The sequence below is a fragment of the Calonectris borealis genome, chromosome 8 (assembly GCF_964195595.1).
Source record: "Calonectris borealis chromosome 8, bCalBor7.hap1.2, whole genome shotgun sequence".
Taxonomy (NCBI): Eukaryota; Metazoa; Chordata; class Aves; order Procellariiformes; family Procellariidae; genus Calonectris; species Calonectris borealis.
In genome coordinates, this window is record NC_134319.1 from 34,264,884 (window position 1) to 34,523,383 (window position 258,500).

Genomic DNA, 258,500 nt, shown 5'->3' on the forward strand with positions numbered 1-258,500 from the left:
CCCATGACAGCTTTTACTGTTTGAAGCAATCCTTCAACTAGTTATGAACTGAAATGGTTTTTTTTCTGGTGCATTAAAATACATGAAAAATCCCCTAATTCTTTGTTATTGTTATAGCCACCAGTTTTTGCTTTATGTTCTTGCAAACAGTATTTTTATGGGCCCCTGAAAGACTGATTTACTTAAAATCTAACAATGCTTATCTCCTAATGTAGTAGTCTCAATATTCGACATCAGCAATTAAGATCTTATCATAACAGGTAAACTGCTATTATTGTATCACGGCCGTCCTGCCAAGGAACCATTACATAGCAACTCTTATCTCCCATCACACCAACCCAACCCTTTCCCAAATACCCAGACAGCAAAATTCAACATAAAGTATCCTGTATGAAGGATGGTTTCCCAATAACTCTTCCCATTTAAGCCAAGGTCTTGGCAGCCTCCTTTGAGGCATTATAGGGGAGTCACTGTGTGGGACAATCTCCTTTTTTCTAACTTGACTTAAAACTCCAACTTAAAATTGGGCTCTAACTTAAAACTGTCTATATTCCTGATGGAGGTGAGGAGTGGGAATGGATCTGTGCTTTGCAAACAGCTGTGCCAGAAGAAGAAATCACTATTGAGCCATGTCTCTCAATGCTCCCAACAGGAGATGACCACCTTTCCGGAGGAGGAGGTAGAGCTGCTCACGTACGTGCTCTCTATATAATTTAGCATCAAAATGAGCTGTGCTACAGCTTGAGAAGCTTAAACAGAAAGTCATGCTAGCCTAACTGGTACTGAGAAACAAGTGAGGACTAGAAGAAAATGTTCTTGGCTTTTTGCTGCTAACTCAGTAACGAGCATAACTCACCATGTGCTTTGGATCCAATTCTGCACCATGACAGTCAAAGGGCTCTTTGGCTGGTGACCCAAACAGGACCATAGTACCCAGTCCTCGCTTGGCACTGATTTCCTGTGTTTTCAGATCGTATGTTGCCTTGTTAGAGAAGTAGTATAGCAAACGGTGGGGGTTTCTGGCAAACTGTGCCTCCAGGCACGCAAATCAAGTTGATCTTGGTTGGTTTATCTTATTATAGTATAGGCACATGGCCTACAACTCCAGTCCCAGCTTAGAACATATTTTAGGCTAAGAAACTTTAGCAGTATCTGTGCTGCATCCAAATGTTGAACAACTAAAAACTAAAGTTCTTGCTTATTCTTTACTCTCTCTGCCTTTGCCTGAAATGAATAAACAGCTTTGCTAAGTCATTCATCTGGAATTAGGACCTCAGAATTGGATGCTCTGACACGGATCTTTTATTCTTGTTTATACAGCATCCAAAATGTGCGTGGCTTATCTGAGGGCTTATCTACCTATTTTGTCTTATCTTGCCTTGCAAGCTCAGGTATAAAGAGAGTAATTGAATCTGAAGAGTAAATAAACAAACATTGCATATAGAACTGGGATCAGCAAAGATTGTCTGAAAATTCCCAGAGGTATCTGTAGGTTTCTCCTACAGCTGGGCTGGCTTTCTGTCCCAAGTTTTTAATGTAGGCCCTATTCTGTGATGGCAAAAATGTGAAAGAGAAAATTCAGGAGAATTATGCAGCTTTAAGTAATGCCGATTAATCTTTGACTCTTTTTAAATATTTCAGAGTCCTTTTTGCCCTCTATACAGGTGTACTGCTCAGTGAGGTGAATGAGAGCAGTTCATGTTTCCAAAGGCATTATTTGTTCTAAGATAATTATTTATTGGTTAAAATGCATTCTCTAATACGCCGAGAATTTGCGATCCATTTTTTTCTTTATTGCAGATTAACACCGTTTCCATTTTAATATCGATGGTGAATGCAGCGAGCAGGGCCAGACTGCAAAACAAACATCCTCTAATTTGTAATCATTTAAATATGTAAAGCTAGGCTTTGATGTTAATGCACCATTAAAAAGAAGCCGGGAAGTTCACACGTCTGTTCCTGTATCGCTTGTCAAGCAGCAGAACAGCTCAAAGAGCAGCTCGTCGATTTACAGCATCAAACCCACCTCAGCAAATTTGCCATCTTGTAAAAATTTTTGATATGTCATATCTTCAAATTTTACAGGACATGGAAAATCCATGGGAGGAAACCGAATCTACAGAGCTTGTGCCTTTCTGTGCCCTCTCTTCATTATCTAGCAGCACCAGCTATCTGGTCCATGCGAGTCTGATTCCGGTGCTCCTCCAGTCCTTGGGGAGGGAGGAACGGCTTCATCGCCCCGGCTGTCAGAGACCCTTCACAGTGACCGTATTTTCCAACCCCAGAGATTATGTTTACAAAGACCTTCGAATATCAGCATCTTTAGGAAACAGTTCGGTGTTTTGGAACTATTATTCTTAAAGGGAAAACGAATTGGTCGTTGTGGAGTTTATGTTAGCATCTCTCAGGCAGGGTCTAGACGATACTAATTCATCAGAATCTTTAAACTGTTCCTGGCAGCAGTTTGTGCAGCATTTTTTCTTCTGAACTCATGTTAATTGGGAAAAATGTGCAGCAATTTCACCTATTTATCTGGAAGCCGAGCCATGACTTCTCTAATTTCTCCCATTTCTGAAATGTAGCGCTACATTAAGGTACCAGGAAATCACCAGTGCCTTTAAGAAAATAAAATAGGATAACTTAGGCATTTGCAACAATTTTTAGGCTTGGAACAGAGACAGTTGTTGTGCTGATAACAACTACCTGATTAAAGTAACAGTTTATTTTTTACCAATAACAAGTAGGACATGGGTACAACATGTATACCTTTGGCATAGATGAGTGAACTGTATTCCCATTTTTAGGAGAAAAGAAGGCAGATAGATCCCTACAAGCATCGCTGTATTGATATAACTTCAGCAACATGCGTGGCGCACACACACACATTGATTTCACTGCAGTAGTCTGATGAAAGCCAAATAACTTTTTTTTTGCGTAAACGGGTCAAATTGATGTTTCTACACTACTGTTTTAACTGCCCTCTTATGAGCCTTGCGTTTCTGGCTCCCTTTTACATTTCACATCTCCCTTCAAGGCTTTTTCTACACACACACCAGCTGTAGCACTTTTAACTCTCCCTATGTAGTTAGTGTTATTGTAACGAAAATGCTCTTCTGTGAATGTAAGTGCGCTATGACAGTATAATGCGAGTACGAGCATGAGAAAACAAGTACATAATCGCACTACGACTGCATCCACATTGGAGTTAATATACGTCAGCCTGGGTAAAAATCACTCTCAGCAAACGGATTCATCATAATAGAAACAACGTGTAGCGCAAGCCAACAAATAACCTCTCATAGTGCAAAATCTCAGACTTTGAGACACCAACTCACCAGCTTTGCAGCCTGCTGGCATCGTTGGAAATTAATTGTGCGCTCTCTCTGCTCCACCTGGCGCGTTTAAAAGACGTGTAGATGAGGCGCTTAGGGACATGGTGTAGTGGGCATGGTGGTGTTGGGTTGACGGTTGGACTCGATGATCTTAGAGGTCTTTTCCAACCTTAATGATTCTATGATTCTATGATTGCTGTGTCGGGGTCAAGATGAAGGAACCTCCCAGTGATGCCAGAGGTAGCCCTGCTGGGAGAGGGCTCCCTGACGACAAGCCTACGGGTTTCAGTGGCACACAGTGGCCTTAGAGAAGAAAAGGTCCCAAAATTCAGTGTGGCAGAATTTGGCCCAGAGGTGGAGCTTTTTTCAAAAGAAGACCACCAGGTGCAATCTCTGGAGCCACTGACTCATTTCTGTCCTCATCCTTCTCCTTCCCAAGGGTTTTGAGGGGCTTGTGTGTTTTTTCTTTTTATTGTAATAATCATTTTATCTTTGCAAATATTTGTCTCTGGCTACTCTGTAGTCCCTGGCTCCCCCAGATCCAAGACAATTCATTCTAACAGCTGCAGAAGAACTGAATTGGGAAAGCTTTCTTTTGTACTGTACAAAAAAGGCAGGATGAAAGTTGTCGTCTTCTTGCAGGAACAACCCCCAGCCCTTGGTTTTGATATTAAAACCATAATTTATTCTTGGGGTAATGAACTAATAGCCAGTTCGGGCACCACGGGGCAGGGACAGAGCACCAGGTTCAGTTGACGTGGGCTACGCTTGGTACCAAATACGTTCCGGATATCAGAAATCATTTACACTATTTATAATTTTCCAGCTTCTAAAAGTAACTCTCCAGTATGCAATGTCTCTTCTCAAAAAAGAGTAAAACAAACATGAGAAATCAGGGAAATAACTATTTTCTGCTTTTAGACGTATCTTTGACTACTTGAGAGTGGTAGACAAAGACTTGATCAACAAATTTGTGCATAAGGAAATGTTTTACATGTAAATAATTATATTATGAATGTTAACTAGCTGCACACATCACAAGGAAAACGTCAGGGAGGTTTGTTTGTGGAAGCTAAACAAAATATATTTGCTTTATGCTGTTCTTATATGGTCATTTTTATTGCAAGCACAGTTTATAGGGGCATGGCAATCATATGTGAAAAACAAAGTTGGCCAACTCCAAAGTTCTCAACCTAGAGTTGAACATATTCCCTTTTGTAATCTCTTAATGTTGTTTATGTCCACCTTTCTGGTAGTGATTTCCAGTGCAGAGAAAAATAATTAGATTGCTAGAAAGGGGAAGGTAGAAATGACTGCAAATGAGATCTTGCCAAGGATTTGGCAAACAAACTGTTCTTTATCTTAACATTTTCATAATGGTGAAGGAAAAATGTCCTTAGATGAAAACAGATCTGCCTGGATTATTGAAAGATACTAAAGCTGTAAGTGATGAAAAAAATGTAGGCTCGCTGGAGTCCTTCTAGTTCACATGGTAGCACTTCCTGGCAGAAACAATCTGAAAATGCTTTTATAACTGGATTTTCAAAGAAGCTTCACCTCAACCTCCACTTTTTTTCAGTCATTTTCATGAAAAACTATGCCTCTGTGAATACCAAAACCACAGCTTTTCCTGTGAAAATTTGGGCACATGCTGCAATAAAGCTGATACGCATTGCGTTCTTGGGAAAAAAACCTCCACGGTAAGGTGGAGAACCGCTCTGCTGGCCCATTGCTGAGTGGGAGAAGGAGGACACCAAAGGCACATGGGTCTCTATTTTTGCATCTCTGACCTTACCTAGATGCCTGGTGTTCTCCCACCTCAACGTACTCAGCCTCCTGCCCTGACATACTGTGGACCGTGGATGCTTGAGATGCTCTCCGGTGGGTGCTGAGCCCTCCTTCTCCCTCAGGAGAACACAGCCCACCCGCCGAGGCGGGTACAGACTTTTCGGAGAGGGAGCGGGAATGTCCTTGTGCTCGCTGTCGCCCTTTCAGGGTACTGCACTGCTCTCACAAACACTGCACTTAAAACCAGACAGCATGTTAATGACAGCTTGACCTGAAAAAGTCCTATCCCTGCACGTTTTCCACCCCCGCGCGCAAACAACGTTTCGGTGAGGTAATTAAAAAGCACAGCGCTGCTCATCACTGCGACTTTATTCTTAACAGTCAACAGAAAAGGACAAATCAGCTAGAGGGAATTTTTTTTAAGGATTTCCAAAAAGACTGTAAAAATGACTTAATGTTATCCTTGCCCGTTAGTTGTGTTTAAAAAAAAGCATTCGAAAAGGCACTTTTTTACTAATTTACAACCGTTTCATGGGCAGTTATGAGGCCCTTCATTTTAATTAAGGACATGCTCTTATTTCTAAACGTCGTCTTCAGCATCCTAACCAATTTTGCACCTGCCCTGTCAAAAAAGGCCTGCGCCCGCCGTCCCCCGCGCCAGCCCCTCCGCCTCCCACCGGCCCCGAGGGCCCCGAGGGTGACATGGGGCCGCTCGGCCCCTCCAGCCGGGGAGCGCAGGCGGGCTGGCGTGAGGCGGCGGCCGGGCAGGGGACCCCAGCACCGGCCGCCCCCTGAGGTAACGCCGCCGCCTGAGGGAGGCAACGCCGCCGCCTGAGGTAACGCCGCCGCCTGAGGTAACGCCGCCCCAGCTCCTCGCAGCCCAGCAGAAGGGGCCGGAGCGGGGCCCGCCGGCGCCGCTCAGGCCCCCGACCCCGCTCGGCCCTGCTCCCGGGAGGAGTGAGGGGGGAAGCGGCCTCCCGACCCTCGCAGCCCCGCGGGCGGGCCGGGGGCTCGGCCACGGCGGCGGGAGGGGCGGGGGGTGCGCGGGGGCTCCTCCTCCGCGGCCTCTTCCCGCCTCCCCGCCGTGACGGCCGGGCGCGCCTCCCGCTCCGCACCGCCCCTTCCCCGCCTCGGCCCGCCCCGGCTCCCCGGAGAGGCCGCTCCGCGCCCGGCTGCCGCCGCCGCCGCTGCCGCCGCCGCGCTCGCACACTTAGTTGGAGCCGCTGGGTCCCCCGCGCCTCCCCGTCCTCTCCAGCCCGCGCCCGGGCCCCAAGCCGCGCCCGGCGCCTGCCGGCGGCTCTCCGCGGCGGGGGAGCCGCTCCGAGGCGGCGGCTCCTGAGGTGAGCGTCCCCCGGCTGCCGGCGGCGGCGGGCGGCGGGGGGGCAGCTGCGGGCGGGGGGCCGGGGGCCGCCACTTCCCCCGCGGGGGCGCGGGCCGGGGCCGGGGTGCGGGCCCCCGCCCGGGGCCGTGCCCGCCGCCGCGTCCCCCGGCCGCCGCGCAGCCTTTTTATTCCCTTATTTCTCCGTATCCCGACCCCCCCCCCCCGCCTCCTCCGGGCGATGTTTTATTCATGCCCCCGCCGGGCTTTGTACGGGGAGCGGGCGCCTTCCTCCGCAGTTCGCCAACTGCTGCGAGACCCCGGGGCTGGGGCGGGGGGGGGGGGGGAACCGGGGGGGGGTCGGGGTTTGGAGGCGAAATGGCTGCGGGGTGGGCAAGGTTTTCCCATCCGGGCAGGCAGCCCCGGGTTTGAACGGCATCTGTTTGCTTTGGAGGGTGCTGGTGTGGCCGCGCCTCGAAAGTGGAGTGAGGCAGGGGGGTCTCTTGCTGCATTTCCCTCGCTGCAGGTCTGCTGGGCTCGTGGAGAAGAAACAAGTCACTGCAAGGCTTTCTGTGGCAGATTTTAAATGTGTGTGTGTATATATGTGTCTTCTCTTCCAAGCGTTCAGCAGCAAGCGTATTGCAACACCAAATGCCTGTAAGCCAGGCGGCACTTACACCATCCCCGAGTTAACTGTAGATGTCGGACTGTGCTTGCACTGATGTGATGTCAGATTCGTAATAATACACAGAAATGGTGAATTCGGTGCGGGCTGAGCATGATGGAGACGGCACAGACCCAGCTGGCGTGGACAGACTCGGTGGAGCCTCTTTCTTCCCTGGTGCGGGGCCTCTGTGTAGGTAGTCCCCCGGAGCAGGCAGATCGTAGGGGCACTGGGGTAATGGTTACAGGTTCGTGGGTACGACGGACTCAGAGGAGTAGGTATTTGTGCCTGGAGCAGAGATACTTAGCTTGCTTTCCCTTACGAAAGTATTCAGATATGTGTTGGTTAGACAGTCGTTTGCTGATGCCTGTCTTGTCCGTAACTTCTGGGATGGGGCTGCCACCATGGCTATCAGTCAAGAGGATGAATTTTGTTGCGTGCTGTAGAAAGGCAGCTACGATCAATAGGCGGTTTCATATTAGCCCCCGATACTGCCTCTTCATTTCTCATGAGCTGATCGTGGGCTCATGAACTAAAACAGAGATGCCAAAACATGTTCCTCGCCTTATTCGGTTTCCCATTTGCCTGCCCTTCACCTTCCCCGTGCCTTGGTTGGTTGGATTTCAGTGGAAAAATTCTGGTCCTGAGTCTGTTCAAAGAAATACGTGTGTCCCGGTTTTGCTTTTCTAACTGGCTGTTTGATAATAGCCGTAAGGCTGTGTGTTTCTGAAGATCTCCCGTGTATGGGCGCGGGAGGTATTTGCCCTTTAGTACAAGCGGAGTACACCGATACTGCTTGATGTTGTTTAACCTTATATTATCTTAAGTGTTGTATAATGAGGCAGCTTGATTTGCTTAAGACTTTGTGATGATGTAATACAATAATAATTATAAATCTTCTGATTGTCTGAAGAATCTTTAAATACTACTGTGTCTCGGGAGGTGCTTCATGTGTGTTTATTTCCAAGAGGCGCAGGCATGGGTGAGCAGTGTTTGATATTAATCACGTTCGTTTTGGGGTGGGAGGGCAGGGGCCGTTTGGCACTAGTGCTTTAAGTTGTAATTTATGGGTGTGACGTCATGCGGTAGATAAGCTTTTATGGGATCTGCCATGTAAATTATGGCCTTTGTTTATATATGTGCAATTACTTGTTTTGAAAATCCACGCTGTATAGTTTGCTTAATAGCCTGCGCTGGAGCTGTGAATAAGATCTAGCAGAATGTGCTTTAATTGCGCAATACTGTTCAGCGGTTGAAAACATTTCGTTTTACCTTGTCCTCGCAGCCTGCACCAGGTGTGAAGTTATTACGCTGCATCTGCACGCCGCGATATGTCTTGTTCAGTAGTTGGCTGTGAAAGCAGCGGCCAGACGCTTTTATTTTCTTCTTTCTCCATTATCTATTTCATTTTGCTTTTTTAAAAGCAGCGGGGTGCTGAAATGAGTGATTTCAACTAATCCGCGCTGGAGAGAGCAGCTTGGTTATTTAAGGCTGCTGTAGTTTGTTATGCAATCAGATTAACAAAGGTTGAAATGATCATTCAACTTTGGGTAAACAAATGATATATATAAAACATTGTGGATTAGGGCGGCTGTTTACATCGGTGCTGCAGTTAGCATATTGCAAATATTGGACAAAAACACACTGAGCAGACACAGTAACGTAGCAAATAAATTTTTGGTAAACTTCTCAGGATTATAATGCACTTACTATTGATTGTCTGTACTCCAGGAGCTTCTGCGGTGCGTTAGGTGCTGCCCTCATGTACGGGCAAACTTACTTTCATCTTCATTTAGTTGACAAGCAAAGGCCTCGACAAACGTCTTTGTGCACAGCCCGATCGTGCCTGGGGTGCTGTGCAGGCTCTGTGCTAATTGCAGCGCAGGTGTCGGGTCCAGGAAGATGACCAACGCTCAACTGGAAGCTTTTTAAATAAAATTAAAGAAATGTATGATTCCGAACACGTTTGCTGAAGCTGGCAGCCCCTCAACCGGTCCATTATTAGTTGGCTATTTCTTCTTGTTGTCGTGGAAGCAGTGTTGCTGCAGGAGAGATTTTTAAGGCTTGTCTCCCTGAATCTGCACAGAGAGGAGGCGATGACGTGCGAGCTGCGCGGCAAAGGTCGGCGCAGGCATCGCTGGTGTATCGGAGGTGAGACTCCGCCGGGAGAGACAAGAGCCGGTATAGAAAGGGGAAGGTGGAAGCCTGGGATGTGGGGGAAGTAGCTGGAGCGCAGGGAGGAGAGGGAGGCGTTTGTTGGCGTTACGGCAGGGACCTCTCTTGGGCGTCTGTGCGCGCAGTGCTGCGCTCGGACCCCGGTCTGCGGTTGCAGCGCAGTGATCTCGCGTGGGCTCTGGTGCTGTACAACTGGTCCTCGCTCTAAAAATACCGTAGCGTGAAATATGCCCACTGTTATTACGGTATGCAGTGGCGTAAAGTGGTTGGGGGAGAGGGGGAATAACTGACACCTGGCAGTCAGTTTTCCGGAGGCCTTCGAATCGGCGTGGAGCCTGAGCCCTTCCAACCTTCCTCTCGTTCAGGAAAAGGTAAGGTGCCCTCGAGGATGCTGCTCTTCCGTCCTTCAGCAGAAGATGATGGAACAGCATTACGTTTTGGATACACATGCAAAAATACTCCAGAAAGGGTTTTTTAAAATATTATTCTTACTGATTTCCTCGCTGCCTCTCTTTAATTCTGTATAAGCAGGCATCTAATTGCAAAGGGATTTCACAGGCACTTGCAAATACCTGTCACTTGCTACTGGCTCATCTTTGTGCTATATAACATATTTGTGACTAAATGTACGCAAGCACATTTTGGGTGGCATCTAAAGAGGTACTTTTGGGAATAGGTAGTATCGTTCAGGCTGTATTCTTGTAGGACGTTCAGAGAGGAGGCGGTGTGGAACGTGATATGCAATCAGTAATTTTAAGACTGTTTCTTTTACTGGTACTAGTCTACTTCAGCTCTGATTTATTAACAGGTTGGTGTCTTGTCCTCTTCAATTTTGTGGACTGAATAAGAGCAGTTGTTCTTGGTCAGACTAGAGATCTGTCTAGCTCAGTATCTTTTCTGATGGGGCCACTGACGGGTGCATAGGAAAACTGTAACTACAGAGTTCTCCTCCTGGTAAACCCTTTCAGCAGTCATCGCTCTGGGAAGTCTTTGGGCTGGCAGTTCCATTGAGGCTGTTATGTTTAAGAGCTGCTGATGGATTTTCTTCTCTGAAAAAAGTCTAATTTGGTTTGAAAACCTTTATGGCATTAGTGTTCACAACATCCTGTGTCAGTGAACTTCAGGTATAATTGTGCACTCTGAAAAGGATTTTGTTTGTTTTACGACTTGCCATTTGAAGTACCTGCCCTGTGATTTTATCTGAATTCTGGAAGAATATCTTCCTTTTCGATTTTTACGTGGAAAAGTAATATGTATGAGGATGTTAAGAGGTCTTAGAATGTATATAAAAATAACTGCTATGTGTTTGCAATAAGGTACGCTCCCAGCCCCATTTACAGTCAGTCACCTTTCATAGATACGTACCATTACAGCTGTAGCATTTAGGTGACTGCATGCAAAAAAATGCTCAAATACAAGAAGTGATGCGATTTCTGCAGCTATAGATCCTGGACATAAATTGCAGTAAGTCTTGATTCAGAACGACTCAGACGACAAAAGAATTGCTGTATGCCAAGGAGTGACTTCAGCAGTGTTGTTTGAAGTTCTTGCCAAAGTAAGTCTTTGCAGGGTATCTGGTGCAACATTTTAGGGGATATGGAAGGATGCAGGGAACAGAATTGGAAAATTGTATTAAAGAGCTTGAAGTTAAGAAATACAGATTCCAATAAGTGCAGCATCATTGCAGTAAAAACAATGTGTCGGTCCCTGAATTCTTCTTTAGGTTAGCTTTCAACACGCCATCCCAGCCCATTTCAGGAATAGGTGGGTGTTAAAAAGCTGTGTTTTAAATTCCACTTTTCCTTCGTGTGGCAGGGAAGCAGGATCTTTTGACTGTGAATTGACCTACAGTAATTGCTTTTGTACTGGTGGTCCAGGAGTCTGCCTGGGTTACAGGGGCCGTCTGGGTTATAAAGTTTGTGGTACTAGACTTTGGTACTGGTGCTAATGGCTGTTATGTTTGGTGTATTAAAAGAAGCCCTCCAAAGGTTGGTAATATATTTATTATTATGGCAGCTTCTGAAATCCTATTGATAAAAATGGGTAAAATTTTCACGTTTTTCAAGCAAACAGAAAATCTTCATTTTGTCATTTCTACTTGTCATTCCACCCTTAAGCCTGTAAAACTTATGATTAAAGTGGGCGGAATTTCGGCTTACTGGTTTACGGGTGGGATAATAGTAGAGAGTGACCAGACAAACGTTTTCTGTTTGTTTTAAAAATAGGCACTTACATAATGATGCTATACACAACAACAGTACATGCATATGGATAAGCTCTCTGCAACAGAGTACTAATCCAACAGCATCCCTTGCCTGTGTGTCTGCTGCCGCTTGCTTCAAAGGAAGGTAATTCTAGAGTGAAGAGATGCCAATGCCAAGTGATTTAACTGGGATATTGGTCCAGTCCTGAGCAGCCTTTAGGCAGGTCTCTGGATCAGAGGTTTCAAAAAATAGATTCTTAAACCATTATGAGCTCTTAATTTGTTACCCAAATCAGGGAAACCATTCATTCTCTTTTGTGGAGCGCTGTCTATCTGTTTGTGTTTTGAGTTGTTTGCAGAGATTCATCTCTTAATGTGTGGCATGTGCTTAGTAAAACTGAGGCCCCATTTTTGGGAGTGGAGTGCTATTGCTAATAAAAAACCCCCGAATCAGTGAACATGTTTGAGAGATCGCATCAGGGTCTTTCCTCTTACTATGGAAGTGGCCTCAGTTTGTTTTTCTTCTGTCTCTGTGTCTCTAACAGAAAGTAATAGACTTTACATTAAGTCTGGAAAAAGATAAAAAGCAAGTTCACTTGAAATATGTATTTAATAGGAAAAATTTTCCAGGATCTATATATACAGGTGGGCATTTTCCCAAAAGTGTGTGTTAGGCGTTGAGGCTGTAACTATGTTGTTGCTAACCAAAATTCTAGCCCTGAATGTATCTATAAATACCATAGCCTCACCCCTTTGACTCCGTGAAATGATATGTAGCTGGAATCATTTCATACATCAGGACATAAAAGGACCTTGGTGAACTTGTGCTTTTATAATAAACAAGGAAAAGTTTATCCAAGTTGCCCAATAGAGGAGTTTATCCACACAAAGACAGCTCTTTATTTGGTGAGGGGGGGATTTACCTTTTAGACTTTTCTCCTTAGGATTTTTATCTCATCCCATCCCAAGTTTTTATTAATAAAAGCAAAACAACTTTAATGTGATTATGCATGTTTGGCAGACAGACCTATGCGTTTCAGAGTCGTGGCTAATTAGATTTGCGGGGCCTGTGCAATTTAGGTTGTTGGCCAGGGGGATGGTTTTAGCAGGAAGACACAGGCGAAGGAACAAATCGCTCTCCTTCCCTTTCTTATGGTGGCAGCAGCATTTTCTGTGAACTTTGCAGGTTTCTAGATGACATGCTGATGTTGGTGTGCCATTCCTGGGGAAACGGGCTTGTTGAAGTTCGCCTTCTATTTGGAGAATTCCTTTTAAATTGCTATTCAGTGAAGTTCCGAATATCGGATAGTTGTACATCTCCACTGGAAAACAGTCTGTGGGAAGAATCGGCTGGTAAAACAAAAAAAATGCTGTCTTTTTAAGGGCTGGTAACGGGCTGTAAGCCCATTTCAGCTTTAACTTTGAGGGATGACTAAGACGTTTCTCTCTTCTGGCAATACCCAGTTTGGATCCTGCTGCTTAATTTTGTCTACAGGCCTGCTCATCTCAGCTGCATCTTAAAGGGAGTGCAGCTGATGTGCAATAAATGTACCGACAAAACGCGCAGGAGTTTGGCCTTTTGTTGGCAGATGCTCCGTCCCTGGGAAGCCGCCTTCAGCAGCAGGGTGCTCTCTGAAGTAGGATGTTTAAAGATGTGGTTTGGGCTGCTGAGCGTGGTCAGCCATGTGATGCTGAAGGACAGGGTACTGTTCCTTTTCTTCCAGTGCAGTTGTGCTTGTTACGTGTGCACAGTAGCTGTGGTCTGGTGGATGCCCAGAGGCTGAGCTTTCTCTTCTGAGCCTTTATTTTTGCAGGAATCTGAAATAGCAGAATCGAAGCTGCTGAATAAGCCGGGCTGAAGCCAGGGGAGCAGATCTGGCAGCTCTCCCCTTCACCTACCACAGAAATGCATAGCGGAGAAACTCATATGAGTACTTCAGGGACTTGTTTTTTTAGTGGGTGAAAGAAAAGCCAACCAGGGTTTTCTAATACTGTCTCTGTTATTTTTACCACTCAAAGTTCTTATGGACATAGTTGTTTTTTCTTATGATTTATGTTTTTAAATTATTACCTAGTTTTCAGGTGTGGGAGCCTATCATTTAAAAGTGTCTGGCCAGTGCTACTGAAATGAAAATCAAAACCTCCCAATGAACAAGCTTCTGAGATAATTTCTGTTGTTTTTCCTCTGTTTTAAAAAAAAAAAAAAAAAAAGAGGAAGCTGTATCCATTCTGCTTTGGTCATGTCAGATGAGGTATATCTTTGAGATTAAAAAGTCTTGATGCTTGTGGGAGGAGGGGGAGCGCTTCTTTCTTTTGTTCAAACGTTGCAGCGGAGGATACTAATTAACCACCAAACAAATTGGGTTTGGGGGAGTTTGCCTTTGCTATTGCAGTGAAAATGTTTTGTTTGGAAGAGGTGCACGAATTACACCCGCAGGCGTTCATACAGAGATAAATCAGCGCCTGGCTGCCCAAAATCTTGTTTCAGTCTGCAGAAATACGCCAGGAAAGCTTTTGAAATGGCAACAGCCAGTCTGCATGTTCTGGAGCAGATTGTGTACTGGGGACCGCAGCACAGCCCTGAGCAAGGACGTCAGCAGCGAGGAGTGACTGTCATCCCCGACACAAACAGACAGACTCCATCAGCGTGACAGACCAGCGAAGAGCGATGCAACACTAATGGGCAGATCATGATGATTGTCAGCTCAGAATATAGGGTTTGTTTGTTGTTCTTCCCCAACAACAGGAGCTGACTCTGAGGTGGATTTTCCTGTAACTAGCATTCTGCATCTTTGACATTTTGGCAAGAGTGAGACTATTTTCTAAAAAAAAAAAAAAAAAAGAAAAAAGGAATAAGAGGCCTCAGGCTTCGTAACAGCATTTAGGAGAATAATAAATGCTCAGCCTTGTGAAGCTACGTTTAGTTGTACATTTATTTGGGGATTTTTACAAGCATAATGGAGAATTATGCACTTGACTCTTCATTGAGTTGCAGTGGGATTCTGGGGACCTAATTTCCCTAAGACTATGAAAATCCCAGGCTTCGTGATGTAATTTTTGTTTGCCTTTACACTTCTGTGCTAGTCTCTGAGCCTTTTTTCATCCACTGCAAATGCTTGGGTGCTGCAACAGAAATAGTTTAAAAGCCAATGATTTGGGAGAAAAGCTGGAGTATCTTAGATGTGTGGGGACTGGATGAAGTAGGATTAATCTGGCATTAGGGCAGAAATTTGTGAGAGAAGCCTGCTCAAGTGACTGGCTAAAGAGAGAGGAGGTTCCTGAAGTCAAAGTCACTTCTTCAGCCAAAGGGGGATCAGGCTGAGATCTTTGTGACAGGGGTTTTTGCCTGGCCTCTCCCACAAACTCCGGGTAGCTGTCATGTACTTCCCCCACAATTGCTTGGCGTTCTGTGAGCTCATGCCTCAAAAAAAGGCTCTTCAAGTGAACAGCTTTCCAGAAGGTCATTAGAAATTTAATACTACAATTTAACGAGGCTTGTGAGTTACCTGTAACACAAATAACAGTGCTGACGACTGCTTTTCAATTATTAATTTTTGTACAGCGTGTTGTTGGCCATTAAGATGGGTTGTCTATGCAAAGTGGTTCCATAAAATGCAAATTATTAGCTTCTATGTGGGTCAGAAAACATTGCATACTTGGTGTAACTCTTGTAGTTAAATAGACTCCTTTGTTAAGCAAATAATTTAAGCACTAGTTACTCTTAGCAGTGTCAAAAACATACATGAATTCTTGCTGAGTGTAAATAAAGCGTTTCAGCTTTGAATGATGACTGCAGGATTTGGCTTAAAAGCTATTTTTGGGCCACGGGCACAGCCCAGAGCCGGGGGACGTACGTGGCTCGGCTGCTGGAATGGCGTCAGGATGGAGGATGACTCAGTCACCCCTGCAACTTCCTTGTTGCTCCAGAAAGGTAGTGATTTATTGCAGGTCTGTGTCAGCAGTAAATAGCCATCCACCCGGCGCTGATTCAGCCGCTCCGAAAGTGGTAGTTAAGGATGCGCGCCCTGTCCTTGCCTACTCGGTGCCTCCCAGCTCCCTTCCCACCCATCAGCTGCGGAGGGTGTAAACAAACACGTAGCCTTTCCTCCCCCGTACTTCTGACTGCTGGCCAGGCGGCCCGGGTGAGGCTGCGAGCAGAGATCCTGTTCTTGCAGATAGACGCACGGTGCACGCCAGCGTCGAGATTTGGATGGCGTTCCTGTTGAGTCAGGGAAGATTGGCTGTGCAAAGCCTGCGGGGTTTGGTCTTCTGAGGGCGCTGAGGTTGAAGCAATAGTAAATGTGGCAGAATCAGCACATAGTGCTGTTGCTACTGGGTGAAAAATTGGTTCAAACCCTTCCCGGCCCTGCCCTGGCCTTCCTTTGTAGGCAGAACAGGTTGGGCAGCAGCACAGGACCAGAGGAGTCTACAGAGAAGAAGATGAAGTTCACCGAGAATGTTCATTAAGTGCTACAGGTCGAGGACTCTTGTTTTTCTGGCGTTTATGTTGGCTTGCAGGACAAGAGGAGGAATTTCTTTGCTCCTGTTGTTTGATTAATGAGAAATAAGGCAAGTAGTTGTTCTATTTCTGGCTTTCCCCTCCTGCCTGCCCTCCAAAAGATACCCCAAGGTGCAAAAAAACTCCAGTCTAAATGCCTGATTTTGGAATAAAGCACTCGATTTTGGAATAAAGCACTCGATTTCAGATATGTGAATGATCCTACCGATGTCAAAGGATTGTGACGGAGAACAGCATCCCAATAGCAATACCTCCTCCCATCTCTTCCACCCTGCTTTCCCAAGAGCTACTGCTATCCTGGGAAAGCACGTGAAGAACCCACTTGCTGTTTCTTGCCATCACAGCTCTTTTCTTTTTAATGGAGGGCAAAGACCAGGATAATTGTTGTGTTCCTGTATTTTTTTGCCTTAAGGCAAATGCAGAAGGAACAACTCTCTTTTCTGGGGCTTTTTTTGCATTCAGCGTATGCTTTGAAAAGGCACATAACAGCTGGCGTTGGCCATAGTCAGTGTTAGCCACTTCCCGAGACGCGGTCTCTCGCAAGCAGGAGGTAACTTTTAGTGCGGTGCTTGTGAGAGGCAGAGGTGGTACGGAAGATCCCAGGTGAATTAACCATGAAAAGGAAACTATCCCCAAAAAAATCTGCTGTGGATTTTCTGAGTGTATGAGATCAGCTCCACTTTTGGCCTTGGTTGGGACTGAATATCCTCAGAAATAAAAGCCACAAGTAAGAATGGAGGTGGCCTTGAAGACTTCCTGGTTTTGCTTTGATGGTTGTTACCTGGTGAATCGCACTCTCCTGTTTGCTGACGGGCTCTTTTAATGAGTAAATTGGCGACCTCTGTGCTTTTCCAGCCTTTCAATTTCCCATTCTTCTCTTCCCTACCTATAATCTTCCATTCTTTCTCTTTACCTGCTGCCAACTCCTGCAACGTCTCATGAATGTGCCTGAAATGTGTTTTGTATTGAAACGGTTTTATTGCTTTGAAAATGCTGAGGGTGGTTGGGTGTGGGTGTGTGTGTGGGGAAAAGTAGCGTGTGAGCTTCACGGTCTGCTGCTCCTGTGCCAATAAAGTCAAACTCCATGGGTTAGGCTCAGTATCTGTAAGGTCTCTTTGAGCTGCGAGCTGAGCTGCTGTCTGTGGGAATGCTGATCTGGTCTCAGCGTTGAGGGGAAAAAAATAGTGTTGGAGGAGACGCAGGGACCTTTCTGTATCATCAGACTGCACGACTGGTTTTGTATCTTGATTTGAATGTCAAAGAAGAGATGGAAAACTGAAGGTGGGAGTGACTTTCACCCTTAAGGTAATGTACGCCTCGTGGTGATGGGGATTGTGAGCTGACTTACCAGTGTCTTGTTCATCGTTTCTACCTGGTCATTAGCCAGCACGTCTAGTAGGCTCAATCGTTTGGTTAGTCACCGGAGGTACTCTAGGACAAAGTTTAAAATTGATGAAAATTACAGCGGTGTAAGATGCTGTGTTCGTTGTTCTTACCTGGAAATTTAGGAGTATACCCTTGGTGCTGCGTGCAGCTGTCTTTAACAATTCCCCTGGTTTTTATCCTGTTTGCTGCTTTGTTATAGATCTATACCAGAAAGGCTTGGATGAAATGAGTGCCCGCAACGAAAGTTTTAGGGAATATTGGGAAGAAGTATTAAGGAGAACAAGCATGCACAAGAAAATCAGCTTCAAAGCATGCGGTAAGGAGGAAAAAAATGTACGTGCTTCCAGATATTGCTGGAATAGGAGAAAAATGGGATGGTGTAGTGAATGGTGTACCAGGGTTGGAGCTGGGAGACCATGGCTCTTTTTCCCGAGAAGCTGTGGAGCTGCTGTGACTGGAGTTGCCCATTCAGGCTCCTTGCAGCTGCGACGGTATCTTTGTGGCACGCAGCGTGGTAGGACTCTGATCTTGTTCTGTGCCGTGTTATCAGAAAAATAAAAACAGGTCCCTTTTCTCAGCTTTAAAATGTTTTTTGCTCTTTTTTTTTTTTAATAGCGTGAAATCTGGATTATTTTTCTAAATCCCTTGATGAACTTGAACCTCGGTAGCTTAATTCTGTTCTCGTAACAGATTTGCTTTTCAAGTACTATTTTTAAGTTCATAGTTATGAAGAAGAGTGTTTCCTATTGCTGTCTATGACAAGTACTGATGCTCCCAGTTAAATCCTGGGGCTGGGCTGTCCGTTGCTATTTCCTGATGGCTTCTGTAGCTGTTCTTTCCCCGCTTCTGCAGGGTGAAGACAGTGCTGATTGATTGCAGGTTTATGTTGCTAATAACTATAAACAAGCAATTCTGACTCATTGGTCATGGAAGACACAAGTACAATCAAATATTATGGCTATGTTAATTTGTTTACATATAGCGAAATTATGTAAATATCGGTGCAGATTAGGTTTAGCCCCTGTGTGCGCTTGCATTCAATACCCTGGGGGCAAAACTGGGTACTGCTGAAGTCACGGAGAATTTTGCTATTGAGCTTAGTAAGTCTAGGATTTAGCTTCTGAATGTTTAGAGGCACAATGGCTTTTAATACTGTTAAATGCCGTAGAAGAAGGATTCTTGTGGCTTTACGTTACCATTAAAGCCATAAGCACAGATGTGTGAAAGGACAAAGTAAGCTGAAAACATGTCTTTCAGGCTTTCTGCTTGCCCTCTTTAGAAGGGGTACAGCTCCCCTGTGCATCTGGCTTTCTGTCGTCCCCCAGCCTCAGCTCCCCACCAACAGCCCCTCCCTACCTCATACAGACTGGAGCCTGCAGGCACCTTGGGTTTAGCATGGACTGAAAACTAATATTGAAAAAGAAGTTCAGAGTAATGGTTGGCCACCATGATGCCCAGCAAAGGAGGTATTGCGTGGGCATCGTTAGGGGCTTTCTCTTAGCAGCGCTGTGCAGGTGGGGTTGGCTAACTCTTCATTTTTGGGGTAGGAGCAGAGCCTGGGTATGTTGTTTCTGGGTCATTACCGTCAAGAGTTGGTATCAGTAAGCTGAGAAATGGTATGGAGAGCAGCAATAGTATGTCTGTTCATAAATGTATTAAACAAGGAGGTGGCGAGGTAGAGGGCTGGAGATGAAATGTGAAGAGCTAAACAGCTGATGGCACGAGGCTTGAAACGTGAGTAGGAGAAAATGAGAAGCTGACTAACGAAACCAAAAGGCATTTGCTATTGAAAAGGAAATTGTGTAAGGGCACATATGTGCTTTGCATTACTATCTCAAGGTGTGTGGTCAAGGGGGCAGAAATGATCAAATGTTTGCTTCTCCTGTTCTTCAATATGGTGTGTATTATGAATAAAAGCTTTCCGAGTGAGAGGCTCGGAGCCAGAGCAGTTTTCTGTAGGCTGTGATGCAGGATGCTGGCCTTCATGTTGCCTTTCCTTTTAGAGGCGGCAATGCAAGAAACGAGCCTGTCAAAACAACAAGGACGGAGCCTGCTCTCCGGCAGTGGCCTGTAACCAGGGGTGGTGGTGCCACATCCTAAAGTTGGGCTTGGGCTGGTCACCCCCCGATGTCAGTGACACCCCAGGCTCTTACGGGAGGCACGGAGTAGTGCCTGGCTCTTTGTGCACCCTTCTCTTGTAATGGGTGAGATATAGCTGGGCTGGATTCAGCCGGGAGATTTGCTGGTTGAATCCTGCTGAGCAATGTCGCTAGCTATGGGCAAGGCAGAAGAGGAAGGAAAGAATTCGGTCTCCAGTTAGGGTTTTTCTACAACTCTGAGACATTAAAGATCAGTCAAAAAGGTTGTAAATATTGCAGTTGTGAACTGCTGTGTTTTTGCTTAATGCACTTCACTGATTCTTCCTGTCGTCTTTTCCAGGTGGAAATGTTAATATTCCACTTAGGAGCAGTATTTCTTCTGATCTCTGGCTGCACTTGTTGTTTGTTCCCCAAACCTTCTCTCTTTGTACTACAAACCATGTAGATAACTGGTTTTACGGCAAAATAATCATCACTTGTGTTAGTTCCTTGATTCTCAACAATGCTGGTTTGTACTCCGGTATTTGAAATTGCAAGACAGACAAGTAGACAAGTGTGCAAAAGGCAAAGCAACAGCAGCGAGAAAAAAGATACTGTATTTGATTAAAATAAATTTCACCATGGTACCTTAACTATAGCTAATCAGGAGTGTGTCTTTTTGGGGGAACTAAGGGTAAGGATGAAGTTTTATGGATGAGCCTTCACTTGTTGAACCTGGGGTGGAGCTCAATGGAAGAAATCATGGGCTCATCACGGCACTGACATACTGTTGGGAAAGAGGGAGCCGTGGCTGACCCTGCAAGCACTGGCTGTGGGAATACATCGACTCTCAGGATTTCAGTGCCTTTACCGGTTAATGGTCCTGCTAACGCGCCTGCCTTGTAGGATCGAGGCTTGTTTGCATTTCTGTTTTTTGTCCACCACCCTTACTATCCTGTGTTGCCCAGCAGACCTGCAAAACCCAAAGCAGCATGAATTTCCGCAGAGCTTCATGTTGCCACTTGTGTTGGCACAGAGTATTTGCCGGTGTATTTGGCAGGACACCAAAGAACAGGAGCTATCTTGTAGGCCAGCAGATGTAATGGAGGTAAGGCACTGTGCCTGCTGCAGTAGGACCTCGTATCCAAGACTGTCAAGTGCTTTAGTGCTGGTTTTGAGTGGGGAAGTTCATGTGGGTAATATCTGCAAAGTTCTAGGCAACGTAAAGGTTGCATCATGGGTCCGTCTTCTTTATTGGTATAACATTTTAAAGAGTTTCTAAATACATAAAATGCTAAAAGTTTAAACTTTAAAAACCTTGTTGCTTGGTTAACTTTACTTGTAACTCAAAATGATTTCTTTATTATGGAGCTTTCTCTCGCCAGCACTAGCACCATTTCCCATTTCGATTTGCTTTTCTTAAATTTCCCCTCGCCACATTACTTACTGTGTTACGTTGGCGCAAGGAAACTCCAGATGAGATTGGGTGTCGTTCTGGAAAGCACGACAAGTGACGTGCAAGTTGTGACTTTTGGCAACGAGGTCGACTTCCCAAAGCTCGCAAGGTAGAGGAGAGCAACCAGAGGTGAGTGGGGAACAGGGAAATGGGCAGGAGAGCCTGGTAGACAGCCCTGCGCTGTAACGATCGATCCATGTTGACTTGCTGTGTTCCGTGTAGTACAACTTTAGTTACACCTTGAATCGAAGAGGGAAAAGCCATCCCTGTACTTGAGTTGGGGTAGGAGAGAGCGCTACGTGGTGGTTTCACTGTGTACTTGATCTGTATTCCTAGACCCTTTCCCAGGCATCTGCTTTTGGTTTCTGTTGGGTGCAGGATGAAGTGGACCTTTAGTCCGACCCGATGTAGTTGTGGAGAACAATTCTGCATTGTCGGCCCATCTTTAAAGTCAGCAAGGCTTGTGTGGGCACGGGTGTCTTTGTGGAATGGCTTGGGGGACTGGGAGGTTCGACTGGAGAAGGAATTGTCTTTTATTTGTTTCTTGTACATCCCCAGCTGACCTTATTGGATAGCAGCCGTTCTGGAAAGCAAAGGAATATAATGAAAAGTTGCTGTCAAATTAAAGTTAAAAAAAGGCCTATTTCTGCTATGCGTATAAGAGCAGAGGGCTGGAAAGGTGCAGCCTTCTTTTGCCTGTGCTGTGCTGCTTGTTCTTTGGTTTCCTATGCGTGAAATGGTATAAAAATGCGAACGACCTCTACGCAGCACATGGGGACGAACGAGTAAAAGCTCAGTGAAATTGCAAAGTATTTTCCCCATTCATAAAAAGGAGCAACTGTTCGGTTACGTTGCAAGGGGGGGGTGGCCTATCTTTCATTTTTTTTTACAGAGTTTTCTTATCTTCCTCGGATGAGTGCTAAAAGAAGTGCTGGTATGTTTGCAGTCTCTGAGGAATGATGGATTATCATCCGTTAAGGGACTGACTGTCTAATTGAAATAGTGAATTTTGAGCACTGTGTGAGTGCACTTGCTCCTTCCGTGTTGGTACTCAGTGTCTATGGTGTATGAATGCTTGCTAGTGGGAAAACTAATTTTCGTGTTTATATACTTAATGATTTGTTTTGGTAAAAACCCTTATTTTTAGTCTCTTTTAAACCAATAGAAAGATGAACTTACTTTTAGAGTTGGTCACTTTTTTTTTGAAGCTTGCACCTTTTTCCCCCAAAGTCTGCAAGTAGCATTTCCCCCCATGTTTCCTGCCTTCTCACCTTATGCACAGCCAATCAGAATACTATTTTTTTCTCCAAATTTAATTTTTACAGTAAATTAGCAATGTATTGTGTTCTCCATTAGATTCCTCCCTTAGCTGAGGACAGCATATAGTGACAGAAACGATTAGCCAGCAGCTTTTTAGGCAGAAAGGGTTTGTAATGTCCAGCCAGCTGAAATGCCTCTGTTCTTTAAGATGAGTGAGAGCACTGCAGCCTGTGACTGCAAACCATCCTTCAAAGTCCCCTCCTCAGTTTTAATTACCACTGGACCTGGCTGCGGTTTGCTTTCAGTTTATATGACAAACATACAGGTAGGATTTGCGGATTCGGAGTCATGCCTTTGTGCTGGGTATGCAGTTGAACAAGTGTGAGTTTAGTGCATGGTTAGAGCTCTGCTGTTTCTTTTCTGTGTTTCTGTCCTTCAGAGAAGTTTACTTAGCTTTATAAGCTAAGTAGAAAGTCTTTGTATTAATTTGATGTGAACACAAGCAAAAATACAGAACAAAAGACAAATGCAAACATATAAGAAAATACCTGTAATAAAGGTTCTCTTTATGTGAATTCTGTTGTAAGTGAACAGAAAGCACTAGGTTTTTTTTTTTATATATACATATATAAAAAAAAAAAAATACGTGTGTGTATACATGTATTTTTTTTGATCATAGAAACTACTGCATATCACTTGGTAGCAATACAAAATGGTGTTGTGCACCAAAGACTCGCTTGCCCTTAACTTTCACTTTTCCCCCCCTTTTTAAACGTGTTAATTGGCCTTTAGACAAAAGATGTTGCTGCTGAACCCTTTAGAAGTGAAAACCAATCTAAACATTCAAGCACTTTGTCTGGGGTGATCTTCAGAAGGGTGAAGCAGCTACAGCAGCAAATCTGCTGGAGTATCGCCTGTGGTCTGGAGCTTTGGAAACCCTTCTTGGTTGTGTTTTCAGTGTCAGCAGTTACCCTGCTCTCGGTGGCTTTCCTTTCGCCTTTGTCGGCTTTGGGAAGGAGCAAACTTGAAGCAGGAGAAGGTAAGTGGAGGCTGAAATGAATATTCAAGCACTTCTAGATTTATTTCACTGACAAATAAAATCACCGCTTGATTTCTGCGGGAGGAGCATTTGCCAGAGCCTTGCCAAATACTCCAAAAAAGGAGCTGGAGAATGTTAAACACAAAGCCCACAACATTTGATGGGAGTTTATTCTGTTGTTTCAGTAGTGATTCATCTCCAGAATGATCCATCCACTTCACGATGTATGCATGGGGGAAAAAAAACCCAGACAAAGGTCTCAGAGCCACCTATGAAATGCAGTGTCCTGTTCAATTATTAGTTAAAGCATCTGAGTATCTTAAGCCCTTAGGCAATTTTGAGAGTTGTGCTGGCAAAAGATGTTTGCAGTCAAATCTTGTTCACTTTTTGTTAAACATCCTATGTTTTTAAGAGAGTGTGGGACGAGAAAGAAATGGTAGGTATGGACAGAGGAAGAAATGGTAGGTATGATTTTCTTTTTTCTAGATAGACAGGATTGTTGTTTTTGAAGCCGCAGGGGTTGTTAGGACGTCACTTTTTCCTTTCTGTAATCACGTCTTTGGCTAACTGACCTGAAAATTAAAGATCAGCATTTCAGTGCGTGCGTTAAATGCTCCGCTTCCTGAGGCAGCCGTTCAGAAAGCCGAGGGCTCCCGTCTCGTTTTTTCTGCTGCCCCTGCTCATCGTCCTCTGCAGGCAGCAGTGAGTACAAAAACAGGAAAGGGGAATGATAAAGTGTGGGAATAAAGCGAGCGCTGAGTTAGCAATGCCAGAAGGAAACAGCTTTCTGACGGCAGCCTTGCTTCTGGTGAAAAATAAACCAGAGGAGAACTGACTTAAAATACTTCTGAAAATGGAGTTCTCTCTCTTGTCAGATTTTTCTGTGACCTCTTTCTAAATTTTTAAATGAAATAAAGTAGAAAGAATGCCCATTGTATTGACTGGATACTGGCACTACTGTTTTAGCAAACACTTACACAGTATGTACGGACTAAATTATCTAAAAGGCGTGTTAGCATATCATCTGCATGCAAAAGAAAGTGATGATGGTGATGGAGGCTTCTTAGAAATCGAGTGAAGGGCTCTGGCTCCTGTGTGTGTGTCTCTGCATGTGAAAGCTGCTGCTTTTTCCTTCAACCCTATTTTTTTTCCCCTCTGTCATTCCCCAGGTATGGTGCAAATTGATGGAGTGATATATATACTTTTTTTTCATAATATTTCCCCATGGAATCGCTAGAAAAATGGAATTGAATTATATGGCAAAATATAACATGGGATGTGAAAGCCTGTTACGGCTTTACTGCCCTTCCAGAGCCGCAGAGCCTGTCCCAAGGGATTGGGGGGACTCTTGACTCATCAGACGTTGCACGCGCTCCTTTCGCGTAGGTGCCGGGTGGTCAACGCAGAGGCACTCTTTTTGGCTCTTCCACAAGGCACTAACGTTCTCTCTTCAAGAGCAGCGTAATGCCGAGAACGAGCGGTGTCCTTTGGCTCTCCGTGTTCAAATGAGTCAACCCATAAATCAAGATCACCGCGGTTAATGAGTCCACTGTGAAGGTTTAGGGGGGGGGAAAAAAACCCTTAAGCGCAAAACTCCAAAACTTTTGGAAAAGGTTGTCCGGGTGAGAAGAAACTGTACTACGGCAATTCCTTCCTAAAGAGAAATGTCATCCCGGGTCCTGCTCCAGGCTTGCTCACTGTGAGCGCAGGAGTTTTATGTGCTCGTCTCCAAGCAAGGAAGAGCCGAATTACGGGATGTGGGCGCCTGTGTCTCTAAGCCTTCAGAGCTCGTGATGGAGTAACGAGCAGTGAGATCCCAAGGGTAGTATGCGACAAAGAGGGTATTTAACCCAAAGACTTGGAAGTAAAACCATTCAACATGTGTCCGTTCTGTCTTTTGATATTGGTCTGGTCCCGTGCAGAAGATTTCCTAAAGATCTGCACAGTGATACAGGCAGGGCTTATTTTAGAAGCAGCATGGTAGAAATTAGGGTGAAGTGTTGTATTGGACTGCAGTTTAACATGTATCAAAATAATACACTATGTCCTAACTAAGAGACGTTTTCTAACAAAAAGAAATGAACCATTGGGAATTATGGTAAACATATGGGAAGCTATGAAATTATTTGTTAGGAACAGTGTATCCTCTGGGTTTGCAAAAAGAAGTTCTGATTTTAGCAAGATAAAGCTATATTTACATGAAGATCAACATGATTTAATGGTTACCAACCAATTACAAGGGAGCTTTCTTTAATAAAATAGCTGCCGGTAAAAATGGAGAAGGTGATTTGGGTTGCCTCACTGAGAATTTACATTACTTGAATTTAAATAAGTGTATCCTACTTTGTGCAGAAACTGTGAGTAACGATTTCTGCCATGTCCTTATCATCAGCTGTGGAGAAGATTGAGTAGGTTGGAGGTAAATTCAGCATTTTCCTGTCCAGCCCCAGGGGTCCGTCTCTTGGCCAGGAGACTGAGACAGGGTGCCTTTTCTTCTCAAATGGTGGATATGAAGAAAGCCTCCAAAGCCGGTCCTCTTCCCACAGTGGCCAGTGGAAGATGTGCTTTGGAAAAGGATTAGGTCATTGTTACTTTTTGCTTTTCTTTTTCTTTTCATTGTTTGCTCCACAAAAAATATCCATTGTTTTTGAGCAGGTCCTTTTCTCTCTGACATCATTTTTTTGTTGTTGTTTTGAAGGGCTTAAGATACTTCTTTCCCTATTTTGTCTTAGGAAGATTTAGTAAACTGTCTGACCAATGCTTTTGTGAAGTTCATAGAGCGCGTAAAATAGTGGTGGGGCAAACCCATCCACCAGTGAAAATACTTCATCTACAGAACAAGTTGTTTCTGAGAAAAGTTGAGTAATGCTTGATTTGATTTTGTTTTGTTTGCCTTTGGTTTCTTGGCTTCCAAATCAGTGTTGAAAAATACCTGCCAACTGTAATTATTTTACTGGAAGCTTAATTCAAGGTCTAATTTTACTGGAAGCCCGAAGGAGGGGAGGAGACCAGAGCTGGAGAATGGCATCTAATGTTGAATGATGGTGATGTCAGACGTACTTAAGATAAATGAACTCGCTGTTAATAAAATAAACACACGATGCTGCTTTTGGCCCAATGTGGTGAAACGGACTCCACGGAAGTACTTGTAGCAAGCTGGCCGTTGCGCTGCTGGTTCAAAGCCTTTGCTGATGGTTTTGGTCATCTTTCACCAGAACCTCTTGGCACGTGTGTAACTTTGAGCCTTCAAGTTGATTGCGGTTGAAGTGTGTGTGTTTAAGTGCTTTGGCTGAAAAGAAAACCAGTACTATTCTGATAAGGAGACTGAAAGTATTAAGTTGCTTTAAATACTAACTTTCCGTAGTGGGATTCAGGTTTGCTGTTTCCCATTGTTAAAAACTCACTGTCATGCTGGTATTTCTCCATTAGGGAACCTCCTGAAGCAATTCCTGCATTTCCAGATGGGTCTGCTAACACCTTCATTGTCCAAGTTTTCCCTTAAGAAGGAGAGAAAGGAAAGAGAGAGGGGGGAAAAAAAGCAAATTTTTGGAGTGAATCAACCCAAAGAGCAGGCTGTGCGGGGAAGTATTTAATTTCTTCCACATTCTTGACTTCCTCCTATGGCTGGAGCATCGCAGATGTGCAGGCACCGAGAGGTAGCGTGTTGTGGGACAGCTGAGTTACACCTGATGGCTTTGTGTCAAGTGAAAAAAACCCAGTGATTTGTCTTCATGTCGGAGAGGAATGATTTGAGAGGAAGCATCTCTCGTTCTTATTATTTGAGTTTTCTTGACATGATTCGAGTCATCGCTCTGCAGTTCTCCCCTGTGTTCAGGGTGAGCTGCATTCATGTTGTGGGTCGCTTCATTGAAAGATCAAACCTCCATTTCAGACCCCCAAATCTTTCAGTTAACTTTCGTCAACAGTTTATGTAGCGTATGCACCTTCTGGTTTTATTATCCATCACAAAAGCACGTGAGGAGTTCAACTGTGGTACTGACACTTGCAAAATATTTCTGAAATCAGGCAGGCGATAAAGGATTGATGTTTCAGATGTGCTTTGTGTGAAGTGTTTACAGAGCAGAAGGATTGTGGCAGGAGCAGTTAACTTTGTGTTTTAATAGTTTAGGCAAAAATGTTTGGGAACAACGCAGTGGGAAACTATTTTCATCTTGTTCTCAGGGGGAAAAAAAACCCGCCATCCAGCGTGCGCTGGGCAGGACAGTGACGGTGCTGGGCACAGCTCGGTTCTGTAGCTCACCGTGAGTATGAAGAGGGATGAATAGGATACATGGGGAAAGGGGCTCTCTCCTCCCTCACTTGCTTTTTCTTCAGAGGAAGAAACCCCAAACCTATAGTTTTTCTCAATTTACCTATTGAGAATAAACTTGAAAGTTATTTATAAACCACAGGGTTTATCTGCTTTTTCTGGTTAGGCAAATCAGCAGAATCTGTTTGGGGAAGGAGCCAGGGAGGGTATCGCTGCCTTTCTTTTAAACTTCAGGTAGAATCTTAAAATTAGAGGTTGCTGCAAGTCCCCTCCAGCATGTTTCATATAATTTGATATTTACACACTGAAAGCCTGTCTAGACTCTTACCAGTTGTGTTTATTACATACAGCGTCGATCACTGCGTGTCTCTCCTGGTCAGCTTGTATGGATAAGATTCATCCTGATCTGTCTGCATCTCCCTTTTCCCCATAAAACTCCCCCCAAAAAGCATACCTCCTTCTCCTCGTAAAACTACCTGTGCCAGGAGCCCCGCAGTGTCTGAGGACCCGACTTCTCCGTGAGCACGGTACGTTTTGCCGATGCTACAGACTTGCTGCATAGACCTCAACCGACTGGATCTGCTTTTATAAAACCATCTTTCAAGCTGAGGGTGATTCATTGCGTTGAGGGGCTGAGGGCTGATCTATTTTAATCTGGAACCTGCTGCTGTTATGTTTAGTTGTTTGTCTGCCCGTAGGTAAAATGAGGATTGTGGTACCCTCCATCTTCTGAGTGGTACCCTCCATCTTCTGAAAACCAGTTCCGATGCCCGAAACGAGCAGCGATTTGTAAGGACTGGATGATAGTGCTCATAGTGTTTATCGTTAAACCTTTTTTGAGTTTTCTGGTGGATTCAACAGAAGTAAAATTAGTTTTAATAGGAATTGCAAATTGTCTTCTGTTTGACCTTGTCCTAGTATTTGTTTATCTTCTGTTTTATACGTTATGATAAGCTTTTTGGAGGAGACTGCTCTTGCTCCGTGTTTACAGTGTCCAGCACAGTGGGATTCTTTCCCATGCTACTCCTACGTCCTACAGATACTTAAGTAATAATGCAATTGCGTGCAGCGCTCTCTCCTCTCCTACACAAACTGCTTTAAACCGTTCAACTCCTCCTTTCACCTGTCTTATCTGAAACCCTGTGAATTGTGCCTAGAATTGTTTTGAGCTTGTCAGTGCTCTCTGCTGCCTGTTTGGTAACAAGAAGCACTGTTTACTTACATACCGGTAAATCCTCTACATTAAACAGGAGCAGAAGCTGTTTTCTGTGTTCTGAGGACTTCAGGAAAACTTAAACAACAAACAATTTTACCCTTTTCTTTTCTAAACGCTGAAATATTTACTTCTTGTCTTAATCTTGCAGAGACATCCTTCACAGAACATGTGTTTAAGAAAGAGGCAAATCCAAAATCTGTAGACAAGGGATTAGAAAGTCAAATCCCAGTTTGGAAGGTAGAGATATTTATGCTATGCGTTCACACTTGTTTACAATAGGCACAGCATTTGCGTTTTGTCTCTCCGTTGCTGCTTCTGGAAGTACTTTGCATATTTAATTAACGGTTTCACATTTGAATTATTCCCTAACAAATTCTTGCTTGCCATTATCGGTTTCTTTTCTTCTGCTGTCATCTGAAACTCTTCCTTTCAAGTACAAGAATTAAGCAAACACTGGAGATCTTGTTTCTGCAGACGTTTTGAATGCAGCCTTCACGGCATTAAAAGGCTGAACAACTGCACACAGTTCTCAGTCGGTTTCTTAATAACTGTATGAATGTCAGTCCTTCTGGGACCCAGTACTGCGAAATGTGGCGTGTTGGCCTGCATATCTGCGTAGAGGCTTGTGCAGGAGCTTGTTTAATTTCAGGTATCATTGACCTGCCTGGCACTGCTTTTCAGATTGCCGACTGTACTATTGAAATGGAATCTCTTATTGCCAGTGCATTTGAATTATACAAGATGCTGGTTTTCGTGAGTGGCTGAAAGTAAAGGCTGATAGTGAGAACTAATATCTATATCTTTTTTCTTTTTTTTTAAAGGAAGTATCTTCCTTCCTCTACTTATAAACAAAACACATGCACAGGAAAGGGAAAGATTTTATTTGCTTTTTGGGACTGGAAGCCTACCAAAGCAGTGATAATTGGCTTTATTGACTTTTTTTTTCCCTCTGATTGGAAACAACACAATTTTTTTTTTTTCTCTGATTGTGTTCAGATTGTGCTCTATGAAAATTACACTGCCTTTCTCTTCCTGAGCCATGGAAGAACAGATTTCCCTATTGCTGGATGTGTTTTCCCCGTCCTTTGCTGCCTCTCTCTGTTACAGCCTCGGGTGCAGTTTTCCTGGTCCGTTGCTCCTTGGTGCTGCTACGCTGTGCATTTGATGGTCCCAGTTCCAGCTGTGCAGTGCGGATAGTTCATAGAAACCATTCTTGTTTGTGTGAGGGACAGGACGCTCAGAGCATAAATCCATGATCCCGACTAGCCTGGTATTTGGATTTTCCAGTGCAGGCTGATAAATGTGTCATCGTGACCTGGACGCACATCTCTCTGCATCTTCATCTGGAGTCACTTACAGCTCATGAAACTGAACTCATTGATTTTAAAAAAATATATAGGGGGATGAGGAAGGGATCTAAGAGGAGGTCTCCCCACCTCTCTCCAGGGAAGGCATCCTCATAGTCTTGAAAAAGCTGTTTGCCAAAACTGTCTTGTGTTTCTAGAGTAAAAGGGAGAAGAGCCAGGATGCCCCTGTGAGTCCTGCCAAGGAGGCACAAACCTTCCTCTATTCCAGATCATCTCTTTAACAGGAGTACCCTGCAAAATGCTTGTGTGGTTTTTAAGTTAGTAAAAGGCAGACCATAGAGTTAAGATTGGTGGAGTTTGCTCCTCACTTGGATTTTAATGTTGCTGAATTACAGTAGCATCCATTATTAAGCATGCTTTCGCAGCCTGCAGTCATTTTTCTTCACTGAATTCCACGCTTGTAGAATATGTATAAATGCAATATTGTCATTAATGATATGACTGGTGTCCTAAATACCCTCGTACACTGTTTTTGTACAATGGTTAGCCTTCATTTCAGAGGTCTGATATTTCTTTAGCAAGAAAATAATTGAACGGTATGGGAACATGTTCCCTCTAAATACTGAAGGGATGCCCTGTTGTAAAAGAAACTCAAGTGCATGTTAAACAGCTGCAGGCAGATATATTTTTTAATTTAATAGAAAAGCTCATTTGAATGTTTTCCCGAGGGAGCGCCACTTCAGTGAGCACGTTGGTTGACTCCTAAGAATTAAAACACTTGTATTGGAAAGGAAGCCCTATAGCATGTCATGTTGAGTGGGGATGTTGAAAAGTGTGTGTGAGTATTCGAATTTTTTGGATATGGACTTGCTGTCATAGTAAAGTTTTGGATGAGGCAGAAAACTAGGGTAATCCTTGATCAGGTGAATAAAAGTACAGTGATGGGTGTTTAGATAGTCTAGGCCATACCTTTTTTTTTTTTTTAGAAGTTTGAATTCTGTTTTGGTGATTCTGTTTTGCTGTGTATTTCTTATCATTTCCTTTGCCAAAAAAACATTTTAAAAGCTTTAAATAGATTAATATGTTGTCATCTCTGAATATTATAACCTCTGCTACTTCAAGACATGTATTTTCAAGTGAATCTGAGACTTGTGTTTCTGCGAGCACTTGGGATAGAGGAAATATTGAACCCTAAAATGTTTTGGGTTTTTTTGAGGTTTTTTTGTTTTTGTTTTTTTTTTTTAAAGTTAGTAGTATTTTCCTCCCTCTCCATTTGTTCACCAAACCCCATTACTGCTGGCAGTGAGCACTTCTTGCTTGTGCTCAGAATCCAAATGCCACCGTCACAGTTCCTGAATGGGCTCACACCCCAGCTTTTGAGGTAGCTTCAGGAATTTGGGAAGGCTTTTAATTTGCAATTTCAATTTATCATTGTCTATGCAGAGCTTTTATTCTCTGGTCTGCCTTCCTGTTACATGTTTACTTTTCACAACTCCAGCGCCTCTGGCTTTTCTGCAGTGGAAGTTACGGCTGTTTTGTAAAGGGTGGGGGAGTTGTTTTTGTTGGTTTTGTTTTGGCTTCTTTTCTGAAATACAAATTATTTTTAAAAGGGAATGATGGGCTGAAAAATTCCTGTATGTTTCCTATGCAATTAGATCTGTATATAGGGCAGACGAGTAATCTTTGCAGAATCACAGCTTGCTATATCAGCTCTGAAATCATCGTTACTTCCAGTGAAAGTGCTTTCTTACTGCATTAAGAGGTTGTGCCCCTTACATGGCAGCAGCGATAACCGATTTGGTCATTATATTAATGGTAATTGTTGACTATATAATCTCATACTTTTTGGTTCATGAGAGATTATTTATAAAGTATAATAATAAATTGTACTACCATCATGCCTGGTAAGTATAATTTTTTAAGATGCTATGTTAAAATGCATTTTACTTAGTCTGCTAAAGCTTACTTTTGTTACGCTTTACTGTTTGCATTGCAATAGCATGGATACCTTTAACTGCTCGCCAGCTCTTTGCTCATCTTCAAGAATACTTGGGATTTTACAAGCTGAACAGGATGTGATACTTTTCCCCCGAAGAATTTCTGTTGCAAGCTTTTTTCTTGGCAGAAACCCAGCTTTTTCTTAAAAATTGTATCTGCACTTATACAATGAAAAAAGCTACAAATTTTCCTTGATCTTTTTGTCCAAGTACTAATTATGTAATTGTATAAAAACATTAGACTTCAAATGCAGCCTGTTGCCATTTTAAAGGATAAACCTAGTGTACTATTTGAAAAAACTCATAAGTGAACGGGCCTAGCATGTATACAATTCTGTAAGAACATCATTCCCAGGATAGCCAAATCCCTAAAGCTGTAAGTCTCTCTTTGATCCAAGGGATTAGCGGAGATTTCCATTTTTGTGTGGCAAATTTTTGGGCTGTTAAGGATGCACGGAGGAACCATGTTTTCACGGGAGAAGTGTCATGTAGGTGTAATATTGCTCCCAGTCCTGCTCCGCGTGCGTGGTTTGCACAAGCCATTTCAAATAGGTTTGAACATTGCTCTTGAACTCAGAGGAGAGCCCTTTCGCTCTTTAGTTGCTCGAGAAGATAAAAGCCCATCGATTTGATGACCCAGGCTGTCACCTACAAACCGAGCTGAGCGCTGAAGCAACTTCATTAACGCCGAGGATTTACGATGCAGCCGTTTATAGGGGTCAGTGCTAGTCAGACACCTTCGGGTGGCATCGCAGGGAAACGTATCTCGTGTCACAAGGTTGGCTCGGAGGCTCTCTGATGAAGGCAAGTTTTTTCTTCCCCTTCGGTGAAACATTTATTTTTGGGTAATATAATATAATTGGCTGCAAGGGGAATCACAGAATCATTTAGGTTGGAAAAGACCTTTAAGATCATCAAGTCCAATCGTTAACCTAGCACTGCCAAGTCCACCACTAAACCATGTCCCCAAGCACCACATCTACGCATCTTTTAAATACCTCCAGGGATAGTGACTCAACCGCTTCCCTGGGCAGCCTGTTCCAGTGCTTGAAAAAACCTTTCGGTGAAGAAATTTTTCCAAATATCCCTAAATCCCTAAGTCCTAATGGAATTACTCTCTTGCCCATGTTGTGTTAGTAAAGGGAAGGTTTAGGTTTGGTGATTTTTACATAACCCATGCTTTTAATAACCCATGCTGTGGTAAGCGTGGTTGGTCTCTCGTCATGTACCTGTGAGGATGCTTCTAGGAGAACGGTTTGATGCTTTCACGGTGGTGAAAGCTATGGTGAGAAAGGCTGCAGAGACACCAAGAAGGGGATTTTCAGGTGCAAGGAGAAAAATCAAATGTGAAATAAGAAGAGATACGGCATTAATGGTTTTAAGAAGAACAGCAGATAGATGTTTTGTAAGCCAACAATATCTGTATGTAAGGTAAGGACTGACTTGTATCAGCCGTTTACAGAATTCAAATTGGGATTTACAGTATAAATACTGTAACGTCCTTGTAGCTTCTCTTCTGGTGACAATCATGAGCAGTGCAAGAATGGCGTCAAACAGAGTTGGGGTTTGGCTGTCCAGTGAGCAGTGGCATTTAGAGAAGCTTTCTCTCGGGCCAGAGCTATTTTAAATTTAAAACCAAATGATAAAATAGCATGAGGCAAAAGAAATGCTCAAATAAAGAAGAGGAACTGTCTCAAAGGATTTTCAACAACATCATCAGCTGTTTTCATGTATCCTTTGAGAGCTTCAGAAGCGGCGTGGATGCGGTCAGCTGGCGCAGAGCTGCGATCCCAGCCGGACCTCTCTTCTCCTCGAGCGACTGCCTGGGAGATAAGCCGGGGTAGGTTGGGTTAGCACGGGAGGTCAGTGTTTTAACTTGATCTCATTCAGTGCTAGGGTTGCTCTTCATCTTTATTGTACGTCCCCAAATCGGCATCCTTTGTTAGAAATTTATTAGTACTGTACCCGATGAAATGAGACAAGTTACTTTGACATTTGTGGTTGTTAAAACCCAATTTGGTAGATAATCTACTTCCAGTAGGCCCCTACAGTCAGAGCAGCTGCAGCTCTCCGTCTGCAGGTAAGAATCAAGGAGGTCCTTGGTGAATATTTCTTCATCTTTCGGAAGGGCTGTTGTTGGTAGGGACTAAAGCAAAGACATTCAAGATTGTAAAATATGTGCGCCCAGAGACAAATATGTTTTGGTGCAGAGAGAAGTTGTGCGAGAACTTCCCATCAAACTCCATGTGTTCTTTTGTTGTCTAAAGCAAGAAAACAAGATTCTGCTCAGCAGATGAGAGCAAAATTTAAAGCAGGGATAAAAACAAACAAGCAAAAACCTTTAATACCTTTTTTTATGATTTCAAGTTGAACTACTCCCCCGCTGTTTTGCTGGAAGTAACTGTTAGTTTATTTTCTGCAAGGGATAGGATAGATAATATTTATGAATGGCATGAGCAAATTTTTTTAATTTTATTTTTCATGTATGTTTTTTCCACCCACTATAATGTGAAGCTCTAACAGTAGAAGCCTACAATTAGGGAAGGACATTAGTAGTATCTGAAACTTTCTGTAGAATAGTTCTTTACTGTAGGTTTCTCAGCACATGTATTTGTTCTATATATAGACAAGCAGTGCTTCTCTCCTGCTTTAAAGTCTTTGGCAGTGTACAGCGTGAAAAGTTTTGTTCTGCATAATAAGGATATTGTCAGTGCGTAACAAATGCTTCGTTTTTAATGAAGAAAAAAAAAATTCCAAACAAGTTCCAGTGCTAAAAGTAGCACTTGTCGTAGCAGATACCAAACTGATGCTCCTGGACAACTGTGTTTCAATTAAAACCCATTTTATTATTAGTTGCAACCAAAAATACTTGCTCTGTTGCAAGACATGTCTTGACACTTGAATCTGATGCTCAGCCAGCCTGTTAAATATATTAACAATACTTTATATTTTTAATCTGATGTTTGAAAACAGCATGGCAAGCATAACCCTAACAGGGTGCAGCTATTTCTTTGCTTGGCATAGCACAACTAGAATTTTGCTGTGATTTCATGGATTTTTCTTAACCCGAACCATCAGAACACAACTCAGCAGAGGCTGCTGGCTGTTGCTTGGCATCAAGAAGAAATTACATAAATTTGAAGGCTTGGGTTGTTTCTGTCAAAAATAAAGTTTCCCGGGTTTACTGAAAATTAATCTCGAGTCGTTTGAAGTTCCCTGGCTGGGGAGTTTGTTGCAAGGGTTATGGGCTCTTCCCCCCCATCTTTCCTATCCTGCAAGCATTTCTTCACGTCCCCTTGGAAGAAAGCTGCAGAATAATAGAATATACTTACTCTAATTTAGAAGTGCCATACAGTATTATTATTTAGGGGGGGAGGTCTCATTTGGATTAGTATTAATCAAGGTCTCTTGAGGTTTAAGTTAAAGGCAATAAATAAATGTAGCTTTTGTAATCATAGGAAGTGTTTGCAACAATTTGGAAAATTATTTTTAAAAACAGTGTTAGAATAATTAACAGAAAAATGGTTTTAAAGCTTGCCTTACAACAACTCTGGAAATCAATTTTGATGTTTAAGAGGAGGAGAGATGTTTTCTGTCCTCGAAACCAGCCAGCAGAAGCTCTAGCACAGCGTGTTGTTAAATTTGTTTTTGCTGGGAGCGCCTGGCACCACGGGAGAAGGAAATGAGGTAAGGACAGGCATTTTTAGAAATCTTGTTTTTGATATACAAAGGTGTGTGTATTTGTGCCTTCTAGATATTTTCCTTGCCTCTATAGGATATATATGTGTGTGTGTATACACACATATATACACGCACATATTATATATATACACACGTACACCTTTGAAACATTTTCATGTCAAAGGGAAAGGTGTAGAGGAACACACGAACACATATTCAGAGATGCCTGAAAATGCACTGCACGAGCCGCGGTGTTGCCGCCTGTGCTGCGGAGCGTGGTAGTCTCTAGCATAGCTTCTGCTCAGTTGCTCGTTTATAGCTTCATAGTACTAAATTTGCCTAGTTTTACCTCGGGGAGTTGGAAGAGACAAATTTTTCTGTCTGAACCAAGCATAGAGGTGTCTAGGGAAGCTGAAGATGGCTGGGCTTTTACCTCTAGCAGGCAGAACTTCTTATGAAACATCTAATGAGCTTCCGTGAAATGTCTAAGGAAAAAAAAGTTAATCTAGAGTTTTGCTCCAGAGTTTTTCTAGGCTAAAAAGCCAGTCCAAAATACTCCTTGAAAATAGGAAATTCAGTTAACTCTTACTGTGAGATAAGTGAAAATGTAAAGGCTGGGCGTGTGGGACCAACAGAAGGTGATCCAAGGGGGAAGAATATGTTGCCTTGAGTTTAGGGAAATGGGAGTAAACATGTAGGAGTCAGGATTGGTTTTCAGTCCTTCTTGCTCTGTTATTTTGATTGAGCCTCCTCATCCAAAATATGATGCTTATTTACAGGAAAAACATCTATTGACAGGGCAACTCGTGGAACGGGAAGCTTAGCATTGAGGTGAAGACTTAATGAAGGGATGTTAGCAAGGAGCTGTCTGGTAGCATAAGCTGACTGCGTTATTGTTGAAGAATACAAATTCTTCCCTCTTTTAAGGAATGCATCTGAATGTGCATATGGAGTCTCTCATGCTAAGCATGAAAAGTTAATCTTGGTAAACGAGATACCCTGGTCTGCAGAAATTGGGGAAGAGGAGTTGCAGCTCATGGGTCTACTAATAGCGCACAGCAACAAGGCGCTCGTGGCTTTTTCATCAGAGATTATATAAGGGAGAGGCATAAAATGCAAGAACTGTCTTGCATATTATTATGCCACATCATGACAGCTCTTCCAAGTGTTTTCCACTGACTAAAACTTGCTATGAAATGGTGCTATGCTTCAAGAGGGTTTTTTAGAAATTGTGTGAGATCTACTGAATTACAGCGTATCAGGGTGAAGCCTTCTGGTAGTAAGACCAGTTGACTGTTCATGTGTATAAACAAAGCGCGTGTGAGGATGATTGCGCGAGAGAATCCTGACCACCAAAAAGAATTTGAGTATCTGTTATATCTCATCTTGCTATACAAATCAATACAAATGAATCTTTTCGTTGTTTTGATTTAGTGGGGGTTTTATTTTTTTTAATTCAGTATGCAGAACTTCCTATGGTAAATAATGAAATGAAGGCAAGAAATAAAATATTATGGTGCTGACGTACCATTACATGTTATTTTCTGTCACATTTTCCACAGTGTTTTGTTTGCCGAATCCCAATGATACATTGTCATTGAGCTGTCTACAATAAAGCCCAGGTCACAGTTGTACATTATTCCTTCTAATCTGCGTTACCTTGTGCTTGTCAAGATAAGTTTATTCCACTCTCAGGCAGCTTAATTGTCTGGCTTTTCTCTGGCCTTTGGGATTCTGCAGTTTTCTCTAGTCTTGATTAATTTGCACAGTTTAGTGCCACCCATCATGTATAGCTCTTCCCTGGCCACTCTTTTCTGGAGATGTGGTTTAGCCCATCTCTGTATTTAACGAAGAATGCTGATGTGGGGTTTGTTTGGGGTTTTTTTTCAGTATTGAAGCTTTACTGCATGATTGGAGGGGAACTAATGAGGACTAGAGGAAGGCAGGCAGGCTGTAGGACCACTCAGCTCTCCTGCGTTAGGCTCTTGCCTCCAGCATTCCTGGAGGAGTCGTTGCCTTGTGCTGACATTCAGGGAAGCCTTTTGAGGGTAAACTTGCCCTTGTCAAGATCTCGCTCTCCTCCTTTTTGCTCTCCTCCTTTTTGCTCTCCTCCTTTTTGCTCTCCTCCTTTTTGCTCTCCTCCTTTTTGCTCTCCTCCTTTTTGCTCTCCTCCTTTTTGCTCTCCTCCTTTCCCCTGTGGCAGACCAGGTGACTTTCGAAGGTTCCTTCCAAGCCACTTGCAATAAAGTCCTCCAAGATGCTATCACTGGCTTTTGAACGTTCAAATAACAGTGACGTTTTCTTTATCCAGAGAAACCGAGCCCATTGACTTCAGTGACTGAAGCTAGGTTAAAATTTTTTGATTTAACATGTTTCTCTAATTGTTTGCAAACACTATCATTAATTCTGATTTCAAACAACTTGTAAGGCTGATCGATCTGTAATTTTCAAGATCGTACCAGAGTGTTTCTCGCTCCTCCCTCTAGCTGGCTTGGATGGAAAAGGGAATATTTTTCCCGGGTAAATTTTGAGTAAATCAAATGTTTAGTGTTCTTGCAAAATGGCACGGGCATGCTACGCACCACAAACACTGCCTGTAGCATACCCATCAGCTACCAGCTGCACAGCAGGTGAGAGGCGATCGGGGCAGCATATTTATTTTATGTATTCAGTTTGATTTATTAAAATAAACAGAATTTGTTCCTGCTGGAAGTGAGGTTCCCATCTGCGATCTGCTGGCCTGTTTTGGAGCCCCTTGTTTTGATTCCCAGATGTGCCATCCCACGTCGTTGGTATTCTGCGGGGGTGCGCGGCCGCTCGCAAGGAGTGAAATCCTTGGGGCTCGGGGGGGGGCTCGCCAGCTTTTCACTCGCAAACCACCGAGGAAAGCCGAGCGCCATGGTGAAAATCCAAAAGTGGCAGATGTAAAAATCGGATTACCTGCTCCCCTCCTTCTGAAGAAGTCTGCTGTGCTCTGAAATACCAGGCTTGGTTTTTATACACAAGTAAAAGATCCGATAATGTCCTTCTCTGAGCCTGTACTTTAGCTTACATAAAATCAGATCCTTTTTTTTTTTCCTAATAAGGCACTTAAGCAGCCTTAAATGAAGATTAGTGTTCCATTACACTTATATCAGTTATGTTATAGACCGAAATGTGCTGGTCACATGCAGATTGATCGTTTGTGTCAAATAATAGCAAAACCCGATTTATTTATTTATTTTTTTTAAAAAGCGCTATATCTACAGAAACACTTGTTTGCATCAAGTAAGTCCCTTGTTTTATTAAGTCTCTCTTTGGGGATCCATGCATGCCGAGGAGCTGGGTTGCCCAGAGTGAAGGCGTGAAGCCGTTGGTAAGCCCAACTTTAAACCCGGGGCTATGTGAGCATCCACATCGTTCCTCCTGTCCCATTTTAGCTTAACTTTATCATTTGTCCTTTGAATTCAGAGGCCTGTATAAGATCTTTTCATTGCCTAAAAAGAGAGGAGAAACCAAGCTGAGAGGGTTACAGCTTCTGTTCCAGCTGGTACCGTCTGTGCATGCTGGCTGGCAAACGCCCGTTGCCGTTCCTGGTTTTGCATCTTGGCTGTCTTTAAAGTTTGATCCCTGGTGCTTTCTCGGAAACTCATTTCGGGATGCTTGGAGGGAGTTGTTGGCATTTGGATAAGGAAATCCAAGCGGCTGCCTTGCGTGCCTTCGGTATAGAGCCTGAAGGTGATCAAGGCTTCTTTCCCCAGGTTTTATGCTGCGTTATTTCTTCATTGGGTAGCTGTTGATGGCTGTGCCGCGGCTGGCATGGGCTGACTTAGCCCTACAAGAGTCATCTGAGTGATGCGATTCACGTTAGCTGAGGACCTTGTAGAAAACAAAGTTCCTATGTTTAATTCCTTCACCCTTACACTTTAATTTTGGGCTGTCAGAATGAGAGTTGCTAAGAACTTCTTTGCTTCTTCACTTCTTTGCTTATTGCCATGGCATTTCTCTCCTTCCCCGGTGTTTCTGGGGACTTTAGAGGGTCTCTTCCACCCTGGCAAGCAGTCGATAATTCTTGTAATCTTGCTGCGAGGAGGTGGGATGGCATCGGTAACACAAAGCTGATTTCACCTAATTCCTTATCAAAATTGCTTCTCGCACTGCTTGGTTTCCTCGTGAGCTCGTACGGCAGGTTTCAAACCAAGCCTTCCTCGCTCTAGCTGCAGTTAAAGTGCTTTTGCTTTCGCTGTCTGCACCGCAGCGCTGGGGGGACTGGGTGGGTTGAAAACCTCTTCCAGGCGTGGCGATGGCAGTGTCATAAATAGGTTTTGTCACACAGCAAAATAAGATGATGAGGGAGTGTTAGGTTATGGCGAGCAGTTTATCAGAAAGAAAAGTGAAATGATTTCCAGGCAGAGTGTCCTGATCTTTTAGTTTTGGTTTTAAGCTTTACAGCATATTTGGTAAACCTGAGCACTTAGACTTTGCTTCCCTTTTAGCAAAGGGAAGGAAAAAAAAAAAAACTAAAAATTGCCACATTTTCTTTATTTCAATATATTTTAAAACTTGTCGCTCTTCCGAAGAGATGATGATCACTAAGAGAATTCTCCACGTTGGTGCCGGTACATTGTCACGCTGCTGTAGGAGAAGGTGCAGCTGTGAAGGCTTTTGCACGCAGAACGGCTCTTCTCTCCACGTCGTTCTGCACAAAACCTTGGCGAACCAGAAATACCGTCTCTGTCCTTGCTCTTTTTCAGCTTCAAGCTCTCATGTTGATGTTCTGGATTTAGTCTTTGGAGTTTCGGAGATCTGAACTTCACCTTGATGAAGTACAGTTTATTTATGAGCACTGACATATGTATTAAATGATTCACTGTAGATGACAAAACAGAGGCTATTCATCATGTAATTTTTTAATTATAAAGAACGCGCTTGAAGAGAAACAAGGTGAAGAGAGAAGAATCCTGTTACCAGCTTCTGGGGTTGATGCTTTTTCACCGTCTCTATCCTAATGACGTTTTTTGCAGTGGGATGTAGGCACCTTTAAATAGTCAGTTTAAAATATAATTGGTAAGTGCTCAGCTACGATATTGTAATTCAGTTGCGCAGAATTTGCATGTAACATGGGGATGGAAAAATACAGTAATACTGACTGAAGGATTTATGGTGTTTTGGTGCATATCGCTCTGGAAGCTGATTTTCATGAGACTCTGTTTATCAGTTGTCTGGCAATATATGATTTACAGGTGCTATAAATGACACCAGCATTTACAGTTATCTTGTTTTGAGTTAAATGCTGTTCTAGGGAACTGGACTCGGTTATATGTTTTTTTTTCTTACGAATAACATCGAACCAACTTCCAGTCACAGGCTCCTTGCTCAGCCGTGACCATCCACGTGCATGGGCTCGGCAGGGAGGTGCGCTATCTGAGCAGGACCTTGCACAGCACTGGCTTATACGTGGGGCAATATAGCCGCACTGTTTAAAAGCTGGTTTTGTGTGGTGCAATCACATTGTTTAAAAACAAAAACTGGTTTTACTGTGCATTTTTTTAGTGTTGCAAAAGGGAAAGCCAAGATTAGAGAGCTGGATGGCACTTGTGTGTATCATTTAAAAATTTTCTTGGTGTTGCCTTACTTTTAAAAATTTAAAAAAAAAAAAAAAAGGAAAGAAAAAAGGAAAAAAAAAAATTTTGTTTTTTAAAAAAAAATCATTAGCAAAATGTGCAATGATTTTTGCCTGAGGGAGGCTTGTGGTAGACCAGAGCCAGGCGGCCTGTATGTCTGTGACCAGGTCTCCTGCAAAGGGCTGAGCAACTGTGGTCTGCTTGCCGAGCTTTCTTGGGATTTGAGGAAACCGTGGGTTAGCTTTCTGTCTGTCCCGCAGGCTGAAGGATTTTTTCATAGTCATCTAAAACCAGTTTCTGCGTTTCAGGTTGGTGGCTGGCTTACTGTCAGCTCTGCACCCCAGCAAGAGAGCTTCTTCGGGTGCTTTGCTCTGCCCTGCTTTGCTCTGATGGGAATGGTTTTGCGTCGTTTAAGCTTCTGGTAAACTCTAAATTTGAGTGTTAGCTTTTGGAGAAGTACTATAACTTGCAATAGTTTGACTCCCCCATTTTCCTTCTTTTTTTTTTTTTTTTCTTCTTCTTTATTAATATCAAATTCAGTATTTTTTGAATTTAGTCTCAGTACTGCTTTCCTAACATAATAAAAACATATCCAAGAGAGCCTGCCTGCTGTTAGAGTTCATAAACTTATTTCTTTTTCTAATTTAAAAAAGAAATCCTTCTCACACTTGAAGCTAGAAGGGGGAGAGGAAGGCTATAAAGATATTGGAGAATTTACTCTCCGGAAAGCAGCTGCTATTTTCATGTGCAAAAAGCTAAATGTGGGAGTAAAGGGGCCAATGAGCTTAACATTATACAGCTGCTGGTTGGCTGCCTTTTAATGTTGGATGCAGCTGCGTTGAAGTTTCACTGTCGCAAGGAATCGCGGACCCTGGTCAGTGAAATGGTCCTGCAGGACCGAGAGCCCCACGCGAGGCAGCCTGCCCGGCTGGCCACCGTGAACCTGCAGAGCTGGAGATGGAGACAAGTCAACAAGTTATTGGAATTAGTCCTTGCTGGACGTGAGAAGGGAAATAACAACGAAATAAAGAAGGAGCAGAGATATAAATGAAATTTAACCAACACTACATTACTTCTCAAAGTAATAATCATTCCAGGGCTAAAGGCTTTGAGGTGCATCCCTAAGGAAGATGATACAGCCATATGACATCCTTGTAGAGAGGTTATCAAAAAACCCAAAATGATGCTATGCTGTTGAATATAAGCACTGTTGAAATGTGACAGTTTTCATGTAGTTTCTGCATCAATATCAACAGTAAGTTAAAATATTTTAAGTTTGAAGGCTGCTGAGAGGGCTTTAGCAATTCTTTGTGGTTAGGTGGGTAGGATGGAGAGGTACGTGCTGTTCCTTGGCCCCTTATGCTAGCGGCAGTATATAATAACTAAGGCCCTGAAGGTCTTAGAGCATTGGCCATTGAATTGGAACAGGAGCAACGTTTGAGCATTTGAATAATAAAGTAATTATAAGGAGAGGTCAATGTGGGCAGAAGGAATAGGAGTCAAAATAGCTCCGGGAGGGCCAGCTCAGTTCATCCCCATGAGAAAGGAGGCCTGATTGGAGCGTAGCAGAAGAAATTGGAAAATACTTTTGAATCAGGATTGTCCTTCTGGTCTCGAGATGATGAAAACGGTGCAGCGGGTGAAAATTTCCACGTGTCTGTGGATGTTGTCCTCTGCCCTTGGATATGAATGAGAAGCCCAGTGTGGACCAGTGGAGAGCTACCCTGGGTGATGCATTCACATCCTCGGAGCAGTTACCTGCTCGGCTCCTCCTCAAAGCCAGCCAAAGAGCATATGCACTCACGTCCTCCTTGCTTCTCTAAGTCTTCTCAATCTTTTGTAATCCATATTTCTGTTTTCTTCAGGGGACCCATATTATTTTGTTCTACTCTTGCAAATCGAACAGTGTTGCATTAACTTTTCTTCTCATCAGTTTTCTCTTCCTGGGTGAGCATCTGCAGAGCTTTAGTGGTTTTGGATGTCTGCGTTGGCATATTTTGGCATCGGTTATCCACGAGACTTGTAATCCTGTAGCCATTTGTATTGTTCTGGCAGCACAAGTCTTAAAAAAAATTCCTATTACGCTTCAATTCCTACTGATTGTATTCAAAGGTATTTGGAACCTTTTTCAATTATTTATTACACATTTCTTCTCTGCTTCTACAGTTGAGCAGAATGGTTTTTTTTCCCCTGCTTTGTATGGGTTTCTCTCCTTGCTTTGACTCCTGTGAGGCTGTAATGTTTTCAGCTGTTTTTTCCCCCCCTTCTATTCATGTATTGGTTTGGCAGAAAAATCTCAGTGAGAGCTCAACCGTGTGGCCCGGCGGCTGTGAGGGGGCGTGGGAGAACACTTCATTTGCCGTTTTCTTTCAGGATTATTTCCTCCAGCTTGTTCGTGCTCAGTTACACACCTTTCACAGCTGCAGAACCTCAAGCCAGCAATTCATCTCCCTGACTTTGGAAACTTCACGGTCTCGCAGCTAGACTGATGTATGACCCCCTGCTCCTCCCTAGATGAGTTATGTTCCACGTGCTGCGTGGAGGGAGTCAGGAGCAGTTCTTGAAATATCTTTGGATGGTTCCCGGTCCTCAAGTCAGTTCCAGTTTCGGTTTTTGATAGCGAACAGCACTGATCAGTTTAAAACCTGCACTGTTCCTCAAGAGATGTGAAGGCGCGCGCCTGCTTTGCAAAGACAGCTTAATATTACTCAGTGCCTTCTGCAATCACAGAGTTCATGCTGCATGTGCAGGAGTCGCTGGCGTGGCGTTTGCATGCACTGGGGCTTCACTAAAGATCTGCTGACCTGGAGAGTTGCAACACTTTATCTGCAAAAGTGGTTTCAAACCAGCTTTGGATGCAGCGGGTGCATCCAAATAGAAGAGAATAGAATAATTGCAGTTGGAGGGGACCTACAACGATCAGCTCGTCCGACCAGCTCAGGGCTGACCAAAAGTTAAAGCATTAAGGGCATTGTCCAAACGCCTCTTGAACACTGACAGGCTTGGGGCATCGACCACCGCTCTGGGAAGCCTGTTCCAGGGTTTGACCACCCTCTCGTAAAGAAATGCTTCCTCATGTCCAGTCTGAACCTCCCCTGGCGCAGCTGTGAACCATTCCCAGGCGTCCTGTCCCTGGACCCCAGGGAGAAGAGCTCAGCACCTCCCTCTCACGTCCCCTCCCCAGGAAGCTGTGGAGAGCAATGGGGTCGCCCTCAGCCTCCTTTTCTCCAAACCCGACAAGCCCAGCGTCCTCAGCCGCTCCTCACCCATCCCGTGTGGGTGCATTACAGGACAGCAGCTGGTTCAAGTTGCTCTTAACTCTTGATTGAATCAGCTACAAATAGCTTTGAATTCAGCCAAAACCAGCCACTTGCAAAGAGGAGTCAGAGCACAGACTGATGTGACCTTGGTGTCCTGGGTGGAGTGGCAGAAGTTCTGCTGACTCTACTGGGAGCAAGTATCCCTTAAAGAGGGGACAACACAGGCAGCTGGGAGCAGTAACCTCTGCAGACAGGGACCGTGAGTCGGAGCTCATGCTCAGCTGGCTGACCCTTGCATTGAAGCAGATAACAAATGCTCTGGTGGTGGGTCGATGCAGGTCAGGCCTAGAGATGATGCTATCCAACTGATGCTCAGCAATGAGCAGCTGGTGGGTAATAGCACCCAAACCCTCACAGACCTTTGCAAAAGCATACCCTGTCCTTGACCTAACCGCCCTTCGCTTCAGGTCTGCAGGGGCTTTGCTGAGCTGGGATTCATGGGTGAGGTGTTAATGTTGAAGGAGTGGTACTTAAACCTCTTTCTATACCAAAAATTGCTTCATAATTATTGTTCTGCATGGTGTTTGGTTTAAATAAATTCAAGTGGTATCCAGAAGAAGTTTACACCATGAAATAGAAAGTTGTGCTTGCCGTGTTTTCCCCTAAAATTTCTAATTTGAAAGATTTCATTTGTTTTATAGATAATTGGTTTTAAACACTGTTTTTTTGAGTTCAAATGGATCCCTAAACGGTGGGTCAAAGCACAAGAGCACTGTACAGGTATATGAGATGCCAAATAGGAACCAGCTGCCTATACACAGAATATTAATATGGTCACTTTTGGGGGAATGTGACATTAGACCAATGTACAGGGGCAGGATGCTAACAGCCTGAATAAGATGTAGGTAATTTAAAGAAGACAGAAGGTGGCTTCTATGTTTTTAATCCTGATGGGCTCTGTTGCTGCCTTGACTGCTCCTTGTAGTAACCCAGGGAAGTCGGGCACCCCATCAGCATCGTCAGTGGGAGGAAAGATCTGCAGCATTCCCTGCTCCTGTGCCGCTGATCCAGCGCTGGGCTTGCTGGTTGTGTTTGAGTTATAACTGCGTTAATATGAACTGAAAACATTTCAGTTGGTTTTGGCTAGTCTACTGCTCGTTTATTTATATCATAGGCTGGAACGTGGTTTAGATCTTATTTTTTGAGGATCCAGGCTTGGTTATGCACATACCGATTCACCATCTCACCATTGAAAGGAAAATTCTCCATTACTTGCTCTATTAGCATTAATGGAGAGTGTGGAAATATAACTTATGATGTTCGAAGACATTTTTTTTTTAATAAAAAGAAAAGGAAAAAGCCCCTACCCAAAGCTGCAACTCGGGTAAGCTCCTAAATCTGTGTTGAGGGAACAGAGTAAGGAAACATTTTTTGCAAGTGCTGAGCCTCCAGCGGGGATGTCCAGAAGCGCCCGTGCCGAAGCGCTGGATGGGGAGATGTGATCAAAGAAGGGGATGGAGCACGACAGGTTTTACAGGAGCGGTGACACATTGCTTTTCCTCCCCATAGCCCAGCTCCTCTCTCGCCTCTGTGTTTTTTCAGCTGCCTGTTCTTGGCCGGAGGTTTCTGAAGCTCTCCTGCTCCCGAGCAGAGCTTGCTTTCTCAGCTGCCCTCCCGACTCAGGTTTCCGGGGGATAACCTGTGCGATCGGGTGCGATATCAGGTAGGATATCGCATAGGGCTCTCCGATCAAACCATACCAACGCAAACATTCGGGCACTGTGGCCTTCAGCACCAAAAATCCTGTTTTCTCCTCCTTGATCCTGAGGAGTAACCCTGCTAGGCAGGAGGGAGCAGTCGGTAGTGTAATTTTGGGATGGGGGTTGCAGCGTGCGTCCCTTTCATTCCTACTTGTATCATTTACCTAGGCCTACGATTAGGAAATGTCCTGACTGCGTGAAAAAAATCTCCAGTAGAAATGCTGAACCCTATACAATTGTTCACAAAAGCTAAGAGTGAAATGAGCTGCTTTCTTAGCTTTTATCATTAATTTTAACTGATGATTTTTAGCTAGATTGTAGCTGTCATTTCAGCCGTAGAGGAGGCAGCCGTGCATGGGAACGGGTGCCTGTGCTGGGATCACTCCTCGCTGGCCTGGACAAGGCACCTCCTGTGGTTTTGAGCAGCATCTCCGCACTTATTCTGTCGTTTAAGTGTTACCAGGTTAGTAAAGAAAGATATTTTTTTTTTTTTTTTCCTTCCCCTAGCTCGTCTCCAAAAAAAGGAGGCCCCTTTAAATTGTTTCATGCTTTAGTTGCACAGAAACAGCAGAGGTGCATATGGCAAATGCTTCCTTGCCGACACATTAGCAGCAGGTCCCCTCATCTCGCCTCCTTGCCTTCTGCGTAGCTGAGTTGTTTTGTTTTAATTTCAACCTAAGTGGCACACGAAGTAGCTCCTGCCACAGCTCTTCGGATGAAAAATGCCTTGGAAGCGACCCGGGGGCAGGGGGCAGATCCTGGGCTCTGTATTGCTGCAGAGACATCCAGCAGCCCCCCTCCAGCTTGCAGCTCCTCCCCTCTTCCTCTCGGTGATGAATTTGGCCAAACTTACCAGGGAGCAAGGAAAGGTCTCCAGGTGAATGCTGGAAGCGCACAGCGTAACTAAATGAAGAGCATGTGTTCAAGGCAGATATTACAGAGCCGGCTAGAGGGACCGAAAGTGGTTTCCCAAGGTGAGGTGGGATAATCCCACGCTGTATGTTTGGAGGCGATTGTTTGGGGAGATAGATTAATTTTTGCTGTATTTGTGGTCGTCATTCGTTGGTGCAGCGGGAGATGGGGGGAGCTGATGGGGTCTGTCATTTCATTTTTGTACATTTTCAAGGATCTTCCCAGTCAACTGATGGGAGGCTTTTTATTGTAGAGCTGTTAGGATAGATCCTAACATTAGGGTCTAAAGGTGGATGAGACCCTGAAAATGTAGTTACAGATAATTGCATTAAAAATCCTTATGCTTAAAACAAAAATGCACAGAGGTCCACAGGAACTATTTTTTCACTTTGTCTGAAACAAGACTGCATAGAAGTATCAAACTTGGTGTTACCCATTGATGGCAAGATTTGTCTGATGTACTTGAGAGGGTGCTGCAGCAATGATGAATGTTTGCCCAGCTTGTTTGGAAGGACTTCACGCAACCTGTGTGTCGCTGTGCACCTCAGGTATTCAGTAATCACCCTTCCACATCCACCCGACATCTCTGATCCCATTGACCGGTTAACATACCGAGACATTGCCAAATCTCGGCGTCTAGGAGACCCTGCAGTTTCCATGGCACCCAAAATAAACCTCGGAGGTCAGCTGGTTGCTTTTGGGTTGTGCAAGTTGGATTGGCAATTTTTATTTAGCTTTAGGTTGTTTTGGCCATAGGTGCACTGGTTATTTGTAAGTATGGGGTAGAGTTGAAATACATGTGGGGATTAAATGGACCTGGTCATAGGAGACTAAATCGTCAGCCGCCTTCCCTCAATGCCAGCATTTCATCTTGTATAGACCAGTCTTGTTCCAATACACCCTGCCCCAATCCTCCTCCCTGCGATGGGGGGTTTCGCTGCCTGCTCACTGCGGGGTGGTAGGTCAGCCACCCTCCTCCTCCTCTCTCCTGCCCAGCAGAGCCAGGTGGCACAGCACTGATGCTTTCAGTGCGCTTTCGGTCTTAGGTCTCAAAGGAGTTTTGCTGTAACAGGAGATGTTGCACGCCAGCATTGGAGAGGAAGAATTCATCTCTGCTCTTTCAGCATCACTTTGCATGCCACCACCACCTTGGGTGCATGGCACTGAGGTTGGATGGGCTGAAGAGCAGGGACGGAGACTCCTGCGTGCACCCCAGCTCTCCGGGAGTCTACAAGTCCCTTTCCTGGGGAGCATAGCTGTGCTGGATTTGTGATACGATGATGCAAAAGGTGCTCTCACTGAGTTTTGAAAGATGCTAATCCTCACCCCATGTTGCATCTCGCACAGCTGGAGGCATCTAGCAGACCTATCTCTGTGTGATTATTTCCACCATCATGGTGGCACACGAGAAAGACTAAGAAGTCGTTTGGGAAGGAAATAAAAGTGTGGAAGAACAAAGAATAAAGGTTAGACCTCCAAGTCTAAAAAGTCCAAGTCTAATTCCACCAATGTGTGGTATTAGATACTTGATGCTTTTACTGTTGAAATAAAGAAGTCTGTGCTTTGCATCTTTAGAAGGGACTGGTTGAGCCACCGCTTTTTGGGAGAGGGGCAGGCCTGAAAAGAGTTCAGCTCCACGCCAAAGTCAATGTTTGCATCTGGAGGTGCATTCCCCATCGCTGGTGGGAAGAGGGCAGGAGGAATTTAGGAGGACGAAGCTGCTTTTTCACAGTGTGGTAATTCTCTCTCAAGGTTTACCTCTAAAGCAAACGGTTTGGTTGATGGCGCAGCTACAGCTACTACATCATTTTATTTTAGTTTAATTCTAAATGATGAGGTTGATTGGCTAGGTGTAATGGTTGCATCTTTAAATTATTTTTAGTAAGGCAAAGCAGGGGGAGTGAGTTCTCAAAAGGGAGATAATGCTCAGACCCGTACTTAGACGTGTACAAAACGTTGTATAAATCACTGTTCCTGTACCACAGGGCCTTTTACTGTATCTTGCTCAGTAAATCATATCTTGCTCTTAAACCACGAAGACAGAAATAAAATTAAATAGGAGACCTTATTGTTTTTTGTCTTTATACTTTAGAGGTACTTGGGCACCCTACCCATTACGGTAAGTGCGGGAGATTATGCTTAGATATCCAGGAAAGTCGTGTACTAAGGAGAATTGGACCTGGCTTTTCTGTAGTCCTGTCTAGTATCTCCCATCACACCAGCGTGCCTGCCTGGGCTGTGATCACCAGCACTACATTTCCAAAATCCCTTTGGAAATAAATCACAAAACGATCTTTCTTCTATGAAATTTGAGTTTTAGGAAGTGACCTCAAGCCACCTGAAGTCAGTGGAAAGGGACTTGTTGCCTTTAATCAGGTCCCTTGTGCTGGTTTCTGTTAGGTTTTCAATCATCTAGCGCTGACTGTGACCCAAAAGAGAAGTGCTGGGCAATGGACTGAGATACCGTAGTGACCCAGCTCTGAAGCTGGCTCTGAAACGTCTTTGATAGCAAACACACATCTGAACCCTTTGCGTGTGTTGTGGAAATCTCTACTGCAATTCTGTAATATCCTTGTAAAAGCTATAGCAATCGCTCATATAGAAGCAGGAAATATTTAAAGTGTTCTCAGCTTACTGTAGTGTAATCTTATTTTTAATGAAAAGTGCTTGTTTTTTCTGCGAAGGGAAAGTACGTAGGATAAATGTTCTGATTCTTTGGAAATTCTGGTTGAGTAGCACCACCTCCTACGGTAAAGAGAAGCTGTGGCACCGCTACTGGTTTGAAAGAGGCCGTGCAGGTGAAATAGGTTGTATGAAAGTTTTGCTTTCTCACCAGAAGCATACCATCTCTAGTGCGTTTTTCCTTTGTGTGCAAGGGGAAAAAAAAACCCTACAGGATTGCCAGACCATGCTCTTGTAGAGTCTCATCCATCTTCTATATTTTGTCTATTAATTCTCCTAGAATTAATAATTAGATGCTAGAACTGCATTCTGTAATGGTAGTGGTAATTTTCCTATCACTACTGCTGAAGTATTTGGGTTTTTTTTTTTTTTAAAAAGAATAAAATTTAATTAATTTTCTTTGGAAACAGCAAAAACAGTAGGTCCTGTGACTGCCATATCTTGCTGCTGGGTTGCTGGGCGTTTCACACTGGTGTTACTTTAACTCCACCCTGTGTGAATGAAGAGGAAGATTGCAATGCGATTCCCTTTCTCCTCCTCATTTGTGTTCTATAAATCTCCCAGGGAGTCTCTTCCCAGGGACTCACTGGTGCTATTTCTCCTTATGAGACCGAATAAGGGGAAGATGCTCCTTAGATGCATTGTGTTGCTGCCGAGAGCTATTCTGTTTGGAAATCACTTGTTGCTTTAAAACATCAAAAAACATGTATTGGGTCAGCAGAAGTGCTGATTGCAAACAAAAGAAAAAAAAAGAAGAGGCTAATTTTGCTGATAAAAAAGGTAAGATAAGCCTCAGCGGGGCAAAGTCTGTCCTGTAATAGGACAAATAACCTGATGATATGAATTAGTAGCATTAATTCAAACCAGGCCCTCCCTGCTGGGAAAAACCAGGTAGACGAGCTTCTGTGGTTTTTTTCAGGTCTCTTTAGCTGTCAAATTGCAGTATTCTTGTTTGCTCTTTGAAACGTGAATGCTTAAAATATGATTCCTGCTGAGCACGGCTTCCCAAGAGAGGATACATGCAAATGGCAGTTCCACCATCCGACTGGGTAACTGGGCTGGTTTAGTTTGTCGATGGTATTTTTAGTGCAGCTTGAGTAAAATGCTGTAAAACCGTGGTGCGCTTTCTCTGCGTTTCCTCGTGCGTTATTGATTTTCTCGCACCGCACTCATTCTTTTCCCTTTCAGCGAGGTTACTGCTGCCTTCGCCCAGCTGGCCAGAACAGTCCAATGGGATGCTGAAATGTGGTAATAAACACAGAAATTTTGCATCATAGAGACAAACAATTCATAGAAGGGGAGAAAATGCTTCATTTAATGGCTGTTAGTATCAACAAGCGGAGGGGAGCGTGTCCTGCCTATGGGTTCAAAGGAACAGAGCATCACCGCTCACTTTGACTTTTCTTTTTCCCCTTCTGCCGCTGCAAGGTATTACTCCAGAGCATTTGCAGCTCTGGTTCTGCTGTAATCTTGCCCTGTTCATTTAGCAAGTCAGTGCCTTAATTTTCAATATAACTATGCTATTCACCAGCAATGCGGGTTCAAATAATTTGAAGAAGGAGAAAGAGAGCTTATATGGGTTTTTTTGAAATCTCTCTCCCTCCCCCCCCCCCCCCCCCCCCCCCCGGCTGGTGGTGCACTTCAAAGGCAAACGCTCCATCTTTTTGGATCAAAAAAGCCTTTCGGCAGTTGAAAAAACCACCAAAAAGCTGTCTTTTCTGGCAGAGGTGGTGGAAAGTAGCTGAGGAAGAGGGGTATCACAGTGGGGGACTCCCGAGTGCTAACTTCCAACGACCCTCATGGAGGGCTAATTCAGAAGATACTGCCTCTTCTTTCTTTTTGGGGAAAAAAAAATGGAAATCAAACAGGCCTATTTCCTATAGGAAATAAATATAATTAATAGCACTAAGTTAAATCCTTGGGTTCTGCCTGGACTAGGTTGTATTATAGAAAAAGCCAGTGTGGTTTTTCTTTGTAGCTTAGGGTTTTTTCACGGTTGCATGAAGCTCATTGCTTTGATCTCTTGAGCTTTGTGAAATTTTAACCTGGTTTCCTGTGTGGTCAACACGGAAGGAAACTTTTACATGTATCTGCAGCCTGAAGAAGACGAAAGACTGGTTATGTCAATGCAATAAAGATGAAAACAAATACACCTGTGGTAATAGAAGAATGAACATACATTTGTTGTAAAACACTGGAGATCCTCCGTTCGCTATTAAGTGTTTGGTTTTCAGCTGTGGAAGCAAAATGTGTTTTGTCAAGGATGTGGCCTTGGACGCAACTGTCAGAAATAAGAGGTGAGGGGGTGACGAGTGGATTAATGAAGTGTTGAAAGAGCTGGTAAAAGAAAAAGCAGAATATAGACATGCCGGGAAAAAAAAAAAAAAAGGAATTACTTAAGGTTTCCAAAGGCGATTTGCATCCTAAGAATTGAGCTCCCCTGTTTTTAGCTCAGAAGAAACTTGGGGTACGAAGTACAGCATCTGAGAGTGTCGATAGTCTTCTCTTGACCCGCACATAAGATGTTAATCTTAAACCTGCCGCATTTAATTTGGGGGTGGTGTAGCTGCTTTGATCTGCCGGAGAGGTTTTTCTCACTAGCGTTTTGCAGATTGGAGCTTGTAAATTGCCTCTCAAATCTTGATAATTAATGATGGTGGGTGGTGAACGTGAACTGCAAATGGTTTGAGGTTTTCTTATTCTTTTTATTTTTGGCTTCTAAAAATCTGTATGCCCCCAAAATGCTCAGGAAGACAAAAGGGAAAATTACATTTGTGCAAAAGTGGGGGAGGAGGCAGAACGGATGCGTTATCCTGCCGCCATTCGAAATACTGCATTTCACATCCTCAAAACCCTCTGCAGGCATCCCACTGAACGAGGGCCGGCACCCATTTCTGAGCGATACCCGAACCTCCTCACCGCGGGCTTCGGGACTCGGGCAAGAGAGGTTTCCCCGAGGCTGGGGGCGGCGTGAGGCTGGAGAGCATCACGGTGTTGTGTATCTCAGATTCCATCTCTTGTAAAATTAATGCTGCTTTTCTCTCACTCGCTTTTTTTTTTTTGGTTGTTTTTTTTGTTTTAAGTCCTCTGCTAATTCTGGGTTGTGTTAGTTATCCGTGTCGCAGTGTCGTCTGTCTCGCTGCACTATGTTTACAGCAGTCCAAGAAATGTGCCTGGAAATGTGTGTTGGACTTACCTTGGAGGTCATTTTGGAGTAGCTTTCTCAGCCCAATTTATTGGAACCAGGAGAAATTGCCTCCGTAATCCAAGTATTAGTTGTGTAGTTTTTTCAGATACTGCTGTGATTGCTGTTCTTTAATGTAAAAGGTGAAACTTCCAGTTCTTGTATTCCTGTTTGTTCCCTTTAATCGCAGCGTGCCTTCGAACGTGACCATATTTTTAGTATGGTTGTTGTGTGCTACCAAGATACTGCAGGAGAGATTTGACTGTGGATATTTTTTTTTCTTCCCTCCCCCAAAAGAGCTTTATCCTCCTGCATTCACGTTCTGGGTCTCTCTGCTCCCGATTGCTTCTACAGCTCGCCGGTGCTGGGTGACGGGACCATCACCCTCCCGGGTACTAATCAATGATTAAGTATTTTGCAATGTGTTTTGCTGCATGTTGGCTGTGTATAAGGCTTCACAAAAAATCCCCTCCCAAAAACCAACCCACTGCTATGTTATGAAATACATTTGGTTTTTATTACTAAGCAGCTGTTTCCCTTTTGTAAGTGGTCCCTGCTGAGAGACAGAAGGGAAAAAAAGAAAGAGGAAAAATAGTTGAATAAGGCAACAGCGTAATTCATTCAGCAGGTACCTCTGTGAGTGCAGTTCGGCTGCTCTGTGGCAGAGATGCCGGGTTTGCGGCGTGCGGTGATTCCCCCCACGTACAGCCTGTTAGCGGTCCCACACACCCCCCTCCTTGTCCTTTCTGGGGTTACATCGGGTCTCCCCTTGCTCCATAGCCAGCCACATCCTTTTCCCTTGGATAATATAACTGGTTATATTTTAAATCAGAAGTCAAAGTTACAGTTTTCAGGCTCTGCTTACCTTGAGGCTCCTGCTTTTCTTTGAAATCTGAAGCAGGGACTCTGTGGCGAAAAACTTCATTGCCCCCCCCCCCAATTTGTTTCAGCTGGTCTATTAAAAGCTATTATCTTTAAGCAAATTTGCATCCGCTAAGAAAACTAGTCCACATTTCATTTCCAGTCCAGTCAGCAGTTCCCCTGCTCAGCCTGCTCTTTCTCCTCCGTCTCCCACACCTCGCTGTGTCTTGCTGTACCTCCTGAGCAGGCACAGCGTGGCTGATGCTCGAAATCCTATGGATCCTCGTTTCCCACCCAACAGTGAGACGAAGGCCTGTTATCTTAACGCAGGCTGTCATGCTGGTGGGACACACGTGAAGACAGAATTGTCAGCTGCGACCCTCGCTGCGTTGCAAAAAACTGAAGAACAACTAATAGCGTTTACATAAACGGAGCGTATCGGTATTTACGACGCGTGGCAGTGTAATTAGAGTGGCCTGCTCTGGGCAGCGACTGCTCGGGTGTGCACAGAGGGATCTCGAGAGCGGTTTGGTTCTTAGCAGGGCTGTAGCTTTGCCTATGCATCTGACAAGCAGATGGATTAAAATGGTTTGAAGAATAGCCTTGGAGGTTGCTTGAAAAAGCAGAAAGTTTCCCTAGCTTAATACTGACTTTCGCTGCAAAACCTAGGTTTTCTTCTAAAAAAAAAAGTATGTAACCATATAGGGTTAAAAACATAGCTCAAGGGGGATCTGCTCGCTCCCCTCCACTACAAGATGAATGCCTGGTTTAAAATGCTGTGTTTTCGGGTGAGTAGCTAGCTGCGACTAAGGGAGAAGAAAGGGATGGGGTAATTAGAAATTTATGCTCAAGTGTGCGTATATAGGAGGAAGGAAAAAAGGAGAAAGCATGTTGAGGAATATGCTGAACACGAAAGAAAAATGCACGTAGTGGTGTGACTGGGAGGGTTACCTGCTTAGAAGAGGGATTGAGCATATATATGTTGTATGCTTTGAGAGAGACGCCCTCGTTAAATGGAGAAAAGCACTTTTCTGTGCGGAGCAAGACGGAAGGTGGAAGCTGTGAGTAGAAGTGAGAGCTGGTTCTGCATCCAGAGTCCTTCCCCTTGCATGGCAAAAGCCGCCCGTCGGGGAACCTGCGGCTGCAATGGCAGAAGCAGAATCGCTCTCGGCCCAGCTGGCCGCATCCTCGTTTCTGTGACTTCGGGAAGGGCAGGGCAATTCCTCGGAAGGGCGGCTGCGGAGGCCCATAACCATGTCCTGATGTGTCATGGTGCTGCCTTGGCACGGGCAGGGTGCTGTTCCTGCTGAGCGCCCAGGGAAATAAAACTCCAAAGATTTTCTTTGGGGTTACGCATTTCTGGTGGGGTGGATACTGCTATATCCTAGGTAAGAGAGCCCTTCTGCTGTTATAGATAAAATTCTCGTGGTCGGCATGGGGTAAAATGAGGCACAGCCTTCCGAGTAAATACCCAGAAGTAATGAGTTGAGAAATTGTGTGTATGATCTTATGCTCTAGCTGAACTAAACAACTCAGCAAAAAGGGATGGTTCTCATTTTCCTCTAGCTCTTCTCCTCTTCCAAAAGATTTGGCTGGTGGAAAGGCAAGCCAGGTCATCTCACCCAACTTTGAAGTTGGTTTTGTTTGAGTGTGGAACCATTTGGTCATTAAAGAGTTTGTGGTTTTAAGTTTTTTTTTTTAATATAAAATATTGCAGCTATAAACTAGCTTCCCCCCCCCCCCCCCTTTTGTTCTATGTGACATCTGGATTGTTCAGGGAGTGTTAATCCATCTTAAAATGAGGATAGTTGCCTTTCTGAGCGGTGGAGGTTTTTCGGATCCAGTAGAGTAATGATCACGTAGAAAAAAGATTATACAGCTGGCTATCGCCTTTCACATCTATTAACATAAGACCTTTAATTGATGGGGGGGGCGGTGTTTTGTCTGAACACTTGCAATTAGCAGCTCTTAATCACTAAAACACTTTGTAAGAGATCTGGCTTGATGGGTAGATTGGTAAAAGGAACAGGAGGAGCAGATACTGCTGTGTTCTGTGGGAAATGTATCTGTGCGCGTGTTGCTTTCTTCAAGCCACGGATTAAAGAATAGGGCTGGAGGAGACTTTGAGTCTCCAATCCAAGGCAGGATTGGTCTGCCTATATCGTGATCTGCCTATATCAGATGTTTATTGAATACAGTTTTAACAACTAAGACGATGGAGACAGCCTGTGCTCTTGTACTTCTCTTCACAAGCCCCATTACTTGTCGTCTTGAAGCTCTATGCTTAGAGGTTACCTTTTGTCAATATTTTTCTCTCTCTTTTGCCATCTTTAGGTAAAAGTCTTGACAAGCACGCGGGAAGGCGGATTATTTTTTCAAACAATGAGCGTGCGTCTCTAGACATGATTTGTGGTTCGGTCCAGCTGGAGCTGTCTGAATGAAGCTATGGGCTGTGCCTCCGCCAAGCATGTTTCTACTGTTCAAAACGAAGAGGAAACTCAGAAGGGGAAAAACTATCAGAACGGAGATGTGTTTGGTGGTAAGTGTTGCAGGATTTCATCTTTCTCCCAACATCATGAATGTTCTGGAAGATATATTTGGGAGCCTTAACCTTTCACAAAATATAAAGGAAAACGCATGTTAAAATAAATCACGACGATAGTGCAGTTGGCCCCTCCAAGGGACAGTACCATGACACCTGAAACACAGGTCAGGGTGAAATCCTTACTGGAAAATTAACATTCTAAGTGATGTACAGTACTGCACTGTCTTTAACGAATCCTGGAATAGTTCAAAGACAATGAGTTGCACAACCTCCTCATATTTATATACGTGTCTCTGTTATGTTTACCATTAGGTAGCAAAATAGTTGACTCATTTCCTACAAATAAAAATCTGTCAGTAAGAAAAATAATTCCTCAATACTGTTGTCCTGTAAAGCAATAAAACATCAGTTCTGAAATCCTATAGCAAACAGGGTTTGAAGGTACAATGAAACTAGAAATAACCTTCTGTGAGGGATTCATTGGTACTGGGAAGCTCTGAACATGGGATGGAAACATCCGTTTCACTGCGTGGGGAGGCTGGTCTACGATCCAGGTATTATCACAGACACTTGTGCGTCAGGAAGGTTGTATAAGACAAAAAGTATAGTCAGCTTCATGATTTTTTTTTTTTTGGTTAGATTCTGTTAGTATATTCTAAGTGTCTTTTAGATAATGATCTAAACAATAATTCAATTTTTTAAATGTTAGGCATTATCTGGAAGACTGTTCAGAAATGAGATTTCTAGATCTGCCCAGATATCTATCTGAAAGTTAAGTCAGCCGTGAATAAGCTAACTTGGTACTGTTATTCTTAAAATAGGTGCACTGCTACTGAGCACGCCAAACTTCTCTTCTCTGGTGGTTTTTATAGCAATTGTTTGTGTAGAAGTGGGAATGACGCATCTAGCAGCAAAAAAAATCTCCCTTTAATTTCAAAAGCAATGATATTTCACTTTTTCAAGCTTTCTGGGGGCTAGCTTGCCCCCAACAGCGGATCCCAAAGTAAGAATACCTAGAGGCATAATCTGAAGAGAAAGTAGTTGTTCAGCAAACGTCAGGCCTAAACGATGGGTTATTTTCCTGCGTGTGCTCCTTCACTAACCCGAGAGATGCTGGGTTTGGAATTGTGAGTTCAATATGTTGCTTTTATTTAAAACAGGCTTTAAGTGCCGTCACAAACAAAAAGCTATATTAGTTTCTCAAAGGAATTTGAGTTTGTATTTTAGCTGATATTTAGTGAGGCAGCAATTTTTGGCAATATGTGTGTCTCAGCTTTTTTTTTTGTTTTGTTTAACTGCATGCTGGGGGCCAAAGATCATAACTTTAATGACAAGAAACCTAAAGTAACTTCTGGAGGCAGAGGATCAAGAAGACCAAAGGGATTTCAAAGGGCTCCCACTTCATAGAGCTGGACTGGTGTCAGCGGTATCATTTAGCTATTCTGGGATCCATTTGAGGGCTGTTAATAGTTCCCTATTTTACAGAAGCCTATCAATGTCAGGAATACTACCTGCTGTTAACCATTTTTTGGCACATATTTTAGTTTAGGTACGCAGTTTGTCATTGCTAAAGATCCAGTTCAATGACTGATCCTTTTTTAGCAAAGAGTTGGAGCCTGTGACTTGAACGATCTGTTGAACGGTAACCAGAATGAGCACGAGAGCTGTCTTTTTCCGTTGCTACTGAGGGACAGCCTCCAGATCAGGAATTGGGAATGTGAGAAAGGTGAGCTGGAGTGTCCCTGGCTTTACTGCTGTCCTTTTGGGGCTTAGAAATGATCAACAGGATGCTTAGATGCCCAGAAGCAGGAAGCCACGTGCTTCACGCGTCCAGTGCCTTGCATAGTTCCTGAACACAATTTTTCAATATAAAAAAGAGAGGCAAGAAAAATACACCTTAACATCATATTTACTGTCCTTCTTCACAATCTTCTGGACTTGCCAAACACGTAGAGCTCTTTCATAGGAGACTGAATGCTATTCCTGCTCCCCCTTCGTCCATGTTGGAAATCGTAGTGGCAATTGCATTGTTTGTTATGAGTTAGATCTGAAAACTCAGAGTATTCTGCCCACTTCATTTTCTATTAAACTTTCATGTTGTTAGTCCCAAATTAATTCCATGTAACATATTCTGCAGAGTTATTCCTTAAGTCATCAAGGAGGAAGTCAGTGCCATATTCGAGGGCTGTCATCATCAGCTCCCTGCAAGGAGAGAGCGTAGTCGTGCTAGATTGGAACAGACGATCTCAGCTAGGATGACAAATCGTAGCAGAAAAAGTCCCCAGAGATACAGGAGGATCCACGGAGTCAACAAAGGTTAAAAAGCACTGCAGTCCTTCCATCATGCGTTCCCCTGTCCAGTTCCAGGTGCCAAGAGCTGCTGAATGTTTCCTTGCTTGTTGCTGGGAAGGGACAGAAGTGTCTCATCCAGCGGGCAGCCAAGACCAAAGTATCTCTGTAGCCTGTAGGGATCAGAAAATTAACCGCAGAATGACTAGGCAGAGCAAGACCAAGGTGAGTGCCAGGGAAATCAGATGATTCATGAGGAGCAAGAAGGTAATGGAAAGGGAATTAGAGGCAATTGGTAAGAGGTTTTGGGGAAGGAGGCAGCAAAGTAAAAGAAACAGAGATGACAAGTGGGGTTGGAAGGTGGCTGATGTAGTGATAGCATTGATAACATCCTGAGAATATTAGTATCTATAAATCGTGATGTTCATAGATGATGAACACTTGCAGTGTTCACATCTGAGGACTAATCTGACATAAAGCACCTATGCAGAACTAGCAGGTATGAGCTTCGTAGTTGTAGTAGCCCAGATTGCCTCAGATGTTTCACAAGTGGAGAAAATCCTGAAGGACTTGGAACAGCAATGACAGAATTAAAGGAAAAGAGCTCAGTGCTGGTGCTGCCTTCCCTGGGCAGCTGGTGTGATCCGAAAGACGTGGCTTACAGTACATTGCCCCTCGCTGTTTGCCTAACACCTGAGATGAAAACGGTACTCTTCTTTCTTCCTTGAACATCAGCCCCAAACAAGTTGCAGGCAGAAAGAGTCAACAGTAAGGATTGTACTTTCCATCTTGCTTTTGCATTAAATAGGACGTTTTGAGTGAGGGGAAGTATTGAAAATACTTTATTTGGTTCTAGCCAGTTTTGCTCCTACCTTTGCCTTAGGCTGCTGGGTTTTTTTGCCACTTAGGGATTTTTGTCATGGGTGGTTGAAAGCATTAGCCCCATAACTAAAAAACCTTTTGCTTTCCCACATACCACCCTTTTTCCACAAATAAGTGCAGTTGTTCATGTGATTTTCTGCGAGCTCCATCTTCTCTGGTGCTCAAGAGCTTTCCTGTTTTGCTCCACTGCCGTAATTGCAGCTCCGCGAGCAGCAAGTGGAGCTACTGAGGAATGAACTAGATGGTCGTCATTACCATTGCACTTGTTTTCCAGCTGGGCAACAAGCACTGCCAATGCCAGCCTGCAGTGATACAGGGCCAGTGGCTACTCTATAGATCTCTGCTGTCGAGGTTGAACAATGATGGAAGTTTCAGAGGGCAGAGGAGAAGGCAGTTAGTCATAGCCTGGGTTTATAAGGTTCCCTCTTGCAACTGATGGAAAAGAGCTGTAATTATAATGAGAGTGCTGGGGGGAGGAAAGAAGACGTGTCTGGTTGTAGTTAAACATGGATTCTTGCCGTGAAAGAAGTCTGCTGCACAACAATCCTTAGCTGTCTGAACTGAAGAAGACATAGAAGTGGTCTCAGAACTGTGTAAATGGTGGTGTCTCCAAGCTTCTCATTTGGGGTAAGCTCATGGTGCAGGACTTCATGAGTAAAGGAAGGCTGGAAAGGACCTAAGTAATTCCCGTGCAGCTCCTTGCTCTCTGTGCCTTGGATAACAATTCTCCGTTCACGTCGCAGAAGTTGCCAGAACAGCATCATTATTCATTGCCAACTTTGACTTCCTTTGCTATGAAGACACTTCTAGTCCTTCAGCACTTTTTCCTCTTCCTTTCAGGGGAGATGCAGACAAAGGAGCCATGCAGGAGTTGCAAGCACCAACAGGGCAGCAGCTTTGCCCTCTGCCTTGTTGTTGTCACTCAGCTTGCATGCCATGAGCCTTATACTTGTTTTGCAGCCCTCCCTCCGAGCCCTCAGAAGGTGGCCTGTCTAGGAGACCACTTAACATTTCCAAAACTTTCTTCAGGGGTTGTGATGTTTGTCTTAGGGTTTATCCACTCTTCTTTAGAAAAAAAGGAGATAATTGCCAGATATGCAGTGTTTGGATATTTTTTTTTCTAATCGGTAGTTTTTGCTCGACTATAGATGTCGCTTTGAATCCAGAGATATTTTCTGAACCGCTCAGAGTGGTGCAGTTCTGCTTCTGTTCTTCCTCAGAGCCTCTAGATGCTTTTTCCTTCTTGCCTGGTGGTGGTTGATTGAGGCCAAGTCTGTTGACTCTTTGAAAGATCATTGCTTCTGTGAGGATTTTTTTTTTTTTTTTTTACTTTTAAATGTCACTGCAGGTTAAGATTGTGCTCCAGTGCCTTATTTCCTCCCTAGCTTTTAACCTTTTTTTCAATTGAGCAGACACATTGAGCCAGGTGTTCACTGTAAATTTGAAACTCTGGTGTTTAAAATTGAGAAACCCACCGTGAAAGCCATGAATTCTGTAAGAACAAATTCTGGTTAACTGAAAACAAAACATAAAAATTTCCATCTTATCCCAAACTGTAGAAGGCACGCTGCATTTTGCTGTAATATATATTTAAATAATTGAGTTAGCAGGCCTATCAAAGGAGATGTTCTAGAGAAGATTGAATATAATACGATTATTATGTCTTGTTGGTCTCTAATGACTTTAAAATCCCTCTAATAAGGATAGTAATAATAAATCTTCATTTATTCATCATTCCACTTCAAAGCTGATTTCCAGGGCAATACATAAGAACCATAATAATGTAAATACCAGTGAAGAACAAAATGCCATGATAGAGCCTTGAGCGTTGTTGATTTCAGCATATGTTTTAATAATATAACATCTCTTGTAGATTAATTTTATTTGTTCCTTTTTAAAAAATCATAGGATGTTCATTTGGAGAGGAGGTTATTGACGTAATTTTTTGTGTAAGAAAATAACTGGTAATGTGATTTGTTGTGGGGAAAAAAAAATTTTAGAATCTGTTTATTAATCTGAAAGGCTAATCCAGATGTTTATATGGAGCTCTTGGGGGCATTGCGAAAGTGAGAGTAAACATGGCAGGTAAGAATCTGCTGGCAAATTGGGAATATCCGTGCTGCAATTGCCAGATAGGATTTCTGTTATTAACAGCAGCTCCAATTGCTAAACCAGTCTAAATAAAGCTGAACGCAAAGCACAATAGTTTATAAACCAGTTTATCTCGGAGCAGCTGAGAGAATGCTAGGAAAGGAAATCTTTAGCATTGAGGTATCGTAACGAGATTGAAAAACTGATCGGTGCATGTAGTATCAGATTGCTTCCCAAGCTCTAGTGTAGCCATCTTCGCAACTTTCCTGGTTTGCATTACAGACCCACCCTTGCTTTAGAGGTGGACAGCGTGGAGAAGATGTGTGAGGGACCTGATGTCAGATCACTTGCAGACGTGCATGCCCTTATCTCTGCTCTGCTCTTCCTCCCTTGTTTTTTCCAACAGTTTTCTCCTGTGTTGATACTTCTTCCCAAATCTTTTGGAAATGCCGTAGTTCAAAAGCCAAGCAGGAAAGTCAGGGAGTATTTAACTACGGCAAGTGTTGACCTGTCCTGTGTGGTGGCAGTCGGTTTGCAGTGTCAGGAAAGCAACAACCCATCTCACAGGGAGGACCCCTTCTCCCCCCCAAATCGAGGAGTTCAGCTTAGCCACCCGCAATGAATACGCTGCTCTGCAGCTGCCGTACCTGAACTGGAAGGAGGTCGTTTTATTTGGCTTCTTGTTCACCAATGCCACCGTTTAAAACCCCAAATCTTTATCAACTCATCGTGAGTTTTCTCATGTTGGTGTTTTCTTTCTTCCTTTATGTTTTACGGGTTTGTCTCACTTCTGCCTTGTGACAGTCAAGTATTTCTTTCCTCGTGGCTGCCCTGTCTCATCCATGTGGGTATCTCAGTCCGCTGCCCAAGACAGCAGAGCTCTGACTTATTTTGATGTATGCCGTGTGCATTTGGAGTAAGTGCCAAAAGGTGCTGAAATATTTGAAACTGTTAAAACATGTCCACTCTATACAGGAAGAGAATAGCAAGGGGAATGTGGGATTATGACTTACCTTTCCTAAATATGCAGCATCTCCAAAAATATTGTGCCCAAACCTTTGTAGAGATTAGTTTGTTTTGACGGCTCTTTCCTTGATTAACAGGCCTATAATTATTATCTTATTCAAAACTTCAGGCTCAGGATGTTGCACACTTTAAAATATCTGTGAGCCCAGCAGACTGTTCAGATATCCTTGATCAGTATGAGATCAACTTCCTAAACCTGCCTTTCTCCACCTAGTTCCTGTGCACAAAATTCTGCAGGTCATCTTCCGGCCATTTGAAGTTCTGAAGTTGAGAAGTTTTTAGATAAAATTTGAAGCAGGCAAAATATACTAGACGTGTTTTCGGTGAGTAACACCTTCCTATTACCTCTCACTTTCCCTCAACTGTCGGGAAAAAATGCTGAAATTGAGAACAAGAAATTCTTTCTTCTGAAAGACAGCGTGGCCATCCGCACTGAACTGACGCTATCTGGAAAGCTGCAGCTTAAGGAATATAACTTCAGTCACGTTGGCCGTGAACGCGTGGCGTGATCAGAAGGTCTTGCTGCGCTAGGCGTCACACAAACACACAGCTCGCTTTGCCTGGCAGCGTTTATCTTATTGACTCTGTTGGTCAGCTGGTTAGTACTCAAATAGTAATTGCTCCAGCTCGTTTGGCTGCCCTGACATGCTTCTGCAATGTCAGATCTTACTCATTTTAGGGACAGTAGTGATTATGCATAAGGGGACCAACACTATGCGGTGTGCTAATACCACACTGGATATTTTGAGACAATAACCTTTTTAAAAGACATTTTCAAACGTGAACAAGTATCTCTAGTACCACCAGAGGCACTCATTCCATGCAGTGCTTAATCTGAACTCCATGGAAGTGAGTGGCACCTAGGCATCTGCTCTCTGAAAACCCGGTCTCAGGGGTGCAAAACTTTAAATATCACAGTGAGTTTCAAAGGAGGAGATTTTCATGGCTCAAATTCAAATTCCAGCTGAGCTTCTGAAAGGGTAGCTTTCGTATTGTTCATGATTTCGGCAGCTCGTGTTATAAAGTAGATCTTGCTTCGATGCTTGAAAGCTAAAGAAAAGCAGATGAGTGTATTACAGCGTAGTGCTGAAGTGCATGAGCATCTTCTAGAATTATACTGGACTCTGTTTTTCCTCACTTTTTTTATTTAGTTGAAATGATTTTTTTTTAGTTTAACAACATCTTTGTGTTTATCCACTCTGTTCGAACACAATTTGGTGATAGCCTGCTTCTTATCTAAGTAAACATGGGTCAGTCCTAAACACGTGTTTCAGGAAGTGAGAGAGAAAAATAGAACCAAAAAACACTTTGGTATTATGTTCATGTGGGAAATGTAATAAAATTGTATTTGTTATCTAGGTTTATGATGTATTTGTGTAACTCTGAGAACACCCTTGGTAAGTCAATAATTTACTATTTTATTCCCATAACGAAGCGACAGGGTTTAAAAAAAAAATCAAAACAAAACCAAACCCCACCCTCAGGGTTTTGTCTAGTCATGTATTCGTGATCAGTGTGCTCAAAGAAAGTGTTTTCCACTCCGTGTTTTCACCTTTTGTGAACAGAAGTGGCTCATCTTTATAGCTGTCTTGGAAAAGGTAACTGCTATTGCAGCGTAAGGAAGAAGCTGTTCTGGGCTGTGGGTTTGCTCAGAGAGTAGTAGCAAAACAAGCTCTTCATCCCACTCCAGCAAGTAAATATAGAGAGAGAGATATAAAGAATACAAAAAGAGCCTTTTGTAGACGGTGTAACGGGCCAGCATCTCTGCTGGAGCAGTAGCAGGGTTGCCTCGTGAGGGGGACGAGCTGGGAGCTGAGGGTGACCCCAGCACCTGCAGTGGGTGCAGTCCCACGGGGCCTGAACGCGGGCCAGAGCTGGGTGCTGGTGGCAGGGTCCGTCAGCAGTCCCAGGCGCGGCGATGAACCAGGTCCAGGGTCCAGCCAGGGAGTGCAGTGAGGAGCAGCAGAAGATGAGGCTGGAGACAGGAATGGGGATGAGCTAGAGCTTGCCCAAGGGCTTCGTTCAGGAGAGAAGATACCTACGATGTGGGGTTGAGGTCCTCCAGGAGATGGGACCAGAGGCAGGACTGGAGACAGGCAGACCTGCTCTGGCAAGGACTGAAGGCCTGAGCCTCAGCCGAGACAGAGCTCCTGGATCCACGGGCAGAACGTGCAAGTGAGGGTTTCGTGGGGCTGGTCATGGCCTCTTAGTGCATTCAGGGCCCTGACAGCATCTGTCCATTAATCGTGAGCTTTATGTAATGATTATGATTGAACTAGCTCTCTCTTCTCCTACTCCTCCCCCTTTTGTTTTTACTTGCAAATGGAGAAATGCTGGTCTGGTGGTCCATAGGGATGAGATCCAAGTCAATGAAAAGGTTCCTGTAGGCTCCAGGAAGATACCTTGCCACTTTTAACAAGATTGGTTTTCAGCATCTAGTTTCACTGTCTTCACAGCAGTGAAGAAAACTAGTTCAGAAGTGATGATAAAGTAGCTCTTTAAATACTTGGGTGTTGGAAAATTGCTTAGTTGTAAATCGTTTCAGTGAAGTCAAGCAGCAGTGGTTGAAGACATTCCTCGGTCAGGTACAGTAGTCCCTGTGCAACCCATTGCTAGTGGTAGCGGTGGGGTTCCCGGTCAGGGAGAGTTGAAGAGCTTGTCCCCACCCTCCAGTGCTTGTGTACATTATGATGAGTAACTTCTGTTTTGATAGCACTCCGGAGTCTATCAGGACCGGGCACGACTGAGCTAGCAATTGTCTGAGCATGGATAAAGACGTCTCATACTTCCCTGTTGCTATCTGCATATCTCACCCAGCAGTCGCCACCTCTTTCATTCCATTGACCTTACAGCTACAGAAGCTTTTTGTTCATTTTAAGTCAAAGAAAGGAGAAGATAACACTGACCCTCGGAAGCTGATCACATCCACCACCGGTGAGCAAGCCTGCGCTAGGGAGCAGATTGACTGAGCAGATGCACAGAAACTAATTGCTTGTTGTTACGTGCTGGAGGAGTGTTCTCGGGCACCGGCAGGGCGAGGTTTTGCGTTGCTGTGACCTCAGCCACATCGCAGGGCTGCTTTGGGGAGGCACTGCGTGTATATCAATCCAGCGGCTGATTTACCAGATAAAGACTTACCGTTCTTAGTTATGACTGCTCCTGGCAGGAAGTAAAAAACAAGCGATAAAGAAAAATGGTGCATATTTGGAGTTCTGTCTCCTATTATTTCAGTTCTTTCCTTTGAAAAAAATCAGGAAGACCCTAAATGAGATTACTTCCCCAAATGGATAGTTGATCTTTGCCATATAAATGTTGCTGCTGTTTTCCTACCTGTAAGCAGAGAACACTTGACTAGATTTAACAAAACAAGTTCTTATTTTTTGTTGCTGTTTTTTGAGATTATTGTATCAGATGACTGAGCTGATCTAGTAGTGTACGGCCCTTAGCTTAAAAAATAATCCCTGTAGTTTAAACCATGTTTGCTATCTAGCCAGAAGATGCAAAGTATCCTTCTTCTTTGCAGCCCTTTAACCTTATTGTGTGGTTCAACATCAAACATTTGACTTAAACGTTTAGCTTAGCTTTGGAATGGTTGAAAATGTGTGCAGATAATTTTGCAACAGGAAAACTAAAGAAAGAGGGGGTGACTCCTACTTTATTTTTTGTGAAACCATAATTTTGTAAATTGTTCTCTTGCGTAGGAAAGAATTTGAAATTGCTTGACACCTTAAAAAGACCTGGACTTAAAGCAGAGCAGGTGCCCATAAATTAACTAGATAGCCTTCAGACTCTATAGTTATCTTCTTCGGGCAGTTAATCGCCTTGCAATGTTTACAACCCCTTGTCATGGTATTAGATGAGGGAATTATTCTGCAGTGTCATTCTACGTGGTGTAAATGCACTGTATTTATACAGACCTCTGGTACAGCACTGTTTGTTACCTGCTTTGCAGCAGTGCCTGGGTTTCCACTGGTGTCTGCTGGGTTTGGCATGGTACGCGCGCAATCAGACTCAGCACCTTTCGTGGGGATTTATAGTATAAAGAGAGAAGGTGAACCAAGGTGGAGAAACAGTTGTTATCCCCATTTTGAGGGGGAGAAATTAATCACAGGCAGGTCGTAACTTCCCTGCTTCTTAGTTTAATGTAAGCTTTCACCTTTTGCAACCTGCCCGTCGGTGCCAGAGCACCCGAAGGAGATGTACCAGAGGATGGGGGGTTCTGGGGGCACCCCGAGTCTCTGTAAGCAGTTGATACGTGGACAGAGTATATGTAGTTTTGTTCTTGGGAATGACCCTTCCCACAAGCTGCTCAGCTCGATGAAGAGTATAGCCAAACTTGAATACAAATAAAGTGCATAGGGTATGCATTTCACAATTGCATTAGTGTACTATAAATAGGGGCACGCATCCGCCTTTGGTATTTGCTAGAAAGAAGCCAGGATGTATTTTCTGGCAGCCTTGGTGCTGGAGGAAATCCGTTTATTTTATGGTACAGACAAACTTATTTTTTTACTTAATCTTTTAAAGGCAGAATCCTTGGTGTTCATTGCCTACCTATAGGTGCAAACGAGGAAAAATCGTGGTAAAAATGCCACATACTTGCAGTTACTGCAGCGTTCCTTTTGTCATTTTCCAAGTGTTGTATTACTGGGCCACAATGTTAAAACCAAAACAAAACCAAACCCAAAGACTGAAATTTGGCCAGGAAAACCTCAGTCTGGGCGATTTCCCGGTAAGCCTTGTGAAGCCGCACGGATGCGTATTCATTTCAGCAACACAGGGCTGTAATTTTATAGTAGGAATATCCACTGGTAGAAATACCTATTAAATACAAGGAAAAGATACCGGACCAGTAAGTATTTGTGTACCCTCGCATACACAGCCAAAGATGCCTTTACAGGTTAGTTGCTATGAAACTTTGATTTCTAAAAAGCTGCTAAAATGCTTCGTTGCCCTATGTGGTCGGACTACATCCGTTTGCTGACGTAAAAGGCATTTTTCCATTAGGTACTTCTCCAAAACACTGTGCTGTCATGAGTATTTTACATAAATCCTATAACCAAGTGGTCTCATGTTGTCCCTGGTCTGAGGCCCAAGACTGACAGTGCTCTGTCTTGAGCTTGCACCAAAAAAAATTGGGAAAAAATTGGGAAAAAATTGGAAATGTTAAGATTGCTGCCTTATGGGGTTATAAAAACAAAGCCTGGCTTCTGCTGAGTGGGTGTAATCATGCCCTGCCATGCGCCTTTTCTTCTCATCTGTATGAGGGGGGACTCTGGCAAAAAGGATCATGTTTAGGGTGCTCTTAAATTATATATTTCCTTTCTGCTCTTGTAACGGGAGCGCTGCAAGGGGCTGTTCAGGCCACAGAGGCGTGGAGCACTTCATGTTCTGCGATACTGGGAAATAGCATGAAGTCGCCTTTGTTTCAGGATTTATGGTTTCAGGAATGATCTTGGTCTAATCAAAGGGAAAAAAGGGGGTGTGGGTGTTTTTCATGAATTAAAATTACATACATTTTATCCCCTGTATTTTGTTGTCAAGTATATATCGAATTTCTAACTGTGGGAACTGGGTGCATCTTGAGATCTTTTTAGGCTGAAAGTGCTCATCTAATATAAGTGCTCTAAGCACACATTTCTTATTTTGATTTTTTTTTTTTAGCTATTATTAAAAACTGCCTTTTTCACACGCATTGATATTTTGCTTTCTTTTAAAAAGTGTTGCCCAGAGGGAAGGCGAGGAGACATGGAAAATCAGTAGCTTTTTAAAATTTCTTTTTCTTTTCTTTTCCACCCGGTCATCTCTGCACTTCCAGCATATCCTAAATGTGCGTGTTCACGTATTATTTGCACAGAGTGGCTTCGATGTGGTTGCAAGACAGCAGGCAGCGAACGGGGACGAGTACTTCTAGTCTCATAAATGGGTTATGTTCGTGATGACAGTAGGGACAAGGGAGGATATCGTTAACAGTACGAGACGGCGTGGAGGAGCACCGACTACATGCTGCAGAGAATTGGGAGCTACTTTGTGGCTTGGCATATACGGTGAGATGGAGATGTTAAACCAGACATCTCCTGTGAGTGGATGGGGCTGTGAGCCAAGCAGTCCCTCGCTGCCCGGCGTCACTCCAGTTCGGAAATTTCTTAGGGTGTTCCCATCGTTACCGTTGATTGCTTGAACGATACACCTCTGTCAGCACCGTGTGGGTGGTAGGTGTTTGCTTTGGGGGCTTTAGATAAAGCTTTTGCAACGTGGATCCTGCTCAGGGAAGTAGGCATCTTACAGAGATAAGAAATTAACTCTGAACATTATAACCAGAGTAAAATATTTATCTTTCTGATAGGTTAATTTTGTAGCTCTTTGGATGGCCTGTAAGTAAAGTAATGTAATTAACTTTTGTATTTTTTGCATCTCGGAATGTGTGCTGTATTTTATAAATTAAGTTTTCAGTAGCCCTCTTGGTTTACAGAAATACTAGCAATGAGGAGACATTTGTGCTCCTCATGAATCTCCAGTACGTTACTGGTCCTGGATAATTATTCTGTCCCTTTCATAATGCAGTTAATAAAAATGAAATAGCTGTTGTTTTACAAATATTCTTTCAGGTACATGAGCAGTGAAAATTTGATAGACTAATATTAACGGAAGAAAGTTGCTATGCCAGAAAGGATGTGAAAATCCATTTCAAGTCATACGTTGCGGGGCAACAATCTCATTTAATAGTTGACTGATTGAGAATGGCATTGCTTGTTAAGTAAAGAGGAATCGGCTTTTTTATTGACAAGGGTACTGAAGACACCTCATCATGTATTTGCAATATAATAAAAAAAAATGTAATGAAATAATATATATAATATACATAAATACTATAGATAAATATAGTATTAAAAAAATGTGCTGAAAGACGAGCTGGCGGGGAATAAGACCAGCCTGGCTGAACGGAGAGCTTTGGCTGGAACTCAGGAAAAAAAGGAGAGTTAATGACCTTTGGAAGAAGGGGCAGGCAACTCAGGAGGACTACAAGGATGTCGTGAGGTTATGCAGGGAGAAAATTAGAAGGGCCAAAGCCCAACTAGAACTTAATCTGCCTACTGCTGTAAAAGACAATAAAAACTGTTTCTATAAATACGTTAGCAACAAAAGGAGGGCTAAGGACAATCTCCATCCTTTACTGGGTGCGGGGGCAAACGTAGTGACAAAGGATGAGGAAAAGGCTGAGGTACTTAATGGCTTTTTTGCCTCAGTCTTTAATAGTCAGACCGGTTGTTCTCTGGGTACCCAGCCCCTGAGCTGGAAGACAGGGACGGGGAGCGGGATGAAGCCCCCATAATCCAAGGGGAAATGGTTAGTGACCTGCTACACCACTTAGACACACACAAGTCTATGGGCCGGGTGGGATCCACCCAAGGGTACTGAGGGAGCTGGCGGGAGAGCTCACCGAGCCACTTTCAGTCCTTTATCAGCAGTCCTGGCTAACCAGGGAGGTCCCAGTTGACTGGAGGTTACCAAATGTGACGCCCATCTACAAGAAGGGCCAGAAGGAGGATGCGGGGAACTACAGGCCTGTCAGCCTGACCTCGGTGCTGGGGAATGTTATAGAGCAGATCATCTTGAGTGCCATCGTGTGGCATGTACAGGACAACCAGGGGATCAGGCCCAGAGAGCATGGGTTTATGAAAGGCAGGTTCTGCTTGACCAACCTGATCTCCTTCTATGACAAGGTGACCCACTTAGTGTATGAAGGTCTACCTAGACTTTAGTTATGTTGTCTACTTAGACTTTAGTAAAGCCTTTGACACTGTGTCCCACAGCATTCTCCTGAGAACCTGGCTGCTCATGGCTTAGAGGAGCAAACTCTTCGCTGGATAAAAAATTAGCTGGATGGACAGGCCCAAAGCGTGGTGGTGAATGGAGTTAAATCCAGTTGGTGGCCGGTCACAAGCGGTGTTCCCCAGGGCTCAGTACTGGGACCAGTTCTGTTTAATATCTTTATCAATGATCTGGACGAGGGGATCAAGTGCACCCTCGGTAAGTTTGCAGATGACACCAAGCTGGGCAGCAGTGTTGATCTGCTGGAGGGTAGGAAGGTTCTGCAGAGGGACCTGGACAGGCTGGATCAATAGACTGAGGGCAACTGTATGAGGTTCAACAAGACCAAGTGCCGGGTCCTGCACTTTGGCCACAACAACCCCATGCAACGCTACAGGCTTGGGGAAGAGTGGCTGGAAAGCTGCCCGGTGGAAAAGAACCTGGGGATGCTGGTTGACAGCCGGCTGAACATGAGCCGGCAGTGTGCCCAGGTGGCCAAGAAGGCCAACGGCACCCTGGCCTGTATCAGAACTAGTGTGGCCAGCAGGAGCAGGGAGGTGATCGTGCCCCTGTACTCGGCACTGGTGAGGCCGCACCTTGAATCCTGTGTTCAGTTTTGGGCCCCTCACGACAAGAAGGACATGGAGGTGCTGGAGCGTGTCCAGAGAAGGGCAACGAAGCTGGTGAAGGGCCTGGAGCACAAGTCTTATGAGGAGCAGCTGAGGGAACTGGGGGTATTTAGTCTGGAGGACGCTGAGGGGAGACCTCATCGCGCTCTACAACTACCTGAAGGGAGGTTGTAGCGAGGTGGGTGTTGGTCTCTTCTCCCAAGTAACAAGCGATAGGATGAGAGGACATGGCCTCAAGTTGCATCAGGGGAAGTTTAGATTGGATATTAGGAGAAATTTCTTCACCCAAAGGGTTATGAAGCACTGGAACAGGCTGCCCAGCGAAGTGGTTGAGTCACCATCCCTGGAGGTATTTAAAAGACGTGTAGATGTGGTGCTTAGGGTCAAGGTTTAGTGGTGGACTTGGCAGTGTTAGGTTTATGGTTGGACTCGATGATCTTAAAGGTCTTTTCCAACCTAAACGATTCTATGATTTTAATAATAGGAAATGTGTAATTTTGGGGTTTTCCAGGGAACTCTTGGGGCGGCTCAATTCAGGAGAGGTTTTTGGTGTCTAGAGCAATTGGTCAATACGTTAGCGGGGCTGTAAGGAGCAGGATCTCCATCGTTGTACAGGGGATGCTCACAGTAATGGTCAGTTAGGTTTTTTCCTGGAATCTGAATAGTCCCTGACAGGTTCTGTGCTAAAATGGTGTTTTCCAATGGAGTACATAGATGTGGGGGAGGGTCAGCAGAGACCGGGAGTTCTGTTAATGATGTTGAAAAACCTGAAAATAATTAAATATTTAGTGCTTGGTGGGTTTTTTTCCTTTCTAAGGGAGAATTTAAAAACGGAACAGTAAAATGGAGTTGAAGTAGCCTTTCCAACCTGGCCGCAGTGTGCTATCTATTGGCCGAGGTGAGAACTTCTGGGTTAGTATCAAGATAGTTTCCAGGATGCGGCGTGGAGAGGCGAGAGAACGGCAACCGCAGCTGAGGAGGTCTTACCACCACTGCCTACAAACTTGCTAGGTTTTTGCCACCTAGTTGGATCAGAGGAAAATTTTAGCCCTTCTTGTGTTGCATTTTATGTTGTTATTTGCAGGTTTGCTCCCCAGCCGTTCCTCTTCTCTCTTGTCTTTCCCTTCCACAACAAAGAGGTTGTGAAGCCAATTCTTCAAGCTTTGCGTTTGCCGTTTCTGAGTGGCACAGAGTGTTTTCTTCAGGTCAGGGTCACGCAATTTTGTTTAAAAATAAGTTTGTGGTGTTTAAATGTCGTAAGTGATTTGGAAACGCTGAACTTGCAGCTCCTTCAAGATGCTGCAAGGGCTGTGCAGGACCGGCCCTGTGCTGCTCCCGTGTCGTGGCGTGGGGATGCTGGGGCAGGACAGTGCAACCTCGATCCAAAAACCTACCTGGTGGTTCCATATGAAAAGCAATATTTTCAAGGCACAGACCCTTTGTTTTCCTTCTGTCTGTTCCTTTAATTAATCTCTCTGCTGCTTGTTTCCTCTCCTGCTTTCATTTCTCAATTTGATCTTTTTAGTGGGCTAGATAATTGCATTTATTGAGCATCCTTCCTGCCGAGCACCGTGGCTGTAATCTCCTCCACCTGAGAAATGGTTTCCTTTGAACAAGCTGGTGTCTGGCTCAAAGTTACGTGTTAATTAAATGCAAAAAAAAACCCCAACCCCTGTGTGTGTATATGTATATATATGAGTTATATAGTTTCAGCAAGCAAAAATCTGGGTAGCTGAAAGACAGTTATGAGTGCACACTACCAGCACTGTTTTTTGGCTTCTTAATTACAGACGAGTGCACAAAAGTCTTTAATTATGCGATCACGTGGCTGTTTTTTCAATACCATCTTATGTACAGAGTTTCCTCAGATCTTAAATACAAATGGGAGTTTAAAATATCTGGGGATTGTGTAATTAAAAATGGTACTGTGCAAGCGAGGGGGAAATTGGGTGTTCAGGAATAACTGGATTTTAGGATATTGAGGTTGTATTTTTAAGAGTCTCTCTCAGGTAATGAAATGGCCTCTAAGGTTGTGGTCCATTTCCCCATGCTTGAACCCGCCGCTGGCAGCATGTACCTAGCCAGAGGGATTCGTTGGTGGAGTTGGCCGGAGGGTCCCTGACCTTGTCAGGGAGCCATGATGGAGCAGAGCAGCAGCAGAGCATTGCCTTCTTTCACAGGTTCCAGGGGGGTTTAAGATTTCCGATCCTCCCACTACCCCGTGCACGCACGTCCATGAGCCCCCTTGTCCCCAAGAATTGTTTTTCAAGTGGTTTTGGGTACTCACTGTCTCCCACTTGTTCATGCATCTTCCCATACTTCTCTTCACGTAAAGAGAATTAACCCCAAGGAGCATGGAGGAAGTCTGAGCTAGAGCAGGAAAAGCTTTAGGTTATACCCTGACCGGTGAACTGTCCTCCCCGCTCGGTCTGTAGACCCAGGGATGGATGACCTGCATGCAAGGAAGTCAGTTGTGCAAACCGGGGTGAGTTATCATTTTTTTTCCACATAATAGAGAGATGGCGTATGAAGCAGAAATCTTTACGGCAAAATTACTTCCCACAAAACAACTCTATTGGTTGCACACCCGTATGTTTTTTCCCCTGCCAAAGTACTCCTCTGACCTACCTACCACAGAGGTAGACCTAGCAGATACTCTGTAGTGGACCTGTGCCCCTGGTGCAAGGTTAGTTAACATGATCCTTTATGCATAATGTGATAGAAAATTATACATACAACTATAGTTTTCACAGTATGCGACAGTCCAAATGTAAAGTAGCTTTGAGGACTTTTTGGCCAAGAAGAAACCGAGTAGTAGAAGAAACCAAGTAATGGCTTCCTTGATTCAGGTACTCGTGTCCCGCACACAGCGCTGTGTCTCTGCAAGTCACGTGCCAAATTCAAAAATTAAACCTAGAGAAAGAAGAGAGCTAAATTATGGCTTCATCGTCTGCCACTATATTGGATCCGGGGGAAAAGAAATGGGAAAACCCAAGATACATAAACTAAGGCATGTGACGAGCAGTGGCATCGCAGGTGTTGGAATGGCACCTTTTCCCTCAGGCAGAAGTCAGGCTGGACCTTTTGTGTGAGAGGACAGAGATACCCAAAGGATTGAGAGCTGCAGGCAGTTTGCAGCACTGGAAACGCCTGACAGTATTAATGAAGGATGGGTTAATATGGCAATATGAGTTTTTGTGCTTCTACAGCAACAAAGATCAAGATGACGTCCATTAAAGTTAATGGAGCTGCACTCCTGTCAAACCTGTCGGTCCCAGAGGAATGCTGTTGAAAGCTGTCAGGATTTGGGCCTGGAAAGGGGTAGCTTGATAAACTAGAAGGGAATTTGCTAAAATTTTCCAATTTAGTTTCAAGTAGGCATCACCCTAGAGGGAGTTAATGTTTCATAAAGCACTGGGTGTGCTGTGGGGCTGTAGTAGGAACTGCTCAACGGCTTAGAACTAACCTCTGTCTTGCCTAGCTTTAGGGCAAGAGTCCTTCCGATACTGCAGAAGTCCTCCACGTAGGGTCTGGTTTTTGTTATACTGAATGTCTGTGTCTCCTTTTTTTGCCCCCAAAACCCAACCCTAGCAGTCACATCTGCCTTGTGCAGAAGCAGTAGTTAGCATTCCCAGTTAACACGTGTTAGGATTGTGTAGGAAGAAGAAAAAATACTTGAGGGTGGTCTTTGCTGACGTGCTGCGATCTGTGTAGTACATTCAGATTTTTAAACAGCTTTTCTGTCAGATGATTTATATTTTGTTGGCAGAATTGATGTGTTGTTCATGTACCTGTTCTCTGTTTAATATCTGGTGGTGTCCACTGCCTCAGCTTCCAGCAGTGGCTGTATTTTAGATTGGATTAAGGTACAGGTAGCTTCATCTGGGAAATCTGAATGAGCATTTTCAGATAGTCCTTTGCAAAAAATGGGTTGGCTTATTTCCTAAGCTATTTTTTTTCTACTTAGTTCATGTTAGTAAAAGCAACATGATCACTGGGATCTGGAATTGCCCAGGAGTTGATAGCTCTGAGGATTGATGGCAGAGGAAGACGATGGGCGCTCATCCAATGCTGGTTGATCTCTGATGAAATTTCACTCTCAGCCCACATCCAGGTGGATCGGAAATCCACCCCCGCAGCTGCGAATCTCAGCAATTAAGTCAGAATCAAAATAACCATGTAGAATCAAAACAACTACGTAGATGTTGCTTGCTTAGAGTGCTTGAAGCTGGAGCTAAGAAGATAGCTGAGACATCCTCCATTACCTAGTATTTAGTTCGAGAAACATTAGGTTACAGGATTTTTGCAACTTCTTTCTCTAACTGTTGACCTTTTTTTTTTTTTCTTTTTTGATCTTTGACATAGCTTTTGCTGGTATCCAGGCAGTTGATACCCGCATACAGTAACAGAGCTGGAATAGTCTGAACAGCTCATCTCGTCCCTCCTGTGCTCCAAAACAGGATGGGCTTTAACCTGTGGCAGTTGAGGCTGACGACTCTTTAAAGACCTCTGATGATGGAAACTGCAACCACCCAAGCAATCTAATTCTAGTACTTGACTGTCCTTGCGGTTAATGATTTTTCCTGATGTCTGCTCTGGCTCTTTCTAGAGTTAAGTCCACCACTGTTCGTCCTACCAGTGGAGCTGTGGAGCTCAGGGTATTCCTCCTTTGCCATGGCACTGTAGATGATGTTTGGCATGTTTTTTGTTCAGCATCTAAGTGGCTCACCTGCTGTTATATGTTTCAGCATATCTCTTACGATTTTTAACAAATATTTTTAGAAAGAGCAATTCAGTCCTTTATCTAAATACAGTTTTTAGCTTTCAAGTCTTTGAGAGAGGAGAGCACATGAATCTTTGATCCGTGGCATTCCTTGTGATCACAGCAGTAGAAGTACTTTCCGTGCCTGGCAGAAATAAGCATGGTACAGAGGAATTTGTTAGACAAAAAGTTCATATTTTACAGAATAGACATGTGTTTTGTTAAGGATGAAGGATAAATCTTGGCATGTCCTTTGATAGAAAGGCAAGAGATACTAAAGAAAAATACGAAGCACAGGAAAATGAAGGTGTGGTTAGAAACTTTCTTCTTGGTGGTGTGACTGAAGTACCACTTACCTCCTGTCTGATACTTGATATGTCACTAAAAATAGAGAAGAGAGGCTCACCCGTCGTCCCTGTTGATGACAGCAAAGCCAAATCTGTTTGTCCTTAGATGTCGGAAATGGGAATGCAATGTAAATCAGCTTTTTTTTTTTTAATTTATTTTTTTAAGACTTGATGTTTAACAAAAGATTTCTCTAAAAGTCACTCACTCTAAAAGTGAGTCCAGATATATTTGATGGAATTATGCTTTTTTGTGGTGTTGGGTTTTTTTAACTGAGCCAGAAATAGCATCATTACCAATGTTGCTGTGGTAATGGCACTTACAGTGATGTCTGGAAGTGCTGAAGAAATTTTTCTCGTAGGAACAACCACAGTTTTCTTTTTTACCCCCCTCTAGTAATTGTTTCAATGTTATAAGTTGATATGCTCATTTATCACTGAAATCATTATTAATGAGTGCTGTTTTTCTTTGTCACATTGCCATGGCAACCGAGTGACATGTTTGAGTAGAATTATCTGTTTCCAGATGGAGATCTTCATTCATAAGATTTGCCTACTGAGAATTTTTGCAGCATATTCAACTTAAGAATTCTTCCTCCCTTGCCCTTCCAAAGAGTTTCGTGCTGGAGGTGTTACTGCTTTCTGCTTTATATCCTGTGATGGATTTTGTGGTGGGTGTTATGCTCGACAATATTTCTGTCTTTTATTTGTGGTTCATTTGTGGTGTTTTTCTTTTGATTCAGTTGGGCTGCTTTTTTTCAACTTGGTATTCGCTGTGGCAGTCCTGTAAACACATTTCCCCCCCATTTGAGTTGATGGAAATCATCTCTTTTTATATAATATACCGCACAGTGGAAGACAGTACTTGATTTTTACTTTCACATGTGAAAGGAGCATAGTGATGTATTTCTCTTTATATATGATATACCACACTCTGAGTGATAGTGTCCTAAAATTTTTATTGTATGCACTACTCGATTTTTAGTTTTGCACAGGAAGGAAGCATAGAGATGTTTCACTTTTGTTCATTTTTGATGTAAAACTGTATTCTGGAAAAGAAAAAAGGTATTACTCTTGAGCAAGATAGAGCAAGGTAAATATGCATAGAACTTTGTATAATTTCATTTATCCTGAACTTCTTACAGTTTTAAAGGTCTTGTTGACTGTCAGACTTGATTGAGCTCAAGTAGGACCGAATTAGCATTTCAGGATTTCTCTGGGTTCGTTTCTGATCGCTCAGACCAAAATATCTCAAAATGGTGTGTTTACTTTAGTAGAAATCAAAAGGTAAAAATCAAAAGGTGAATTTAGCGTCCTTTACTACTTCAATTCCGGGTGCAGTCTTACCTTATCAAGCAAAACCTGGTTAGCAGTTTTTGCAAATACCTAAAGGTGTTACCTTTAGGGAAGGCATCAAAGGCCCGTTCCTCCAACTGGTCTTTAATCTAATTTTCATATTCACTTAAAGCCATTAATGACCATACACCCCATGACACACTTCAAGGTCTGTCTGTTGCTTAAACATCCATGCTTTTGCATTTGCAGCGCTTTCATCCTGACAGTAACTTTAGGACAAGAACAATCTCATAAATAGCCCAGAATTTGTGGTTGCTGAACACCTGATCTTATATCTATCTTATCTATCTTATCTTCACCTAGTCAAAAAAATCTATATATAGTTGTGTCCTCCCAATAATAACATAATATAGTGCAAGGCCTGTCTTCTCCAAATGCGTATTTGAATTTAACTGCTACATTTAGTATATTTGAAATAATGAATGTTGTCTTATCTGTGAAGAGCAAGGTGTTATGCATCAGACTCGTTTCTCCTCTGTTACACCAACAAGAAATGTCCTCCCTAGCCAAGCTGCTCGCTACCACCTTCTCCTTTGGACCCTTCGGTTGCTCTTTTGGTTGACTGCTTATTGCAGTCAACAGTCTTGGCTGGGAATGGGCTAAATATTGACTGGTCCCATTGCTTTCAGGAATTGTTCTGCATTTCTCTTGCCAGGTCTCTACTGACATAAAAAATGAGGAGATTTTACAGCTTAGCTTGATCCAAGGAAAAAAAAATGGGAGTTCAACATGAATGTGAAGGGTAGAGTTTGTGTCATGGAGTACTGTAAATGCCAGAGGGAGACCTGCAAGCAAAATTCAGTGTTTCTCCTCAGATAGCAGGAAGGTTGCAGGTATAAATGTTGACATTTTAGCTATGATTCAGGTAGTTACTTGTATTTAAGCAGCCTAGTTCAATGGCTATTGAAATTAGTTAGAGGTGGGGTTTTTCCTCAGTGGGTTAGCTGGTTCAGAAAGTGGATATTTCCAGGTATCCCTTGTCATACCTTGGAAGCTATAGGGCTTGTAGTCAGCTGGATACTCCTGCTTTTTCTTTCTGTGGAAGTATAATTACTTAGCTGGGTTTTTCCCCCTTTGAAAGTGGAATCGTATCTATTTATACCTGCCTCCAGCAAGTGACTACTCAATATGAGCTAATGTTGCCAATATATTGTATTTGTGCTCCCTATTTTAAGGAAAATATTTTGCCTGTGATAGGAAATTACGAGAGCTTCTGAGTAATAATATTGCTTCAAAGTTAACATTGCTGATCCATTCCCTTCATCTCTGTGAGTATCTGATAAATCAGTTGTTCATGGCTCAGTCCTCTCTTCTGCTCCCATTAGCTGAAATTAGGTTGATTGCTCACTTTCCACAGCGTTTGCTTGTTTGTCTGATACTGCTACGTGCACCGCTTGCTCAAAATACGTGGGTTTTAATGGAGTTGCTAGCTGCTTGGCACTCCTGTCTGTTAATCATTTATTATTTAGGCACTGAAGCCTGAGTGTTGGCCACTCAGCCTGCTTCTTCCTCCATGTGCCTCGTCCCCAGGAGGTGGTCTCTTGGCCTGTAAGGCAGGTCGTCAGCTTTAGATTGCATCGAATTTTGAGATACAAGTAGAGATTTCTCATGCCCAAACACATACCATATAATAGAGCCATGAGATTAATAATAATTTAATAAGACACTTCCTATTAAAAGAGTAATTCTACCAATATCTACAGAAGCAGGTGTCTTCTACTTTGACCTCCTGAATTTCTTTTATCTATATTCTCCAAAGGAGAAGATGGATTTGTCTGAATTAAGACTTGCTAGTTGGCATGGTGTATTCAACTTCTCCCGAAAATGTAATGAAAAATGACTGTTTTATTTTTGGAAACTTTTTTGCTGCTGCATGTCTCAGGCATGAATTGTCCAGGCATCTGCACTTCTGCAGTTGGTAGGACGGAGGGAAGAGTAACACCAGCTGTGCAACGCTGCACAGATAATTGAATATTACTGTATTCATAAATAAAATCTTGGGGGAAAGCACGTTTACTAACCCTGTTGTAAATACACAACACCTGGAAATTACACAAGAAACATGTGCAAAGTTCTTTGCTGCCATTTCAGGGCTACTTGATGCATCTGGCAAGCGGTGCAGTGTTTGAAGGATCTGTGCCCATGTTCAATGTGAATTTGAAGTTATGTTTTTGAAAACTTTTGTGGATAATGATCTCTAAAGAGACTCGTGTGGAGCTGAAGCTGGAAAGGAAGCGCAGCCTAGAAATTCACACAACCACAAAGAGTGGGAACAGGCTGCCCGGGCAGCTCAAGTATTCCTTAAATGTCCGGGTCCATGTCGTAATCCTTACCCTCGCCTGGCCTGACTCTGTCCACAGGTTCTCTAACATTTATTCTCTTTACGAATCCTACACAGTTCAGGGAGATCTCTGCTGAAGTTAATAGCAAGAGGAGGTCTAAAGAAAACGTTGGACTGATGCTTGTTGAAGATGGTCACCTGACTAACAGGGATGAAGAAAAAGTAGAGGCATTCAATGCTTTAATAATACTGATAGACCTTGGGCTGCCCGGTCCTCTGAGTTGGATACTGTCCCTCACAGCGTCCTTCTGGCCAAGTTGTCCAGCTGTGGGATGAGCGGGTTCCCGGAGCAGCGGGTGAAGAACTGGCTGAAGGCCGAGTTCAAAGGGTTGCAGTGAATGGGGCTGTACCTGGCTGGCGGCCGGTCACCAGCGGTGTTCCTCAGGGCCCAGTCCCAGGGCCAGTGCTGTTCATCAGCGATCTGGGTGCAGGAGTTGAATGCACCATTAGCAAGTTTGCTGATGATACCAAACTGGGAGGTGCTGCTGACTCTTGAGGGACAGGAGGCCTTGCAGAGGGCTCTAGATAGATTGGAGCATGGGGCTATGATTAACGGGTTGAAATTTAACAGGACGAAATGCCGGATTCTGCACCTAGGACGGAGTAATGCCGGGCCCAAGTGTAGACGGGGGGAGGAGTGGCTGGAGAGCAGCCCCGCAGAGGGGACCTGGGGGTGCTGGTGGGCAGCAGGCTCGAGAGGAGCCGGCAGTGCCCCGGCAGCCAGGAGGGCAAACCGCATCCTGGGGTGCACCAGCGCAGCAGGGCCCGCCGGTCAGGGGAGGGGATTGTCCTGCTGCATTCGGCGTTGGCGCGGCCCCACCATTTGAGAAGGGTGGGAAGGTCCTTGAGTGCCCCCAGAGGAGGTGCCAGGGCTGGAAGGCATGTCCTGTGCGGAGCGGCTGAGGACGCTGGGCTTGTCGGGTTTGGAGAAAAGGAGGCTGAGGGCGACCCCATTGCTCTCCACAGCTTCCTGGGGAGGGGACGTGAGAGGGAGGTGCTGAGCTCTTCTCCCTGGGGTCCAGGGACAGGACGCCTGGGAATGGTTCACAGCTGCGCCAGGGGAGGTTCAGACTGGACATGAGGAAGCATTTCTTTACGAGAGGGTGGTCAAACCCTGGAACAGGCTTCCCAGAGCGGTGGTCGATGCCCCAAGCCTGTCAGTGTTCAACAGGCGTTTGGACAATGCCCTTAATGCTTTAACTTTTGGTCAGCCCTGAGCTGGTCAGGCAGTTGGCCTAGCTGATTGTTGTAGGTCCCTTCCAACTGACATAGTCTGTTCTATTCTATTCTATTTGCCCAGTAAAAGCAGCACAAATTTGTAAGTAGTAATGGTGCAGTAATTACAAGAGTGTTGTCGTGATGGTGATGACGAATATTGGGAAGCCAGGTACCAGCAAGTCCTCGGCTCAGACACCTGAGCAGCGACGCCTGGCAGCACCCTCTTGCATTAGTTAGAGAAGAAATACAGAATTAAGTTTCTGACAAACACCCTCCTTCCCGCCTTGCCTCCATCCTATCGAACTGTATCAAACTTTCACATTTAAATCCGATTATGCTGATAATCAGTCGTGGGCTCATCAGTGCCCTGGTCCGCTAGCTACGAGAGACGACGTCTTCCAAGGAAGCATCCCTTACGTACAGTCTGCGCGGGATGGTCTGCTGCCCGGGTGTGCGCTCGGGGTTCGATCACAACTAATCCCTTGGAATAAGCAGGAGACACGTTTCAGAGGTTATTTTTGCCACTGAACATCAGGACCTCCGTACCTCGCTCGTTTTTTACAAGGCTGGGTTGAACATGCCTCCTTTTAGTTAAGGTGGACTAGCCGTGGGTTGTGCAAACTCCCTTTGTGCTGTTTTCTCTTTCTCATCTGTTTTCCTATTCAGATCCGTACATGCAACCGTGGGAGTTTTATGCTTTTTCTGCATGTGGGTTTTATTGCTAATCACGACAGAGATCATTGAAGGAGTGAGAGAAATCTAAGTTAGATACTGCAGTCAATCAAGTACTTCCAATTCCCAGGTTTTATTGTGTTCAGCCTTTTTGGTTTTATGAATTGTCACCTCCAGACTACCTAAATTCCATTTAAAAAAGAAAAAAAATTCAGAGTTGTTGCTCACATTTACCAGTCTTATAATATTGTCTTAAATTCTTCCATATGTTTTGAGACTCTGCATCTGAGATGCTGCTATTTGATAAATTCGCAGTTTTATTTGAACACTATAATAAAAAAAGCATATAGATACGGACTAGGCCAAGTGTAAAACCATGTTGTATTTTAAAAAAAAAAAATTGTTTTTCAAAGTTAGGCTTATTTAACTTCTACACTCTGTGGTTAACGGTTTCCTGAAAACAAGCTTCCTTCTAAATAATTTTGTTTTTTTTTTTTTTTTTTAACAATACAATAACCCAGAAAAATCCATTTGTGTTTTGTTTTTCCCTTAGCAAGTAAGATAAATTGCTTGAAAACCCAACGAAAAAGAATAAAGTTTGTGCGGTTTCTTTTAATTTGCTGAGGTTTTGCCTTTTATTCCCAGGGTACTATGTCTCATTTCATTTTGTATTAACATTTTCCACTTAGGTGGGAGAAAGTTTCTCTTCTGCACTATATATCCTGACTGGAGGAGTGTGGGTGCAAAACTCTGGGTGTTTTTCCGATAGATTCACAAGCTACAAAGAAAACCAGAGGAAAAAGTGGCTGAGAAAAGGCAGCGCTGGTACTGCAAGCACTGCATTCGCAGGCTAGAGAGAAGAATCACTTTTCCCCAAATCCCATCTTGTCCTACCAAAGAAAAAAATCCCTTTATTCAAGCTTTGGGTGAGGCTGTTTACTGTGGGATAGCACATGTATGTTAGATAATATTTCCATGCTGGCACTGGAGCTGGGAATTTATTATTTGAAGAGCCGAAACGCCTAGCTGATAAATATTAAGGGCAAACCAGGAATCTTACTTTTCTTATTACTTATTTTTACACTGGATTTCTATCTGGGTAACATTCACGTGCAGGAAAAATGGTCGTGGTGGGGGAGTGGGGAGAGGAAGACAGTCAGCATGGGGCCTTTTCTCCAGAAATCATTATACGACTGTGCATTGTGTACCTTTTGCTTTAGCTCCATTAAAACAGTGCAGGAAAAACAAAAATTTAAAAAAAAAAAAAAAAAAAGCATTGGTTTTTGGTGTGGGTTTTTTTTTCCCAGCTTCTAACTTAAATTTTAAATATCCTCCATCAGCATTGCTTTTCAAAAGAGGTTTTTTCAATGCAAGGAACATCCACGAGCAGACTCCTCTCTCTGGTAACTGCTGTACATCACTTGTTTGCCCACTGATAATGAAAATCCAGGGAGGATGCAGGAGCAAAGAACTTATTTGTATTGAACATATACAGAAAACTAGGGATTTGGGGGAGGGTACATACCGAACATCCCCTGTTCGTGGTGCCGTGGCTATATTAGACCAGAGAGCTACTGAACAATTTCTGGAAGCCAGACCTGGAAATTCTTACTGAAGCTTCAGTCAGGAAAAACTTCCTTGGTATCAGTCACATGTAAGCCTTTGAAACTATATACATGTAATTTTTAGTTGCTTTGCTTAATTAGGGTCTTTTCTAGTCAGCTGTTTTGGTTTTAGTTTGGTTTTTTTCCCAGCTGCTGAACTACACTGGTTCAAATTTTTTTTTTCTTTTTTTTTTTTTTTTCCCTTGGTGCTCAGATGAGTATAGGATCAAACCAGTGGAAGAGGTCAAATACATGAAAAATGGGGGAGAAGATGATCAGAAAATAGCAGCCAGGAACCAAGAAAACTTGGTAAGGATTGAACTTATCACTTATCTAATGAAATAACGTGGCTCTGCTTTTGTAATGAAATATGCAACGTGCAGCACATTCAAGCTACAGCTTACACGCGGCAAGAGGATTTTCTCGAAAATGTCATAAAACTCTGCGAAGCTCGCATAGAAGGTGCAAAATATGACTTTTTCCTGCTTGTCTTTCTGAATTAGGCTCTACTTGATCTTGGAGTGAGTGCTTCCATGATTATACTCGCTCACTTCCTTTGCAGATCTGAATATACATGCTTTGAAATGTATGTGTCTATATTGCAAACGAGTTGGTAGTAAACCAGCAGTGCACTGCCATTAAGAAAATGACCTACTTATGTAGATATTATTTGCTCTGTGCTTCCTGGTTTTACATATTTTAAAATTCACAAGGAAGGGAGTTTGGAATAGAAAAAGCAATACGTTCATAACACAGCAGTTGCAAGAATCATTTTGTGTGTGTTTCTTTTTCCCTGATTTGAGCACCTTGCTGGCTCGTAGTTCCACTTACGGGAAGGAAATCTCAGGTAAACCCTTAGTACTACTTGAAATAACTAGGATGCTGTTGGAGCGGCTTAAAAATCATGGTTGAGTCACTTCTGGCATTTCTGAGAAGTCATTTCTTCTCTTCTAAAGCTGAAGGAATGTTGATTTTGTAATTGGCTGACTGGGGCTTTGCCCAGTTTAACTTTTTGAAGACAGCCCACAATTAAAACAGTTGGGTGCAAAATTTCACATCTGGTTCCACTCATTCATTGCAGCTTTTCTTCACGTAAGATTGGGTTTTTTTCCCCTCCGTCAGTAAGACTGAAGGGGGAACATCATCAGCAGATTTCAGTGGAGCCATAACCTCCCCAGCTGAGGATCTGCCTATTGCCATCATTGGGCAGCTGTACAAAAACCCCACTGTTTGGGAATTTGTCCTTAATGAAGATGTAAGTGAACTCCAGGCAACCTGGGTACTTTATTTCCCTCTTCCAGACACCCATGTTTGCGTTACAAAACTACACGTGCATTCCTGTAGTCAATAGAAGAGTTTATTTTGCTGTCTTAACCTCGTTGCTCAAGCAGTGGTTGAGCAGCACGCAGCACGATTTCTGCTTCAGTCTCCAGGTCAGGTATTTGCCGCCTGCAGTTTTGCATTGCTGATGCGCCGGTGGACAGCGCAACTTCAGCTTGCAGCAGGATTTTGGGGTTTTTTTAGTGCCTCAGAAACAGTGCTGAGAATATCACCTTTATTAGCAGCATCTGCAGTGCAGTTCGGCATTATCACCAACGTAAGCATGTTCGTTTTGAACTGGAAGAAGTGTGACTGCAAGAATTTTTTGCTCATTTTAGAGACCCCAGTGCTTTGTTGGTAAACAGAGAAAAAGGAAAAATGAGCACAAGCCTCAGTTTTTTTGATTAAAAAATGGAAAAAGTCTAGCAGGTTAAATTTTAAACTAGCCTTCAGCTGTATTTAAATTAGAGTATTTGCAGAATAACATGCCACTTGAATGACAACAAGGAAGAATTCAGGAAAGCTCAGGTCTGCTGAGGTGACACAGCAGAAGTCGCTGAAGTTGTATTCAAAACTAGATGGAGATATTTTGTACTTTTGTTAGTGCCTGCTTTCTTGTAGCACCTGTTAGCCTGATTAAATTTAGGAAGAGACGTTTCTACAGCACAGTGCTTATTATTTTATTATTGAGGGGTCATGTTTGATGGGAGCAATGAGTTTGTTGGAAAATATAACTTAATATGGGGTTGGAGGGCTGGTATAGCTCTCTTCTCTGTCATATCTATCGGGAGAGGAAAAAAAAAGACAATAACGCAAGGAAGTCTTCAATCAGACAGCATGTGTATAGTTTAAAACAAAAACCATCTTGCACACCAAAAAGTCTTTCTTTTCCTTTTCCTCATCTTACTATAAGGAGATTACATTGTCTGTAATGTATGCAGCTTTTTAATCCTGCGAATTGTCAAGTCCTCGTCACTCCTGGATTTTTTAAAGGGGTTTCACTGTTTGAGTTCCCCTTAGTAAACATGTTTTAGTTCACTGCTTAGAAGATGGGTTAAGCTACCCATCACTCAGGCTTTAGTTTTCTTAATGTGTGAAAAGTTGGCAAGCGCTTCCGTAATCCCATCTTCTCATCAGCCATTTCCAGGCAACAGAAATTTCAGGAACAAGAAAAGGCGGTAGGAGAATCGACCAGCCCTTTTCCTTCCTCTCTCATTTCTTAATCCCACGTTTCTTTATTGTCACAGGGCTGCTAATTCACATCTCCTTCAGAAGCGCGGCCCGGATGAGATGTATAACCTGAATGTCATTATAGTCGGTTCCCTGGGAACTGCTGCGGTGTGGGTTACCTTATCCGCTGAGACTTGTGCTTGAATTATTTTATTCAGATGCCATCGAATTTTTCAGTCCCATTATCATCGCTGTTACTTTTTTTAAGGTATTTTGAAGTCTTGCTTAAAAAAAACCTCCTCTGCTGAAGCGAAAATAAAACTGCTTCCCTTATAACTTAGGCTCTTTGATGTGGTGCCATCTCTGCCTTTGGTGTTGCAGTATTTCTGAGTCAGGGAAAAAAAAAAGGTCATGCAAGTAGATAAAGAGAATGGGAGGACATGGCAGACACCAGGCAAATTGTCATTTTGTACTGGGGTCCTGTGGTCAGGGTCCCAGGCTTTTATTCTGTTTAAAGAGAGAGCAGGAGATGGGCTGGTACAGGCGTGGGTGTCCCTGGGAGGGACAAGGCTCTGTCAGTGAATCACCATCTTCTCAGCTTCAACCCAAGGCTTAAGCAGGGCTCAAAACTTGAGCAAGGCTGACATTGTAAGGCAGAAATACTCCTCAGATCTATTGGCAACGGGAATGGCTGTGCTAGGGATGTATGCCAGGTGAAACAGAAGATGCTCCATGTGAAGATATCTTCTGGCAGAATCAAAAGCCTTCTTGAATTAAAATGTAGGGGGGAAAAAATGGAAATAAGACAAGATAAAAAAGCTAAGCTTGTTTCAGACTCTGTCACAGTCAGTTATTGTTTTCCTGCAGTTCCCTCGTATCCATCGGCCTGATCCACTACTTTACCCAGTTTGTTTCTTCAGTTCTCCACTTGCCGCTGGGATCTCTCTGGTCCTGGTTTCATTCCTGGTACCTCTGGCTCCCGGCACCTTCCCGAGCATCTTGCCCGGGCATCTCCACCCTCAAAGTCAAGCCAGTGGCGTTGCCCTTGGTGGGGAAAATCTTGAGCTGACGTTAACACATCCTTGTAGCCTGCTGATGGGAATGGGATGTAGCAGGATTAGGTGCTGCAGACCCGGGGTTATGCTGCATACTGGCACTCTGCACCACGCGCTTTAATAGCTGCTCAGCTAGAACAGGGACGTTTGAGTCAGATCTGTAAAGAACTAGTAGATAGATGAAAGAAGTCATTTGTACTGGTTTTCAAGACTATATATGTTTTTTAATCACAAGTGTTGGACTATATATAGTAAAAAAACCCATGGAAATTGTGCTAATTTTCAAGTGGGATGTGACTGTGCATGGAAGCTCATGAGCGTGGTGTTATTCCCGGAGCTGAAGAAGCAGCTGTGATGGTTATTTGTACATTGGGAAGCAGAAGGGCTGGCTGCGATGGTTTGTCGGGGTCCTGGACTGGCGTGGCTGGGAAGGCAGGCGGGCTGGCTTTGCCCACAGCGGGTCAGGCTCCGGCAGGGTTGTTGGCTCAGGCCAAGCCGAGACGATGCTGTCTCCACGCACAGCTTGGTGCCAACGTACCAAGTGAGGTGATGAACCCCCACGTGGTAAAACTAAATCTCAACTCCCCGTGGATCCACAGCGGCTCAGCAAAACCCCACCGAGGCAGAGGTGAGCTCTCCTGCCTTTCCCCATCTTTCAGGTTGTTAATTCAGTACTGAACAGTGTTTAAGTGGTTTATGATAAGGGTTCTCCAAAACAAGGAGAGTTTTACCAACCTTGAGTTTACCACTCAGCAGATCTGGATGGGGTTTTTTGGCCCTAAATACCAGCCATCATGGCTAATCACATATGTCACATACCTGGGTTTGTTACTTTGGAAAGCTAAAATGCTAAAAATCAGGAAGTGTTAATGTTTTAAAAAGGCTAAATCTATTCTAAAACATACCTGCTATGAGCAGGTATGACCAGAATAAATAACACAGTTCACCATTTCTAAAGATCTATTCTTTTTTTGTTTGGAAAGGACTCACTGTTTAACTCTACAGCATCATATTAAATAAACAGAGTACAATCATAACAGCCTACTTAACATTCATAATAGGACGGATTTAATTGTCCTCATTTCCATACTCTCACAGCACTAATGGCTTTCCATTGGAAAATTTTCTTGCCAGAAAAGGTAGAATAAGAAGGTGTGGCGTATTCATGCAGCTTAGCATTGCTTTGGCAAACTTGATAAGCTGCACCAGTTTTCCTGCGAGACGGTCTGTAATAGTACAGATTCCTCTGAGACTAAAGCGACTTTTTTTTGTGTTAGGTAGTTAACTCGATATTTATTGCAGTTTAGTTTTTGGATGTTTTTGTAACTTTTACTAATAGAAATCTTTTCCTGGTCTGCATTGGCACAAAAGGCTACTTACTGGGATTTTTATGCTTTATTATCCAAACCCTCAAAACAATTGGGCATAATCCTCTGTTTTGTCCTGAAGCTCCGTAGTGAAATTGCACGTTAAAGCTTGAGATGAATTCCTGCTGGAGTTGGAAGAAAATTGCCTCTCTGCGTTGCTCTTGCTATCTCTCACGCCGCCTTTAATAACACGAACAATGTTTTGCCTTTTTTTTTTTTCCAATAAATATAAATTTCCACTCCCCTTACCTGCAAATGTAATTTTTGTCAGCCTTGCGTGTGCTGTTACTTCCTAACTATGTGTTGAGCTTCTCAGCCCAGCCGCTGTTCTGCGTTTGTCATTCAGCTCCGTAATACTTAGTATTGCAAAACCTCGGTATCCGTAGCTCTGTATTCAACACCAGTTATCAGTTTCTGCAGTGATATGTTAAAAGTAGGCAGTAGTATCTGATAGATCAAGTGTGTGAAATTAAAAGCCTACCAGAAAATGAGGAATGAAACAACTGTAATTATATAAAATGTAATATGTGAAAAGGAAGCTACCGTGTATAATATAAATCTTTAAATAGGTATGCAAAATAGGTATTATAGATACATCAGTGATAAACATTTTGTGATGTGCAATGCAAATATTGACATATGTCTGAATTCCAGATCGATTTAGGAAAATAGCTTTTTAATTCTATTGCCAAGTTGCCCAATCTAGGCGCTAAAAAAAAGAAGAAATAAGATAGCTAAAAGAAATAAGCTAGCCACCGCTCTCTGGGGTTAAATATATTGGGGGGTTTTGTGGTGCTTTCCTTTCTACATATGCAAAATACCACAAGTGGAAATTTAAGCGTGGGAATACAATTAATTTGCTACTTTAAAGTGTTTAAAGCCACTGCTGCTTACTGTTGCTAGATAAGCTTTGAATTGCTGTGTTTTAAATGCGTAACTCGATATATTTATCACAGCACTTTTGTAGTACATTGATGCAGAGCTTTGTAAAAATTAAAATTGGTATCATATTAATGTATACTACAGTACTAAGATTTCAGGCTGCAGTTTCCTAATAATTTATTTTAAACCATTTTGCAACCATAGCTTGTTTTGAAACACACGATTCCAGGGTAGAACTTGCTCATGCTCTGCTTGTAAGGGGAAAGAAACCAGAAATGCCCGTGACCAACAGCCCTCAAGCCCTTAGAAAGAAGAGGTTTTCTTGGGTTTCGTCTACCCTGAAGAGTTTTGGCGTGGTAAATTCTGTGTTGACCCCTCGTTTGCTTTTGGTGCTGTATGCAGCATCATCCAGGAGACCACCATGTCACACCGCTGGTGCGGTGTCAGCTCCAGGTACAGGCGTTGGGATGATTGCATCATGTTGGCTCGTGATCCACTGTCAGGGATGGATATCTAGGTATTTTCTATATATAAAGGAGAGGCTATTAACTTCTCTGCCTCTTGCTGCCCTATTTTCCCTTCTCCTATTCTCAGATATAAAGCCTCAGCTCAACAAAACGCTTGAAGATGTTGTTGGCTCTTGCGTTTGAATCCAGGCAGGAAGAAAAGCACAAAAACACACTGAAAAGTACAGCTTGGGTCATTCTGGGAGGGGAAAAAGAAATTGAGACGCCCTTTTTCTTTAGTTCCTGGGGCATAAGAATAATAAAAGGACAAAGTGAGCATGGCCAGATGTGCACGGAGACTTGATAACGTGCAGGGCTTCCTGCGCCGCCCACCCATTCCGTCTCCTGTAATCCTGAGAGCTGGAAAGGAGAGCAGAGAAGTTGAGGGCTACAAAGCAAGGCTACTCCCCCACACGTTTTCCCACAAGGAGAGGCATCCACTTTGCCTAGATGCTGCATCAGCCAAATCCTCAGGCCCCGAGGGAGGTCTGTGGAAACAGGTCCCACAGGCTCCTCGCAGACCAGCGCAGGGATGCTCCCATCCGGACTGCTCCTCTCCCGAGTTCAAGAAATAAACCACAGAACAAAAGCCGCCGCTACAAAACGCAGCTACAGAATAAGTAAGTAAATGAAAGCCGGGGATTAAAATTTAAAAGTAACTAAATGAAGGAGTGACGAGCGTAATATCAAGCTCCTTTCTGCCGGAGGTGGCAGGGTTCACGTTAGGATAAAGGAGGCAGGCGGCAGGCTGCGGCGCCCGTGGGCGCCCCTGCCCCGGGCAGCTGCCAGGGCAAAGGTGTCGTTCCCTCGAGCAGCGCCAGGACAGACCGGGCAAAGCAACTGATGTGCCCCACTCGGTGAAGAGGAATTTTGCTTTTTACTTCTATAAGATGAGACCTAAGAAGTTCCCCTAGGAATACATAGTTGTTTATTGGGCGTGTTTTTCCTCCAGTCTGCATCGGTAGGGTCTGGATCGGTGCATTTTATGCTGCACGTACTCCCAGGTTCCCTTTCCCAGGGAAATTATAATTATAAAATCACCCTTTGGATTTCTTTTTTTCAAAGACTGAGATCCTAAATGAATGCTGCCCTATTGCTATCAGTACTAATTACAACATTTCAATTTTCATAAACCAGCCTCTCCAATGTTTTTTGGAAGAAATGCATTTGCAGCTGAAACAGAAGTGCAGGGAAAGGATATTGTTACTAGAGCCAGTTATTTTAAACGCTATTCAATTAGCTGATATCCGTATTGCCCATTTTATTTCAAATTTGCAGTGATATTCTTCAAAGAATGGTTTCTCATAATGAATTTATGACAGTTTTAGCTCATTCCACTTACGGGTCACTGCATATTATATAGACATCAAAGTAAATGATTGCACTGAGTATTAATATTCTTTTTCTTCTGGATGCCATTAAAAATGGTTTTGGGGGAAAAAGTATTAATTTTTCCTCTAGTATTTCATTTTTGAAAATCTAGGGAAAAAAGTGGATACTATTAATAAATATTTTTAGCAAGTCAGAAAATAACATAAAAACTACTTGTGCTCCAGATACATTTCTTCAGACTGGACCTTGTTTCAGTCTTCACTGAGAGTTAAGGAAAACTGCATAGTGCTCTGTTGAGAGGTAGAATATGATTCATCAGGCTCTTGATGGATGCGATTTTAAGGTAGAAAGTTTAAAAAAAAAAAAAAAAGATTTTTCTTTCTAAGCATATTAAAATAACAGTGTCCAGAAGCAACATGTAATTGCATTCTTGCTAGTGTTTACTAGGGGAAGAAAATAGGGAAGGTCTAATGCCCAGGAGCCTTGGGCAGCTGCCAGGAGCAAGTTTTCAGGACCAGCTATGTCGTCGGCGTAAAGGATTCTTGCAAAACCTGCAGAGATGTTCCAATCACTCGTGGGAGCGGATCATTTTCCATACTGGTCATGTATTTTCCATGCCTGTATCATTTTAATGGGTGGGTTTCTGCCTGGGGTTTTTTTTTCCCTCTCTGGGAAGCTGATGCTGTTGAGAAGGAAGATGGACGAGGAGCTGTTGGTGAAACAGAGGAGTCAGCAGCAGCGGCAGGGTCGCTGCTGGGAGTGAACGATGCTGCTGGCTTTGAAATCCTCCGCCAATACAAACTGCATTGCCCTCTTCAGGGACCTCTTAAGAGTCCAGCTGAGCTGCTCTCCCTTCCCCCTCGGGCACCAGCCGAAAATTCACTTTGCCAAGGAAGTCCTTTTTCGCAGCAATCCTACCCAGGACCCAAACTGCAAAATTTAAAGCAGTGCTGCTCGTCGGCTGAAACGTCTCGGACTTCTCCAGACCACACCAGCCAGGGTTTGTAGTGTCGGCATCTGAAGCCCAAGCGGGACGCTGCTGCGGGGAGCTCTGGCGGTGGCGGGCGGATGGGCACGGTGACATCTCTCCGTAGCCCCGGGTATACTGGCCCACCAGCAACCACGAGCTTGTGGGCATCTCTCAAGTCCTCTCATTGTCATCGTCCTTGTGCTTGAAGTTGTCAAGGCCACGGGCATTGTGTCTATGTTTTGGACGTGCCACTTTCAATGCTGCTCTCCAGGAGGAGGTATAGAAACGTATACTGTTCCCGATAATAGTTCGTTGTGCACTTTGCCTGCGTTGCAGTGCTGCCAACATCAGCCATTTGAAAATCAGTCAGTTGACCAAAATATATAGATGATATATAAAATTTCTTATTTAAAAACATTATACGTAAAGCTCTGGAAGTTTTTAAGTGTTTCTTCCATGATTGTGAGGACTGGGAACCTTTTTCCCCCCTTTTTTTTTTTAAGAGCTGAGATTCTTTTTTATGCTTTTTATTATTTTTTTAAGAGCTTGAGTGTCTCAAAACTTGAGGAACTGAAGCTGTAAGAAAGATGAGCAATAAGATTTTTGAAAGCTGTGAGCAATAGAAGCTCTCTGTATCCTCTGTTTTGGTACTTGCTTTTCAGCAGTTGCCTGGTAGGTATTAATTATTAATTCTGCTGTTTTGGAACAGAGGATAAGACAAGATACAGGCAAAAATGAACACACAGAAATGCCTAAAATCATCAAAAGTCGCTGTTGGAGAATAAAGCTGGCAAATCCAGGCAGCTGTGCTGAGTGCTAGCCCAAGAGTCCCACTCCCGTGGGAGTACGGCTGACCACTGGTGAGCTGTGGTCTTCTGTCCTCCTGCCTGCTTTTGATAGCGGCAAGGTAGAAGTTCATCCTTTCATCTGCTCAAATTTAATTATAGACGATATTTTATGGGTTTGCTCAAGCTTTCTTTTCAGGCATAGGAGACTTCTTCAGTTGAGACGGTTGTGGAGAAAATGTAGGGCCCGGGATTTACATATCTGGTGAGATGCTAATTTCAGGCTATTTAAGTAGACGGAGATAACAAGCAAATTTATCCATAGGTATCTATTTCATTAGATACTTAACCATGCTGCCTTAATGATATCTCAGTTTTAGTTTGAATACATTATTGCACCTGGAAAAGAACATTTTAAGGTGCTGAGAGATGAGATGTGCCATTTTAGACTCAAAACCAATACTGAATTTATTAAATTTGATTTATTGAAGCTGAGGTGGTGCCCTTTGAGGGGTGGGACATCCAGCGATGGTTTGAGGCAAATCCTTCTTACAGTCAGTGCAGTAACTTGTTTATACTGTGGCTATTTTTTTCAGTGGAAAAAAATGTTTTCTTTTGTGCCTTTCCCTAATTATTATCTTTAAAGACAAGTTAAAAGAGGTGAACTTGAAGTCAGTTCAAATCAACTGTTGTCTGCTGTACGTAAAAGATCTCCAGCACCCAGTTCTCGGGATTTAATGCTCTGCGGTGGCTGGGGTCCTGTGACAGACTCTTCCTTCTCTCCGACCTTTATCCTGTGTTTCTTTGACCAATGCCAACACTTTGATCCCCTGGCCTGTCTATAGAGAAATGCATCTTTAAAGTGGCTTCTAGTAGCTGGAAGCTCAGCTTGGTTGCACTGAATTACGATGGCTTTGTATAGATTCAGAGATCAAATGTAAAGGCGAGGACTGACCGTTATGAAAGAATTGGGATTTGTTCATGGTTTGAGGGAGGAGATTGCTTATGCCATCTTCTGAGGTTGGTGACAGCTGGTTTGATCTCAAACGCAGCGAAACAGATAACACTTGACAGCTCTCTAGTGCAAAGTAGACCTCAACGTGCGTGTTGGATGTCTCTCTCGGGTGGAATTTAATGCATCTTCTTGAGTGACAGGCAAGAACGGTGGCATCTTCTGCGGCCAGCAGAGCTGCTAGGGTGAGTACGGTCCAAAGCCCCAAAGAGGAATCTGCGTTAGCGGCTGCTGAAAGCAAGCGGGAGTTAAATGACCATCCTGGGAAGAGGTTGAAGAGGTAAAGAAGGAAGGGCAAAAGGTGAAGGGTGGGCAGAAAAAGGCAAAAGGAGCAGAAATGCCGCAAGGAGAGGTGAGAAGAGATTCAGAGGGCTCTCTGCAGCCCTGAACTTCTCAGCTTGCCCTAGTTGAGGAGAGGCATCTTTCCCGTAAGCAGCGGGGCACCTGTGGGCTACCCTAATGAGACACACGCCTCGTTACTGACGTGTAGGAAGACACCTGGGTTTTGTTCAGCAAAGGTAGCATACCACCAGCCAACGTTTTACTCGGCGTTAAATCCCTATAGCAGTAGCTGAGGGCACTCATCAGCTCTAAAAACAATTTTGACGGGGCCTTTCTGATGTAGGTGGGAGCTTATTCTTAGCATTTCTTTCCAGGTGTTTTGTGAGGGGTCTGGGGATTGTACATGATCTCTCCCAGTTTAATCCCACAGGGATTGCCGTGGTCAGACACAATGTCCTGTAGGAGATGGGTCGGGTCCTGTGTCTCAGTCTTCGCTCTGTACCTCTGGATGGTCTTACTGGCCGTACTGGTGCGGAGATTTCAAGAGGCAGGTCTGCGCTTTTGCCATGAGCAGCAGGTGATAGCAGCACGTTGCATAATCTAGATTTCTCATTATTTGAAAAACAGAGTTTTCTATTTTTTCAAATGAGCGTTTTCAGTTTTGAATTTGCTGCTTTTCTGCTAAAAGCCCCTTGCTCCTCTGTTACGGGATTATAAAACAAGCAGCTCCCAATCCATTTTGCACCATTATTGTTTTGAAATGCTTGCATTTTGTCTCCTTTTTTACATAAACAAGCCAATTCTTTTCCACCATCCAATCCATACGAGACTTTCTTCATCACCTAAATTATTTTTAGTGTGTTTTTTTCCCCCACTCTTCTTGGTTATTTAGTAAGAATCGTAAAAAATACTTTTAGAAACAACGTACAGTAGAAGATCCAAGAGCGAGGAGTACTTGTAGGAATAAAAGCTGCAGCAGGAAAGCACTAATTATTTAACAAATCTTCGAAAAGACAGTATCTGTTGTACTGAATGAGCATGAAACGTTATTTTCCTGTTTCAATAGTCGCTGCTTTTGTTAGGTTTTCCACCTGTTAGGCAATTGTATGCTCCCATCGCTACTGAGCAGGAACGTTTTTCACTGCTGTTGCTTTGTGTTTGCTTGCTTGATATTTTGATTGTGCTTCATTGCAATATGTGAATGAAGTTGGTAAATATTTAAAATCCGCCGTGGAGAAAATGATGGTATTTTGTATGAAATTATTTGAAACCGCAGTGGACATCAAGTGGATTTTTTTTTTTTTTTTTTTAATTCTTTCAGGGAAATGAGGGGTCTCTGCAGGGGCTGGGCCACCCAGGCATTTTATCAGCTTAGGCTTGCTGGGACAGTGCTGCAGTGAAGGCCACATGCGGGCAGAAGACATCCTGATTTAATGATGTCTTCTCTAGAGAAAGTGAAAGAGAACTGGAGAGGGCTGTTGGGGAAGCTCATTAGCTGTATTAACGGGCTCGTTGAGCTCTTTAGCCTTAATTACTGCATGCTCAGGGTGACAGGCTTGGCAAATCCAGGTCTCCCCGAGACCTGGCGTGAACTCGGAAGGCGCTCCCCCGTTTGCTCTCCTGCTGCTGCACATTTCGGGACCGTTGGGAAGGTAACAACGTTCCTCAGCCTAGGTTGGTCCACCTTGCCAAGGGGCTTTGGTGGTGCTGGGGCGGCCACCGCGCAGGTCTCCAGGGCGGTGTGAAGCCGCGGGCTGATCCACAGGGAGGAGGTGAGTGAACCAAGAGGAGGGGTTTTTTTTCCTGGTGGTGGATGAAAGTGGGGTGGTGTAACCTACACACACGGATAGGGGAGAGCGACGACGTTCCTGGTGTTCCTGAGACGTTGCTGGTGCCCTATACAAACCCCCCTGAAAAAAGAAACTAGAAGCATGATAGACTCGTGAAGGGGAAGTGGAGGGATATAAATGTAATGTTTTCAGGAATTTTTTTGGATATTAAGTGAAATTGGAGGATTTTTTTTTTTCTTTTTCTAAACGAGAAGCGTTTTCAATTATTTATTTATTTATATATATAAGATGCCTGGAGCATCGGTTAGGCACTTGCCGAATAGAGTCAGCATAAACAATTTTTAATCTTACCAAGTTGAAGGTGGCAGCTTACGCTCCTGTTTTAAATAGAGGGATGGGGACTGGAGTGGGGACTGCGCGAGCGTTCGGGGTTCGCGTCAGCTCTGCGGCAGTAAGCTCCCTCTCGGGCAAGCGGTGGGACACTGCTGATGCTTTTGGTGTCGCTGCCAGCTCTGGCCAGTCGGTGTGAAATTCCCTATATCGGATACCTGCCTCCAGTTGAACTACGAATGCTTCGGCCACCCCTAAGGATAAAACGATGAGTGTGTCTCTCTGTACTACGTCTGCTTAAACCTGGGCTGGAAGGGGCTCAGCTTGATTTTTTTTTTTTTTTCTTTTTTGACTATAATTTCGCTTTTTGGCTTCGGTTGTTCCGCTTTGCTTTTGCGGATAGCCGAGACCAGCTGCTCTGCAGGCAGCTGAGCGACTCAGGTGCGTGTGTTGGAAGGGATTTCTGCATTTCACCTGGTGGAAAGAGGAGCGGAAAATTGGATTGGGAGAAGGGGAATCAATATAAGATTATAACCTTCAAGGGTTCAGGGTTTTTTTTAAGTAAAAAGAAAACAAAGTCAGGGAGGAAAAAAAAACCCTGTGAAAATACATTTATGCTTGTAAAAGCAAGCACCTTGATGTTACGAAAATGCTGGGCAGATAATTCAGGCTCTTGTGCGTACGGAGGACGATGCAGTTTGGTATTACATGTAGGTACATTATAAAATAAGTCTGTATCCATGATTATTTTTAATGTAAAGCACTAGTTTACACAGGTAGCAAAGTAATACTGAACTAAGCTAATATGCAGCTTACCGAACAGTCTCGTATTTGTTCTCGCTGGGAAGAAAACCTTTTTTTTTGGCTTTAAATTGTTTGCTCCTTGCTTCCGCAAAATAGACAAATAGAAAAATTATTGGAGTTCAAACGCAGCTCTCCGGTGCTCCGCTTTCATCTCCCACACTTGATCTGCGCGAACCGCGCTGGCTGCGTACTTCGGCTTGCTGCCTTATCTAATATGTAATCTTTCCATGGGATAGCATCAAAGACAGGAGGCTTTAAGGAAAATAAACAAGCTGCCGGATAGTCTATGCATGGGAACATAAAACCAATGCTTTTTAATAAGGTAATAATATTATATTTGTGTGCGTGTGTATATATATATTTAAATGTAGTTTGTATTACAGCAGCACCTGAAGGCAGTAGTTGGGAATCAGAAGCGGCTGCTCTGCCCGCAAACACAGCAAAAAGGGGCTCATATATTACCAATTCTTCCCCCAAATTTCATCCAAATCAGCACTTTTATTCCAAAATCCATGTAGTTCCAGGGAAGCGGCCTGGGGGTAAGTTTCCAAACCCCAAGCTATAAAATGAAAGGCAAACGCTGGAGAGGGTAAAGACACGGTATGCAGCAGAGCATAGTGTGCTGCCATCCTTCTCCCCCAATATTTGGATGTCGGACTCGACGATGCGAGGGGACGATTTGATGGGAGTGGGAGGGAGCTGCCCTTTTCCCTCGGTTTTCTTCTTTCCTTTAGCCATTCGGAGAAATGAAGCTGCTGTGAGAGAGAGAGGAGGGACTGATTTGACTGCCAGGCGTGGTGGAAACCAGGGAGTGATTTCAGGGTTGGAGAGATGCTGGTAATGTCGTACTTCTGCCGGTGGAAGGCTGCGGGTTTGCCAGGTCGCCCTCTCTTTTTACACTCGGAGAGCACATTGCCTTAGCAAGCATACCATAAACATCGGAAATCCTCAGCCCTTTCAGGTGGCTGGTGGGGCTCTGAAATAACTGGCTTCAGGTTGCTTCATAGTCTCTAAGAGTGAGTCAAGGTCAAAACGTGCTTTCATTTTTATAAGGGCTTGGCTGGATGCACAAGTTTAGCAGCTTGTATATTGGTGGGATTTGTTGCTTCTGGAGCTCTCCTGGCTCTCTAAGTCACTCCATCCTGCCCAGCTTTTCCAAAGATTAACATCCGTATGGGAACGCTGTCTCTGAAGCAATGTTTACACTCGTTTCCGTCCTAGGGAAAACATTCAGCAACGAAACAGGACTTCGGCAGTGCTGTGGAAGCGGTGATGGCAGATGCGAGGAGACGGTGGCACGTCTTTCCGAAGTACAGCTTGTTCTTAGTAGGCTGTGTATTGAGTTTTCTGCATCCTCTTTTTTTCTTTTTTTAAAAAAAAAAAAAAAAGAAAAAAAGAAAAGCAAGCAGAAATCTTTTACTGAGCTGAAGGCATTGCTCAGCCTTGCAGCAAAGCCAGCCGGGGCTGGCCGCCGGCCAAGCCTTTGCTAGCCGCAGCCTGCACGCCATGTAACTCCTCTAAGAATAGCCCCGGTGCTCTTTTAAAAAAGCCCCCCCAAAAAAAAAGATTTTAGCGATGCATTGTCTTCATCTTTGTTGTTAAAGAGGTGGAGTTTGGAGGGGATTTTTTTCCCTCCCACGACGGTGTCCGTTGTTTTGCCTGCAACGAGCTATCGCTAATGCTGAGAAATATTTTCGGACTTAATGCGGTGAGTCAGGGCTTAGCCGTAAATTGGTCATGGGATAGAAAGGGTACAGATTGTCTGTTACCCAGTGTCTAGTTTCAGCGGTTTCAGAAACATGAGCAATTTCTCAACTGATGTTAATTAGACTCATAACTCTTTCTGAGATGATCTAAGGCAAGGATTAATTATAAAAGTTTCTCGGTGTTAGAACATGTTCCTTTAGTTAAAGTTTGGCATGCTTTCGTTTTACGATTAGCATGAAAGAATTTTCCTCTACTTAAAATCCCTAAATACACCATTCTATCTTGCTATGTAAATAACCATATTTATGAGTTTATCTAAACAAATCTAACTGTTAAATGGGAAAAACACCTAAAAGGCCGAAGCGCAACCAGCCAATTCAAAGGCTCGTCGAGTGGACTTGCATATTCCTCGTGGGCTTGGTTGTGTTTTGGAAGCTGTTCTTCTGGCTGTACTTGATTTCTCATTTAAATAAAACACACCATAGATTATTTTCCTATCTTCATTTAAAAAATAAGTGACCCAAGTGCCCTTACGTGCTTCTCATTTTGTCTCCATAGACAGGGGCTTTTCCTGTCTTGATGGAGGTGGGGATCCAAGTAGTCTTGATGGAGTCTTGATGGAGGTGGGGATCCAGTAGTCCCATGTTAAACCACCTCCTTTGGCTGTATTTCCATAAAATTGTCCATGAAATTGTGAGGGTGTGAAAATAGCCAGTTCACATCAACTTCATTGGTTTGCCTTTTAGAAAACCTAAACAAAAATGGTCAAACAGGTATATGGAAGGCTTGGTTTGACTTGGTGGGACACATTCACAAAAGGCTAGATGAGATGACACGTCTTCTTTCCATCTTCTCTGTCTTCTCTGCTCCTTATTTTCCTAGGGGTAAATTTTAGCAGATTCTCACAGCATAATACCAGAGTGTTCCCAGTTAAGGATCCCTGCACCAGTTTGGAAAACTTGGCCAGGTTTTCATTTTGTTCACTTTTTAACTTCATAAAGCTCTTCTCTTACGATTAAGTCACATAGCCAAATAGTGATGTCATTTTTTTGTTGTATCATACTTCTGTACGTACTTTAAAACAGAAGAGATTAAAATCTAGTTCCTATGGCTGCTGTGTTTGAAGTTTTTTTTCTAGAAAAGTGTTGCATTACCCTGTCCTTGAGCACAGGTAACATCATAGAGAATCGTTGGGGATTTTTGCTTGTAATAAATTTAGACTTAGATTCTTATCATATGTTAATGTTTTTAATAATCTGACACTACAGATCTCCCTAGTTTTATGGCCTGTACTCATAACTCCTGCATTATGTATGCTGATGATTACTGTGTGAATGTAAGTTATTGAATTGATTTTATGAAGGGGGCATAGAGCATAAAGCTGAGTTCACTTAAGGAAATAAAAGCAATGCAAAGACGAGGCACTAAAATAATGCCAAAGTCTTTTGTGTCATGTTGGGTGACGAACTGTGGAGGGATTTGTAATTCAGCTTTTTGCTGAAACCCTTTTGTGAAGTGGTGCTCCAGCATCATCACCCTCCAGTCCTCAGTATCCCCAAACTTGGCCCAGTTACCGGCGAGACAGAATGTATTGGATCCGCTTTGAGTTTACAAATGGTGACAGATTAATTTGGAAAGACAGATTACAAACATGCATCATGGCCACAGACTGAGTCCTATAAAAGTGATGTATGGCTGGTGCAGAATGATAAAAATTCATATCAAGGGAACAGCTTAATTAACTATTCTTGATTAAAGTAGTACAGTATGTGAATTTAATAGCTTGTCTTCAAAAGCAGAATGTGAAATCGCTTATTACTTTGGTGTATCTTGCTGGCAAATTGTGAGCTGCCAGAGGTTCCTCGTGATAAATTGTGTTTAGAGGAACTTAACACTGGGGAGGGAGATACCAAATAATTATTCTGCTCTTGCTGCAAGCTCATTGCCTCATGTGAATAAAGAAATTGTCAAGAACAAAGTCATGGGAGTGGACTAGGAGTAGGATCGATAGCTGTCAGGAAAGGGAAGGCATATTTAGATTGCAAAGCAAGGACTTCGGTTGAATACCACCATCAAAATGTTGGGCAGTGAAATAGTTAACAGCATTGCCATTCAAACTTCCACATTAATGGTTGATGTGTATGTCATCATGGTTGTTGGGGTCATTGTAGGTATGGAGAACAGTTTACTTCACAGCAGCTTTATGTTTTTGAAGTTTATTGTGTCTCACTTCCGTCGTCTTTTAGGCTGAGCAACTCTAGATCATGCAATGTTTTCTCGATGGTCACGTCTCGTGGAGCTCCAGTCGTTCTTGTGGTTCTCCGAGGCCTTCTCAGTGCATGTAGCTGAAGCAGGTCACATATTCGGCAGCCCGTTACACCTTTTACATACATCAGTATGACGCTTGTCCTTTTTACAAGAGCATGATATTGATGGCTGGTGTCCAGCATGCTTCTAGATCCTGTTCAGCAGAATTACTACGTAGACTGGTGTTTCCATTTTGTCTATACGTTGATTATTCCTGCCTAAATGCAATAGCTAGCACTTGGGCTCTGTTTGAATAATCTCCTCTCTTCTTCAGTACATCTCTCCAAGTTGTCAGGATAACTTTGAATCCTGCAAAGTGCAGCCTTCCCTGGCTTGATGCTCTCTGTGCTTTTGGAAAGCAGTTGTAGTCTCCAATTCATTATTATTCGTCATCCCAGTCCCTAATGAAAATCCAGCTCCAGGACAGATACCAACAAAATCCTACTTGATACCTTCCTCCATTTTAACAATGTGCCCTTTTAAACTACCTTCTGTGTGGCTTCCCAGCCAGCTTTGCACTTATCCTACAGTGCTTTCGTCTTGTAGGTCTGGAAAAACAGACTTGGTTTTCCTAACTTGTTTATGAAAATGCCAAGAGAGATGGTGACAAAAGCCTTACGAAAATCAAGGCGTATCGCATGTTCACTGCATCCAATCTAACTGAAATATGGTATTTACATAAATATGAGTTGGGGTTTTTTTTAAAAATATAAGTTTCAAGTACTGTTAGTTTACAACATTTTTCCCATGTAAAGGTTTTTCCTAAAAATACTAATACTACAGTATGGATATTTGCTTTAAAATACAAGCTTAGATTGTGAAACATAATTGAAAGCCAAAGGGAGCAAGTTTTATTACTGCAGAATGAAGAGCATTGAGTGCCTTCGTTATACAATGCTTCGGTATTAGTCAAAGCTCAGATTCAGTCAGTCTGATCAATTAGCACAGACGTGTAAATAGTGAACTTTATCAATATATGATGTCAAAATGAGCTTGAAAAAGGGCCTCCCCATCTTCTCCTTTAAAATACTATAAAAATCCTGCTTTACATTTCTTTCAGAATCAGTACCTCCAATATATTTGCACTTGAACTCATCTGAAAAACCTTCCCGATTCCAATCAGAGACAGTTTTCAGGGCCTGTTTTCACTGTAAATAGGTAAATATGCTATTTGGATGGGTGAGCATTGCTGCTGCTTGCAAGTAAGGTGGGTGAAACACATGATCTTACAGCAGCTATCCTGGCTTTGAGACTGGGCATCTGCACACCTGCGACTGACCCAAGATGAAGAATTAGGGTTTGCTCCTCATTTTTTCCTAATTTTCTAATTTGTTAGGTTTGTACACGAGATCTTACCTTGACTGGAATTAGTGAAGGTCTGAGACCTGCGCAAAACAGCAGGTTTCTTTGAGAGGTACTCATTCCTCCGGGTACCCTTCTCCTGGGAGCAGGGCTTACTGCAACAGGTAGGCTCGCTGAAATGAATAGGACGGGCTGTGGCTGAAGATACTGTGCCCTACAGTAAATAAATATAACGCCCAAACTTCTTAAGGGCATGTCTGTGTCAACACATTTTTCTTGGAGATACATGTATTGCAGAAGCTGCTTCTGCAGTTACACCTAATCATAAGACACCGTTGTTTTGTATTTTATGGGTGCTTTGAAAAAATTAGCAAAATCCATTAATACTGTGGTCGGTGAACTCATCTGAAATTGCCTGACGACGCTGTTATTTATACACAGTGGAAAAATCGATAAATTTAATCCAAGGTAAAACTGTCTGGCTCTCTAAAGGAGAAGGCTGCCTCGGTTGCTGAGGACTGGAAATCATTGCCTCATGCTAATTGAATAACATCCAGCCGTTGCGTGGCTGAGTCTTCCAGACTGATTTGACTCACAGGGACTGAGTATCTAAATGAAGTGTATTTGTCATGCTGCAGTCCTACAGGATTAAGAGCGCTTGGATTCATTTGATCTGATGTATTCCAACAATATTAAATAAGTCCATTTTTTATTGTCCTTTGCACCTTGTATTTTCCTGGCTGTGGAAGTCCAGCATCTTACTTTTTGGAAACTGAGCTGTGATATGACAAATATTTCTGGCCAGTATTTCTAGCTCTGGCAGGGCTTGAAGAATTCTTGGCTGGCTTTTACAGTAGGCTGATAGCTTAGACCAAATATAACAAGAGGCAGAGTACAGCATGTAGAATGAAATCATGTTACTTGTAATTATATTATTTTTCTTGTCTTTAAATTATTCACTGTATTCTGGGTTTTGTGATAAATAGAGGGTCATTCTAAAATGTTTTAATCAATATTTAGATGTTGAATAATTTTAAACAAAACGTCTGAAAGATCCTTTTGTCTTTCAGCAAGATAATTACGCTGGGAAATTTGTTTTCATAATTCATTTGGGAAGTCAAATTTATTGAACATTTGGGACGTAGGACTTACTCCTGATATCTGTGGTTTCTCCTCTGGAACCTTCTTCGCAGCCGTGTCAATGGGCACTATTTATAATCACACTAAGATGCAAGTTGCATAGTTTAAAGTCTTTGCAAAGGTACCTCGTGGGTGGGAGAAAAGGGAAGGAGAAGGCTATGGTGGGAATGAGAAGCCATGAATCGACTACAGAAGAGACATCTTTGTTCCTGCTCACAGTAGCGTTCATAAGCGACAAGGTAAGAGTGGGAACAGAGGAGAATGGTGCACAGCTTTCCAAGAGGTGAGCTTTCAGGTGGAAACCAGGAGAGAGGGAGAGTTTCCTCCCTGCTGCATTGGCTTTGGCACTCGGCGTGCTGCACAGCCGTTTGAATCAGCTGGTGTGAATGAACCCTGCAAAAAAGACTTACAGTTTTTATTTTCAGGTAGATCAGTGAGTTAACAGGACTCCTTACAGGGCCAGGCGAGTCCTATTCCTGGCAGGAGAGTACCGAAAGTCCATGGCTGAGACCCTTTTAGTGACAGACCTCAGTCAAATGGCCATAAATTGACTGTGAAACTCTCTTAATGAGAGAGGGACCTACCAAGAGGTAAATAAATGCTTTTCAGTATTGAAAAATGCTCTCTGAACATGTATGTGTTTTTAATGCTGGCCAGCGTTTCTGATCGGTCCAGGAGAGCACATGCTGAATGTCCGTGGGGGTGGCTGTGCAGCTCCCCTGGGTCCCTTGGGGGTCTCGGAGACCAAAAGCCGCCCTCCCAGCAAGCTCGCAACAACGCGGCTAATATTAATTGAAAGTGATTTTAAGCTCCAGGAATTCGGGGCTTAAACTAAACTCTGAATTTGAGGATTAGGAGGAGACCACCTAATCATCGAAGTGTTTGTCTTCCCAGATAAGCCTTGATAACATCCTGAGCGTTCTCTGCACCCGCTGGCCGGTTAACAAGTTGCTTAATGTGCCCTTTCAGAAGTGAGTGGACGGGGGAAATAGCTGTGCACCGGCTCGGTCCGAGGTTGGTGTAGTCACAGACGGCTCACTCGGCGCTGTCTGAGCAGCGGGAAATTACGTAGGTGGGCTGGAGAAGAGAGACCATGGGCACAGGAGCTCACAGGTTTGAGGCACGTACCCCTCAACACGGGGTAAGCAGTGCACGGCGAGGCCGTTGCGTTCACCGAGGCAAAGGAGCAAGCCCTATACGTAGTAATGGAAAGGCTTTAATGGTCCTAGAACATTAATAGGGCGGTGCGTTGTTGCTACCCACTTATTTATAGCTGCAAGTTTAGGGCGATGTGTGACTGCCCGTGTTTCATTTGGAATAAACGAGTAGAGGAGTCTTGGCTGAAAGGAGCATATTTCCTTCTGCTCGTTACACTCAGTTGATTGCTGTTGGTTTAAGTGAGGTTTAAACATCATAAAATCTGCCCCCATCTGGTGGTCCCCCATCTGCTGTTTGCCCTTCTTTCCTCCCGTGAAGGTTGTTTTACCAATTCTGCCTATATGTGGCACAGGCTTCTTGAGCTGGCCTCCATGCTGTTCCTGTGGCTGGTTGTTTGCCCGTCTTCCCCTTCAGCGTTCCTTCCCTGCCTGCCTTACCCAGCTGTTTTAAACATACAGAGCAGTGTCGTGAAAAGTCCTTCCAGCATAAAGTGATTCGTTGTCGTCATGATGTTTAATAGCTGCAAAATTAGTTTTCAGCACGTGTGGTCTTCTGCTGGAAGAGTCGTGCAGACTGTGGCTCAGGAGAGCAGCGTTATGGGCATATGCACCGTTGACCTAAGGGGGATTTAGGCACCTCCGTGAGATGAAACGGGCTCTTAAGTGCTTTGCAGATCCAGGAGCAAAGTGTGCCTCATAGGTTGAAGCTTACATCAGGAAAACTGTTAACAATGCATTTAAGCACGTGATTCTTTAGGGACGTGCTCCATCACGTCCCATAGCCTCAGTGACGTAGAAGGCTGCTTTTCATGAAGAGTCAGGGAATGAGAGCAGTTCTGCGTTTCACTGGGAGGGGAAAAAGTGATCCTGACACACAGTTCATGTCTCAGTTTGTTTCAAAACTGCTTTTGCAATCTTTCAGGTTGATAAGTTTTGGGTAAGCATTGTCAGATTTGGCTGTTAAGCGCCAAGCACGCTGTTTCCAGTTGCCTTGGTAAAAGTTATGTGATCTGTTTGTTGGTGTTCCTGGTAGAGTTGATAAGCCTGCTTGAAGGCCAAGTGTGCTCCTTGCTAGGTCCTGGTGTTCTAGGTCTTGCTAGGTCTCTAGTCTGTTTTTAACAGTTTACAAAATGTGGGCTGGAGAAAGGCCAAGGAAGGAATACATATCATGGGTCTCTGCTCTGGGTTGGTCAAAAGTTGAAAGTTTTGACAGAACAAATGACCTAACGTGGTCTTTGGTTGAACATAGGTATAGGATCTGCAGAGAGCCCTGACCGCCACGTCTCTGCTGCTCTTCGTTTTGCCAGAGAGATGAACAAGTGAGAAATATTAATCACAGCTTACTGATTTTGATTTCAAAATAGATTTTGTTTGTTAATGTTCGTAGTAGCAATCAGGGAAGATTCTTGGCCTGTTGCAGCTGCTGTGCTTTTATATGGCTCATAGTGTTATAAAAAGGCAGAGGGATTATGGGGCTTTGGTGACTTTAATAAAATCTATTTTTGCTGTTAGGATCATTGATGTGGTATATGGTTTGAATTAAAGTTCTCATTATCACATTAAGATTCAACAAGGAGTTAATTAAGTGTAGGGAAGTAATTGAATGCTAATACGACAACACTGCAGTGAAAAATGAGGCAGTACTTCTATACTAAACTCGGAGTTTTCTCCTCGTCGTAAGTACCATGCCTATGAACGTGCATCGGAGCGTACTTCTGACCCAGGCAGAAAGCTTTCGTGTTTGGCAATGCTGCATCTCTTGGGAGTAACATGCTGGTCCGTCATTTTCGGAACATTCCTGTGATGGGACAACCCTATTAAATCTTAGAGGTCTTACCTTTGCACTCACCTGACTTGAAAAGAAAATAGAGTGTGTGTTAAAACTTGGCATCTGCAAATGGCTGGAAATCAACTTGTAGACTTGAAAGCTAGTTTTGATTAGAAATAGCAAAATTGAAGTGATTTAAGAACGCCTGTTTTGCTTGTTGCATGTGATTTTTGTTAATTTTAGGAAGATCTGTTGGACTGTGAATCATGGAACATGCGGATATTTTACTTTCTGATAATTCTGTTAGCACCGAATAATTGTTTTGTTAAATAATCCAAGGGTTGAGGCAGGAGGACAGATCATCCCCACCAGCTTTTTGGCTTGAGAGAGATCTTGAGTACTGTACCACAAATTTTATGTACCCATTAGAGAAGTTGCGCTCATCTTATTTCTCCTTCAGAATTTATTTACCTCGTTTTTTTGAAGTATGAATGCACAGTGTACAGATGTCCCCTGTGTATATGGTAATAAAACTTAATGATATTTCAAGCGGCAAACCATGAGTACATTCAGAGAGGGCTTGCAGAATTCAGAGAGGTTTGAACCGGAGCTGCCTCCGTTTTTGAAGGAGTTGGGCTCTCTCATCCCCAAATGTGTGATCTGACCTGCTTTTCAAAATAAATGTGCTTTCCTTTTTTAGGGAAACCTCAACAGTAAAAATAGTGGGTAGAGCCACGTGCAGCTTCTGTCCATTTGCTTATGAGTCTCAGGTGGGGCTGCTGCAGGCAGAGAAATGCCACCTCTGAATACGGTAGGTTAACCTCGCTGGTCTGAGATACCGCATTAAAAACAGGAGCTTCTCTTGCTCTTAAATATGGCAATACATGTGATACATCCTGACTTCAGCGAAGCTTTAAATACTGTGACTGAAATTGGAAATGTGCTCTGTAGGAAAGATGTAGGCAGATGGGAAAGAGCCCAGAGGGGAGTGACAAGAATAGGAGGTTTAGCAAACGTAAGCTGTAATGGAAGATGGAAGGAATTGATTTGTTTAGCCTAAAAATACAGAAGGAAACGCAAGTCACTCGATATATAAAAGGTTGCTTTAAAAGGCATGACAGTCGGTTTTTCTCCGTGACCACTGAGAGATGCAAGAAGACATCAGGCAAGGATTTAAGCTGGGAAGTAGGATAAACGTTTGAACTTCTAGGGAAGTGGCAAAATGAAAGACAGGCTGTTGAGAAAACCTGCAGGATAGGAGTTTGGAGAACAGGTTGGACAGAAATCTGTTGAAGTGGTTTGGATACATGCCCTCAGGTGATGCAATTAGGTGATACTTTGAAATATCTTCCTTTTGTGGTGATTGATACCATGTGAAGCTTTCAGGAGACTAATCTTGTAGAGTTTCATAATGCTATTTCACATTCTCATCAAGGAGCTATTGAAATTTTGTGGGTGAGTGAAGGGTCCATCCCTGGCCAGCCTGATCTTGCACGGCGTACGAGACCTCCTTTTCCATGGCCAATCCCAAGGAGCAGACACCGTATCCCAAGGCTGGCCTGTCTCATGGCCATGCCACTGCTGGGTCTGATGCACAGCAGCCATGCTCGCTGGCATTCACACTTTCCTGGAGAAAAGGTTTGCTGCTTTCTGGAAAAGGAGGGCAAAGCTCATTTTGAGTCTTTTCCATGTCCTCTCCCACCTGTGAGGGGTGGTTTTGGGAAGAGGTGATGCAGAAGGTGAGATGATGGACACATTGAAATCAGAGTGGACAGTAAAGGCCATAACAGGCATACAGTCATTTTGGGACTCTTAAATATTGGACATCTTAAATGTTGGACATGAGTATTTCCAGGCCTGTAAATGGATTTTGAGCTAGTTCTTCACCCAATATTGGCTTGGGTATCTTCCTCTAATCTGCAGCGTCTTGAGCATCAAAGCTATTTTTATACATCCTTGATGGAATATATTTATTTATTGGTGCCTCTTTTTGCTAACACTGAGGAGGCATGCTTATTTATCTGCTCTTTTTCCAAGGAAACTTAGAGGAGATAAACACTTAAAAAGCCAGCCTCCATTACTGATTTAATCGGCTTATAAAATTTTTAAACCGTTTATGATTGTCTTTCATTCTGATGTATATGATCTCTATTCTCAGCATTACTCTCAGATAAACTTGCTTGGAGAATCCAGACAAAATCCATGCTTATACATCTGAGGACTGGAAACTCAGTACGTGAGCAGGCTACTATATTCTTTGTGAAATACTAATCATTCTTTCTACTATTCAAAAGTAATGGCTAACCAAAACAATGAAAAGATGGTACAAAATACATAAATTCAGATTTAAGGCTCCTCCTGCAGCCATAATACTTCTCATGTGCGTCATAGTACATATGTCATATTTAATAATATTGAAACTCTTATGTCCTTTAAAATGTACATTTTACCCACGCTCGCTGAAATTTGCCGTGTAGCAAGAACTATAACTTCATTCTCGCGGGTCTTAAATCTTACGCCTTGTGCAAATTTGAGAATTAATGCAAATAAAACAGACGTTGAGAGGAGCAAAATACAGACATTGAAAAGCAGCAGCAATGGCATTTACATAATTGCAATCTACCAAAAATCTAAAAATTTGAACCTTGGACAGTGCTGGGAGAATGAGAGCTTATCGTAGGCAATTCTTGCCTTTTTGGAACAGGCACTAATATGTTTTTTTCCCTTCGTCAGCTGCCCATCTCCGCAAGTGGGAAACGCAGTTAGCCAGCAGTGTCCATCTGCATGAGCCTGCCGCGTGCGGCGTATGATGTTCCACATGTTCGGAGGTGTTTCCCATGATGTCAGCCTGTGGGAACTGGAAACACATTGGTGGAATAACGGGTGTGAGAATGCCTGCGTGTTAGTGGGACACATGGAGATAGTTGTTGTATTTATGCCGTTGCTTTATGCATGAGACTTATCCCCGTAGGCTGTGAATGCCCAAAACCTTCCTGCTGCAAATAGATTTGTATTGACGAGTAGCGCTACTCGCAGTTTTCTGGCATCTCGCTTCCCGGGGTTACCTCGATCAAAATTTCTTGCTACCATTTTATTCTGTTTATGTTTGGCTTAATGGTGTCTTTTCATTTGCACCGTATCTCCTAATCAGTTCCGTTTTTCCTCTTCTCTTAATTGTAAACAACAAACCCAGAAGGACTTTTTCTTTCACCGCTTTCCCCTGTTGTTCCATCCTTTCTAAATCTCAGGTTTGAACAAGAGGGAAAAAGTATCTCACATGTATCCTGCAAAATTCCCCATTAAGACTGGGTTAATGGGACACTCTCATTGTCTTAACATCTAGGAGGAGCTCAGTGCACTTTATGGAACTACTTGATGTAATAAGAAATGTGTAATAAACATAGTCTACTCATACTTGCAATTTGCAGATAAAAGCCAGTGACCAGTATAACTGCAGACTCTACAAGAGGAGACACAGTCAACGTGCTGTTGTTTTGCAGATGAAGGGAACCAAGTGTTATTTTTAGTGCCTCCTCAAAGTGGCTGCTTGATGGTCTCCATCTTTTCAATGAGCCCAGCTTAAAATGTAACCCAAAACTTAGTATTAAGGCAGTGAGGTAGCGTATGCACACATGGGGAGTCATGGTCTTGGTTGGTTTTGACACTGCAGGAAGATCTCAGAAGGCTTCGCTTGCGTGTGCCTGACGTGGAGGCATCTCTTGGGGAACTAATTTTACAAAAGGTGGGTGTAGAGCATGTTCCAAAAACGGACAGGAAAAGTTCAGTTTTGCCTTTAGAAAACCAGCTTTAGAAATCACTACAGCTGCTGAAATTTTAGGCCCAGCTATTTAAAAAGCCACAAAACAGGGCACATCTCGTTCTCTAGATATGTTCTCTCATATGTGTTTGAAGGGCATAAAGCTCTTCAAAACCATCCTAATAAAAAGCTCTGCAAAAAATTGTAGTAGCAATAACCTGCTTGCCATTCCAGCAAAGTGCCTTCTTGAAGCAAAAACTAATGGATACACGCCCTGCTGCAGATGCGCCGCGTAATGCACCAGGTTACTCTTCAGACTGTCTACACCATTTATTCCTGGCTATAAATGTTTTACAGACTTCACGCAATACTGTTGTTTCCATGTTGTTACACTTGGTGGAAAACTGCCTTCAGGAGATACGCATTAAAAACGAGGCCATGACTAATATATACATTTACTATAAATAATTGTATTTCTGTAAAAGCTTGTTGAACGAGAGAGAGAATAATTGATGACACAGGCTTAATAAGCAGAAAGTTAATTTTTGAGCCAGGTTTTGTTGGCCAGGGTGGCTGTACGATCCAGAAGAGCGACATACCTGCAAAAGAGCAAGGTTAGTTGTGCTTTTTGTTGCCAAGTGCCCCGAAACCTCTGAAGTTTCCTCAAGAGTCAGTCTAGTCTTGTAAGTTATCAGTAATGCAATTTTTAACTTTTATCCATCTTTTTTTTATTTGCTAGATAAAACTTCCAACGACTCTGATGTACCAAAGCCATTAAAGATTTGGTATATTAATGAGAGTTGGTATATTAATGGAGAGCAGGTTTCCTTTCTGCCCATAGCATTTTACTTGCAGTATTTCTGGATATCTTTCAATGTAAGCGAGTATTCTTCATGCCCTCAAGCAATCCCACGTCCCCTTAATTTCTGGTGTATGTATCTGTGAGGGACGGTTTTCAGCCTCTTGCAAAGTTGTTTGTAGAGGGAATGTTCCTCAACTTCATTTTGCAAATTGCTCCCTGCTGGAAGTCTTGCAGACGTGTCCCCTCCTCTGCTTCCTGCTCGTGTTCCCCTTCTCTACGAAACGCAAAGCTTTATTACACGGATAAGTAAGACTCTTCTGAAGGAGCAAGATAATTTCCAGTTTGAAATGAAACTTCATGCAGCGCTATGGATACAGGTGTTTTGGCTTTATTTATGTCTGTGATGTTCATTTTCTTATCCTGGCTGACCTTTCGGAGTACCCCAGAGGCTGAAGGAACCAGAAAACCCTGATGTTCAGGGCAGTGTAAACCTCGTATTTCAGAACGAAGGCGTTTTTTGTAGGGGGCACCTTGAAGTTTAGCAATCTATCTGCAGCAAAGGACTTCGAGAGAGAAATAACCGTTTTTCTGGACCTTGTCACAAAGTGTATAGAAAGGAGAGGATTCAAATGTCTAATCTCTGTGGAGGGGTGATGCAAATGTGAAAGGATGGCACGGTGCCGGTAAGAGTTTCCCTGGAGAATTTCTTGGTCATAGTTATTTATCATTTATGTTCCTTATTTGTAATTTCATCCGTTTACCTGCCTTGATTTCCTGTCTTCATGCCAGCTGCTCCCATGTCTACATTTCAGTTCATCTGCAGCCTTCCTGGTATTTGGTTACTTGACAGAATTAATTGGAATTACCGTAACCAATTAGTCCAGACTTTCTAATACTGACTGGGAGGGTGAAGGAGTTGGAAAGCTGATGGGGATGTTGAAAAAGTTGTAGCTATTAGATTTAGTAAATATTAATGCCCTTTGAAAACCCTTTAGTGGTGGGAATTGCCCTTCTTGTTTTTTCCCTGCTCTTTAATGACGTTCTCCGTCAAAGCTCAAAGACCAGTAACTTTGGCTGAGGGTGAACTATATATAGATACGCAGAAGTCCTGCAGCTCTGTCCAGAGAGAGCTTTTTCCTTCCTGTTCCTTCTTCTTTTCTTTTTTTTCCCCCAACTTTACACTTCTGATTGGATTTTTCAGATTTTTTGAGATCCTGCAGCCTGAGTTGAGTTTAATTGGGCATGTTAGATGTTCTTCCAACAATAGCCCCCCTGATTTTAACTTCTCGAAGGCATTTAAAAAAGCAACTAGAAATTAGTTACTGCACCAATTCATCTTACTTTCAGCCAAATATGCAAACAGCTATTCCAAGAAAAAAAGCAGGCCAGGTGGCAACCTGAACAGGAAGAAGCAGGTAACCTCAGATTAGATGTCCTTGGAGAGGGAGCTCAATATCGGAGAGCCAGCGGGGCAAGAAGTGCAACGGGGCCAAACCTGCAGACAGAGCAGGTTTGTTACCCTGCCTCCAGCCGGTGCCGCGCTCTGCGAGGAGGTTGTTCGCTGACTCCCTTGGAGGGGTAAATTAGGCTCTGTTTAAACCACTCTCACTTTGTAGCATGTTCTCAGCTAGTACCTATTTTCTTTTTTCTTGGTCTCCAAATTCACCCAGTTCCTTGTAATCCATGCTCTTCTGTAGCGTCATTTCATTGTTCTCACTCGCACTTGCCCTGAATTTCTGTGTTGGCTTCCTTAGTGGATTACCCCAGTCTGGTGAAGGGTCTCCATGTAGGCTGTATTTATTTTGTACAGGCACAACAAGCACTTCCCTTTCGTGTTTTGAAGGCTTGGCTGAAAGCCACCTTGCACTCAGTTGAAAGACTCTTGTTGACTTTAAACTAGGTCTTGTTGAGCAAGATGCATAGGTGTATGCATGCATGTGTGTATGACTGGTAAATAAACACTAAAAGCATTATCTAATTTCTTGGATTGCAGCGTATGGATGCCTTTCTGGTGGGCTGTAGAAAGCTGCCCAGGATTTGCACCTTTCTCTTTTTTTTACCTGTTTTTATCCCATTTTGAGTAATTTTAAATTTTTTTGTGGTTTCCGAATCCTGCTCTTCCATATCGCATTTCAGGAGCTTGAGTTTGCTACGGTAAAATTTCACAGTAATAGCTGGGAAGGAGGAGCTCCGTTAAGCAGCTCATTTCAAGATGAGGCCTGCCCTCTGAAACAAATTTGAGAAAACCATGGACCTCTGATGAAAGCACAGGATTTTCCTCTGCCAAACCTGGGTTATACTGCCGGCATCAGTGCAGACTCGCTGCGTGATGTTGGCTGGGTTTGCAGAATCTGATTTTTTTCCAAAATAAATGCCAGGCTGTGTCTTTGCATGCTTGAATGGCCATAATTTGGGCCTGAAGTTTTCAGGCTTCGGTCTCTTCCACTCTGTTACTTGGGGATAAAACTCAAAAACTCACTTAAATTTTTTTTTCCAGTGTCCACTTTATTAAGAAAGATACTTTTTCACAGAATCACAGACTGGCTGATGTTGGAAGGGACCTCTGGAGGTCATCTGGTCCAACCCCCCTGCTTAAGCAGGGCCACCTAAAGCTGGCTGCCCAGGACTATGTCCAGACGGCTTTTAGGTATCTCCAAGGATGGAGATATTTATAGGGGTAAGGCATCATGGGCAAATCCTTCATGCTTAGTTGAGGAAGTTTTGGTCTGATACAGCAATAATATTTATTAAAATATGCCATTTAAGATTAAAATTTTATTGTGAAACACGACCTCAGTTTTCATTCAAATCTGCAAATAACAGCCGTGTTTCTAAGTCCTCATTCTGAAGACCAAGGCACTCCAGGTGGCGGGACGGCAGCGCTTGGTCAAATGGACAGGCTGAACATCTTCGTTGCCTCAGGTGCTTCAGTTACAAGGTGCTCCTGGTTTCTAAAGCTCAGCCTGCACAGGCACCCACCTCCATCGTCAGATGGGTCTGTGATTTTCATCATCCCTCGTGCCATGCATAGGATCCCGAGAGGAGGAGGATAATGGACCGTCCAACGTACATGATCCATACCATGCCCTGCCTCATCATTGAGTGTGCCCTAGACCCCTTTCTGGACCTCACAATGTATACACATATATTATGGCAGGAATAATGTGATTCCTCTGATGAAATTGGGTCCAAGAATAATCATCTTTGACCAGCATCTGAGATTTTTCAATGTTTGATTTGCCCTTTCATTATAAAGTTATACTAAATAACATTTTCAGGTGGTTTTGCTTCCAGGTAGCTAGAGAAAGAAGAGGCTCTCGTCCTGCCAAATGATCGTACAAAAAATAAACGCTCATATATGTATAAAGCAAGGAAACTCGAGTAAAATCTCATAGGTCAGTACTTCTCCCTTGTTCACCCTGATGCACCAAGACAGTCCATGTAAAATATTATTACCTGAGGCTGGTCCTCATAACTGAGGGAGGTAAAAAGTGCTGGGCTGGCATATTGAAATTTTACACCTCATCTTTCATGCCCTTTCTAAGTGATGCGTTTGGTTTCCTTCTTTTCAAATACGATTATTTTAAAGAGTAGTTTATGGTATAAAAAGAAAAGAAATACTTCATTTTTCCCCTAAATGATGGTAATGATGAATTACATGGCTCCAGAAAGCAGTTTGAAAGGCGCTGTGGGCTCCTTTGAAGAAAGTGTCATCTTGGTATAAATCAGGAATATTATTTTATAAATATTTGAATAGCTGTAAACTACCAATATTGAGTAAAATGTGATCGCTATCTGGAGAGACCCTTGATGTTTCTATCAACTTCAATATATTTTGGTAGCAAATCTACAGAGACAAATTCATCTTAAAAATGATGCTAATTTGGGGGAACGTGCCACCTTCAAAAATTGGTGGCTCCAAGATACAGTTGCAAGTTGGATACTTCAGCCTTTTCCAAATTAAACAAAAAACAGCCTTGAAACTAAGAACTCCATTTTACTTATACTAAGTTTCTCATTTTATGGGGTTTTCCCCCCCATTTGGTTGTATATTTGTTTAGTTATTGTAATTTTAGAGAAAAAACAATTAAAGACCAAAATGTGACTGAAAGTTAATGAAAATTAGCCATTAGATTAGGTAGTAGCATTGCTGCTGCTATCTTTAATTGGTTTCTTCCTCGCCAATTTAATCAATTTTTAAAAATGCATAAAATAATGTATGGTCTCTTCATAAAATACGTTAGCACTTATGGAAGCATCTCTTAAAAATCATCCCTTCTCTAGTAAGCCGTGAGCGTTACGAGAGTTGAGAAGAAGGACTATTAGCGGCTTACCTGAGTCCATCTGTGGCAGTCTCAGGAAGAAAAGCAAAATACTTCCAAATGAAGTTCACGTGTCTCTAGAAATGGGTTTGTAAGAGGGGAAGCATCAAGGGAAACGTTGACAGATATTTAATTATAATGGCAGTAGTGGCTGTTGCTGTGTTAATAGCATCTGGCAGCAGAGTCACCGCCATCTGTTAATGCCCTGAAATTCTGATACAGTGCATCCTTTATGGAGGAATTAACAATAATTAACGAATGTATCAAATGAAGTCGCCTTGATTGGATGACAGCTTTACCTTGATAATGATTAATCGCAAAATAATGGGGAGTAAAATGTCCACTATTCACCTTTTTGCTATAGACTAGCTATTGCCGCTGTCTGAGTACAGCATCCTGGAGGGTTTACTTTTAAGCTTGTGGTGTGAGACATCATCCTTTAAACAGTCTTTATAAGCAGAGCCAGATTAAAAACAAACTTTTGCATCTTTATTTCTATTTGCAACAGATTAGGACTCTGAGTTGCGGTTCTGCTGATGCACGGTAACTTATTTAATAAGGGAGAAAATGAGGTTAGACTTCATCCAAAGTCAAGTCAGCCTGGAAGAGCAATCTGACTGTGTTAAAGCATTTCATGTTTCTTTGTAATCTCGGTATTAGAATCCAAACTATTAATTTCTGATGAATCAGTTTGTCTTCAAAGTGACAGGGAAAAAAATACTCTATTTGTTTGTATTTGGAAGAATTATTTTTTAATATCTGTTTTTATCAAAGCCAATATTTCGGTCGGTGTAATGAAATATCACTGCCGTAAATAATAGCTTTAAACAAAGCGACGAGCCAATTTGAGGCCTGGTTGGGTTTTATTTTTCTCTTAGCTCCTCTTTTTCTGTTCGTTCCTGCTGAGCAACAGATGGAGAAGGTGGCATACTCTGATTAAATAGAAGAATTGTAAGTAATAGGTAATTGAGGTGTGTTAATTATCAGAAGCAATAGGAGGGAAAGAGTAAATTTTGGGAACCTGAAATCAAGTAAACTGGAATTTCATTTCTGTCTTCCTGTTTGAGTCGGTTAATATTCTGAATATTGCTGTGGGACCCACAGAGAGAAGGCAACGTAAATTTTCCTTGTGTCTTTCTATTTGTTCCTGAGTGACAGAAATTTCTTTAGGCTGGGATTTGTGCTGATTCCAGCTACTGATAGAGCTGCACTGACGCCAAACCACAAGCAGAGGTGTGGAAAGCCGGGTTTGCACCACCGTGATTTATCACAGCTCCCGACGCAGGAGCTGTAAATCGGAGCTTCCCTTCCCTTTTAATTGAGGCAATGGATTTGCAGCAGTTTTTTGGTGGGGAAAGGTCTGTGCCTCCAGGGTGACAGTATGCAGAGGCAGAAGATGGCCCAGAATTCACCTTGTGTTGCAGTAGGTGGGCAGGAGGTCTTACGGCTGCAGGACGTGCCTACCGCTGGGCCATCCAGATGTGCCATCCCAGATGTGCGGTGCGGACCCTTCCCGCTTTCTGCCTCTGCGTTGTGGCAAACGAACTGGTGGAGCAGATTTGAGGATAAAGGCTCACCTGGTGCATGAGGTTGGGATTTAGCTGATTTCTGGTTTTGGTGTTTTCTCCATGAGACCTATCCCTCTCTCTTTATTTTGCTTGACAGTTGTACAAGTCATACCTCAGCTCGTATGAGTTGTATGACTATGTACATGCATGTTCACCGTAGACCCAACGTGCATGTGCGTAGTCATCCCCAGTTAACACTCTTAAAATTCAAAGATGCTTTGAAAGCAAGTGGTTTCGTCTTCTGTTCTGCTGCTTTGACTTGACATCATGGGATCATGGGTAGGCAGTGGCTGGTGGGATGCAACGAACATAGAGAGACGTTTGTTAAGGCTTGGAAGAAAGGCTTGTTTCTCTCTCACTCTTATTTTCATGCAAGTCACCGTTTTCTGTTTAGGAGGATTAGAGGATATGCATTAAACAGTGTTAAATATGCTGAGGCAGTTGATGTTTACAGCCCTTGTAGAATTATTCATTAAAATATTAACTGCTAGACAGACTCTTTTTTTTTTAAATTCAGTGATTTAGTAGCCCTCTTAAAAATCATGTTGTGTGATTCAGACATTCAAAGACTAAATAAGACAAAACAAAACCACCAAAATGACCCACAAAAGCACTAATTCTTGGGTTTACATTTCTTAAATTGTCATGGACACGACATGCCTGAGAAATTCAGATGGATTTCTGGAGCGGGTGAGCTGTAAGATTTGACTCAGCTCTCTCCCATCTGCACCAGCAGCTTTCCCTAACACACAGTGCTGGGAAGATCTGGAAGGGGCTGTATCCTTCTCCGGGTTTTTGCAGACAATAGGTACGTGTGTGCACTAAGCTTTGGTTTACAGAAGCTTTTGGCATGAGGACAGGATGTTACCGTGAAGTGCTGGCTCTCAGCTAAACTCTTTTCCCTCCCTATGCCTTTTTTAAGAGGTTTTTAATGGCTCTGGTCCTCTGCGGAAGGACACGGCTGTGTTCTTGTCTATAAACATATTCTGGTTTGCTTCCTTGGGCCCCTTGTGTCCAAGTTTCTGGCTGAGCCGGTCAAGTCTGCCATTGCTGCTCTTCTCGCCGGCACGTTTAATGTATGCTTTCTCCCACATACGGTTTTCCATGTGATGCTAATGTTTCTCACCTCTGTTCTGAGCAAACCTACAGGTCTGGGGTGGGTTGGGGCTCTGCCTTTTTGGTGCCTTGCCTTGCTCCATTAAAGGTGCCAATTGGTGTTATTATCGATACGACTCCACGAGGAGCCAAGCCGCAGCTGCGCGCCTTGTTTTCCACGGAGAGTTATTAGCCAGCGCGGTGTTTGATCGCGACACATCCCGGATGGATTTCGCCCGGTGACCCGGAGGCAATCCCCCAGGCCACCGAGCCAGTGACATTTAAAAATTGCCCACTCAAGGTCATTGCATCAGTTGTGTTGCCTTTAATTTCATTTTCGATGAGCTTTTTTCATTTGGTTGTACAGGTAGAAGAGCCTGAACCCAGCGCAGTGTGAGACCGTGACGACAAATGCCTGTCGGGCTTTATGTGCTTCATAGGTACTGATGGTATCTCTGTTGTGTGTTTTTTGTGTGTTTCAGGAAAAAAGTGCCAGTTCAAATGTAAGACTTAAATCTAATAAAGAAATCCCCGGATTAGTACATCAACCCAGAGCAAAGTAAGTTCAATTTTTTTTTTTAAAAATCGTAATAAAAATAAACACAGGATTAAGCAGTATCTGTGCAATTCCCAATTATTGCCTAGCGAAAACCAATTGGTGGTTCCAGCCGCCCTAAAACCATGCTCAATTTAAATGAAATAGGTAAGGTCACCTGTGTCCCGATACCAGCGACGCAGCCAGGCAGTGCTTGTGCCGGCATCCCCGCAGCATCCTCTCCTTTGCACGGCTAAGATGCAGGGCTTAAAAATGCGTGAGATGCATCTTGCCATGCCTTATAGGAGTACCATACTGTGTTATTTCTCAACTTTCCATGCAACTTACACATAAACAAAATTATATATGCCCTAGTGTTCCTAAATACTTCCAGTTAAGTTCCCAGGGAAGTATTTGCTAGCTCTTGGCTTAGGTTAGCAGCTGTACTGCCTGGGATTAGGGATGGTAAACTTCTTCCATTTAAAACGGTCAAGTTGTTTCTTAAAACGAGGGTTGTTTTGTAGCTGAGAGTTTCTCCATCCTTCGCTCGCAGTTCTGTGCTGTACCCTGGCTGAGATCAGTCAGCGTTACATATGCCATGAAATATTTAACTCCTGTGACAGAGCTGGTTATTGATATTAGCAACTCGTTTCTTATCTAAATCACCGTTACATTTTAATCACTAATTGGATTGAAAGTAACAGATTACATGGAGCCATATATTGGGTTCATAACGAAGAAGTGATAAAGCTTTACTGTTGGATTTTGAACAATAGCGGAAATGCAGTTCTTTATGCCGTGCCTTCGGGGCACTTATTAACTTAAACTTGCTGCATACCAAGTGCGTTGTACACAGTTTCAAGTCTGGAAACTTCAGTAATTTCCTAATCAACTGACAGTATAATTCAGCCTCCTTTCAAAAGGAAAAATCGAGTGCGTGAGCTGTAATTGCAAAGAAGTTCACGGTAGGGAGGTGGAGGTAAAATCACCCTTCAGCAAAGCTGTACTTCATTGTTGTGGCTTGGTCCTTGGCAGCAGGGTCGAGATGTATTTAAGATGCTCTAACAGGAGGCTAATCAGCCTGGGCTAAAAAAGGGACGTTTCTTTTGATGGGTCACCTTTTCTGGTGCATCCAAGGCAGAGGGACTGCGTGGGGTTGGGCGTCCATTCTTCCATCAAATTCTGATTTTACAAGTCCCCGCAGAAATCAAAACTGACCTTCATTCACCGAAAACCCAAAGGCGGCGTGTTGGCAGAGGTGAATGTTTCTGTCGCAGTCCTGCAAAAATAAGGAAACGTCTCGGAGAGTTACAGAATGTAACATTAGGTTGTTGGGTAAAACTCCGCTGTTAGCCCAAGCCTCTGCTGTTTACCCAACGTACATCTTTGTCAAGTGGCCACATGTGTTTGAGTTGCTAATCACCAAGTCAGCAAATAATCTGTTATCATGCGCAATTTTTTTTTTTAAGGTTTATCATCTGAAAACCATGACGATTCTGAGTGCAATGGGGGGTGGCATTGGGTGGAAAAGGGCTACTTAGCTAAAAGGGCAGAAATGAATAGGTAAATCGTTAGATACATCTTGTAGGACCGTTCTTGTAGAAAGGGTGTTATTTCAAAACAAAACATGGACTATGTACCAAATTACAATTTTATATACAATGGAGGGAGTTTTAAAATGTCGGCTTTATCCCATCTTCTGGCAAAATGTGTTTCATTGGCCTGCCATGAAACATCTAAAAGGGCATTCTGGAGCCTTCTGATGTGCTTCTTACAAGGAAAATTAAATCCATGTTTCTATTTGGGGAGAGCTTTTTCTTCTGGAGGGATACCCAAGAACTCTGCTTAGATTCGGTAGTTTTCTGACTCTTCCAGTTGTTCATTAACTCTCTCAGTTCCCCGCCCTGCCAAGGATTTTATAATTTTGCACAGCTCCTCAAAATACACACTGTGTCAGCGTTTGTGTGTGCGTGTGTTGCATCTCTAAATCGTAGGGCAATTTTACCGCCCAGCCAAGCTTTTCTGAAGATCACGGCCTGCCAGGGCTTTAGGACCTCCTGTGGGACTTTTCATGTATGTGGCCACACAATACTCCTTTTTCCCCCCTCCCCCTTTCTTTAGTTTCCTTATAAATGATGGTTGGGGTGAGTCACTACAGTATCATCTCATTTTATTAGAAACTGGATCTGCGATGCTGCAAAGGCAGGAATATGTTTCTAGTGCTTGCCTGCCCAGAAGGGGCTGTATTGCCCTAAAGCCCTGCTCCAAGACACCGGAATATGCAGGTGACAGGGTGGGCTGCCCCGAAGAAGCATTTTTTTTCCCCATCTCAGGTGGAGGTGGGAACCTGAGGGACAGGCAGACAGCTGGGGACAAAAACTCCCACAGCCACTGAAAGGTGAATTGTTCCCTCTCCTGAATTACCAGCTTTAGGTTTTAATGCCACTTCTGAGACCTTCTCTTCTGAACTGAGCCTTCATTTATGTCCGGCATAAGCAAATCATTGTATACGTTCATCCCGATAGTAAGTGAAGTATGAATGCGGAGCTTTGTAGGAAAGAGCAGCGTGTTATTGGGCACTTGGGAAAAGTATTAACTCATTACAGCTGAAAGGATCGTGCCAAGGAAGAGGAGTCTGGGGTGGGAATTCAGCTTTTAGTGTCGGAGAAAATCTCCAAGAGCTGTGTCTCCTTCTCGCCATTTGGCATCACTGTTAAGGCTGGCACCAGTCTCCCATCCTTCCTTTTTTGCATCTCTTTTTGAGTCCCTGGCGCTTTTCTCCAGCCCGCCATGGGCCCAGGCGCTCCTCCCTGCTGCGCTTCCAGAGGATGCTCCAGCTTCACCTTCCCGGAGGGATATCGTTACTTCAGGAAGGAGGCTCTCGCCACCCTCTAACACAAATAAAGCAGACACACCCCAAATACCGTCTGCCATGCATCCTCACCTTCGTCTCCTCGTCCTTTCCTTTGCGTCCGACCTTCCCGTATTTTTAGCTTGCAGGTCCCCTTGGGGAAGGACCTGTTGTCTTGTGCCACCATCAGCGTTTTACAGACAATGAATAAGAGTATTTTCCAGCCCTCTTCACTAACGCAAAATCGGATCACTAACCCTGAGCCTCTTGGTGCTGCAGAATTAATTGAAGTGAATAATCTGCCGGGTCCGCTCAGGGAGCAGTGACGACCACCCGTCTGGGAGGAGGAGGAGGACCAGCCTGGTCTTCTAGATGTTCTTGGGTGTTGAGCGCAGAGCCCCGCTGTGGCGGGGCAGGCAGATCTTCCAGTGCGAGGCTTTAACCTCACGTTGTAGGCATCTCATTTTGTGATGGCGAGGTTGGCAGGCTTGGAAGACCTTCTGTCTCGACACAGAGGGGGCTCTCACTGGCCCAAGGAAAGGTAGCGGGCTATTAAGTTTCTGCAGCCTGTCTGGAAAAGGGGATGGTCTCCTTTGGATGCACGTGGGTTCTAGTTACCATCCCAAGCGTAGCACGCATACACAGAACTAAATGCAATAATTTTTCTGTGGGGAAACAAAAAAAAAAAGGGAAAAAAAGATTAAAAAATTGTCATTGTAGATGAAAGTGTAAAGTGATTTATTTTTCATGGTGGTGAAAGCTTACAGCTGAGTCCCTCAACAGCCCTGGACGGCAGCATCAGTATTTTAAAATGGAAGAAATCCTGTTGGTACTGATACTCTTCCTTTGCCTTTCAGCATGCACATCTCTGAAAGCCAACAAGAATTCTTCAGAATGCTTGATGAAAAAATTGAAAAGGTAAGACACAATAAAGTAAGCGTACCTTTTCACTCGGAGTGGACACGCACGTTTCCCGGCTCCCTGGGGAGGACAACCAGACACTGCATGTTGCAGCGTTCCAGGTTCTCCAGTACTTGGAGGGACTCTGGTCTGAGATCCCTCTTGCCGCTTGTTGGTTAGTTCAAGTGCAAAGATGACCAAAAAGGTAAAGAGGTTACAGGAGGTGCTGGAGAGAAACCTGTGTTTTGTGGAAACTCCTCAGGCTAGAGTAATGGCAAATTAACTCAACGCAAACAGTCAGGATATACATGGATTACTGGATAAAGGAGAAGAGCAAAGTGAGGTTTTATGCCCTTAGTGACTTGATTTTTCATTTAATCTCTGTGGGAGACAACTGGAATCTTAATGCCAGTAGTATCTGGGATACGCTTCTTATTTCTTACTGAATCTCTTCAAAATAGCTCCAAAGGTTATGAATAGTGTGGCTGTATGTATGGAACCCTGCCTCAGGACCTACGCTGGGTAAAATAATGATGCTGGAGATGTTTTGAAGAAGAGGGTGAATAGTTCTTTACGTATCTCATTGTCTTGATAGCAGCTTTCATGTGTTTCACAAGTCTTTTAAATGAGAATCCCAGCTTCTTTGTGAGATAGTAGTGAATAATTGTACCACAACATAGATGGGAAACTGAGACCTGAGGAATTAAATGGGCTATTTGGATCAAGTCTGGATCTCAGCCTTTGCTTATACCTTGAGCTGATGTTCGCTCACCAATATACTCTCTACACTTCATATTTTGGAGTGGTGCATCGTGATATTAAATATTTGCTTCCCCAATTGAATAAAGTAATTTGTACTCCCCAATTGTAGTGTTGGGTTGCAGAGTAGGAAGGAAATTTTTACTTGGATGACTCTGAATTTCTGCCATTTTTGCCACACTCCTGGTCTTAGGAGTTGGAGTGCTATAGGGGGCGAATCTCTTCTTTGTCCCAAGCAAAAAATTTGTTACGCTACTCTAAAAAAAAAAAAATTCCATGAAAGCAAAAAGTTAGATGCAGGGGAAGCAGTAGAAGTGAGGAGGAGTTTGTAGATTCCTGAGAAGAGTATTTCTATACCAGTGTTTCACAGGAGTAAGATTTTACTTAACCTATATGCATTTAAAAGTAGAATTTCTACATATCTGTAATATAGCTACGTCTCCTTTGAATAAATGCATAGACCCTATAAATATTTAGATGCTTTTCCTGGACATATCACCTTCCATAATATCAGTGAAATGGATTTTCCAAAGATCCGTCTTATCTACATACCAGCCCATCTGATGGCTGTATCTAATTATGAATTGAGGTTAGGTTTTGTTTTCGAGATTTGTTTCAGGACAGCAATACCATTCTTTCACCAGCTGCCACATTGAGATGCAGTTGACCGTGTCTCCTCGCTGTTTGGACTATGCTTTCAGATGCTTGCAGGTGTTCTCCAGGGCTCTTGTACTAATTTATCTTCTAGATCAGGAGATTGCCTATTCAGAGGAAATCCACAGTTCTGTCAAAGGGAGCAAGATGGCTCCTGTGCATTTCAAGCTGCTGACAGTTGATGGGATTGGCAGGAGTTAATGCGCAGCTGAAGGTGGGATTTGCTTTCTCTGGGGACCTCCTGTGCCTGAGGAAATAGTCTTCCTAAGAGAACTTTTGGGCTTTTTTAATTAATCTTTGCCCGCAATACATATTGTTTTTCTAGGTATCCGCCACAAGTGTCAAAAAGATGGGAAAATATGAGGGGTTTTGTTCGATCCCTAAATAGCATTTTGAGTCCCTTCTCCAGGGAAATGGAGGACAGCAGTCAAACAATTAAAAGAATTATATCACTGAGCGGCTGAAATAGTCTGCAGAAGTGGGGGGGTGTTGCCTATGGTTGATGAGGTCCCAAAACATGTTGTCATGTTCACGTGGTAACCGTGGCCAGGAGTAGCGTTGGCTTTGTAATGCAGACACGCTGTCCATCACTGACTCCATGGGCTATGTCTACAGAAACTCTACAGTCAGAAGCAAAACATCCCTCAACTTGCGTTGAAATCCCAAGGGGTGTTAGGTCACCTACTACAAATGAGTAACAACAACTCTAATGTGTGCGCTACGAATTAGAGAGGAAAATTAAATGGGCGTTTTGGACTCAGCAAAACGATTAAATGGACAGACGGGTCAGCTAAAATAAAATTTCTGCAATCAAAGTGTGAAATGGAAAGAACACAGGCTGATGTTTTAGCAGCTGAAAATATGAAGTATTTATGAATCCTGGAGATCAAAAAAAGCCTTAATGAAATGGTCTGGAGAATTTCTCTGAAAGTCTAGCCCTCGTCGGTACCCAGCACGTGCCCGTACGAAGCTGAACTGCCTTCTGCAAATGCCAACCAAAGGTAAAAACCAGAATGTCAACCCCAACGCATGGAGCTTCTGTCTACCAAAATTGGGTGTCAAAACACGGTGAGGCATTCGGAGGGAGACATCTGTTCCTATCTCTGCGTGAGTGTCTGTCCCTGCTCGGAGAGCTACAGCTGAACTTGCATCTATGGAACCGCGTGTGATTATGGTAATTCAATTCATGGGGTTTGTTGGAAGGAAGAAATACCGAAACGAAGGCTTGGCACTGAATGCTGAGGTAGGGCTGACTGAGAATGTAAAAGTCAGCCTCGCACGTAGGGTTAGATGTTGGTTCTGCTAGAATCATTTCAGAGGTACCAGAATTTGAGCTAAAAAAACACCCCAAACCTGATGAGAAGCCAGAGATATAAAGTTACGTGGGAGGTTGGGAGTAGCTGGGTAGAGTTAAGCAGTCGACAGCACAGGAACCAGTGCTTAGATGTCATATGTAGATGTCATATGTATATGACAGACCATCATATGTATATGACAGACCACGGAGCGCTTCTTGCGATGGTGTTTCCGTGGCATAGCAGCATGCATCCAGACGGATAGGAACCAGGCGACTAAAAGGTTGAGCAGCTGTGGGATGGTTTTCAGGTGATGGGATGCTGGTGTAGTGGCAGAGGGTGAGCACAGCTTCGGCGCAACACCAAGGCTGGATGTGCACCGCGCCGGGAGGGAGGAAGAGGAAAGACCAAGTCACCTGTGAGCAGCACGAGGCCCGAGAGTTGTGGCAAAAGCTGGCTCAGAAAAGCTCCCGACGTCTGCCTGCAGCTGCAGCGAGTCCGCTTGGGGTTTCACACTCGCTGAAGTTACTGTGAGTAGAGTTGCAGGCTTTGCTTTCGGAGATAAAAAGGCACACGTTTACAAAGGGTTCGGGAGGAAAATGGAGCAGAGACAGGCAGCTCACCTGGTGACAGCATTATCATCATTTTTTGAAAATTGGGCTTGCCTGAAGTCGTATAAATATATTCCAGCAGAGGATGAGCAACAGCTAATAGCAGCAATTAAGCTCGAGGAGAGAGTAAATTAGAAAGACATGGGTCAGAGGTGCAAGTGATTTGCTTGAGCTGAGAAATCAAGGCAGAAATATGACCTCGGAAACCCGAGAAAGACGTGGAGAGCGACTGACACATCCCTCCTAAAGCAAACGCAGCAGCCGCTGGATAAATCCGAGACCTGCTGCGTGATGCCCGGAAGAGGAGAAGTGGGTCCCACCAGCCGAGCCGGGACGGGAAAGTGGCTGCGCTCATCACGGTGTGACAAATCTGGGTTTTACTACCGTCTCCGATTAAGACAATAGAAATGTGTCCCACTAACAGCATCCCTGTCTGCATGACACCCCGTGTTTTCTGCTGGCTGCAGTGAGAAACTGTAGCAAAATTAGGCCATTTGTATTGGTATTTAGGCAAATAAATTAGTTACCTATGTTCTCTTTAATCTCGTAGTGCAAGGACTAATTTAGTTAGATATTGTATATGGACTCACAAAGAGTTGCCGTGAAACACAGCAGAATAATTATCACGTCTCTCCTAAACTTTCTCCAGTCTTTTTTTTTCCCCTACATCTCAACTTTATTTGGACCCTGATTGTGCAGGACCACACGCAAACTCCACCTTACCCCCTAAGAGGACATGCCATTAATTGTACAGGAGGCTCAGAGCGGAGAGTTAATCCTGGGCACAGACGACTTCAGGAGGCCTTGTCCCACCAAGGCTTCCATGAAAATATGAAATAAAAGCAAAATTAAAAGCTGTGATGTATAAAATGTTGAATGTGGAAAACTTACCCCGTTTAGCGCTTGCTAGCGCAAACATCTTGATGATGGCTATCATGGAAAATGGTCTGAAAAATGACTGCTTTCTCCGAATTCTACGTACGGAGCAGTAAAACGATCATCAGAAATTATCTCCTTTAAGTCTATATTATTAGTGTAGGCTGTGGCACAGTGTGCAGGCAGCTGTCTCACTGTAGGAAAAAATACCAAGGCTTGAGGTATCATTGAACAGTTGACAAGCAATTTCTAGGATTATATCTGGGGATTGTAGCTCCAGAGGAGAAGCATCTCTGGCTTTGTGGGTTTAAAAAAAAAAAAAAAAAGCCCAAACCAATCCAGGTAAGCTGTACCAGAGGAAATCATCGCCGGTCCCATCATCATAAGCTGTTTCCTACATGGCTACAGTGGTTTATAAAAAATAATCACAATGCAAACACGCTCGTGGCAAAAAATGAGCTTAAAAAATGTCATAGCAGGTGACGACGTCTCGCTACGAACCCCCATGCGGCGGGTGGACACCCCGAGCCCGGGGCATCGCGTTTCCGCTGCCGCGGGCGATGTCTCTTTGGGTCGGGAGATAACTTGGTCTCGGACGTCGGGGCTGGTGTTGGGGTGGGTCTGCAGGGATTTCCGCACACCTGACCGCTGGGTTGGAGACTGCCGGTTTGTTGTTGGGGGCCATGGGAGAGACGCCCGGCAGTGACTCGCTCCATCCCCTCCTTAGTAAAACTGGGCATGAAACGTGGCGGGAAGACACAATGCAGCCTCTTGTATCGTATTTAAAGAGTGCCGTTAGAAATAGGAGGGGTTGCTAACCGAAACCTATGCAAGGGCAGAATTATTAGGCTAAAACTCATTAGCAAAGTGGATTGCTCTTAATGACTCTATTGCTTTTTCTCTAACAAAATAAGAAACGGACAAAAATTAGCACAGTATACAATTATTTAGTGCCGCCTCCCGGCGTTTTCTTCCCATCCTTTCTGCGAGCGCTGTAAACAAAACCAGATTGATGAAAAGGGTTCCCACCGCAGAGCCAGGCTAACGTTTCCCAGTGCCGGCCGTCTCCTCTGAAAGGGGCCACTGTGTCCCGCAAGCTCTTTCAGCCGTCGCAGAAGAAAGGGCTGCTTGGTGCAGCTCATTTCCCTCTCCCGGGCCGGCCGGCCTCCTCTTCCTCCTCTCCTCGCCGGGGCGGCAGCGCGAGGGTGCCGGTGCCAAGCTGCAGAGCCGTGGCGGAAGAAGCATCTCCTGAGCCGCCTCCTCTCCCTCGGCAAGCCCGCCGGCCGCACAAAAGGCTATTGAAGCGGGAAGGCTTCTGCATTCGGGCGGCGTGGGGTTTTGTTTATTGGCCTGTCACCCGCAACAATGGGGAAAAGGGCTTTTCCTGTGGTTTTCTTCTTTTTTTTCTTTTTTTTTTTTTTTTTTCCCCCCCTCTAATAGGATATCATCAGCCGTGGTGCATGGTAGGGGCGTCGGGATGGTAGCGCTTTCTAGGTGCAGCGAGGGGAGAGAGCAGGGGCGTGAGCCCTTCTGGTTTGGGTACAAGCAGAAAGGAGCGTAAGGCTTTTTATTTTTTTAATTACCTTAAATGCACACACTCGTGTTAAGGCGTTTCTGTGGACATCTACAAAAGTTGGATTTTGAACCTGCAGGGGAGGAAGACAGGATTTCTCGGGAATTACCTGGACTTGGATGCGCGTGTTCCCGTTCTCATCTTTCTCGGTGTAGTTCGTTTACACTCTCAATCATTAAAACTCATGAAATAACCTGTGCTATGAAGGGCTATTAAAGGATGGCCAATACATTCCTGTTACTAGCCGCATGCTCTGTGGCTCCTCTGGACGCGGGAGCCTGCTCCCCTGGGCAACAGGGGACAGGTTTGGCCAGCGATCCTGCACCCTCATTTGCCAGCCACAATGCTGCTCTCTCTGGGGGGGGGGTTGTCACCTTCTCTGCTTTCTTCTTTTCCTTCCTGACACACATCTGCTCCCAAAAAAACCCCCACCATCACTTCGGTCTGCACTCAGATACTACCGGAGCTCCTCTGCTCACGTCGTGGAGCTCACCTTCTGCTTCACCTGGTCGGTATTCCAGTCTGGTTTCTTCAGAAGACCTTACCAGCTTTGCAAGCTGTTAGCTCACCGTTTCAAGTGAGCTTTTGCCCAGCCCCACCAGGATGATTCCCCATCTCAAGCACAGCAGGCCTCTCACCGATCGCAGGTGCGGCCACTCAAGGGATCTTCTCCAGCATCTCTCAAACATCTTCCGAAACAACCCACAGGTCAAAAATTGACATTTTTAAAAGTATTTTACTGGGCTGGGGCCATGGTGCTTAGCAGGACCAAAGCAGCCTTCGTGCAGCCCGTGGGGAGATGGAGACCTCTCCTGCCTTTCTGCCGAGGAGCACCGAGGAGGAAGCCCTGTGTGATGGATTTACAGTGCAGCAGGGAAGGTGGCTTTATTCTTTCTCTGATCTTCTTGAGGAGGAACACTGACCTTGTTATTACTGATAAAAATTCAATTAGGGAATAAGCTTTAGACAAAAGCTTTTGTCTTAAAAAAAAAAAAGGGGGGAAATTGTAACATTTTTGGCTTCCTTGTAACATGGTTTCTCCCCCTCCTGCTCTCTTTGGGAGGATGAATACCCATTGCTGTGCATTCGCTCAAGAAGACCTCACTTACCGTGAGCCCTCCTTCAAGAAGATGCTAAAGCACCTGCTTAACTTGCTGCTCATGAGCTGCTCCAGGCCTTTAAATGCCGTTTCCCTTGCGCTTGAAGACTATTACGTGCTTAACCCTGCTGAACTGGGCCAGGACGCTTCAGACCTTGCTGGGCTGAGCTCCACACGCTTCGTTTTCGTGCTGGAATTAAATGCTGGGCGCATGTTGGTGTGGGTCTTTGCAGCGTAGCTGGGGCAGCGGGCGTAGGACGGCAGGGATGGGTGCAGGAGTACGTGCAAAACGGGGTGTTTGCTGTCCCAGCCGATTCCCACCCCGACAAAATAAGCTAAACCTGCCAGAGCGGGCTGGTCCCGCAGGCTGTACCGCATCCCACCCCTAAGAGGGTGGACACGGCCCTTCCTTCTCCCAAGGAAAGAAAAGCAACATCCTCTTAACTCGTCATAAACCCCAAGTGAAAGCAAAACCCCTAATTTTGCATGCAAGCTGCCAGCCCGCCGTGCCTCCCCCCCGACGTTATTCTTGGCGCGTAACAAATGCCTCCCTTCCCCTGCACCGCAGCACGCTCCTGCGCGCGGCCGAGAGGGGCAGAGGACGCGAAGCCTTCAGCCAGCTGCCGAGCGGCTGCGGGAGCCTTTTTCTGGTCACCCCGCTCCCTCGCCGTGTCCTCCCCCTCCCCGTCGGCGGGGGCCGCCCCGGCTGAAGCGAGTGCCAGGGGCAAACCCAGCTCTGGAGCGTTTCCCTGCAAAAACTAGGGCAGGCTCAGGCTGCCGCGGGGCTCCTCGTCCTGCCCAGTTTGGGCATCGAATTGCGGGTCCGTGGCGGGTGGAAGAGCTGCGTGTCACGCTGCAGGACGGCCTGGGAGGTGTTCCTGGTGTTCCAAGCAGTTCTCGCCCTCCTCCGCCTTTTGGGAGGAGGGGTTTTGAGCTGCCCAAACGCTCGTGGGAAGGAGCAGGCTGGCAGGAAGCTCGGGATGGCGGCAGCTCCAAGGGCCACAACACCGACGTGTCTGCATCCCCACCGGTGAAAATGGAAATAAAGTGTCTGGCAGCACTCCTCTGGCCTCAGCGGCTTCAGGCAGTGGGCGAGAGGTGGTGTTTCCCCGCCGTGGCAAGGACTTCTTCAGCACGTTGCTTTTTAAGCGGTTTCTTGGCATCCTTTTGAGCGATGCACTTGGCTGCCATAGAGCAAACCCAGAAGCAGAAGAACGGCAGGAGGAATGGGAAGGAAAAAATTGCGAGATGACCTTGACCTTCAGTGTTTTGGGTCCGTTTGAGCCTTTAATAGCGCTGATGGCCCCCGGAGCGGGAGGAGTGGGGAATGATGGGCCCCGGGGCTCCCTCTTGAGCAGGAGGCCAGGTGACCAGCTGGATGAACCTGCTGGGAATGCCCTGAGCCTGCTGATGGCTTTCACAGCTCTGACGCATGTCGGACAAAGCCTTCGTCGCCACCGGCTTAGTCTCGTGGTTTTGACCAACTGCATCGTGGTCCCCGGCATGGAGAAAACCGATGGATTTGGGCTTTGCTGCAAAGTATTTCTGCATTCCTTCTTTCCAAGTCAAATCTTTTACTTTAAAAAACGTATTTTCTCTCTTTCTGGGTCAGTGATTGCTGAATTAAAATCAGGGCTGATTAGTCTCTTGGGGTTTTTTTAACGTACTAAGAAAGCCCTTTTACTAATGTATTGGGCCATAGAGAGCTGTTAAAGCACCGCACATTCCTGGGTGTGGGCCCTCCAGCAAAGCCAGCTCCGCAATCCCAGCATCATCGGTGGGATTTTAATTGCAGAGACATTTTGGAGCCTTTGTTCCCAACATGTACCCCAGCTGTGCATCCCAAATAAATTGCTGCATCAGGAAACATCTCTCCCTTTTCTTTTTTTTACTTTTTTCTTCCCCCCCCCTCCCCCTTCCAGATGGGACATTGACCAGTTTTGATTTGTGGGGCAACTGGGTACCCCTTGGGTTAGCAGAGTTTTACCACTGCCGAGTTGGTCTCTTCTGCTTGCAGGGTGTTGTCGAGCTTTTACGCTTTATTCCAGGTCTGAGACTCTCGTGTTTCTCATTTTCTTCTTCTTCTTCACCAGCCCTTTGCTCGGCTGCTGGGATTTTCCAGCCCGGCACACGGGGAATAGCCCAGAGGCTGAGATTTTCAACACTACGTTCAAGACGCTTGTTCTACGCAGGATATCTTGTGTTGAAAAGCTCAGCTCCGGCTGCTGCCGTGTAGAGAAATGAGGACGTCGGGTTCTCTTCTTGCCGCTTTGCAAGAAACAGCTAGTGAGGGACGGGACGTGTCTTCTCCAGACCTTCCCGAGGGGAATACCTAGACAGATGCCGCTGCTGCAAGTCTTGCGTTTGGGATGAGATGTAAGACGACTGGTCTGTGTTTTGTAAAGCTTAGCCTGTTTTCTCCCATTGTGCAAGTGTAGTTTCAGTACGAATGGTATCTTTTGCTCGTACGTGAAACTCTTGCCGAGGTTATCAGGTGAGGTATTCTTGTTCACAGCAGCTGGCTTGCGTTGCTCATAGGATTACGTGCTTCGTTCCTTTTGCCGCAGAGATTATGTCTTCACAACGCATCTATAGGGTTGTGTCCGTCAAGGTGTATCTTTACATAAAATAGTTTTGTAAATCAGTTTATTGGACCGTCCCCCCCCCCGGAATTCAGTGTAGGGGATGAAATCTATGAGATTAACAGTGGCAGAAAGGGAAGGGTCTCCTGTCCTGGTTTCACGCAAACCTTCCAGAAATGGTTGGAGGAGTTGTGCAAACTCCGTTCCCTATTTTTAAGGTTTCTACCCAGCCCTGAACTTAAATCTCCTAAGTTTAGAGAACTGATTCGAATTATTAGTAAGTGCTCCCTTGATTTATGTCATTCCTGTCTTCAAGTAGTCATTTACAAACCGTCTGGCTTTTCTCCTTACAGGGTCGTGATTATTGTTCAGAAGAGGAGGATGTCACATAGTGCCAGTTCTGCCCCTCGCACCAGGAGTACTACTGTGTAAATAGATTACAACCCAGTCGAGACCTTTTGGAAGTCTTCTAGAGCGAACAGCACTACATACAGAAGAAGATCATTTCCACATTATATGCTCCATTCAGTTACAGTGTTTCTTAATGAACAGATGAGGAATATTGCTAAGAACTCGTAAGGAACTGTTTTTGTTGCTGCTAGTTAAAACTTGTCGCAACTTCTCACTTTTTTCTGTGTCCAGATACGCAGCAAATCCTTAAAGTTAATCCAAAAGACGTTGTTGATTTTATTGAGGCTTCTGGCCTGTTTTCTATCAGATGAGGTAGTGTTATACCAAGCTTCCATAAGTGAACGTTCAAGCATCTAAGAAACACCCTTAAGCTGTCTGTCAGTCCGCGTTCGGGCCGGAGTGCTTATTAATGCTGGTGATTTCGAGCTTTGGAGATGGGATGTTTTTGCCATGGCAGGCCTTGTTTCTCTGCTGAGAAGAAGCTGAGAAACTATTATCCATTAAAAGCATGTTATCACTGAAATACTGGAAGTGATGCAGGAGCAGGAATTTGTATTTTAAGAGGAAAAAGAGTTTCATTTAATAGGTATCTTAATCAAGGACTAAGCTTGCAGTATTGGCTTTGCTGAGCACGAATGGGAGTGTGATCACAATCATTTTGAATCTCTTTTTTTCTAAGAAAATAAACATTTTACTGTTTTTATGTATTCTTGTCTTTTACCATTCCTACAACACAATGTTTTAAGAGTCTGGGGACAAGGAAGGCAAAACCAGCCCTCCGCGTTGATGAGTTTGTGGATCTAATCTCTTAAAGCAGCTCTGTGCCAACCGGGGGTAGCTGTTGCGTGTCCTGTAGAGTTTATTTTTCCATATTATACGGAGAGGATATTACCTTCGCAAAAGCAGATGTAATATTTTTAACAAATGCTGTCATGAGTTAAAAAAAAAAAAAACTTAAGGAAAAAAAAAATACACCTTTTGTATTTATTATTTCAAAGGAGGTTGTTTTACCTGTGCTGATATTTCTTCCTGCTTTGACACCATATGAGGGCCGGGTTTGCACTGCATCCCATGGAGAAACTTTGTCAGGACGTAGGTTTCTCTGTGGTATTGGTTTCGTTGCTCCGATGTGTGTGATGTATGTGGAATAGACCGTGAGATTGCATTAATAGTGTATTTTGCTGATGCGGCCGACACTTGAGTGGAGCACTCAGCCCAAAGCCCTTCAGCGTTGGCCATTTTTCACTGGACCTTCTGAAAATCAGATCCCTTTAAAGGGTTTCAAGTCCCTCAAAAGTCACCTGGGACTTCTGAAAATCTCTAAAATATCAGGGAATTTCTTGACTAAAGAGATTTCTTCCAGTGTTGGCTCTGAGTGGGGTTGGTTAGTTCACGTCAGAAGATTTTGTTCCCTATCAGTGCTGTGCCACACCTGGAATATATCCAAAAAAGCGCAACTTCCTCACTTTCCTTCCCCGCACCGGATTTTCCTTTGGCTTTCGGGCAGTGGATGGGGCAGTGGGGCAGGGAGGACCCACCGGGGAGAGAGACCCGGGAGTTCCTCGTATTCGTGCAGGACTGGATGTGGGCACCTCCAGCAAGAGCTTTCCAAGCAGCGTTTGTGAGGCTGCAGCACCAAGCTGTCTTCGTAAGGTCGAAGCTATTTCTGAAAGCTGCAAACTGCTCGGTCCCCTCGTCTCCTGACAGCCTCGTTGGAGTTGAGTGGTTGCTGTCTTGCAGGATCGGGACAACTCAAGCGCTACCTAGCTTCAAGAGCTTTCCATAGAACAGCTCAGTGACAGGGTCCTCTCTGCCATGTTTCACATCTTTATCCTGTTGATGGTCAAAAATCACCGGCCAATTCTGATTTTCTTAAATCCTCGCTGCATTTTGGCAGCTGCTTTGGCCACGCAGCTCTTCCCGAGCATCCCAGCCTCCCTGGAGATGAGGTTTCACCACCTTCCTCCCATCACATCATCCTTCTTAGGGCTGATGGCATCTCTCGGTGCTACGGAGCCATTTGATCTGTTACGAATTCTTCAAGGTGGTAACTCTGTCCTCTTGCGCATGATTTTTTCCATAATTTATGTCAGCTCTCGAGCAGGTAGCCACGCTAAGGAGAGTCAAGAGACTGCGCATTTCAATTATTTAAACACTTTAATTAAGAGTCCTGGGGCTTGATCCCGCAAACCCCTCTCTCAAAGTGCTTTATAAAGCTTTCACGAGCAGTACAAGAGTGATGGAGTTGGGTTTGGCCTTTTGAAACATGGTTCATTTTCTAGATGCTGAACGTCTCGTGTTTAAATTTCCCCGTACAAACCCCGTGCTACAGACACATCGTGGTCTGTCGGTACACCAGCCTCCTTTTACGTGGCGTTTCTTTCAGCCACCGATTAGTTTTAATTTTTTTTTTTTCTAATTTCCTTGCCGATGGTGATGGCACCAAAGGCATGGGCTTTGGTGGAAAAGAGGAAGAGCAATTCCCATCTTACCTGTGCACTTACTGTGACCGGCAGCAAGTGCTTTAGTCTTCTGTATAAATTATAACCTCGCTGATGGACCTTTAGATGACAGTGGTTGTGAATGCCTGGGTAGGCTGTCCTGCTGCTGGTTGTGGAGGCATGAGGATGGGCAGGAGGTTTGGAGGGTGTCAGTAATTGTCTTTGGAGTTGACGTGATTAGCAAATTTTGTTAAAAGGCTAAATATACGTGGCAGCTGAGGATCTATAAAAATATAAGCAGATTACTGTAGCTTGAAATGCATCTCTCCTTGAAGCCATACCGCCACGTTATTTTACTCTGCTCAAATATATTCAGCAGGGTGGAAAAGAGGAGGATGGGAAGAGAAGGAAAACTGCTTCTATAGTTGTAAATGGGTTTTTTAAGGTTTCTTTTAAAAGAAATACCGAGAAAATTATTTGGAGCCAAACTTCTCGTTAGGAGGCTGACGCACTATTTAATAAGCTCCAAGTCATATTCTGGGATCTTGGAGAAAGTGAAGGGGTTTCGCAATCAACCTTCTTCCCTTGACGTGCTTTTTCCTTCTGCTTTTTTGGGTTTTTTTCCCCCCTCCTCGGAGCCTGCCCCAAGCGTTAGCCCCGGGCAAGAGCGAGGAGAAGAGCCGGGGAGCGGGAAGAGTTGCCCAAGAGGCCGGCACCCGTCCCTGGATCCAACCTTGTGCCGCGGCCGGCGCGTGCAGAAGCCTCCCAAATACCAACCCAAGGGACCTGTATCCCAAGGGACCCGTATCCCTCCAAGGGCTGCCTGGATGGATGCTCCGCATCATCATCGGAGCGCATCGTCATTCCCCTAACGAGCGGGGCTTGCTGAGGGCTGCCGAGATTGAACGTTGGTGCTCTCGGGGCAATTTGGGCGCAGTTTGATGCAGTGCTCGTAGGACGTATTCGTCCTGGAGAGGGACTCCTGGGGGAAAAACAATCTCTTTATTGGCTGTCATCTGACACTAATTTTTGTCTCCGTCACTAGTAACCAGGGATAGGGACACACTTTGTCATTTCATGAGGATTTGGCAACATCTCCTTCAGCCACTGCCCATATTGTATCTATTGCAACACATCCGCTTTCACCTAAAAAGCTGATGCCTTCATTTTTTTAATTATTGTGAGTTTCTCTTCACCTGTGCCCCCTCCCAAACCCTTCCACCCTCCGTACGGCATCCAGCTCACCAAGGGCGCAGGTCCGGTCGTGGTGGGCAGGCGGAGGCAGAGGCTTTACCCTCCCACCTGAAATGTGGTTGCGTGCGTTAGGACGGTTTTCTAACGCGCTTGGGTTGCGATCGCTCTGGTCCAGGGAGGAGCTGGCTCTTCTCTGTGCCCCTCTGGTTTGAGTCTGATTTGAAGGTTGGCGCTTGGCATTTGGCTTTTTCAGGGGCAAGGGGAAATCCTGCTCTTGGCTCACCAACCCTCGATGACAAGACGTTGCTTTGCCTTGACACCATCACCCTGTAACCAAGAGCAGCGTTTGGCCCCAGGCATCTCTTGAGCCACAGGACCTAAATTAGACTCAGGAAGCGCAAAACCGTATTGGTGCTTTTTTCACCTCGGAAGGCTGTGGGTCACTTCACATCGTTCAGCTGCTGGCACTTGCACTTTTTTCCCTCGGGACCCCTGGCGGGAGATGTTCTGGGCCAGCCCTCTGCGTGCCATACGAGGGACCAGGAGTGGTTTCTCTCTGGTGCCAGGACTTTGAGGAAACCATTGAAGGACTTGAGCAAAGCCCCAGCCCGCCCCGTCTGGGGAAAGTGGGCAATACCCCCTTGCAGGAGCAAGGCTGGCATGGTTGGATGGACTTGCGGAGCTACTGCAGGATTTTCCATGACGTCCATATAAATTGAGCTCTGTAGGAACCGCTAGAAAGCATAGATTGACAAGCTCTGGGCTTCTCTAAAATTTTGTGGATATTCCCACTTTACCATGAAGAACTGGGCAGGGTGTTAGAAGCTCTCTGGGCTTTTGCCCACGAAGCACAACAAGTACTTTAAAATCTGAATTATGAGACGAGTGAATGGGTAGATGAAGCACCAGAGAGACGTGTTTAAGCTCCAAAGACATCACCGTCATCAACCGAAAATTAAGACTGAAGATAAATATTTGGTTCTCAGCTATTTTAGTTTTATCAAGTCTATAAAACAATAATTACCTGTCACTTTGATTTTGGAGTTAGAGATGACTCAGCTCCACATCGGCTTGGCTGACACACCAGACCTTCAGGATAGGAGAGGCTTCCAGCTGGGTAATGCCTGCATCCGCTGAGGAACGAATTTAATACAAGCTTTACACAAAAGCGGGTGATTTCCAGTCGCTGTTGGCATTTCTGTCCCACCAACAGCTTCGGTTAGCGTTGCTGCTTCACGGGTGACAGTCCATGGTGCCACGCGGGCTTCGTGTCCAACATGCATGGTTTATACTCACATTTTGGTCTTGCCACATTGACCATTTCCCCTTTGTTTTCTAAACTGAGAGCTGGCAAACTTGAGCTGTGATGGCCCATGGGGTGCCTTCACCTCCCCAGCGCGGGGGAGACCTCCCTCACCTCCACGTCACGTCGGCCTGCGGGGAGCAGCTCATCCCCCGTTCCCTGCCACCCCCTGTCACCGGTGAAGAGCACCAGGCTCCACGAAACCCCATACCGGCATAATCACCTCTGTAAGCTTAAATTTTCTAACCCTGCAAACGTTAAAGAACACTTTCCAAAGCCAACACCCCCTGTAAAGCTGGGTGAATGCCAGCACGTGTCCAGCAAGACCCCCCCCGTGGCAAGCAGGATGGAGAATCGGTGCCTTCTGGCCCCTGCTCGGGGTCCTGCTACCGCTGGGAAACTCCTTTTTCAGGCGGAGATGTTTCCCTATTTAGTTTCCTTCTGGAGGTGTTTGGGGAAGAGGAGCCAAGGAATGCAGGGATGGTTTTGGAGGGGCAGGTTGTTTGCTTTACTGTTGGGGAGGAAACCTTGATGTCAAATATCCAAAAAGTTGGGTAAGCGCCGAGTGAAAATTTGTGTTACAGTTGTTGTGCTGTTGTGGGTGTAGTGATCGGCAAAGGGAAATAAACCCCGGCTCAGGGGAACTGCAAAATGTGAAAGTTGGTGGAATTCAAAAGAATTCATGTCTTTGACATCCAGGTAAATGCTCTCTTTGAGCTTGATGAGGGCACAGTCATCACCATCTTCATCTTCTTCTTCATCTTCATCTTCATCTTCTTCTTCTTCATCATCATCATTATCATCAACACGTGTGAACCCACTTCATAAAAGCCAACTGTAACACCATCCTCACGGACACCTATTCCCTGCACCCACGGCAACGTCTCGGCAGTGCTGTGAACACCAACACAACATTTTAGGGGAAAAGTGTCCTTTTTTTTAAAGGTTTGCCCGCGTTATCAAAGCTGACGCTATTTACGCGCAGCAGTTCCGCGTGGCAGCGGGGCCAGGACGGTGCAGAGGACCCCACCGATGACTTTCACCCCAGTTACTGAAAAGCTGGTTGAATGAAGCCCCGGGGCGAGGTGAGCTCCAGGCTTGGGTATCTTTATCTGACGGTTGCTGCCTGTCGCTGATTTATCGCCGGCTGTCACACCGCAAAAGCAGCAGCGTGGGATTTCTTCCCTCTCAGAACGACTCGCTTCCTCCCCGCTGCTCTGCCATCCCCGATGGTTTAAATCGGGAGACCTGAGCTTTTATTTCAAGCTTTGTTAATAGTGGCAGCCTCGCCTTAACGGGTCGATTCGCAGGAGGCGTTGCCCCCAATGGGCGTCAGCCCAGCGTGCGACGCGGGGCCGGGGTGTGGTTCCCTGCGCGCCCAGAGCTGAGCAACGAGCGTCCTCCATCGCTGCAGACTTTCCCTCCCTCCGCCAAGCCTTCAAGGTGTGAGTTGAATAGAAAATTCGTTCCCCCTGTGTGTGTATATATATATGTATGTATAAAAAAAATTAAATTTTGAGACAAAAAGTTCTCGAGTGCGATGATTGCTGCGAGAAACTAGAAAGCTACGTGTGGGAACTGAGTGATATTCTTGGGTTTTTGGCATTCTGCTTTTGTGTCTATTAATAATTCCCCCGGAGTGAGTCATATGGAGATGCATTTATTCACTGACTCGGAGAGAGCTGCTACCCAAAATAGCAGCAATGTAATTTTTTATGATGCTGTAATGCCAGCGCGGTGAAGATTGACATCATTTAACAGAGATGCTCTCTGCCTGGCAAGCAGGTAACCTGTGTCAAACCTGAAAATAAATGTGGAATGCCACATGCTCCGTTACATAAAAGAGCTGTGAGAGCCGGCCCGTGTCGGAAATGCCTTTTTGCCCTTTCCAGCACATCTTTTGCCTTTTTTTTGCCTTACGCCTTTCTAAGCTTTCTTCTAATTTTCTTAAACCGGAGTGAGGGGCATTGGGCCAGAGGAGGGACGGGGAAACGGCTTTTGCTGTGCAGGAAGGATCACGCACGTCTCTAACGATCAACGTTTACTCTATTACCACCCCGCTGCCCACGAGGAGAAGAGGTCCGTAGAGAAATCCTAAAATGCATCAAATTCAGTACGACCAGCTCTGAATCGCTCATCGTTTCTTCTCACCCACGTTGCCGCTCCGCCGGCTCCACGTGTCCCTGCACAAACCTCCGAGCATCCCCCTCGGCTGCGGCTCATGCCCAAAACCTGGCGACTCCTTCCCATCCCGGTGTCGCAGCCCGAAGCGCCGCGAAGGCGATGGCAGCACCCGGCGAAGGGCGCGAAGGCAGAGAAATGCCCGGGTAGGGTGTTTTAAAGAACGGTGAAACTGGTTTTCTCTATTTCTTCTCATTCTCTGCCCTGCACTGCTGCCATCAGGTCTGTCCTGGTGTCGCAGCCGGCGGGACGCCCGAGCCGTCCTGGGGTGGTCCCGGGGCTCCCCGAAAGCACCTGTGGTACCACCGAGTACTCCGCACGCTTTTTTGTGCCATTTTGGCTTAAATGCCTCTGCCGTCGGCCCAGCCCCGGTGTCACGCCATCGCGCTGTGCCTCCACCAAAGGGTTGATAAAGATGAATTCGCCCGCGCTGGGGTTTAACAGCTTGGGTGAACTTTCCCAGGCAAACGGTGTTTTATAGGACCATTCCAGCTGGAAATGTTTATTAACATTATCTTTTTATTTAGCACTTTGGAAGAAAATGGGGCTTCTGCCACCGGCAGCTTGGGGCTGAGGTGAATGATGGGATCAGCGGCAGCCGAGCCTGAATTTTTGTCAGGGCTGCTGAAGTCCTCCAGCTTCGGGCGAGCTGACTGGAAAGTGGAAATGTGAAAAAGGAGTAACGGCCCATCCATACAACTATGGGCATAAAGTAATTATTAAGGATGGTTCTAGGAGGAGGTGCCATGTACTGATGGCGCTTACCCTTTGTGCATCAAGTGTCCCTGCAGAGCAGGAGCGTCAGGAACGTGTTCAGAGCCAGAAATAAACAGCGGGATGTTCCTGATTTCATCTTATGAAGGAAATACAGAGAGGGGCAGGGCTGGGAGGCTCCCTAGCTGTTAATTTTGCGTAATATTTTTGCCTTTTCAGAGGCCATCTGCAACGGGAGGGCGACTCCTTGTTGTGCCAAAGAGCATCTGGGCATCGTGGCTGGCAAGGTGGTGGAGATGAACATGGAAAGAGAAAACCGGATCCTCTAAGGACTGCGGGAGCGTACGGCTAAGAGAGAACGTTGATTCCTGTCAGACATTTTTTCCCCCCCGTTTTTTTTTTTTTCAGTAAAAAGCAATGCAGTTTGCTGAGAGTTTGCTCCACGATCTCTCCAGTTACAAGAGAGCGACGACTTTGCTGCTGTTCGTGGCTCTGCTCCGACCTCCCAAGCCCCCGTCCACCAGCCGCGAGGCCCCAGCAGCAGGGAGGGCAACGGGTTAAACCCTCCGGCACCGAGTCTCGGGCTCTGGTTTCTCACGGTGAGCGTGTTGGCTGCCCGAGAGGAGGAGGGTTTTGCAGAACGGTTGCTTCCTCTCGGCAGCTGCCTCCCTCTGCCCCGCCACGGGCAGCACCATGGGTGACCCAGGGCCACAGGTTGGGTGCAGGTGCCTGCAGAGGATGAACATCTCTGCCTGTTTTTTGGGTGTTAGTTCAACGCTTGGTTAAAGGACAGACGGGGAAGAAGAGTGTGAGCAGGCCACGAGGTATCCCTGCAGGAAAGGCCGAGCAGATGGGAGGCCACGATAATTCAGAAGAAAGGTGGGAAAACGCGAAGGGATGCAGCCACGAAGGGCTGCTCCATCGCACTGGAGATGTTAGTCCTGAAAGGCTTGGTCTAAACCCCTCCGCCCCGTCCCCAGCCCTCGCCCACGCTCACGCTCACCCACTCCAAGGAGATGCCACAGAGGAGCAGGACACATCTCGATGTATTTGTCTGCTCGTACCAGCACTCCTTTTTCCTCTTTCCATCTCCGTCTCTTTGCACATTACCTTGTGGTAATCTTTTATTATTATCATCGTTTTAATTTTTTCTGCAAAAACCCAGGTTTGCGCTGGACACCTGAGAACGTTTCTGTTCGCCCATCTCCAAGTCAGGTTGCCCTGCACCGTCTGACCCGTTTGCTGCCCATCCCCGGTAAAACACAGAGCCCGTAGCTAGGCTACCTTTGTAGGTACCCCACAGACCAAAATGCTTCTCGAGTATCCCAGCTTCAAGACCCTTTGCTCCAAAATACTCCAGTCCCTGAAGTCCTGCTCTTCCCCTGACAGTAGATGGAAGAAGCTGTGCACTTCCTTGGCAAGGCTGGTAATGGTTTCTACTTAACGAGTATCATAAACGCTGCTGAACACGGACTTAAATTTAGGGCTCCTGCATCTTTTATTCTCTCAATCCTAACTTCCATGGAGGAAACGCTCACAGGAGTGGAGGTGTCAGAGAACGGCTGAGAACAGAGGAAGGATGATGGAGGGTGTTTCCTCTGAGACTTACCTCGTCTACCCAAGAGACCGGGTTTTTTTCAATTCTAATGAAAGCAGGATCAGAAGTAGTCACATTGAAAATGAGCTTTTGAGGATCTCTATTCTCGCTGCCATCACCGTGCTCCTGCAAAGCTGCCTGCCTGCCCTGTGACAGCCAGGACAGGCTACCTGCTCCCCGCCGCACAACCCCTCCAGGCTCCTCCTGCCTTGCAAAGACCCTGGAGTGCAGCCCTGCGTGGTGGCAGCGGGGACTTCCCCCTCATTAAGGCTGCTGATAAAGACACAGGACAGTACTGGTGCGACTACCAAAGGGCTTGCTAAAAATCAAGGGAAGCACAGCTGGCTGGGCAATTCAGAAATTAGAGTCAATTTAGCACAGCTTGACCAGAATATTTACATTTTATTAAATCTTTACAATCAGCAATTATAATCAAGTAAACAATTATGTACACAGATTATATACATTTTAGCCCAGACTTTTACATCACAGTACATAGTCGCCCTTAGAAATATTGTATACACTTATCACCAGACAGTAAAACCCAACAATAGTGTTACAGCACCTGTTATTAGACTCTTTCATAAGAAAATATACGGCTGTAAATTGGGCTGGCTAAAAAAAAAATCTTATAAAATCTGAACATACAATATTTCATTCACAGAATGTTTTTTTTTTTTTTCTATGTTCTGACTGATGCCTTTTGCATAAGATGTCCCGTTTTTAACCTCTCAACATACACGTACTCACGCCTACCACTATGCCTTCAGGTACGCTGGCCGGAGGAGGAGAACCAAAGCTGGGCTCATTTTGAAACTTCGTTAAGAAACAATAAATGTAAACAATTGAGAAGATTCCTCTAAGATCAAATGAGACAGTAATTGGCTGATCTGAATTACATGGCATGGAATAAGTGCTAGTTCCAGATGCGGTTCCTGAATTCTTCAGTGTTCAATACCATACAAGTAACTGTACAATACCACACAAAGGAAGAGGCGATTACTGATTAATGATGGACGAGCAATATTCCACATGGAGGGAGCAGACTTCTAAAAATTTGGGAAGAACACTTACTCCCCTCTCCAAAAGGTTTTGTTTTTTGATGAATACATTCTTTTTGCTTCTTAAGATGACAGTGACAGAAAACTGAATTATTTTCAGAATGATATGAAAAGGTTAACTAAAACCTATTTCCTCATAAGGAAATATAAAGTGAAAATAACCTGAATAAAACTGCCCCCCCAATTTAGTCCTCTTTCCCTAAAGCTCAACCTTACCTGATTCAGTTCTGTAAACAAAGCTATGGCTCTTATGATGGTTTCAAAGGTAAAGTAGAACAAACTGAAACAAAAAAAAAAAACCCCAGCCCGAAAGGAAGGAGGCAACAGTTATCTGAGGTAGGCCACCACCAAAATGATGCTTCAAATCCATACGGAGTTCTGGGATCGTTCAAAAATCCCTTAAAAGGAGAGCTAACGTCTGCTGCTTTAGTAATAGATGTGGAAAAAGCAGTTAAATAAAAATGAGCTGGCGGTGGCAAGGAAAGTTAATCTTTTGATAAAATTTTACATCTACACCTAAATTTTCTCCAAGTAAAAAAAGAAAACCTTTAGTTGCTATATTGACAGTCTTAACATAATGACCAGAGGGCCTCTATAGCTATAAAAATAATTCTATTTCCACCAGAAGAGCTAACAAGTATGAAGATGTAGTCCATGTCGAAGAGCACGGGAGCAAAAATGCTCTTTTTGTGGCACTAAGCACTGACAGATCAAAGGAATTATCAGAGTGAAAACTTTTGATCTGCACCTGGTGGTTTTGATCCTGCAGCTGACTGCACTTGGCCACGTCGCTTCGAGCCCCGGCGCTACCAGGCGAGCGCAGCGTCCCTCGGGTGCGGACCGGGGCTCCAAGTAACGAAGGACACTTAAAAGGCTCCCATGATCAAATGCCTTACAAGAAGAAACTCACGTAACAAAAAACATAAATAAAAAAATTTCTCAACTGAAAACCCCAGCTGCTTCAAGCGCTACTCATTCAGTCCAAACCTCCATACAATTATTTGTGCAAAGGAATTATAACTACCTTTAAAAGCTAATTTATTTAAAAGGACACTTATTCACTATTCTGCTACCGCCTCATTTCCTCCTCGAAATTACCTCCTACTCTAGTGATTTAAAGTTATCATTCAGTTTATGGATAACGTTCTGATTGACTGTGGTGCTCTCAAAAGGTGCCTGTGCATTTTGATACTCTTGAAAGCAAGTGTCATTAAGTATACATGTATACAACATTTGCCTGGGATTTCTCCATTCATACTGTACAGGAGTATACATAAATAAATACAGTATGGCTGTACTAATTAACAGTTGCATAAACAGCACGCATAATTTCACCAGCTAAATGAAAGGTGCAATTCAGGTTGGGGCTCTTTTTTAATTTTTCCATTGTAAAGATGAATATAAACCTTCATTTTTAGCCTGGTGCAGCATATAGGCAGTGTTAACTTATTCTTTAATACAAAACAATTCTTTGAACAACAATTCACTAAAAGCAGTTTATATAAATCAAGTTAATTAGTTTTTGGCAGTTTCTTTGGACACAGTCAAAACGTCTCTCAGTTGTCTAAACACCCCCATTTTTATTTAAATAATGTTTTTCGTAACAGGGATAACAAATTAGGATTCACACTTACCTGTAACAAACTCCCGAAGCCCAGAGTAACATACCAGTCATCCTCGCAGTTCACGCCACTAGACTTTGAACTATGGACCCAACAGCCAAAACCGTTGCACTTCTCTACTGCTACTGGCCTTAAGTGTCGCATGTAGAGAAGTTGCATATAAAAAGAATGACAACAAAGTCAAGCTGTTAGAAGTCAAACTTGTAGAAAAAGGAAGATTTTGTTATAGCTGATCTCGTTCTGTTTAGTGTCCTTTCAGAGAATATTGCCAGTTTAAGTTCCGTATCTCAGGGTAGATTGAGTTTTTCAACCTGGGAGGCCAAAGGAAATAGCTGTAACTCAACATCTGCCTCGTCCGCTTTACCTTAACCTCGAGCACAACTTCCACAACACACCACGAACCTTCACCTGGTAGACCCCAAGGCTGTCTCAGTTTCCCTGATGGAACCTGCTCACAAAGTACACACTGCCTTTGGTTTATACAGTTCTCTACTTGACAGCGGAGCAGAAGGGAAATCTCGCATGTCATCGTGGTCCTTCTTCATGGTAACAGATGGAAGGAGTGATGAGCAACACTACCATGTGATATGTCAGGACAAAAATCAAACTGCTTCTAGCTGTGTCTTAAGGACATAACTGGAAACATAATTCCACCTGCTGCTATCAATGAAGGCTTTCAACTCAGTAGAGATCAGTGAACCCGCACCTTCGCCCCCACCAGAACAACGGCTGACCTACTGCCTTCAAGGGCTCCCATCGATAACCGTTACGTGGTATGCCAACCCCACCGCGTTCAACTTTTGCCTTCCAGAGACCGAGGGAGCGTGACCTCTCAGAGCCTGGAACGCAGAAGTCGGGCTCGTTCCCTGAATGAGCCTCCTGGGTTACAGCACCATGCGGCGGAGCCAGATAAATGCTTCAATTGCACGTTCCCATTTTTAAACAGGAAAAATTAAAACAATAAAAAGAGCGCGTGCTGGATTTCTATGGTATTTTCCAGGCGAAACCTGGTTGCTCATCACAATACTGAATATGTTTTCTGGTTCTCGGATATCAGGGCCTCACTTCTACCCAAATAGTTCTCCATTTGTTTACTAACAAATAAGTTATTATTACAAGTCATAGCTCATCCTTTTCCATCATTTCAAATGCTTCTATATCTTCATTCCAGTCTGCTAATATGGATTCCATAGGTTGGACTTTATTATCCCAGTTAACTTTGGAATTTGACTCTGTCTCAGTCTTTTGTTCCTGAGGCTGGTGATCCCCTTGCGTACATGCTGGCTCCGGAGCACTAGCCTCATCGATTCCAGGGACGTAGGAATCCTGATTTGAAATGGAAACGCTGTCACTGTCTGCGTTAGCAGGAGATAAAGAATCAGGGTCAGTAACATCAGAGCTTTCTCCCTCTTCAGGCTCCTCACTGACCGCACCAGCATCCTGAGATGCTGAAGTACCTTCTTCTGAATTCTGCTTATGTGAATCGTTTTCAGATAATTTCTGGTCCATATTCTCCATTTCCAAGTCTTTGAGAGGGGAGAGAAAAAAAAAGTTTTGGAAAAAACCCACAAACCTAGGAAGGCAGCATTTTATTATGTATTTCAAAAGCAAGGTCACTTCCCTTGGCCTTATTTCCTCGAGGAAGTGCAGACTTTCCATTGGTATGAAAATTTAACGTTATTAATGAACATACTTTACAGAGGGAGGGGAGGGAAGACATTTAAACACACTTTAAACGAGGGCAAACAATACAGTGAGACTAGTTTTTGTTCCTCAAACTTGAATAGTGACTTCTGGGTCAGTGCTAGTTACCATCCTTCAATCTTAAGCAAACACCCACTGCGTGCACTGAACTTTAATACCAGATTTTAAAGCACTCCCAGATTCACCAGGATCCCACTTCTAAGCAAGTGGGAGACAGAGTTTCATAAGTTTACTGAACTCTGAACTGAAGAGAGCAAAGCCAAAACCTCCCTCATCACGTCCCCACTCCAAGCAACTAACATACATAGCTCAAGCAGTGATTTAGCTTGTAACGTTACAACAGCCGTCCGATTTAACCATGCAGGTTTCTTTGGATGTTTATCCCTAGTGTACAGGACACTAATATTTCAAGACTTCCAGGGAGTTTAACTGCATACACCATATTTAGCACGGGATACTTACTGCTATCAATAATGTAGTTTGGAATCGTTTTACCTTTAAAGATTGTTGCTGGGATTCCAAACGGAAGCACAAGGAGGGGGGAAGAAGCAGATACGGATTACAAATTCTCAAATGCAGAGCTATCTTTTGTATTTAGTATTTTGTTAGAGCAGCTTAACCATAAACAGGAGGAATTTGTAAGCAGCTATGAAGAACCAATACTGTAGCTTGTGGCATATCACCTTTGCCGAAAAGGTGATATGTGCAGAAAATGAACGCTGCCACCGGTTTGCTAGAGATACTTCTTACACACTCTGCTTGGACAAAGCAGTGCTACGAGGAAGGCTTACAGAAGGAAAACCTAGAATTTTCTGCCATATGCAAACATTTTAAATGGGAATGTGTTAGCTTGCAATTTTGCTGTATTATACAAGAAAAACTGCAAAACATCTGAGGTCAGCAGCCTTATTTCTCATGACGACCACTTCTCCTTAGATAGGCAAAACAGTTGTAACAGTTGTCTCTTTCCTTTTGGGTACCAAGAATGTCACTGGGGAGCTTGATAAAGAGAGAGGCATTTACAATGTAGGGCACTGAAAACACTTCTGCTATTCCTGACACTACTTCAAAGCAGATTATGACAAAAAGGGTTCAAAAGGAATCCAAAAGGCTGTATTTTCTCATTAGTCAAACTGTGATTTAACTTATGAACAGCATTTCTGGATGTTAATGTTAGCTTGGGGGGGAGCGGATAATGACACATCTCAGATAATGGCTTTCTTATGAAAAAACTAACACTAATGTCAAACAGAAAACTAGAGCTACCAAATAACGCGTTTGCACCTTTGGGTAGCGATAAAAGTCACTATTGTACATTTCACACTGCGCCACAGCACAGATGGAAGCTAAATTTGTATAACTAACCTCTGATCTTACCTCTGTCTTTTGCTTTATCAGAAAGGAGCACCTCCACAGCCTCATACTCCCTGATTGCATCCAGTATAATGTTTCCTTCCTTGTTGAAGAGGAAGAGCATGGGAATTGTGATATCATCTGTATTCTTTCCATCACCAGCCATTTGGAAGAGAGGAGCTGTGTCACTACTGCTTCCCTCATTGTCATCTAGCCAGATGCACACAAAAGGAAAAGCAGGCAAACCTCCTGTTAGATAAACAGACTACAATTCTGAACGTCAGCAGACTTTTTCAGCAGCTTTCCACTGCCCAGGCAGTTAAGAGGATCCCAGGCAGAAAATAGTAAGTTGGTTGTAAAAAGCAAAAAGCCAACTTGCATATTTGTTTTCCTTAACGTTTTTGATTTGTATCTCAAGTCTTCCTCAGCACCTAGTAGATAGCACTATTGTAACACTCAGTAATCCTTAAAATAACAACTTTTAATCTGCAAAAACAGTGACAATCGCCCATCCCAATTTGTTTAGCTACAGTTTCTGCAGCAGAACCAGACAAAACCGAAACATTTCTTCATCTTCTGAAAGTACAGTTTCTGTGTTGGAGTACTGTCATCTCTGAGAGTTTAACAGCTTCTTGTCAGCTCTCCAGTATCTTCAAATCTGTAAGACATAGGTTACATCTACACAAACTTAAGATTTTAAGAACTTAAAATTTTATTTACCAATAACAATGCCTCCTATTGCTCCAGCTTTTTGAATGTTTCGTGCCTTTTCAGCAAACATACACTGGCCTCTTTGCATCAGAGCAATTTTCTCTTTCACTGCCTCAGGATTAGTGATCTCTGAACATCCATTATATGGCTTAATGGTTGCAACAAATCCTCTTGTCTGTTTGGAAAAACAAAAACAAATGAAAGAGAATTAGAGCGCTAGGTTCAAGCTTGCAAAAGATTCCTAAGCATTTTCATTTCTTCAGTTAATCTAATGCATTTAGTGTTGTCTTCTGTCAGTGCAGGCAATCTTTACCCTGAAGCTGGAGTTCTAAGAAGCAAAGAATGACCGAGTGAAAATCCAATTCTCATATTCAGTGCATTTTGTCTATACCTGTGAACTGTTGTCTCTGGAAAATTTTCTTCTGTGAACTGCTAGTCTGGAACTCCTCTTTGGGGCTGCATCTTGCCCAACCGAAGTCATCGGGTTTTCCTACTGCTTCCAATAGGGACCATTGCCTCTGTGATATTTTCTTCTTCCATCTAAATACAGCCTTTTATAAAAGCTTGCATAAAAACAGCCTACTCTAACTCTATGATTCTATGATTCTATACTCTAACTCTAAAAGGGCTTCTGCAAATTCATGGCTGACACGGTAGGAAAACCTTCCCTTAAATTAACATCTCTTAAGATATGCACTGCCGATTATACAAATTTATTTCAAAAATCATACTATGTATGCATTTTAAATCCTAAATCATGACTGATGACTCAGGAGCAGAGCATGGGCCACAGACTGATAAGCCACTCATCTAAAAGGCTGTCACTGCTGCCATTCTGTCATTGCTGCGCCCTGTCATTTTATCCACTGTAATTAATTGATCATCCTCTAGCTGGCCACCCTGAAATAGTACCAGAACTGTAAAATTTAGGTTTATGCAATAAGGAAAGTAACAGAAAGCTAGGAACAGATCACATACACAGCTTACATACCCCTGCTTTGTGTTTGGATAAGTCCATCCCAAATTGTGCTGGTCCAGCTGTCAAGACCACCCTGCCAAAGAATGGATGGGAAACAATTTGAACAGCACGAGGAGGCAGCTGTTGCTCTTTCTGTTGCTGACTGGAGAGTTCGATCATTTCCTGCATGAACCGTAAGCCGTCTTCAGCATCAAGTGAACTTGCTGCCTGAGTAGTAAAGAAACGATAAACACTTTCTTCTTAAATGTTTGAGAAACTTGGAAAAAAAAAAAGAAAAAGTTGAAGTTATGTTTGCTTGGACCACTGCTACAAAGACTTCAAAATACAGAGTGGATGCTCACTGGCACTCATTCATCATTTCAAATAAGGAAGTTAACCTTTTAGTGCCTCCACCACACAGAAGACTAAAAACATACAAGCATGTAGACCTCCTAAACAAATGGAAGTATCTCACACTGAAAGCTAGTATTTTCAGGTAAGATGCTGTTAGCTACACCACTTTGACATGACAGCTTCCATCTAATTTAATGGAAGATTAGTTAAAAGTGTTGCTGAGGCAAAATACTAACAAGCATCAGCCTGCTAAATACAGTTGCATGTCCAGCTCATGTGCCTCCTTCCACAGTCTGGCTGTTCCTCCTGAACCTTTAAGTGTCAAATATCATCGCTAGTAGGATTTTACTGAAAGTTTTCAAAAAAAAAGTACTGTCAGGTCTTACTTGCACTGCGTGCTGTACCAATTGTACTCTTCCATCTTTCAGATGAATCAAACTGACTCCCATCTTCTTCAGTATCTCCAAGTGTTCAGGATTACTGGCCATGAAATCTCTGGCTCTCAATGGTGGTTTTGGTCCACTTCCCAAAGTTTCTTCTCTGCCAAAAGGTATTAGAGATCAAAGCTTTAAAAACCAGATTGTTCTTGAAACATAACTCTTACGTTATACCTACCAGCACAGTATTATAATTCTTTGGAATAATGTTGAGTACAAGCTTCACTAGAACGCAACTTCTCAGTCAAACTATCTTTTTTAAAACTTGTCAATATAATTGATAATTTTGTAGTGCAAAAAAGCACACACAATGCTGATAACAAAACTACCATATGCTATCTCTCACTTCTAAATAATCTGCATTATTGTAAGACTGACTAAACCCAGTCTTCCTCATAGAATTGCTACTCAGTTTTACTCATGAAGTGTAAATATCAAAAAGGTGGTCAGAAGAATAAACTTCCTCAGCTTTAACAGACTGTCCTAAACTCTTCAAAAATGGGTCAAGTTAGGTATGGTAGCATGATTTGCTTACTACAAAGGAGAGTTGCAGAACTGTTGAAGAGACTACAGAAATTAATTTTACAAATCAAAGAGACATATTTCCTGTAGTACCTGGGCTACAATTCCCACTTGGAGTATGTGGCTCATTAAGCTCCTTTTGCTTTGAAAGACTCGCTAATTCCTGCTGGAAGTGAACTAAGTCTTGCTGATGGTGCCAGAGAAAACATAACTGATTTTTCCTGTAGCTACGCTATCTCTTCTAAAAGGACTCCAAACTCAAGCAGAGCAAGCTCCAATACACCTCATATTTCTCCTTCCATGCATAACAGACTATTCCACTCACTCTTACACTAACAAAAGACAGAAAATATTCATCTTACGCTCTGGAAATACCCCTAGGACAGCTCTTATCCACCACATTTTTCAAAGGTTCACGAATACTCTGAGCAAACATAGGGTCATTTGGGAAAAGAATCTGGGTGTTCGGACAGGTCCAGTCAAAGTTGCTGTCATCCAGCTCTGTATATTCCGTAGTCTAAAATGAAAGATACAGATCACGTATTAAAAACGCACGTTACATTTTTATACGAAGAAAATCAAGATAGACCTACCCTTAAGTAATCGGGACATAGAGCAGCTGAATGCACTAAGTGCCCTACAACCACACGGTTTCCAGGAATGAAGAATACATCATTCTTCTGTGCCACACCTTGCAATAACAAAGAGTAACCAGTGCACTACAACCCCTTTCTAGGGATAGATAAATACATCACCAGTTCTCATTTGTAACTTACCAAACTTGTATCCACAGTTTCTAGAATTTTTTTGCAGAAACAGTTAATACTCTGCTGGTAAACAGCACTTCTCGCGCCTGCTCATGACATAGTTAGTGCTCCTGTACTTTTATGTGCTGGACAACTAAAGGAAGTAGTTACGATTTCATTTGATGTTGCCTTTATGCTGAATGGACCAGCTGCAGGCCTTGGGTAATTCTTGCTTCGTGTTACTAAGAATGTCACATCTTTTCATACGAACAAAAGATTCTCCTCCGTGGGAGCCAAACAGACTTGCAAGTCTGAATGGGCAAGGATGAATCTATATATAATTCAAACAATGTCTATTTTCAGAAAAGGTGACAGAGTTAATATTTGCACAAATTGCTGTTTTGTAACATGTGAAACCACGCGGAACACATACGGCGATTCGGAGCCATATTTAGCCTGTTCTTAATTTTGCAATTAACTGGTTGGATAACTGGCAAGTTAATTTTCTCATCTATAAAAATTAACGTAGTATTCCTCTACTTAGGAAAAAAACGGTTTGCAACATATTAGCTAATTAAAAATCAAGTATTTAAAGGCCCCCTGAAAAACAAGGCCTAAAAGGCTATTAGTGTACTGGAATAAACACTTTAAAGTACCTATGCTCTTAGTGTGACAAATAGTAGTCACATCACTTAAGAAGCTCTTACAAGCACTATAGCAAGCATCAGCAGAGTAAGACATGACCTTTCCTGTTTATGAGAATAAATACAAACAGGATGTTGGGTTGCTACTACCAACTATCCCACAGACATTTCGGCTTACTAGCACTGTGTTTATATTAAAAATAATTTACAAATTCCATTTTTTCTTATGTTTTTTTTTCCCCCATCAGATAAATTCCATAAAAGAGTAACACACTTATCTTCACAGCCTTTTAGCCATTCAACACATTTTGTTGACACCGTTTTCAATGGATCCTTCTTACTTGTATTATGCACATTAACAGCTTTGACTTAACAAAGAGCTTAAGAAAACTGCATTTGAACAATTTACTGTATCCTCTTCATCAGCCTTTTATTAACATTTGCTATTCTCAAGAGAACTACATATGTCAGGCCAGCACTTCGCACAGCATCAGCTGTGGGAATCCTGTCTGTCTCAAAAGTATCAGCTTCTCATGTTGGGAATGAAAGTTATATAAAATGCTCCTTCAGACCCTTCAGAGAACTTCTTGCATTGTTTAAAAAGCAATCTCTGTTTGCAAACCTCAAAGACAAAAGATGATAAATGCTCAAGGAAAGAATATTTCAGAGAGGGTGCAGGATCTCCACCATCAAGGAACATGAAAAACCAACCCCCCTTAAATGTATTACCAATGTTAGACATTAAGAGCAAGTAATTAAAAACTTTTCACTCTCTAATGCTAAAGTCCATAGAAGAGACTGCTTTCTACTCAATTCTAAGATTTCTCCAGGACACATGGCTTGACATACAACATGAGCATTTTCCTCTGATCCAGGCATTATTGTAAAACACATAGTAAAGGGTAAAAATAGAGGCACACTAACATAAGGGAATTTACATCCCTGATGCACTAGACACCCCTCTGTTCACTCTCATATGCATTTCTTTTGCTTGCCAGTAGTATTATTGCCTTAAAGATAAATTATGTCACCTTATTGAGCACAAAACCAAAAAAGAGACGAGTATTTATGATGCTTCACAGCACAGTTGTATTACTATAGGTTATTTTGGAAGGTTAAGTAATTTATAAACCCATAAATGTTCTCACATTTACACATGCCTATTGCATGAACTAAAACAATTAAATATCCCAAAAGCTATAGCCGTATCTTGTCAAACTAACTTTGTTGCGGTCTCAAAAAACCTTTCAAAATTTGCCAATGGTTCATGTAGTAAAATAAGCAACACACACTTAGGTATGTTGTTGCAAATGTTTTAGAAAAAATAACAGAAAATAGATTAAGACAAAAATATCATAGTGTGTTATTTTTAAACTTATACAGAGATGGGGAATGATTTTCTTTTTAAATATTGCTAATATTCCACAGTTTTTTTCTCAAAATTCAGTGGCGCAGAATCCAGTCATGGAAACATTATTCATACTCATGTGACTGTCACTATTAATATGATGAAATAGTTCATATTAAACGAATTGTTAAAACTGGTGTACTACTTCAAATTATGATTTTGCCTGATATTTTTTCCATTTCCTCTCATAAAAAAAGGAACTGCTTCAAAGCACCACTAAAACTGATTTAAATTTGAGCTGTTACTTACTGTATTTTTTTTAGAGATGGTTTGGTTTGTAGTGGAAAGCCAAAGTGGTAATAGATGAGCTTCTGTAGTGAAGATATAATCTTCAATGTCGAAAATCATGTCTTCCTTATCAGCAAACAGCAGGTAAAGATACTTAAACATCTCAGCCAGAAAGAAAGAGTCCATTCTATGGAAAAAAATGGATGTCCTTTAGGAAGATCCCCTTTTTTCTAAAACATCAGTAAAACAAATACTCATACTGCTCCATCTCTGAAGACTTCATGACTATTATTTTGAACTTAATTCCATTAGCATTCCTCCCGCTTGGAAGAAACTATATTTGGAGGGAAATGATTCAGCATGTTCAGTACAAACCAGCATTATAGAAAAAACAAATAAACCACTTTACAAACTTCTAGATTTGAAGTACATTTTGGTTGAAATTAATTCATCTATTGCTGTGAGACAAATGAAACATTATTAATCTAAAAATATTACTACGTAACAAACTATAAAACTATTGAATAGTTTATAGACTATGACAAATGGGTAATTTAAGACTTGGTTATCAAACTGAGGACAGATAGTTCATTTATTCAATTATATAAACAGGGTAACTAGATTTTTTTTCCTGGAATCTTTTTATGAAAAAAATCTTTGCAAAAAAACTTTTACCTGTCTTCATGACTTCCTGTACGAACATCCTTCATTGCAGCAAACCCACAAGGTACTCTTGCATACTTGTTCAAGTTTTCAATGAGCGTTTTTCCTACTTCTAGATAGTAAGGGTCCCCAGTAGCCTATAAAAGAAAAACAAAGAAAACCCAAACATATAGGTGCACTTAGACTTACTGTACAATTAGCAGCTTTCATTTTCCTAATGCTAATTTATCGGTTCCATACCTTCTCAGACACCAGTAAAGTCTAATTTATTCATAGTGCTAAACAGTCACAAGAGAGACTTCTGAGGTACTACTGCATTACCTTTTACGGATATGCAGATAAGCACATGGAAATACTTGCAGAAATGCAAGACATTTAGGCACTGCTCTTCTCTGCAAGGTACAAGTGGCTTTTGCTCTTAATCTCTAAGATCTCTTTAAGAGAAATCAGCAACACCTAAATATCTTTAAAAATATGGGCCTTTGTCACTTAACAATTTTCTTTCTAATTTGAGGCATATAAAACAGAATTCCTAGAACAATTTTTGATAACCAATACTTTCATCTTATTTATATACAGAACTGGCTCCAGTAGATAAAATAAGCTGGAGATACACTACTCATTCTACATTGAAATAAAACACCAACAAAATCCTAGGTGCTAGACAAAGTGACCAAAAGCCAGAGGAATGAAAGTGATCTTACCTTATACAAGAAGTAAGTGCTTTCGGCAAATTCAGGCCTTAAAGGATGCTGAGCCCAGTGAACTCTAAAGTCTGTTGTGAATGCCTGAGGAAGAAAAAGAACAGACAAAAATAAATGCAAGAATGAAAACCAAACACAGGTTTATTTTGAATTCTACGTTAACTGTATTACAACAGCTAAAGTACACAGCAGTGGAGGACTGAAGGCCCAACATCAATCTCAGGAGGCTACAAGAACCTCCGCCCAGTTAGTACATTTGAGGCCAAAACCTAAACCACACTCTAGCCCACTTCGCATGAGTGAGATTTAAGCTTGTGTTAGCGCAGGAGTCCGGACACCACCCAGCCTCTTGACAAATGCCCAGCAAGTGGGGTTCTGGTGCGAGATGCCAGATGAGAACATGTGCTCCAGACGCAGGAGGCAGCACACAGCCTCCCATCGCTCCCCTCAGCACGAGCACACAGCCGCTGCTGCAATCCAACCGAAGTAGCCTGGTGAGGGGCCACTACAGAGGGACGACCCGAGCTTTGACAAACACCATTTTTGCAAACGTACCTACTACCTGACACTTCCAGTGCATTGAGTGTCATTTTGGACTGACAGATGATAAGCAGCCGTTTCCAACATAAGAAATACCACAGACTAGAAGTCAGTTATCTAAAAATTTCCTGGTCTATGTATTCACTCTTAATATGCAAAAGCCACTTCTGTGATGGCTTGCTACTAATTCATGCTAGGGTTTAAGCTAAGTCTTTGCTAAAGGGGATGGCATATTGGCTTAATCTTCTAAAGTTTCCTTCGTAAGTAGAAAGCCCTGAAAAAACAACCTAAAAAAACCCTAAGGAGCCAAATCATACCATTTTAAAAGCGCTCCAAAAATAATTCCAGTGCTTAGAGAGCATTCTTTGTTCTCTATTTCCACATTAGGTGAATGCGATGTTAATTAAAATGTTCTCTAACAGAAATAAGCTTACACCAGAGGAAAGTCAAAATTACAAGTGGAGTCAGAAGCTTTCTCATATATTCTGGGTCATCACAGACTAAGACACACACTTCAGCAGGTAAACAAGCTTTTCTGTGCAGAATTAACTTGCTCAAGGACTGCACTTGCAATATCTATAGATAAGTTTGTGTGCCTAATTTCAAGGACATTATGCAAAATTTCAGAACATTCTCTCAGAACAATTCAGTCTTTAGTTTCCTTTCTCGGGTTAATAAAGATGACTGATCTTTAGCATTAACGCTATTACATTACTAAGCAGCTAGTACTACGTGTGCTTATACAAGTTTTGTATACCGACATGAGTCAAGGTCAATTCTGAAAGGCTAAAATATAAAGTCTAAGCAAGTATTAATAGCAGCAGCTTCCTATTATTGTGTTAATTGCAGCATAACTGAAGGAAAAATATTGCATATCCAAAACACAGTTGTCATACATGCAGAACTGTAAATCACATAAGAATGCTGTGGAAATGAGCCTTTGGCTTTAATGACACCTATACCTACTATTTCTTCAAATGGATATCTAAGACTGCTGAAATTGAGGTCAGAATCAGTTTACACGGTCAAAAAATTACTACCTTACCTCTGGAAGAAAGTTATGCTTTTTTATAACCTGATACAGCATCTCATGAGTTTCAATAGCAGGTCTAATATCGCCCTTCAACACCTAAAATTCAATAATAAAATTAACACTAATTCACCACGCATAGGAATAATATTCAAAGTTAGGCACGCTCACAGTGTTCATGTAAAGCTACAGACCAATTTCTACATTTCCGGCAGATACATACTGTAAATATGACCCCCCTTTCAGTGTAAACCACAAATATTCCATAAGAGCTTTTTAAGCAAAATCGGTGAGCTCGTTAAGACTACTGCCTATGTAGAAAAAGGTTCTCTATCATTAACAGAGAACTGTGGTGGAAATGCAATTTAGTTTGTCTTAAAGATGTAAATGGTACGCAAACTAGAAAATTTGTCACTAGACTACTAAAAAGGCAGCTTAATTTGAGTGTTTTCATGACTAGGAGTGAAGTAAGGAAATCATACAGACATACTTTTCTTGATACTCAACATGGCCAGAAATGCACAATAACTTGCATCATAGCATTGAAGTGACAGGAGGAGTGAGTACAGAAATCCTCATTCAGTATTTTTGAAAATCAAATTACTAAGCTTGACTTGTCAATTATATATCCAGTCTGTTTAATCATTTACTTGTTATTAAAATCATCTGCACGTGGGTTTTAAACCTTACCTGCAATCCAGGGAAGAAAGCTAGCAAAGAATCCATCCAGGTCCTAGCATTTAGCATTGGTTTATGAATATGAACATCAAGAAGAAGAGGTGGTTGGCTAATGTATCTCATTATGGCATCATAGTGCTGACAAACATCAGAAAAATCGTGAGTTTATATTATCAATACATTTTACAAAATAGATACAGATGACCAGACTATGGCATTTTATTTCAATGGAAGAACCAGTACTACACTCCCAATCATTACATTTGGCAATGCACAGTAGTTTCTAGTTTTGCAAACTAAAAAGAAGTGCAGTAAATACTGCAAAGCTCCACAGTACTGCACATGCAATACACATCACATTTTCCCAGTAATACACATACAAAAAAGTACATTCAGCAGCCATGTGATAAACAAGTAACTATCACAGTTAAGGCAGGTTTGTTTTGGCTGAATCTTTAAGCACACGCTAAACAAAGCTGAAATTGCTTTCTCTGAACAAGAGGACTCTAAAGCAAATACATCTCAGGAGGAGAAGAGGAAAAGGAGGTATAAAAAAACCAACAAAGTAGCTGGACTTGATAGCTCAGAAGAACTTTAAAACCCACTAGGTCACTTGTCAACTTGCTAACTTCCAATTCTAAACTCCCCAAGATAGCTGCCTGCCTTGTTTTCTGAAGCACAGAAGGTACAATCATAAGCACATGAGCCAAATCGATAGGAAACAGTTAATGGACATAATTGAGGAAAAATATAATAATGGTGTCTGTAGTTTAGGAATATGAAATAAACATTACACTTAAAGTGTTGCAACAGGCCTTTAGCTGCTGATTTATTCCAATTTTAATACTGCTTATGATATAAAATCACACTATCTGATATAAAATCATTTTATGATATTATGTTTTATGATTATGACAATCGTTATGATATTATAATATTTTATGATATTTTTATTGGATATTGCAATTTTCAAAAGAAAGAATGCTCTTATGAAAGAATAACGATGCTGACAAAGTTGCTTAGCAATCTTATGAATTTAGTAATCTAAGTGTGTTTTTCAGCTTGTAAGTATGCTTAAATATATACTGGGTCTTAGGATCTGCAGTGCAATGCAAGATCCAGACTTTGATTTTCAGATGTTTTTTGTTGCTCCAGGACAGAAAGAAATTGCACTATGGCTTGCAACAAGAGGCCCTTATGTTGTTTTACAGAAACATTTGCAGTATTACACCCTCCAAGGTGATCTCGAAATACAGCTTCTCCTGTACTGGAAACATGGAAAAAGGTCCAGAAGATTCTGATTTTCATTGAATGGGGTTAAAATAGCTGCTCAGGTGACAGTTCACCCAAGCTTCGCAAAAAATCATATTAAACAGACCTGGCACTAGACACATCAGAAGTCACAGCAATTCTGCTAAAGATCTCTTCATAGGCTTCCCAGGCTAACAGCTGACAATACAATTAGTCTTAAATTTGTCTTACAGAAGGCACAAACCTGAGCAAGGTATTAACTTACTGTGTTAAATCTTTCCAGGAAACTGTCATCTCCCAGCAAGACATAGGCTTTTAATAAATATTCATAATATGAATCTATTCCTGCTCCAACTCCACTATCTAGAAACAGCAGAAAATGAAAAGGTGCTTTTACTTTAAGTAGCTATATGGATATTTTCACATGATTTCATTTTGATTGTAAAGGCTCCTTCAGTAAAAGTAAAAGCCTCCTATCACTAGAATTAAAGCACAGATGGATGCAGAGACACAATACCATATGCCTACGCTAAAGGTTTTGCAGTATCAATGCACACGGTAATATGAACAGACATGCATTAAAGCCAGTTGTTTCACTTTTCTCATATGAAAGTATTTCTACTGGCTGCCATATATAACCACAGTCCTATTTATATTTTTCCTATGTATTTATAGTAGAATGTCTGAAAATTTATCCCAAGGCATTCCCCTCTCAGTATTAAAGTGAATCAGAGAACACTTCCTTTGCAATGAATAAAACTAGTTTCTCTACCAAAACACCCTTTCAGAGCAAAGCCAGGCTTTGCTGTAGCAGGTTTCTCTGGCACTGAAATTATGTAATTCCACTTGCCCATCCCATTAACATTTTAAATAGTCTAGATAAATGTGTTGGGGGGGATGTCAAGGTTTTTTTCTTGCCCAAAACCACTTGTGGTCACTGATTCTGAGTCAAAATATCACACACCTTTGCGGACCCAGTCTCCAGTATGAATATTAATAGTAACGCCCACTAAATTGCTGCTGCGCTGTCTCTTCTCCCAAATAAAATCAAGCGCCTTCCGTGCATATTCCTGCAACAACAAAAAACGCTCATTAAAGGAAATTATAGAGAATAACAGATAGTAGAGACTGTTATTCTTTTGTCTATTGAAATTAAGATACTATGAAGTAATAAGTTGCTTCATATCTAACAAATATAAAACTCAGTATTACATTACATACACTTAAATAGTAGGATGTTTAGATCACATTTTATATAAGTAGTTATTCTGTTGCTGATTAGAAAGAATGGTGCCTGACCACACAACTATTTGCCAATACGCTGTATGGTCTTAGGCAAGTCAAATGTCCTTCTGCATGGGCTTCCTACTCTAAAATTGCGCATACAGACAGGACAGTGTAACCTAATTAAAAAAAAAATTTCAAGAAATATAACAGCATTAGAATCAAAATTGCTGCGTCTTTTCAGACATCTCCATGTGGAGCAGCAGCCCCTTTTCATTAGTATACAAGTTATATACATTCTTTATATACACAAAAAGTAACTTGAAGGGAACAACCTACCCAACAAAAATGGCTCTAGTTGCCACACACACGCATGGGATTTTAGGGGGACAAGTTTTACCAAAACACTCAACACAGGCCCAGCTATGCTTCCACTCAGTTCCATGAAACTAAATGAAATACTAGGCCCATACTGAAAGATGTCAAAAAATTCTAATCTGAAAAAAAGCGTGCTGCTTTTTTTTGGTATCACATCAAAGAAATACTCGCAAACATTTTCATTTAGCTTCCTGCTGACAATATACCCTTAGGTAGGTCTTGCACAGCTTCAGTGGGACTACATAATTTTTTTTCCCTTTTGCTTTTTTTTAGCTGCATTTTAAGGAGCAAGTATTTCACTTTTCTTCTTTCTTAGTCCTGACCCCTCTTACCCAAAAACTATGCAAGTATTATCCTTTAGCTAGTCTTCAGTATCTTGTTACTTCTGTATTACTGTAACTACTTTCAAACAAAATTACTTCCTGTGTTTTTTAAACAGTCCCATTAACACTTTTAGAAAAAAATCCCACAAACACAACAAATCTGAACACACGCAAACTGTTTGTGCAGAACAGCTAAGATACGCACCCATTTGATAAACTCAAAATTATTTTTCCAAAATTACAGAAATGTAGCAGAACACTAATGAATACCTATTCCCAAAAAATAAGATATCATGGAAAGCAAACCTCAAATATAGATGTTCCGGTGAATCGGCTTAAAGCTGCAAACTCAAGGATCAAGGTACCTGCACAAGCTGTACAAGTATCAGTTTCTGTTCCTGTTCGTGCTTCTGGATGTCTTACACCAAATTTTAAGTTAACCTAGAGAAAAGTAAAGATTATCATCTTTATTTTTACTAGATGAAAGAATTTACACTCCCGTGATAAGTCTGTAGGGTAACTATATAATCTATGCTTTTTCCAAAGGCAAGGGGGGAAGAAAAAAAAAAAAACAAAACACAAAAAAACCCCAAAACACACACCCCCCTTTACTTTTGCTCTGCTTTACCACATACTGTCAACTCAAACATACACATATAATTATCCAGAAGTACCTAAAATACTCAACCCTCCAAAACAAGGCCTGGCCCAATTACCTGTTGCCTGGTTCACTGGACATTTGAATAAAAGAATATCACCCTGAAAATCTAATTCTAGCAGTTTATTTACCAGCAAACCAGAAACTCAGAACATCACAAGTGCTCATGGAAATCAAGCTTTGTAAACATCTCGCTGCTCCTGGCTCCAGAGGATACCTGCTAGATGGACCCGCTTTTGTTGTGGGCACAACATAACTTTCTGCATTCTCGAGAGGGCCCTCTCAGCAGAAGATTATCAAACCCTAAACATTTTGAATTAGACATTTTCACTAGAAAAATGCTGATTTACAAGCCTAAATTTTTAATTTATGGGAAAGTTTTCAATCAAAGCCACATCTCACAAACTCAATGGATGATATGCATGCGAAGTAGTTTTCTGTCATTCAAATAATACGTACCATGCTTTGTTTGAATTTGATGAAAGTTTTTACATTAAGTGAGTATTTTTAGATTACGGCTACCTTTTCCCCTCTTAAAAATGTGGATGTAGACCATGAAGATTAATCAGTTTTGTGCTAAATTCACAAGCAAGTGCTTGCAAGTTAGTCTTTCGCTTAGTGAGAGATATGTACACTACAACAAAAATTACTCTCCTCAGCTACTTGGTGGTGCCTACAGTAGCAGGGAGCAAGAAATCAGCAGACAGTGATTAGACAAGATTTCTGCAGTTACTATTTACCCACAACAATGTATACTAGAATTTTCAGAGCTGGAAATGTAGGGATTCAGAGAGACTAAAACTGTATTTTAAAATACTAGCTAGCATGTATTACAAATGAGCGATTTATCAGCTTTTGATTTTCTGTACACTTAATAAACATACAAGTGATTTTAGAAACCGAGATAAAAACAAAACAACAAAAATGTTGCTTACAGAAGTAATTTCGAATTGCAGAAACCAGAGAACTTACTCTTGGATAAGGGAGACCACTAGTGGTGTTAAAAGCAGGTAAAAGCTTGTAGCCTAGTTCCTTTGCCATGTGCAGAAGTTCACCATTGTACCACTGCATATATTCACCTTTTTCTTTCAGCATAATCGCCACTGAATGCCCACCTAGGAGACCTCTAAACACAAGAAAAGTTATCCACATCTCAATAGGTATATCCATCTCAACAGCAGTGCAGCAATTTCTACGATTTAGACAACTATGTAAGTAACTGTGCTATGTTCACATGGCCCTAATTCTCAGAAATGCTGAGCAGATGCAACTCCAATTACACTCAAGGTGAGCTGTCAGTATTTTGGAAGCAATTCTTATTGTTCAGGACTCGGTCCTAGACGATAGTTGAATCACTGATTCATCAATACAGTTAATCAAGAATAACAACCAACACCTCTAAAACTGCATATAATAGCTTAAAACTAACCTGCTCTGATCCTGCTTTGAGCAGTAAGTTGGACTACAGAGACCTCCAGAGGTCCCTTCCAACCTGAAATAATCTATTACCCTAAATATTGAAATATTCTATCTGTTAAATCAAGTACTGGACAGCGTAATCTGTAAGACTGTTTCCATTACGAAAAAAAAAACACTGCTACCTCAGCATGCACAATTTTTTTTAATCAAACAAGCTATGCCTGCAGCAGTTAGATGGGGGCCAACTTGATTCAGTACCACTGCATCGATTCCTGCCTAGCATTTTAAAACCTTCCTTAGGGCAGGTGTCAAGCTATGCTAACTGACAAAGGCACAACTGTTTTAAATGAGGTGAAATAGCACAGAAAAGTATGCCTTAAGGACATTTAGCTAAAACCCACATTTTTAAGAGTTTTGAAAACATAAAAGCTACTCACCCAAGGACTCTTATGTTGGTTTCAAAGACAGATACAACTATGTCGTTATCTAAATTAACATCCTTTATTACTTTTTTTACAGCCTCTTCAAACTCTTTGGTTTTATTTAACACCTGGAATACAAATGTAAGCAGGTGTTAGGTTCCAATATAGCTAATACAGTAACACTCGGGTGTGGAAGAACAAGTGCAATGAATTAAAAAATAAAGCATTTAACATGCCTTAGATTGATATTCTGGTCCTGCAGGGATAAACAGACATTAGTATTATTGGTTTTCTCATGAGATACATGAAAGAGAATAAAAGCTGTACGCCAAGAATAAAGTCACTGAGAATGTACCCAAGCTGTTACCCAGGGATTTATTTGTTTGTTCCTTCCCCTACTCCCACGCCATGACTGTAGTGCAACAGGGACGCAGTGGGCTGCAGGCTGTGCAGAGCGGGCAAGGACTGGCCTGCTCTGATGCCTCTGATTTCACACAAGCCTCCTACACACAGACCAAGGAGCCACATCCCAAGTTCGGTGAATGGTCCTAGCCATCTTCCTCCTCCTCTGAACAGTTTTGTCCTTGCGCTGAAGCACAGCTCAGGCATTTCCTACAGATTTTCTTTCACACTGTCTTTCTTTTAGTTCAATCAATCTTTAAGAATCTTTGTGACTTATCCAATTCGTTCTCTGAAGTGCCTTTAAATTCCACAAGTGTTAATCCTGCCCTAAGACAAGAAAACAATAAATAAACCACAATAATCCATTTGAGTGTCTGGTAGAGACTGGGAGTTCCAGACTCCACGTTTTCAACGTTTGTGGTCCCGATTCAAAAGAGCCAAGGGTCATCTCACAGCACATAAAAAAGGAACGGCTGTCAGAGAAAGAGCATTATGATTCACACACCAAATCAGTGCAGTAAGGATTTTCCAAACTTTTTAGATTTACCTGTAGATGTGAATGGCCAAAAATTCCTCATTTCCGAACTCAATCTTATGATGAAAAAATGTCAAAAATATTTCAATCTTTTAATAAGATTTATTGATCTTATTAAATAATAAATTAATTATTTCCATTTAATAAGAAACGGAACATAAAAAGTTTGGCAACATTTCATGGCAAACATGTCCAGGGTTGCATTTTTTTAACGTATATTTAAGTGCACGCAAATTCATCCATGAAACATGTACATACAAAAAACAAAATCTTTTTAAAAACAAAAATAATTCAGTAGGTATTAAGAGGTGTTCACCTATAAGTCAGCATGTTGCTTGAGACTAGAATGGGAAGCAAACTCACATACTTTTTTATTAAGTTAGAGCCCAAGAAAAGCAAAATAAGAAAGCATCAATGAAACGTGAAGGAACTGTTCTAGTTTTCTTTTTGCAACAAATTCCAAACACCACCATCGCAGCACTTGGAAGTTCTTACAAGCAACAGCCACTTCAAATAGATAGCCAGAGATCAAAGGTGGAGAAAAATCAGTATTTTTTATCTATAATTTAACAAAATAGAAATCTAAAACTAAGTCTGAGCATCAGAAGACAATCTTTTTGTTTTATCAAAGTTTATCAATAGATTAAACTTACCACAAGAGTGTCCAAGGTATCAATCAAGGTCAGTGAAAATCTATGAAACAAAATTTAAAACAGATTTACTATAAACCTGTATGTGTAAAAATTAAACCACTTTTAATAATAACCAATACCATGGAAGAAACTAAATTGCCACAGACCACTAGCTGCTATTCACTATTCTATGATTCTATAACGGAACAGGAAAAGGTACAATAAAGGGCAGTAAGAGGGGGCTGAAGGTACGTAGCAGCTTCTGTACTGGGAACAAGTGAACAGACTAGCGCTCTTCAGCCTGCAAAAGCTTAAGTGTCATTACATGAAGACTTTTAAATTGCACATGGCATGAAGAAAGTGAATGAGAATCTGCTATTCACTGTTTCTCACAGCAAGTTTCACCTGGTGCCATCCAGCACTAGCAAGCGGCAGGCTTAAAATAAAGAACTAGTTACTCCGGAAAAAGAGAACAAGAAGTCAGATCCGTACTGTTTGAAACAGGAATATCACAATAAAGCTTGTCCTGTTCATATATTCTTCTCTAGGCCAGTTCTAATGCATATCAAGCTCAGTGGACCTTTAACCTAACCCAGTAAAATTGCTCTTATGTTAAGAAACACACACCACGCATAGAATAGAATTTACAGAATAAGATGGTATTAAAATTGAAAACTTTGGAAACCGTTAACAACTGCCTATTGAAGAACAAGTGTCAAGAATTTAAGCAAGTACCCACTGTTTGAGACTCCGTAGGCAATGTGACTATACATAGAGCGCAATTAAAATTCTGATTAAGTGGTCATATATTATATTTTTCTTTAATTTGTAAAGATATAAGGGCATTCTGTGAGTGTCGTTCTACAAGAGAGAGAGATTAACTAGTGGCTATGCACAACTGCATAACAAATACCAACTTTTTCCATACAAAAGATTATGCATTGCACAGCTACAGAGGGGGCTGGTGTGCAAGTATACTCCCTAGCCCTCCAGGGAAACAACTGACCCAGCTGTCTCACCCTGCCATTTCATGATTGCAAAGGCTTGTATAGAACATGACTGATGAGCCAACTGGCAAGAAAAAGGATTATATAAGAAATCTGATAAATAATAATACAGCTGATTATTAGGAACAGGGAAGAAAGCATGTATACAGAAAATAAATAAATAAATACTTGCACTATTCAATGCATCTAAGGGGCTGAAAAGTATTTTTACTCAAATGATAGTATGTCACTATGTAAAAAAAAGGTAGTTAAAAAGAATGCATGAACAGGATTAAATACACATTTTCTTGACACTTCTTTCTCATGTGTCATATCTCAATACCTCCAAGGCAGCAGGCTTATAGAGGAATCTCTAGACTAAGGAACTTTAGTACATAACAAAAAATAACCAAAATGACATGCTCGACATCAGAGAGTGAATTAGAAGTAGTATTTAAGACAAGGACTTCAGCTGTGATTAACACTATTCTGCTCAGGGACACTGAGCAGTGATACCAACAAAAAAAAAACCCATCAGCTATTTGTTACTAAGTATTTGCTCTATAAACATAAACAGCACACATACAGACAACGTTCCTTGTGAAAAAAACAATTACAAACATATTTAGAGTAATTCAACTTTGTCTTTGATCATTCAATTTAAAATGGAGAAAAACAGTCCTTAAATGCATTTTGTCGACCAAAGGATCAGTACTTTGTATTACAAGCTATGTTAAAAGGAAAAATATGAAAAATTTCCACATCTGAAATAACATTTTATACTTTGGCAAAGGCCTCAGGCTATCACACACATGATAATCATTTGACTAATTGTGTTTTCAGAGAGCTTTCTACTTAAAAAAAAAGGCATTTTAAATATCACTTAAGGCCAGCATAATGGATAACAGTTTACTGTTCTGTGCAGCTGACAATTAACCCTTATAACCCCTATTTAGCAGTCAAATTTACTAATACTATAAATGTGAGCTCACATTTGGAAGGCTTTCCTATGGAAAACACTTGCAGAATGATTTAAAAAAAAACAAGATGACTATCTTTGGATCTCATTCACTAGTCAATTCTCTTTTTCTGATTAAGGTACAATTTCACATCAGTTAACATCATGGGAGGAAATAATAGAAATATTTCTGCCTAACTTGCAAGAAATTCACAATTACAGCTTTCTTTCCAATAGCCTCCCCCCAGCCCCCATAAGAGAACTTATGAGACAAATTATGGATTTGTCTGCATCCGCAGAATCTTTTTCAACAAATTTAAGTTTGTCGCCATGTCAACTGAAGAAACAAGTTTTATGGGTTGCAAATTGTACTTAGATTCCTAGATGTTTACAGGAGACAGTAACCATTTCAAACACTAACTTTCCCAAGGCATCATCCACGTCCCCTCGACTTGGTTCCTGACCCCGTACTCGTCCACGACAAGTTAAAGGCATGAGTTCATCAGCTGGATATGCATGCTCCTGTAGGGAAACAAAACAAGGGAGTAAGTTATAACAGTTGCAGCCATTTCAGCAAATCCTCAGAGCCTGTTAAAAGGAAGCCCAGTTATGCTGTACTTCAGAAAAACCGCATGACAATCACAGAACCTTTGAGGTGGGAAGGGACCTCTGGAGGTCATCTTGTCCAACCCCTCTACTCGAGCAGGGCCACCTAGACCCAGTTGCCCAGTACCGTGTCCAGACAACTTTTGAATATCTTGAAGGAAGGAGACTCCACAACATCTCTGGGCAATCTGTGTCAGTGCTCAGTCACCTTCAGTGATTCCTGATGTTCAGAGGGAACCTCCCATGTTCCAGTTTGTGCCCGTTGCCTCTGGTCTTGTCATTGGGCACCACTGAGAAGAGCCTGGCTCCATCTTCTTTACAGCCTTCCTTCAGGTGTTTATCTACATTGATAAGATCCCCCTGAGCCTTCTCTTCTCCAGGCTGAACAGCCCCAGCTCTCTCAGCCCTTCCCCGTAGGAAAGACACTCCAGTCTCTTTGTCATCTTTGTGGCCCTTCGTTGTCTGTATCTCTCTTGTACTGGAGAGGCCAGAACCGGACACAGTACCCCAGGTGTGGCCTCACCAGTGCTGAGTAGAGGGGAAGGATCACCTCCCTCGACCTGCTGGCAATGTTTTGCCTAATGCAGCCCAGGATACCATCAGCTGCCTTTGCCGCAAGGGCACATTGCTGGCTCATGGTCAACTTGGTGTCCACCAGGACCCCCAGGTCCTTTTCTGCAAAGCTGCTCTCCAGCTGGGTGGCTGGAAATGATTAAACTGTGAACAGAGCAACAGGACCTCCTTCTCCTTCTCTCTCTCTAATCTTCCAGAGAGGTCTGGAACAACTAACGGCACATCCAAAAAAAACCCCACCAATTAACTTGAATAGTTAATTGTGTGCTTTCTGCGACAAGGTGCATATGACACTTCCTATAACGTTTCTTAGGCCGAAGTTATCATCTCAAAGATGAGTTTAAAACCTAAAACTAATGCAGGCATTATCAAGTGGCTGATATTTCATGGAGAAATTAGTGGGAATTAGACTTTAAACTCACTTTGGAAACATTTCCAAATTAACATTAAGTGTCTCAGGGTCACAATCAGTGACAGATAAGAGAACTCATTTAGAAGGTAAAATAATAAATTGGTAAATCACTACACAAGGCGTAACAAAAGATAGCATTCACAAAAAAAGCCTACCAGGACTGAGCCTTTTACAAATATAACAATTTTTTTTTAGAGAAAGAGACATTGCTAGATTTTTTTGGAAAAGCAACGGTTACTTTTCATATTTCCAGAAAAAGCACTCTGCAAAGCAAGCTGTATTGTAATATTATTTCTCATCAGTCAGGCAGAAATAACAGGAGTGGCACCATGGCCTAAGTCAAACACACCGAATAAAATGCCTGCTCCTATTCCCTCTCACGTCAATGCAAGTTTTGTCAGTTTAAACTACCACCAAAATGGGATATCAAATGAAATAGACACAAATTTGAAATTCATCATTGTGCAATAGGAGAGATTTACTGAAAAATTTTCAGAGTGGCCACTGACATTAAGAAAGATGAATTTTTAAATATATCTAATTTCAACAAACATGCATGAAATTGTTTCTCCATTAGAAGCCCAGTACAAGTGATTTGGGATGGAGCTTCTCTCTTTTGATTTCATCAGGGAACTGGCTGCTGTACTGTGCTCTCCAACTCTGCTTTTAGTGGAGAACTAACATGTGGCAGGATGAAAAAGTGCAATTACCGTGCTGAAACTGCAAGTAAACACATTCAAAGTCTTTCCAAATATATGGTACAAAAAAAAAAAAAAATCTATATTCAAACGTGAAACAGAGAGGAAAAGAAGGAACACTCTTCTATAAATAAACAGCTCTTACAGCAACTTCTTTTGAAACTGATGGTTTGTTTCCCTGTCTACCACCCTCCCAAGTATTTTGGTCTTTGCACGACTGTTCTCCTCAAGTTCAACTACAAAAGCCAGAATCTAGATCATTTTAATACGGCTCAGATGTTTCTGAATATCTGTGCAAAGTATTGGGAAAAACAGACTACAGAAGTACATGACAAAAGCAATGTGAAAACAAAGATCTCTGGCTTAAAACATGGAGAAAAAAGGTGATAAAAATTCTGGAGAAAATGGACTTTCAGTCTTATGAAATCATAACGAGCTAGAAGCATTTTGAAAAATAAAACTTCACTTATTCTCTGTCTAGAGCAGGAAAGACTACTGGGTCAAGCGATTTCCCAACTCGTAAACCAAGAAATACCTACCGGTCTCAAGTGACTGACAGTTTCACATATTCTTTCTGATAGTCAAGAAGAAAAAAATCCCAATTATTACAAATATTGTTGAAGGACTGAAAAAAACCAGAAGCTTTTTACTCAAAGCTCCTGTTAACAACTGAGAAAAAAGACAAGGGAGTTTCCCCCTTGCAGACAAACATGAATTTTTAGTCTTCTAAATATGCAAGTCTAAAGCACCTATTAATAGAAACAGAAAATCAAAACTTTTCAGCTGGCGGTTTCACAAGCAGCTGCAAAAATACTTAATTCTCTTGCTGTTAGAATCAAGTCCGATACCCTAATCTTTTCTTCAACTTTAAACAAACAAGTCATATTTCTCTGTTTGTTTAGTACTCCAGCTACGTGGCAAGTAAATATCCTTTTGGCTTCAAAGTTTCAAGGATAGCTGAAGTCATTCTTCTCTTTCATCCAGAATTTTCTTGCTTCAGATGTAGCAAGACACCTACGAGTTTCCAATTTATCACACAATGAAGAGTAGGAGCACAGATCCTTTCTACCGGCACACAACATTTTATCCAATCTTGCCAAACGCATAACAGTTTTTACTTCAGAATGCCATGGGAAACCCAAGCCAAGTGTTTTTCATAGAACCAGGTCCTAAGTAACTAGTTACAAATTATCACCAAAAAGCCTGATGTTTGTTAAGCTGCTAAGGCATCAAGAGCAAGAGCTAATGTTAAAAAGAAAAACTACACCCACTTTGAAAATACTCGTTTGGCTTTCTATCCATTAATTCTATAATGCTCATGTACTGTATAAACTTGTAACTCACAAGCTTTTAAGCTTGTACTACATATTAAAGCGTTAAACCATAATACAGAAACTGGGACATGTGGCAAGATACTGTCAAGAGACGGTGGTTTGTCCTGCAGAAACTGGTGCAACTTAAGAGAGAGGGGTTTCTGCAACAGCCACAAAGAATGTACAAAAAGATTGTTAACATAAACTCAGTAAGAATGGATCTTTTATATTTATCTTATTCACATTTACAGTTTCTCCTAGAACCGTACTACTTGTAGTATATTTGAAAGTAAGTATTACTTGAGGAAAGTCAGTCCACTCTAAGTGATTCTTTATTCTTAAACATATCTAAACTAAGCTAACGTATTTCAAGGTGATGAGAGTGCAGAATGGCTCACATATCCAGAACATGAAGACACCTGCACAGAAAATCACAAGTCATATTAAAAGAAACCACAGTGAGCATGGCTCACTGTCTTATGACAATCACATACTCAGAAGAGGCTATAATGCGTAGAGACGACACCAGATCCCCTTTTTGTTCTACTTTGTTCTACAAAGTGTTTGTTTGTAAAAGAGCTACCAAACTGCATCTAACATATCTTACCACAGAAGAAATATTGTACATAATTTTTACCTACAAAATAACTAAGATCAATTTGATTCTCCAGAATCTGATGATTACAGACAGCTCTTCTTGAACTTCCTTTTCCTAGTATTTTCAGGAGTCTGGAATTTCAAACGATATACTTTACCAAAGATGAAAACTGTTCATAGCTTGATGTGAGATAAACTGGTTTGAGCCACAAATTAACAGAGTTACTGCAGGCGATTCCTAGCTACCATTCTGAAAGCCACCATAACCCTCCTGACACTGCTCTTCCTGAAAGTAACATTTGTTCATTTCTTTTTAAAGGCTATACAGGTGCTCTTATTTATTTTAACTTTGTTTTCACCCCTACCTCCCTGCTATTCCTCTAGAATGTCATGTACTGTAAGTTGTTTTCTCTCCCAGGACAGCAAAAACAAGTCCGAAAAAATGAAACAAACAGGTATTTACTTACCATATAATTGCTATATGCGTGATCAAACATTTCAAGCACTTGGTTTCTAAAAAAGAAAAAAGAAAAAAGAAAAAGCATTAGTGGTCTGCCTCACAATGGCCTTTAACACACCATCTTAGAACAGCAAGACGTATTACACTTTAATATCTAAATATCAGTAACAGGTCCTCTACTAACATGCTCTGCTCAAGTAAATGAAATACAGCATAATAATTTTTTCTTAATTCGGCTACTTTCATTCAATGCAGAAAAGAAAGACTATTGCTTGGCCTAACATGAAATTAAGTATTTAGGGATCTCTTTCAACCTCCTGTGCTTCCCCTTAAACAGCTGTAGATGTCACCAACACATTAAAGCTAGAGATGGGACACATTCCATGCTCAGCAAAAAATGGCAAATAGAATTATGTTCTGCTTGTAATCACCAATACTAAAACCAACTGACACAGCATAAATTCCTGTCCGTGACTCAGAAAAGGGCCATAAGTTATGAGGTACACCTCTTCCTTGCATTAGGAGTCTTGGCAAGCAACTGCTGCAGAAAACCCTTGTAGGTACATTTATTTCACATGTTTGAAAAGCAGTCAAGGTGAGAAATGCTACTATATAAAAAAGCACTGGTTTTTTTGAGAGACAGCACTACTTCCAATCATTCCTAACTGTTTTACTGAGGAGCCCTGGAAGGCAAAAGAGCATGCTAATTTCTAATCAACATAATTCACAATCTTTGCCGATAAGACTGAACGTAAAAGAGACAAGAACATCACAATTATATTCTAAATATCTGATTTAGTTCAATGACTTGGAAATTTAATAAGTAGTGTTAACTCATCAAATGCATTAAGTCACCAAAAGAGCAGAGTATGATGCTTTTTTTCCAGTACTTCACAGACTACATCCAGCCTGCAGTTCTGGGATCCGTTGCAGCAGTCAAAACCCCAGGGTCTGGCACACAAGTGCCATGTCCAGATGCACCAAGCACACAACGCTCTTCACTGATGTAGCATGCAGAAAGCTTCTTAAAACTTTTATTTCTCTACACGCAACTTACACTTACAAGGCATTTTCTGAAAGAATTTCTGCGACTGACATGATCTTTTCATTAAATAAATAGACAGATTACCTGCTGTTATTCAGAAATGACCCAGGTTGGCGCCCCCAAATACAAACCGTGGTAAGACACTACTTGCATATGCCAGGGGCATCAGATGATACAGCGAGTGCAAGTTATGAATGCAAAAATTTTAAAACCAATTGGTGAATGAAATTTAAACTCCTTATGTCGTCACATGAAGAAAACACACAAAACATTATACACACAAAGTGCCCTCAGAACCCAAGATGGAAAACCCCAGTAACTGTAAACATCATTAGAGTTAAATATCAGCTTATATCTAATGATTAGTAACCATGAGAATATCCAGAGTGTTTCTCCAGCAGACTTTTTGCATCATTACTCTGTGTGACTGACCAGTAGATGGGAAGAGGATGATGATGAAACTGTCCCAGTAATATATTAAGATCATGATATGCTTGATTACATATTTGTCTAAAAAAATCCTACTCCATGCAGTGCAATACATTGCCTCCTATACTGTAATCTTTATCCTTGAACTAAAAGCTATACTAAAAGGTATCAGCTTCTTGCATGGGTGACCAAAGTCGTTTACCTTATACGCAGGAACTAGGCAAGAACACATGTAAACATTTACCTTTTTTATGACTCCCAAACACTCACATGTTCCAGAGGCATAGCCATAAGAAGACCAACTGATGATGAATTTAGATTTACCTTTGATCACTTTTACCCGTAATTACACACAACCACTGGCTGCAACCTTCAAGCCCGAAGCTCCCAAGCATATGGCAGAAGGGTTTGACCCCACACCAGCAGAGGCAATGAGGGGCTGCCTGCCCCAAACAGCCGTGGCGACCTGACCCGCAACACCAGCCCGGCTCTGGCATACACACCTCAAACACTGACGGGAGAGCGATGCCACGCATCTCGTGGGGTCCTCAGGAGGGGAAGGGAGGGACAGGAGAGACGTTCCCGGGCGAGGGGCACACCCGCACCCGTCAGCCCAACCCAACCCCCAGGGATAGCGCAGATCCCCCTGCCCCAGCACGGCGAGGGGACGCCGGTGCACCGCAAAGCCACCGCGGGCTGTGGGCACGGCCCGGGCCCCGCCGGCCTCCGCCCCGGCCGCACAGGGCTCCGGCGGCCCCCCGGGCGACCTGCCGCCGCCGTCATTTTCCGCCCCCCCGCGCCCGTCCCGGCCCGCCACGGCGGCGCTCACCCCAACTGGCGCTTCTCCTCCTTGCTCATGGCCCCGGCGCCCGGGGCGGCCGCCAGCACGGAGGAGGCGGAGAGCAGGCCAAGGGCCAGGAGCTTCCACGGCCTCCTCCAGCGGGGCCCCCGGTCACCACCGCCGCCGCCGCCCCCCTGGCAGCCCGCAGCTCCGCTCATGGCCGCGGCCGCCTGCCCGCTGCCGCTAGGCCCGGCTTCGGCCCATCCCGCCCGCTGCCCGCCCCTCGCGGCGCGGCGGCCGCGGCTCCCAGCGCAGGCGGAAGGGACCGGCCCTCCGCTTTCCTGTGGCGTAGCCAAGGAAACCGCCTCGCTCCGCCACTTCCGGGTCCCCCCGCACGCGCCGCCCCGCCGGGCCAATAGAAACGGGGCAGGAGCGCCGCGAGGCGGGAGAGCGCGCGGGCCACGTGACGGCGGCAGCACGCCGGGGCGAGAGGGCGACGTGGACAAAAGGAGGGGCGGGAAGGGCGGGGGGAGGGCGGCGCGCAGGCGCGGTGGCGCCGGACTACAACTCCCGGCATGCACCAGGGCGCGCGCCCCGGCCTCGGCGGGAGGGGGCGGGCAGCTGCCCGCCGGGAGCTGTAGTTCGCGGTCCCTGAGGGGAGCGGCAACGGCCAGCCGCGGCCGGCGGCACGGCTACCGCCGGCGGAAAGGCAGCCCCCGGCCGGGGAGAGCGCAAGGCAAGTGTCTTCTTCACTCGCCCTCCCGGCAGCCGCTTGAAGTGCATTTTTTTAATACAAAACTCCCAAATTAAATTATCACACACACACACAAAACCAACCTCCCAGCGATGGAAGGGAAGAGCTTCTTTTATTTTCATTAACAAGCGTTTTTACAAAGTTATAAGCAAGATACAACGTGTTTCATATCCTGTCCTTTAAAACTGGCAACCCCGTGAAATAAAACAGCGGTAATGTCCCCCGGCCTGCTCCCCGCAAGGCACCGTGGCGCTCCTAACCCTCAACCCTCCAGGCGTGAAAGGTGATTTATTATTGTTCCTAGTTTACAAGAGAAATAATTCATTCCAGGTAAGTGTAGGAAATTCCAAGAAAGCGACAAAAATTACTGACTCAGTGGATTATTACTATTTTTGATCAGTGGTCCAATGTAACCTTGCAGATCGCTGATCCCTAAATTGCTGTTACCTCTACCCAAGTCTGATTAAAGACAAGAAAAATGCTACTCTCTATCCATTTGCAAACACCTGAATGTACAGAAAACGTCCACAAAGGCAAAAAGTCATGCCCCTAGCCATGAGGAACTTCAATTTAAATGGCAGAACAGGGCAATGCACAGGCTAAATCTTCCCCGTTCTTTCCCATCCTACTTATGAAAAACAAATACGTTGAGCATCTGTATTCAACAACTCAATTCTTTAATATTACAGGAAAACATTACCCAGATTTAAGCCTCCCATAGAAACAACTCCAAAATAACTATGATGGGAATGTTTATGTTAAATACTTTCTGTACAGATATATCTAATTTGTATCAGTCATAAACTTTTTCTCCAGCTTTTCTGGGAGATACAGCCTTTTTCTCAGACAGTAACCATTGCTGTTTTGCTAGTCCTCTTTCATACAAAACACTATATTAAAAAACATCATGTCCCCTAATTTTAGCAAGTCTAAAAGAGACTGCTGCTATTTAACTGTAAAGCACACCTTATAAATTTGAAGTCACCTAATGTTCAGTACCAATTAGAAATAACTAATGATTTGTAAAAAAATTGGCTGAGAGTAGTTTGTGTGTTTACAAATTAGTATTTTTGCATGAAATATAAGGAGGAAACAAGTCAAAGTATTTTGCAAGGAAAACATCTGTGACAAGGTTTCTATACCGCAGTATGGCTTCTGGAATAAATAGGAGTTGCATTTATTTTACAATAGTGACATTGCAGTTGGTCCAGTTACTCAACAACGTTCCTTACTTACGCAGTAACATTTGCCTGTTACTCTAGTGTCAATTCTCTGTTAGTATTCTAGCATATTTTGATAGCATTAAATAATAGACTTTGCACAATTTGTTGAAGTTAAATGCCAACAAGTATTATGCTCTTGGGACTTTGTTATTTCTTCCCATGTCTTTATGGTGTAAATCCTGCAGTCCTTATTGTATTTATTATTAATCTTTGCTGTCCTGTACTGTATTATATTTATTCAGAAACAGTCTGAAACACTAGGCCAAATTTTAAGGTGCCTTAAACTGACCTCTAAAGTGATGTCTTGATCTCTAAAGCCTAATTTATTAAAATACTATTTTTCATTTCCAAGCTTTTCTGTGCACAGTCTTCAATGCACATAAGCAACTTTGTACATAGATCATGATTTCATATGGATGATAATACACTGGCTATGAAAGCAATAGGTCCCATTTTAATACCTGCTTTTGAAATGTGATTCTGCCCTCCAACATCTAAGCACAATCTCTGGCTGCTTTTTGCTTCAGTTAACGTCTGTATTAGAAATCATATGCAACAACTATGATATTTCACAATGATTGCAATTTATGATACACTTTACACACTTAAAAAGGCCTACAGAACTGGGTAATTCTAACTTAAGTCAGTAAGAATGGGAATGGCAGGACTTTTAATGTTCTGTATTAGATAGCCGTAAATGAATATATTTTATGGTGGGAAGTAAAACAGAAAGATGCTGCCTAACGGTTATAGTTATTGTAAACATTCTCATCTTTCTCTTCCATAAAATAAAACAAAATAAAATAGCCATAAAGTGCTCTGGAAGGCTATATAACCCAGAAGTGCAGAGTGGGACTGAGAAACCTGCTCCCATATTTTCCCCATTTTAAATATAGCAATAAGAGAAAAAAAAAATCAGAACACTTGCTTGTCTTTAATATCTGTCAAAACTTTAAAATAGTTAAGTAATCAGTTTGCAGAGTTTGCATAGAGTGTGGCTTTTGAGCAACCTACTAAATGAACTATTTGGTTGTTTAACTACTAGAAGTTTTATTTATTTCCCGTATACTGCATGCAAATACTAAAAGCATCCTCGAATAGCAATGTATGTACCAACCACCTAAGAATCATAGCAGTACTTGTCAAATCCATGCATTTAAAAATCATGAGCTACTCCCCTGCTAAAACACCTAAGAACAGTTAAGTTGTTAAAATAACTTTATAGTTGCTTTTGAAGCATTCAGTGGTCACATTTTCAGACTTTTTCTACAACCATAAAAGGTAGCAAATTTTAAGTGAAAGATGAGGTTCCCCAGTAACCTGGTTTTAAACAGTGAGGGCTTTAACCAAAAAGAAACCTATCACCTGTCACTCAGGAAGGGATCCGTGCTAAAACTGCAAGAGCTGGTAACACCACAACAAAGCCCATTTCCTTTAGCCCCAACCCAAGTAAGTATTCACAATTAAACAGGGATTACTGGAGTAAATAAATCCTGCAGGGCTGGGCTGAAAAATGCTTCTTACTCTTCAGAGTTTTGTTGTGCATAACTATCTTCTCTGTTTTCTTCTGTGAAAATATCTTTTACTTCCGTGCTTTTTATTTCCGTGTGTGAAGATGATTCATCATCCGGCTTCCCTTCACCCTCACCAGCCTCTGTATCTCCTGTGACCTCTCCGGCGCTAACCTCGCCCTGCTCTGGCAGCGAAGAAACTGGCACGTCTAGCAGTCCTGTTCTTGGGTTTTCTGTATCCAAAATGGGCACTTGCATTATGTCTGCATTTTCAGCGGGATTATGAAAAAAGCTCTCAGTCCCTACCTCCGCCAGGATGGCATGGCTATTCCCTGCTCCTCCTTCCTCCCCATCTAATATTTTGCCTTCAGACACATTTTCAGTGTGTTCCTCTGGCTGCAATGTATCCCTTTCGCAGCTTCCTACACCTGCATACCAAACGCTTTGCTTGATATCCACCTCTGCCTTTGCCTCCTGAGGCGTATCTGAGCTTTCCACCAGCCATTCTGCTTGTGCCATACTGCAGGCTCCCTTGGACACATTCACTGAATTCGTACCATCTGTTCCCGAACTAGATGAAGATGGTGGGTCCTCCTTGAATTCCATGCATTCTGCGGCATCTTTATTCATCATCGTCTGGCTCACTTGAATTTCTGCCGCAGCCATTTTGCTCAACTCGTCGTTCCCTTTATTGTGCTCCTGCAACTTTAATATCTCACCTTCACAAATCTCTTTTATGTTCTCAGCTGGAGTACCTGCTGGTATCTCAACTGTTACCATCAGCAAACTCCTTATCTCATTCACATCATCAGGGGATTTACAACTCTCTTCTTCTGACTTGCTTTCTTTTTCAGGATTATCCCCAAACCCTCCTTTCCCTGTATTTTCATCCTGGGAAATAACCCTTGTCTCAGTACTCGCTCCTTGGTCATTGCTTTCTGTTTTACTATCCTCTTCAAACCCTGTTCCTACCGCATTTTCACTCTGACATAATTCTTCTGTAATTTCTTTTTCTACCTTGGTTTTCTTCTCAGCATTCCCTAAAATCTCTGCTTCTGCTACATTATCATGTGGGGAAGTCAGCTTTATCTCAGCAACTTCTTCCCGTGCTTTGCTTTCTTTTTCAGTGCCACCGACAAACGCAGCATCTGTTGCTAGTTGACTCTCAGAAGTTACCTTTTCCTCCATTGCTCCTTCATGTACCTTAAGTTCTTTTTTAGGGCTGGCTCCAAAATCTTTCACTGTAGTTTCAGTCCCAAGAGCTACTTCTTCCTCCACAGCTTCTTGTTGTGTCTTAAGCTCCTTCTCACTGTTCACTACACACTGGGCTTTCACCGTGTCTTCATTCTTCAAAGCGCTTTTTTCCTCTGTAATTTCTTGTTTTGTAAGGGTAGCTGGAAGGGATTCCTGTTTTTCACCGATGTCTGTAATGACCAGTTCTTCGCTTTTTCTTGCCTGATCACTAGCCGTATTAACAGAAGTGACTGCCTCTTTGTCTGATGACTTCCTATCATCGGCATCCTTCTCCCAAGAAATTTTTTCCGTCACAATGAGCGTTTCGTCACTTTGAGTTTCAGTGTCCGATGTCTCGGCTCGGGCGGTGGAAGGCTTCTTCGCAGGAGTGGTTTGTGCTGATCCTGAAGGGGTCTTCAGGTCCGTTAAGCTGGACACGCTTTCAGAGGGCAAGTTCAGGTTATCTTCAAAGAGGTTGTGCTTCTTCATAATGGCAGCTTCTTTTATCACTAAATAAAACAGAAAGATCAAACTGTTTTGGAAAGACTGACAGAGGTACCTTGAAAAAGGTACACTGTTTTCCCGAGTTTCTAATGTCATACATTTAGATATTACAGACAACAGTAATTTTCATTTTTAACTTGCTTTTTTAGTTTATGTTTCTTTGGTGGGGGGGAGGATTTTATCTGTTCTGAATAATGGAACTTCAATATTGACCTAAGCATTGCTGTAATAGAAAACCACCAGAGGACTCGCAATGCACAAAGATAATGTTTCAATGCAGAAGTACTTACACTGAACATATAAATAAAAGTGTGCTCATTACATTAATTATTATACTGACATTTTTGAACAGGAGTGCCAAAGAGGAGCTATTAAAACTTACTGTGCAATACAGAAGCTTGTCTTTTATCTAGGGTATAGACAGACAGACAGATCCAGCGAGATCAAGTATTTTATGTATCTATATATGCCATCAAGAATAGTTTTGTTTTCTGACACAAAAGCAGAGAAATTCGCAGGGAGTACTGCACTGGCATCAGTGATGTACTGGAAACTGCATCCAGCCGTACATTTCATTTGGGGAAATTCATTTTTCCTGCCATTAGGTATCACCAAGTCTTTGCCAACAACAGCATAATGTCACTCCTTGGCCCAGGGAATCAAGATAAACTAAAGTTGGCATAATTACATTTTGTTAGAAATAGGCTTGTGCCAAGCTATCACTTTGAGTTCCCCAGGTTTAGTAAAGTTGCCCCATAATTCAGATTTTAGGGCTTGCCACACATCTTTAGTGAGATAAATGAAAACACTGTAGCATCCACCAGCCTTCGGGAAAGTGGGACCTGGGTCTGAAAAAGCCAGTTAGGACTCTGGGAAGCTCTGAAGCAAGAGCTCACCGGCCAACAGCTGAAATATTATTACTGTCACCTCAAGAATGTCCTCACCTTTCAGGGTTTCTTCAAGCAGTGTCTGATATAAAATCTCTTCATACACGTTCTCTACTTGGATCACACTAGTGTAATCAGCAAAAATGAACTGCTCGTATTTCTGCAGCTCCTGTGCAGACACAAAGAAAGGAACAGATACATAAAAAATGAGAGATTCTGAGAGTCCTACTTCAACAGAGCACCTTGGAGATGCCATCCAGCAGGTCTTGCAATGCTCCTTGCTGGCTCTTGAGGTGAACTATTTGAACTATGACTAAATGAACTATCTATGTTCATAATTTATTATGCACTTATCAAACAGTATTCTTGAACTACAATTACATTTAAAAGCACTACAGATCATTGCCATCTGCACCATAATAAACAATTCTGAAGTAAATAGCTGGTGAGGAAATGCCTCACTCACTGTTTGTCCAAGGAGGCAAACCCACAGCGAGCATGGGAAATCCAGGGTTTGGTTTTGTTTTTCTAATAGGTGTGTAAAATTTTTAGCTTCCTGATTTATATGCAATAGGCTGCCTAGACAACAATTGAGTCATTATCACTAAGAAGCTCAGTAAATTAAGTGACCTGTGCCCACTTCTAGAAGAGGCGCCTACATACGAACACCTGGAGGTTTTCAAGTAGAAGGTCAAGACTTGACTGGGCCTGTCAGTTGTGCCACACATTTGCTTCTAGAGCTGGCTGCTCATTTCTGCAGAGGCACAAACGCAAAAGGCTTGTGGGAAATGAAACAGAAAGGGCTTGAGGGAAGTTTGCACCACCACTGCTTCCTCCGTCCTGTATGACAGAGACGTGATGTGGGACTCCACCCTCTCTACATATGTTCAAGGTGATGAAATGCTTGCCCCTGTGCATAGACACCATGTCTTGAAGGCACTGCTGACACTCTACAAGAGGGGATAGTAAAGAAAGCAGAGTGACATACAGAAGAGAGTGATTTTAAATATATTTTTGAAAGTTGCAAGTTTTCATAATCCATACTTAAAGACTCACAAGCATAACTTGGCAAAACACTTGGGTTTAAACTTGGTTTTGAAACTGAAACAAGCTGGAGAGCATCAGCAAGAGCAGCACACCGTGGGTGAGAGCTTACAGCCTCCGGGAACTGATGAACATCAAGGGAAACAAAAGGGCAGAGAGGCGGGGATGGCTTAGGGCAGTCATCTTTCAGCAGGTACAGTGAAAATGCAAGAGGATATGCATGGGCTTCAAGAATGGTGCAGACTATTTATCTCGAGCCAAGGTGAACAGCATTCCAAGTGGCCCCTGATGTAGCCACACTGACAACACCTCCACAAAACTCTGGTAGCCGCATTTGCTGAGTACTAACCTACCCGTATGATTAAGGGCAACAGAGATTGCCTCTGTACATGTTTCCTGATTGTTGACGCAATTACTTCCGTTTAAAATCACTGAAAGCAAGTGCACGGCCTGTCTGCTCGCTGCTCCTGCTGCCCAAGCAGGCATTTGGCTTTGAAGGAGGTCGTCAGCAGAGGCTGTGTATGGTCACAGCCGTGCCTCGGGGTGCTGCTGAAGAGGAAAGTGCCCTCTCCCACGGACTGAATTTCAGCCTGCAGCAGGGTGCTGAACACAAGAACAAGCTCATAATCTACAATCGTAGCTGTCAAGAGGAGTCCAGTTTGAGGGGACTTCAATCTCTAGGGAAGAAATGAAATGGGGATGGGCAAAGGTCTGCAAGTATCTTGAGAAAGAAAGCTGTATATACAGTTTCCCCGTTTCCTGAAATCTTCCCTATGCTCCACAGCTACCCAACCCACAAACTGGCAAATCAAAGCGTCATTTGGCCAAGCAGGCAGCCAATCTGCACGACTCCCCGAGAGAAAGCAGCTTTACAGAGTTGAGGATTTACTGCCAAGGTGTTAATCCCTCCCTGCCTTTTATTGTTTCTTTCTAATCACAGAAACCTACCGGTTTGCACGTTGAAGCCAGTGTCTTTTGCATTGTGGGCAAAGTAATCTGTACCAGTGCTTCCTGAAATATCTTCTTCCGGATAGTGCTGCTGTCATAATCATATTGCTGTCAAAACAGACAAAAAGAGAAACAAGCTCAAACGTGTTTGGGGTTATTAATCACTCATAGGAGGAACTGGTTCCTGTTAACCTGTAACTGATGACAGGTGAATCCCAAAGGATGCCACATCATGGGCGCACTCAGGGATTCAAATTCCCATGCAGGTTATTCCAGCTTCCACAAAAATACCCTAAAATCTGGTTTTCTGGGATCTCTTTCCCTTCATTTTTTTCTACCTAGGGTAGAAACAGCCCTCTCCAGGTATTTCAGCACTGCCTCTTCCAAGAGTAACGAATTGTAGGGGCAGGTTAATTATAAAGCTAGTAAAAAATTATTTACCCAGATCTACTGCATCATCTCCAGCTGATTTAACTGCAGTTAAAAGGACTATACATGTAAATACTATTACAAGTGTCTCCCAGGACTATGTTTTATCCCCTAAAATGCACAGGTTTGCTAAGTGCCACCAAATCAGTAATTCCAGCTGGGTGGTAAGAGATACCTTCTTTCAACTACTGAGATAAATTCACATAAAATATATTCTCAGTTTCCAAAAAGGTAGAACCTAATGTCTTCCTGTGCAAATGCTGCAAGATCACATTTACCTTCAGTACTCTCAGCTTGACTTTTTCAATGGTTGTTGCAACTTTCGCGGAGTCTGCCTGGCGACTTGGAGAGAACAACTGTTCGAAAGTATAAACTGCATTTTCCATCAGCTAAAAATAATAATTAAAAAATCTGTTAAAGACCAGTAACATAAAATTCCTACATATGTAAAGAAGCACGATAAATGTAACCGTTAACATAAATCTTACTTTTGAGAAGGTGAAACGGAGAAAGAATAATGGGCCTAAAATCAATAAATATTTCAAGTACTTTAAATGAGTAGTCTGCTAATGTAACTAAACAGTTATATCAGCAAACTTACTCAGAGTAGCTTCATTTATATTGTCCAAAAATTTTCTGCTGTATTTCAGTTCTCTGAAGGCTAACATGCACAGAGATGTTGCAATAAATAAAGAAAATTAACCCTTGGTATCATTATTATGCTATCATAGCTTTCTTGTATAGATTTAATCTCATGACACCATCCAAACTGATGGTGACGAAAACAAAAGGTAGAATCGATCATGTATATATAAAGGCCATAGACAAAACTCACTATCCCTAATAAGAAGACTCCCATTGACTCCTGCCAGATTCTAATGGTCTTAATCATTAATACTGCAGATAATTTTTTAAAAAAATAATTAATCAGTAGCTTTCCTTATAATACAAATAATTATCACCAAAAATCGCACAGAGTGCAATAATTTCTCACAGAATTATGTTAGGCTGGCATTTGTCATATTTTCCAGTTATCCAGAGATTCATTAAAAATATTAAATGCCCTACTCTGAAAAGATATTTCAGAAAAATAGTTCTGCAAGCAGTTATTATGTCTACTTAATGAGGTTTTGCCTTTTTTAGCTAAGCGTCTCCATTCAAATTCTACTATATTCTTACTGGAGAAGTACAGGGACATCCACAGGGAAGCTGTTCATACCGCCAGATCTTCCTTTGCATCACATAGGACCATCCCAATCGATATACATAGACAGCCATATCTTACAGATGACTTCTTGTCGTTTGTAAATGAATATGTACATACTTATGGATAAGACATGCTTTTAATTCCTCCTTGGCTGGTAATATTTTCACGAATGAAAATATGCAGTGACAAATGTTGAAGGCTGATTTTTATAATTGACTTTGCAGATAATGTAGGTTTGACCTATACAGACTGTATTTACAAATGGAAATGGAGAAGATGGAGGTTTACTCAATTTGTGTGTGCATCAGAAGGCTGTACAGTAAAGGCTCATGCACTGCAAGACCTTGGATACAAGAAAACGACAGGATCAGTGTAGAGTCTGAAGCTAATTAAAAGCATCAACTACTCGCTTTTTATTTCAATTTTTATTTGAAGCAAATCATAAATTGGCATAGTTCTCATGAAGTCACTAAAGCTGCTTTATTTATGCCAGTTGAGCATTGTGCTCCCAAATTTCCTAAAACTGGCCACTAGAGGATGCCAAGCTCCCAAGCCAAGGAATCCTGCTCCAGCCTCCACCCAAGTTAGAGTTAAGCCAAATGCTTCTTTTACGTTAAGACTACAGGAGCATATACATGTCTGACCTTACTCGTTAACAAAATAAATGTCCATGGACACAAAGTGAAACTACTTACTATTTTCATGACAAAAATACCAGCCTTTTAAGGAGAGAGAAGCAATAACAGCATTTTTAGATACCAGCCTTTTAAAGAGAGAGAGGCAATAACAGCATTTTTAGAACAACTTGTGCTTTAATTTAACTTATTTATTGTGAATTTTGACTCATGTTCAGAAAAAAAAACACTTGGTTTGTATGGGATATATTTTTTGTCTATTTCTTTGTCTTGACTCATGGTCTTCACTTACTGAAAGACATTTTATTTGGCAGCATTTTGGAATGGTCCCCCCTGAAAGACCCAGACATGAAATCAGAATTTTATTTCTGAATACTTCTTTGGCTATACTTAGAAGACCTGCTTTTAGCAAAACCCTATCCCAGCACTGTGCTAGAGACTCGCTTTCCATATTCATAACTCCCACTCCACAGAACTGGACCAGCTCCATTTCACAAGATTACCTACTAGATTATTTAGTTTCTCAGCTACGGACTAAAATCACAGGATTCGACATAGAGCTGCAAGGCCAAATCTGCCTTGTGATCTGGCAATCAAAAGAAGTCTGCTGGCCAGCTCCTAATAGACTTCTGGCCAGGCATCCAAAAGAAATAAAAGCAAAGCAAAATTATAGCCTATACCAATACACACTAGAGGGGAAAAAGAGGTGGAGTTCATTTTTCATCTGAAATGATGTAGTCACTTCAACCATTCCCATGAGAAGTGAAGTTGGTTAAAGCACCTACATGCAGCTACATCCTGAGACGTCATCTGTGTCCAAGTAACTGCCAGTTTCTAACATTAATTGCCTTACTTTATATCCATGAGAAAACAAACTACCAAGGAGGAGACGTTCCATTTTGCTAAAATATATTTAAGATCCTTCCCAAAAAATCAACCCTTGAGAATGGAAATCAGGTAGATTTTAGCCACCCTGTTGGTACAAGCACAACTTTCTCAGGTGCTGAGACACTGAGAATTCAGGATGTCAAGGTTCAGGGAAAGAGATGATCCATCCAAAATTGTTGTGCCTTACTGAAAGACTCATGTGCATGCAACCTCACAAATATAAATGTGAAACAGCTTCTAGCTGTGATTTTCTTAGGTTTTGTTACCTGTACTTTGATTGAGATATACTCTGGGACTCTTGCGCAGCTTTTTATCAAGATTACTTTGAAGCAGATTAGAGGGACAAACCTAACCTGTTCTCCCAGGAGGAAAAACTGGATCTTACAGTACCTCTTGCATGAAGTTTTGTGTTCTCTGAATCACAAAATCGATGTGATAGACCTTGAAGCGACTCTTGAGGTCTTGAAGGAGCTCCTGGAGGAGGTTCACTTTCAGATAGCAGGGCTCCATTTTCAGAGAGTTGAATGGTAGGTTCATAAGCTGATCCACATTCTGTGTTCCAGTGGAGGAAGAACAGATTTCGAGAGAAAGCAACCAGAGGCGAATTTTTAATAGAAAAGGTAACAGTGGCCCTAAAACAAATTCTGATACCTACACTCTAGTTGCACAAATACCGCAAGACTTTCTAAATGACAAAACCAAGCGCTAACATACTACCACCTGGGAAAGCAAATACTGCTTGTCCTTGTGCTAATGTAAAAGGCTCCAGATATATTTTTGTCTTACCTCCTTTAGCTTCGTGATATCATTTGTCTTCTGGAAGTCCTGGATGATTTCATTAACTTCTTTATCAAAAAGTGAGCGGACTTCGGTGAATCCAGAACTCACCGGACCCATGAGCTCCTCCAATATGGACGCGAGAAATGGCTGGATATTTTCTGTGCAGCACTTCTGGGCAGGCTCAGAAACAGTGGCTGGAGTGCCAGACAATACAACAGTTGCATTTAGGCTACTAAGACATATAGTGAAAAAAGTAATCTGAACTGATCTACTTTACAATGAATTAAACGACTCCATACTTTTGCCTGGGGTCACGCCTCCACAAAGATGATGAGGGTGATGAAAGGAGAGTTTATAGATTTATGAGTGACAACGAAGCATCTTTTCCCATGCCCCACCTAACCAAACGCTCGCAGCTTGGGGGCACTGTGAGAGCAGAGGAAAGGGCAGCTGTCCGTATTGACACACACCGGGAGGTTTGCACAGCGCATGGCCACAGTCACTCTATAAAGAGTTATCCGAACTTGGTACTCTACAGTTCACTGAAAGCATCCTACTCTGGTATATGAGAATATCAACAGAACATCCTGAGTTTTATCAAAACAGCTCCTAAATTATCAGCTGTTTATTTATTTGATAGCTTCAGCAACATCGACTAATGTTTTGCCTGCTTTTTAGACTCATTTTTATATTCGTAGCAAAATTATAATTACTGCATGTTAGTTTAAAACCACCTAAGAAGCCCTTTGGATTAAGTATTCTTTGGTAGCCGATGAATTTGTCACATAACCAGAACCTGTTTTTGTGGAGAATTCGTAGATATCAGGTCAAAACCACTACACTTTTAATTATGCTCATGTAACGTATATCTTCATTATGTAAGGCTGTCCCAATGAAAATGAACGCAGAATGAGCAACTCTAACCAGGATACTCAAAACCTGTCAGCTCTAGCTCCAACCTGAGAAGACCTGGTGTTTTCACAGCCACCGCAGCCACAGGTATCAGTTCCCATCAAAAGCAGCAGAGGCTCAAAGCATTTCTTTTCTGAAAATTACCATCTCCAGTTGTATTTTTCAAAACACGTGAAGATTTCAAAACAATGACATCTGGTAACTTGAGCAACACAATGGGAAACATTAAAAAATTGCTCCAAAACACAGCTGTTCCTCCACCAACCTTTGATTTTTCCAGCTAAGAAGTTCTTGGAGTTCAGAATCTGATCCATGTCTGAGCGAATGGTTCCTTCAAGAGTTTTTGCAAAATCTCTGCATTCTTCTTTCAAGGTACTTAATCCTTCTGACACCTGCTGCTGGACTAAGCTGTAAGTTTCTTCTACGATCTAAACCCAAATTAAATTAAGAAGCATAGATCAGAATCAGCACACACAGACAACTGCTATGAGAAACAACCACTCTGCAAATATCGGTACTTACACCAAACCACGCCCGCTTCCTATCATTCCTCTTTCCTTTCATTTTAGGCAGGATCATCGTCTGAAGGTTAGGTAGGAGTTCCTCCATCACAAGGTTACTCAGGACCTATATGGTCAGAAGATTAAAATGACATGTTTGCATACTATTCTTCATCTGAAAACTGAGCACTCGCATCACAGAATGATGTGCAAACACAGGCAACCTCAATTACACAACGGCTATCTATCCCAGGCTGCCAGGAGAACTGGATTTAACATATTAGGTATGCCTGAGGGAAGCTCCATGCATTTCATCTGAAGCATTTTTCACTGAAAGACTTCGAGAGACCATGCAACAATTGACAACAGATGAACTAAGATGCTGAACTAAGATGCCCGTTAAAATTTACTGCTTGCTATTATGAAATTGCCATGTGAAAATCAATGGAGCTAAAATGATTTATATCAACTGAGCAACCGGATCAAAAACATTTGAAAAGTTGGTTTGCTGACTGCTGCTTCCCCAAACTGACCTTGTTCTGGGACACTCACACCCTTCCAGAGGAGGTATCATTGAGGAGAAATTGTTCTAAAGAGCCATCAGACAAAGGATGCTTCTGATAGGAAGATAACTGGCCCCAAAAAGAAAGATATGACTGTACCAAGGTGGATATCCAGCACTTTTTTGGGTAAGCACCAACTTCACAATTCAAACAAGAAATGAAGGAGATCCCAGGAAAACCAGAATATGGGACAGAAATGGAACCCAGAAATGTGGGTAACCTGTGAATCAAATAATTCTACTCTATCTGATCTTTTTTCAAAAATGTGTAACATGATCCAAAAGATTCACTAGCTCCAACCTAATCCTGAGGCAAAAGGGATAAAATAAATAGCTGTGAAAAACTTTTCAAGCAATTACTTTTGTCAGTAAAAGACAACTATACTGGTCTAAAATCAGTAAAACTTTCACATTGGAGAATTCATATATGTTAAAGTCTCCTCCCAACACCTTCAGATTCTTGAACAAAAAAGATATGAAATATATAACCTAAGAAGTTATTCTGCGACAAAGGTGCACCACAGCAGAAAGGCAGGGAGAAGAAAAATGTCAAAGGGACTTCTACACATTAAGCGTTTGTACCGAAATGTAGGAAAAACTGAGGAAAAGGTATCATTGCCCCATTTTTTTATTATTTCTGTAAGTGTATTGTTGGTCTATAATTGCTGTATTTTTCTAAATTGACACTGAGTACTTTTCTCCCTCAAGAATGTTTTCACTTTGAAACACAGTTCAGTGGTTGTAGAAGAGATGCATCACCCTCTCTGATCCCAGCATCTAACTGGCAATTCGGTCTTGCAGATGGTTCCAATTAGAAAGAAAAGACATCAGACTGGGAATACAGATGATACCAATTTGGGGGAGTGGTCAATACGCTGGCAGGCAAGGCTGCTATTCAGAGGGACCTAGATGGGCTGAAGAAATGGGTGGACAAAAACCTAATGAAGTTCAGCAAAAGCAAATGCATAGTTCAACATCTGGGATGGAACAATCCTGTGCACCAGTACAGGCTGGCGACAACTGGCTGGAAAGCAGTTTTGCAGAAAAGGACTTGGACATGCTGGTGGACAAGAAATTCTGCAGGGTGCCCTCCCAGCAAAGGGCAACAGCAGGTCGAGAGAGGAGAACGTTCCCTTCTATTCAGCACTTGTCAGACCGCATCTGGAGCAGTGTCCAGTTTTGGGCTCCCCAGTACAAGACAGATACTGACACACTGGAGTGAGTCCAGCAGAGGCCACCAAGATGGTCAGGGCACATGACAGATGAGGAGAGGTGGAGGGAACTGGGTTTGCTCAGCCTTAAGAAGACAAGGCTCAGGGGAGACCTTATTGCTGTCTACAACTACATAATGGAGGATGTTGGGCAGACAGAGCCAGACTTTTCTTGGAAATGCACAAGGAAAGGAAGAAGGTGACAGCTACAAGTAGCAATAAGGGAAATAGTAATCAGGTATTAAGGAAGATTTTTCACCATGAGCACAGTCATGGGAACAAGTCATGCAATCTCCAACCTTGGATATCTTCAGAACTCAACTGCACAAAGCCCCTAAAGTTGGCTCTGCTTTGAGTGGGGGATTGGGCCAGATAACCTCCAGAGATCCCCTTTTAACTACATTATTTTCTGGTTCTGTGGTTCTCTTGATAGCGTCACCCAACTTTGTACAGAAGAAGCATCAAAGTCTGGCTTCTTCGATACAGAAAGAACGAAACGGTGTGAGACAGACTCCTGGTTTCGTTCACTGGCACCCATTTCAGAAGCTTCCTTCAGAATCACCCACTCTGTCAGGCTTTGCACCTCCTCTGCCTAGATTTGAACTACAACTTCTTTCTTGCCCATCCCACTCAGATGCACCAAACTGGCAATAAATACACAGAGTTACAGGCACACATCTGGTTTGAGAGTCTAGGCTTTCCTCTCCCAATTTTTTATTTATGGACACTGTATCTCTGATCTGAGAAAGCTGCAAGACCTCTCTTTCTCCTGCACTTTCCTCTTGCTGTTGGCCAACAAGGCAAACTATGCAAGCAGAGGGAGGCAGTTCATCATGGGACCTGCCCTATTTCTATTTCTTTGTGATCTCAGGTCTTTGAACACATTTCCTATGGAGGCATCTATCAGTGCTGGGGATATATGCTAGATTCTTGAATTTCTCTATGTAAAGCATATTGCTTTTGAACTAATACCTCAGTCCCACATTTGGTTCAGTCATTAGTCATCCTCATGATTCAGAAGAGGGAAGGAGGGCTTTATTTCTGGACATGTTTGTTTTCTGTTCATAGATCTTGCCCAGGTATGTTTGTACTGGCCCACAGTTACAGATGCACAGCTGCCAATTTATGATGACAGAGGCAATACTATTGCGCATGTGCTACACAGAACGGTACATAACCCTTTCATCAAGGCTTTTTATCTGTCCCCACTGTACAGCACATACGGGTTGTCCGCAGTCTCTTGAAAGCTTTGAAGTGCAGTGGATATCCTGCAAATCACAGAGAGACATAGTAACCCTATAAAAAAGCAGACAAAATGCATCCTAAGATTCTGTACATTTCTCATTTAATCTGGGTGACGGATTACCAGCTTGCTCAACAGTTTCAGTAAAGTCTCACAAACGAAGTTTGTAGTGCTCTTTCCTCTCCAGTGGGGCTTGAACAGTTTTTGCTAAGTGACGTGTATTTGAACCCAGCTCTTTTCCTTGCTTCAGTAACAGCGCAGCATCGTCCTCATTCAAGGATCATTGCCCTGATGCACCCAGCCGCTGGCTGAGCCAACACAGGGTGCAAAACCACTGTTCAACTTTGTATTTTCACTGTGCTTGGAGTGCCAGTGTTTCACGACATTCAACCTCACGCATTACGGCTGCTCGAGTGGGTTTTAGACATACAGTTGATACTAAAGTCAGAGCAACACTGCTTCCTCCAGCTGTCACGCTTGACAAAGGGCTCTATGAACACGTGAAACACTCCTTTTGCAGGGATGTGCTCCTCCTTTACTGCTATCAGCAGTCCCATGATGCACCAACAGCACCACAGGGAAATGGCAGGAATTTAGACAGCAAAAGTAAGAAAGGGCTCTGACTGCATGCCACTTAGTGTAAAACAGAGTGCCTCCTGGGCATAAGACAGCGCCTACAGAAATATAACACACCATACCTACTTACTAATATACCTATACCTATAATAGGCAATACCTTATTATTGTTTCATGTACCTTAAGTTCTTATAGATTATGCCATAGCACCACCCAAATTCAGCTATGCTGACTCAAATACCTGTCAAAACCAATGGACTAAGTCAGGTCCTAAACTAATGAGTCACTTAAAAATACCTCACAAATAATCCAAACTGGAGCACCACAGACTGTATAATAAATGTGACAACGGATCAAACGTATTCTGAAGAATCTGAGCTCTCCAGAAGCATTTTTAGGAATGCTGGATTGCCTTTATATTTCTGTACTGAAAGGTGCACTGTAGGGGTTTGGGTTTTTTTAATCCCTTATTCAGCTATACTTGATTTACCAATGTATTATTCTACATTCATGTTGTACTCATCAATGGAGTTATGCTAGTGTTGTACTGCTCTCACTACGTGGCTGTACTGTTGCTTATAACAAGCGTTGTCAAAAATTGCCTGGTTTTAACCCTGTATTTCAGCCCTTAACTTACAGAAATACCATCGACAATTGAATTTATCCTTTGTTAGTCACGAAACCTTAAAAATGAAACAGAACAAAAACAAAAGCAGGAAAAGGAACTTTTACGACACAAAAAAAATTTCGTAGGTCTTCAGCTGAGTGACTGGGTACTTGCTAGTATTACATCCACGTTGCAGTACCTGCGTGAGCTAATGCTGCGGAGACTCTGTCATTATAAATGAATGTCAGGGAATATATTTATTGGCATTCTGCAGAGATTTTTACAGCAACAAATTGTAGCTTGCTTGTTCCAAACCATTCACTTAGCTTGGATATTTGCCTAAAATAATTATTATATTTGGTCAAAGCAGGCATGAGAACACACTATACTTACAGAATGAATTATTACTAAGAAGATAATAGCGTAACTAGTCTGGATGCCTTCTGATTACAGTTCTCTCGAGGTATATGGGTTATGAGTAAGTAGTTGGCAAGCAATAGGAAAAATAGAACATAAAACATAGCACTATAATAGCTCCATAACTTGAGGGAGGAGGGGAGAAGAGAAAAACCCTCACTCCCTCCAATGGAAGGATGGAACTCCTTATACTAAGGAATTTATTATCAGATGTTAGCAGGAAACTTCAATCCCTGACATGATGGCACTGGGAAAGACACTGTTTATAGATTCTTCTCCAGTTTCCACATTTTTCAGCATTTCAAAGGTAGACTTCTCCTAAAAGAATAATCTGGTTTCTTAAAACAAAACCCTGGATCGTGAACTCTCCATCAGGTTTTTTTTCATTTTCCCAAAGGGAAGCCAGATTTCATCAAGGAAAACACCCAGCAGCTGGTACTAAGTAAATATTTGCTGCTGAGTGCTCAGTGCTTTGGAAAAAATTTATAAATCGGGGCCCAAATAATGTCTCAATTGCACTAAAAGACATCTGGAGTGATGCCAGAGGCATGAGCTACCATCAGTGCTCCAAAGCTGCTCGCTCAGGTGCCCAAATATGGATCCAGGCCCTGAGCTTAGCATCTCATTTCTGAAGAACTGAAGTACACAAATTTTTGGCATTTAAGTGTGACTGTTACTATGCAAGACTCTGTTTCAGAAGTCTGGCACAATAAGTAGGTCTACTAGTTTATCTGCTCAGGACTAAAAGCTTCATTCCCAAAGAATGGGGAAAAGCAAAATGAAGAGATTCTTCAAAATTTATGTTTAGCTGCTGTTCTGTTCTTTGTAAAGCCTGATCTCCCACGATGGCATCTGGAGGCATTAGAGGACAAGCAACAGGAAACTGTTGTGTTCAGTAACAAAGGTAAGAGCAACAGAAGAAAAAAATCTCTCTTACCTGCAAAATAGCTGTCATGAAAGACAGAAAAACAGAGCACAGCCCAACGCAATGAGTATCTGCTGCATACAAACCGTGGGTTGTCAGTTTGGTGTGTATTGCTTTTGGTTTCACTGATTTACCAAAACTATAAACAGCAGCAGATGTGGTAGCGAGGCGTTAGTAAGTGCCTTGTTTTAGACACAGCATTTATTCACCAATTGACCCCGTGGCATAAAATTAAGTTAGATGTATGAGCTTTTTGTGGAAATGTGGCCATCCCTACATTCCAGCACAACACAACTACTTTAGTTCACAGCACACTTTCTTTCACTTTCTGGCAAAAAACTCAAAATGGGGTTTATTAAAAAAGAATTATCACTTACATACCAGTAAGAAGTACCTTGAAATCTTGGGTATTTCTACCTACTAGATTTTCTTTTTAAAAATGCCATTTTTTCCCAAGAGGCTTTACAACCTTCACTATCATCAGAGCTGCCACATCCAAAGCCAAAAAAAAATCAGGAAGATATTCTTTTACCTCTTTTTCATTGCCAGTTATCATTTCCCACGTCCCATAGTGGCCTTTCTCCTGCCTGAAGAACTGGATGGCTTCTAAGAACGCCTCGACTTCATACGTGGTCTGCTTGAGAAAATCTAAAGAAAACAAAAAGTAGCACAAAGGGTTTACCCATAAATAACCTTTAAAAAATAACCACCCTTTTTTGATCCATTTTCCTGTTCCATGTGCATCTAGCAGTAATATTTTCAAATCATTTACTAAACCTGAATGTCTGAAGATCCTGGGCTTTCATCGAGATTTAGAAGCATAATGTTGAACTATCAGATTGCACACATGAACTATCACAAGCCATCCCATCTAAGTTGATAAGTTAAACCAACATCAGCAAAGGTTAATATGGAGCACATGATAAGGTAAGAGTTTTACGGCAGCAAGCCTTGTCTGTGGTAGACTTTGACAAGGCAGTCATTAACATATGAAAGCTCATCCCTTGCCTTTATACCTATGAGCAATGTAAGACGGTACATGGGAAGACGCTGACAGCACGTACCAGGGCCAAGAGTTGGGAGCTTCTGGTTCTTTAATTTAAGATAAGAATTAAGAGTTTAAGATAATGATAGTCAGCTGATTGTGGCATGTTGTACGCCCTCGATAAATTGCTAAACCCTGAGTTAACAGGGGGTCCCCAATAATCTTTTATTTCCTTTGTTTTATTAAGGAATTGATGATCGAGATGATTTTTTATGGGCATACAATAAAACAGACCTGGACAAAGTAAGCACCGAGCTCATACCAATTAAGCACAAAAACTTCTGACAAAATCATGCTGCTTTCCCTAAATATTTCAGGAATGTTTAACCAAAGCTCCGGAGTATCTGGTTATCGTCCACGGCCACTGCTGCTAGATGGTAGCTCTTCCCAAGAACAACGTGGTAGCCTGGGGACACCCTGTTGTACGAATGAGACCACAGCACGGAAAAGCCTGAGAAGTGGCTGAGCTAGTTTGCTCTTACAAACTTCGGATAACCAGTCGGGCAACAGAAATTACATCTCAGGCAATTTGTTCTTTCCAAACTGCTAAAGGCTTTCAAGAGAGTTGCAGCCAACGCTCCCCTTAACATGAGAGCACACAAAACCACAGCTAATTAAGACTGCAACAGCAGTTACACAGCAGAACTAGTTTGTCGTGATTTGGGGAGAAACAGTCCCTCTGCCTCAAAATGTGGAAAAGCTCCCTAGAGCAATCAGGCCGCTTGACAAACGTGAGTAAGAAAAACCATCACTGAAATACTTCAGGAATTCAAGTGCTGTGTCTTTGCTACGAAACAGAGCTTCAGGATTATTGTGAGGATTACTCTCTTAAGGGAAAAACAAAGCCACGATGGTTTATTGTCGCCTCTTCAAGGTTATCTACGTGCAGCCTTGATCAGCTGAAGTCCTGTTGCGCACACATTAGGAAGAAAGGAGGGAAGAAGAATGTCAATTCTCTCAAAGGTAAGTATGCTGCTTTAAAAGATACTGGTATGTATAAACAATTGTTATGTGAAGAGTCGGAGAGTAAGTTCTCAAGCCTTGCCTGCCAAGCAAGACGCTTCTTTTCACTCGTTCATGAAACTTCTAAAGAGAGAAGCTTTGTAGGAGGCTTGCCTACATGCCAAGGGCAATTCAGGGATTATACATATTATGGGAAACACGAAGGATTAACAAACACTACAGTAATGCCTGAAATGTCTCCTCCATGCGCTTTACACAAAAACTAAAGCTACAGAAACCTACAATGTCATCATTAATGTCATCAATCCTTCACCCTGGCTACTGCTTGAAAGCAGCACTGTATAGATTTTATCTACGTGGCGGGCAATGAGGTTTCAGATCTGCTAAGAGCCCAAATGTCAGAATTTGAGCCTTTCAGAGTTTCCTGTGGGCGTAATAATTACTTCAGGAAGGTATGTTATCCATACTGAGGTGCAGTAAACACCCTCTCAGTGCTACTCTATAGATACTGTCCCTGTTTTGGAGATATTTGGAAGTCCAGAGAGATTACACAATTTCTTCAAGCTCACATGATGATCAAACATGAGCAAAACAGCCAGGTAAAATCCCAACCATACCTTCACTGCTACCGCCATGATTTATAGCATTTTTAATAGCAAGTCACAAACCAGGCTGCTAAAATATCAGTAAAAGAGTTGTAAGTCAGGCTGTTCACTGCCAAGAGAACATCCTCTGATGGCAGCTTTAATGAAAGAATGGAGTATCCGCCCGAGAAACTGGTGGAGCATTGCATCGGAAAGCTTTTGTCCTCCCAAAATTAAACTCTCAATATTTTGACGAGAAGAGGGCTGGGCTTGGCTGGAGGAAGGGAGAACTGCAGCTCCCGCAGCCCTCCGATCGTGACTCACATGTTTTCCTTCTTCACAGCTGTGCTCCCTCCTAACCAAAAGGGACAGCAAACCATCCAAAGGGCTGGATCTTGGACCTGCTGAGATGATGATATGCCAGTGCTGACAAGAGTCTGCCCCCTAAGATCATCAAGTTTTAAACTCCACGCTCAAGGGAGTATTTTCTCTCTGTTCTGATTGTCCCCAACCCTATAGAGAAGCGGGAAGAAGGTGCTAAAAAATCCAAGAGTGATTCATTTGAATAGTTCATGGGAAAAATATCAAGCTGTAAGCACCACAAAATCCCAATCACGCATTCTTTCCTGTGTCACTAAACACAGGAGAAAAACACAATTACGGCAGTCTTACTACAAAAACAGCTCAAAGTAGAAAGGAAGCTTTATCCTTCAAGGCTACTACAATTGCTTAATTTAGGCAATTTCATTCTCATTTTCCATAGGAGGAAAAGATTGCATCAGCGATAAGGCACTGAACAACTAGATCCATCCAGCGTCGGGCTGTGCAGAAGCTGTTGGCGAGGCACACAAGACAGAGGCACATTCATGGGATACGGCTCAAGAAAAGGGGATTGTACCCAAGCTGAAAGGAGCTGCGGTGCACATCCTCCAAGATTTCAGCAGGGAAGAGCCAAGGCTTCTGTAAATCAGATCTAGCAGTTTATGAAAAGGCTAGAGGACTGCGGCTGGCTTGGCAGCGAGCTCCATTATGCCATAGCAAAGCAAGGAAAACAATGAATAAGCTGTTGGGGTAGCCCCACTTGCGTGCAAGAGAGAGGATGGTGCGTGGGAGATGGAAGCAGACGCTGCAGCTGCAAACAGGGCAGGTGGTAAACCCCAGTGGTATCAGGAACGATTGTTCATCAGCAGAAAGGACGACGTGTGCTTCACTCTCCTGAACGCCCTCGCAGGGGCTTCCCCTTCAACAAATCTGGCTGGCACCTATCATGAGTCACGCATCTGTACCCGCTGTTTGCAGGAAGCGGAGCATGGTAGGGGAGCTTGGTACAGTGGTGGTTGTAGGTCATCCGTATCCCACTCCCATACAAAGCCATCAACTTTACTGAATGTCCTCCAGCAAAAGGCCGGTGAGGCTTTACAGGTACCCAGACTGATGCTACGTTCTTAATCTAGGCTGGTCTGCACTTGGAAAATTACCCAAGCAGCTTCTCCAGCTGCTAATGAATATAACATCAGCTTATTTGTGCAGAGCAAAACAGAATTCTGTTTGTTCTGTTTAACTTTAAAATAAGAAAACCCACCTAGAGACTCTATATATCCAAGTGTGGAGCCTAATTTTAATAACAGGTAAGATATTGCTAACCATAGATTCCTTTTATAAACATATCAGAATAACTGCTATAAAGCTCCTTTTTAAAAGATGGAACGACATCTGGAAACACCATGACTTTATAAATCTCCACAAATTTGCACATCTCTCAAAGGCACGGCTGAGTTTGTTTAGTACTGCAGAAAGCTGCCTGTAGGAATGAACTTCCTTGCAGCATATAAACAGTTTAACTCCCTCTTTAAGGAAAAAAAACCTCAAACCTTAACTCATCGAAATGATACACAGAAGACTAGGCTACTCGACACCCACGGAGTGCACTTGCACCTGGTGCAGAAGTGTTAACTCAGAGGGTCTCGTTCCTAATTACAGCTGTATCCGATGTTTTGGCTGCTGTGGGACTTGCAGTCTCCTAACGAGGTGCTCCGGGCTATGAGCTGCGGCTCCTTCTCTGTCACTTGGCAGATGAATGTTTGGTCGTACGGGTGAGTAACGAGGAAATCTTCAGTCCCAAGTTCCTACGTGCTCTCCCACCCACGGCAGGACAGCTGCACCTTTGTTTGAAGACGAACATGTCACTGGCACATTGTTTAAAACCCCCTCGGGAAAGGCTATCTGAACAATTATTCGCTAACACTTCTGTGTGTCTAAAGACAGCAGCGGAAATTAATTGCCCTGGTGAATTTGGTCTCATCTGTAGCCATAGATCGACTGGTCTTAGATCAGTCAAAACACTGAAGACATCTGTGCAAAAACTTCTATAAATAGGCCTCGTTACCAGAGAGGATGAGTGCCGCAGACCTCACTGCCTCTAGCTAAAATTGCGGATTTTCAGCAAATCCAGATAATACGAAATCTGTATTCGAACATTCCAGTTCAAATTTTGTATCTGTATGTACTGCAGACTGCTGCAATGGGTCTCTTGCTTTGCTTTGTAGCAGAAAGCTCAGAACCAGCTGATGTTTAATTGCTTAGATGATGATTTTTCTTAATTACGATCAAAGGAAGATGCCTTTTTAACATGACGTATCCTAACCTGCCGCGCTAGCTGTTAAAAAGTGAGTATTTCAATACTCAGTTTAAACTGTGTGCCCCTCTAAACAATAATTATCATTAATGAAGCTATTCAAACTCATTATTGCAGCATGAAAGAGGCTTAAAATGGTCATCAAACAACAGGAATGGCAATAGGTGTTTGAAGACAGAAGGCGTATCATTTACCCCCTTAACAAATGCAATGGCGACAAGTCGAGTCTTCATAAAAGTAGCAGCACAGCTCATTTCTCTACCGCTCGTGCAACCGCACGGAAAAGTCTGTGTTTGGGAAGAGCAGGGAAATGTTTCTCCAGCTCCTGGTGGGATGTCAGTCAGATGCAATAACCAGACAGTGAGAATTTTCCATCTCCCAGAACTGATGGGGTGGTTTGCTCTACTGAGGCACCAGTGGTTCACAGTTCCCTTCGCGTCTTGGCTAATTCTGCAAACTGGGACTCGCTGATTTTTGGACGCAGCAGCAGCATTACCGCGTTAAAACTGTTCAGAGGGCCAAGAAACTGCAGTCAGGATGTTTTATGATGTGTAAAAACTGAATATGTACTTCTTCAAAACAAACTGAGTGCCCCTATTGCAATCTAGTAAATGTCCTTCTCCCATATGGGCTTTTCTTACAATAAATTTATTACTTTTATTTTTAATAATAGTGAAGGGGTATATTGACTGTGGACAAAGTGCTTTACCGAAGTGAGATAAACCACTGAGGGTAATCTAAGCTTTTTGGCTGACATTTCACAAAAGGCTGAGGCCCAAAGACGTAGATGAACAAGTGTTAAAACAGAATCCAGAAGTCTGAGCTCACAGTGCACGGGTTTTAATTAAAGAAATGCTGATTCTGACATAACGCCCATCATCTGACTACCAAAACTCGGAAGTAATCCACCCTGCCTTCATCTGTTTCCTGCAGCACTCACATTTACCCATACGTTCCCGAGCTGGAGGGCTGCCTACAGTTTGGTGAGAGATTCTGCATTCAGTGAACATTATTTTCCATACAGTCGCTGAATTCTTCCTGCAGGTAACTGTAATTGATATTAAAGCAATCTGGCATCCAACGATAGCTGTATTTATAAGACATAAAGGCCCATAGGTAGGAAAATAGCCTTGCCTGGCTCTTGCCTACCATCCTCAATAACTGCAGCTTTGGTCAAAGGTCTCTTCCCAACACAAGTTGCAAACAACCTGATACACTTTTTAGTTCCCTCCTACAAGACAGCAGGAACCATAAATACCTCCTCAAATCTTCAAAAACCACAGGCCGACTTTGGTTGAAGAGTGGGGAAGGCAGGAGGACAGTCACTGGAAGGAAACTGAAGATGACTGAGGAGTTGAGTTTGGTGGCCTTTCACTGATGGGGAGAATGTTTGTCACTTACTATAATTTTTGGAATATGATAAATTAGTAGCAACTGCATTTAATTTTATGTGATCTCAAAATAATATTTCTTTGCTTCCTCATTTATTTGGTGGAAAGCTGACTCAGGTGAAGGCAGTGACAAAACATCTATTTTGTAGCTCTTTCTTGTTGATCACCTTACATAGCATTTTCCTGGGACAAGAAAAATCTCTGTACAGATATTGGTGAAGGGCCTTCCTTCTTGTGATGCTACAAATAGATAGTAGGAGGTGGATAAAGCTGAAAAATATTTGGAATTTTAAGTGTCTTGTCTTTGGTTTTTAGCAATCTCAAAAGATGGTGCTTCCACCCCTTACTATTTCCCCTGGACACTGCTACCCTCAATGGAATAGATTTTATGCCAAGAAATACAAATTACATTTTTCCCAATTTTCTTATCCTTCCAAGTCATCCCCCTCTCACCTTGACATCTGTTTCTTTCAAATATATTTAGATTGTTGTTTTTCCTCTGCTTTCCATTATACTGCTCTTTGGTTCTTTTAAAACAAAAGCTGGTAAAAAAGAAAATACACAACCCCAAATCAGAGGGGGACTGCTGAAAGAAAAGGCTGCCATTTTAAAAACCTCTGGTGTCTTAACCATCTAAGTACACAGGACAGTTCCGTCTCTTGTACTGGTACTTCAAAGAAAGCTATTGCACGCTGCCAGCCGCCAAAGGGTTTGGGTGAAGGCAGCTGGAGAACACCAGGGAATAAGAGACATTCCCGCAGTTAAGGAATCATTCTGCCAACCTCCCAACACCACAGCTGGGGGATGGCTATCAAGTAAAAATAAATGAGCATGACTAAAAACGATTTCCCTTTCTAAGAGTGATCTTTGTAGCACAGGTTTCCTGCAATAGCATTTTTTCTAGCATTTCTGGTAATACCTGCCTGGGATTTATTTGCTGTGGGTAGGGACTGCGGTGATTATTGTCTGTTGCTCACGCAGTTTCTGTTTAATGATGAGCCACTTTCTACTGTGAGGTGTGAGCAATATCATCACACGGAGGACAACGGACAGGACACAGAGAAAGGCTCAGAGAGAGCAAGACCATCCGTTCTTCACACTGTCAGAAGGCAAAAAGCGACCACCTGAGTTCCCAGCACATTTTAAGAGCTGTTGCTTGTAAGATATTACAGAAAATTGATAAGAAAGGCCATGGTCATCAACTCCAAAATAAGGTTCTGAAAATTTCTGTCTCCAAAAAATAAACAAACTGTCCCAACCCAAAGCAGACCACAGGTAAAAAAATGAAAGTGAATCCATCTGCTTGAACCTGGGGAGATGAGGAGAGCTCGAGAACTGGACCTCGGGAAAAGACAGCTTGCCCAGGGCTTGTAACACAGCTACCGCACCTCTAGAAATGATCCTCTGAATAAAAGGACACATCGTTTACGTTTACAAAATGGAGTCCTGTCGTATTATTATCCAACTCGAGAACGAAGTGAAGTGTAATGTCCTGGGTCCGAGAAGCGTCAACCCCACAGCTCTGATGTTTTCCTGAGAGCAAAGTACTATCATATTATTCATAGATCATGGGGTATAAAGCTGCTAACCACTAACAGAAGCTAGATGAGGTCATTTCCAAACAGGATACAACCCTGCAATAATACACTGTATTTATAGCAAATCAAGTTTTGCAGCGCAAGTTCCCTCCGAGACCACCAAACCAACATTCACCAGGTTTAACTATTTGCTTTGTAGCACGCAATGCCTGTATTAAAGCTGTTCAAAGCAGCACGAGACAGATTACAAGGTACCTCCCTCTGCTGTGACCAGCAGCTTCACGTTTCATAGTCTAAAACATGAGTGCGCCGTATAAACACACACGAAGAATCACAGTATCATTTATCTCTGACAATTTCCAAGCGCGTTCCAAACCAGCTACCATATTCCTGGTGCAGGTGAGAATTTTTCTGCTGCTGAACTTTGAAGCTGGAGCCCAAATACAACCTTACACCCACACAAATGAGTATCTTCACGGCTCCTAAAATATGCTCGGGTGGTGGACACAAGGCAGTGGCTCTTCTTGGTAATATATAAGAAGAGGAGAATCAGCCCAAGGCGTGGAGGTGAGAGGTAGGAAGAACATAATCACAATTAGGGTTTTAGTACATTAATCATCTTGGTGTTTCAGAATGAATATACCTCCTCCAGACTCAAAATCCTACCTACAGTACAGGCAAGTATGCTTACTAGAAAAGCAAAAGCCACATTGAATGAAGGAAATGATGCTGCAGAACAAAAGCATCCCAGAAAGAGGAAAAATTGTCTTATTTTAAACAAAATATTCTAAATTATACCAAAAAATTGATGTCCTAAAACATTTCATGGGTTTTGTAGCACCCCACAAGCCTCATCGAAGACATTTATAGCAAAATGGTTTTGAACGTTATGACAGCATTAATATTTCTATGGAAGTTTACACACCAGTTTTGAAAAGTCCAATTGGACCTCAGATATCTGTCTGGCAAAAGACCAGCCATGGTCTCAGCCACTCATGTGGATCACAGGAGATCTGATCTTACTAATCATAAAGTGATTTAATTAACCAAAGTGCAGCAGCTGCAGTGAGAGAAGCCAAGACACAAGTCCCAGGCTTGAGTCAGGCAGGCGATGGGCTGAGTACTCCGTCTTCATTCGTACCTTTTCCCACCCCCAAAATATCAGAAAGGTCTTGCTTTCATCCCAGTGCAGAAGGACATTTTTCTTTAACCTTAAAGAAAAGCCATTTCCTCCTCAGTTCTACTTTAATTGGTCCTTCCACACATCATCTGAAAAAGGCAACACGAAAATCCTTTTCTTCGGCTGTCCTCTCCGGAGAAGAAATGCCAACCTGTTTGCAACATGAAGACTAAAAAAATCTTTCCAAAGTCCTATTTGGACTCGTGACAGTTGCTTTGCTCTATATATGGAGATACATATCCTTCAGCTTAAGTATTTAATGTCATCTTCTCAACCTTTATCAATGCTTCACTAATTATTTTGAATTATAGTCCAAGAGTTGGTAAGCCCTACATGTACGATATAATGTAACACAGGAAAGCTAGAAGTAATTATGAAAAAAACACCTGCCAGCTAAACTTGGAGTTGAAAAAGGAAATGTGGACAGAGCTAATGGCAACCCTAAGAGCCAGAGATGGAGAAAAAAAATCTGAAGCCGTCCTAGTTGTCCTGACGTAGCCAAGCTGTGACAGAATGCCCTGCATGAGCTTAAAAGCACATTTTGTATTTCTCTCTCACCTAATGCATTTCTTTATTGTACTTCTTTAATGTATTTATTTCTCTAAACTTTTTTTCTGTAATTTATGGTGAAATTGGAGATGACAGGATATGGTTTTGAAAGTCCCCCAGCTTCCTGTGTCGTGAGGGTGATTATCAAGATAAGGATGTGAAATCAAACCAGATGAAAGAAAATAAAATCATGAAGTGAAACTCCACGTCTCCCAGAATTAGCTAGTTGTATTTTCCTTCTCGTCATGCAGACTTCCCTCTATCCCGGCACCAAGTGGTCGGGCTTCTTCACTTTTAACAACAAATACCAAGTGAAACATGATAGCTGGTAACCTCATATGGGAAACGAGAAAAAACTCCTAAAATAAAAAAAAAATAAATAAGTGTTTGGAAAAAACTTCAGTCTGATTTTCAAGGGCATACAAATGTAAAGGATTAAAAACTGGAGAACGCTAAATATTAAAGCACTGTGAATATTTTGAGCATTTCCCTCATTATTGCGATTCTGGGACTGACAGCACTTCCCCATTGGGGGTTAGGTGGCCATTTCAGCAGCGAATTTCCCCCAAAATTTGAGGTGTGCAGTTCTCACCATTTCACTAAGAAAATGGGGATGGAGAGGGAACCAGAGTAAATCCAAGCTGTGGATGAAAGTGGAGGGATCATGGAGATAAAGGCAAACTAATGAATCACATGCCACAGCCCACATCTAAACTGGGAGTAGCGATTTAGGAAATTGGAGGAAAAAATGAAGCCATTTCCTCCCACACTCCACTTCAACTCAAGCACAGCTTCTATAAAAACCTGGGAAGTTTTTAAAGCTAAGTATTACATAAAATCCTACACTGATGAAGGTCTGACCTCCACAGATGCTTGAGAAGAACAGGCTCTCTGGAAGTAACAGTGAATGGTCAGCAGCTCCTCCCTATCAACCTAAGAAAAACTCAATTAAGGCAAAACTTAGGGAGGGAAAGTTAAAAAATAATATTATGGGCAAAAAATTCTCCTTCTTGCTGCCCCTTCTGTCGGGAGGTTGATATGAAAGTGGTATTAGGATATATATTTTTTGTCACGTGCTGTTATTCTCCTGAATTAATTATGAATCACCAAAACTGAAACAAATATAGTGATACATTTTATATAATCATGTAATGTATGATCTTTAGATGTAAAAAATTCAAATGTGGTCAACAACACTAATTATTTACTAAAGCAAATAAGGCCGCACTTAGTACTTTATGTCCCAGAAAGGCGAGAGTTCTCCAGTAACCCTTGCAACTGCATCTTTTACAAGAGCTATCTTTCGTCTTGACACATTTGTCATTTGAAACATTTATTTTTCAGTTTTACTAAAGCAGTGAAGGCTACATAATTGCCCTGGGAAAATACAGCAAATGTCCTATGGCATAAGGAACAGACTAGCAAAGTGAACGTTGAAAATTTAATTGTGTAGCCCTGTACCCAGAGAACTGCACGTTCTTCTCTGTACGTGGAATTATCTTTACGAAGAGCCATCACTACGTCATATTACTCTACACCACCATATTTTATTACTGACTCCTCTGTATCTGTTGGCTTGCTGTTCTTCTGCAAAGAACATTTTTTGGCTGACCTGTTCTACATTTAGAACCCTCCCCTCAACGTTATCTTTCTATATGCACATTTATGTCATTTAACTAATTTAACTCACCCTTTCATTTATCATATTCATTGACCACAGCCAAAAAGCTTTGAAATCAGCAAATATGCCCGTTATAATGTTTTATACCCTATGCCTAGGTAATAAATTCAATGAGAAATGAATCATGGCGCTTCAGAGCTGCACACAATGTTCTTTAATGCAGCCCACTGAAGTCCTTAATTACAAAGCTGTTGGTAAAGAATGAACAGTTTGGAGGGAAGGAAGCTTTTTGATGGAGCTTTTGTAAAGCAGTTTTGAGACAATGGCCAAGATTAGGTAGTAGCACCTCTGTACTGAGTATACAAATCTACAATCATCTTTTTTTTCCTGGGAGCAAAGTTACACAGTCATTAATTTTCACAGAAGGGTCACACATGGTGAAAAGCAATTTTAAAATATATTTGACTCAAACTCAGCCAGAAAAGGGAATCAAATGCAAGTATGGCTTATGTTAGAGTGGCCAAATCTGGTAGCCCAATCGCTGCAGCTCTCATTACATCCTTCCCCACCTGCCCCCACTGACGCAGGTCCAGACTTAGTTCCCCCCAGCAGTAACTCTCAGACCCCCATGTCTCTTCGGTAGCTGGCTCAGACCTATGGTCCCTCCAGTACCGGTCCCAGCCCTATGGTCTCTCTGGTCGCTGGCTCCCACACCTCCTCTCCTACTTGCCAGATAGTCCAGCTTGAAGTTTGCTAGTGAGTGAAGCCTACGTACATGCGTGGCTGGTGGAAGCTCACTAGGAAAGCACTCTGGTCTCGCCAGATGATGGCCCCGCACCTATGGGCCCCTGTGCTCTCTGGTCCCTTCTCCCACTGCTGGCACTGGGACCTCTCACACATCTCTCCAGGTGCTGGCACCTCAAACCTGTGGGGTCCCCGTGATCCCGTGGCTCCTTCTCTACTTGCTGGCACTTTGGACCCCAACACGGGACATGGTTTAGTGGGCATGGTGGTGTTGAGTTGATGGTTGGACTTGATGATCTTAGAGGTCTTTTCCAACCTTAATGATTCTATGATTCTTAATGATTCTAACACACACACCGGAGAGCACGCTCACTCTGGAAAACAGTTAGAAGTGGAGTTTAGTAAGAAGACAGGACGGACCGTGGTGATCAAGCGTGGGGCTTGACTGGACAAGGGTACCGACCAGCCTCCTGTTTACACCCCACTAACCCCGTTTACCCCCTTTTTCCCTCTGTTATCCCACGCTTGTTCCTCTCCAATCCACTTTGATCCTTCCCTTTTCCTGTCTTTCGTCCTTCCCCTAAACATCCCATAATAAATCTTGCATATTCCCAGAGCCTCCTGGAAAACATCCCATAATACGCTTTACACAATCCCCAAATGCTCTTCCCCTCCATCCTATAATGAGTCCCACACCCACTTAGGCAACGACAGCCCTGCAGCCTGCAAGGTGGTCGGGCGCTGGTGACTCCCCTGGGTGGGTTTCATGGTGGGACCGCGAGCTGAGCCCCCTCCTCTGAGCACCAGGGCAGCCGGGTCGGGGTCCCCTCTGCACCCATCAGTTTATCGGGGTTCCTCTGCTGCTCCCTGGGCACTTGTGTTTTCATTAATTAGGCCTTAATCACATGACCTCACAGCTTAAAACACAAAAAGCATTTGATCTCCTCCCCAAATCCTAAGGCATCACGAAAGCCAACTTGCAAGATGCGAAGCGGGAGCTGCCCAGATGAATCACTGAACTGGGATGATTTCTGTATGCAGATTAATCAGTCAATCAACTTTCAGAGTCAGGGTAATTCACAGAATCTCAGCGTATGCATCCGGTTGTGCTAGAATATTTTTAAAGCCATGACCAGTCAGGTCCTGATTGGCTTAGGCTCATTCTAAAGGTTTTAAATATGCTTTATCCGAACTCTACTCAAGAAAGGTGCAAAAAAACCTACATATTCTATTGATAATGAAGGAAATCATTGTCCTCTCGAACGGCAAACCCTTATCAATTAGTGTAAAGGAAGGACAAACACAATAGGAAAATCTGGGGCGGGGAGGAGAACCCACAAGATTCAGATTCTGTACATCTGAATCATATTTGCAAGCAGTGATCACTAAATCCAAACGCTTCTGTAATTATTCTCCTGACCATGAGTTCTGACCAGCAAACCTAGAAACACAGGCTGGACTGGTTATTTATAACAGAGGGACTCTAAAGAGAGGAAATAGCTGAATGCCAGGGCGGCTCCCATCGCAAGACCACACGCTGATTCACTCCAGTTTTCTGTTCAACAAGAGACAGGATTTAATTCTGCTTCCTGGGAGAAAACAGACTTTAACCGCAAACTCCTCCAAGTTTTTGGCTAAAGCCCAGTGCGATATATTCCTTTCCAGAAGTGGTAGATTATAGAAAAGACAGAAAGGCAACTTCTGATCAGACATTACATCTGTCTTTCTCCTGCTCTTGCCAAATCTGCCCTGGCAAAAGTTAACTCGGCACTTTTTCGAAGAGGTGGGGTGAGTGCTGCCTTGGCCGGTGCTCCTTATCCCACTAGATCATATTCCACAATCGAACTCGAAGGATTTTTCACATTTCTTCTCTCTTTTCAAATTTTTTTAATAAAATTACACACAGCAGATTTTTATATCATGAGCCTTAATACCTGTAGTATGGCTGCACGTGCCTTTAACTTTGTCGGATTGTTCAGATACCTGCTTTTTTGTAGGCAGAATTGTTTGCAAATGAGGCTTTAAAAAGTATTAACAAATTAACATCTTTCAGTCATGTGAGAACAAATATAAATCAATATGAAGTCCTTGAAAAAAAACCCTGAAGAAGTTCACTCCAAGGGCAGAGTTAAGGTTACTGGGGGGCTCGCCAGTGATTATTTTGCCGCTTGCAGCACCTAGGTTTCTAGGAGATGGTATAACTCCAAGGAATCCAGAAAATACGCGCTCCCATTTCCCTCGCTATAAAAACCTGTTCATTTTTACCAGTGTAACAGTAGGTCTTAATCCAGACTTTATCCATCAATCAGTCTGTTGAGCAGAAGTAACGTGACAGAAAGGATAGGCCTTGGTGAAGGCACTCTGGTGTCACTAAGCATCTTCTGTCAGATAAAAACTTGACCACAGAAAAAGCTGAGAGGGATAAATCCTGGAACAGATGCATAAGTGAGCAATAGCTGAGCCATATGAAATATAATAAAACACAGACTCGCAGGCACTGGAGATGGAAAAGACCTATTAGGTCATCTAGTCCCAGTTTCTGCCAATTCAGAATTGGCCCCTAGAGTGATGTGCTGAACTTTAAGAAAAAAAAAAGGCTGCCAAAAGCTTTGTCAAGCCTGTTACACTTGCTCCAGAAGAGAGAAATGAAAAACCCCAAACCTAATGAACAGGCTTCAAGTCATGGAGGACTGACAGTGCCAGGAAAACTTGATTGTATCCCCATCTCCTTACCAAACCTCGGTGAGGAGCAAAGGGGTGGCTTTCCAAAGTCCAAGCACTTTCATACTGTATGACCGCCGCAGCTAAAACCAGGCTAATCGGAACCGAAAATCAGAGGCAGGCTTTGCTCTCGGGCACGCTATGGGAATTCAGGCTCCTCTGGCAGCTATATAGGGAGTATTTATTGAGACTTAAGCTATTTGGAAATGCCAAATGAAGGCGTGTTCCTTCTAGATTGATGCCTCCAATCTATGTTAATCTAGCCATGAAACAGTCTTTATAGTCCCCGTGACAGGGTATTTGCTTACCAGGGTGTTTTAGCCCTCAGCCTCTCCACACTTACACAGATTTGCATCGGAGCTGCTTCCTCCGGTTTGTACGAAGCTGTCAGAGCTAGAAGGGCACGCTGCATCTCACCACCTTCAGCGTGAGCTGGGAAACAAACTGGAAAGGGGGACCACCGAGTGTCAGGGGAGCGTACACCACCTGGCTAGCATCGGGACCAAGAATCCTGCATGTCCTGTGAAGGTGCCACCAACCACCTGGTGTGACCCTCAGGCAGCTGTCTCACACTGTCCTCCCCAGATCCTTCTCAACTGCCGTCTCTTTTCCCTTGTCTCCACTGCCAAAGGCATTCCTGGTCTCCTTTAGGACTCCATTCCCGTGATGAAAACACACATTATTGCATTTCTAGGCAGCTCCCTAAGAGACAAGGGAAAAGGGGCAGCAGTTGAGAAGGATCTGAGGGTAACGGGGTAAAGCTGATGGCGAGGAGACAAAAGTGACAGTGAAAAAAAAACCATTGGGAGCTGCTTCTGTAAGTAAAAGTGACTGTTCACACACTGCACTCTCAATTCATTTATCTACAAACGTGAGCTTCAGGCCTAAGTAGCTGAGATTGCTGGAGAAGTTCCTGAGTGTTCCCATCTCCCACCAAGGACAGCAGGAGCAGATGGGACTCAAAAGTGACACTAAAGGCATGGAAGAGCCTGGACACCAGTGGGGGAACCAGGTCAGCTCGATGGAAAAAGAGAAAAGTCATCTGAAAAACAGGAAAGCATTTCTTTTTCTGAAGGATGCAACTCATAAATGCTCTTCGTGGGAGTAAGGTTGGTTTTATAATCCTAGCAAGTCACAAGTTTGGTTTTTTTAAAGTTTTCTAGTCTAAAATGCTCAGAAAGTGAGACTTAAAAATTTACCCTTGTGCAAACAATCAATACCGTGTCTTATACACCATTCAAGTCTCACCTATAAGGCTTAACCATGGCTTGGGGCTTGAGCTGCCATCTAAACATCCACAGAAAACATCAAATGTTTGACCATTGATGATAGACGTATGACATTGCAGAAATGTACTGGGAGACTGTGTCCCCTCCACATTGTACAAACCTGGTCTACATCATCTACGATGCATTTGTCAAGCTTGCAAACACGGGCGAGGGTTTGCCATGCCATATTTAGTAAACATCTCGTATGATTTTGTATCATGATACTGGATTTAGATGAGCTGACAGAGAGGGGAACACCACTTTCAAAGCCATTCCCATGTTTTCTACCCGAGCTTACTACACTACAGCCCAAATCCCACCTAGCTTCGCTCCCAGCAAAGCAAGAAGGGGTATGTTAATGCATTCCTCAAGGCACTGAAAGGCAAGCATCCTTCATAAGTGACTTGCATTTTTCTACATCTTTTTTACTATAATAGCTATTTAAATCTTTAAATCGGGGTGAATGACGTACAGGAAGAGGTCCTTTCTGCACTCACCGTGGTTTGAGTGTCTCACGCAGTCCCCCAGCACGGCGCTGAACCGCCTCTGAGCTTCTGGCTCCGGGAAGCAGTAGTAGCTGTGTCGGGCGAAGGGCTGCCACAGGTAAACCGGGAACTCCCTCGGCAGCTGAACGAAGGCTTGAGCAACCTCCTTCTCACTCGACCCTACACAAAACACACATCTCCATTTGAAATCTGCAGATTTCTTGGGGGGTTTGGCTCTTTTCCTCTGCTAACGCAGAGAGAACAGACCTTTGCTAGCAGGGAAGCATGAGACATGAAAAAATTGCCTCCTTCTTAATGCAAGCCATCGGGCACGGAGAGCAGGGGGACACAGCTGGGATGGGCAAACTCAGCGGGCATCAACCACCTCTCTACATTAGACCATAGCAACTCGATGTCCTCTTGGTTTGTATTCAAGATGGCCACAAACTACACATTTTTGGTAAAATTTCAAAGAAACTATTTCATTGGATTGTAGCTGCTAGGCAAAAGGTTTTCATGGCAAATAAGTAAGTTAGTGGGCAGCTCTGCTCTCTTCCACATAGACACCATATAGGAGCATACGGTCTTCCATATAGAAATGAACTGCATTAAACCGTGTAGGAACAGCAGCGGTTTCCCTGCCTCCAGGGTTTCCAAACACAACTGCAAGATGGCCTGATGAACTGTCACTTCAAGCCCTTGAAGGTGAAGCAAAGAAAGCATTAAATACCTCCAGCTTCCACCTGCCCTGAGTCACTGTGCACAGGGGATGCTGTACAACACCGTTTAGGGATGACCAAACCCAATCTTGTCTCGGTGCCATGCATCGAGAGCCCAGCCGCAAGAGGTTAATCTCGGAGGGTCTTCAGCATCGCCCAGAAGGGGAGAAGGGCCATAAAAGACCAACTGAGCCACTCTTTGTGAAGGGAGAGCCATGGGAAGCCTGCAAGCGGCCTTGGGCTGCTCCACATCACTCAACCCCAACTCCTGCGGAGCTGTGGTGACACACGGAGGACACCTCTGGGCACCGCTGCCCCATGCCAACCTCTGACCACCCTACGCCTTGGGAAAGGGGTGTAAGGGGGACACCTCCCAACAGTCATAACTTGAAGTGGTATGAGACAGGACTTCAAAAAAAAAATCCTTGTCTACATGTTGCCCTTATGCCTTTCCTTATGCGGCATCCCATTTTCCAAATCTCACTCTGCAACATGAGAGCCCCTTCCTTAAAACCCGAATTTTCTCCATTTTCATGGAGTGGGGTGGGGGCAGGCAAGGCCACAGCGGTTCCCGTCCCAGAAACAACAAATTCAGCGGCAGCAACCTTCCTGCCCTCTCTGTGGGACTTCTTATCAACTGTGAGTCAACACAGGCAGCTGGCATCTAAAAATGGAAACAAATAAACCAGGAATATTAACAAAGCCCGGGAACAATGGTGGTGTGGTTCCTGCCCCGCTTCTGCACAGCTTCCAGCGGCTTTGTGCCGGGATGCTGGAAAAAAAAGGGAGCCAGCACTTCTCTGAACGTTAGCGTACAGCATCTTCTGTGTACGTCCACTCTGGAGCTGTGCTTTGACTTAGAAAAAGGGCTGCGTGCATCTTCTGTCGCCCCATTTTGAAGTCGAGCCTGAACGCCTGCCCAGAAGAGGTCTGCGTAAGGAAGAACCTGGGGTTTGGCAGTTCAGCTTCGAGCAGGGCTTACCAACAGGATCTGGAAAATGTTTATCAGACAGCAAATTGTAATCTTCTTCTGAAGTCAGTACTTTGCCTCCTGCAGGGAGAACATGATATTTAGGGCTGGCTCCTTTCTGGTAGGCCTGGAAAATCAAGAGAGAGGGAGTCAAACAGCGATTTAAGGAGAGGGAAAACATAAAGCACAAAACTCATTTACAAAGCTAATGCATGGGGATACTCCCCAAAGGAGAATGGTTTTTGTCAGACTGAATTTTGGATATATTCTGTGGAAACGTCAAATCTAAAACACAGTTAAATGTAAAAAACATTTTAAAATATCCTCTCAGTGCTTACAAGCCATGATGAAGAGGCAGGGACAGACGGGAGGGGAAAAGGATGGGATTTTCTTCTAAGCCCTATTTGTTTGATTTGTCAGCCAGGACTAGTTTGACTACAGCAGCTGCCAAACGAAAAGGTTCACTGTAGCCAACTTGAAGCCATCCAAAAATTGTTATTTAAAACCCAACTGCAGAAGCACAGGGACGTATTACAATGACATACAGATAAGAAGCATTCTGTGATATGCAAAGGAAGGATCAAAGCACTGTTAAAATGATTTGCTAATTCTTGCAAACGCGTATGGCCAACGCAAGGCACTTGGTTGTACCCTCAGCCATTCCCGTGGAGCTTCCAGCCATCTCCGCAAGGCTGGAGCCGCCTCGCCGAGGACAACATTTCATCTAGTATTGCCAAAAGAAAGGTGGCAGCAGTGGCCAATTCACTTGATATAAGTTTCTTTGGGAGCATAGAAGAACATAAGAGGAAGAAGCATTTACCTCTTTAGTCTCAAAGCAATCCACAGAGTAGTCATTTTTGATAACGACGTATCTGTCCTTCCACTTCTTCAGATCCTCAGCAAAATGCAGCAGCTCTGCCTCGTATAAGACGGTCCCAGCTTCCGCCGGGGGCTATAAAGACAATTTTCTAGATTTGAAATGACTCTGGATTTTTGATGATTTTGAAGCTTTTATTTCTACATTTCCATAAGACTGCTACGAGGGCTTTTGAGTCTTCAAATGCAATTTGGGGTCACAAACATCTCTCTGATTCGGGCAGATACTACATACGCAATCAAATTCTTGTAGCCTGAGGTGAGGAGGCAGCAGAGGAGCTCTGCCTTTCAAAAATACTTCCACATTTCTGAGACAGAGACATTCTTATTTACCTTTCGGTTGGCATGCTGAATGCAAGATGACTTGTAGTTCATTATCTCCCATTTTCCACTACATTTTCCACAAACATTTCATTGATGCAGCAAAGAGTTTTACTATAAAATAGTAAATTATTTCCCATTTCTTTGTAACACTTTTGCATCTGTGATCTTGTAACTGATATGCATCTTTCTGAAAGATACAGCTCTTCTATTATCCCACCTTTTACATCCCACCTCACTGCTTACCCTATTCTTTTCAAGAGCATTGGAAACCCGTGATTTCCGATACGGCCAAAAAATTTAGATTTGTTTCTTCTTAATATTGAAGGCTGGCTCTCTGCATTTTCCTCTAATAAAGAGACTTTTGTCTCTCTTTTTGTCTCTCCTCCTCTAATAAAAACCAGCTTCCCGGCTCACTTCACAGGGGGGATTATTGCCATCTTCTTTATGGAACCCTGTAGCCATGGCTGAAAGGGTTAAATAAGTTTCCTACATACATTTCTCCCCTGAATGTATGATCTCTGACCCAAGACTCTTGCAAAACCTTGCAATCAGCAGGAAGCAACTAGTTTTGTCCAAGCATCCAACTCTATCTTGATGAAACGCATGCTCTGTACCAGAACCTTGTGTCATGGCTCTTCTTATGCTACGATGAGACAACCAAACACGACCAAAACAAAGATGAATTTTCAAAAATAAATGGTAAACCTGCACCCAAATGCAACTTTTCCACCTAAAACCTAACTGAACCAAATCCAACATCTGTACTTGCAAAGCTATTGTGTATACTTGGGTTATATAGAAGAAAGTACACACATAAACTGTCCTAGATACACATTTATTATGTATTCAACTATCCAATATAACAAGCGGAAAGAACACTTCTGTACTGTGCTTGTATATATAGAAACACATAACTTTAAAAATACTTTGGGCTTGATTTTTAGAAGCTTTGAGTATCTGTACCGCCTATTAACTTTACTTGAGGGCATTAAACACTAGGAAAAACAAGAAAACCGAGCCCAGTCGGTAGCTGATACGCTTCCAGCTCATGTTTTTCATACATTATGACTACTAAATGTGTGATTTAAATAGTTAATGCATTAATTATTTCATGCAGGAGAGCAGAGCTGTATGGCAGCTTCAGGATGGGGAAGTGCTTACGTGCCCTCCTACCTTGGTTTTGAGGAACCGGGACTGAGAATCCCGGTGCTGCTCCAGCTCATCCTGCACGTGCTTGCAGAAAGCCACCGCGTACTGGCGTCTGTAGTGCGGGCTGAAGTTTTTGATGACGGCCTCTGTTTTTCCTGAAGCGGAAACAGAGATTTAATTGCATTTAATGTACATCAGCTCAGAAATTGTAATGCGGAACCAAAGCGGTTATCACCAGCGACCCAAAGTATCGCCCAAGCATACCAAAGGCCACTTGCTGCACAGCAGATCAGGAAACCCTTGGAGATGCATTCAGCTGCTGTGATAACCAAGCACAGAGGGAATTTGTCCGGGTCTTAACGATATAGAGAAAACACTGGGTTTTGGACATTGTTTTTCCTTCTAAGAGTGGGCAAAACATACCCCAAATCCATTCCTCTAAGAAAAGACTCTATCTGCCTCTCCCTAGGACATACTGCCACAGAACCGTGGGTGTTCGAGAGCTGATAAGGTTTTCAAAGAAACATATACACAAGTGACACTGGCTAGTGTTTAGCGGTATTAGCCAATTTTATCACATAATCTGATTTTAAAGCTAACTCCAAGCTCCTACAAAGGATGTTTTTTAGGCTTGGGCACTGCAGCCTCTTCTTTGTTTTAATGTAAATAGATACTCAGTCGCGCTGCAATAAACACTAATCTTGTATTGTCTTGCTACGATCGAGATCTCATCAGTAGCAATAACAGCAATAAACACACTGACAGTCTCATTTCTGGGAATCTTAAAGCAATTTATAAGTAATTCTCTCATTAACCCTATCAAAGAAATAATAACGCTTTACAGACAGGGAAGTGAAGCTAAAAGTTAAAGCCATGTGCGTGTATATGATTCAAAGAGTCTGCGGCAACGCAAAAACCAAAACCTGCACTACGATCTAGATAGCATCCAGACCGTCCTGGATCCAGGAGAGACCCCTTTCTTCCTTGTATTAAGGAGCCCCATGACAAAGGGTTTTTTCTGGGCATACAACAGAGAAATTTTACAACAGAGATAATTTCACACCTCAAGCAATTTTGATGCTTTCAAAATTTTATTTTGTTCTGTTTGGGGGAAGAAAAAAAAAAAGAAATTTTCTGTGTAAGACAAAAAAAATGGTAGTTGCCAAACTGAGATTTCTTGAAGCCTTTATACACATGGCCTCCTAAACCAGGACTGGCATTCATCACTCCTGAACCAGCAAGAAGCACCATGGAAGTCCTGGAACAGCTGAACCACCTGCATCCGATGATGATGTTCCCCAAGTGACAAACTCCTCCCAGCCACTCAAAAGCACTACCTCCGAAAGGGATTCACTGCGAGTTTTCATGATGTTTCTATATTTTATACAACGGGCTGCAAGTCTGCAGCAGCTATGGTGAAATCAGAGAGAGGTCTCGACAGATTTGCTGTTTCAAGCATATAAGCGTAGTCCTTCTAAAGTAAACATGCAAAACTTCCCGGATTGCTACTGATTTTATTGCCACTTCTCACGAAAAAATGGGGTTTAAATGTCAGCGCAGTTTCCAGGATGTTCATGCCTTTTTTCATCTTAAATAATTTTAAATATGGTTAAAGAAAGAGAAAAGCCGTGGATCATGATGAGAGTAAATGCATGGGATTTTATGGAAGAAAGTGCACGGGATGCTCTGGTGTAGAAGATGCTATGGTCCAAGATTTACCACTTCTGGCTACCTTATTTCCATTTAAAAAACCCAAATATGTGTGGCTAAGACTGCCATGGAAAAATAGCTAGTTTGCTAAGGAGTTCCCAGAGATGGGCAATGGCAAAAGGTTTTGTAAGGTGCTTATTTCAGGTCCAGCTCCGATTTGCTCCTAAAGTGGGACATTACCAGGCTGTTAGAGGTAATTTCATCAATTCGGATAGCCGCAGTGTGTAATTACTCCATAACTTCCTGATAATTACATATACATTGCTGTAGTTACGTGGACGTGCACGCAAAAGAAAAAGCTATACATCAGCTCCTCTGCCTCTGCAATTTTATCTTCAGTTTGATGCACAGAATTTGACGCATCTCTCAAGTCTAAGGACAATACTGACACGACCTTTCATTCCAGCTACTCCCGTGTAACCAGCTCTCCTTCTGAAGCATCAACGGCATCGCTGCCTTCAATTAAACTGAAAGCCCCTTCTGCCCCACTCCTGCCCCCTCCCACTCCCACACCACCGCCCCTTCGAGCCCTGCCCGGGTGCACGGAGGAGACGGCTCGGCCGACTGACGCGTTTGCAGAGTCATTACACGAAGCTGGAGGGATGTCAGGAGGTGGGGTTAAGTTCTCAGGTACGTCAGTTTTTCACAGATTTACTTGTGGGACAGCACCAGCTGACAATCTGGACTCCAACCCTCCAGTTTTAAGAGACCAGATTTTTTGAGACCTACCCATTATAGGATGTGCTTGCGTGTAATAGCAAGATACCGGTGCTGCTGAAGCAGAAAATCCCTGCCCATCTGACAGCCTTTTAAAAACTAGCCTTGCAGAGGCATAAACTTATTTTCCAAATAAGGACAAAGCTTCCCAAAACCTTCTTTATAGCCTTTTTTTTTTTTCTTCTGGTCCCAGCCAGCAGTAGGATGTTGTTGGCCCCAGCCCCGGTGGAGTTTCCTGCTCAGGCCACTGCCAGGGTTTGCCCCTATTTTCCACCACGGCTTTTTCTTTTCCAGCTTGCAATGGCCTCTTAATTTGTTGCAGAGGGCTCCGGGACACTGGACCTCACTTGACTACCGCCTGCATCCTGCAGTAAAAATTTGTAGAGGAAGTGGGACAAAGAACAAAATTCTGGTGTTGGGAAAAAAAAACAACAATCACAGGAAATACCTGTAATTTTGGCAAAGTCTTTCAATTATGGCTAAATCGGCTCAGAAGTATGATTCTTCAGTGTCAACATTTCTTAGATCAGCTTAAAAAGAAAGGAACTATGCAATTCGTAATATATGTAAGTGAGAAATATAACATCAATGCAATTTCTATGTGCAGAATATATTTACAATCAACCAAAACATGAATCGAGGCGCAAATGTTTCAGGCTGTTTATTCCAGTCTTGTTGCAAAGGATCTCTGTATTAAAAATACTCCCCCGCTCTTAAAATCAGAAGAAAAAGTTTTCTGAAGAGGTTGTGAGTGGCACTACACGAGGACCTGGCCTTGCACCGCTCGGCTCAACAGGAATTACAACGCTACCTGCAGATGGGAAGAGAAGCGGACGGACCCTTCATCCATTGTTCGCCGATGGATCTTTAAACTCTTTTGGTTTACAGAAGACAAAAATATGCTATCTGAAAACAAACATGATGGAAACAGTCATGAGTAATAGAAACTCTTCCCATGCAATGATAACATGGGGCAACTGGAGATAAAATACGCCAGGGCAGTTGAAAAATGAGTTCCCCTAATTCTTTTCCAAATTTAGTGTGGCTTGCTTAGTCAGAGCTGTTTATATGGAGCGAGGCCAACTTTCCCACTCGGTTGGTCTGGCAACGGCGCAGCTCCAGCCCGTATAAATGTGATCTGAAACCCAGCAGCTAGATTGATGTTTATCCTAGGAGAAGACAAAATGTGATCATCTCCAGTAGAAGCCTGCAGGCAACCGACATTACCAACAGTAAAAGACGACAGTGATGGAGGTGGAAGGATTTCTGTCAAATTAAGGTGGCAAGGGTCTGCACACACAGATGTTCCCCCTTTGTTGAGGGTTTAGACCCTGCTAAAGAATAAACTTTTCAAATGCTTCATGATGCATCTCCTCTTCTGCAGAACCACCTCTGCGCTTGATCACAAAAGTTTAGCATCAAGTTATGACACGTCTTTTAAGACTAAAACCAAATGTCATTGCACTGAGAAACAAGAAACCTCTGCCAGTTGCCCCAGTGGAAATCTGGAACCCCCCCAAACTTGTTCCTTCCTGCTTGTCCACTGCCTTTGACCTTTTTAACTATGCACCACCCGTGCTGGGCACTTGTACGTGACTCCAAGTCATCAGACCCACAGCATGTCCTCAAATACCCGACTTTTTATTTTGGGTTTCACTGCTTTTATTGAAATAAACTGACATCCAACGGTAAAAAATAAGGGCAGTCTTTGGCAAGTTCTCCCACGAATTTCTGCTGGTCTAGCTGGCTTTCAGCCTGGTGGGATGGCCATGCGCAGCCTGGCTAGTTCGCCCTGCCATGCTCCTCTGCTCTCAACAATGTGTTGCCAAGAGACCGGTACAGATGCGGGTCAGGAAAATTCAGAAAAAAGGTCAGAAAACAATAACTTCTCAGCTGGCATACAAGAGAAGCGTCGCTCACGCTCACCGGACTTCAGCCATTTGGAAGTTAGGAAGAGAAAGAGGTAAGGACTCGCCATAAAAGCTGTTATTCCACTTAAATAATGGTGTTTGGTAGCAAGGTGACCCTTCCAAGAGTAGCAAGGTGACCATTACTCTTCCTCTTCATAGCACAACTGCTTGCACTCAGCAGCTTTTGAATGGGGTTTTCAAAAAATACCACGATCACGATACGAATCTCTTTAGAGGTCTGGGGGATTTATCTTCTTAAACCATTTAAGCCCTTTGGAAAATATACTTTGTGCCCTGAGGGACATGAACTGCAAAAAAAGTAGATGATTTGCTGTATCAAAGCAAACCCCGGATAAAATAAAACCTAAAAGAAACAATAAGCATTGTGCATGCTGAATGCCAGTACACCCAGCACTTCAAACAAGTGTGAAGTATTGAGACAGAACAGGAACGAATGACTTTGTCCTTGTATTTCTTCCACAAGGCCACAAGCAAAGCCGTCAGAAGTAAATAGAAAAAGATCAGTTGATCATATCGACACGGGGCTTCACCAGCCAGGAGTGCAACCCACAACCAGGACATGCTTTTAAACTATACCTGCTGTGTGCCTTAATGTTACTGAGCAAGTTCAGTACCGAGCTTTAAAATTACTATCCATCCATCCATTCATCCATCTATCCATACATATAATCCTATTTTCATAGCCCATCAGGATAGCAGCAAAATGAGTTAACAAAATAATTTCAGTGTTCAGCTCATGGGTTGACTTTCATCCTAAGTTCAAAATAAACACAACCTTTGATTGAGATACACGTCTAAAATTGCAGATGCTCTACCTGAGCCCTGGGAATTGGCAAAGCTGGATTTCAGTACTGGCAATCTGAAACAGGTTGGATGCTCGCTGTGGAGAGAGAGAAGCAGCCTCTGCTGCTTCTGCTGCAATACGGTGCATAAAAGCTGCTCTACCTGAATTCACCCCTTCATTTCAAACATCATTATCACTTATTAAATGCATCTGGTAACCAGAAAATCCGTAAAAGCAATTCTCTTTGGCATATCCTCTCCAACAGTGCCCACCACCCTCCAGTGCTATGGGACACGTCATAGAGCAGCGGAAATTACCAGCGATTCCCTCTTTCCTACGGTTTTCTTTCTTGTGCAGTACTTATGGTACCACCCAGAAACTGTTTAAATCCAAGTGCTCCCAGGCTTTATCCTATACGTATAGGGAAGCAATATAAAATACTCTCTTTGTTGTTGAAAGCACAGCTCAGTTTGATCTTTATTTATAGAAACAGTATTTCGATTATTCGTGAGTCATGACTTAATATCTGTTATGAAAAAAAGGGATGACAGACACAAATCCCAGGTTCTGGTTTGGCTGAATCATGTCCCCGCAGGTTTGTTTGCACTCGCTCAGCCAAACCAAGAAGCTCTCCGGTGGAGCCGCCCCTCTTCCCCACGCAGACACGCTGAAAAGCACGGTTTGCACCTGATAAAATATTGAAACCAATTATTTACTCTCAGCCTTGTTTTATATTAATGGTGACTGCTCTCATTAAAAACTTAAAATGCTGTAACTACACCGGGGTGCACACACGCCCAAATTATCCATCTGCAATATGAACACTGAACTGCGCTGGTAAAATTAGTCACCCAAAACGGAATCCATGGGATAATACCCATCACACCTCAGATCATCCTCTTCCTACATCTCAGCATATAAGCACTTCTTGGGTGCTTAGCCCATCTTCTCTATAGGATGAGTCGGAAAGTCGATGCTGTCTTGTGAAAAAATCAGATTTCTTAGCAAGCTTGCCAGCAGAGACTGTGGATGTGAAATTTGTGCTCCCCCAGAAGCGAAGCTTCTCCCTCGGGGCAAGCTAAACAAACACGTTTGTAAGTCCATCTAAACTTGATCCACAGCAAAGGAGGAGCTAAAAATAACAGGCTCCATTCCAGCCTTGCAGATCTCGCTTTCTACAATTTTACTCCAGTACTTAGCTTTTCCTCAAGTGCTCCGCTAAACGAGGCTAAATTTTATACTGAGCTGCACAATTACCCCATATATCTCAATAGGTTTATATATCTATAATGTTCTTCTCGGGCAACTTCATGAGCATCTCGTTTTTCAGAGGGAGTAGACAGACCTGAGTGAGGCAAAGCTCACACACTCCAAAAAAAAAAGGCTTATTTTCTTAAGGGTAGCTTGTGATTTAACTATGGATCCTGCTATTTTAAATTAATTCTGAATACTGCCTCATTATTAAAAACAGAGCAAAATACAGAGCACTAATCCTGCTTAAACACAGCCCACCTCTCAGGTCAAACTCAGAGACTCATTCCTACAGCCAGGTTTCTCTTCCCCTTTCCTCTTCCCTCCCAGACCAGGATCAAGAAGATTCTTCTCGGGAAACGCAGAGACAGGACTATCACCCCTTTGATCCACGGTTAACCATCATTATCCTAACAGCGCATCTTCCTTGCCTGCGCAAGCGTCTGCTATAACCTGAAAGCCTCTGGAGGGTATCTCAATTACAATCACGTTATTTCCATGCTACGTCCTTCGCAAGAAGCACGCAACTCCCTCCGCCTGCACGACGTGTTGCAGGGGTATTTTATTTGAGACCAGCCGCTGTTACGATGGAAACACCCAGGGAAAAGTGTTTTTGCATCAATCCGCGATTGCAAAGCAACAGGCTGGGGTGGCACACATCTCGTGCCCACGGGAAAAGGAGAAGTAGCCTCCACTGGGTGGATCTACTCCTTCAGCACTTCACGGACACGTAGCCAGCCTGGGACACCCCTGCCTCCAGCTTCTTCGTACCTTCTCCCATACACGTGCGGGGGGAAATGGATGGACAACCTCTCCGGCCAGAGAGGGGTCCTGCACAAGCAGCTCCACCAGCATTGCAGAGGGGAGAGGCAGTAAACATCAGGAAACCATTAGCAGTAGGGCTGGGGCAGGGGACGGGGAAAACAATGGGAAGGATTTGAATTTTAACCTTGAAACGCCTGAATTGCAACCGGTGAGATCAGGCACGCCGGCATCGAACAGCGGGGGCCAGCAGCTCTGCAACACTCGCATCGCCAACTTGTTATTTAGAGGAGAAACAAGATTTCACGAGTTGCCTTTGCACTTCTGTCAGATTAAAAAAATCCTACTAATCACGACTTACATAAAGGCCAAAGTTTGTAGTTAATCAAGCAGAAACAAGCCCAATGCGAGCCAAGGGTTTGATTAACACTGTGTCAGATAAGCTTATCCTTACGGCTGCTGAAAGTTATCCTTTATTGGTAACGGGGTTAGAAGCAGCAATGCTCTGTCGAGAAACAATCACTCACAGTCAAATTCAACAAGAATAAGGTCTGACAATCCTTCATTTAGAAGCTTATTTCACAGCACCAGAAGAACTAGGGATTTAATAAAACAAATGAACCCAATCCAGTTCCCGGGGGCCACAAGAAGCTAAAATATGCTCTGTATTAAGTTAATTTGGTGAAGGTCAATGGTTTTCAAGTTTTGGGGTTTTTTTCAACTCTATGAGCCACAGGCTGAGCCACTAATGGGGAAATGGACCCCAAGCATGCCTTGGGCAGCTTTCTCCAGTCCGGATCTCAGCGTCACGTTACACATCAGGGTAGGTCATACAAGAATGTTTCTTGGGAACATTTAAACTGCTTTCCAAAAATGTAAGCCAATGCCACATCACCCTTTAAATCAGGATGATGTATTCTCTCTTCGCTCCCTTTCGGGTGACAGGCATTGCAGCCAGTTACTTCACCGCCTGACCATCCACAAGATAAAATAACGAAAAACATTCTCATGTCGGAGATACAGATAACAGAAATAATCATCTTCACAAAATACTAACTGAAGGTTTTTCCAAATATATGGATATTTATACAGACACACACCCCCACACAAGATTAATTCTGTGCAATGCCTGGAGTGTGCTCATATAGATCCAGGAGGTATTTTTATTGATTTCTTTTTTCTTAATTATTTTGCTGAAATTATGCCATACTAGACAGGTCTATTACAAAATTACTCAGAGGCGTATATGACATCGGACATCGGTATGAGTACACACACACGTCTTTCCATGCGGCGCCTTATTTGTGCTGAGGTTACCTTACATTAGTCTTAAAGTTCCCTTTATTCCCTTTACATTACAACTCGTTTCACCACCAGTCTAGTGTAAGTCAACCCAAACGGACTTCTCGGAGTACCAGGTTTCCCACGAAGGCATCACTTTTTAAGCACTGTAGCAGAAGGCCGTTATCCCATGGTAATATTCTATTCCATTTCTCTTCAATAAACACACAAATGCCACTAAATGGAAAAGTGCTACGTGTGGGTAACAAAAGGAGAATAAGGGTACCGTCGGGTCCCCTTTCCTTGCAATTTTTCTCACCGAATCGTAAGGTGTTTGATTCATTTTTGGCTCCCACATACACTGAAAATGAGCAAATGTCATGAATTGCAAAGGACAGTATTTCAGCTAGCCTATGTGCAAAAAAAGCTTAAAACCAAGATTCATCTCGGAACTAAATTAAACAGAGGCCTCAAAGTACAGGTGTTTATTTTAATGGCTTTCCAACACCACTGCATCTCTTAATTTTATCACAGGAAATCACTTCAGCCTCAGAGCTCCTCCTTGCCATTTTGAACCCCAGAAGATCAACCAGGTAAATACACAGATTTTAACCCAAACAGCTAGCACCGCTGAGATTTCTGAAGCGCTGATCTATAGCCCAAGGCCATACACGTCACCCGTATGCCAGTCGGGACCATTTTCCGATTTCACCTCTTTTTCTTAGCTTGTGCCAACACCGCCTTGCCTTGGTCCTCTGCGAGGCAGCAGCCATGGAAGGACGTTTGGAGGGGGACTGCAAGGAACGCACACATCTTCTCCCTGGGAAGGGTACATTAGAGGAGCAGTCTCGGAGAGGGTCTCCTTCCCATTTCCAGCTTACGAGCTGGCAAAAGCCTTTTGCTCTTGCAATCTCTCAGGCAACCTCCTCTTCTGGTCTTTTGACACGTTGCTTTCTTGGTAAATATGTATTTTTAAAATTCGATCTCTGCTACAGCATCCCAGGAAGCTCTTTTAAGTCAAAACCAGAGTGATACTTGTGCTGCAAACTTTATTAAGCAGAGGGGAAAAAATAGCAGATGTGTATTTCACATAGCAAAGGAGACAAGTATTTATCCCTATTAGTTGTAGCTGACAACGTAGGTCTTTAGATGGACAAAGAGACAACTCTTTGTGAAAACCAAGAATCAATTTTATTGCTCTTCCCCCTTTTTTAAAAAGGACAAACAAATTAAAAAATACATATAATTAAGCTTCTAATAAAACTATATTACTGGAAGAGGAATATGTAAAATGCAGTTCACATCCCTAGGAATTTTTTTACCCTACCTCCCACTTTACATTAAGCTTGGACAACAAAAATGGGAAAATATTTCATTTGTAGTGCATTTTTAGTAATTCGCTTCAGGTTCTCACTAATTTTGTGCTATAATGCTGCAAGATGAATGCAAGGAAATTTAACTCTTGTCATAGCAAAAGATTATTGGGGAGAGGATGGGAGGACTCACTTTATAAAAACCAGAAGTTTAAGTGAAACATCATTTCAAAATCTCTTTAATATATCATATATTTTGTTATTACAAAGCATGGTGATACAATGGGATCTCTTTCTGATGCCACATGGACTGTGTTGGCCATAAAGATGCTACAGTAGGAATTGTTCAGGGCTGACACAACCTACAAGACAAAAATGTTGTTCCACAGCACTACGCCGTAGGGTGCAATGTCATGATCCCAGCAGACAGTCTGCGTGCTTGCCCTGGTAAAGCCAGAATTATTCACTATAACTTTAAGTAACCTGTTTTCCATATCTATTAAACATACTGAAAAAATATTTCCATCATATCATGCATCCATATGTACACCCAGCAGCTGCAGAACAGCAACCAGTGTGGACTACTGGTTTTAAGCTGGGAAAATGAATCAGTAGATGGATGTTTCTTAGTTCTGGCATTTCTAAATGATTTTTCCTAATATATGGTTAATCTTTCTATGCTTTAGCTAAGCCAAACTAGCCAAATTCTCCTTGCTGATAGTCTGTTCTCACATTCAGAAAAGTAAGATAATATCCTTAAACATGTTTGCTAAATCTTTAGAAATAAATGGATTAAAAAATGATTGCATTCGCACTTTGCAAGAAATACTTCCAAGCATTAAAGTGTCTATACTCATGCAAATAAAAGTCTCCCCTTTTACAAACAAACCCTTCTCTACTTCTCCGTGGATGATAATATCTCTTAACCCGCAAAACCACACTGTTCACTGAATTTTTAAATTCTGCAGAAGAGACAGGAGGAAGCGTTGGCGCCTCATCCTGTGGGGAAGGAGGTTCCTTCCCACGGCTGCAAAAAAGCATCAATTAAGGTTAAGAGTCTAGAAAAAGAGAGTATAATTATTACACAAATCTGCTCACCAAACCCCGTGTAAACCAGTCTCTTTTTCTGCGAACATTACAGATGGGGAAGGGAAACTACAGCTCTGCAGTGCAGCAGATAAGCTTTATCATTCAAGTTAGTTGAGAAACACCAAGAACATTGCTTATTACTGCGGTACCAGAGCATTAGCCGCCTGGATCAGGGGTTCTGCAAAGCTACGGAAATGTCCGGTTTGGCACGAGGGGAGGGAGGCGCACTGATGCTCAGCTGAAAATGGAGCCCTTGACTGAGTCTCCTCTTACCCTTCAAAACAATCTTGGTCTGAATGAGTACGTCTGGTTTTCTCACTTATGCTTTACTCTTCTATAGCAGCTGCTACTGCCCAAAAGTCCCAGTTTGGGACAGGACGCAGCCTTTTGCTCTCTTCCAGCTGTGAAATGGGTGCAAAGGAAACCGAATTGGCTCCAACGGAGCCGAGGAGGTCTTCCCTTCTCTCGCAAAACCACTGCGACTGCTCCAAAAGGCCCTGCTAAATTTAGTCCAGGGACAATCCACGGGCAGAAGCAGAGAAAATGAGACAAAAGGGCATGAAAAGAAAATAAAGGGGAAGAAGTAAACAGAAGACGGGAGATGGCCCTCTGGCTGTCTGAGGCTTCTCAACATGGGAGACCTACCAGTGGTCTCCTTTTCCCTCTTTTCTCCCATCCAAAGTTGAGCAAGGCCATAATTAAGATCCCAGTATTTCCAAAGCACTGTAAAAGAAGGAAACAAAGTGATCTGAACATTTTTGGGTTTTTTTGCAAAGCTAAAAGGACGCCATAAACTTAATTAATCATTCCTTACTTGGCAGAGTTTACGCCTTTGATTCTTCTAAATTAAAGTTAAGACCTGACTAATAAAAGTATAGCTTCTGCTAGCAAATTCAGAATTAATTCCATAAATTTTTATCCTGTAAAGAGTTCAAGTAAAAGCGAAACAACCCCTAACTTTCTGCAGTTGCAGCAGTATCAGAGATGAAGGATTGCCTTCACATTCACCAGGTCTGCTCTTCCGACAACCAGCCAGTGCCAGCAATCCAGATCACCAGAGATAGAAGAAATACTCCCAGGTCACAAGGCCATAGGTTAGGGGAATTTAAGGGAAAAAAGGAAAAAGAACTGTGTTCAGAAAGAATTTGATGTAAATATAACAGAGGACACATACAAAGCAAGACCTTTATCTTATAGTCACTCCTGCGCAAATGCTGGGGTTTAAGGTCTAATTACTCTTTGTCCCAGCAAACTGTTGAAAAGTATTTATTTTCTTCTTTACACTGCTATTTTTAGCCGTAATTCAGAGAAACGGCAGAGCCCCACTGAGTGTTTGTCTGCGACTCCCAGACAGACGCAGCTACGGTGTCGCTTGCTGTGGCGGGAAGGTGGTGGCACACAGCTCCGCAGCTGGACTCTCAAAGTCGTCTTGTTTCGTCCGCGGAGCTGGTTTCACTAAAGCCCGCTTATATACGGTGGAATCAAGCTCAGAGGGGTTACAGTCCAGCCACTTGACAGTCCGCCAAGTGTTGTACATTCTTCTTCTTCCGCCTGGACGAGTTTCAGTTCCTCAAGCGCTCATGAAAGCATCACTGAGAAGACAATAGGGTTAGCGCTGGTGTTTGTTTTTTCCATTTCTAAGAAGACTTCCCGGGAAGAAGCGCCAGTCAGCTATTGTCTCTCTCACTAAATGTGTGTTTGAGTCTCCTCGGCCGCTCAGCTCTTCCGCCTCAATGTTTCAATGCTCTTTCCTTTTTGAAAAAAAAAAAAGATAAGTTGCCTCATTTCCTCTCCATTTATCTTTCACGTTCAGAAGGGCTTGTGACAACACAACGCAACTTGAAAGGAAAAAAACAAATCAAAACCACCTTCTTCCAGCACTGTGTTTGTACAGTAGGACCACGTGAGCTTCTGGGCTTGGAAAAACAGCTGGGCAAGTTATTATTAAGCAGAGGAAATTTGTTCCCGAGAATTTATTTGGAAATGGTTCGGTGAGAGCTCTCCTGCCGGTTCACAGTAACTCTGCGCCCTTCAAGGTCTTCAGCAGGACCTCCATGAACTGACATGCCAAAAGTACTTGCCCATATGCCACGACTTGTGGCAACGCGTAACCGGAACATGTTAGACGCCTGGTTTTACGCCTATGGTAGTCTTTGGTGACAATACCTCAATTAGTGCATTTAACAGTCTACTTTCAGTGCGCTTGCCTTTGTACAATCAATTAAGGAGCTCTGGTTTCATAAGTCTCAGTTCTTCCATCATGGGTCTCCATAAAGTTCTCCCCATAATCCAGTCTGAGCTCCTATCAACGTGGATGCTGATACTTCCTCTCTTTTTGGAGAAGAATATGGTCCTCTTTTGTTTGTCCATATCAAAACTTAAGTTCTTCATCTTTCTGTGTTTTGTGAAATGTTTTATTTAGGGAACTATGAAAAAACCAGCCCTACGAATGCAATATGCAAGAGCTGATAAGAATAAAAGAAAATAACTTTTGTGTGATAAGAGCTTTATCTGGCAAATTTATGCTTATCAGATTACATTTTCATTTTCTGAATGCAGAAATGATCATTAGTAATGCTACTTTAAACATATTTAGCTCCTATCTACTCAGTTGCACTTCAAGTACGCTATCACAGTTCATTTCACCGGAGAAGCAGGCAGGCAGCAGTCTCATTGCAGGCTCACAACTGGGGAGGAGGATGCTAAAGGCACCCCTCTGTGGCAAAAGGGGTCACAAAATGTTTGTAGTGCAGGTCTTCATAAGAAAGAGCAGATTTTGGATAATAATAAACAACTATGATTATGTGGTGTTGCTTCGAAATTTCAAAATTATACAATGTATTTTTCTTTATGTCTTTCCCCAAACTCCTCAGTGAAGTGATTGCAGAAGATAAAGGAGAGCCTATGAGATGGTCTAGTTTTTGCTTCAGCCTCTGCAGGGCTGCTCTGCAAAAATTTGCCATGAGCCCACGTAAGCGTCCAATATCCACAAACGGCCTCTAACAGAGTAACGCTCATTTTGAATCTCATCCAAATCTGAATTCCTCCAAAGGCTGCCTGCATTTACTGACCACAACTAAATTTCAAGCCATGTTTGCAATTCTTCGGTGGTGGCTTAAAGTCAGCCTGTGTCTTTCTGAGCAACAAATGCAGGGAAAGCCGCATTTTCTATCTTCATTTAGGCTGATGGGATTCACCAGCCTGATGAAGTGCAGGATGAGCACTGAATTTCTACGAAGTATTTTCCCTAACAGCATCCAGTGTGGCTTCAAAACTCCCCCAAGAGCTCCAGAATCCACAATACCCTTTCGGAGACTTTTTTATCCCTTACCATTACTCCTAAAGACCTCTTCATTTCTCTACTATACAGTGCAATCATCTCTTCTGATGAGATGCTACTCATGCAGTAGCAAAACTTCTTTGTACCCTGGGACATTACTTCTTCGCTATTTACCCTTTCAAGCATTGCTGAGCAATTATTTCACCAACAGTTTCACCATAGGTTTTGCATAAAACCAGCAGCTTCATACAAACAGGCAGGCTCTTGGTTAACTAAAAAGCAGATCAGTGAAAAGGATGATTGGATAAGAACAGGCCAGGAATTTTGGAAAACTGTATTCACAAAAACAGTCAATATGAGTCATGGATTCTTTATAATTTCCAATGCAAAACTACGGCCAATAGGAGAGACAGTGTTGAAAAAGTGCATCTTACGGTCTTCGCTTTACACCGAGCTGGACTAGCAAAGATGCACCAAACCTTCGAAAATGAGCCAATCAGCTTGAACCTTCTGGTTCCAAAAGTTTGGGTTTAAGTTGAGTCACAGGTTTTTTTTGCATGTTTCAGAAATTCAGAGGTCAGGACAACAAAACAGAGGCCTCAGATTTAACATACTGGTTTCCAATTTTGCTTGCAGGCATGTCCCTCTGAGGGACATGTGCCTTAGCTAACAGCCACAAAAACCATAGTCTAGGAGATGAGAGTCTTCTTACAACCTTTTCAGAATCAGTAACGAGGTCAGGTCCTTGTGTTGTAATTATTTCACTTTTAGAAGTACCTCTGTCACTGAGAGGATAGTATATGTGGTTTAAGATTCAAAGGCATTTTTGAAAATTACTTTTACTGCCACCGGTGTGAGGCAACTTCTCGTGTTTCCATAACTGCTGGATATCAACCACCAGCGCCAGGTGGGTGCTCAGCACCTCTGAAGCCAAGCTGAAAGTCTAAATGCCAACTGAAGTTTCTAAAAAGTACAATTTTTGCTTGGATGTAATAAAAAAAAATCTGCTTAGTGTGCTTCAGAAGAACCTTCTGTGAGAAAAAAATGAAAGCATCAGATCTTATCTCATTCAAGAACGACTAGTACAGAGCAATGCAAAGAAAGTCGGAGGAGATAATGCAGCCCTGGCTTCGAGATTGAGCAGATACCTAACATGCTTTTTAAACTCTTAATTTCCTAGGGTTCCTCTAATTTGTAAAATACTGTATCTTGAAATTGAAAGAAAACATAGAACTAGAGTAAAGAAACACATAAGATACAAAAGTAAAACTGTTCCACTAGCCAGCACATGCTTTTTTTTTAACTTATTTAAATAAAAATAAAAGTCTTAAATGCATTAGAACTACCTTTTTTGCAAAACTGCTCTGGAAAACTAATTTTTTAAACATACACTCTTCTTTGCTTGTCTACTGTATATAAATTGCATATCTTCTGGTTAACATATTATTCAGACCAGAATAATTATACATCAGAGAGATGCTTAATAAGCTAATCTTTAAACTCTACAGATCTAAAAAAAGATCCCAAGGCATGTTTTATGAATACAGAATGGCGTCAGCTGACAAATATATGGCACAGTCCATATTATTGTGGTTGCAACCAAGAACCACATGAATCAATGTTATGGGCTTGTTTTTGCATTATTCAAGATGACAGGACTTCTGAAGGAAAGCAAGAGTGTGTTCTGTAATCGTGAGAATCCACTATCAAGATACAAGAAAATTAGCCACACGATATGGTAAAGAAAATACAGAATATAAGCAACACTGCACTTTATCAGCAGCATGCACTTCACCGGAAGACTCCATAAGGTTTTAAAAATCCAACAGCTGCTACGAGAAGCAACAATGAATAGAAATACTTGGACTTACAATTAAAACTAACAGGGGACAGAACTGACAAAGAAATATTTTCAGTTACCATAACCATATTGTTTTAGACTTACATCAGACAAAAGCTATTTCAACAGGAAAACCTGTCTTAGCCAACAGCTGGAAAACTCATAGCCTTATTCTGGAAGGAAAGGAGACTTATTACTTTTTACAGATGTCTCCATTCCCATCATCCAAAAGAAGTTAAAACTATGAATAGAGAGATGGGCCCCATCTGAAATACGGCTTTCACATCCTCCCAAGGCTGCGCACACTCACATCTCTGGCATCGATTGAGCCTACGCTAGTATGTGTAATGGTCACAGAAACTCAACCTGACGTTTTGTACAGCATCTTCAAATTCAGCTTGAAATTTTTGGTGCAGTCTTTCAGAAAATCGCGCGTCCCTTCCAACAGCAGAACTCCAGAAACCTCCGCTATCAGAGGGGCTGGATTTTATTTTTAAAAATTGCTCTTTTGCAGACAATAACAGTAAAAACCCGGCCAGTGTTCACCTACACCGTTCAGCCCCAACACCCCGCGAGACCCGGCTGTCAGAGCACCCTCCCAGGCAAGTCTGACTTCAGTTTACGTTCACCAAAGTAACACCTGCCAACGCCAAGTGTTGCAGAAAGAGCACAGCAACTTTTCAGTTGACCACACTTCCTGCTGCCTAAATATTTAAGGCACGCTAAGGAAAAACCATGCAGCAAGATTAGTAACTAACAAACCACAAGCTCTTGCTCAAAATTACCACGTAGTGTTTTATACTCTTACCAACACATTGTTTTTGTATGTTTGTTTACGTTGGTAACTCCCTCGTATCTCGGTGTGGTATCAGCTTTAGACATCCCCATTCTGGTACGAGATGTGCTGAGCAGCTTCATGTTTTTTGCATGCGTAAGGGAAGTTGGTGATGAATTCAGATGGGGGCCTTTCTTCATTCACTCCGAACACAACTTCTTCCTCCAACAAATCCCAGTGCTGCTTCTCACTGGGCTGCTTCGGTTTATGATTTATCACCACTACTTGGCCACAGCTCCCATGGGATTATCACGAACACATCAAGCCCCAAATGCCCAATCTCCAAAGTCTCCTACAGAAGCTTCTTTTGTCAGAGATCTCAAGTGTGTTTCACAGCAAATACAGCCTCAGTTTTGTTCTGGGCACTCTTCCTCCCCACCGCTTCCCTTGGGTTTGGTGGGACGTCGTTTGAAAGCAGCTTGCTGCTCTCAGCTGAAAAGCCACTGAAACTCAAGAGCAGGAGGAAGGGGTTGAAGCTCTGGTAGAGAATGGTGAACTACAACATGGAGGCCTTTCTTCTGCAGCTTCTGAGGAAACCCCATAATGAGGCCAAATGAACTGGCAAAGGAACTGCTGCACTAACGAAACACCCACGGTCCCTCCAGCGGCACAGCAGTTACGTACCATGAAACCGAGCAAGCACGCTGCAGCCATTCCCTACGGAAAGCATCTGCCACATAATTAAAATACTTATCTCAAAAGGAATGAGAGAAACAGGAGACGAACCCTAATACTGGCCCAAAAAATACAGTGTGGCCAAGGTAGCAGACTGGTGAAGTGTCATGCATCTAGAAGTAAGGTTAAATTACGATTCAAGTTTTCAAGTTGCCTTGATTTTGACAACCAAAGAGAGAGGTGCTCAAATCTTGCATCAGTCCACGCGGACACCGACATCCTTCTCCGTTCCTTCAGTCTGTTTTTGATCAACAGGCTGATGGCAGCAGCTATTAACATAATTTTCTACTTAGCACATGATTTGCTACTATAGTTGAAAAAGTTTTTGAACTTCCTAGGGATCAATTTCTTCTATTAAATGCATTGTGATAGCTGAATCAAGACTTTGGCATGGGCTTCAAATACCTTTCACATACAGGTCAGATTTAAATGAGGCTCACGGAAACTGGGAGCGATGCCTGTCCTGTGGCCTTTCACCAGTCTGAAGACCTCTCTCCAAATCATAATGTTTGATTTATACCGCAAGCGGAATAAATGGACAAGGAGGCTAACATAGCTTGCCATCCTGCTTTGGATAGAAAATTTCAGATTTTTGAGGTAAACAGATGGTTTATTATGCTTTGTATTTAAATGGATATACGTCCCTCCTTCACAGAGTGCACACTTGGATTAATCAGGTTGATCTCCCTGGATTAAATCCTCCTGTGCAGCACATATAGGTTTGCTTCACGGGATTTCTGACTGTTTATCTTTTTTTAAACAAAAAGATGCTGGAACAATCTTTGGCTTCTGTCTAGCAAGCCTCCTGTACAAGCTATAAGAAGCTACGCGAGATAGTGTGCACCAGCTAGGTACATTATAACACCGAGCAATGCATCGAAGGTCTGATCCATGAAATGCCAGAGACTGGTTTCTTTTGTGGGTTGTGTAAGACACAACTCCCCATGAACAATCCAGCAGTTGTGTTACTTTTGCACACAGGTTTTTCCAAGGGTTTACAGCTTCGTTTCAGTGTGTCACCCCTTCCTCCACGCACACCTGATCTGCTAATTCCAAGCTGCACGGGAGGTGGACCTGCCTTCACCATGCTTGCTGACATTTGCTACTTTCCTTTTGGTTTTTGGGCAACGTTTGGTTTTGGAATAATTTTTTCAACATCACTTTGTAGGAAATGGCATAGTCTTAGTCTAAGCCCTTCCTTCTCCATTAAAAATATGGCAGTGTAACAGAGGTGCGCTCTTAGCACAGTTTCATTACACGATCATTTTGCCGTCTGCAAATGAGGGTCTTCACTGCAGGCCACAAGAGGGGTAAAGGAAACTCCAGCTGATTCCCTATTTCCTGGCCACAGCCGGAAAGCCCACTGCAAATTACCAAGCTTGATAAAAACACTAACAAATAACTAAGCAACCATGATTACATTTTAAAAGCACATGAAAATCAAGAACTCGCGTCTCCTCTGTATCTTTAATTCAGACAGTACCCTTTTCTACGTGCATTTGAAACACTTTTAAAGGGTGGTGAGACACTGGAACACGTTGTGCAGAGAAGTTGTGGATGCTCCATCAGTGGAAGCGTTCAAGGCCAGGTTGGACGGGGCTTTGAGCAACCTGATCTAGTGACAGACGTCCCTGCCCATGGCAGGGGGGGTTGGAACTAGATGATCTTTGAAGGTCCCTTCCAACCCAAACCATTCTATGATTCTGTGGTCTTTTCTCCTCCAAAAGCACCATAAAAACCACCATCAGCTTAGATCAGCTGACAACCTGGATGATTTTGGGGCTGCTCCTTGCAGACACAAACGCAACCCTGACATCTGGATACCTCCTTCCAGCCACGCTCACAAACCGTCACTAGCCTCCGACACTCCTTGTGTTAGTAGCTTTGCTGCTGCTTCCCAGGCTGAGAGCAAAGACCAATGGAGCCCAAGCAGCAGTGGTTAAAGCTACTCTTCTTTACAATCACATCTAAAAACACTGTCTTCTAATCAACCCAGTATGGTACCTGCCCCGTTTATTGCGGAGCTCTGAAAGTTTGTGGTGTGGCGAGTTGGAAATAGCAGGGACTTGATTTATACTTAAGGCAGGTAAATGCCACCCTGAAGAACTAGATCCTGTCTCTGTGTCTGCTACAAAAGGTAAAGCTGGACAAAACGTATGTCGCTTATGGGAGAAGCTCCCAGATGGCTCCTGCTGCCTTCTTTTTCTGATTTACAGAAGAGCTGAGTGCCTGCAGTCACAACTGAGCACAGCCGGAGCCCAGCTGGAAATCTGGGGAGAGCATTAAAATGACCAATTCCCTGAAAAATTAAGCACTAGGTTTGTCAAGCCCCAAATGGATAGCCATAACTCCTCATACGTGAAATAAAATACCACCACCTATCACAGTATCTCAGCGGGAAGATCTGTGATTGATGTCTGCACAGCACTTTGTAGCTTGGCAGGTGTACAGGAAATCTCAGAAGGGGAAAAAAAAAAACCCAAACAACAAATCTGGGGCTTCCTACTGAATGAAGCCAATAGAAAAATACACCAAAAAGTTGCCTTTGCATCCTGGTCTCCCTCGAGCATCAGCAGTGAGTTCAGGGCTTCAGATCTGCGGACCTTTTCAGCTAACACAGTAAGCTTATACGGTAGAAAGTTGTGTTTGCTTTGTGGCATTGCCTTTGTCTACAGGGGTGAACAGCCACTGGTAGCTGTGGCTTTCACAGCTATTTGCCAGAGCGCACAGAGGGCAAACATGGAAACAACGGGGTTTCGTTCAGCAGGTAAACACTGGCAGCCGTTAGAAACCCTTCCCACGCGCCTCTGGTTTCCCTTATTCCAGCTCTACGGCCCCCAACCCCTTCCCTCCTCTTGCAGGATACGCCTGAGCTGCTCAACAGAACATCCAAAGAAAGGAAAAACATGTTTTCTTTAGCTGCAGTTTTCTCAAAAATGCAATCTGAGGCAGACGCTCAGCATGGAAACTTCAATCTGAACAGCTGAAGACTGGCAAAGCCTCCTTTGCAACTGAAAACAGTGGAAAGTGTCTGGCAGACTAAATTACAGACAATGATATTACTTTACAGAATACTCCTAAGAGCAAAAAAGCCTTTTTTTTCTTTTCTTTGCATAGACCCTGCCATTAAATCTTTGCCTGGGGATGATGAAAGCTTTCCTCCAGCGTGACCGCTACAATATGTGGAATATCAAGTGAAAATATGCAAGGATCCTCTGTATCATGTTCAATAAAAGCAAGTCAGTCTTTAGACAACGTTCATCTAAGATATTTAAGGTCCCCAATGCTGCTTCAAGAATCAAGTCTTCAGTTATCAACATCGCGACAAAGCTCTGCAGAGAATCACAGCACAAATAGCAACTGTGGTTTCATGCAGAGGAAGGAAAATATCACGTAAAGCTTTAAAAATTGCTTCCTAAGATAACAGATGAGAGGGGCTGTGGAAGAGTGCTAGCTAAAAGGACAGGGATGAGTGAGCTGGACGCCAAATAGCGGGATGGTTGGTGGCATCTTTTGTAAACTTGAAGCAATGATGCCTGTGTATCTCTGAAAAGAGTAAGGAAAAGCTCCTTGGCAGGCAGCAAGTTTCCAGATACGGCACGAGAACAGTTTTTTTAGCTGGGATCCCAAGCACACCAAACTAAAAACCAGTAGTAAATCCAGGAAAGCATTACTCCAGTGAATGAGCCATCGACAGAGCTGGTTTTCGAGCTCCGCAAAACCTGCAGCTACCTTGACCTGGGGAACATAAACCTCCGTGGGAAATCCCAGATGTTTTTATAATATAAAGAAGCTGTAGACATTTTTTCCTAAGGTCGGCTGTGAAAGTATTTAGCGATCACGAGTGCTTAAAGGTCCAGCTGGTCCCTAGCACATACCATAGCCGTTAACTCCGCCTGGCTGGGACACATCAGCGCGGTGCAGCTGGAACTGTTGCAGAGGCCTGACTCTGCACTGGGGATTGGGACAGGCTGCTTCTCCTCATCCTGGCACTCCCTGGTCCCACACCTTCGTTTCTCTGGACCTTTGCTTTAGCTTTGTGTGTTTTCCCTGCTTAAACAGTAAACAACCAGGAACAAGGATTGCCTTACGCTGTTTGTACCACGAACACTCTTTGTGAGGACCAGCACGTCCCCCACACAACAACTAACGTGCAATTCAGGCGTAGATGACCTTTTCTTCAAGTTGTCGCAATGCATGAGAGCTGCAGTCAAAACGTGCGTTGCCCTTAGAAGCACAATACAGAATGAACCTGGAAAAACCAGCAGCATTTTTGGGGAGCTATGAGCTGATGGTCTTACACCGTTACCAGCGATCTCCTTGCAAGTCCACTATCATTTGAAAAGGCATCACCGCTGCTGGTGTTGTCAGTGGAGAGTCCAGAAACGGGCCAGGCACTGATGTGGGTGGCTTTTCTTGGCACGCCGCCTGGCCAGAAACCGTAACAGGGAGGATGCACCATGTTCACTGTTTAAGCAATGACATGTAGAAAAAACCACCTGAAGATCAGCTGACATGCTCACTTTGCATAGATCTCAAAAGCAGAATTTATTCTGAAGGACGGATCATAGCTCGCTCCTGGGAAGATATGTAAAGCGGGTAGCAAGCCAGAAACCTCTGCTGCTATTTTCCACCCTGGAGTTACTGCATTGCTGCAGCCCATCGCTGCGACTACCCCGGCCCGTCGAGCAGCGTGGTGCCAGGTACGGTTTGAGGCAGTCCCAAAGGAGCGCATGCTGCTCCGACCTAAAGGATTGGCACAGCACCCTCTGAGATCCCGGAGCGTGACCACGCACCTGCAACAGCCAGCAGCAAACAGCTACCAGCCACCACCGTCGCGCTCTGATGGCTGACCTGCGCCTCCCCCTATTCACATCGGACCCGCCACACGTTCAGCAGAAAACTACCTGAGAGACACTTGGCTGGCCTGGCACCGAACAGGGATTGCAGGAAAACACCGAAATGTCATCCACAATGAAAGTCTCCGTAGCATCTGCACGCTCCTTAGGAACCACGCTACGCAGGGCAAGGCAGAAGAACAGGCTTAGAATCAAGATCATCACAAACAACATCAAAAACTTATTTTGAATAACTATTTTTGGATTAGAAAATTTATTTAGAAAATAAATTAACTACTGTATTTCTTATTTCACTTATTTCCTAGAAGAATTTCAACCATACAAAATAATCTACATATTTTTGAAAACTATACTGCTTTTAACTTTTTAATCATCTAACCAGAAGAATCCAAGTCAGCCTCGCTTTTGTTTTCTGCTTCCTGATATTGCCAGCCAAGACAACTAAAGTTAAAAAAAAAAAGATGCAATAACTAAATAATAACTTTGGTAGCACTACAATGGCCTAATATGTAGGCTTAAAGCTTTGGTACTATCCAAAGTGTAAGAGCAACTCTTCGTGTCTGAGGTATTAACTAATATCACAGAAGCATGAAGATTAAAGGCTTATGATTTCAAAAATTAACACTTAATTAAATACCTGGAGAAACTAATTCACCAAAATCTTAGGTTATGCATATCAAGTTAAGCATTAGTATAGAATCAGCACCAAAGGTTTTTTTTATATGTAAGACTAATAAAAAAATACAGGATAAAGTTTTTAGAAAACCCAAACAGGCAAACCCTTTCTTCAGACAAGTTTGAGCCATTTCCACAAGCTTTAATCTTGCTTTTATGCAAGAGTTGGCCTCATTTCATCACTGTCCTTTAACTGCAAAAGCAACAAAAATGCTTGCATGCACGTTCAAAAACTTGAAGCCACTTTTAATTGTTCTTTAAGTGCAAAGAGAACAGCATGTTTATTATATGCAAAGGAAAAAGCTGTAGAAAGAAATGCTGCTGTACTTTAAAAGCAGCCATGACCACACTGCTTATGAATATCATCCTTCCCGATCTAGACACTGGCTTTTCAGCTGCTACTGCCCAAAGGCATCAACAACAAAGCCGCTTTAATCATCTCCGAGCTTGCTTTTTCTCCCTTAATATCAATAAAATTTCTATCAGATGCAAAGACTGTCTTATAATTTGTGGCCAAGCTGTACTAATTAAAGAACCTCCAATCTTCAAGATTTCGGAAGGTATCAAGTACCAAAGAGCAGCAGACTCCATACTTACAGTGTGCCTCTCAATCACAGTTTTTTTGGAAAATGTGAGCGTATTTCTCACTTTTTCTATTGAGAAGAAGCTCTTTCCGTTGATACTCGTGCTTAATTCAACATTGTAGTTTCTTCTACACAGACAGCAGAAAAGCGTGAAAAATGCCACATGCCTTCCCCTACCACCCAGCGGTTGGTTTCCCTTCACTCATACTACCCGAAAAAGACCTCCTTTCCCAGAAAGAAACCACCTTTCAGTTTTCAAACCCAGGCTCTGTAGCAAGCGTTACGTAGCACATCATCTTTAAGGTTAGTTCTTGCGCAAGCAATATGGTTTGCTTTGGTGTAAGGGAGCTTGAGATGATCCTGCTGAACGGGCAAGGAGCCTAACTCGGCTTCCCAGCCGTTTTGGCAGAAAACAGAGCCGTGCCACAAAACGAGTAACTGAGTTTTCTGGGTTTATGAAAACCTCAAGCCGTTTACAGAAGGTAAATGGGACGTGATCGCAGACAATCCTTTTATTGACAAACTGAAGAACAAAATCTTACCTCCTGCTCTGATTAGGGATATTCTTGACCATGGCCGTTGCAAGACACGACTGTAAATAGCTCGTGGTACTTTTGAAAGAAGTTAATAAATGTGACTATAAGCGCAATGGAAACTGAACAGAGAAGGTATCTCCTGCCTTAATATCTCAAAGCTGAAATCTGGAAGTTACCAAGAACAATAAATTCAAGTTGGGTGGCAAATACCTTTCCCATCAATCATGTCCCTGGACGCCTTTTGCTTGCATTTAGTCTAAAGCTAAGATAAAGTGCCTGGCCCCCTGAATTAAAGAATATAAGAACCACAGAGAAGCTGCTTCTCCTTTCCAAGACAGACAGGCACTATTTATTAAAACTACAGGACGAAAATCTGCCACTGGCTCCAACAGCAACAACCTCACTGAGGACTAAAACTTCCCAGAAAGCAAGTAAAGCCAAAAGGATTTTTCTTCAAAATCTCATTTCTTCAGGTCTTCAAGAACTTGCACACTCAGCAAGGTGAATATAATGAAGAATAGAAACTCATATCCATATTGAAATTTTAATTTCCTACCCATTTCACTTCATTTTTATATTCCATGGGTATTTATGCCTATTTGGATTGGACTAGATAGCACTTGCTAAGTGCTAACCTGCAATCATGAATTCTGGATTCAATACATGTTTGTAAAAGAAAATATTACTCTGCCTCTTCCTTAGATTTTGGGAATCGCAGAAAAATCATATCAGCTTTTACCATAAACCTCAGAATGTGAGAATGAAAAGCACCCTCTAAGAGCTGCGAAGTAGATGCTAGTAAGCCCAGAGAGACACCACACTCCTGCTCTATATGCTGCTACAGCCACGCTCACCTGCGGAAAACGAAAGAGAGAGGATTTCCAAAACACGGCAAGACATAGCTTGTAATAGGCTGAGGGAAAAGGCAGTAAGTGCAGCCAGATTTTTTACAAAACTCTGTTATACTTGCAGTCGTACACCAAATTAAAACCAGAAGGACTACGCGACAGTTTAAAGCAGAAAATCCAATATCCAGTCTGAGTGCCTGTCCAAAAAAGGCCAACTTTTCCACAATTAATTCCAAGTTATTCTTCCATCCTCCAGCATCCCTGCTCGTGGCCATGTGCACGCCGGCTGGCTGCCAGCGAGAATTTCACTCCAGAGCTGTATCAGGCGCTTGGGTTATCTCCCTCCGAGTCGGTGGGACTTATCTCCGTACAACCGATGGTATTTGTTCACATGGTTTCCTGTAAAGCTTGCGACTGATTTCCTTATCTTGTCTTTTAAGTGAAGGGTAAACCAGGCTCCTTTTCAGTCTCTAAAACTTGACAAAATAGGAGGAGTCTATCTGATTTTTCTAAGTATGCTGCATCTCGTAGGAACACATCTAAAGTGTTTTATCCCAGTGCAAAAAAAACCCATCTTAATTAGTACCATACTGAAATTCATAGGCAAAACAAATGACTAGAAAGAAATTTCTTACAGACGTTAAGTAATAGCTTTCACTGTCAAATGAAAAGAAGAACGGCTGGAAGGTCTGCTTGGAAAAAAGCCCTGAACAATGAGGAAACCCGCAGGGTGCATCCCTGGGTGCCGCAGGGTCACAGCGCCATCGCTGCGTCCCTCGGCCGGGCTGTCCCATCTGCCTGCGTGAGGAAAGAGATGGAAAAGAAGGGAAGGAAGGAAGAAAGAAAAACTGCATTTAAACAAACAAATCAACAGCAAAGGACTACAAAGCCTTGTCCTCTGGACAGCTTTATGTTTATAGAAATGAGTAGATTGGATATGGTTAAGCACGCTGAGCACCTTTAATAAAAAAGGTGCTCAACCTTCAGAGAAGTTCAATTTTTTGAATGCTAAACTGTTGAAATTACCAGCATTGGGTGCTGGAAATCTCTCCACCTCTCCCAATTTAAAAAAATTTGGTCCCAACAGATCATACGTGACAGAGCAGAGCTTGGTCCCCTACTACTGCTGCTGCTGCTGAGATTACAGAAATGGAAAATCATTAAGACCCTCAGGGCCATTTCTCCCTTCTCCCCACTGTGAGATCCGCTTCCTTGATTGTTTCTTGTCTAATATTAGAGACCCAACGCAAAAACTTTCTATCAGCGATGTTGAAACCTTCGGCACAGTCTCTCAGGGCATACTACTAAGTTGTTTTAAACAGGCACTTTCATCTTTCTCCTCAATTTCATGATTGTACCCTGAGTCCATAACTCCCCACTACCACCCTATACCGCTCCCTGTTGGGTGTAACGCTCGTTAAATATCATTAGACACATTATGCAATGAACACCTCCCATCACAAGTTTAGCCCACGCCTCATCAAACCGAAAGCATGAATTCTTTTAATAAACTCTTTTCACATGACCAACTCCCAGTCTCCTAATTATTACTGTCATTTTTTAAACTCCATCTATTTCACTCGCATCCTGAATAATTCCCATGTAGTCCCACCAAAACCCTACAAAGAAGGATTATCTCCTCCATAAGTCTTTCCTTCTTTTTTAAGGGCTCAGTCCAAAACCTAGAGGAATTACTGTAAAAATTTCTTTTAATTTCAGGCGGCTTTAAATAATTTTATTGCTTATAACATCTGCATATTTAAAATATCTTAAGGATCTTAAATAAATAGGAAAAAATATTTTTCCATAGGTATGGTTAGAAAAACAAGCTCGTGCTACACAGAACAGAAGACACCTTTGAAACGGCTAAGGTTTCAAGACGAGTAACCCTGCAGTGCATGTGGTCTGGCTTCCTGCCCCGCTCCTCCTTACTACATGGCCTCCTACTCTCCCCTAAATAACCTCCACCCCGGTCCATTCTTCTCCCAGCGGACACAAGCTGTCCCCAGCGCTCCCAGGAGTCCCTTCTGACTCTCATTTTTCTATTACTTTACTATGACATTAATTTCCTTCATGTAGGAGTAAGGAAAATCGAGTCTCGAGTTTTTATTCACAATTTCGTCTCACGATAATTGCCAATTTTCATTAATTTCTACTTGAAAGAGAGAAAAGATTTTGTGACGGCTTGCAAAATGTAACTTCATGCTATATATATACATAGTTTCTTAATGCAGAATTTTTCCGAGTATAAAAATTGTTTCGCAAAACGTTGCCATCCCCAAATAAGTCTTTAGGCAGCTTGTGAAGTACCTGTCCCTGATTCAAACTTCACAAGGATGATCCCTGCCCTTGCAATTTCAAACACAGCCTCACATGTATGGTACTGCGAACACCACTTGAAAAATTACACATTGGCATCGTATATTCTCTTCCTAGACATTATTTGCTGCAGGAAACGCACATTACCATGTCAATAATTATATTAGCTGACTTTCAGGTATGGCTCAAGGTATTGCCCCATGTACAAGTATACACGGCTCTCAACGATTTGCAAATTGGCTGGTTCAATACTACCACTTCTTCCTCAAGAGCACAGAAGTTGAAGTAGGTTTAGGTGGAAATCACAGCCTTTGCATTCAGTAATCGAGACTCCGCGTAGGATGCCTTCATGATTTTCTCCGGGATTCATTTCTCCAACTGGTCTGATGAGGCTCGCCCTTATTCACCCGTGGGGAACCACAGAGAGCAAAGCATCTCCCAGGCTCTACCTGGGGGTGCCCATGCTGAGGGCCATGTTCTCGCTGGTTTATATAGACAACTACATGTATGTTTTTACATTTTTTTTACATAATTTTACATATCACGTAGTTTTTGTCCTTGTTTTGTTCTCCTCTCATCCCTCAAACAATGTGAGTAAACAGACTTTTGGAAATTAGAAAATCTCTAGATTTGTATATATGTTGATGAAGAAACCGTATCAGTTCATTGCTGAAAACTCCATCCACCGCTTTAGCCCTCAGTCCCTCTTTTCCATTCATTATATTGTGTTTTAGCTTAAATAAACTACAAGGCTTTACAACACAGGGACACCGCTTCAGACAAATTAAATTATCATTACGGCAACAAGAAATCAAATTACACCATCACGACAACAACCACGAGGCAATGCTGCTACACATTCAAGCAGTCATGTTTCATTCTGCCCCACGCAATTTTGGCTAACCCCCCCCTTGCAGGGAGCAGCCTGGCATGCTGCAGAGCTGACATCCCACCCAAATAATTTTCTCTGCTGCAGGTTGAGGTTAGCGTGGCAGGAACTAACTCGAAGGATGCCAGGGTTTAATCACAGCAAGCTTCTGCTGCAAAGGCAAGGAGAGGGGATCACGAGTCATTGCCAAACTATGCTTAAGGGAGATGCAAAAATCTAGTGCTGAAACCAGGATGCATAAATTGCAAGTATAAATTTGTTTACCGAAACTCTGGTTGGGAGGGAGCACTAGAGACAATCTAGACCAAACTCTCATCTGAAGTAATACTCAGGATTTCCTGTCTTGAGTCTACTGATGTTTGAGTGAGCATCCCAAAATGCACACAGTTTGGAAAATGTCGCTGGCTACAGTCTCTGAATAAGATGTGCGAGGCAGCACCCTCGAGCCTGCTGTCTCACGACCTCCCTCACCAGCGCCGTCCCAGTCAAGCACTATGCCAGTTCTATGGACAAAAAGCAGGTAACTCCCTTCCCTTTTTACTAAAGACCCCCCTGCATCCTCTTTGGAGGGAAAAAAACTCCAAAACTCCCAGCCTCCAGTAAAATCCATCTAACCTTTACAAAGCCAGCTAAAAAAAATGCTGCTTTTTCAATCTACAGAATCAGCGATTCAGCCCGCTTCCTCTTCAAACGAGGAGAGCTCACCACGGCACTTGCTCTGGAAGTACATCAGACTAAGATGTGTAAGACAGATACGCAAGGTCTGAATCTTGCAGACTCTGGCCTCAACACGAGCAGTAGGTTTGGCGAGCTGGCTGGACTGCACTCTATTTCGATTTAAGATGCTCTTCCCAATTCCTTTTCCTTCTTGGAAGTACTAAGTTAGGGGCAACCTCTGTAAAAAGTGCCTCATTAATTATTTTTCAAAGCAGGAGTTTAGAATGGGGGATCCTCACTTACACCAAGAACAGCAGACTTGAGCCGGGGGATAGCACAATGTTTTCATTTCTTTTTTCACAATGATTTTGCTTTATCACTTGCCCCTGCAAAGACGTGATAGGCAAAGCAGAGATGTGTCTGAAGAGCCACTCAGCTCTCAGCAAGGCAAAGGCATCCTCCCTTTGAGCAACGGGGAAGTCTCAGATACGTACATCCAGTCCAGTTTCACACATGTCTGAACAGATATGGATTTCCCAACCCTCCAACGTGAGTTCCCCGTTCTAATTTTAGATGATGTCCAGGGCAAAGACCTGCACGATTTCCTCTTGCACAGCTGTGAAGAAGCCAATAAGCCCCCTGAAATCTCCCACTTTTTTTTTGCAGTAATTGGACATCAACCTTTTCAGGCACTCACAACTGCCCTCACTCAGTCAGGGACCAGAAAACTTGAAATGCTGAACTGTGGAAGTGCCATTTTGGCTGCAGCACGGGGATGAATGTAAATAAAAAAAGAAATCCATGGGGATTGCACCCTCATGGTTCTGATGGGACCTGAAACAATCCTCAACGGGGCAGGAAAAAATTACAATACTGAGGGGACACTGTAGAAAAATCTCCGCATGTGAGGCCTTTGCCGATTGCTTTTTGGGTGAAAGCCATTTAATATTTGGACGTCTTTCCCACTATGGGAATCTCTTGAAAGATGCACTGTGATTTCAAAAAAGTCCTAACAGAGGAGCGGTTCAACATTTGCACTCCCTCTACACCACAAAAAAATCTCAGAGCAACAGAATAAAAGGACAAGCTCGGCTGCGGGCACCACCCAGGAGTCACCCTACGGTCTGAATCATCAGCGCCGAGTTTGATCTCCCAGTCCACAGCAGCGAGGACTCTCACAAGCTTCAGATGCATAATACATAACATACTGGAATAGAGCTTCCTTTTCACATGCAAACTTTTATTTCGCTTGTAAATCTCCAGCCTTAAAATTTGCTTTGTAAATACTTTACCTGCTACCTTACCGGTAAGGAGCTTAGGTAGACAGGCAAGAGCAAGATGTATTTCATCTTTTAACTTCTCAAAGAGCAAAAATACCCCCCAAAATACAGAATTACGCTCTTTTCCTTCGTAGTTTAATAGTAATATGCATAAATTTAAAGCAAGGGTTTTTTTTTTCGTTTTCTCTCCCCTAACATTTTAATGGGATAAAAAACTGTTCTTACACAAGTTTGAATAGTTTACCTAAATACCCACCTAGCAGTTTTTCCACTGCTTTCAATGGGCTTTGCAAAACATCAGGTCGTATGGTCTTGAGCTGATCGACCTTGGTGAAATCTAGTGCCTTAAAGGTTTCAGCTGCCAGTGCTGGGGACCCCGCTGTCACACAGGCAGTTTCAGGTCGCATCTCCCCACACTCTCTTCGGCATGTTATAACTCTCTCATGGGGAATTTTTAAAGCATCGCCGTTTAAAAAACCGCCAGTTGGAAACCCCATCGCACACCGTCCCCCTCCAACCCAGCCCAGCTGCGTGCCCAAACCCCGCTGATCCCAGCGGCTCCCGAGCCCTGCCCGGAGCCCGCGGCTCCCGCCTGGCCGCTGCACCGCGCCCGGCTCCGGCCCCGCTCGGCACCCCGCCGGCCGGGAGCTTTCCTCCCCTCGCCCCCCGGGAGCTTTCCTGCGAGCCTTCCCTCCAGAAAGCAGGACCGCGGATGCACACGCGTTCGCTCCCCGGCCGGTGCCCTCGAGCAAAGTCTCGGGAGGCAGCCGGAGGAGCTCCCCGCCGCAGAGCCCTACCTCGGATGTAGGTGCACCTGCTCTCGTCCAGCTGGCTGGAGGCAGAGCCGCCCATGCTGCCGCCGGCGCGGGGCAGCTGCCGGGGAGCGCTGCCGGGGAGCGCTGCCGCTCCCGCCGCCGCCCAGCCCGGCCCGGCCCGGCCCCGCGCCCGCTTCCTCCCGCAGGCGCCGCCTCCCGCCCGCCGCCGCCAAGAGGAGGTCGGGCCCGGCGGCAGGAGGGCTCCTCCGGGCCGTGCTCCCGCCCCCTGGCCGCCCCCCTCGTCCCCTGCCCGGGAGCGGGGCCCGCGGCTGCCTCGGAGATTCGGGAGCAGGAGGTGGCAGGAGGAGGTGGAGCACACGTCCATCTGCGGGCAAGCGGGGTGTGCCGCTGGGCACGCGTGTCCCCATCGACTGTCTTTGGCCCATCGCAACGCACAGCACCGCTGTCTCCTCTGGCCCACGTGTCACTTGTTACCCCCACCTCAAAATCCGCCTCCCTCTGGAGACACACTTAGAAGTTTCCACGGAGGCTACCTTAAAGACCATGGATTGCACATGTAGTAAGATTGAAGTCCATTAGAAATATTCTCCAACATTTTTCAAGAAGGAAGAACCACCTGAAACGTCCTTCAAATAGGACGCCGCCTTCTACAAGGCAAGTTGAGACACCATGGGATTCATACGGCTCTCCCTGCAGGGCCGTACCTTCCCGCTCCAGTCAGCCTCTTGCTGGGAATCCTGGTGGCCTACGGAGGATGCTATTGATACATGATTCCAGGATGAACGATAAACCTACACAAGCAGGCACTAAAATGCATGTCACTTCAGTAAATATTGTCCAGTGATCAAACCAAAACATGCAAGAGCACCGGTTTGCAGATCCTTGGCACAGCAGTGTAAGATAGTATGGAACAGCTATCCGAATTTCCTTGCCTCTGAATAATAATTTCAGTGAGGCTTTATACCATATGTGACTTCCTAAGGTATTTTCTTCTGTTTTGCTGTTTTTATAATGCTAATTCAGCTGACCGGGAATGGGCAGCATGCCACTGTGCCTCATATGTTTAGTATGGAGTTGATGAGTTGCAATGAATATGGATTGTGCCGACATGCTGGAGATTCACAGTGACTGGAAGTTTTGTATTTTAGACTTAAATACTTTTCATTGGGCTTGTACACATCTTTCACGTGCTGTGAAATTGCTTTAACATAGTTAAGCTTTGCCTACGTGGATTGCGCGTTAAGTACGTTAACACTTTGCCACTCAGTTGATCGCAGGATGGTTAAAAATTTTCAGGTTGAATCTTAAAACTTTTAAAACTGACACTAAACTTGACCAGATTTGAAATTTTGAAGACAATATGTAATACCAAGTTCAGTATTCTGCTAAACAGCCTCTTCCTTCAAGAAAGCTGACTGAAGGCAACTTCAATACAAATTCACGCTCTCTGGGCACATGCTAGTTGTACTGCAGTGTAATGGAGCAACTGTTTAATTACCCTGGGGAGACCAGGTTCATCCAGAGCACCACTAACACAGCGTTTCACAAGTCTATAGATAACTCAGCTGAGAATGTAATACTAAATCAACAGCATTTCTAGAGGTCAAATGTGAATCAGACTCCATTATCAACATATTTGGTTGTTAAGCTCTGCTTGAGGGCTTTGCACTTGCTCGCAGAAAGGTGGTTTGCTCGCTTGCACATCTTTGAGCGCGTGAGCAGATAACGATGAGGAAATACTGTTTACTGTTGTGCATTTTAAAGGCGTTAACTTAGAGAAGAATTTGGCCTGTGCTCAGTGTAGCATATCTTTTATCAAATGTATTTGAGAAGCCTTTCATAATGTACAGTCACATGTAATATGCAAGTCAGCTCCAGGAGTCTGGAGAGATAAACTGTGGAAAATTCATGAGCCGTAAACTGGATTGCTATTCTGTCTCGTCATTTAGCAGATGAAAATATGCCAAATCCCAGAAGCTTTATACCCAAGAACAGATGTCCGTGTGCATAGTGAATGGGAAACCTCCCTGCCTAATTACAGCTAGGGTAAAAACAAAATGAGAACTGAATAGTTTTTTTAATTATAACATTTTGTACTTCGATAATACCTGATCCCCAAGCATTTCACAAATGCTAGCTAATTAAAGACCACAATTTTCCTTTTAAGATAGGGAAATGCTGTGTTTTAATGGCAAAGTTTTTATCTTAAGCATCTTAAAAAGATACCATGAGAAATGTGAGCAAAGTCAGGAACAGATATAAATGATTCTATTTCTGTACTGCTTAATAACAAAACTATCCTTCTTTAAGATAAGAAATTGGCCATGTGATTTTAGTCTGATGTAACATAACCGCACCGCAGCTACCAATGACAAAGTAATACTATCAAAACAAAAATACCACCGGAGGCAAAACAAGTATTTCCCCACTTTTTCTCCTGTGAAATCCTGATCTTTGAGGATTTTTTTTCCTTTACTCTCCCAAAGAGTTCCTTCTCTAAACACGTGTTTTGCATTATATCCTAAAGGGCAACATGATGGAGCTCTTACATCCCATAGAGAAAGTGAACGCATGGGTGAACAGGACCAGGAGAAGCACCTCCTCCCCAACAAAGGAATGAAGATCTGTCTCCGCTGCCTCTGTGACTTCACCTGTGGCAGCCTGACTTCAGGAGAGAGGTGGTTTCTTACATCACCAGAGTCCAAGCTTCACTCATGGTCTGTACCCACGAGGCAGCCAGTGAAAGTACTGGGAGCTCTCGTACCCAAAAAGTGCTGCGCACAGTCACTACACTGCCTTATTTTGTACCAGCCTCAACTCTATTTTGGGAGAAGGGGAGAAGGAGGTTGTCTCCACAATCACTTCTTTATTATCCCCCTGCAGAGGGAACTGTAATGTAACCCTGATGTGCCACAGACATAGACATGACAACGAGATCCACTCTCAACACAAACGGGCATACCATCGTAATAAACTTGCAGCGGTTGTTAGTCAAACACATGGTCCTTAACGCGACCACAGGACTGACAAACTGCAGATGTGTCATCAGAGGGACTGATAAAATCTTCGCCATGCGGTTGGCTACTTCTCCCGTGTACCAACACTTGTCTAATCGTAAATAAGACATGCCAAGGAACCAAGGTTGCTTTGACATGCTGCCTAATAGCACTTGACTGTGCCCTTTACTTTAGAGGGAACCACAGGGTTCATCCTGTGTGTACTCTCCCACAACCTCTGGGTGCCTCAGAAACACAGTTTGTTACCAGCCAGAAGCATTTAAGTGAAATGCGTATGAAATCCACTGGGAGAGAAAAGTAATTATCCCAAACTACCTTATAAGATTCCTCCAAGGGAAAGTAGCCATTTTAAGACCGCTGACTTCTGTAAGCAAGATAACAAGGTGCTGTTGACAAAGACAGCTGCAAATATAATAAAACCATCATGGATAAATAATAATTATCTATTGCTAGAGGAAACTGTTAATCATTATTGTCTGAAAGCCAAAACCAGGTTGCAGAAAGTAGCACTGGGAAGAAATGTCAGAAGATAAAAGCAGCCCTTTTCTCAGGAGTGTTGGTTGAAATATATTCTGAATCCTTTCCATCTAAGTAACACAGAAAAATGTTATTCTTATGAGTTATTTTCAAAAGGTGGGGAGGAGGTCTTAAAATCTAGCTGGGGAAGATACTCTAAGAGAATCACAACTGTTCTGGCTGGAGAGCCAAAAATAATATTTTGATAAAATAGCCTTAAAAAAAATTAGCGTTGTTGTGCTTTAGCTACTATCCTAATTCTGAGAGACCAGCAGGAAGCACTGAAAACCCACAGACAGAAGAGTGGATTTGAATAGATTCTTAATCACAGAATCATGGAACCGCCCAGGTTGGGAAGGACCTCAAAAGATCATCTGGTCCAACCTTTCATGGGGAAGGGAACCTAGATGAGATTATCTAGCACCCTGTGCAATTGCATCTTGAAAACCTCCAGCGACTCTATCACATCCCTGGGGAGGTTGTTCCAGTGAATGATTGTACTTACTGTAAAAAAATTCTTTCTTATATCAAGATGAAATGAAAAGGCATGACGTGGAGACAGTATATGAAGTGCTACTATGTTCTAGGGAAGAGATAAAAACAGTGTTTATGGTCATTATTCAGAGAAAGAAATCAGATAAAACCCCTTATTTTTGTAACTTCAGAAAGTATGGATGATAGTCTAAACTAGTCATGAAGGAGGAAAAGCGAGGCAAAGGTGTATTTCAATAGCAGACCATATCTTGGTGGTGAAATTATGTAATTTGTATCTCTATCTTTCACTAGAAGATTTTTTCACTTTTGTGAAAAACCAGAGTTTAAAAGGTGGCGTGGGTCAAAATGGCATCAGGCCGCTGAGTGCACAACCTAATGCAGGAGGAGACTTTGCTGCCTTCCTCACTCCTTATTTTCCTCCCAATTATGTTTTCTTGCCATTCAACATGTAAACAACATTCGTTTCAATACTCATTGAATACCAGTGCTCATAGAATACCAATTATAAATAACATTCATCATTTTACCCTGCTTGGTTCCAAATCGTTCATAAATGTCAATTTTGTCCACAGAGTTGAATCTGATTCGTAATCTGCGAGATTTTTTAAACTTCTCAGCAATGAAACATTCTCATAATTCTCTGACACATCAGAGTTCAGTAGTTCTCCACTCGCATTTAGTAAATATATATATACCTAGCCCACGGCAAGGCTCAGCTAGATGTTAGCATTGCTAAAAATCTAGAATTTCCATTCTCGGTATCCAAACAGCACACATCTTGTTCCTCAAAAATAAATACTTTTTAGTGGAAAGGTAGAAAACATGGGGTAAAAACTCTGTTTTCTTAGTTGTCAAAAAGTGAGGTGGGGTCATGAAACGAAGGCTAGAAGGTTTTCTCTCTTTTGACACCTGAGATTCTTGAGTGGGAGGATTTAAGCAGCTGGGCCTTAAGGACACTAGGTAAGCAAAACATAAGAATGCTGCGTGAATAGAATTGCTTCTCAAAAATTAGGAGAATAGCACACTGCTAATGGTATACACTCGAGAGAAGGTGTGTTCTTTTCTTTCCTATTCATACGGGCCCTTCTGCGTGACAGGTTCCCAGTTCACGTGGAGTACAAACAAAAACTTCTAAATATATTCTGAGCAAATTATACTCTTTATAACAAAATACACACGCTCTTAGTACTTAGGGCATATTACCAACTTGCATGTCAAGGCTGCTTTTTAAAAACAGATTCAAAAATTCATTTATTACAAATAAACAGATTCTGTCAAGTACAGCTCTAGACAGTGGCTCGGGAGAAGGAAAAGCACTCTGCACACCATGAGTACTTATGTAGAAAAATCCTCTGAAAGCAGTAACCTCACAAGAACAAGACACTTCGCCTTACCTTAACTTTGAAATAATTCATCTTCAAGCCCTGTGGTGAAAAGTTCCCCTGGCCTTCTCTCCTTCCCTCTCTGGTTTTACTGCAGGAGTGCTGTTGGCCCTGTCACCTGCCATGCCAGGAACCTAACGAGAACACTGTTTTAAGCTTGTTCTTTTGATGTCAGCCTTGTGCCTCTTTGAAGCTGGAGCCTGGTTTTGGAAGGTTGGAGGGGCAATGCTGGATCTAGAAGAACAGGAAAGTAAAGAGGTGCAGCAAACCCAACACAAATGGGAATCGGTAAGGAGGAAACTCTGATTGTTAGGACACGACACGGGACTAAAGGCGTTTGGGAAAGGAATGAAGACTCTGAACAAGGATGTGAAATTCAGAATCTTTAAGATGTGATTCTTGATTTTATTTCCTATAAATTAAGGAATCCTAGAGCTGAGAATCTCTTCCAGCTGTTGCATGCTCCATTTGCCTGCCCCAGTGGCCAAGTAATTACAGGGTTTTGTATATATGTAAATTAAAATAAATTATATGTATTGAACTTTTCTTATTTACTAAATACACAAATCATATTTGGTAAATTCAAACACTATTTCCTTCTCTGCTTAGTCACTAGGTTATGAAATCTGTTAAACGACACAACTAGAGGTGATCATTCCTGCTCAGCTGCCATTAGAGGCTGTATTTTAATTAGTTAGGACATTCATGTCAAAGCAGCTAACATACAGGCCTTTACAAATTAATTGTTGAAGCAAGCTTCCTCATTGTCAAACAAGACACATTGATTTGTTCCCTCACCTTGAAATAAAGGTGGCGTACAGAAACCAGTAAATAAAACCACAGTTGACTGCACTTTCCACTGCCTAGTGCTCACACAGCTACAGAAGAGCAAACAAGGCAGCACGGTTCAATTTCCTCAGCAGAAAATCCAGGATAAAAATCCGTCTGTCGGAGATCCAATGGATTCTTTACTGCCTCAAATGGGCAGCCACACCTGCTTGGGAAGACAAAAAGAAAAACCTTCGTAAGTGGTGGAAATGAGTTTATAGGGTGGAATTTGCAGGAGGCAGTGTTAAAGGCTTTCAGCTCAGGTAACAGAGGAAGGCTCAAGGCATCACACTGTCTTTGAACAGACTTTAGTGAGGCAAGACATCAAAAGCTAGAAATTAGACCTGTCATTTTTTCTTCTTAATTAAGTAAATTGTAGCGTGACTCTACTTAGAGGAGTAAAAAATTCTGCTTCCATTTGATTAACAAAGATGTGACCAAAACTTTCTTCCCAAGTGAGCTGATGTTCATGTATTATTAACTATCCTTCAAAAGTACAGCAGGCATATGCTGCAGAAGCTGAATAATCCTGCAGACATGATTAACGGAGGAGAGGACTAAATCCCCACGACATCTGGATTTGCTTCTTCTGGGCACAGATGGTTTTGGTTGCTTTTTATTCTGAGTATATTCATTAAGACTAAACATGGGGTTTAAACACAGCCTTCCTGTTCCAAGTCTCCATTTTCCGTGGAGAAGCTTCTCATCAGGAGCCTATCCAAGAAGGCATATGTAGTGATTGAAACGGGATTTGCTAAACCATCTTGCACACTGAATGGGCTGCAAGAGTTCAAAAGGAGATACACAAAGGAAAGCTGAATAGTTTGGATTTTTGATATTTTTTCCCCTCTCTCTCAGAAATGATTGTCTCGTCTGCTTCATTTTCTTTCTAGATAATTTTATAAAAACCTTAGCACTCTTAGGTTGTTAACTTACAATAAATGGATCCCCAAATGTTTACAAGTTTTTCTGTTCATTAAGTTTAGATGCCTAGAGCACAAGTCCATCCATCCAAGCCCAGCTTCTGACATGGGAAAGCCACAGAGTGATAAGCCTTCACAACAAAGGACACAATGTACTAATCATGTCAGTGGGTGAGGTACCCGCTGATCCTTGTAATCCTGTTAGCCTCGTGCTCCTCTCCAGCTCATCTGCAGTCACAGAAGAATTTGCCCAGACAGAAGAAGGACATCACCTACTCAAGGGCACCAGCACGTCCAGGGGGCAGTTCCCCCATTCCAGTACATGCTGTGTCATGATATGTTTGTTAATGGCACAGGATCTGCCACAGTAATGTTGATTGGTATATAAATGGCAACAAGCATCTTACGGTGAAGCAGGAAGCAAGAATCTTAGCAATTCATTATCACCAAGACTTATTTGGATAGTAATATCTGGACACAGAGTTTTTCATTGTCCTTGAGGAAAGCAAATGTAATTAACTGGTATATTACTTACCTCTGCACTGATTTTCTTATGCTTACTGCTCTTCTAGTTGTTAATGTGGGTAACAAGTAATCTGCTTTTTTAGCTTGTTACCTGGCTTGGGTTCTCTCTAGCTAGCATCTTTACAGCAGTTGCTGTATCTTGTGAGACATACGTGTCCATCTATAATAAAATGGGTTGCATTAGCTTTGCTTTATTTTACATCCTTCTATGTTAACTGCATTTTTCTATGTTAACTAATGCTAAAAAAATAAGAAAAAAAAGAAGAGAAAAGTAAAATCCTGCATTATTGTCATGCAACTCGTATACACATGTCAAGTGCCTGGCCAAGCTAGCAGTGTCTGTTACATGTCTTAAAATGGTTAACACTAATTTGTGTAACACCAAACACCCCGGTTTGCTGTAGAAGCACTGCAAAATGCAGTCTCGATCTGTAGAAATTAGAAAATATCTAATATCTCCTTTTGCTCTAAATTGTGCATTTTTATATAATAGCAATCTACTTACAATTGATAAACTATCAAATTACTAGTAAGTCTGTTTTTTTCAAAGCAATTTAAATGTCAGTGTTTATTTGGCTTTTATAGGAAAGCGTAATACTCATTAAAAAAATTCCCAGCTTTCACGCATCCATCATTGCAAGTCCAGCAGTTTTGCTGTACTGTATTAAATATACAGGCATATTTAATGCAGTAAAGCAGCCCTCTGAAGAAAAAAAAAGATCATTTTATGACTTTTTTTGATGATGTTTAGCAGAAACCTGTATTCTCCTGGTTATCTATGCCATTCAACTTTACCAGATTGGTTTTAACCACAGTTGGTTGCAATCATGTTTGTAAGTGAAATGCAACTATTGCTTTTCCTTCCTTTCTATTTCATAATAAAGTTAGTATTTCCGTAGGCACTGGAATCGTCATTTGCCTGACATGAGAGAAAATAACAACATTCTTCTGTTATTCCAACTTTGAAACATGATGATTAGGAGTATTATCATAGATCACAGAAAAATCTAGGTTGGAAGGGACTTCTGGAGACCATCTGGTCCAACCTTCTGCTGGAAGCAGGGCCATCGAGCTAGGTTGTCCAGGGCTCTGTCAAGCGAAGTCTTGAATATTTCCAGTGAGGGAAATTCTACCACTTCCCTGGCAACCTATTCCAATGTTTAATTGTTCTCACAGTGAATATTTTTCAGTTACATCCAGACAGAATTTCTCCTTGAAGCAACTTGTTTGTATTAGCCTTAATGTGTTTTCCCTTGATGTGTTCAGATACACAAATTAGTGCTTGCCTGTCTAAATAACCAACAGAAGAAACAGCAGTGGCCTTCTTTCATTTCTGATGTCATGTTGGATATTTAGTAATTGACCTACCTGAAGGCTAGCTTTTGTTCAAGTCTTTCATTCCCCTTTGCACAGCCTGTATAAGTACTGGACAGAATTGGGTGGTCTTTAAGTACTCTGTCAACTGCCAGAGAACCAGGAACACAGAAGTGGGCAGGAGGCTGAAATCGAGGGCATTAATGTTCTACAACAGCCACCCATCCCATTTTAAAATGGAGTTTTTTAAGGACTTTGCCTATATTGTACAATTGAGCTGTAAAGGTCCCAGCCACTGCCTGAAGGCCTGTATTCGACCCTCGTTTTGTGCACGTACATCACTGCTGTAGACTGAAAGCAGTATGCAAAACTAACCTTGTAGTCCTGCCAACAATTACCTGTTACTTGGCGCACTGCCCAGAATAAAATCTTGCAAAATTTTAGACTCTAGTCTCTATTTCTCTGGTATATTTCTATAGCTATTTAAACAACTGCCAAAAAGAAAAAAAAAAAAAGAGACGATAAAAATGTTTAGATTATGGAATAAGCATGCATAATGGTTTGGCTACGGCTCCCTTCTCTTTCCCCAAATACTTGAAAGAATAACAAGAGGAAATACTAAAAAGAACCAGCAATCTAAACAAAGGTTGTGAGGTCAAACTCTCACTTGCTCCTCCTTCCTTCTCTTTATCGCTGCTAGCCACTTGGCTGCTGGCTTTCAGCTGAAGGGATTGGTTGCATTGTTAGTCCATGGACAGAAACAATAAACGACAAAAAAAGATTTTGTTGGTGCCCGGTGATATCTTGAGCTGTTCCAGAGTTCTGCCCTGTGCAAAACGAAAATCCTCTGAAAACAGGGAAAAATAAACTGAAGTTCATGTACATTAAGTACATGAAGTACCAGCCTTAACTCTGGTCACCATCGATGACAGTTATCACTAGAATGAGTTGCACAGCTATGTCTGCTGTGTTTAGGTGTATCTGCAAGGGATGAGAGAAGTCTGAATATGTGAATTTAAAGATAGCCCAGTGAAAGTTTTGCATCAAGTGGCAACCTGTACAAATAGGCGAAGGACTGCAAAAGTCCACCAAGCGCGTTTGAGGATAGGACGGGTATAATGAGCTGCCACTCGGCGCAGTTCATGTAAATGCTGGCTTTGCCACTGCAGAAGGAATCTGCAGACCCTGTCTGACAGTGCTCCTGTGCCCCGTTTCCTGAACGTTTCTGCTGTCTGCAAAGCACAGGCACCTTGTGCTGCTACAGCCCTGAAAATAAACAGAGCTGAAGTTGTAACCTAGTTGCATGTTGCCTAATTCAATATTCTGGGAGCACAGACAGCCAACGCTAACTGTATCAATTTAGACTCTTTGTAAGTGAATTTTCTAGTTTAACAAGGAACTAGTTCACTGTAGAGACTGGTATCACATGGCTGTCATTGAAGTACTAGTGTGACACAATAAAAATAAAAGCAGCTATACAGTTCCTACTGAGTTTTCTCTCACGCTAATTATAAAGGAGTGATAAAGATTACATTTCTAACTGATCAAAGGCTGGAGTTGCAGACATGAATGACTGGAATCAGATTTTCAGTTGATATTCATATATCCTAACTGTTGCAATGAATGTTGAATGCACTAGCTAGCAAAATCATGGATGCTCAGTTGCCCACTGTCACTCTCTGAGGTTATGCAAAATACAACCTTAACCAAAACTTTAAACTAGCTGTTCTCGTCCTATTTTATTAAGATGTTATCACACCAAAAGTTACTCCTTGCTATCTGGCGCCCTCTCCCGCACGTTCACTTGTGTAGGCTGTTCTGGTTACAGAGAGAATCTCCCACAACATCCTCCTCCTCCTCTGGTAAGGTCTCTCAGGACAAAAGTCCCTCCTGACCCATTAAACCTTACCTCCTTCAGATACCTAGGTTGTGGCCACTCGTTACACTCCGAAAGGCTCCCAGGCAACCTTAGCTTTGTTAATGAAGAGTTATCAGGCAATTAGTTTTCTTTAAAAGCAAAATTATTCCTGGCATCCTCAACTTACCACGGTCCAGCTCTCTGGTTTATTGACAATAATTACCCTTGCCACAAAATGCCCTGAATGGATATTAGTGTCCTTACATCCCCAACATAATCTACCTCTTCTACCTTTCCCCTCATAGAGTTCAGCTGAAGTTGAAGCAAATTGACCTGAGCCTCACTGCCTCCTCACCAGCACCATACCACCTTCAGCCTTCCTGCTACTGCATCTCTGTAGCAAGGTAGCAATAGCTACATAGCAGTGATTGTCCCTGCACTCAGCAGAGGCAAGAAAAAGCAGACAGATTTTGTGTCTCTGTTCCAAATCTAAGTGTTTTGCACAAAAGGACCATCGTATCTGCAGAAGAAGTTCAGAGCGGTGTGGCTTGACCTCTGCCTCCTGATGGCAGGTTCTCTGGTCATCCAGCTGAGATTATAATCAGAAACAGTAGCTCTGAGACAAAATTTGCTCCACGTATGGGTCCTCTTCTCCTGTTGTGAGAGAGAATGAACCCACCTCTTCACTGGAGATGAAAATCTATGGTCCCAACTCCCACAAAAGGCAAGGAATGGGGCACAAATCCTGAGGAGTTTAAGAATTCATGTAAGAGGAAACAATGTGGGGCTAGCACTTAACCACCACATTTCTACATCCTCCTCTAACAGGCTGATTGCCAAACCACTTTCTCTTCTGTTTCCTTCCTCCCTGTTGTCTTTTTTACACTCTGTCAAGTCGTTCACACTGCTTCCTCATCCCCACTCAGTGTTGCAAGACTTCTCGTTATCATATTTTCCTAGTTTATCATCAAAAAGCTGCAAGAAACTAAGAAGAGAAATTATGTCTTAGAGAACAACACAGAGAATGCTTTGACTTTGGCTAATACTCTGCTGCAATGTTTACTGTATTTGATCTATACATTTTAGAAGGCTTTTTACTTGTAGGTTGGGGATAAGAAGTTGATGCCTGTTTTCAGTAAAAATTCGTAGATACTGGCCATTCATTTTCTGTAGGCGCCTTTGAAAAATCTTTCTGCAGGGTGGCCTGTTTGATTATTCTCTGATCAATGGCTACACAATACTACTGTAAATTATTTACCAGAAAACATTAAAGACTTGTTTTCAGCTTCGTTATGGAAATAGGTGTGTACTCTATAGTTTCATTGTCCAAGAATTCTGTATCACTGACTTTTTTAGACTCAGATTTTTTTTTCTATAGACTTCCTGGACCAGTGCTGAGTGACAGGATGAAGCCTCCTAAAAATGCACTTGTAATTTTTGTTTGTCTGACTAAGCTACGATGTGATATTATGTCATATCTCCTAGGTGAATAAGATAGTGTGGCTCCAACTGTTCCTGCTGGAGGTAAGTGTTTAGGACCAGGATATGTGCTAAGCCTGGAAGTTTGTGAAAGCCGTTTCTATACTTGTGTTGTGGATTTAGGTCGTCCCTCCCCACAAAAACTCCTGATGCACACCAACCCACTAGACTTCTGCAAAATAAACCACTGAAAGTAGCGGGGAAAGGAACCCACAAAGTTTCATGAATTGAAACCGCCTTCTGTAGGATTTACTTCAGCATACCTGTTCCTGAAACACAGTAGGCAGTTCTGAAAAGAATACAAAAGAACGTAACAAAGCTTCCAAGAATGCCTACTCTTTTATGGTAGTAAACGTTTTGGTATCTATTGATGGTTTCCTCCCACTACCACTTAGCTTATTACTTAGTGATGCCTGGAACTCCTTTCAAATGGTATTCTTTAAATTGTTTCCAGGGTTTGAAGTCAGCTTGCTTTAACTTTTCTTAACGAAATGTTCTCTATTGTTGCTAAATATTACCAAAAAACCTTATTTTTGTGGCTCATGGCTAAAAAAAGATGTTAACTTTCTCCCACCTGCTTCCACTAACTTCAAGGTGTTTCAAAATCTTTAGATTTGACCTTTGAGAAAAAGTAGTTTTCAAAGTAACTCATGTTCTTTTTGGAAGTAGGTATGATTTATGCATCTTAATCGTGTACATACTATGAAATCACTACCTGATGAGAATCACCACATTCTATTTTCTTCCTTCCTTGCTTCCTTCCTTTCTTTCTTTCCCCTCAATTTTTTTATTCCAAAGTTGTAATTGTTTTTTTAAAAAATTTGTTTCAAACAAACCCCAAACTAATGAAGATCTGGTTTTAAGAGCTTAAAATCAGGTTTTTGTCTTTCTAATTAAATCTGTCAAATCATACCTTCCGCAATTTCTCTTCCTTAGCTTTCTAAGCTCAGCTTCAAATTGTATTGTAGCTTACTTTTACAAGTTTGGACCTGGGCAGAAATCTAGAACTTCAGCTTTAGCTGACTCTATACATCTAACTTAGGTATGCTTCAGAGGGCCAAAGCCATCTTGCTAGCTTAGTCAATTCAGAGGCATGTAAGCACAGAGGGGACAATTCAGAATACCTAAAGTAGGTGCCTAGAGCACAATGTGTGGAAAAAAAGCCCAGCTTAACATTATGAGTACAAAGAAAAGCTTCTTTGACCTATTAGTCCCCCTTGAGCATTCTCCTGTTCTGCATTCATTGCAATGCCTCTCTTTTCCAGTCAGTCACACTGGCTACATAATAGAAGAGTTCTTTAGTGCTTCTGATTTTTATTGTCATTGTGTTCCCACTGTTATGTTAATTAGATTAAACCAGATTCCCACCGAGACTGTAACAGTGATAAACATTGTAGTAATCTGTCAGCTCTCTCTGAAACCACTTTCGATGGCTTTGTAGATGTGCTGCCCCAACAGACCACACCGCTGTGTAATGTAAATAATCTGCTTTGATCACATTTACTCATATACTCATATTTAATCAATGTAGAAAAATAAATTCATAATGACAGGGAACCTGAGGCACATTATCAATCTTTCCAATTAACTAACCTTGAACATGCATTAATACTGCCATTTTTTAACTACACAATGCAAATATTGTGTGGAATTATCTTGTGTCAGAAGTTTAAAATGACTGTACATTAATACTCATCAGTTTCTTTGTCTGGAAAGATTGCCTTGTTTCATTTTTCCCTCTTTAACTTAAATAGGTTGTAGCCTTTCCACTGCTTGTTCTAAAGATGGTAATAAATTCTGAGAACAGTTCTATGGGATTTGACTTCCAGGCAGTTAACTTCTAAATCCACATTCTGACAGATTTCATCTGAGGAAAAAAGAACAACGCGAAAGCAAGTGCTGAACTGCCTTTCTTATCTTACTGTATGAAGACATTCAGCAAAAAGGCACTCCTCATTATCAGACCCCATTGAGAAGTAGGGCGGACTTCCTAAATGCAGGTTCTTTACAAGTGAGTGGAAACCATTATAACAAATAGTTATGTACTTCTCACTAGCCTTACGCCTCATTTAACTGAACCCAAAATGTTTGTGACTTCTGTATCCAGCGTGCGTGCCTGTGTTTGTGTGTGCGTGCATGTATGGACACACATATCTGCTGTGTTCATAAACCTGTATTACACATCTCATTTCTCCTCTTACCGCAAATTTGAACCAGATGTGTGAGGCTGTAAAGAATAGGTCTAGGCTATTTTTCTCTAAACTGTGTTCTTGCTGGTCATTTGGAAGGCAAAAATTTTCCAAATAGCAGAACCACAGACTTTAAAAACAAATAACGACATACAGCCAAGATCTCACTTTTCCATCCCTTAGCCTGAAAATAATGAAAGAAGAGTGGCAGTGGAACCCGAAAAGGGAAATT

General features: G+C 42.9%; 3 protein-coding genes across 6 annotated transcripts; 1 reads left to right on the plus strand and 2 right to left on the minus strand.

Moving 5' to 3' along the window:
• The first annotated feature begins 6,257 nt into the window (after positions 1–6,257).
• C8H1orf21 (chromosome 8 C1orf21 homolog) lies at positions 6,258–132,905 on the plus strand. 4 transcript variants are annotated; one of them, XM_075156956.1, is made up of 6 exons: positions 6,258–6,460; positions 56,286–56,490; positions 83,737–83,831; positions 118,535–118,611; positions 122,296–122,356; positions 132,141–132,905. In XM_075156956.1, exons 2-6 carry the CDS (start codon positions 56,397–56,399, stop codon positions 132,177–132,179), a joined length of 366 nt encoding a protein of 121 aa, XP_075013057.1. In that variant the 5' UTR covers positions 6,258–6,460; positions 56,286–56,396; the 3' UTR covers positions 132,180–132,905. The 4 variants fall into 4 exon arrangements, with proteins under 4 accessions (XP_075013057.1, XP_075013059.1, XP_075013058.1 ...); XM_075156958.1 differs by lacking the exon at positions 6,258–6,460 and adding an exon at positions 9,185–9,253; XM_075156957.1 differs by lacking the exon at positions 6,258–6,460 and adding an exon at positions 9,256–9,648.
• Positions 132,906–142,010: 9,105 nt separating this feature from the next.
• Positions 142,011–173,478, minus strand: EDEM3 (ER degradation enhancing alpha-mannosidase like protein 3). Its single transcript, XM_075156960.1, has 20 exons — positions 173,142–173,478; positions 170,846–170,891; positions 166,601–166,701; positions 164,257–164,296; positions 162,682–162,794; positions 161,798–161,951; positions 160,474–160,608; positions 159,207–159,312; positions 158,508–158,605; positions 157,004–157,129; positions 156,329–156,412; positions 154,744–154,827; positions 154,052–154,176; positions 153,398–153,563; positions 150,713–150,867; positions 149,778–149,931; positions 149,071–149,265; positions 148,089–148,254; positions 147,393–147,578; positions 142,011–145,837 (listed from the first exon to the last, which is right to left on the minus strand). Exons 1-20 carry the CDS (start codon positions 173,309–173,311, stop codon positions 145,431–145,433), a joined length of 2,811 nt encoding a protein of 936 aa, XP_075013061.1. The 5' UTR covers positions 173,312–173,478; the 3' UTR covers positions 142,011–145,430.
• A 463-nt stretch (positions 173,479–173,941) lies between these two features.
• Positions 173,942–243,890, minus strand: NIBAN1 (niban apoptosis regulator 1). The gene is made up of 14 exons (XM_075156961.1): positions 243,764–243,890; positions 212,876–213,006; positions 211,323–211,454; positions 210,515–210,629; positions 208,826–208,993; positions 192,622–192,737; positions 186,571–186,675; positions 186,314–186,476; positions 185,143–185,330; positions 184,747–184,908; positions 181,905–182,015; positions 181,198–181,305; positions 179,263–179,374; positions 173,942–178,323 (listed from the first exon to the last, which is right to left on the minus strand). The coding sequence occupies exons 1-14, from the start codon at positions 243,816–243,818 to the stop codon at positions 176,591–176,593; spliced, it is 3,399 nt and encodes a 1,132-aa protein (XP_075013062.1). The 5' UTR covers positions 243,819–243,890; the 3' UTR covers positions 173,942–176,590.
• Between the last annotated feature and the right edge of the window lie 14,610 nt (positions 243,891–258,500).

Coding starts and splice junctions, on each gene's coding strand:
- C8H1orf21 (XM_075156956.1), top strand. CDS start 56,397: ATGGGCTGTGCCTCCGCCAAGCATGTTTCTACTGTTCAAAACGAAGAG. Junction 56,491..83,736: donor GAACGGAGATGTGTTTGGTG/GTAAGTGTTGCA, acceptor CTTGGTGCTCAG/ATGAGTATAGGATCAAACCA. Junction 118,612..122,295: donor GTACATCAACCCAGAGCAAA/GTAAGTTCAATT, acceptor TTTGCCTTTCAG/CATGCACATCTCTGAAAGCC.
- EDEM3 (XM_075156960.1), bottom strand. CDS start 173,311: ATGAGCGGAGCTGCGGGCTGCCAGGGGGGCGGCGGCGGCGGTGGTGAC. Junction 166,702..170,845: donor ACGCATATAGCAATTATATG/GTAAGTAAATAC, acceptor GTTTCCCTACAG/GAGCATGCATATCCAGCTGA. Junction 154,828..156,328: donor AGCATAACTTTCTTCCAGAG/GTAAGGTAGTAA, acceptor TTTCTTCCTCAG/GCATTCACAACAGACTTTAG.
- NIBAN1 (XM_075156961.1), bottom strand. CDS start 243,818: ATGGGCGGCTCTGCCTCCAGCCAGCTGGACGAGAGCAGGTGCACCTAC. Junction 208,994..210,514: donor ACATTTTCCAGATCCTGTTG/GTAAGCCCTGCT, acceptor TGTTTTGTGTAG/GGTCGAGTGAGAAGGAGGTT. Junction 178,324..179,262: donor GCTTGAAGAAACCCTGAAAG/GTGAGGACATTC, acceptor TGTTTTATTTAG/TGATAAAAGAAGCTGCCATT.